Source organism: Pleurodeles waltl, chromosome 6, assembly GCF_031143425.1.
Source record: "Pleurodeles waltl isolate 20211129_DDA chromosome 6, aPleWal1.hap1.20221129, whole genome shotgun sequence".
In the NCBI taxonomy this organism is placed as follows: domain Eukaryota; kingdom Metazoa; phylum Chordata; class Amphibia; order Caudata; family Salamandridae; genus Pleurodeles; species Pleurodeles waltl.
In genome coordinates this window covers 871,135,741-871,424,098 of record NC_090445.1, presented here as the reverse complement: position 1 = coordinate 871,424,098, position 288,358 = coordinate 871,135,741, and the positions used below count along the sequence as shown (strand labels likewise).

Below are 288,358 nucleotides of genomic sequence, written 5' to 3'. Positions count from 1 at the left end.
TGAGGAGGAAGCAGAGGAAGAAGACATTGACAACAGGGACTCAGTCATCCAGCAATATTTCCAGTGACACACAGGTGAGAACACTTTCTTGCCTACTACAAGTACTTTCACACTTCTACCTCTATCCTGTCTATCAATTTCAAGCAGTATTTGGTAACTGAGTTGTACATTTCCATTACGGTTTCACAGGTGTGGTTACCAACGTGTGTCATCTGCTTGTATTCTTCATGGACTTGTGATGTCTGACATAGGTATGTTGACATTACATTTGTGAACGGATTTGGTCACTGTCATAGCTAATACACATTTTCAAACTCACAGACTGACTCCAGATTGTTTTGTGCTTCAAGGGTGTTTATTCATGTGCCAATTATTGGAGGGGGTGGTAAAATGGTGAGGGGTGATGGTGGAGGAATGTCCATGGCAGAGTCCAGTCTATTAGTTTCACAGGTGCACTGCCCATATGGGCATAGGAAGTGGAGCTGGGGAAGTTCCAATATGGACAGGGTTACAAAGTGGGACAGTGGGATGACAATCAGGGTGGTCTCATTTCTTGGCGGGGTCTTGGCATCGTGCTCTGTCCTGTTTCTGGATCTCAGGGACCGCTTGCTGGGTGGTTCTCCATCTGCAGGGGGTGGGGTGCTGGTGTAGTGGTCCTGTGGCGGGGCGTCCTGTCCACTAGCGCCGGCGGAGGTGGTGGGCAGTTCATCGTCCATGCTAGTGTCAGGGGCCCCTTGGAGTGCCACGGTGTCCCTCATGGTGTTCTGTATGTCCTTCAGCACCCTTACGATGGTGCCCAGGGCGGAGCTGATGGTTCTGAGTTCCTCCCTGAACCCCAAATACTGTTCCTCCTGCAGGCGCTGGGTCTCCTGAAACTTGGCCAGGACCGTAGCCATCGTCTCCTGGGAGTGGTGGTATGCCCCCATGATGGAGGAGAGGGCCTCATGGAGAGTGGTTCCCTTGGCCTGTCCGCCCGCTGTCGCACAGCAGCCCTCCCAGTTCCCCTATGTTTCTGTGCCTCCGTCCCCTGGACCGTGTGCCCACTGCCACTGCCCCCAGGTCCCTGTTGTTGTTGGGGTGGTGGGTTATCCTTGGTTCCCTGTAGTGGTGGACACACAGCTGATTGACGTGTCCTGGGTACGGAGGTATGGGCCTGCTGGGTGGGTGCTGTGCTGGTGTTTCCAGAGGGTGGAAGGTCTGTGTTGAGCTGTGCCTGTGCGAGGGGAACCAACTGTCCCGAGGCCCACGATGGTCCGGGCTGGTCATCTGGATCCAGTTGGCCAGAGCTGCTGTCTTCACTGTGGGCCTCTTCTGTGGGTGGGGTAGAGATGTCTGGACCCTCCGGTCTGGAGACGTTGGGTAGTGGTCCTGCAGGGGTGTAAAATCATGATTATTGCATCTGTGCGTGTCATGGTGTGCAATGGGTGGGTGACCATGTACCCCAGTGCTAGCATTCCTGAGTGGGGGCTTGTGTGATGATGGTTGGGGGGTGTTCTGGGTATGTGCAGTGGGCATGTTTTAGTGATGGGTGTCCATGCTTTGTTGTGTCATGCAGGGCTTGGTGTTGGGATGTGTGGTTTGTGTTATTAGTACATTAGTGAGGAGTTGGAGTGATAGGGGAGGGGGTGAGGGTGGGGGTCTGTGATAGCATGCAGGTAGGGTGGGGGATATGATAGTTAAGATTTGACTTACCAGAGTCCATTCCTCCACCGACTCCTCCGAGGCCCTCAGGATGCAAGATGGTCAAGACCTGCTCCTCCCATGTTGTTAGTTGTGGGGGAGGAGGTGGGGGTCCGCCGCCAGTCCGCTGTACTGCGATGTTGTGCCTGGAGACCACAGAATGCACCTTCCCCCGTAGGTCGTTCCACCTCTTCCTGATGTCATCCTGATTTCTTGGGTGCTGTCCCACTGCGTTGACCCTGTCGACTATTCTTCGCCATAGCTCCATCTTCCTAGCTATGGAGGTGTGCTGCACCTGTGCTCCAAATAGCTGTGGCTCTACCCATACGATTTCCTCCACCATGACCCTGAGCTCCTCTTCTGAGAACCTGGGTTGTCTTTGCTGTGCCATGGGGAGGTGTAGGTGATGTGTGGGGTGGTGTATGTGGTGATGTGTAGTGGTGTGTGGTGTTTTGTGCGTGGATGTTGTGTGGGTGTGGGTGATGGTGTTGTGTGCCTCTGTGTGGTGGGGTTGTCTATGCTGTGCAGTCTCTCTGGCCTTCGTCAATAATTTTTTGTCGTGGGGGTTTGTGGGTGATGTGGGTGTGTGTTTTATATTGTGTTGGGTGTGTGGGAGTGGTGTTTGTATGTGTGTCAGGTGTGTGTATTTCGAATTGTCCAATGTGGCGGTGTTTTGGAGATGTGTGTGTATTTTGAGCACGACAGTGTGTACCGCCAATGGAATACCGCGGTTGAAAGACCGCCGTGTGGATTTGTGGGTTGTGATAGCATGGGCGTGTTTCTGTTGGCGCGACGGTGGAGGATTTGTCTTCGCCAGTTTATCACTGACCTTCGGTGTGGCGGACTTGTGTGGGTGTCTGAATTTTGTCGGATTCCGAGATGTGGGTCATAATAGCTGAGGCCGCGCGGTGTATTGGCGGTCTTCTGCACGGCGGTAAGCGGCCTTTACCGCCAATGTTGTAATGACCCCCTTTGTCACTATCTAGCTCGGCGTGGATAGCACTGTGCTGATCCAATGCTTAAAAACTTTGCTAGATAAACAGACATTTGAGGTGAGCAAATCTAGAGTGCCACTGGTGTTGCAGAGTGCTCCTTACTAGAGCTGCTCTCCACCTAAACTTGGGAACTACCCAGAGTTCTCTATTCTTTTTTGCATAATTTACGCGTCACTCTAACCCTGAAAGGGATTTGTTTTGACTTATGCTCCCTTGTGTCTGGACAAAACTAAACCTCTCTGATGAGCTCTAATGAGAGCGAAACACGTGTCAGGGGCTGCTTTTACTCATTCCAGGTTGGCTTGGACGGTATTTTACCAGTCCAAAGCTGTAATACTGTGCCTGGAGTGGTAAATGGCTTTTGTCATTTTACAGCTCGGCAAGTTTGACACTGTGTCAAACCTATGCTTAAAGACTTTGCTGTATAAATGGCAAAAGACTTTGTCACTATCTAGCTTGGCGTGGATAGCACTGTGCTGATCCAATGCTTAAAAACTTTGCTAGATAAACAGACATTTGAGGTGAGCAAATCTAGAGTGTCGCTGGTGTTGCAGAGTGCTCCTTACTAGAGCTGCTCTCCACCTAAAATGGGAACTACCCAGAGTTCTCTATTCTTTTTTGCATATATATATATATATTTGCTGTGTATATTGCAGTGAAGAATCTTTTGTACATTTTTATTTTATTGCTGTGACCACCATTTTTAAACCTGTGCTTTCAGCATGCTAATCTCCTCTATGAACCTTGCAGAAAGATTTAATAAATGTCTTCTTTAGACTAAGAAGCACATTCCAGAGATTTTTGTCAGTGCATCAGGGTTTCACCTTGGTCATTGGTGAAGCAAAACACATGGGGGCTGCCTTTAAATATTCTTAAAGTGCAGATTCCTTTTGAGAGCAGATAGAAATATGGAGTTTGGTGTCCCTGAACTCACAATTCAAAAATACATCTTTTAGTAAAGTTTTTTTTTAGATTGTTAGTTTGAAAATGCCACTTTTAGAAAGTGGGCATTTTCTTGCTTAAACCATTCTCTGACTCTGCTTGTTTGTGGATTCCCTGTCTGGGTCAGTCTGACAGTTGGGCTGTTTGTGAATCCCCTCTAGAGAGTGAGACAAAGTGAGCTGGTGTGTAGCCTGCATATCCTGATGCGCTATCTGAGCTAGAATGGAGGGAAGAGTGGTCACTTACACCTCAAACGGCTGTGTCTGCCCTCACACAATGCAGTCTCCAACCCCCTGGTGTGTGTCTGGAATATTGGCCTGGGCAAGGCAGGATCTTGTGAACAACAGAGACTTTCCTTTGAAGTTTACGTACTTCAAAGGCAGAAAGGGGTATAAGTAGTGGACCCAAAATCCCAGATTTTTAGATCACTTCTGGAACCAAGAGGAACATCTGTCAAGGAGAAGAGCTGAGGAGAATTGCTGCCCCTGCCTGTGACTGTGCTTTGTTGGGATATTCTGCAGTTGCTGCTTCTGCCTGTGAAAGGGTACAAAGACTGGACTTTACTTTTCAAGCAGAAACGCACAACAATCTCCAAGGGCTTGAACTGACCTTGACTCCTGTTTTGAAGTCTCAGGGCCATCAAAGACTTCCTATGCCAGCACCTGGACTCTCTGCTGAGACTCCTGCCCTACCAAGTGGTTCCTTATCCAGTCCCTTGGCCCTTTAAAGGTGAAGTTGTCAGAACAAGTGCTGGAATCTATTCACAGAATGCTGTGTGGGTAAATTTTCGAGGTACCATCTGCAAAGCAGCTGATAAATGATGCACCACCTTGTTTGCAGCAAGAATCGATGCTCCACCTGCATGGCGGCTGGGAGATCGACGCATTGCAGCTGAAGAAACAACGCAACACCGCTTGTGCCTGCTGATAAAGACGCAAACCCTATGCAGCACATTTTTGTAACACTGTGTAACCAGATTTCTCACCCGTGGTCCCCGAGCTTCAAAGTCACCGTGAATCGACGCAGATCGGGGTGCCCTGTCTGGATATCAACGCATCGCTCTCTTGCGAGGAAGAAAAATGACAGACTGGAGAAGAAACGACGCAAGTAAGGAATCAACGCATCGCTGACCTTTCTGACATACGCTCGCCTGTGCTGCTTTATTTTTTAGGCAAACTAGTTACTTTGTGTAAAATCAACATCTCTATTGCTTTCTATTGTAGTAAGACTCTTATTCATTTGAAAATTCATATCTTGACTTGTGTATGCTGAGGTTTTGTAGTTTTGGTCTTGTTTGATTTAGATAAATATTACCTATTTTTCTAAACTGGTGTGGTGTTCATTTTGTAGTGTTTTCACTGTATTACTGTGTGTGTTGGTCCAAATACTTTACACATTTCTTCTGAGATAAGCCTGACTGCTTGTGCCAAGCTGCCAAAGGTGTAAATAGGGGCTATCTAAGTGTATTTTACCATTACCCTGATTAGAGTGAGTGTCTCAGCTTGGACAGAGTGCAAACTGACTGCCAACCAGAGACCCCATTTCTAACACTGTGCATGTCCCTCTGTAGCTGCTTGGTTTCCCGGAGTTCAGTCAAGACCTGGCCCATCACCTCTTGGGTCTCCTGATAGACCCCCCCAAGGCGTGACTGATGGTGTCCTGGCCAAGATCAGTCCCACTGGCCCACAGCATCCCTCCCATGCACCCCCTACCTCCACGGGCCTCTGCCCTTGCCACTGGGTGCCCTCTCCAACTTGTTCCTGGACCCTTATTGCCTGAAGTGTTGCACTGCAATGCAGGATCTAGGACTGGGGAGCATGAGATGGTAGACTCTGTGCTTGGTACACAGGTTGGGGAGCGAATGGCTGCATATGATGTAGAGGCAACTGGGCTGGTTCCGTCCCTCATCTGTTCTTTTTGCATTTGTCATCCCAAGTGGGAAGGGTATGCCCAAACGTGGGTCCTGTGCTCACTGCACCACTGGATTCAAGGTAGCCTGGCTGTTGAAGGGTGATACCCTAAAACCGGTCCTAGGATGCTTGTTTCCCGTCCAGGGAGGACCTGGCTTGGCAGTTCGGGCTGGACTGTTCCCATAGGGAACACAGTCAAAACTGATTTGCATATGTCTGGGTCCAAACTGGGGTGGCGTGGTGAGCAAAAAAACAATGGATTAAACCCAGATCTTTGTGACTAGGGGTGAATGTTTGCATTGTTCAGCATTCCATCCATCATCTGTTTTTTTTCCATTTCAACATATGGCAGTGATGGGCCTTGGTAGCTGTGCTGTTGGGTCCAACAATGCAGATTGACAGTGTTTACACGCAGATACTTTGAGTATTGAATGTTGGTGGGGTACATGAATAAGACAGTGGACAAAACTGAGCTGTGAGCATGCATGACATTTAATTTTTGTGACTTTTTATTATTATAACTTACCAAACTCCACTCCCTCGGGTATTCCTGTCAAACTCTCAGGATGCAGGATGGCCAAGACCTTTTCCTCCTAGGGAAAAAGTTGTAATGGGGCACTGGGAGGGTCACCGCCAGTCTTCTTGTCCTGCAGAGCTGGTACCTGGAAACCAGAGAATGGTATAGTGTGGAAAATGCAAAGGACTGTGGTCTGTAAAGGGGTGTGTTTTATAATGCTTCTTGCAGGTGTGTCCACTGTGGCAATGTGTGTCAGCTGTGTTGTTTTCAAATTCATCCAATGTTCAGTTGTGTATTACTTTGGTGACCGTCAACCTCTGTAGTTCAGACCACCAGTGTCTGACCGGCATGAAGGATCAGCCACGGCAACTATGTGCTTGCAATATGCTCAGTGGTTGGCCACGGTGCTGGAGGTCGGACTGCCTAGTTCCAGGCCGCAGTGCTGCTGGCGGTCTGCCTTTTTTGCTTGACGTTCGTCGGTCTTGCCTATATTATTCGTAAGGACTGCCAACATGGCGATCTGGCAGACCGACTGGCAAACTTGTAAAGAGGCCCTAAGTCTGAAGGTAAAAGTTTGATTGAGGCCTCCCACTAAGTGTTTCCCACTTGGGTTCCATCGCGGTCTGCCTCAAACTTGGACTTTAGTGTTGGATTTTTATTTTGTGTTGTGTTTTACTGTTTTGGTGATGTTAAATGCTTCACACATTTGTCTCCTAAATTAAGCTCACTGCTTGTGGGCTAAGCTACCAAGGGTTGAGGAAGGATTAATTTATTGAGATCTTGACTAGACCTTATGTAAGATTGTGGTCTATTACTAAGTGTAGGTACGTACCTGTCCTTACTAATAATCCACTTTCCAACACGCTCAAAATCAAATTATTTATGCAACAGTGCAAAGTGGTAATTTAAAAAGATGTCTTTCTTGCCATTGTCGCGTGGGCTCTCATTATCCTAATGAGGCTGCTGGATTCAGGCGGCAGTATCACCTGAATTGTGGGGAAGTCAGTCCAATCCCACACCATGTGACAACTGCCTGCTTCATCCATTTCTGGCCAACTAGCAGCGCCTCACCTCCGCCCAAGAACAGGGATGATTTGTGGCAACCGGGTGCATGAAAAGAATGACTTCTCAGTGAAACTGTGGTGTATCAGACCTCATCCTTTTCTCTCAGTGACATTAGTCTCACACATGCAAAGACAGAGGCAGAAAATGGTTCAATAAGACTTATTGAAGCAGCTGAGTCTTAGATAAAATGGCACGAATTGCAATAATCACAATGACGAAACACGCTAGAAGGAAAATGATGACAAGAAAAGTGAAACACAGGAAAAGTCCCACCATACTGTCACTGTGGGTAATATGTGCGGTTCCTCCCTAAATTATGTTAGAGCATGCTAATCCACCCTTCAGGACTCCACCCCAGGGAAGACATCATCCCCCATACCTTAGCAAGGAAGCCTGTTGTCTAGAGAGACTCCATCCTCATGTAGGTCAGGGAACCAGTGGTCTCAGCAAGCAGCTGTAACAAATTCAATCAGCATGCAGTCATGGTCACCTAGCTGGAATCTCCCTCTAACGTGCATGGACAGAGAAGTGTTTTTCTAATAAAGCAGGTGATGTTCTTTGAAAATGTCCGCTTGTAAAGATATGTATGTTTCTGTGAATGTTGGAGACGCAATGAACCACTTTGCTGGCAACCCTGTCTCGCTGCAGCTTTGAGGAAAGCACAGAGTGTAATTATTTATTGCTAATGCTTTTCTAGGTGAAAGAACAACTAGATAAAGAAAATAAAACAGCACCACAAATGTGGCTAATTCTGAATTAATAAAAACGAGGCAGAATAAAATGTAACTGGGCTTAAGGGCACAAGCGGCAGGCCTAGTTGCTAAACTAACGTGCCTAGAAACATTATTAAAATGGATATACAACACCATGGTTACATGATTCATAATGGCAGTTTATCATTAACTGCGAAATTGTGTAAACGTTATATAAAATTACAATTGTAGAAATTTTGGACAACTTCACAAAAAAACTAAAATATTTAAAAATTGAGAGGGGAGTTATGATATGCCACAAAAGTTATGTAGAACACATGAACAACAAACCAAAAGCAGGTCCTAAATCAGAATAAGGTTGAATCATGGCTGTTCCTACCCAGTTCAAAGCTATTCACTCTTTCAATTAGGTATGTAATAGTCCTTTGCTTATCAACCGTTGGGGCACAAGCCCCAGAGAGCTATGGCTCAGCCCTGGGGACGTTTTCAACCAGACTTCTTCATTTTGTCACCACATCATTTATCTTAAAGTTAATAAACAGATATGCCAAGTCACAAAAGCATTTATGAGTATGTGAAACATTACTTAAGGAGTGCTCTCTTCCATATTCTTAAGTGTTGTGAATTGGCCCGACACATCAAACTCCCTACAAGAACAATAGCAGAGATGACACACCCCTTTCTATTTGTATTAACTGTATATAAGTATTCACATTTTGCATGTTTTAGGACACAACACATGTAATGGTACATAAGCGTAATACAGAATACTCTGATGTATAATGCTTTTGACTCAAATTAATGAAAGAATCATACCTGAAGAAATTAGCTAATTTTCCTTCAGAGAGTACAGTACCCCAACAATGACAGTGAGATTGCATTGACCGGACTGCAAGACTGAACAATTTCCTGTCTTATGACTACTTTAAAGATATCTTTAGCAAAAGTGATTGTCATTATTGCAATCCATTATAGTCAAGTGCCACTGGCCAAAAGAAATCCACAGCATCTGCTGCCAGCAAAGCCACATAAGGGCCACCAGACTACTTATCCCAGCACTACCTTGCTTTTCAAGGCAGAGCCATAAGGAATTTAAAGGTTTATTTATTTAGCTTGTAAATGGGAGTACATTAACCATGGTTAGCATCTCAACCTAGAGCATGTTAAGCATTCAGCCACTCACTGAGCATGTTCTATTGTTCACCTTCTTCATTTTAGTGATAGCTTTATCATGATAGTTTTATACCAAATGATCCTCTGTTTTATTTTGTTAGTCTCTTTTGCTGAAAACACAAATGTGTTATACTGACTGTATGTAGCAGTGTATGCTTGGGTGTGGCTGTGTTTTTCAAGGAAAATGGTTGTTCTTGTATTTTCCTAGGCTATATCAGTATTGAGGAATAAACCATTAGTTCTTACTATCAACCCACAACTACTGTGGAATCCTTCCTAGGTTTTTAAAGACTCTCCTACTAGGTTATCTCGTACAATGCTTCATCACTGAGTCCACACCATGTTACTTAGTGTACCTGGGTGGACTCACCCTTGGATTCCAAGGTAGCACTTCAGGACCATAAATATGATCCCTGTTTTGTTTGTTTCTTATTTCAAGGATTGTTTGCCTACTTGGAGTTTGGTACATTTCGTCTGCACTCATTCAGTTGCACTTATACCACAGTTTGAAATCATTCTGGGTATCCGCTAATACTATTTGTTTAACTTCACCGGTGGTTGGAAGTGTCCAGACCTTACTGTCAAAATGTAATCCTATTTTTCATCCTCAAACTCCTGATATTGATTATCTGCATATTTGTCATTGACGAAAGTTTACCAATGTGATCTGCCCAACTCCAACCACATATGATGTTAAAAAATTAGGGGTTTATTTACAAGATCCGTGGCACAGGAAAAAGGCAGAAGTGTGCGGAATCTACAAGATAAATCAAAACCCATGGATGTTGTGTGGGAACACCCATCGCAACGCCTTCCTGGCACGGTGTAAGGCAATGCAGCGACTTGTGCTGCATTGCCTTAAACCATACCTACAAGGCCAGAAAATACCACACAAAGTGGTTTGCGTGGCCTTGTAGATATGGGCTGCAAAATGCACCATAGGTGCGTCACAAAAAGTGACTCACTGGTGGCGCACTGGGCTTTTAAATAAGCTTCACAGGACTTACACTAATTTCTGATCTTTACAATTGTTTTGTGACTTTCATTGAGAGGCTTCATTTCAATCACTCTGTACTGCTTCATTTTTTTTATCTTATAATAACACTCTTTTAACTTTTCCCTTGATCTAGAACCCGGTTATTCAGTGGGCCCGTTGAATTCTTGTCTATATATTATTTTGATTTGTATTTTCCTGATTTTTAAGTCATGGGGGATGCCATATAGCAGGAACAAATTTCATCATGAAAATTGAGGCTTAATACCATCTCCGATCCAGAGAATGAGAGCATTGCGATACAGGTAATATTTTGGGATGTCTAAAATTGGCTTTGGAGCTAGGCACCAGTTTGCTCCTGGCGCAGGCAGAAAGGACAGGAAATAATACAGTGGACATCTGCTCTCTCCTTTTGACTCAGGGCAGCGCAGCAAGAAGTCTTGCAGTGCTGACTTGCACCAAAAAGTTGTAAATGAGACCATAGATATATACATTCAAAAGTTGAACCACCTAAACATGATTTCATCACAACACATCCTGCATATACATTCAGACTGAGGTTAACTCTTGAACTATTCCAAATGCATATCCAATAAGGATACCCTTGATTTGGCTCCACCTCCTTTCTCTTCTCCTTCCTTTCTTCTATTCCTCTTCTTCTTTCTTCCTAGAGGCAAAATGACCAACAATGCTACTGTAGAGACCAAGCTATGTACTTGATCTCACTCTAGTTTAAAACGTTGCAACAGAAGTATACACAAAGAGTTTTGCGTTGTATTTATGATGAGATTATGTATCCACTTTAGAAAATGTAATAAAAAGTTTTGAAATTAAAAAATACATTTCTTTCAAATCTTTGGAATATCGTTTGCATATTTTTATAATGAATAGCCAAAAATCAACTCCATACAGACTCTTGTGTTCTGTTTTCCTTTAATTGATAGCAAACAAGCGTTTTGCACTTTTCCATGACTGCTGAAATTCAATTACTATACATGGCATTTCGTTTTTTTTATAAGCCTTTTATAACATGAGTCTCGGAAAGTATTTAATGGTATGCGTGGCATTCAGTTTCATAATGATCCCATGATAACGTCAATTCATATTGAAATGGTGTTGCCTTTTCTGAACTTGTGAAACACGTAGGATATAAGTATGTACTTCTGCACCCGGTATTACCAGATGTGGTTCCATATTTGAAAAAACCACACCTGGTGTGGAAAAATGAAATGTGATTAGAAGCTGCACCTTAGGCAGCCAAATAAATTAAAATACCACCCAAACACACTCAACCAGATCAGCGCATGTGGCAAACTCAAGCCCATACATTTGAAATTTAAATTCTATTCGTGGTGTTTTACATAGCGCACAGCTACCCCGAAAGGCCTCTCTGCGCTAATTCGCAAAAGACACATCCAAATACATTCATAAATTGTGTGAAAGGTAAAAATAATGGCATAAAGATATTTTAAGTACTTCAACATCTAAACAATAACCCATTTCAATCGCGAGGGGATTGACATGATGGAAACAAAGGGCCAGATGTATCAAGAATCCATTTTGCGATTCTCTAATAGCTATTTTTAAGAAATCGCTATTTCAGAGTCGCAAAATGGTATGTATCATACTTGCGGTTCAGTAATAGCGATTTCTTAAAAATCGCAAACGTTATTACCAAATCGCAACTAGCGATTCTGAGCCCATTCGCACCTATGGGCCTGTGGGCCCATATTTGCCAATTTTTTGCATTTCCGAAATTGCGAATTCCTAACTGGAATTCGCAATTTGGGAAATGCAAAACCCCATGGGGCTGGGGGCCTAAGGCCCCCTCTGCTGCACCCCAAAAAATTATTTAAGGACACGTAAGGCTCACACATGCCAAAGGGGCATGTGTGCATTACATGCCAATTTTAAAAATGCAAAAAGTTGTATTTGGTGGTAATTGAAATTTCTTAATGCCCAATTCGCATTGAGGAAAAGTTTGATACATGTGCTTAAGAAATCGCAAATAAGGACTCCTTATTTGCGATTTCTTATTTAGAGAATTGCAATTTGTGATTCTCTAAACGGGGTCGCAATTTTAAGGAATCACTTTTTTAGCGATTCCTTAAAATTGTATAGCAAATGCCTTTCATACATAATGAAAGGCATTTATGCATTCAGAAACGGCTATTCGCACCGTTTGAGAATGCAAAAATGCTTGATACATCTGGCCCAAAGTATTTCCAGTCTCTGGGTTGACCCTTATAAATGCAGGCCTAACGTTCACCTGCACACTCTTCAGAAGCAGCACTGATGGAACACTAGCACAACATCACTTCAACTACAAGGAGATTGAACGTCCTTCTCGGGCAAACACTGGTACAAGCGCAGCAGTTGGACCGACAAGAGAGGCAAAAACACCACTAAAGGTGCATGCAAGGGCCCAGGTTGTTTAGGAGGTGCCTCAACCCACTAAAGATGGCAAAGGAACACATTCTCTGCAAGTATCAATTGGATATGAACACAACACAGCGCCTGCTGGTTGAAGACAGCAATGCGTTGCATCCCAATGTAGGGTTACGACTGCCCACCTCTTCCTCTTCCCATCCCCATGAAATTGAAGCCTGTTTTGTATATTTGCCATCTGGGGAATTACAATGCTCAGTGGGTACAATGCATGCCATGTCCAGCCACACTTTGTCAAATATGTTGAAGCAAAGAATGGATGCCCTTCTGAGACTGGCAGCACATCACATTTCATATAGCTGCACAAACTGGCTACGCTGTGAAGGCCAAACTCTAAGCCAGTGGTGGACTTTCTGATGCCATGGGTGCTCATGTGGCACGTGTTCCACCTAAAGCCACCAAACAAATGTATATAGTAACCGTAAGTTGAAACACACTGAATGTTCAAATCGTATGTAATGCTGCTTATGTTTTATCAGGCAACCATGATTCAACGATTCAATATATTATCATATCATGGCAACCCAAGACCCATTCCTCATCACATGCTGAGGGAATACATACACAATCCACTCAGTACCCTCAGTGACATCCTTAAATAACACCCCCTTTGTGACACATCATTGTGTTTCAAATTACCGTGAAGCACTGTGAAATTTATAGTTAACAACAAAATGCACTTGTAACATTAACCTGACATTTGTCATACATACTAGTAGTGAGACCATTATCATGTGTGTTCTAGACAAAATTGTGTACCTGAAAACTACAGATTTGTAAAAACGAGAGTCACGAATACAAAGACCCCACCTTCGTCCAACAACATAAGATGTAAAAGAGATGTGATTTGAACCCTAATACCCTAGCGTGATTAATCTCTAACCTAAAGAGAGCTATGTGTGTTAAACCTAATCGGCCAGTAAAATATCCATGAGAAGAGCCCCCCAACCCTTGTTACCTTGGGATGACATCTCTAGATCAGAATCCGTGGTGACACGAAGGCTGAGTCTGCATCAAGGTGACATGTAGCATAGATAGCATTGATGGCATCTGGTAGGAATCCCTCTGATAACCCTGTCTGCATGAGATGTATTTATGCAGATCTTGTAGGACCCCTGACCCAGGTATGTTCCTAAACAATAGATAAGAAGACATGCTTGGGGCGGCAACTATATAAACAATTCCCTGAAAAGGTACATTATGTTACTGTGAGACATAAATGGGAAAGTACATGATGTGAATACCTACGTATGTCACTTATCTTTGACGCTGATAGTGATGCTTTCACAGAGTGGCACTGATAACGTGAAACTAAAACATCTTTCTAACCATAAACATAGCAGCCACTTTGGAAGAAATATTTAAATAAATGCTCTAAAACAGAGCAGACTAAGTAGGTTGGTGTACTTGGTGATGGGGGCACAGGCCTGCAAGCCAGAAGGCTAAGCTATCTCCTTATTCCTAATAAAACCAAATAGGATCCCCAACACCCTCCCCATTGCCGGAACAAATATGACCCCATAATGACGATGCCAGTGAAGGTGACGGAACCCAAGCTAAAATGCTCTGGTGTAAAACAAGCTAAAATCATATTAAAAGATAACTAAAATCTAATTAAAAACTTGTTAAAAAATAGATAAAACATACAAAGAGACAAAGACCCTCATTATGACTTCGGCAGTATTTTCAGAAGACCGCCGAAGCCATGGGCGCCAGAAGACTGCCATTGGTGGCCATCTTCTGACCACCATATTACGAGTACTGAAGGAATTCCGCCACAATTTGGGTGGAAATCCTCCAGTAGTCGTGCTGGTTGTCAGAGGCGCAGGGGTGGTTCCACCACCGGCCCCGCCCGCCCCATCAGAAGGACTGATTTAGCTGTATTACGACCTGTAATACAGCCTGGCGATTTACTGATGGCGGGGCGCTGCCGGCAGTGAAATCGCCTTCTGCCGGACGATCTCTTTGCCGCACCAGGGGAGGGGTGGTGGGTTGGTGTTGTGTGTGAGTGGGTGTTGTCTGCGTGTGTGAATGTAAGTGTGTATGCATGTGTGTATGCGTGTGTGCATGGGTGTTTGAATGTGTGTTTGAATGCATGTGTATATGGGTGTTTGAATGTGTGTATGATTGTTGAAGTGCGTGCGCATTGGAATGCTTGTGTGAATGCATGTATGGATGCATGTGAGTGAATGCGTGGATGGATGCGTGGGAGTGAATGCGAGTATGGATGCATGTAATAAATGCATGTATGGATGCGTGTGTTCATGGGGAGAGGAGGGTGCTGTTATGGAAGGGGGGTTGGGTTTGCAGGGAGTTTGGGGGAAGTCATCTGCTGGTGACAGGAAAGAAATTTCCTGTCACCAGTAGCCTTTACGCCAGGGTTTTCATGGTGGTGCTACCACAGTGAAAACCCTGGCGGAAAGCCGACACGTTATACCTCCGGTGGTCTTCAGTGGACCACCGGGTCGGAGATGCTAATCTCTGGTCCGGCTGTCCAACTTCCCTGGCGGTACAAGCGGGGATGTGGCGGGTTGGCAGCATTCACTGCCGGCATGTCGGCGATGAGACCACCACCATGGCCCTGTCGGTCTTCAGACCACGAGGGTCAAAATGAGGGCCAAAATATCGACCATGATGAGCAGAGCAGGCCAAAGTTAAAAAGCAATGTTTGGCAATTTTGAAACTTTAGAATATGCCAATGGTCAAATTCTTTTAACAGTAGTCATGATCTTGATGAATGTCTTCGAAGCCATCGAAAGGAAGGGCATTCAGTAAAGAAATCACATTGTCAGCTGTCAGATCGGTGACAGGTTTGGCAGCCTGATCCATGGAGCAGTAGTGCGCAGTCTCATCCGCGAGGGCAGCACCATCCAAAGTGCCTAAAGGAGCCACATATTCAACCATGGACAGTTTGTAAGTGGCCTCGAAAATCAGACTCAATCTCATGGGGCATGACTGTGAATGATCATCTGGAACATCAGCAACTCTTTGTCTACAGGAGGCACTAGCAGAACAGCAAGACACACTGAAGGTAGATGTTCGAACAGGCACCAGGTGCAATGAAAGGCTGATTGCACACACCATAGGGCTGGTCAGAATGACAGTGACCAATCATGCTCCAATTCTTCCTGCAATGGAGCACCAAAGACCTGTACCATGTGATCATGGCACAGTTGGGCTGATGGTAGTAGCTCCATCACTCTGCTTAGAAGGGAAGGCACAACCACTGAGTATCAGGAACAACAGTAGCAGTATCCCACCGATCAATGCCAAAGTCACAAGAAAGCTGCCAAACACACTTGGAAAGAGTGAATGGACGGCTGAAGGAATGACTCCGAAGACAGTCTGGAAGATGGACATGAATCCAGACCTGACAGCCTTAAAGAAGTGCACAATCCCTATAGTGCTCAAAGCATAGAATATTCTGGATACCAGCTCTCCAAAGTTCTTGGAGAAGTTGGTATTTAACAGGGATTGTATCTCGGCTGATGATCTTGCTATCTGGAGAGCATACGTCTCTTTAGCCGATGTCAACGCAACTTGTTTCTCAAACAGTAGCGCCCCTAGTTTGCTCCACATATCATAATTTACATTAGTAGTATCAATGTGAGGCCACATTTCTGCTACTCTTATATCTTGTGTGTGGGGGGGAATAAAACATGTCTGCAACACGTTACAGACCTAGAGACTGAAATTGCATAGGCAATTCCTTGTCTCATACCACAACATCTTTGTTCGTTCAGGACCACATAACTTCCATTCGAAAGTATATGAAATGTTGGATGAATCAAAGGGATGGGAGTGTCGTTCAGAAAACAGGCCAAGTTTGTGAACCCTGCATTGCAAATGCCGTGAAGGGACATCTGCTTGCAAATCATTGTATCAGTAATAGCAGTCTCACATTTGCTTCTGCTGAGAAAGATCTATGTTTCACCATTCAGACATTCATATTTAAAGGGCAACTCCTACTCTTCATTAATAAAACTATCTCCTAGTCACTCGTATGTGTCCACGGCAAGAAGCATTTCGAAAAACAAAAGGTGGAAATGAGCAGATTCATAATGCCATGCACAAGCCATACTGTCAATGCACTTTCTGAAACCATGAAAGGCAACTTTTCAAACTTTTCTATGTGTAGCATGGTGAAACTTGCTTCCCTTGTAGCCATTGTCTGTTGTTTCCTGGATAAATTAAAAGCAGTGTACAGGTCACTACTGTTAATGTATTTCCATGGAACACAGCCATTTTTCAAAATCTGCAGTGTCCATCCCAACTGCATTATGGAACACAGCTGACTTTGTCCATGGTGTAAGGACATGTTATTCTGAATGATGTATATTGCAGATGACACTATGTTATTAAGGGAATATATCCTGTTGGACAGAGTGTTCATGCCATTATTGACAACAGCTAAAGCCTTTTCCAAATTTTCCTTATCTGTCGTAAATGCACAGCTGCTTCCATTTGAGAACGCTTCCAGATCTCATTGTATATGGCATAGGTGACTCTTTTAGCGCGTGGCTTTCTTGGACCTAACAAGAAGTCCTGCAAGTCTATATCTTCAGAAAGAGTATTAAGATGTTCTTTAACTGCCGCAAAGGTGTTAGTCTGTAACTATTGTTGGCACAGTTTACCCACACTGTATGTAGTAAGTATACCAGAGAGTTGACCTGAGACAAAGCGAGTGTCCTGTCAGCTAATCTTGAAACCCCCTGATGAATTGACAAAACGCGCCTGACACTCATTTGTGTCTACTAGCCACAAAAACCACCATCCAGGACTGGAAAGTAAATAATTATAGGTTACAGCCTGAACCTTTGCCTCTATTTCTTCCTCAGTGACATTTAGGAAGGGCTGCCAATTGGTGAATTTAGCTCATGTGGTGATACTGGGTGCATTCTTTTCTTTTATCTTTGCTAACCCTAGACAGGATGTCTGAATTGTGTCATTTAAAAAGATCATTTGAACAGGAATAAGGCACATTCTAAATAATGCTTCCCTACCCTGAACTTGCCAATCTTGTGTTCCCTATACACTCTTATACTTCAATAGTGTTCTTCCAGTATTCATATCCTTCAACTGCAAATCGGGAAACAAAAGAATCCTAATAAATCAATTTTATGTTTGTTTGCAAAATGTTCTTAATTTTAGAAGGTGGTAACTTGAAATAGTATGATTCAACATTCTTAATGTCATGCACAAAAAACTATGTGAATTTATCTGAAAAATGCTTTGGACTCTGCAAAGACAGAGTTTAACAGTGTTCCCACTGTGTGTAATTAAATACTGATCTGTGTCTAGTTGCACGGTGCAGGAAGTAATGTCCCTAGTTGTTATAACAGAACATTTCCCCATAATCCTTTGTGTTGATGTACACATCATCACTTTCAAATACTCTGTAATCCTGCAATACAGCTAGCATGGAAGGAACTGTTTGAACATCCCAGTCATCAGAAACAACCCCAAGTGTAATTACATCAGTCATTGATATTTTGAAAACATATGGAATTTGAATGACCTCAGTAGGCCCATATATATCAAATGGAACATTATCCCACATAATCCAGTCAGGGATGGGTACTGCTGAAATGTTCACAAGGCACAAGTTCTTCAGACCTTCTGTGAGGAAAGTTGTGGAGTTAAGACTTCATCCACTGGCTCAACAGAAGAGCATTCAGGAAGAAAGAAAACAGTCACAAAACCAATCCACAATAGAAAGACAAGCAATGTCAGAATTATCCACAGATAGTTCCATGGATAAATTAAATAGTTATTTTTAAGCCATAAGTACAACTTACATGTCTTCAAAACTGTTTCAGGCGCAGGTGCAGATGAAGTTGAAGAAAAAGTTATCAAGGTTGATGAAATACCCAGAAGCAGTCTCTGCAAACGCAGGAGCTGGTGCATTATGGTTGGATGGATCCACTTCACGTGGAGGCTCATAGTAGACGATGTTGTCAGTTTGTGTGGTGTTGAAATAGAAGACAGTCACATCTTGGAGAGGTGTTGTCATTGAAATGGTAACAGAAATCAGCAAAAGATTATTTTTTACCCTCTCCATGCTCGAGGAGGCATTTGTTTAATTGCTGTACATGCTGTTGTAGTCAAAAGAGTTGTTGTTCGTTCTTTGAAGAGTTATGTCCTGTTGGGTAGTGAGAGGGGACCGGGAACCTCCCAAGGGACCTCTGGGTCTACTGTGCAGGAATGGCCACATGGTGTAGTTTGATGTTGTTAATGGAGACAAATCTGTTTGCTTTGGAACCAGGCAACGGTGTTAGGATGATAGTTCTAGTACTTTGTACTCCCAGGACTTGGACCGGTGCTCTGTGTGATGGGCAGAATTCCTTCTTCACAGCAATCTTTTCACAAACCAGATCCCCAACTTTAGGAATCGAGCCTGTAGAAGTTGTTGGAAAATACCTTATTCCTAAGGTAGTAGCACTGGCTGATGATTTATCATCACAAAATAGCTGAAGCTCCTGTAAGACAGTGAGATGTTCATTTATGTCAAAAGGTGTATCTGCTGCCACCAAACCAGGGCCATCTAGATCTGGGATATACATAGGTATCTCAAAGAGAACCTCATTAGGAGTGTGTCCTCCCAAGGACCTTCTTGGTAGATTATTCAGTGCTTTCCTGATCCCATGTAGGTGATGAAGCTAGCTGCAGACAGAACCTAATACTCTAGCTGTTAAGGACTGCTTTAGCTCTCCATTCCTCATCGTCACAACCAAATTTCCCTCGGGATGGTAGGGTGAATAGTAATGGAGTTCAACACCCATCGTCCTCATGGTGTCCCTAAATGCCTTAGAGGAAAAGGCAGGGAGGGTCCTGGTCCGAATGGAATGCTACAACCGCATCTTTACCAATAAATATCAGCAAGTCTTTTATAACAGTTCGAGAGTCAGACAATCACTGAGGCCATACCCACAAGAATCTACAGTGACTAAGATGTATTTGTGTGCACCATCAGGTTGAAGAGGATCACAATAGTCCTGCTGCACACATTGTAGTGGCCTACTGGACACTTAGAGGATGTCTATGGTGGGTGTTTGATGTTTGAGCCCTCTATCTGCTGGCAGATGTCACAACAAATGACATATTGACTGGTCTGTTTGTATAGACACCAGAACATTTTTTGTAAGAGTGTTATTGTGGGCGCAACACCAGCATGGGCAGAGGCGACACCCTCATGCGGTGCTTTAATTAGATCTGGTTAGTGATGGGGCTCTAGTTGGCAGTCGGTTTGCACCCTGTCCAAGTAGGGACCCTCACTCTAGTTAGGATAAGGGAGACACCCGCTCAGCTAACCCCTGCTCACCCCCTTGGTAGCTTGGCACGAGAAGTCAGGCTTATCTCAGAAGCAATGTGTAAAGCATTTGCACATAACACACAGTAATAAGTGAAAACACTACAAAAGGACACCACACCAGTTTTCGAAAAATGGCCAATATTTATCTATATAAAACAAGACCAAATATGATAAAAATCCAACATAAAGTAAGAAAAATATGAATTATGCAAGATTTACGCAAAACTACAGTTCCTTGAAGTCGATAGCTCCACCTGGGACTACCACGGTGTTGTGATCAACAAAACCAACAGTTCATGCCGGTTGCAGCATTGCGGGCCAGCTACGGTGTCGGGAAGACCCCCAAACAGTACCTTGGATTTGCAGGGCGTTGTGATCCTCGCGGTGAGCTCGGGAGGGCGGAGTCACAGACGTTGCAGTGTCGGGTCCAGGGTCGGTGCAGGAGTCGTCAGGTCCTTGAAGTCACACGCGTTGCAGATCGATAGCCAGATCGCGTGGATGGCGTCGGGGCTGCAGTGTGAAGTGGGACGATGCAACAGGTCACGGTGAAGGCAGCAGCTCGGTGACGGCGTCCAGCGGCGTCGATGAAACCAGGGCTGCGGTGTGAAGCGGGCGGTGAGACGTGTGGTGTCCACAGGTCACGGTGCAGGCAGTGGCATCGTTGTTGCTGAAGCGCTGTTGTCTGTAGGCCCAAGCCAGCATTGCGGGACAGGACGGGTCTTTGTGATACTCACGAGTGGTGTCCACAGGCCATGGTGCAGGCAGGATATCTAGTGACGACACAGGAGTCGATGGTGCTGGCGTTGGTGTACCAGGGCTGCGGGGACGGGATGGTGCTTCGTGTACCTCACGAGCGGTGTCCACAGGCCACGGCGCAGGCAGCGGCGCCGGTGTCAGCAGGAGCGGCGTCGTCGGGGATGCCCAGGCTGTGGTGTGAGCAGGCGATGCCGGAGTGGGGGGCCCACAGGTCGAGGTGCGAGGAGCGGCTCAGTGAAGTCGTCCGATGACGGCGTCGGGGAGTGAAGTGGCGGTGCGAAGCGGGGCAATGGGACTCCGTGTGGCGTCGGCAGGTCACGGTGCAGGCCAGCGGCGTCATTGGCAGAGGCGCATGTGTTCTCCTCTTGAATAGCACAAAACACACAGTTCCCAGTGCTGCAGGTCGAGGAAACTGAAGTCTTTGGTGCACCTGAGACTTCCAACAGGAGGCAAGCTCTACTCCAAGCCCTTGGAGAATTTTCGCAAGCAGGACACACAGCAAAGTTCACCTTTTGCACTCTTTTCAGGCAGAAGCAGCAATTGCAGGCCAGTCCAGCAAAGCAGCACAGCAAAGGGACTGTACTCCTCCATCAGCTCTTCAGCTCTTCTCCTGGGCAGAGGTTCCTCTTGATTCCAGAAAGATTCTAAAGTCTGTGGTTTTGGGTGCCCTTCTTATACCCAATTTCTCCTTTGAAGTAGGCCTACTTCAAAGTAAAGTCTCTTTTGAATGTGAAATCCTGCCTTGCCCAGGCCAGGCCCCAGACACTCACCAGAGGGTCAGAGACTGCATTGTATGAGGACAGACACAACCTTTTCAGGTGTAAGTGACCACTACTACCCTCCCCCCTAGCACAGATGGCTCATCAGGAAATGCAGACTACATTCCAGCTCCTTTTGTGTCACTGTCTAGTGTGAGGTGCAATTAGCCCAACTGTCAAACTGACCCAGACAGGGAATCCACAAACAGGCAGAGTCACAGAAATGGTATAAGCAAGAAAATGCTCACTTTCTAAAAGTGGCATTTTCAAACGCACAATCTTAAAATCAACTTTACTGAAAGATGTATTTGTAAATTGTGAGCTCAGAGACCCCAAGTTCCACATGTCCATCCGCTCCCAAAGGAAATCTACACTTTAATCAGATTTAAAGGTAGCCCCCATGTTAACCTATGAGAGGGACAGGCCTTGCAACAGTGAAAAACTAATTTAGCAATATTTCACTGTCAGGACATATGAAACACATTACTATAAGTCTTACCTTAACCATATACTGCACCCTGCCCTTAGGGGTGGCTTACATGTAAGAAAAGGTAACGTTTAGGCCTGCCAAGTCGTATTTACAGTCAAAACTGCACATACAGACACTGCAGTGGCAGGTCTGAGACATGATTACAGAGCTACTGATGTGGGTGGCACAACCAGTGCTGCAGGCCCACTAGTAACATATGATTCACAGGCCCTGGGCACCTATAGGGCATGTTACTAGGGACTTATTAGTAAATCAAATATGCCAGTCATAGATAAACCAATCAACAGTACAATTTCAATAGGGAGCACTTGCACTTTAGCACTGATTGGCAGTGATAAAGTGCGCAGAGACAATAAACCAGCAAAAACAGACCTAAAAAAATAGGAGGAAGAAGGCAAAAAGTTTGGGAATAACCCTGCAAAAAGGACCATTTCCAAAAGATCTAATCTCTGGTCTTCATTGGGAATCACTCAATTTCCTACCCCAGAAAGTGTTGCATAGGCAACATTCTGTACACTGATGTCATATGAATATTTTGTAGGGTATGCTTTTGGGGGAGCCGAAGCTTTCACAGCAGCCAAAATTTAATTATCCAATCTCGTCTGGGGATGTGTTGTCACGTAGATTCTTATTATCCTAATGAGGCTACTGGATTTGGGCTGCAGAATCAGACAGATTGTGGGGTACTAAGTACAATTCCACACCATGTGATGCCTATCGGCCTAATCAGAGTTTTCCGGCTAACTAGCAGCACCTCATCTCCACCCAAGAGCAGTGATTATTGTGGCCACCGGGTGCATAACAAGAAAGACTCCTGAGGGGAATCGTGGTCAATCAGATAGCATCCCTTTCTCTCAGTCACATTAGTCTCACATAGGCAAAGAGAAACTGAGGCAGAATATAGTTCAATAAAGGTTTATTGAAGTAACTGCATATTAGATAAAATGGCATGTATTGCAATAACTAGGATGATAAAACACAATAAAAGCAAAAAGGCGACAAGGAGTATGAAACACAAAAAAAGTCCCACAATACTGTCACTAGGAATGATATATAGTTCTGCTACCTAGGCTATGTTAGAGCACAGCATAATAAGCCTAATCTGCCTTTCAGGTTCCCCCCTGGGAAAATATCATCCATCATATCTGAGTAAAGAAGCCTCTAGTCTAGAGAGACACTGTCCCCATGTAGGCCAGGAGTTCGTCAGTCTAAGCAAGCAGCTGCATCGAGGCAATCAGCATGCAGTCGTGGTCATCTGGCTGGAATCTCCCTCTAATTTGTATGGGACAAAGCAGTGTTTTTATTATAAAACAATTGACATTCTAAGAAATGGTCCCCACGTTTGAGTGTGTATGTTTCTGTGAATGTTGGAGACACAGCGTACCACTTTTGCAGGCAACCCTATCTGACTGCAGCCTTTAAGAAAGCACGGAGTGAAATGTATGACCTACTGAGAACGTAATGCTTTCCTAGGCGAAAGAACAATTAGATAGAGAGAAATAAAACAACACCGCAAATGTGGCTATTGCTAGAATAATAAAGCAATGCTGAATAAAATGTAACTGGGCTGAAGTGCACAATGCAGGCCCAGTTTGCTGAAATGAGATGTCTAAAATATGGCTAAAATAGCTACATAGCAGATTCACTGCAGCAACAGAAGCTGTCGCTACTGCTGATTTGGCTGCTTCATCAGCCAAAGTATTGTCAATAATCTGTACACCTACACATTGATGGCCCAATGTATGGACTACATGAGCATTAGGTAGCTTATTCTTAAGTGCAGCCACCCTCCCCCATAGAGATCTGTGTTTTATGGTGTTCCCTTTGGAGTCTCTGAACCCGTTTAATCACCAATGATTAAGATAATCATTGTAAGACTGGACGGAGTAGTACGAATCACAAACAACCAACATGAGTTGTCCTGGATTCATATGTTTTAGCGCTAAGATAAGGTCTTTAAGTTCAGCCAGCTGATCTGGGCAGTCGGTAGGTGTTGTGAGGGTGGAATATACCATCCTTCATCACTCTGCTCGCAGCAGCGTAAGCGGACGAGTATTGATGTTTAGTACCTACAGCTGGTTGTACTGAACCATCAGTGTATATGACAGTATGGTAAGCTATCCAGAGGTGCGGGGTGCTCCTGTTTGTATTGGAGGCATTCTTGTGTTTGAAGTTTTGGATCAAAGATATAATCAACATCCATGGCAGTCAGGGAGGTTGCCCATTGAAGCCAAAGTGAATGTAATGCTTTAGTATTAGGAACACTAGCTGTGGTGACGGCCTCTAAGTCTGGTACCGGGGTAGCAACAACAATTTGTTTCCCTTGGCAAGTGGCGTCTCCTTGATGGCAGCATCTGTACAGCAGTCAGAATTTATTTTGTGGGTTCAAAGCGTTCTGCATTGGAATGTAATGTGATTTATATGCTATAGGCACCGTTTTGCCTTCGTTAGAGGTGACATAAGTGAACTCAATGGCACCAGCAATTATTCTGATGGCCAAATTTGTTTTATTGTCACGGGTGTGTAGGTGTTTTGCTTCTAACATGTCCTGTTGCAATCCTCTAAGGATGCATGTGTGTTCTCCTGTCCAGTGTCTGCTAGAAAAATCAGGCCGTATTAAGTCATAAAGTGGCTTGATAAGTTGTGCATAGTCAGGAATGTAAGTTCTGCTAAAGTTAAAGAAACCAAGTAAAGACTAGTTTCTTGATAGTATTTGGTGGCTGGAGCTGAGCATATTTTTCTTAAAAGTGCGGGCCATGCTCTTGCCCTCGTTTGATAGCTCATATCTCAGAAACAGTACGCACAGAAAGGCTATTTTAGTATTCTTAAAATTGAATTTGTAACCAAGGGCTGCGAATCCCTGAATGATCCGATCAGCCCTGGCAAGATGGATGTTGAGGTCATCTGTGAGATAGATGTCATCCACATGTGACAAAGCCTCAGGATCAATATCATGCAATATTGATGTTACATGGGCTGAGAACAGTCCTGGGCTGTTCTTGTAGCCTAGGTGCAAATGACAGAAGCGTTTTTGTGAGCCAAATGAGAATGCACTCAGGTCCCGACTTTTGTGTGCTAAGTTTTGGCAGAAAACAAACATTGGAGGTATCCAAGGTTGTTTTGTATTTTTTACACACTATGTTGTTCATTAGTGCTGTGCTGTGTGAATTTTGTATTACGTATGTGTGTATATGACTTTAATTGTTTACAATCTAAGACTATTCTATATGAAGATCTTGGGTTTTGCTACGTGGAATAACGGGTAATTCATTGAAGAGACACAGGGCTCAACTACTCCCTGGTATTCAAGCGGAATGAGGATTTCTTTCACTGGAGCTTTGGGTTCATGTTTAACAAGATATTGTGGCTGAAGCTGGGGTGTGGACCTAATCTGTATTACATGGTAAAGAGAATCCATATCCCAATGTATAGGATTGTGGCATAAAGCAGGTGCCTGCGCTAAAGCCCAGTTGACAGCGTAGGCTTGTTTTACCGCTTCTGGAACAAGATCAGAGAAAGAAGGCAAAATTACATCTTCCCCATTGGGAGCTTATGGACGTGTTCAGATGGCCATTCACAATAGGCCAGTAAGATAGCACAACTAAGTTCATCCCAGAATATCACACTAGTGGCGTGCTCTATTTCTCCCTCTATTTGGATATTTAAATTATAAACCCTGTCAGGTGGGAGTACACGCCCGGCCGCAGTCTCAACTGCAATAAAGTCGCTAGTTGCTGCCCCATCCAGATGATCTTTCAGACTCTGGTGATATATTGTGACTTCTGCCGTACTGTCCAGCAATGTCACGGCCCACATCTTGTTCTTCAGCAATATTTTCAAGTTTACTAGAATTTTAAATTGACAGTGCTGCCACCTTTTTCTTTTTAAACTGTGGCTCTTGATGTGGGGGCTTGACTTATTTTTTATCTGAAGAACGCAGTGAGCCTTTCTTCTGTTCCACCTAGTCAGGACGTTGCTCTGACCAGCCCACTCTCTCACTACTTCTATCCGGTGTGTTCTGAAAGAAACAAGAAGGATGTGAATCAGTATATCTGTTAGGAGCTTTTATATTTTCTCTATTTCTGAGGTTATATCTCCTTTTGGAGTTCTCTGGGTGTGGAGAATCTGCTCTCGGACTTTTTCTGTCTTTAATTTGCTCTTGTTTATCCCAGTAGTGCTTTTTAGAACTCTCCTGTGTTTGTTTGGTACCTTCCTTAGGGGTGGTGCTTTGAATTTCAGGCTTTTTCGGCTTGGACCCCAAACTATCCTGTCCTATACTGGTATAGGTATCAGAAATTATTTTCGGTAGTTGTTTCTCCTGTTCCAAGTGTGGAATCTCTTGGAGCCACTGGTGCTGGTTTAGTCTCCCCACACAATCGTACTTCCCATAAGAAGCAGGGGAGGGATAAAACCGGACTCCTGCAGGGCAGTGTAGTCAGACACATATTAAGGTCTTGCAATTCCCAGTGGGCATGTGAAAAGGATGGCACAGAACCGTACCAGAGGAGAGTAAAGGTGATTCCAAGTCAGGTTAAATCTCGGGCTAAGATTCCCTCAGTTAAAGCCCCCTATACCAGGAAATCCTCTGCAAAAATAGTGGCAGTGCCCCCCTAAAGGAGAAACGGGCCCCTTTGGTTAAGAAATACCAGAGAATTATTTTATTTTAAAATTAGGTCTGATTTAAGTGGGGTCCCCCGTGCGGGTAAGGTGAGACAGATAGAAACAAGCGAGTGCAATAATGTATCCAGGAGCATGGGAGCTGGGAGTTTTGAACCTGATGATCTGCACTCTCTTGCGGACCTCCCAGCGGTATCAACTTATAAAAAATGTGCAAGCTTGACAGCGGAAGAGATAGACCCAGTGGAAGAGGAGACTCTAACAGAGGAGAGTAGTACTCTGGATGGGATTCTGGTGGTGGAGGGTTCAGGTAGATAGGATGGCAGGCCTAAAGGGTGGGAGGGGGTCCAGCAGATGTTCACCCCATTATTTCAATCTCTGAGGCAAATCAAAAAGAGATACATGTGACTTGCTGTAGCTTAGAAGTAAAGATAGAGAACCCAGGGTACACATGATTTGGAAGATGGGCTTCAAGACCTTCAAACTTTGGTGCAAGACAAATTCCCAGAAGGTTGTGCATCTGAAGCTAAGTGAGAAGGCTCTGTCTGCAAAACTTGAAAGAATGGAGAATAATGCTAGAAGGAACAATGTCAGAATCTTGGGGGTAAAAGAAGGGATGGAAGGGGCGGATATTAAATCTTTTGTGAATAACTTACTGAATAGTACCTTTCCAAAGGATGAGGTTGCAGACAATCTCGAGGCAGAAATCCAACGAGTGCACAAAGACTCTTCTAAAATGCACCCTGGGGGGAAAAATCCATGAAAGATTTTGGTGAATTTACTGACTTACTCTGTGAAGGAGAAAATATTGGGGCTAGCCCTGAGAGCGGGATCGTTGCAAGCACTGGGGGCAACTTTTAGGGTTAGATCTGAGATCTCTAAGGAGACAGCCGATAGGCAGTGACAGTTGGGAAACCGACTGTATGACTTAAAGAGTTGGGTGCCATAGCACAAGTAATGTTTTCAGACATTTATATAACGTTATATGGCAGAATAAGATGCACAATTTGTTGGATCCAGTGGACGTAGATCATTTTATTGCACAGATGAAGAGGGGGGCAGTCAAGTGGAAACTAAAGTAAGAAGTATGGTGGTGTTGGCTCTCCTACAGGGTGAGGCTGGAACGGGCATTAGGAAATGCCTAGTAATTTAGTTGGGAGGGTTCCCGTGGAGGGCACTTGTGGTGGGGAGCATGGGGTAAAAAATATAAAAAGTTGATGTCCTCAATTTAAGTCAGATGATTAACACACAGGGTGGAATACCAACTAGAATTGAGGGGTATGGGAGAAAGGGAGCATGGGGAGATGGATTTAGGCGAGGTAGGTAGGACATAATCCCTGGCAATTCTTCATTGGAATGTAAATTGGCTCTGTATAGCTAAAAGGCAGCAAATAGTTTTGCAATATTTAAAAGACTGTAAAGCCCAAATAATCATGCTCCAAGAAATGCATCTTTTGAGACAGGAATGTGGGAATCTTTTTATGAAGCAGAGAAGGATGGCAAACATAATAGATACGGATCAAGCACACTGTACTAAAGGGACAGCTCTGGTATTCAAGGTAAACCCAGGAGTGAGCTTAGTCCGATATAAGGCAGATGAAGGCGGGTATTGTATAGTTGCTGAAGTAAAGTTTAATCATTTGCTGTATACTCCAGTAAGTTACTGCGGCCCAAATGTGGATGAGATCACCACTCTGTCACCGCTTTTTTAAAATCCTCTTCATTTTAAAGCTCTTATCTTAGGAGGAGATTTTAACATCTTATTAGATAAACTTCTAGACAGATGCTCCGTAAGGACTCATCAGTTCCCCAAGGATGAGGGCATATTTGCTGGATAGGGTGGAAAATCTTGATTTGTGTGACATTCTATGAAGAATAAAAGGGAATTGTAGGGAATATACCTTCCATAGTGCAAAGAATGGACATTTTTCAAGGTTAGACTATTTTTTTGTGGAGAGAAAGGAAATGGAGAAAGTTATGAGAGTAGAACATCTTCCAATTCATTTATCAGATCATGCAGCTTTGCTGTTAAAATTTTAATTGAAGAATGTATGGGAGGCAAGGAGGTGGACGTTTGATAAGAGGACTTTGTTGCAGGCAGACTTAGTTGCTAAAATACTACAACAGAAAGAGGAGTTTTTTTCCTGGATTTCAATATCTGCACCAAAGCATGTGGTGTGGGATGTGTATAAGGCTTGGTTAAGGGGGGGGCTCTAAAATATATATAGCAATATTGTGTAAAGCAGGAGAAATTACAATTCTCTCAAATAGAGGGAGAGAAAGCGAGAATTGCAGATGTGTTAAAATAAAATTTATTAAATGAGGTAGGAAGGGTGAAAATATTGGAAGATCTGGAGGGCCAGCAGCTAAAGTTTAGTTAAGATGGAGGAAAAAGTGTTACAGCAAGTTTGCAGAGCCTGGGATATTATACATGGTGAATTTTGTGGGAAGTTGCTGGCCTGGAAATCAATCCTGGAAATGGGCCAGAATACAATTAGGAAGATTATGGCTGGAGATTTGGGGACTGGCTACTAAAGATAGCAGCGAGATTAAAGCTGCTTTTAAAACCTTTTTTCAGGACTTATATATTGGAGGTAGATATGGAGGAGATGGAAATTTGGCTTCAGAAGAAATGTCTTCCGAAACTGTCTAGTGATCAGGAACAATTCCTGTTCCAGGAAATTACTAGCAGTGAGATTTTGGCGGTAATAAGGAAGTCAAAAAAAGGAAAAGCTGCTGGGCCCGATAGGATTCCTAGTGAACTCGATTCCACGATTGCAGAGACAATTGTTCCAGTCTGGGTGAAGTTGTTTAATTCCATATGGTTAGAGTGCGATCGAATTCTGGTTTCATGGAATTAAGCTGTACTTTCACTACTTTTGAAGCCAGGCAAGAACCCCCTACATGGTCAATCTTACCACCGAACCTCATTACATACCTGCAATTATAAAGTTTTTTCCAACATTTTAGCAGCACATTTAATTAAAGTGGTGGGGTATTTGGTACACCAGGATCAAAGGAGATTCTTGCCAGGGAGGAATATGAGGGAACTTAATCATACCCTGATTGGTTCACTTGATCTAGCCACAACCTTGGGTATACCATTAGAAGTTGGGACAGTCAATGCCACTAAGGTGTTTGACCACATGAATTGGCAATATCTGATGGCGTCTTTAGCCCATTTTGGAGTGGGCAAAAACCCTGATAAATGTGCTGTTGAGGAATTATAGGACACCAACGGCATGGATTTTGGTGAATGGTAGTTTTTCTTCGCCACTGAAAATAGAAAGAGGGACGAGAAAGGGTTGTCCCCTCTTTCCTGTCCTTTTTAATCTTTATTTAACCTTTTGCGGAGAGTTTGAGACTAAACGAACAGATAAAACCTTTGGTGGTAGGCAAATTTTCCAGGAAGATTGCTCTGTATGCTGATGATTTAATGGTGTACACCTCGGATGTTAACTCTGCCCTTCCACATCTTATGAGAGAAGCTAGGGTTTTTGCAAGGCTTGCCGGGTCTGAGATAAATGAAGAAAAAACTGAAATAATGGCTTGGAATCATAATTGTGGGGAAGTCAGAAATGTTGCTGAGATATGATATTGGGGCATAAAGATATGCCAAGATATAGGGAAAATGGCAGCTATAAATTTCGAGAAGGTGGACTGTGAGGTTGGAGCCATATTAAAAAAACAAATGGGGCAATCTCCCACTCACTACATGTAGGCGGATTAATTTAGTGAAGATGACTATTCTACCTAAAATCACATTTCTAGTCGACAATATCCTGTTAACTTTTGATTAAAAAAAAAGCCATTGCAAAACTCCAAGAGAAGATAACTTCATTTATTTGGGCCTGCAAGTGAATACAATTGTCTTGGAAAAAATTGAGGAGGTTTGGCTTAGGGGGATTGAGCTTCCCGGATCTTCAGCTCTACTGCTGGGCTTTCCAGTTGACGAACTATAGGATGCTGATACTACACCCAGATGAGACCCTTTTAGGGGTCATATTTGGAGCAGTGCTTTCAGGTCTGTCTGAGGAAGGTTTCTCTTACGAATCTGGGGCAGTGAAATTCTTTAAGAAGGTCAGGCTGAAATGTTTGTGGGCAGCAGTCACCACCTTCTTGGGATTGCGTAATATAGCAGGTTATCTCCTGTTTGGGATTCACCTGGAACCCCGGAGAATTTATTGTATACCCTTGCTATGCCTCTAAAACAAAGTGGGGTTACTAGCTGGGGGCAGATAGTGAATTACAGGCAGAGGTTATCCTGGGAGTACTGGAGCAATAAGGCAGAGAGGGCTGTTTCCAGGTTCAAGATATGTCAGATGAATGTGTGACTCAAAAACCAGGGGTTGATGGCCCTAAACCAGGACAAATAGAATTGGATCTACAGGTTCATGAGTCCTCAAAGAAAAAGGTGGCACGGTGGCCTGAACATCTACTGACAGCAGTTGAGGGTAGGATGAAATCATTGTATGCTGTGTGGAGTGGATGCTTGCCAGATGAGGAGCTGGAGGAGTTATGGCAAGTATCTTTTTCTACTTTATTATCAGTGGTTAAGCCTGCTGCATTAAAAAGAAATCATTTGTTCTTCCTGCACATAGTGTACTAGACGTCTAAGAAATTGGCAAAGATAAGAGGGGATGCGTCCTCCAAATGTAAGTGGTGTTGTAGCAGCGAGGCAGACGACGTGCCTATGTTTACCTCTTGCCCAGAATTGGAGGAATTTGGACAGCGGTGGGTAAGACCATCTCTCACTCTTTGGGTGTCACTATGGAGGCAAGCCCCTCTTTGATTTTATTTGGGATAGAGCATCGGGTTGCAGATTGCCTCTTCTCTAACCCGCATTATCAAGGCATGATTTTTTTTTTTACTTGGTATTGCTCTCAAGAAGGGAAATTTGCAAGTGTTGGGCCCAATCCTCTGTCCCTACTAGGCATGCATGGAAAAGATCAGTGCTCTTCTTTAAGGACATGTACAGGAGAGGAGTAAATGAGAGACAGGAAGGATTTGGGGAATTGCTGAAGATTTTATGTTTTTCCGTCCGATGATTATTTGCTGTCGACTCAGTAAGGCGGGGAAGTGTATCTCATCCCATGGCCTAATGGGCTGATAACGAGTCTGATCCTGACTACACGAAGTGGCGGAATCTAGTTGGTGCTCAATGGTGGCATTATAAGGACAAAAAAACTTTTTCTGATGATAAATCATGAGATTCAGAACTCTAACCAAAGTGAAGTAATGCCCAGTGAGTAAGGGCTTTAGAAGCTACAGATGCAATTTCTCCTGGGAAATATGGTTAGAGTACAATTTCACTGATCCTAGTTTGGGCCATAGGTGTAAGAACATGAAGATGTAATAGCAAGGTGTGGTTTATTGTTCTAGAGTCTCATTTTAATGTACATTTTGAATGAGGTGTCATGTGTTTACGTGTGGAACGGGTCTGTCACTACTGGCATATAACTTTGCTTCTCATTTTTATCAGTTTGATTGCAATCCTTTCATGTAGTCTTTGCAGACATTTAAACCCTTAGCTTCCCTCCCAAGTGGTTACCCTTTTTCTTTGTTGGAGCACTTTGCACTTAAGCCATCACAGCATTGTTTTACACAAATGGTATCCAATCCAAATGTTTGTTCTTTTATCTCCACATGTTCGGGATTCATTGGTATTTAGGGTTTAAGGATTCCCATTAAGGAAACCAAGAGTCCTAGGCATCGGTGGTGGTTGTTGCACTTCAGCACTTCAGCAGGGACCATGGCTTCAGGGGCAGGCAGCTGCGCAGAGGCAGCAATGCCAGTTCTGGAGTTATCCACAGTCAATGTGCCTGGTTCTCCTTGTTTTTCTACCAGCTTTCACTTCCAAGGGCCCAGGAACTTGAGTGGGCACCACCTGGCAAGTCAGGGTCCTCAGCACGAGAACCCAGAGGCTGGTAGGTGAAGTCTTTGCTGTCAGCAGTAGGCAAGCTCAGTCCAAGCCCTTGGAGAAACTTCACAAGCAGGATACACAGCAAAGTCCAGTCTTTGTCCTCTCCACACAGCAAAGGGAGTACTCCTCCTCACAGCTCTTCTTCTTTGCAGAGCCTCCTTTTGATCTAAAAGTGTTCTAAAAGTATGCGGTTTTGGGTCCAATACTTGTACTCATTTTTGCCTTTGAAGTAGAAAAACTTCAAAGGAAAGTCTTTGTAGTGCACAAGACCCTGCCTTTCCTGTCCTGGCCCCAGACTGTTGGGGGTTGAAGACTGCATTACGTAAGGACAGGCACAGCCCTATTCAGGTGCAAGTGTCAGCTCCTCCCACCACCCTAGCCCCAGAGGACCCATCAGGATATGCAGGGCACACCTCAGCTCCCTTTGTGTGACTGCCTAGAGTGAATTCACAACCAGCTCAACTGTCATCCTGACCCAGACGTGTATTTCACAGCCAGACAGAGCCACAGAATGGTTAAACAAGAAAATGCAATTTAAAAACCACATTCACAAAAACATGCATTTTTAAATTGTGAGTTCAGAGACTCGCGACTCCAAACTCCATATCTCCATCTGCTCCCAATGGGAAATTACACTTAAAAGATATTTCAAGGTAATCCCTATGTTAACCTATGGGAGAGATAAGCCTTGCAATAGTGAAACCCAAACGTATCAGTATTTCACTATCAGGACATTTAAAACATATACTACATGTCCAACCTTTCAAATACACTGTGCCCTGCCTATGGTGCTACCTTGGGCCTATCTTAGGAGTGACCTACATGTAGTAAAAGAGAAGGTTTGGGCCTGGCAAGAGGGTTCACTGGCCAGGTTGACATGGCAGCTTAAACTACACACACAGACACTGTAGTGACAGGTCTGAGACATGTTTACAGGGCAGGGATTGTGTGGGTGGCACAATCAGTGCTACAGGCCCACTAGAAGCATTTGTTTTACAGGCCCTGGGCACAGATGGTGCACTATACATGAGACTTACTAGTAATTCAGGGGACTTTCATGTAGATCACTCTTCCAAAGAAACCAATCTCATAATAAAAAATAAAGTAAATAAGTAAGAGAAAATAGATATTAGTGACAACATTTTCATCTGTAATATTTTGCCCCGATTGACTCACAAAATTAATATCATAACATCTGCTAGCCGTTTGCAGAAATAAATAGTCTTTCTTAATTGTCCAAAAAAGGGGTGATGCCAACAACTAAGCTGCAAAATGAATGAAAAATGGATAAGAAAGAGGCCTCAGAATCTTCGGAAAATACCCTAAATACTGAGTTTCTGAAGGTGGTTATTTGTGCAGCCCTGAATTTATGGGTACTTATCCTATCGTGAGTCAGACGGGTTTTGGCAAAAAGTGTTATTTCTTGCACACTGAATTACATTTGGAAGCCAAAAATGGATAGAAACTTAGTTGATAATAACAAATGTTCTGCTATTCTGCGTTTCCACACCTCTCCCGATATTAATGGCACCCATTTGTGTAGGTGAGTCTAGCGTGATACGACTGACTGCAAAATGAGCATGGAGGCATCTGATTTTTGCCATGAAAATTGACCTATTTTGGCAATGTGTTTACTTGTGGTATTTTGGTTTGGGTCAGGTGCCATCCAGGGAAAACCTACCAAACCCAGGCATTTCTTACAACTAGCCCTCAGGGTGTCCAAGGTGGTTTGGCAACCCTAATACTTCAGTCATACCCATCTTAAAAACATTTAGTTAATGGGGAGAAAGAGGAAGAAAGCCACATCATGTACGTGACATGCTTAATCATTGGGCACTCCCAGCATTTGGAAAAACGCACAAACGCCACAAACATGCAGTGTTTACTAGTGAAACGGAATGCGTGGTGAGAGAGGTGTGCATCAGCAGTATGAATATGTGAGCATTGTGCAAAGATCTGTGTGTCAATCGGAAAATGATTATCTACCTTCTATCTTCATGGGATCCCTATGAGAACTAGCCTAGCCTTGACTGTCTCTCTAGGTCTGTCACTCAGAGCCTTAGCTAATACTGTGTCAGTACACCTTTACTAACACCACCATCTGGTAGTCGGCTTATGCACAGGAAGACTACCTGTCTTCTATGTGCCATAAGTGCAAAAACTGTGCTAAATCGAACTCCGTCCACATTGTGGTAGTAAATTGGGGGTTGCCTTTGGGCAGACTCTACATGGTTTCCTAAAAAGCACTTGCAGAAAGACTAATAGTAGCAAATAGGCAACAAGTGTGATCTATGTGAGTAGTAGTGAGTGCAGTGATTTGTATTACAATGCCTAGCTTGGCCATCTGCCTTCACAAGATCTCTATGAAAACAAGCCTAGGTTAACCTTTAACTATCTCTTCATGTTTCTGTCACATTTGGAGTCCTGACTAATACTGTGTGCCTGTCAGGTAAACTTTTACTAATGCCTCTCCATAGCAGCCTTTTTATACTCAAAGACTTGTCCTTCATGTACCATTAGGACTCTCATGGTACTAAATCCTATGCCTTCCACTGTGTGGTAGTCTGCTAATGGTGACCACAGATCTCTTGTAATCCATCTCTCACACAGTGTGAGCATAACTACATCTAAAAACAATGGTAAACTTGCTGGGGCAGACTCTCCTAGGTTTTGTAAGGAGCTCTTCCAGTAAGGATAATGACCTTGGGACTTGGCAGGCAGGGAACTCCATCAAAGCACAACAGATGTTATGTTCACCACAAAGATGACCACTGTGTACCTATGTACTGGAGTCAATAAAGACTTAAGGGGTCATTATGGCCCTGGCGGTCATGGTATAAATATGGCTGTAGTTCCACCAACAGGCTGGTAGTACATACTGGAATATTATGAGAATGGTGGGTTGGCTGCAGTCAACCCGCCACTTCTCCACTCATACCACCATGGCGGTATGAGCCGCTGGGCCGGAGATGTCTATCTCTAGCCTGGTAGCCAACATAGTATCGCCCATGGCATAATGAGCCAGCCTACCGCCATGGTTTCTGTGGCATTAGCAAAGTCATGAAAACAATGGTGGTAGTCCCTACCGGTGACAGGGAATTCCTTCCCTGTCACTGGTAGGTGGCTCCCCCACACTCATCTGACGCACGCACCCCCCAACATACAAAATAACCCCTCACCCACCCCATACACACACTAACCTCCCCCATCCCGATACACAAACTAACACCCCACCTCCCTCTGATCCACTCACTCACACACCACCTCCTCTGATACAGAAACACCCCCAACCCCCTCCATTACACAAAACACCCCCACCCCCTCCGATACACAAACCCACACCACCTCTGATACACAAACAATCCCCCTCCCCCTCTGATACTCAAACACACACCCCAACCCTCTCTGATACACACACATCCCCCCCTCCGATACACAAACACTCCCATACACGCACACACCCACATACATACACACAGACACCCACATGCATCACACATACACCCATTCACTAACACTGGCATACACGCATTTATACACACACTGCAGACACACATTCATACACACACTGCAGACACACATTCATACATGCATACTTCCAGGCATACTCGCACACATTTTGACACAATCACACTGGCATGCAGACATACACTCACTTCACCATTCTTACACGCACTCACTCACACACATACAACCATGTAAATAACACAACACATACAGACGGATTCACAGACGCACTCACACACTCAGAAACACACATATACAACACCTCTATCCTCTCACCGCCTCCGCTGTTGAACGCCTGACTTATCTTATCCGGCGAGGAGGTCGTCTGGCAGGGAATGGGAAGGGGCTCTGCTACCGCCAGCAGCACCCCGCCAGCAGAACACCACCAGGCCGTATTACGGGTCAAAATACGGCTGGCGGAGCTCTACTGGTGGGGCGGTGCTGCTGTTAGCAGCGCCAGCTTACCACCGTCCGCCACTATGAACACTGCCGGATTTCTGCCATTTTGTGGTGGTAGTCAGGCAGTGCTCATAATATGGCAAACAGATGGTAGCCGTGGTTGCGGTATGTTGGCGTCCATCACCGCAGCAGTAGGCGGTATTTACCACCAATGTCATAATGACCACCATAGTGGCTCAATTATAATTTTGGAAGCAAAACATTCTTGGGTTATTGTACTTCATTGGTTGAGAACTTTAGGAAAGATTTGCCAGATTAGATGGAACAATTTGAAAGGCTGTACAAATAGCAAAGTAATGGCCCATGAAAGGTATTTGTCTGCACAACAATTTAAAGGCACATAATGGACATGGACCTTTCTACAGGGTCATCCTCAAATGTTTTGCCTCCACCCTTGTGTTTTCTGAACCCATTTTTTGGTGGCTTTTAGGACTTTCCACGCTTTACCACTGTTAACCAGTTCTAAAGTATCGTGCTCTCTCCTTTAAACATGGTAGAATTGGCTTACACTCAAGTGGCATATTTAATTTACTTGTAAGTCCCTAGTAAGATGGCACTACCTGTGCCAAAGGCCTGTAAAGTAAATAATAGTGGGCCTGCAGGACTTGTCATGCTTCCTGCTTAAGTAGCACTTTAAACATGTCCCATGCCTCCCATTGCAACCTGTGTGTATAGTTTTAAACTGCCATTTCGGTCTGACAAAATAAACCTTTCGCCAGTTCCAAATCTTCCTTTTTAATATGTGTAAGTCACCCCTCGGGCAGGCCCTAAACAGTCGAAAGGCAGGGTGCCGTCTATTTAAAAAGCTGGACATGTAAATTTTAAGTTTTGCATGTTCTGGTACTGAAAAACTCTTACATTCATTTGTCACTACTGCAAGGCCTACATCCCCTTAGGATAACATTGGGGTTACCTTGTTTCAATTGATAAGCTGTAACTTTCAGTTGGGACTAGGGAGTTGGGCCGAGTTTAGTGTCTAATGAATAGTAATTAAAAGCCCTCTTTTGACCTTTGGTCAGGGTCTGTTGCCCTCCCCAGCTTCCCTGCTGCTGCTGCTTCTGCCACCAGATCGAACTGAGAGCCTGCTGACTCTCAGTTCAAGGCCCTCCTCCTACCGCAGGCTCCTGCCTGCGCCTCATCCCTGGAGGCCTAGTGGCCATCCACAAGTAGGTTCCCTCTTGTCTCTCTCTGCCTCTCCTTACTACTGCTATCATACGCCTGCCATTTTTATCTGACCTCACTTCTTTTCATTTTGTCTTTTTCTGTCTCTTCTGTGCTTCTCTGTCTCTCTGTTACCCTCTCTCTCCCATGCAGCTGCTGCCCCTGCGGCCCACCCCTTCCTCCCACGAAGTGCCTTTCCCTCTCTCTCACCTCCGAGCTGACCGAAACCCCCACCTCCCTCCCCTTATTAATGGCAGCTGCAGTGTTGTGAGAGGGTGACTCCTCTGACCTTTAGTCAGCGTCTGTTGCCCTCCCCAGCTCCTCTGCTGCTGCCACTGCTGCTGCTGCCTCTGCCACTGGATCGAACTGAGAACCTGCTGATGCTCAGTTCGAGGCCATCCTCCACCTGCAGGCTCCTGCCTGCACCTCATCCTGGGTGGCCTAGTGGCCATTCATAAGTATGAATCCGCTTGTCTCTTTCTGCTTCTCCTTACTCCTGCTTTCATACTCCTGCCGTTTTTACCTCTGTCTTCACTTTGTTTTAATTTTATCTTTTTCTGTCTTCTGTGCTTCCCTGTCTCTCTCTTACCCTGTCCCTACGGCACCCCCCGCGAAGCACCTTTCCCACCCTCCTGCCTCCCAGCTGACCGAACCATCCAAAGGCAAGACTATCTGCGCCTGGACAGTGCCCAGCACCAGGAACTCTGGATCCCTGGTAAGCCGTTTCCTGGCCACCCTCCACTATGACGCCAAGACCCTACATCGCCTTAACACCGGACGTCTCAGCACCTGCTGCACTGCATCTCCTATGAACACCTTTGGACCTTTTTTCTACCGGAACTGCAACCTCAGCTTCAACCACACCAATCAGCCGAAACACCCACACCCAGAACCACCGGCACCAACCACAACTGCCTCCTTCTGAACATACGCTCCCTCCATAAGCATGCCATCGAAATCTGGGTCCTGATTTACTCTGCCTCACCAGACATCGCATTCCTTATGGAAACCTGGACCAACCATACCTCTGAGCCAGACATCGCCATCGCAATCCCGGACGGACACAGTATCCTAAGGAAGGACCGTCTCTCTCGTCCGGGCGGAAGACTGGCCATTGTACACAAGTCCTCACTATGCATCACGGTCACCACAATGGAACACCTTCACTTCCTGAACCCCTTCTCCTTTGTGAATGTGGGCATCAACATTTTTTGAGTGCTGGCGTTGGCCCTAAATTATAAGAACACTTTTCTTTTTTAATTTTGAAATGCATTTTTTTTTAAATTGCTTTATTTGAAAAGCGGTCTCAGACATGGTGGTCTGCTGACCCCATCAGGTCACCATCCCTGTGACTGCAGGCCATTCCCAATGGGTCACAAATTGCAACCTGCAACATGAATATTGATGAGGCAGGTCCCTTGAAACTCATTTAAGAATTGCAAACCATATCTGAGACACTGCTGTATATCACATTTTGCATGTTCCTTATTGAGAACTACAAAAAGGTGCAATTAGGAACTCACAAAATGAAGCAATAGCACTTGTGACCCGTAGTTCCAGTCCGGCTTGACCAGATATCCACAGTTGGCTCTTTGTGATTTTGGCATTATTCATACTAAAATCTTTAGAATTATATATCTCCCGGTCTACTGATTGGATGTTTGTTGTTTTGGTCTTGTTTTATTTACCAAGGAAAGTTCTATTTTCTAACTTGCTGTGGGAGTCCTTTTGTGTGATGTTTTCACTTTATTACTGTTTGATGTGTTGCTCAAATACTTTACACATTGCCTGCCAAGCTGTCAGAGGGTTACGCACAGGTTAATTTAGGGTTGGCTTGTGCCTCCCCCAACAGGGATTGTGGTTCCCTCTTGACCAGAGTTCACATCCCAGTCAACCAACACAATTTCTTACATATCTATTAATAGAAGAGACTTTTCAGATTGCTGCTCCCCCACCTAGGTCTTGGTCAAACTTCACACTTTTAATCGAAGAACCTGTACTAAATTCCTAACAATTTGGTCTGGTTCAGACAAAACTGAAATACTGGTGTTTGGCAAATCTTCTTGGTGGTCATCAGCTTGGTGGTCTCAATCACCAGAGCCCTGCTCTGACAAGGCAACTTCCACTCACAACCTGGATGTTGTATGTGACACTAAATTATCGCTGGAATCTCATGTTAAAAAAACTTACGACTACCTGTTTTTTAACCAATGAAGAAATTAAAAATTATTCTCCTTTTCATCCTACAGCAGTCTAGGCAACTTCTGAACCAGGCCTGGAATTTAAGCAGGCTGGACTACTGTAATGTGTTGTATATTGGCTTTCCAAGATATCTGATGCAAAAACTACAATTAATTCAGAAAGCAGATGCTAGACAGATTTTCCGTCTTGGAAAATTTGATAAAATGTCCATGTATCTTAGGAAACTTCACTGGCTTCCTGTTCAGGAAATGTGTGGCATTGTCAGAAAGCGGTTTTTCAGACACATCATATTAATTTCATTTTCTAACTGTTTAAAAGTCATAGCCCTACCATATTCCTTCACTCTGGATTTTCTCACTAGAATAGTTGTGTCTAAGTAATCAAAAGGAAAGACTTGAAGGTTGTGCCTTCTCTGTCGTCACTATTCAGCCTTAGAATGAACTCCCTATTGAGTGTAACTATTTGAAGTTTCAGAAGGCTCTAAAAACATATCTGCATACATAATTTAGGCAGATATTGTTATCTTACTTTCTTTTTAGCGCCAGGATTATTTTGGTAAACATACACTTAATAAACTAATATTATTAATTAATCAGCTCCACATCATTCAGCTTCCCAGAACTACCCTTTGGTGTTGTATAAAATGAAGCAAGTTGGAAAACAAATGTCTGACTGAGCTGGGCACTTCGAACAATAAAAATAACTCTCTTGTCTCTGTCCTTGCTGAGTGCAAACTCTGCATCAGCAATAAGGAGTAGTCTTTTTCTCTGTTACAACAATACAGTCGACAAAGTGTAGGTCCTGCAGTCTTATTATGTTATCAGCAACGGAAGTAGTGAAGGCTACTGCGTATACAGCAGTAAGACTATCAATAAAGGCCAACTGACAGTCAAGGAAGGATAACAGCCTTCCAGTGGGAGCCTGACAATAGAAACAAACGCTATTGTCAGATCAGGTAGATCAGCTAGATCAGGTGGGTAGCCAATTTCTTATGCCATGATTGATTTTTTTCTCTCTCTAATTATATGGTTGAAGTACCTTGTCATTTTTATCCATCCCCCAGGTATGTACTTGTTGAAATCATGTATGCAATTGGGCTTATACACTTCTGCCAACTGGGCCGAACTGTACCTCAAGCCACATTTCCAATTTTGACCAGATTTCTGCATATTTTTAACTCATTTTTTTGAAGTTGTCTTCATGTAGGGTGAATTGTACAAGCCACCCATACAGTCATCTCAATAATTAATTATGTGAAATGGCACAGACACTCACACACCTATTTACACATACACCCAGTCACAGACCCACAAAACCACTACCACACCCTCTCAGACACCCACAGAGCCACTCACATACCCACTCACACCCATTCACACACTCAGACATCTGCTCATACACCCATTCACACAACTACACACCCGCTCACAGACCAACAAAATCATTGACAGACCCCAGTCACTCACACAGCCACTCACAGCCACTCACACACCCATTTTCACCCTTACACACCCATTCACACACTTACACACCCACTCACACACCCATTCACACACTTACACACCCACTCAGTCACACACACCCACTACCGCAGCCACCTACAGACCCACACAGCCACTCACAAACCTGCAATATCACTACCACATCCAGTCATAGATCCACATAGCCACTCACACACCCACTCAAACACCCATTCACCCACTCACAGACCCCCAAAACCACTACCACACCCACAGACCCACACAGCCAGCCACTCAAATACCCACTCACACACCCACTCACACACCCAGACATCCACTCACACACCCAGACATCCACTCACACACCCATTCATACACTCACACACCCACTCACACACCAACAAACCCACTACCACAGCCACTCCCAGACCCACACACCCACTCACACAGACCCACTCACACACACCCACTCACACAGCCATTCACACACTCACAGACCCACTGAAAATGCTACCCACACATCACTCAACAGTAAGAAAACTTGCGCGAGCATTATACTTTGTGAAAACACCATCATTGCAACTGGAGGCCCTAAATTACACTCAAATTAACTCTAATCCAGCACAAGTCAAATATATTATGGACTATGTCCAATCTAAATACTTTGATCCACTCTCTGATAACTAAAGTGTCCAGATCCAAAGCAGTTTTCCCCATTATGAAAACATTTTTCTTGGCCATTCAATAAATTCAATAAATTAGAGTTTTTTAAATTAATTACGTATTAGTTGTATTCTATGAACACATGTATACAGAGTTTAGTTTGTTACAGTTACTGCATGTATGATTTTGATATGACCTTATCATCCCTCCCCTATTTTTATCACCCTAAATTGGCCCGGTCCAAGCAAATTAATTTCTTGCAAACATGGTTTTATCGTCTCCAGTACAGCGTGCCAGTGGTACATACTGATCAGGGTTATCGAAGCTTGAACCTAATGCACTCAAGCGTATTCTCTTCAAGATCGCCCCTGGGCAGCTCCAAAAATATCTTTCTCCACAGAAACGAACCTTAAGACCTCATTCAAATCAACCGCACAACTCAGGCCGCTGGCAATCCTCTGTAGCAGCCACGGTCAGACAGATGAAATCCCTAGTAGCCAAGAGTCAACAGAAAGGCATCGTGTATAAAGAGACAAGTTATGTGTCACCCTTGAACTTTAAATTGAGGTTGATTAAACACTTTCTCAAGTAAGGAAACATAAAAATAAAAGCTTCCTTTTTCATCAGAGCTTAACGGTGGCTTAAGAATTCCACTGACTGTTTTTGATCTTTGATGTACATATTTTACATTTTCGTTTACCACACAGATTGCCTAAGTATTTGGAAGGAAAGTCACTCATGGTTTGTAGGTTGAATCATGATTTTTAAGTGACCTAAACTCGCTGTCTGTTTTAAATCAGATTCTGTGCAATTTCATAGTCTTGTGATCAGAAGTACTACCTCATGTAACATTTTTGCTGTCCTCCTATGATTATTTCAGCCCCCCTTTCGCAACTGAGTGTATTTACAGCCATTGACGCCTGTTCTTGCTCTGTTAAATCAGAAAAGTAGTTCCAATCCACTGCAGTTTTCTCCTAAAGGTAACAAATAAAATCGAGGACGTATTCGGAAGGGAACAATGAGCTCCCTTTTCGAAGAAATGGAAAATGGTTGACCCTGGATTAAAAGGCCTAGATGTGCAGAGTATGTAACACTTAAAGTAGGCCTGGCATCTGCACTATCGAGGAAACGTATAGAGCAAGACAAAGCTATTATTTAGCGTCTAGGAAAACTAAAGGTTTGTATTAATTTAAGACTGTGTATGTCAGACCGAATTTCATCTTAGAGATGATGAAATAACTTGTTTACAGGTAATATGGCATTAAAGTCAGTAGGGGTAAAAAATAAAGGCAGTCTGCAGCCAGCTTTGACGATGGAGAGGACAATTAATTTTCGTCGACTGCCAATACGCGCTTTATTTCGTGACTATTCACTTTGTCCTAAAATATAAGCAGGGCAGGTTGGACCTTTTTTTTGCACAGGTCATTTCCCTCGTAGGCTTGTGCTGTTGGAGTCAAAGCTTCAAAGAGGTTTTCATAGGAACTCAGTAGCTGACCGCTTCTTTAATTTGGATGGGATAGTACTGGCACCTCTTAGCAGTGCTCCAATCTCTTATAATGAGAGAGTACCTGAATTTTACAGCAGCAGATAGGTACTCTGGGACAAGGAGTACCCACGGGCGGCTGCTGGCAGGAAGGGCAGGTGGGGCAGCACACGGAGTGGAGGGGACAATAATAAAAAACAAAAAATAAATAACACTTGCTGCACCACCGTGCCTCTGCCCCTCCTGCTGCCTCAGTGTTTCTGCCTTGCTCTCCCCTGTACACCCAATCCAGGCGCTTCTCTCATGCTATTACACAGCATGAGAGAAGCACCGTGATTGGCCTGAGTGGGCTGAAATGCCGCTCAGTGAGGGAGTGGGAGCCTGGGCTTGGTCTCCACCCGGCTGTGAAACACAGCTGGTGGAAAGTTCAAAGTGAACCGGCCAAACCGAAATGCACACTTAGAGTGCACCTACCACTTCTCCCCCACCGTGCTGACGCGGAGGCTGCTGGCCCTGCCCCACCCAACCTAAACAGAAAAATAAAGTGATAAAAAATTACGTTTATTATCATTTTTTTCTGCTTCCCTTCTTCCTTTCAGCAGGGGGGCGACACTCCACTGCCATAGCGAAGGGGCTGCCCCTGGGAGGTCCTGTACTTCTATATTTCCATTTCAAGCACTGGGTTGTGAAAGACACGACCGCTGCTGGTAACTCTCCGACTTCCACCAGTTCCCCCAGATTAATTGCAGCAGGTACAAGGGGCTGAGAGAGGAACATGAGGGGGGTGGATGAATGGAGAAAGCGTGAGTTATCAGAGAGAGCGAAAAGAGAGAAGGTGAGAGAGAATGATAGATGAAAAGAGAGAGATGGTGTGAATAGAGGAAGGAAAGGAGCGGACTTGAGCATTGGTTCCTCATGCAGCCGTAATCAGGATAAAGCGATTGATACTACAGTAGTCGGTTATACGAAGGTGAGCCTTCAGGTCCATGTTTACTGCTTCTTTGTGGTAGAGCACTTCTGCGCTTATACATTTCAATAATTGAAAGACTGTTACATTTGTTTACCAGCACGCAGTTTTTGCAAGTATGAGGATGCATCAGAGCTAGGCGTCTGTTATAGATGCACACTAGTAACCAGCAGGACAAAGTGAAAACACATTTTTTTTTGCTGAAACTCCTAGCTCGAGGCATGCAGGCAGCGTGAGGCAGTGATCCAAAAATAGAAGTCACATGCCAATGACAGTGTTAGTTTAATGTTTTAATTTTTCACTTCTGATACCTTCTATGATTTGAAATCACAAAAATTATGTATACCTATTTATATTTCTCTTACTGTGGATTTTTGTTGATGTTACAGTTTAGATTTTGTTCCTAGGTGAACACTTGCCGGGGACGCCAACTGACTGGGAATGCCCAGATGTATCCTGCTGTGAAGCTTGTGAGCCTCATAAGAGCAGGGCCATGGCAGCCACCCTTTAAATCCACCCACTGCCCTAACTCACACAGTGACCACAATAGAACAGAAAAGAAAGAAGGAAAAGGACGAGACGAGGCTATCATGGATCCTCATAATCCTCAACCTTATCCTGCTCCTTCCCACTGTTTTACCACAAGACATCACAAGTGCATATACCCACTGCAAAAATACTCGCCATGGCAGACATCAATAACTCAACAGTCAGATTTTTCATTCTCCTTTCTCCAAATGAATCCTACTGAACTTCTTCAAAGCCTTCTGAAGCCAGAAAAAGGCATCAGACATTTCCGACTGCTCAATGTCACTGTGTTGTACAACCTGGACACACCGATATCTCTCTCTGGACAACAGATACCACACCCTGTTCCGCTAAAATGCACCATGCCGGCAAAAGATTCAAAACCTATCTCAGCTACTCCCTTTGCCTGCCTCCCTGTCTTATCTGTGCAAACACCTTCTTGTCTACACTACTTAATGGCAAAGCACAATCAGTGAAGAAGTGGTGTAATCTCTTGGACCTCCTGACTGACTCAAGACTGGACTTCTTTTCATGACTGAAACCTGTCTTACAGATTATACTGTTCAAATACTTTAAGAGGCAATCCCAGGAGGTTGCTGAAGCCATACTCTAAATCATGAGGGGGGGAGCTAGAGGAGGCCCAGCACTGATTTCCCAAAAATCAATTTTTCTTTCAAAACTGAACGCTCACAACTGTCAGCTAGTGAGCACTGCTAGCTAGTTACACACCCACCACTGCATCTTCTTGTATGTTACTATTAATATATGGCACAACCAAGCAGTGGAGCCTCTACAGGCACCTTACTAGATGAAATATCAGATATATGCCCCAAACTAAAGTGTGCATCCCTAGTAAGCAAAAAAAGTGATGGATGGAATGCTTGAGTTATTCTCAGCCACTGGTAATTACTCTGTCCACATCCCAATCCACAGTTTTTCTAATTTATTGATTTGTTTTTATAACAGCAAAACAACGGACACCGCCCTCCCTCAGAGATGATCCCAGTATCATCAACATCTTGCAACATACCACAATACTTTCCAAATTCATACAATAATTTAGTCCCATGCATCTCGTCTCCTACTCTCCCCTAGACATCTCAGGGGGGGCTGTTCAGACTGAAGGGACCCCATGCTTCTGGCATATGTGACCCCAGAGCACATTCTGTCTATAGCAACATGTCAGTCAATTGTGCACTAGTCCTGGATGTTGTTGTGATTCTTATCATCTGCCTCCACCATGGTAAATCACGTCCCAGTCATTTTGCAAACTGTCACCTCAGTTTGGACCTGGCCATATGCAAATCATTCTCAACCCTGCTCCAGTGGGAACAGTCCAGCCTGAACTGCCAGGCCTTAGGTTTCATCATTCGGGTACAGCTTGGTTCCAGTGATACAAAGTGCACATGACCCACATCTGGACATACCTGTCCCACTAGGGTATGTAAAAAAGTGATGGATTTAATGCTTGAATGAATCCCCACTACAGGTAATTACTTGAGGACATATCAAAGTCTATAGTTATTTTGCATATCAACCCACCTCAATTTGGCCCCAGCCTTAAGCAAATCAGTCTTGACCCTGCTAAAATGGAAACAGTCCAGACCGAACTGCCTAGCCACATCCTCCTTCCAACGAAACACACAAAACCCAATACTGGTTTCACTCTTATTAGAGCTCAACAGTCAAGTATAGCTTGGTTCCAGTGTCAGTGTGCACAAGACCCAAGCCTGGGCATACCCATCTCACTTAGCTCAGCACAATGAATTATATAAAAAATTAACAGATTAAATGCTTAAAGTAATCTATGCCATTGATAATTACTCAGGGCCACATCCCAGACAAACATTATTTTACACACCATTTCTCAGTTTGGAACAATCAATAAAGAAAAACATTGGTTCCTTGGGAGGGAAGTGTAAGCCACAACTTCCACAGCCACTGTATAATACCATCATTTAGATTGGTTTAAACCGGAATATAATCCTGATTTATTTGATTAACTAGAAAACATCCAGTACAATCCAGAAAAAAAACAAGAAAAAATTATTTACAAACATACATTGCATCACAATAAGGTGCCCTCAAAAGGAAAACGGCTCAGTGGAAGTGAAATAGATGAACTATAGCCCGCATGTGCTAAATGCAAAGCATATATCCACATATATAAACATATATCTCCACCACCCTCCTCAAGAACCTGAGCAACATAGGCCTCACCCAACTGGTCAACGTACCCACACACAAGGCCGGACACACACTGGACACCCTCCTCACCTTCAGTGATAGTCAGATTCAGCCACGTCACAGAACTCTCCTGGTCCGACTACATCATCTTCTGCTTCACTATTGCGGATGCCCAACACATCACCACCGAGTACCACAGAGCAGATTACAGCAACTGGAACAGAGTTACTGAAACACAGTGGACACAGGCTATTGGCTCATCCAAACCCAAGGCCTCATCCAACATCTACCAGACAGCCCTGAACTTCTCCTCGATCACTGAATGCCCGACTCAGTTGCCCTGTGGAAACCAGCCAGAACCAACAAAACCTCTACAAACACAGGCTGGTACATTCCGGAGCTCAGAGCCACCAAGCGCAGCTGCTACAAACTCGAAAAAGAATGCTGATCATCCAGGAATCCCTCAGATAGAACAGCCCACAAAACCAGCCCTCAGCAACTACCACCGACATCTCAAGGAGGCCAAGAGAGCATCCATCACGACCCGCATGGCCTCAGCATCCAACCGCACAAACTAACTTTTCAAAATAGTCAAAATATACTCCAACCCAGCAGCCACAGAGAACACCATCCACCACTCCCAAGATCTCTGCAACACCCCCTCAGACTACTTCCACAGCAAGATCACCACCATTTACAACAACTTCGATCCCCAACGACGATCTCCAACCTCAGCTCTCTTGACCCCCACCAGCACACACCAACAGCAGTATCTCCACGTGGGCACTCCTCACCGCTCAATCCACCTCAACCATTATGTCATACATTCACTCTGGGGCACCCACTGACCCATGCCCCCATCACCTGTTCAACCAACCTCATTGGCATCCTCATCCTCAACACCTCCATCATATTAGCAGTTTTTCCGGACAAATGGAAACATGCAAAAGTCTGACCCCTCCTGAAAATCCCCTGTGCCGACCCCAGCGAACTCAAGAATTACCTACGGATCTCTTTACTTTCTGACCCAGCCAAAGTACTTGAGAAGGCCATCAATCAGCAGCTCACCAGCTACCTGGAAGATAACAACCTACTGAACACCTCCCAATCAGGTTTTCGTTCCGACCACAGCACCGAAACCCCAGTCATTGTCACCACTGATGACATCAGAGCACCCCTCGACTGTGGGAAAGCTGCTTCACTGATCCTCCTCGACTAATCAGCTGCATTCAACACCATCTCCCACCACACCCTCATCAACAGACCCCACAGCACTGGAATTCAAAATGACGCCCCCTCAAATGGTTTGCCCCCTTCCTGACAGGACACACTCAGAGCGTCTGATTACCCCGTTTCACCTCTTCACCTAAGAGCAATTTGCGACGTACCTCAGTGTCCATCCTTCAGCCCCACTTTGTTCAATACTTACTAGATCCCACTGGCCAACATTGTTATATCCCAGGGACTCAACAGCATCTCCAATGCAGACAATACACAACTGATTTTCTTGCTTACTAAAGACCCACCAAAACCGGAATCAACTTCCGGAATGCCATTACCACCATACCTGACTGGATGAAAACTAACTGAGTGAAGCTCAATGCCGACAAGGTGGAAGTCCTGATCTTCAGGAAAAACACCTCCATATGGGATCGTAGCTGTTGGCCAGCCGAATTTAGACCCACTTACATGCTTACAGACCATGCTTGCAACCATGGCATTATCCTTGACAGTGAGCAGATTATGAAATGGCAGATCAACACAGTTGCCACCTCCTGTTTCCACACCCTTCATATGCTCCACAGAATCTCCAGATGGATCCCAGCCAACACCAGGAAAACTGTCACCCAGGCCCTCCCTACCAGCTGCCTCAACTACGGTAACGCTCCTTATGCTGGCATGTCCTCCCAGCTCCTAAAGAGCCTCCAGACAATATAGAATACTGTCGCTAGGCTCACCCTGGACTTTCCCTGGTGCACCCACATCCCCCACGCCAGAAACCTCCACTGACTCCCCCTCCAGAAGAGATGTAATTTCAAGCCCCTCATGCATGCCTACAAAGCCCTACATGATCAAGGACTGGAGTACATCAACCACCGTCTACACTTTCACCAGCCCACCAGACACCTGCCCTCTTCCTCTCTGACCCTCATGCACACACCTAAAATCCGACACAGATACAGTGGCATCCGCTCTTTTTCCTACATCACTGCCAAGGCCAGGAACGACCTACACCTTCCCCTTTGAACTTCACCCTCACTGGCAGTATTGAGGAAGAGACTCTAGACCTGGCTCTTCGACAGACATTGCACCCTAGCATCCAGATACCCTCAGGAATGACAGTGACGTGCTCCACAAATGACTGCTTGCTTGATTGATATATACAAGACATGCGGCTGTATTAAATTAAAACATCACCAATGTATCTCAATCTCAGAGTACAATTTTATATGTCATATTTCGAAACAGTTTGCTAGTATCATTGTTGACATTTCTACCCTAATAAGTTCGTACCCAATGAGGAAAGAAGTACAATCATACTTGAATATAGTGGATTTACAGTGTGAAAAACTATTTATCACCAATCAATTAGCAACATACCAATATGCTGAGTTGATGTCTGAGGGGTAATGTTTTCACCCTCTCTTAATGCTTTGTTCCACCTGAAAAGGAGGATGAGAAAAAAAAACACTACTAAGATATAATATCTCTATAAGAAGAGAAAGGGGGTACAAACATTGGAACCTACGACCCAGCAGCAAGGATAAATCTCACAACAGAAAGTTCTATATTCTGTTCTTCCTTGCAAAACTTGTGAACAAAATTGTAAAAAGCCAAACAAATATTGTTAGTTGTAATTCCATAAGGTTTCTATTCAAACAAAATCTCCAGTGCTAAGTTTCTCCACTAACCACCCCCCAAAAACACTGCTAGATGATTGCAACTCATAATGCACCATGGTAACTACTCCCCAGTCACAAGATTTTTGTAACGTGATGGCATATCACTTTGTTACTCCAGATAAAACAACAAAACACATCCTTATTATCAACATCTCAATATATATGGATTTGTGGATTCTTCCAAATAACGTCCCTCCTCAGACTGACTTTCTTCATACCACTCTTTTTGATTTCTATTTCATGGTGAAGGTCAGACCCTTGGCCACCAAATACCTTCAAAAAGTTACTACTAACAACACTTATCACAATTGGTGCATTGACCATAACAGGTGCATAACCACCTGCACCTTATCAGCAAAGCCCAAACTATCCTACAAATCACTAACTGAGAAAAGCAGCTTTGACCCGGAGCACCCAATCTATAGGCTAATCTAAAATGGATCACTCAAAATCTGATAGAAATAACAGCCTGCAACCTGATCTCCAGCTTTTTTAAAGAGAAAGTGCTACTATCCAGTCAACAAACACGCTTTCTCCCAGAAGGAGTAACTAAATCCACCCTGATCTCCATCTGGGATAGTCTGAAAGCCACTGTTAACTGAAACACAGTAGCAGTACTGCTACTTCTGAATCTATCAACAGTCTTTGAAAGTGTGAACCATGATACTCTACTAAACGGACTAAAAGGGTTTTTGATATTTAAGTTGTATATGTATGCTGTATTGTATGCATTTCTTGCCTGAAACTTCATAAAAAGATTTAACCTAAGCAGGCGAAAAGAAGTTGGCATTGAAATAAGCTTCCTCAAATAGATCTTGTTCTACCTTATGAAAGAATCAGGCATTATCTTAGTACCTCCTTTCACTCCCCATCATACAACATCAAGATAGGAGTTCTCCAAGGCTGGATAATTTCCTCACTCCTCTTCAACATATTCCATAGACCCCTGCTAGAACTATTCATATTCTTAACCTCACGTGCTATAATTTTGCTGACGTTGCAAAGCTTGTCCTAAGTCTGAAAAATCCTAGCACACTTCAAAACTCAAAACTAGGTGTCTAACTCTGGGCCATTTACAGTGGACAAAAAGTAAATTGGCTTAAAGTCAGAGCATTGAAAATCAAAATTCTCACAAACGGAGTTTGGAAAGCTGTGATTCATTGGCAACATGATTCCAGGAATTTGGCTCACCAACATCAAAAGAAGCTTGAACTTGTGGTCGTGATGGATTTATCTCTCTCACTGAATTAACCAAGTGACAAAAGGTTTCTTCCACACTATGCAGACCAGGTGAAGCACATGTTAGTACCTAGGATTCCAATAGAAGATCTAGGAAACTACCTCCCTTGTTACTTCATGTCTGGACTAAATAAATGGTCTTTTTTTGGAATCTCATGTTTAGTTATGAGACACCTACAACAAAGTCAGACCATTGCGGCACGACAACTCCTGCACGTAAACATATGTGTAACTACATCTCCCCTGCGTTAAAAGCTCTTGCTAGCGATCTACTTTCAAAATTCTCTGTATTAATCAGACGTCCATATATGTCAAGGGGCTAGCTTTCTTGCAGAACTCAAGAGATGCTCTCAGAAAAAAAAAAAAACGATCCAGGTTGGTGCCACAGTTAATTATCCCACCTGACAAGGAGGGAGAAGACTGTTTGTGGAACCCTTTCTCTATGCAGACTGTTAAACTATATAACTCACTTTCACAGAGGATAAGCAATAATAAGTGCCATTTACAATGCCTTGACAGCCGCCAGAAACTCATGAGGATGGTGAAGACCTGGTACTTCAGCGTATTATGCAAAGCAATAAATCATTTATAACTATCAAATTGTGAATTATTTTACATAAATTCCACTTCTGTATGACCCATGCATGTCCCATTTCCTTTGTAAAAATGTTTTTTCATAATAATACACAGCAGACGTTCCAAAAGTCAATACAAAATGCATCAGTTATTAGTGCATTTGTATAGAAGCAGCATATATACCAATCACTTTAAAAAGTGCAAATGCATGATCATTCTAATATACTTGTGACAGCATGTTTCAAAACATTGCCACAGCGTACCAAACCCTGCTAGCAAAATACAGTTTATAACTATCAGCAGCATTGCTGAAAAAACATGATTCCCAGATATAAGATCAAACAGATGATTAACGATTGATAGTTATGGAACCCTTAGCAGCAGAAACAGGGTCTCAATCCAGTTCTTAAAGTACAAGTGCTGGTTCTTAAACCAAAGACAATAACAAACCAATGAGTTAATAAAGTGCAAATGCATAATCATATTAATATACTTATAAGCAAGCACATTTAGAAACAATGTCTTGCAGTGCCAATCACTACTGACACACACAGCTCATAACCATCAGCAGTTTAACTAAAAGGCGTTATCAACAAAGATGGCAAAGATGAAAATCAAGAACAAATGTAAAGTACAATGGCAATAAAGGCCCCGGGTAACCTAGAGTTCAATAGCATTGTTGCCCCACCAATTCACTCCTACTCTGTTGACTCTCCCTTCCAGTTTTTAACCGGGGTCCAGATCCTGGCCACCCACCACTGCTTTTTGTGCCCTTTGCATTTATACAAACTCAGTTCTATATTATAGATTGTGAGCAATCTAGAGCTCCACATTAAAAATGTTCGTGGGGGGGGGTCAGGGCTTAGCCATTCTGATGCATTGCACAGGTGAGTCACGGTCATAGCAATACATAATAAATACGCTTGTCCCCTTAAAACGTCATTATCCTTCAAACTATCAACCACGCCCAAAATCATCACCGCTCAAGTAGTTTGCACCTGCTCCCCAATAATTAACCCCATGAACCTCCCAATCTCCTGCAACCATGTCTCTAGTTTGGGGCATGAAAAAAACACATGGATGATTCACACCTATTGCACTTACCCACAAACCTTCCACCCCACTTGGCCACCTTTTCTTTGTGTGATATAAATTAAAGATTGTCTTGAAATGTTGGATTCTCAGACTGGCTGTTAGCAGCACTTTATTACTTGTATCCAATGACTCCTGAAGATAGAGCCTCTCTGCACCAAACCTGGCCTTCCACTTAAAAGGTTGCATCTCCAAATCGTCTGGTTGATCTTGTACCAATAATTTGTTGATTAAACCAGTTATGTTCTTCTGCCTCACTGCCTCAACCAAGGGGATCCTTGCCACTGGAGCTGCTTCCTTTATCCATTTAAAAATAAAATCATGCAGCTGAAGAAATTTGAAGAAGTAACCTATGGCCAGTCCAAAGATGACCTACAGCTCAGTAAAGGCGCATAGCTGACCACCACAATACAGATCCCCCAGAACAGTAAGGCCCTTTGTGTTCATCTGACTGTGATTACATCTTTAAATGCAGGTGGAAGACTCTCACAGCCATCATAGGTGTGCAGACATTTATCTTGGAGGAACCCAATTTCCTCTTGAACTGACCCCAGACCCTATATAGTGCTTGCAAAATCTTAAACCTGGTTTTCTTATAATTGCTGGGTTCTATGTTTTTAACAAGCCATCCCTTAGCTTCGCTTCCCAGAATCAACTCATATTTTTGGAGTTTGTGCCCAACTGTCGTTCCCCCCCCCCCACCAAGCCACCTAAGATTAAAATCCCCTTATGTTGCAACATGCAGGCCCAATAATAGAATGTAAAATTGGGGACCGACCATCCACCACGCTGTCTCAGCAGAATCATGTATTTAGCTGCCCTCCTTGGCCTCAGATATCCCCACAAAAAGCAAAAACACACACTTTCCAATTTCGACGGTTAATATTTGCTAATTTCCAATGGGGCAGTGCTAAAAATACAGAGCATCTTTGGTCGAATTTTCAGCGCATTACACCTTCCAAATAACAAAAGATGCAAGCAAGATCTTGCTTGATATTATATAGTAATGTTGCCATATTAAACTCCACCAATTTGCCCAGGACTGCTGTCATTCTAACTCCAAGACACACTGCATCAGTCACTATTCACAGAGCATTAAATCCAATTCCCTCAGTACATAATACCTGGGTTTTACCCTCATTTAAACTGTATCCTGAGCGTGCCCCAAACTGTTTAGCCATATCCTCACTTTCAGGAAGCACCGCTGAGGGGTCCCTAGTCACCACTGCAATGTCATCTGCATGTGCGAGGATTTATATTCTACTGGGTTTGTGAGAACGGGTTTAATGCCTGGATTATTCTTGAACTTTCCTATAAATGGATCGATATATAAGGCAAATAATACAGATGAGATTCGTATGCCATCAAACTCTCACCCCATTATTCATAATGTACCCCTCAGGCCTTGTACACGGCCTTGACAGCCTGGATAAAATTCTTACCAAAGCCCTTTCATTCTAACACTGCCCAGAAAAATCCCCGTGGCACACGGTCAAAAGCCTTCTCAGCATCTAATAAGGCTAAACCGAATGATGACCTTAAGGCTTTGGCCATGTCAAACAGAGTATTTACCCTTCTGACGTGGTCGGCTGTGCTGCATCTAGGAATAAAACCATGTTGACAGCATGAAACTAATGCTGAGATGACCCTCCCCAGACAAATGCCCGATACTTTGGCATAAATCTTACCATCACAATTCTTAAGGAGATTGGCCGGTATGATCTGGAGAGCAGGGCGGATTTGCCTTCCTTTTTAAACACAATTATATTAGTTGTCTCCCATGATGGTGGGATTATCCTTGCTTGTGCCTGCAGGAAAGTCTGAAGCATATCGGGTTGGAGTTCTTTAAAAACGCTTAAAAAAATTCCATGGAGGCTTGTCAGGCCCAATAGCTTTCCCAGAGGATAAGAACTTTATTGCCTCAGATATCTCTTCCAAAATAACCAGAGCATCCAAAATGGATTAAAATTATTTAACCTACCCTATCCAGGCTGCTAAAAAGTCCTCATACCCATCTACCATACATTCGAGTTCTTCTGTATAAGGAGCTTCATAAAAAATCCCTTAAACCTTAAGAATATCAAATGATGATTCAAAGGTCCTCGCTTCCTGACTGTAATAGCAGGTATCCCATTCTCAACCTCCTTCTGCCCAATCTGCCTAGCTAACAACCGCACAGAGCTCTCCCCATATTTGTAACATTTTGACCTATACTGATGAAATTTTGTGACCACCTTGCTGCTAAAGTACTGATTAACCTTTAATTTTAAAATAGCATGTCTGATTTCCGGATGTCTTGCAAGGCCACCACACGAAGTATGAGCAATTAACTGACTAAACACATCATTGACTGAACTTGAACCCCTTCAGAAATAAAGTGGACATGAAACTTGCATTACATTGGTAGTACCTAATTATATCTAACTGAATACGTTTGTAACTTCCTATATACAATCCTCACAATGAAGTTTTCTTTCCAAACAGCCTTGGAGCTGTGACAACAGACCTGGCAAACCATATTACCTTATGCATGACAAACTTTGATAATGTTGACAGCAAGCCATATAATTCAATTTTCCATGGCAATTTCCAACATCTAAAATACCTATATGTAAAACATTGAATAACACCTAGTGGTCCATCTTTGGAGGATTCCTTTAAGCCAATGCACTGTTGCACAGTGTATCCAGATTTTCCAATTGATATGGGCAAATCACTGTCTATTGGCAACACTTTGCGCAAGCAATGGGGCAGTGTGAAAGCAAGATTTTGCAGAAATGAAATATTTTGTGGTACCAGTTTTTTAGTAGCAGTTCTGATGGTTACCTTGTCAAATCAGGCAGTAACCAGATACATTGCAGGAGACTCCTTGTTAGGAATACGTCCATTTCACATCCTGAGCCTTTCCCTATCTTTATACACCACCACTGTAACAGGTTTTGCTGATGTTTCCTATTAAATGGAGGCCTAGCTAGAGAAGGCTCATTTTTTGTACTAGATTGATAGTGAGGCATGAAGACGATGAGTTGGCAGCAGATGCAGAGAAATGACAATGAAAGGAGTCTCCTATATCTGGCATATTAGGAAGATGCAACTCTCAAGGACGAGCAGATGTGTACTTAATTGCGAGATATGGATATTCTAAGACTTCGGATTTTGTTTTATTTAGTGTTCCATAGCCATTAGTGCGGTAACCTTTTCCTGACTTAGAGGAGAGCAGATCTCTCTACCTTTCTGACTTCCCCAAATGTGAAGCTTCATGCTTAACACACACTCATTTTCTCTGAACTTTTTCTGAGGTTCACATGATGCTATTGCCTTCCTCTTTTCCCCTTCAGAAATCCCATTTGCACTTTCATTGCTTAATTTAGCTAGGGCTAGTGTCTTTATGGATCATTCATTACATATTGATCATTTCCATTATGTACTTCATAATACTTTAATTCAGAGTGTGTGCTTGAGTGCCTTAACATTTATTCTGTAATGATATATGTAATTACTCATTGCCAACTTTGCTGCCTGTGATGCACTTTCCATACCATCCTCTGTGCTGTTATTGAGGGCCTGTATCTGTTTCATTGAAATAAATTCTTAAATGCCATCTCTCCCTCAGCACTTAAAGTCGATTACCAAAGGTCCATACGACCTGTGTGGGATTCTGTTTGATGACTATACCAAGAGATTGAGGTTTAAAGATTCCCGCTCAATCACTACCATAACTGGAGAGCCACAGTATTATGGCACCTGCATGACTCATACCAGTGCTTAATTTTTACAGCGGGGAGCCAGTGGCACTCATTTTTGGAGCCCAGCACTTTCCATTTATGGAGCACAAGAGAGGGAAAACCTCACAAAGGGGGAAAGAAGGATGGAAGAGAAGGATGGTAACTGTCACAAAGGGAGAAAGCAGGAACCAGCAGGAGTGAGTTAAAGTGGGAGAAAGTGTCTAGTAGTGAGTGGACTAAACAGGCGCCGGATATGCAGCCTTTGCATTCAGTATGGAGACATTTTTTGGATTTGGATCCTGAGCTTCTGAGAAGAGCTTTGGGCACCAGCACTCACTGTTTTACAAATGATGCACTTGTGACACTTGAAGACGGAGTAGTTATTTTGTTATTATTATCTCTGTTATTTTTTGGCTATGGTATGCTATGCTGGTTCACACTGCGTCACATGCCCAAGCTGACAACATAGGAGAACTTTCACTGGCAACTCGGTACCTTCCTTGTGTAGAACCCAAATTATAGGTTTGACTCAAACTGCAAGCAGATTATAGTGATTAGAGAAAGCCCTCAGCTTTAGAGTAAATGTACAGGAACATGTATAAATAAGTGAATTAAAAGAATATTGTCAAGCACTCATAAACATGCATGCTTACAACAGGCTTCATCAAGAGAACAGGAAGACGAAACCGGAAGTTCTCTAGTTCCTTCTGTCATTGGAACAGAAGGCTGCCATTTTTAATTCTGCAGTACCGTAAACTACTCAGCCTTAAATGCCCTGTTCAGCCTTTTAGAAAAGGAAGGCAGCTCCATTACTCCTGACAAGAGGCTGCCAGATCATTGGCGCCTGCTCATTAATGCTTGACTTCTCTGGACCGAAAACAGAAGCGCGTTACGGGTTCTATGAATATTTTACAGTCGCGCGGCGTGAGCCACAGAAACTGCCAATAGCTTTTACCCTAATTTCGTCAAAGTAAATTATATTAAGGAAACCGTCTTCTTATTTTAAAAAGTAGGTCAACGCTCGGGGACATATTTAAGAATTCATTGCAAGGAAGTGCACGTGAGCTTCATGAATGTTGCAAAAGTGCACAATAAGTCATTTCTCTCAGCATCTTCCTTTTTCCTGTGCCCCCTCTTCGTCATTCCTGCAGCCAAATGTTGTATTTACTTCCTGTGTTTTCCAGTATGAATGGTTCAGGCACACCTTTGAAACACTCGTTGATCAACCTGGCATTCAGGTTGGGGGATAACTTCCGTTATTCATACATACCTGACCTTTTAATTTTTTTCGGTTGCAAAGGTGTTTGTTTTCCAACACTAGAAAACAGAAATGAACAGTTTCTACATCCTTCAATACTTTTGTGGTGATCTGTTATATGAAAGTTTCATAAACCTATATAGCAGACCAAAGGAAGCAATAGTTATCTGATTATTAGAATGTCATTGGTTTAAAACACTACGTGAAGACTGCTCCTTGAACACACAGATTTGAAACCAATTAGAAACTATTTTTGGCCTTGTCCCTTCAAGTAGAGCCTTGCACGCTTGTTATATCAGTTACCATATTGCCACCCCTGCGGGGTGTTTACTAATTTCCATTAATACGTAGGGGCCAATTTACGCTACTGCTGTGGCTTCAACCCTAGTAAGCTCCAGGTGCCCTTCAGAGACTTCTTACGGCATGACCAAAGTAGGAAAGTGCCCAGGCCACTCAACTTCCAAGGGCCCCGCTTGAAAAACGTAAGTGGAAGTTCCAGTTGTAATAACCTTGCTCATACAAATCATCTTTCCATAATTTACCAGAAACTTGGGCTAGAGTTACTAAGGGTTTGTACAAAGGAAAGTCATGCAAATCAATGCAAAACCGTTAACATTCTTGCAATGGTATATAGTACATTGTATTGCTTTTTTGCCCCTTTGCATCAAGGAGAATTACTTGGGTGTCATTTGGGTGGATTATGATAAGCACACTTTGATTTTGATGCACAACCTATTCTTCTAAGACAGCAAATCCACGCTATGCACCAAAAACGTGCCTCATTAAAGCAGGCACTAACATGGCGAAATATTTTCATGCTTTCAAGCATTCCACATATTGCACATGTGCTGCACTGTGCAGCGTATATACAATATGTGAAATATTTAAGAATGTTTTAGGTATCGAATTTTGTACTGGAAGAGTATGCTTGTACAAATCCCTAGAAAGACAGGACTCACACACCCGTGCACCATGGCAGCCTGTTTTTGCCCCTTTGCAATGGAAGTGAGCAGCCACAGGCCATATTTAATAAACATGGCTCTGTGCTGCTTTCTTTTGCAACTGCACTGCAACTTTAATTGCTGCACTACATTCCATTTAAAAAAAATAACCCCCCCTTAGTTTGCATGCCTGGCCTGCCCAAATTAACGCTCACTCTATCAGGCAGTTGTTGGCAATAACATATAAAAATAATCTTTTTGCGTCATTGGTCTCCTTCCTCCTTGTAATTAAACCCTCTCTCTCAACCCCCCTCTCGCTATGTGCACCTCCATTCTTTTTATCTCAGCTTTCTGCTTCACCTTTGTGTACCTCCCCTCTCTCTCATTATTACCAACATACCTGTTATGTTATGTTATGCAATTTGTAAAGCGCATGGCTGCCCGGAGGCTTCCCAGCGCTAAAAGGACCGGATCAGGGGATCAAGATTGACATGACGAACAATCGCTTCTAAAACACACGTTTTAATTTCCTTACGGAAACTGAGTTCCTGGCTTATAAGCCGCAGCCTGAGGGAAGGGAGTTCCACAGTTTGGCCCCCAAGTAGGACATCGTTGCCCCACACCATCTAACTTTTTTTAAATCTGGGTAGGGAGGCCAAGGCTAAAGAAGTTTATCTGAGCGTCCTATTCGGCCTATAAAAAGATGCAAGAGATCTTAAAATCGGAGGCCCACAGTTGTGAAGGGACCTGTGAATACAGTGTAAAGCTTTAAATTTGATCCTCTGTTTCATTGGCAGCCAGTGCAGAGAGGCTAATGCTGGTTTTGCCAGTACATGTCTAGGGATATCTAGCAAAAGGCGTGCTGCTGCATTTTGTACACGCTGCAGCTTCTTTGTCACATAAAGAGGTGAGCCAAGAAATATGCCATTACAATAGTCGAGTCTCCAAAGAATGGTAGCTTGGATGATCAATCGTTTTGCCAAAAAGGGAAGGATAGTAAACACCTTCCTCAAAAGTCTCAGTATGCCAAAACAAGAAGCCGATACACGCCTGGCATGCTGATCCAACGTAGGCCAGGGATCCAGCCATATCCCTAAGCTCTTAATGTATTTCTTTGGGGGGGGGGAAATCACCTAAAGCCCTAGGGCACATGAGTGGCTTATTTGGGCCTGGGGCGTATTCCAGGATCATCAGTTCTGTTTTTTTCCCCAATAAGTTGGAGTCTACTGTCCATCATCCAACCTGTAACTGCCTGTAGACAAGAAGTCAGAGAGGAACCCTCCCTATTGGTGTCGTCAGCGAAAGACACCACCAATTGGGTGTTATCCGCATAGGACACCATAGATATGCCAAAAGATTCAATTAAGTCTGCCAGGGGAGCAATATATATATTGAGGAGTGTAGGGCTGAGTGACAAGCCCTGGGGGGCCCCGCACCTGGAAAAAAGCTTGTTTGAATAATAAGATCGATCAAGGACCTGGAAAGTTCTCCCCTCGAGAGAGGAGGTCAGCCATGCATAAGCTTGCCCTTCTATTCCCATATTCTTCATCCTCATACACAACACTTGGTGGTCTACGGTGTCGAAGGCTGCGCTCAAATCCAAAAGTATGACTGCAGTTGTCTGGCCAAGGTCCATGGCTTTCCTTGCCTCTTCCATAACTGCAATCAATGCAGTTTCTGTACTATGCCGGGATCTGAAGCCTGTTTGTGTAGAATGGAGACAATTATATGTTTCCAGAAAGGTGGACAGTTGGATGTTAATATGCTTATCTAGTATTTTAGCCGATGTCGGTAATAGAGATATTGGTCTATAGTTCTTTAAGTCTGCCGTATCTAGAGACGACTTCTTTAGCAGTGGTTTAACCACAGCGTGTTTCCATTGATCCGGGACCAAGCCTCTGGATATTGAGGCGTTCAACATATCCGTCAGAGTAGGACCTATCACTGACCAACCCTGCACAATTATCTGCGGGGGGCTGGTTCCAAGGGGGATCCTGACTTAAGTGATTTGAGCAAAGTATCCACTTGCTCCGGGAGCAGGGGGGTGAACTGGGCTACCATAGCTGAGCCCTTCCTTGTACTAGAAATTCCCTCTTCTGGTGAAATTATCTTCTCCGAGAAAATATAGTAGATATCCATAATTTTTTGTTGGAAAAAACTGGCTAACTGATTGCTATATGCTGTAGACGCTTTAATAGGGTTCTCTTGTACCGGGACTTGAAGGATTTCTTTTAGCACCTGGAACACCTCTGTAGGAGAGCTAGCGGCATCTCCAATTCTGTCAGCATAGTAAAAGCTCTGAGCTAATTTTATCTCCTTCTGATACGCTCTAATGGCTTTCCTATAACTATCCCTATCTTCTAAGGCATAAGATATCCTCCACCTCCTTTCCAACCTTTTGCAGTTTTTCTGAAGAAGATGCAAACTCGAAGTGCACCACCGTGTGCTATCTTTCCTGCGCGGACCATTTTTTGTCCTTAAAGGTAAGACTATGTCCAAACTCTTGGTGATCCAATCATGGAAAGACTCCACCTTCACGCTCATGTTATCAGTGGCCAAAGGTTTATGGTTTTCCAATTCCCTCATCCAATCTCTAATACTGAGCTTATGCCAATGTCTGCCCACCTAAGGTAGAGGCTTGGGGCTATTCCCCTTGAAACTAATGGCTAGGTCGCTTGTAACTAAAGAATGATCTGACCAAGCCAAAGTTATGGGTGGGTTTGGAGGTGAGGGAAGTCAAGTTACTAAACACTAGGTCGATCGTGTGGCCATGTTCATGCGTGGGGCCTTTCACTAGTTGCTTTAAACCTAGTGCCTCCATATCTCCCAAGAGACGTCATGCTGCTAACTGCGCAGGGTTTTCGGCATGAATATTAAAATCCCCTAGGACCGTAAAATTCGGTCTCCTACATACTAAATCCGTCAAATTACTAGAAAGGGAAGTTAAAAAATCCTCTGAAGGCCCTAGGGGGCGATAGAGAAGAAGTCCCGAGAATGTGATTGAGGGGTTAACCTCTAGGGAGAAGTTCATAGCTTCCCCTTTTACTACATGTAATGGCTGAAAAACCTACTTCAAGGAGTCCCTGTAAATGATGGCAATTCCTCCCCCTCTGGACATCGTCCTATCTACCCTGGCTATTAGATATCCCGCAGGTAAAGCCAGAGAGACATCCATCCCTGAGCCTTCATGTAGCCAAGTTTCGGTGAGAAATAAGGCTAAGGGTGCCATTTCACTTAATAGTAAATTTATGTCCAATTTGTGGGCTGACATTGATCTAGCCTTAGTCAATAAGAGAGTGCTATGACCTATTTTGTCTGCATGCAATATAATCTCTTTACGAGAAGACTTCCAGTGTCATGCGGGGCACCTCCAGATCTTCCCGTACCAGTTGGTACAAACCCGACATTTAGATGGCAAAAGGGGCCTTAAGGCGTATAACTCCTCCACTGAATAAGCAGTGGGGGAAATGAACAACCCCTTTTCACTAATTTGGCCAGGGGGACTGGCCCGAAGGCCCGATCTGGCGCGGACGGGGGCAGACGGGCTTGCCTTTGGCGTGCCTTTGTCGCGCCATCGGCGCGTCTGCTGCGCTGCCGCTGCATCTCTGTTTAAATAGGAAGTTCCTGGGCAGCGGAATGCAAAGAAACTAGACCGCTGACCCAGAAGAAAGAAAAAGAAAATGGCGGCCGCACCCGGAACTGGACCTCTTAATCGAGAGGAAGCCTGTTCAAAATAACCGGTGGCCGGTACCTCACTCAACTTCATCTTTCTCTACCTCTCCCACATACCCTTGCCCTCCTCTGTGTCACTCTCAATGTCTGGATCCGAATCCATTACTCTCAATCTACTTTTGCACCACCTCATCCTATTCCCTGTACCTCCTTGCTCTTTTCCCACCTGACCTCCCAATATCTCTCCCCTGTCTGCTTCACTTCTCACACAACCTTATCTCTATCTTTTTCAGCTCTCTCTGTATCTTTTCTACCATACCTCTCTACCTTCCGCTCAGTCCTAACTCTACCTCACCACGCCCCCTCACCTCCTTATTTCAGTTCTCTGTACCTCACATCTCCCTACTACCTCACTTCTCCTTACCCCACCATGCTCTCACTACCTAACCTCTCAATTTACCTCACTATTAGCTAACTGGCCTCTCCTTTCTTTAACCTACCTCTGATCCCTTTTCTTCACTCAACTAACTAGCTTACTCCTTTCTGGATACCTCTGTTTCTCTACATCTACCCAAGTTTCTCTGTCATAGGCTCCTGTCTCTCTCTCTCTCTCTCATGTACACACAAAAAGTATCTATCTCAGTTCCTTCTCCCTTTCAGCTCACCCCCTCCATTTCTACTATCTCCCTCTACCTCTTTCTTTATAGATATCTCTCCAACACCATATGTTCCTCTCATAACTCTCTACCTCTGTTTAAGATAAGCTTGTCTTCTCTTTATTTCACTTGCCTCTCAACTTCCTCTTTTTGCTTTATACCACATTTCGCTTTGTACCCTTCACCCCTCTATCATTCTCTCTGTCCAACTATTCTTTACCTGACCTGCTTTTCTGTACATCCACTCATTTTACTCTCTCTCCACTGTGCACCTCTCTTTTCTCACGTCGGTCTCTCTCCCCAACCTCTTGCTGCTTTGCCTTTAATTCACTTTTTTTCTATATTACATCTTTCCCCACCTAACTCCTTGCAGTACTGTACTCCTCTGACTCTCCCTACGTTTTCCTATCTCTATCTACATCTCTACTGTACTCTAAAAAAACGTACGTATTTCATTGCCTCTCTTTCTCTACCTACATTTACCTCTATCTATCTCCGTATATCTTTTCTTCTTGTTTCCTCACCTTCCTCCATTTACTGTATCTCATATAACATTCTAATGCCATCTCAATCTCTGACCCCTTCTCCCTCTACTTCATGTCTCTCGCTATACTTTTTTCTTTGTGTCTGTCCATTTCTTGTATTCTGCGCAGTCCCATTCCCATTAGCATGGTCAGAGGTAACTGTCTAGTGAGAGGAAAGTACACATGTAAAGAGAAGAATCGGACTAATGCAGAGGATGAGGAATTATGATTTTCACTGTTGCAGCAAGAACACCAGTAGTGACAGGGTATATATTTGGAATTGCAAACATTTGGATATTAAAGCCACAGTTTCAAGCTCAATGTGCATGTTTCTTTAGTGGCACTAGTCCACTAAGCATCTAACAAGTCACCTTTAGTATGGTTCTCTTCCACGGGACTAAAGAAAGCAAACGAGTAAAACTCAAAAGGAATGGTTTTACCAATGCATGATCAAGCTCTCTTTTGGTACTGTTTGGCTGGTGGACACGGGATAGCTGAGGTTTCAGCTGTTTTGCATGCCCACATTTCAGACGGGTTAAGATATAATTCAATATTGTTTTGTATCATTAGGGCTTGAATGAGCCATAAAGGGATAATATATTCAACATTGTTCCAAGCAGGAGGCCTCTAACTATATCTTGCTCAGTGCCACAAAAAAACTTTAAGATGGCTGTTAATGCTCTTCGTATTGTCTGTGCAATAATTTGGTTACAATCATTTGTTGGAGGGAAGGAACGGGGGCAAGGCCCTTGTAAGGTGAGAAGGTAAGCTGGGAGCAGGACTGGAGAGAAAGGACCTGGAAGGACAGTCTAGTGCCTGTGTAGGAAAACAACCACATCTGTAAAAGGAACACAAGGCAAAAAACTATTCTGGGCACAATATCTGCAGCTTGTTTTGTACTCAAGGTAGAGTGCAGCTCCAAATCATGTCACAAAAGAGTTCGCAAGCATCCCTCAAAATGGTATATTTTTCTCCATATGCATTTTGCGTTCTGCTATTTGTAGCTCATGAACAAGCTTTAAGTTTTCTGGGGTTATTACATGCAGTGTACACAGTGCATGTTTTTGTAAAAACGGGAGCACACCTGCGTTCTGCGCCTGCGGACTTGTTGACGTGGCCACTAGTGCTGATATAAGTAAGACATTGTGGCCCATATTTATACTTTTTTAGCGCTGCATTTGCTTCATTTTTTGACGCAAAAGCGGCCCAAACTTACAGAATACAATTGTATTTTGTATGTTTGCGTCGCTTTTGCGTCAAAAAGCGGCGCAAATGCGGCGCTAAAAATGTATAAATATGGGCCAGTGTCTTTGTAGCCCTGACTGGATCCACCGTGCAGGGCAGCACCACCCTGGTCTGCCAGCTGAAGAGCAATTCTGCACCCTCTGTGCAACTCTGGGCCTCATAAGGCAGTCCTGTTGGATGTTGCAAGCATCTTTGTCTCCTTATAAAAATATTATGATCATCCTTTCCAAAGGTGATACTTCATGACAAGGTTCTTTACCACCACATCACGAAGGTGACGGACTTTCTGTGGTTTCCGCAGGCCAATGACATCCTCAAGGTGTGCCGTATATCTAGGACTCCTTCCTTAATTACCGCAGTGGCTCGTAGGGTTTACACGCCATGCATAAAATGCTCTGTAGCGGAAATGTTTTCCGTCATCCAATTATCAGCCAGATTTTTACATTCTAGGGCTTTACCAGCATGTTGAAAATGGCTAACTAGGGAGTTAGAGCTCAGTGTCAGTGGTAATGCTGCAACGAAGTTTTTCCTCCAGATTTCGCACGAAATATGAAGTGACCTGTGAAGTGTCGGTTCAGCTACCTTTCCGAAAACACATCTTGATACAGACATCATATACTGCTTAAAAGGAGAAGATACATTTAGACTTTAAGAACCTGCTGGCGTTTGATCTCTCTCCTTTGAAAGTGCGCGACAGAATCTTGCTCTGTAGATCAAAGTACAGCCTGTGGAAAAGGTTTTTTCCTACTTGGCTGTCTTCTTGCAAGCCTCGAGCTGCCCTACGATATGAGCTCATGTAAGCGCGGGAATCTTCTTTCAGACTATGTCAGGTATTGTTTCTTCGCTGTGTACAGGTCAAGGAGCCTGGAAGGCCGCACTCAGACGATGGTCTCTACAGGGTGACTCACACAGCCTCGGAAGCTACGCAGTGCGTGTTGGTTAATGTGTTCTCGGGGTATATGACTCATAGACTATTATAATAATCTGAAATCACTTTATTCGTTTTCTGTATCAGGATTCACTGCTGTACTTGTGCTGCTGATGCGGAATTCCTGCCTCTTCCGAGGTCAGAAGAGGCCTGTCCTAGAACTCTGACAATGCTGCTCCATGAGCTGACCATGCTTTGTAAAATATTTGGGGGCATATTTATCATAGTGATGCGTCACCCTTGCGCCATGCAAGGTGGTGCAAAGGTGACTCAAGACTGATGTCAGATTTATCAAGCCACGCAAGGCCACCTTGCATGACCCTGCATGGCTTGGTAAATCTGGAGTAATGCAAAGCAGACCAATTTGCTGCGTTGCATTACTCTGCCCCAGGGAGGTCTTCCATGGATCAAGCATTTGTGTTCCCATGCATTCATCCATGGATTTTGGTGCATTCCCAGATTTACCATTAGTGGTAGACCCGGAAATACATCAAAAGGCTAAGCCTCACCAGTGGAGGAATAACGAGGAGAAATATCTTTATTTCTCCTTTTTTTTTCACTCTTAGGAAAATGCCTCTCAGGATTGTTTTTGTGCAGGAAGGTGTCGCTTCCTGCACAAAAACAATCCTGTCTACAGTGCAGGCAGCCTTCCACCATGAGGCAAGGGTGCCTGTGTTGGGGCTAAGTGGCGTAAAGTGTTCCAGTGCAAAGAAAGGATAGGAATGTGCCGTATGATGGTAAATACAGTGCATTCCTGCCCCTTCATGCAGTGCAGCTCAACAAGGTGGCTCGCTGCGTTGCACTGCGTTAAATTATGCTAAAATATGCCCACTGGTTTCAAGGTGTTCCCGAATGCAACAGAAGATGTGTTTAGGTTTAAGGGCTGCTCCTTTGCTATATTCCTTTCTGTTGAATTATCCGTAATGTGATTTTGCTCTACAGAAGAATATAGGACTTGTGAGTGCGTAAATGCTCTGTGCCGACCCAAAGGGAGCAACCCCTGACCCTCTCCATCGCTGACTGCCCCGAGGGTTGAGACCTAGATCCGAGATTTGAGTCCCCCACGTAGCTGCTGTGGTGTGTGGGCCTGGATTCTTGCCACACCAGAAATTCTGGGTGCAGGCTAAAAGTTTAACATTGCAGCACCTCAGTCCTGGGCTACAGTGTTAACCCACTCAGAGCATGGTGCCACTGAAACCCTCCAGAGGCCGCCCTTCGCTGGTGTCACTGTGATAGCACAAGAGAAGGCAGTGCATGCCTGACATTGCCAGGTTATCCCATGCACTTTCCAGTGGACCTGCAGCCAAATATGTGCCTGCTGCATCAGCTCGTTCAACTTGCTGCTGTAAGGAAATAACAGTAGTTTTGTCTCCGGAATTATCATTAGATCCAAAAAACATCGATCATTCATGAAGAAATGAAGCCATGGTTGACAGGGCTTCATTTAGCATCAACAGTCCCATAAATGCCCTACTTACCTCAAATTGCTGTAAAGAATCAATGAATTCATTATAAAGGAAATTTGAGATACAATAGAAAAAGTAAGCAAACGCATCAGGTGTTGGTTCGGGGGCACATATTAAAATGATATGAATTCCATTCATCAATAAGTGACACAAAACTTCAAAAATTGCTGATGGCGCAGTGTTTTGTTAGATATGAGGCAAAATATAGCTGCACACATTTAGCTAAAAACACGGTTGCACTCTCTGTAATGGTTTGTTTCTTAAAAATAAGAAGAGGGTCAAAAATGGTAAACACAAGCTAATACCTAAACAGTCTGAGTCCAGTATTGTTAATAGTTCAACTCTTAGGTTGTGGATGATGTGATGACCTCATGCTCAGTTATGAAAAATATCAGGCAAAAAAGCCCAAATACCAGGTTTAGCACTCAAAATCTACAAAGTGTTCTGGTTCCCTTTAAAACTGAGAATGCTCTAGAGGTGATGGCCTACATCGTCAGGAAGAAAAACAAGTCTGACAAGAGCATCCATCAGTCCTTTAGACATGGCTTCAGAAGTTTGGAATGAAAGTTCTATTCCTAGAGTGACAAATTCCAAATTAGTAGTCAACATAGGTACACGTGGTCCAGCATTTCAGTGGTGCAAAGCATGCAGGGACCCCATCACAGCCATGGAGGGTACTTTAATCGTAACGTCAAACAGAGATTCTAAAAAACCAATCACAAGCAGACGAGTAGAATTTCTGTGCTACAGGCTACATTATAGTTCACACATTCATCTGTGATGATGAATATTGATATTATATCGACTGATACAATGAAACCCACTTTGTCGTTCTCCTAGGAGCTGAGAATGGCCTTTGAATTAAATAAGAAATGAGTAACCCTGAACATGCCTGGGTGGGGAATTAACCACACTAACAATGCCCCACCAAATTACCTGACTGGTAGCACTTACCCAACTGCTTTAGGTGTAGGCTTTTTAGAGACCTACCGTGGATCAAAGTTTTCTTTTTGTATGTACTTGAAACTAGTCCCGATGAGAACACCACTATAATGCGAGGCACTGAAACATGATTAATATAATATGCACGTTTTGAAAAACAGACCTGTCTGTCTTTAATCTTGTGAATAAAGTCACTCAGTAATGAGTAGCCGATCATCACAGTTTTGGCCCCTTATATGTTTTTCCCTTTTTTAAGGTCTTTGTTTCCTCGCACAAAAATAGCTTTTCAAAGAGTACAGCATAGCTTCTAGGATGTTCTTAGTCCAAGGTAGAGGACCTTATGATGAAACATGCCACATCACGTGAATGAGGGTCCATCATTGCTTATTTTTTTTATCATGCTCTATTCCCCTAGTGACTGTGGTGTCCTAATTTGTCTTAAGTGAACTGTAATTGAGTATTTGATTATAGTTCGACAGCATGTTTTTTTTTTATCTAGATAACTAACCATAACTTTACTCTACAGTTACAACGTCAGTGCATGTTATTATAATAAAGAAATGTGCCTGTCTGCCACTTTATGTGCACAGCAACCCACAGTGCATTGACAATTTACTGCTTGTATCATGTGCCTTTTGCGTTAATACATCTCTTGATTTTGCATGTCTCTGTTTACCTACGTGCATGGCTATTGAATGTGTGCATTTCGCCAATAACTAATAACCGATGTATCCAGTGATACTTATGTAGTTATTTTTTTATTGTCAACCTTGCCAGCGGTGTTCTGTACAGGTTCAAAAGCAAGGATACAGTCCGCATGTGATTTGAGAGGTTGCTGGTCTGTGGACTGTGACAAGATAATGGTGTAGAGTTATGGTAAGATATGGTCTTCAAATTTGTTTCTGAATTGAATCAGGATTGAGGCTGTCCTGATGTATACAGAGATGGTGTTACAGAATCTGGGTGCATAGATGGGCAAGATTCTTGCCTCTGTGTGTTTTTTTTTTTTTATACTTGTTTGTCTCCAGTCTGCTGGTGTCATGGCTGAGTGTGTGCCGAGCCACTATGGCTTACTGGATATCCTTAAAGGTGAAAGAGGGGGGAATGAGTGAGGATGTCATGGAGTAAGGTGTTCCCACCACTCAGATGTGAGAGCACTGGGGCTTAAAGAGCAGTGCTCAAGCTGCTTTGTTGGTCTAGAGGTTTTATTTTATTCAGTAGAAAGAATGGTACCAAGTGGCTTTTACATTAATTTTAAAGAGCGTTCCGAGAAACAATATAATCTACCTCTGTTTCCTAGGGGTGCCGGGAAGGAAAAAATGTTGCATATTGATTAATGAACTCATCAATGCCCTGAGGTAAAGATCAAGGGTTCTGAACAGATAGGGGGATCTAGCTACATTATTCTGGGTTGCTGTCTGCACTTCATCTTTTCCTGCACATAATGGAAGTCTTGGTTGGGGAAAGAGAAATTTTGTCTAAGGGCGTAATAACCAGTGTGAATTACTAACGACATTCACTTAGTTTATTTTAACAAAATCATAAAAACATCAGCATCAGTAAAACAATACACATAACAAAATATAGTGATACAGGAAATGCATTTGCCACAGAGATAACTAGTGAGTTGCTTAGTGCTAGTTCTATTAGTATATAGCCTTCTTTGATGAAGGAAATTATAATTTCAAGACCATATGATATTAGTTTCTCTCCTATAATATATATATCACACAACTGCTCTATCTTCAGATGTGTAGCCAAAAGCAAGATAGCATCCACATTCAGCATGTGTTGCAAAAGATTTTGTTCTTTAAATCTTTACTGCATCAAGTTGCAGACAACTGAGACATTTTAAGAAAAAGTTCCTTTAGCCACACCAGGGACTGGCCAGATAGGAGCCCTTTATCTTATCATCAGGCCATCCACCCTGGGAAAGATCTGTAGACCCTAGAGACTAGTAGGGCTTTGCTTGAATCATTTTTAGGTCTCGGCTCTAGACAGCACGTGTGCGCTATCTCGACTTGACATGCTGCATCTACATCATGGTCTTCAGCCTGCCCATAGACTTGCCTTTGGCCGGCTCCATCATTGCTCTTCCATTGTTTCTCACCATTTATCCATGGCATGCTTTGGTCATGCCTTTTTCAGTCTTTACCCCTACCCGAGAGCAGGAACCAAATATATTATCCCTCCACTATCCTGCATGTTGTGCCCAATTTAGGAACTTTTATTTCATTTCCAAGCCCTCCTCAGGAGAGCTTGTGTTTTCATTCACTCTGAGCACTATTTTCTTTTTTACCCCGTGCCTATGCTGCTCTTCGTTTCCAAGAGGAAACAGTTGGGAGCACAGTGGTGAACTGCGCTGGGATGAGAGACAGTTTGCTCACTCCCCCATTATGTTTAAAAGGCTCCCTTGAGCCAATGAGCTCACAAGCTCACCTGGGATGCACCTGTGTGCCTGTGGAGTGGTACTGTGACATGTGAAGATTTGGGCAACATTTCAGCAAACCCAGAAGACGTTTCCCCACTCTCTACTATCTCTGCTCTCTACTGATGAAGGGTTAAACCCAGAAACACATGTCTAGAGATAACCGCACTACTTGCACAAACCTTGGTGAAAACCTACAGCTAATTTGAAGTAAATGTACCACATTTACCAGGATGCAGTGGAGTGAACTGCGCTGGGATGAGAGACAGTGCACCCCTCTTCCCACTTGTGTTTAAAAGGATCCCTTGCGACCTTGAGCTGACAAGCTCACCTGGGATGCACCTGTGTGCCCTTGAAATGGTACTGTGAACACTTGGGCAACATTTCAGCAACCCCAGATGAATTTTCTCTGGTCTCTACTACCACTGCTCTCTACTGATGAAGGGCTAAACACAGAAACAGGTGTCTAGAGATGGCAGCATTTCCTGCACCAACTTTGGTGAAAAACTACAGCAACTTTGAAGTAAGCATACTGCATTTACCAGGATGCAGTGGGTTGAACTGTGCTGGTATGAGACAGTTTGCTCCCCCCCCCTTGTCTTCTTTCCCAGGCCTTTTTCAGGAGTGTTTTCATGCCGTCTGAGCACAGAGTGCTGTTTTTTTTCATTTACCCGTGCCCATGCTGCTGCCAGGCTCCTTTTGCCCCAACGGAGGGGCTGAGGCTGCTGCCTGCAGATGTGTCTAACAGTCAGCATGTAGGACCTGCAGTCCTAATAGTCGGGTGTTCTAATCATGTTCCCAATTAGACCCCCACAGGTCAATGGGCAGCTGCCTCATTCTCAGATGACCACAGATTAATTGTCCTGCAAGGGAAGTTTGCACATTGGATAAGGCCGCCCCACTCCATTCCCGCAGGAGTAGCAAGCGAAGGTCCAACTTAGGATGGAGTAACTACTGTTTAACTGGTTAGTGAACAAGTAAAAAAATTCAATGAAATCACTTACAATGGCTGTAAAGTACTTTTCTTCTCTACAGCAAACATACACACATTGATTCGAAACCGAATGTGTGCCTGATTTTCACATTGATGATGTTACATATTAAGCATGGTACAAGTGTTAAATGTAAATAGTGTTTTACATTTTAAGACTTTCAGTGTTTACTGTTTTTCTTCGCTTTGTTCCAATCTACATACATATCTCGCACATATGAATGCCCTCAGACCCTGCGCTTGGAAAATCCTCAAGTTCTATACACTTTCATTAGTAATCTTAGGTTCTCTCGGGCGTCTTTGGTCTTCTTTTTTCATCAATGCCTAGAGTGCTGCACGCTGCTGTGTGCAGGAGACAGTTGCTTGCAGAGAGGTACAGTACTGAAGCTCACCACTGTTTTATGAGGGCACTATTTTAATTGTTATGCTCATCTTTTCCCCAGTTTAATTACATGTGCATTTCCTTGTTTATGATTTATTTTGCAACTTGAAGTGAAAACTCATGATATTTATATAGCGGGCGCCGTGGTGCACCACGGGCCAGGGCGGCCGGGTTGGCTTGCACAGACAAATGCTTTATTAATAATGATTAGTGTGACTTGACTGAGCTAAGTAAATGACTTATTTGTTTATAAATAAAGACTTGAGCTGTGCATGTTTGGATACAGCTCCTCAGCCCTGGCTGTGACCGCATCGATATGTGTGCCTCACTCACAGCCTCTCATCTCCTAAGGCTTGCCAAATCATTAACATGCCCATGCGGTGTTGAATATAGCCCAGGGCCTGAGTCAGCTGACTCTATAATTTATGAATATAAGCAAATGAGATCCATGTTCAGGGGCCTCTCATGTCCTGTTACTCGAACTGGGTAACTTGTGGTCAACCGTGGGGCAGAGCAGACCAGCGGTAAATAAAATGGTATTATGACCACGGCGGAAACCGGCAACACAAACAGCCACTTTAACACACCGACCGCCACGGCGTAAGCAACAAACACCGAGGCGGTAACCGCCAACAGCCAGGCGGAAGATAATGTACCGCCCACAGCATTAAAACACACCTATCTGCCTGCTTTTCCGGGGCAGTACCAATGCCATCAAAAGCACGGCAGAAACAGAACACTGAAGGTAAATAAATCATCTCTCAACACTCAAGGAAGAACCACGACACCATGGAGCCCGAGCTGCACTTTTTCCCAATTCTGGTGTACCTTCTCATACACAAGGAACACGAACGCCAGCAAAGACAACCACGGTGAGTACTGCACCTAGCACACAAGGGACGGGGGGAGAAAAAAGAGAGTGACACACACACGTAACACCCCCACCCCCACCCCTACCCCCAACATCATACACACGAACAGATGCAACAACATTACATATACACCCTGTAACCCTCAGGAATAACTCAAGGACAAAATGAATGGATTAAAATTTGTGTAATAGTACAATTTTAGATAAATATGTCTTTCACAATAAACAGTATGTACAATATATACAAAAGGAGAGACAATGCCCACTCCAAAATGTCCGTGGCCCACTGGGCCATAACACGTGGGCCAAGGCCACACTTGACTCCTGCCTCAATACAGAGAGAACACTGCAGGGGCATCAGGTCGAAAACACACAGGCACCTCAGGGGGACAGGGAATGGGGGGCAGCTCAGCCAGAAGATGGTAAAACGCCACTGGCCTGGAGGGGGCTCCAAGCCACAGTCTCTCAAGCGGGTGGTTTGCCCACTGCTTGGTCCTGGGGAGTGCAAGGCCACAGTCTCTCTACTGGGTGCCTTCTTCCACTGGTTCTGGAGGGGGCCTTGTGCCCCGTGTGCTTCATCCTGGCAAGGAGGGGATGAGTGGATGGCTTCTTCTATTGGTTCTGGAGAGGGCCTTGTGCCCAGTGTTCTTCATCCTGGCTAGGAGGAGCTGAGCGGATGGCTTCTTCCACTGGTTCTGGAAGGGGCCTTGCGCCCAGTGTGCTTCATCCTGGCAAGGAGGGGCTGAGTGGATGGCTTCTTCCACTGGTTCTGGAGGGGGCCTTGTGCCCAGTGTGCTTCATCCTGGCAAGAAGGGGCAGAGTGGATGCCTTCTTCCACTGGTTCTGGAGAGGGCCTTGTGCCAAGGGTGTTTCATCCTGGATGGGGCAAGGTCACAGTCTCTCACCTGGGTGTCAAACCAACAGGTGTTGCAGGGGCCAGGACGCACTGCAGCCCATGTAGTCACCACTACACACTGCTCGCCGGCGGTGACGGCTGCTCAGTGGATGCCAGTTGCACTGCATGTGGCATTGCTGGCAGTGGTGGTGGTAGCCTCCAGGCCTTCACCTGCAACCTCGGAGGGCTGCCCACTGGGGCTGCTGCTAGTGGTGCTGCTAGCGGTGGTGCATGTGGCGGTGCTGGCCGCGGTGCAGATGGCAGTGCTGGCCACGGTGCAGGTGGCGGTGCTGGCAGTGGTGGTGGTAGCCTCCAGACCTTCACCTGCAGCCTCAGACGGCTGCCCACTGGGGCTGCTGCTACTAGCAGTGGTGCTGGTGGCAGCAGTGCAGGTGGTGGTGCTGGCAGTGGTGGTGGTAGCCTCCAGGCCCTCACCTGCAGCTTCAGATGGCTGAAGTGCCGTGGCTGGTGTTGTGTGCCCCTTCCTGCCCTTGGCAGATGGTGGTGCCTCCTTGCGTCTCCCAGCTGGTGTCTTTTTCGTGGCCTTGATGGCTGGTGGTGCCTCCCTCCCCTTGCTGGCTGGTGTCCCCTTCTTGCCCTTGCTAGGTGGCGGACCCTTCTTGAACTTGGCAGGTGGTGCTGGCACACTGGCTAGGCTAACGGGTGCCTCCTTGGAGCCTCTCACACCTTCAGTTGCTGGAGAAACCACAGTGGCCGTTGACTGGGTGGCTGAGGTGCTGGGCTGGTTCTGGCCACCCTGGCCCGAGGTGAAGGACGGGGGGCTGAGGGGTAGGGAATAGGTCAATGGTGGTGAGGAAAAGCTTCTTAGGGACACTGGGGCGGGAAGAGGTTGAAGGTTTGGGTGTGGAGGAAGAGGGAGTGGTTGTAGGAGGTATCAGTCTGCTGTGTTTGGGTGCAGGTGCATGGGCTGGATACTGTTATGAGGTGGGTGGCTGTTGGGTGTCTTGCGTTTGTGTACTTTGGGAGGAGGGGGCACAGACACAGTGGGAGAGGACACAGGAGACGTGTGCATGGATGTGGGGGTGGTGACTGCCAGTGAGGGGCGTGTAGTGATAGGCATGCTGGTGATGGAGGTAGTGGCAGAGGATGTAGTGCATGCAAGTGTGAGTGGAGACGATACTGGGAGGGAGGTGGACGACAAGGAGGAGGGGGACACAGTGGAGGCAGTAGATGTTGGTGTGTCTGCATGTGTGGTGCTTGTGTGAGTGCCTGTGAGATGAAGTGTGGTGCTTGTGTTTGCCTGAGCCACTGCTATGTGTTGATTTGGGTGATTGCTGGTCTGAAGGTGTGCTTGGGATAGGCTGGGGTTGAGGGGATTGGGACTTCGTAGAGGAAGTTGGAGGGGGGAGGCTGGAGACAAGGAAAATGGCTGCCACCAGTGAGTTGGTCAGAGCCTGGAATGCTCTCTGTTGGGCTGTCACACCAGAGTGAATGCCCTCCAGGTATGCATTTGTTTGTTGCAAATGATCTGCTAGACCCTGGATGGCGTTCAGTATGGTTGACTGCCCAACAGAGAGGGATCTCAGGAGGTCAATAGCCTCCTCACTGAGGGCATCAGGGCTGACTGGGGCAGGGCCCGAGGTGCCTGGGGCGAAGGAGATGCCCACTCTCCTGGGTGAGCGGGCATGGGAAACACGCTGAGGGGCTGCTGGGAGGGCGGTGCTGGTACGGGGGTGGCGGCTGTACCTGTAGTTGGGGTGGGCACAGAGGTGTCCACCACCGCCAGGAAGCTGCCTTAGGAGGAGGTGTCTCTGTCGGTACTGTCCCCTCCTGTCTCCGTCGTGGTGCTCCCCTCGCCCTCCGTCCCACTGGTGCCCTCACTGTCGGTGGATTTGGCCTCCAGGTCCATGTGGGATGCAGCTCCCTCCGTCGCCGGTGGATCTGCTCCTCCGCAATGTACACAAAGACAGGGTGACAAAACAAAAAGGGGGGGGGGGGAGAGACAGAGGATACACTTGGTCAATGCCAGCCACAACACTACCATTGGTGTACACAACTCACAGGGAACAGCCCTATGCACTAGGCCATGCACTACCAGTTACAATGCTAGTCACCAGCCCATGGGGTACAATGCCTAACACCATTAGCTGCACACCTGAAACCCACAGGACCCTGCCCAGTAGAAGATGCCCACTAACATTATTGGGATTGGAGTGCATCTGAGCTTGCCCATCATTGAACATACCCTGCCATGTTCGCCCTGGCTTAGGGGCACCCACACCCCATACCGAGGTAATACCTTAACGCGCGCAAAGTCATGATTCTGAATCTGTACTCAACCCCTTGTGGCTGCTGTGATGCCTTCAAGCACCCATCCAACTCCGGATAGGCCACCACCAGGATGCGGAACATCAGGGGGGTCAGGGTACGACGGGCACCCCTTCCTCGTTGGGAGGCCAGCCCCAGCTGAGCCTCCGCTGTCTTCCTTGCCCAGCGGCTCAAGTCCTCCCACCGTTTGCAGCAGTGGGTGCTCCGCCTGTCAAAGACCCCCAGGGTCCGCACCAGTCATACCGTCCGGACTGTTATACTCATGGCCCAACACATCCTCCCCATCCCCTAATACACATACATTGACCACCATACATGCAGCATTCTGCCCAGGACCCCTCAGACCCCCCCACACGGGGCTTACACACACAGCAATCCATACATTCATGGCCCACGCATCATGCTCATAGTGTACTCACCTGTTTGTCTGGAGGACCATAGAGTAAAGGGTACTGGGGTAGGACCCCATACACCAGTCTCTCCAACTCCTCCGAAGTGAAGGCAGGGGCCCTTTCCCCAGACACTCGAGCCATTGTCGTTTCCAGACACAGGTCACAGCAGCACTTGCTGTGTAGGTCCTCTCCTGTTGAAGGTCAGGTAGCAAGTGAGTGCACAGATAGAAAATGGCAGTCACGTCTGCGGCGTTGCGTACCGTCACTGCCAGCGTATATCACCATTGGCTCCTGGAACCCATATGGCCCAACGATAACCAATGCGGTGTTGCGCAGCGGTCCGCCAACGCCAGCGGAATTACCTCATTTCCACTTGTCCCTCCTCACAGGTCCGGCAGACTCCATTTCAGGGGGGCACAAGCCATGGCACCTAACTGCGTCACAGCAGACATTGACACATCAACTGATTTACGAGTTCACATACTGTTTCTGTAAAGCAAACATTGCATATTAATGTTGAAATCTGTGTGAATATGACCTCATGCTCACCGTTTTTCACCCTAGAGTTCAACCACTGAGGATGAATAGGAGATGGAGACATCCCCCCGTGTACAGACCCCAGTGGACCTGGGACAATGGAGGACAGGCACATTATCCTGACCTACAGACTTGATAGGGCCACAATCCAAGAACTGTGTGCCCAATTGGAGCCAGACCTGATCTCAGCTATCCGCAACCCCACAGGTATCCCCCTCGAGAGCAGGTCCTGTCAGTACTCCATTTCCTGGCAAGTGGTTCATTCCAAGCGACAGTGGCCATGGCGTCAGGGATGTCACAGCCTATGTTCTCAAATGTGCTGACCGGAGTGTTGTCTGCCCTGCTGAAACACATGTGCAGCTACATCGTATTCCCCCAGGTGGAGGATTTGGCCACAGTGAAGGCTGACTTCTGTGCACTGGGACATATCCCCAACATCATTGGTGCCATTGATGGTACACATTTTGCCTTTGTCCCCCCTGGAGAAATGAACAAGTGTTCAGAAATAGAAAAAGCTTTCACTCTCTGAATGTGCAGATGGTGTGTTTGGCGGACCAGTGCATCTCCCATGTAAATGCCAAATATCCTGGGTCTGTGCATGATGCCTTTATCTTGAGGAATAGCAGCATCCCATATGTGAAGGCTTGACTCCCGAGGCACCGGGTGTGGCTAATAGGTGAGCCCATGGTCCCCACCCAGTTGATGTAGGTATATGGGTGTGGGTTTGGCCCTAAGGGTGAGTGTGTGGCTAACAGGTATCCCTCGATATTTGCAGGTGACTGGTTACCCCAACCTCTCATGGCTACTGACCCCAGTGAGGAATGCCAGGACAAGGGCAGAGGAACGTTACAATGAGGCACATGGGTGAACAAGGAGGATCATTGAGCGAACCTTTGGCCTCCTGAAGGCCAGATTCCGGTGCCTCCATCTAACAGGTGGATCCTTGTGCTACTCACCCAAGAAGGTGTGCCAGATCATCGTTGCATGTTGCATGTCGCACAACCTGGCCTTGAGATGCCAGGTGCCTCTTCTGCAGGAGGATGAGCCGGGGGATGGTAGTGTGGCAGCGGTGGAGCCTGTGGACAGTGATGAAGAGGAGGAAAAGAAAGATGTGGACAACAGAACTACACTAATTTAACAGTACTTCCAGTGACACACAGGTAAAACACTGTAACTTCACCTCCCATTGCAGTTTTGTGTTGGACATTGAACATGGCTGCCTGACTTCCCTATTTCTATGGTCACTTACTGTACCCTTTGGCATCTCTATTTTCAGATCTCTGTGCCACACTCTGGATCCTGGTGTGTTTACTGCTGCCCACTACAGGTCATACCTATGTAAATATTACAGTACGTTTGAATTACAATGTTTACAGTTTGTGAAACTAATACATTTGTCAAACAATTGCCAGACTCCATATTTGAGTTTGTTCCAAGGGTGTTTATTTAGGTGCTAATAAGTGGAGGCGGTATTGCAATGGGCTGGGTTGCTGATGGAGGAAAGTCCAGGGTTGAGTCTAGACTATTTGTATCACTGGTGCATTGTCCAAGAGAGCATAGGAAGGGGAGCAATGGCAGTTCAAGGTGGACAGGGTGACAGAGTGGGACACAAGGGTGACAATCAGGAGAGTCTTATTTTCTGGCGGGGGTCTTGGCAATTTTTTCTGGCTTCTACCTGGATCGCAGGGACCGTTTGTGTGGTGGTTCTCCTTCTGCATGGGGTGGGGTGCTGGTGGCCTGTTGTTCCCGTGGCGGGGCCTCCTGTCCACTAGCGTCAGCAGAGGTGGAGGGCTGTTCTTCGGTGTGGCTAGTTTCAGAGGCCCGTCGGTGTGCCACTGCCTCCCTCATGGTGTTGGCCATGTCTGCCAGCACCCCTGCAATGGTGACCAGGGTGGTGTGGATGTCCGTCAGGTCCTCCCTGATCCCCAGGTACTGTCCCTCCTGCAGTCGCTGGGTTGCCTGCAACTTGGCCAGTATCTGGCCCATGGTCTCCTGGGAATGGTGGTATGCTTCCAGGATGTTGGTTAGTGCCTCGTGGAGAGTCAGTTCCCTGGGCCTGTCCTCCCCCTGTCACACAGCAGTCCTCCCAGCTTCCCTGTTGTCCTGTGCCTCTGTCCCCTGAACCGTGTGCCCACTGACCCCAGGTCCCTGATCGTCCTGTGTTTGTGGGGTTGCTGGGTTCCCTGTAGTGGTGAACACACTGCTGATTGACGTGTCTTGGGGACAGAAGGATGGGCCCGCTGGGTGGGTGTTGTGGTGGTGTTTCCTGAATGGGGAGGCTGTGTGGTGTGTTGGGACTGTGCCTGGGTAACCGACTGTCCAGAGGTCCCTGATGGGCCAGATTGGTCATCGTGATCCAGGCGTGCAGACTGCTGTCATCACGGTGGGGGGGGAGTGGATGTGGCTGCCACCTCCTCTCCGATGACGTTGAGTGGGGGTCCTGTCGGGATGTAAATGCAGTGTTATTGTTTATGCGTGTGCCATCTTGTGCATGGGTATGTTTCCCTCTATGGTTGTTATTAGCAAGGTCGCTTTGGCTTGTGTGAGTTGTGATTGGTTTGGCTAAGTGATTGTCACTAGTGTGCATGCTGTGGTGATGGGTGTCCATACAGGTCTGTGAGTGGTGTCCATGCATTGGTGTTGCATGCAGGGCTTGGTATTGGGATGGGTTGGTTGTGATGGTGGGGTATATGTGAGGTGGTGGGGTGATGGGGGTGTGGGTAGGGGTTGTTGTTTGTGATGGCATGCAGGTAGGGTGGGGGATAAAGTAGTAAAGATTTGACTTACCAGAGTCCAGTCCTCCTGCTACTCCTGCCAGGCCCTCAGAATGCATGATCGCCAACACTTGCTCCTCCCATGTTGTTAGTTGTGCGGGAGGGGGTCCACCGCCAGTCCTCTGTTCAGATATCTGGTGTCTTGCAACCCCAGAACGCACCTTCCCCCATAGGTCGTTCCACCTCTTCCTGATGTCATCCCTTGTTCTTTGGTGCTGTCCCACGGCATTGACCCTGTCCACGACTCACCACCAAAGCTCCATCTTCCTTGCAATAGATGTCTGCTGCAATGTTGATCCGAATGGCTGTGGCGCTACCCGGATGATTTCCTCCACCATGACCCTTAGCTCCTCCTCTGAGAACCTGGGGTGTCTTAGTGGTGCCCTGGGTGTAGTGTGAGTGGTGTGTGTAAAGATGTGTGGGGTGATGTGTTGGGGTGTGTCCTGTGAGGTGCGTGGATGGTGTATGGGTGATGGTGTTTTGTGGCTCAGATTCAGTGGGTGCTCCTGGCTTGTCTCTCTCTCACTTGCCAAAATCTTTGGGTCGTAAAGGATTGTGGGTAGTGTGTGTGTGCATTTTATATTGGTGTGGGTGTGGTGTGTGTCTGTGTGTCAGGTGTATGTAGTTTGAATTGTCCAATGTGGTGTTGTTTTGTTAGTGTGTGTATTTTGAGAGCAGCGGTGTGTACCGCCAATGGTTTACTGTGGTTGAATGACCGCTGCAGTGATTCGTGGGTCATGATGCTGTGGGCGTATTTCTGTTGGTGTAATGGTGTGGGTTTTGGTACCGCCAGTTTGTCACTGACCTTTGGGCTGACGGACTTGTGTGTGTCTGTATAGTGGCGGATTTCTATGTGTGGATCATAATACGGGTAGCGGTATACCGACACGGTCGCGGTATGTTGGCGGCAGTCAGCATGGAGGTAAGCGGCACTTACCACCAGGGTTGTAATGAGGGCCTAAGTCTTTGTTGGCCCTGACACATCAGAGAACAGGAGGCAAGCTCAATCCAAGCGATTGGAGAGCACTCATGGGAAAGGCAGAGTCCTTTTCAACAAAGTCAAAGGCCAGCAGGGCAGCAGGGCAATGGCAGGGCAGCAGTCCTTCTCAGCAAAGCAGTCCAGATGAGTCCTTTGGGCAGCAGACACCTCCTCTGAAAGGGTGCAGTTGTAGGTCCAGAAGTGTCTGGTTTGGTGGGGTCAGAGACCTGGTTTATATACCCAAAAATGCCTTTGAAGTGGGAGAGACTTCAAAGAGTGGTTTTGAAGTGCACAGTCTGAGCCTTTCAGCTCAGTCCTCTCTAGCAGGATCCCAGTTGGGGGTTTAGCAGTCCATTGTGTGAGGGTGGCAACTGGCCTTTGAAATGTAAATGTCAGGCCCTCCACCCTTCCAGTCCAGGAAGACCCGTTCAATATGTAGATGAATGCAGATGTGACTGAGTGTCCTGTGTTTGTGGTTGTCTGGGTGAAATGCACAAGGGAGCAATATCACTGACCTAGTCAGTGAACTGCTCTGCCTCCGGTAGCTCCACCGGCTAGGAGAACCCTTTGTTCCTCAGAACTCTGACCTTTGTCAGTAGTTCGAGGCACTCCTCCACCCTCAGGCTTCTGCCTGCGCCTCATCCCTGGTGTCTAGTGGGAGAGCTCTGCTCTTCTACTAGGCTGCTCTCTGCCTCTCTTCTCCTTTTTGCCTACTTTGCCTCAGTTTCCCTCTTTGTGTGCTTTTCCTTCCGTGTTCTGTCCCTTTTTGGTTCCTTTTGTCTGTTGCTTTCTGCGTTTCACTATCTCTTCCCCGTTTCTTTCTCCTCTCACTCCGCTCTCTCTCAATCAATCGTTCAAAATTTTTTATAGAGTGCGCTATTCACCCGTGAGGGTCTCAGGGCGCTGGGAGGGGGGGAGTGGGATCAAAAAGGGTTTTTGCAAGGTGGGTCACTGTTCGAACAGCCATGTCTTGAGGCTCTTTCTGAAGAGAAGGAGGTCTTTGGTTTTGCAAAGGTTGGTGGGGAGGGACTTCCAGGTTTTGGGGGCGAGGTAGGAGAAGGACCTGCCTCCTGTGGTGGTGCATTGGATGCGGGGGACTGTGGCTAGGGCGAGGTCGGCTGATCGGAGGTTGCGTGTGGGAGTGTGGAAGTTCACTCTTTCGCTGAGGTAGGTTGGGCCGGTGTTGTGGAGGGATTTGTGTGCTTGGATGAGGATTTTGAATGTGATTCTCTTGTCTATGGGGAGCCAGTGAAGGGATTTGAGGTGTGGTGAGATTTGTTCGTGGCGGGGGAGGCCAAGGACGAGGCGTGCGGCTGTGTTCTGGATTCTCTGGAGTTTGCGTTTGAGTTTGAGTGTGGTGCCGGCGTAGAGGGCGTAACCGTAGTCTAGTCTGCTGCTGATGAGTGCATGGGTGACTGTCTTCCTGGTCTCTGGGGGAATCCATTTGAAGGATTTTTTTTAGAGCGCGGAGTGTGTGGAAGCAGGAGGAGGTTAGGGCATTGATTTGCTGTGTCATGGAGAGGGAGGGGTCTAGGATGATGCCGAGGTTGCGTCCGTGGTTTGCGGGGGTGGGTGTGGGGCCTAGGGCGGTGGGCCACCAGGAATCGTCCCATGTGGTTTTGTTGGGGCCGAAGATGATGATCTTGGTTTTGTTGGAGTTAAGTTTGAGGTGGTTAGTAGTCATCCAGTTGGCGGTGTCGAGGAGGGCAGCGTGTAGGTTGGTTTTGGCGGTGGTGGGGTTGCGGGTGAGGGATAGGATGAGTTGGGTGTCATCTGCATAGGAGAGGATAGTGATTCCGTGTGCTCCGAGGATGTTGGCTAGGGGGGTCATGTAGATCTTGAAGAGTGTGGGGCTGAGGGAGGACCCTTGGGGGACTCCGCAGATGATCTTGGAAGTGGTGGAGTGGAAAGGTGGAAGGTGGACTCTCTGGGTCCCGTCGGTGAGAAAGGAGGTGAGCCAGTCTAAGGCTTTGTGGCGAATTCCTATGTTGTGGAGGCGTGTGTGGTGGCAGATGGTATCAAAGGCTGCGGAGAGGTCTAGGAGGATGAGTGGGACGGTCTCGCCGCTCTCTCTCTCACTCTTGCTCTCCCCCACTCTCTCTTTCCCAGTGCTGCTGTCCCTGTGGCCCCAACCCTCTCCTCTCTCTGCGCTGCGTCCCCACTAGTGCTGCCCCCGCGGCCCCACCCCCGTTTTCTTGCCGTTTTCCGCCTTCACTCCCGCCTCCCAGCTGTCCTCTCCTCCCCCCTCGCTACTTAATGGTGGCCGCTGAGCGGCAGGATGAGCGATATCACTGACCTAGTCAGTAAACTGCTCTGCCTTCTGTAGCTCCACCGGCAAGTAGAGCCCTTCGTTCCTCTGAACTCTGACCTCTGTCAGGAGTTCGAGGCCCTCCTCCACCCGCAGGCTTCTGCCTGCGCCTCATCCCTGGTGTCTAGTGGGAGAGCTCTGCTCTTCTACTAGGCTGCCCTCTGCCTCTCTTCACCTTTTTTCCTACTTTGCCTCTGTTTCCCTCTTTGTTTGCTTTTCCTTCTGTGTTCTGTCCCTTTTGTGTTCCTTTTGTCTGTTGCTTTCTGCGTTTCAATCTCTCCTCCCCATTTTTTTCTCCTCTCTCTCGCTCTCCTTCCTCTCTCACTCCCCCACCACTGCTGCCACTGAGGTCAAGCCCGCCTCCTCTCTCTTGGGCTGCATCCACACAGCTTCTGCCCCTGCAGCCCGTTCCCTTTTTTCACACCGTTTTCCACCCATGCTCCTGCCTCTCAGCTGTCCTCTCCTCCTCCCCCCCCCTACTTAATGGCAGCCGCTGGCGCGCCAAAGGCGCACCTAAGGCAAGCCCGTCTGCACCCATCCATGCCTGGACCGTGCCCAGTGCCAAAACCCCTGGTTCCCACTCCCCCACTGCAAAGACGCACAACTGCGCTATGCCGCCATCACCCTTCACATGCTCAACGCCGGCCGCTCATCCACCTGCCACCAGGCCACCCCAGTGGCTCACCCGCGGACCCTTCTCCTGCCGGAGCTGCTCCTCCATCAGCCTCCATGCCAGTGACCCGCTCGCCAAGCCAGGACGCAACCATCTCAGATGCATCCTACTCAAAACCTGCTCCGTCCACAAACACGACACTGAAGTCTGGAACCTACTCGACTCAGCCTCCCCGGATGTCACCTTCCTGACCGAGACCGGGATGAACCCCTCCTCAGTGCCCGGCATCTCCATAGCCATCCTGGATGGCTACAAGATCACCCGTAGGGACCGCATCAACAGACCAGGAGGAGCCGTCGCCATCGTCCACAGGAATACCCTCAGAATCACGACCAGTACCCAAGATACCCTCAGTGCCGCCGAACACCTAGACTTCCACATCCACACCGATCCAAACACTACCCTCAGAGGGACCCTCGTCTACAGACTCCACGGACCCTGACAGCAGTTCAGCGACTCCATCACCGACGTCAGCATGCACTTACACCTCGAGAACACCAACGATAACAACTCCACCACCCTGCTCGCCAACTTCGCCAACCTCGGACCCAAGCAGCTAGTCATGACACCCACCCACTTCGCAGGACACACGCTCGACCCCATCTTCTCCGTCGGCAAACACATCTCCTTCAGCCACACCACCGAACTCCACTGGACCGACCACCGCTGCATCCACTTAATGTTCGAGAAACCCACAACGCAGCACCACCCACAGCGGATTCCCCACTGCAGATGGAACAAGGTCACTAAAGACCAGTTGATCACCACCTTCTCCCAGAACCCATCAATCGACACCAACGACACTGACACAGCCGCCCGCAACCTCAGGCAATTGATCGACGACTGTGCCAAGACTTGTGCCTGATCAAGAAACCTTCAAACACACGCACCACCAGAAAGGCCTTCTGGTTCACCGCCGACCTCCAAGAATGAAAGCAAACATGCCGAAGACTCATGGCACCAAGAACAGACTTCGGACAACCACACAGCCTTCAAGAACGCCATCCGCAGACACCACCAATTCATCCAAACTGCCAAAAGAACCTCCTTCAAAGAACGCATCAACAACAATGCACAGAGTTATAAGGAGTTCTTCAACATCGTGAAGGAACTCTCCAACCCCGGTTCCAAAGTCAACAGTATCCCGTCATCCCAAGACCTCTGAGACTCCCTGGCCACCTTCTTCTACCACAAGATCGTAGACATCCATGACAGCTTCGATACCCAGACCCCCCATCAACCACCAACACCACAGAGTCACCGCCCCCGCCACACCAACCTCCTGCTCTCATGGACCCACGTCAACGATGACGACACCATCAAGATCATGAACACCATCCACTCCGGCTCACCATCTGACCCCTGCCCTCACCACATCTTCAAAAAAACGAGCTCTGTCATCGCACCCCAACTCTGGAAGATCATCAACAGCTCCTTCGAGACCGCCATCTACCCGGAGAGCTGGAAACACGCCGAGATCAACGCTCTCCTCAAGAAACCCAAGGTGGACCCAAAGGACCTCAAGAACTTCCAGCCCATTTCCCTGCTCCCCTTCCCTGCAAAAGTCATTGAGAAGATTGTGAACAAAAAACTGACCCGATTCCTCGAGGAGAACAACACTCTGGACTCGTCCCAGTCCAGATTCTGCAGCAACCACAGCATTGAAACTGCCCTCATCATCACCATCGATGACATTAGGACCCTACTTGACAACGGCGAAACCGGGGCCCTCATCCTCCTGGACCTCTCGGCCGCCTTCAACGCCGTCTGCCACCACACCCTGCACACATGCCTCAAGGATGCAGGAATCCGCGACAGAGCTGTGGACTGGATCACCTCCTTCCTCACCTGCAGAACTCAGAGAGTCCGTCGCCCTCCATTCCGCTCTGAAGCCACCAGGATCATCTGCAGCGTACCCCAGGGGTCATCCCTCAGCCTGACCCTCTTCAACGTTTACATGGCTCTGCTCGCAAACATCGTCCGATCACACGACCTCAACATCGTCTCATATGCTGATGACACTCAGCTGGTCCTCTCCCTCACCAAGGACCCTGCCACCGACAAACCCAACCTCCACGAAGGAATGAAGGCCATCGCCGAATGGATGAAGAACAGCTGCCTGAAACTGAACTCTGACAAGACTGAGGTCCTCATCCTCGGCCCCACCCCCTCTGCCTTGTACGACTCCTGGTGGCCTGCCACACTGGGAACCGCACTGACACCCACAGACCATGTACGCAACCTGGGGTTCATCCTGGACTCATCGCTATCAATGACCCAGCAAGTCAACGCCGTCTCTTCCTCCTGCTTCAACACCCTCAGCATGCTTCGGAAGATCTACAAATGGATCCCCACCTGAACCAGAAGGACGGTCAACCAAGCCCTCGTAAGCAATAGACTGGACTACGGCAACACCCTCTACGCAGGAACCACAGCCAAGCTCCAGAAAAGACTGCAACGCATACAGAACGCCTCCGCACGCCTCATCCTGGACATCCCCCGCCACAGCCACATCACAGCCCACCTGACAGACATACACTGGCTCCCCATCAACAAGAGAATCATGTTCAAGCTCCTCACCCACGCTCACAAAGCACTGCACAATGCCCAGACCATTATACCTCACTACCTCAACAGATGACTTTCTTTCTACACACCGACCTGCCAGCTTCACTCCGCTGACCTTGCCCTCTCCACCACTCCACGCATCTACAGAACAACTGCCGGTGGCAGATTGTTCTCCCACCTCGCTGCCAAGACGTGGAACACTCTTCCTATCTACCTGCGACAGACACAAGACCTGCTAACCTTCAGGAGACACCTCAAGGCCTGGCTGTTCGAGCAGAGCACCCCCCTCAGTGCCTGGAGGGGGGGGCAAGCTCAATCCAAGCTCTTGAAGAGCACCTTTGTGGAAGGCAGGGTCCTTCTCTGCAAAGTCAGAGGCCAGCAGGGCAGCAGAGCAACAGCAGGGCAGCAGTCCTTTTCAGCCAAGCTCTCCAGATGAGTCCTTTGGACAGCCAGGCAGCTCCTCTGGCATGGTGCAGATGTAGGTCCAGAAGTGTCTGGTTTGGTGGGGTCAGAGACCCTGTTTATATACCTAAAAATTCCTTTGAATTGGGGAAGACTTCAGAGTGGATTTGAAGTATTTGAAGTGCACAAGTTCCTCTTTCAGCTCAGTCCTATCTGCCAGGGTCCCAGTGGTGGGTTTAGCAGTCCATTGTGTGAGGGCAGGCCACTGGCCTTTGAAATGTAAGTGTCAGGCTCTCCACCATTCCAGTCCAGGAAGAGCTATTCAATATGCAGATGAATGCAGGCGTGACTGAGTGTCCTGTGTTTTTGGTTGTCTGGGTGAAATGCACAAGGGAGCTGTCAACCATCACAGACCAAACGTTGGTTGGAGACAGGCTGTAAGGCACAGATGGTTTTGAGTGCAGAGAAATGCTCACTTTCTAAAAGCGGCATTTCTAAAATAATAATATAAAATCCAATCTCACTAATAAGCAGGATTTTCCATTACCATTTTGACCACACTAAATAATTCCTGGTTACCCCTTTTAGTTCAGAATCTACCACTCAAAAAGTATATGAGGGCAGTCCTGATGCTAGTCTATGAAAGGAGCAGGCCTCACAGTAGTGGGAAACAAATGTAGGAGTTTTTCACTACCAGGGCATGTAAAACATATGTACATTATCCTGCCTTTTACCTACATAGCACCCTGCCCTATGGGTTACCTAGGGCCCTCTTTAGGGGCAACTTATATGTAGAAAAAAGGGGGTTTAAGGCTTGGCAAGTACTTTTAAATGCCAAGTCGAAGTGGCTGTGAAACTGCACACACAGATCTTGCAATGTCAGGCCTGAGACCTGGTTAAGAGGCTACTTATGTGGGTGGCACTTAAGTAGCATTTAATTTACAGGCCCTGGGCACGTGTAGTGCACTTTACTAGAGACTTATAAGTAAATTAAATATGCCAATTGTGGATGAACCAATGTTACCATGTTTAAGGGTGAAAGAATATACACTGGTTAGCAGTGGTAAAGTGTGCAGAGTCCTAAAACCAGCAAAAACAGTGGGGGGAGGCAGGCAGAAAGTTGGACAATGACCACCCTAAGGGTGTCAGGTCTAACAACAGTCATTGAAATGTCACTCATAATTACATTGAAATTATGAAAATGTCACACCTATCAATCTGAAACCTTGACAGCTATGCACATGCAACATACATTTTTCTCCAATGTTGGTATTTTATCTCAACATTTGGGGGTATGCTCTAAGTTCCATATGGGCTGCCACCTGCATTTGTCTCCTCCATCCCTGGGTGGCACTGTAGATGCTTGTAAATGCATATTTTGTACATTGCCGGAGTAGCTTGGAAATCAAATGTATTGCACGTTAGTATATTTCAGTTTCCTATTATTTTGCTGTCCTTACAAGCCCACATAATTATGTGATTTTTTTTTTTAATGTATAATATTAAAAAAAAAAAAGTTTTTTTTTCCATTAATGCAGATGTTTACCTTGGTTAAACCCTGTAGTACGAGTGAGTAATCTGTTGCATTTTCCCTCAATTCCTGCAAATGCCTAATAGAAAGAAAATGTAATTTTATATGGTCTATGCCAACACTGAGCATTTGTCAGGAGTAGTAAGCACAAATTTAATAGCATACCCACATATGTCTATGATCCACTTATGTCAAAAATTGGAAGGAACACAGGCTTTTGGTAATATTATAAAACATTCCACAACATTGTATTGGAAGCACATTGTTTCTTACAGTATGGCTCTTTATGTACACCAGGCCCGGACCCAGTAGTTTATTCCAAACTGAGCACCCCTGCCCTCATAGTCTGGTGAAAAAATGGAGAGCATTCTGCTTTTCCACCTGCTGAAGTTTCAGCCATGCATCTAGCCTAGAAGTTAAAAATAAGGAAATATGCATACATTAACATACCTAAGGGATCGCCCTCTCCATTTAAAATGCAAATTCAGTGAAATCCTCCTTAACCCCACTCAATATCTTTCTTTTGCATAAAGGCAGAAAGCCAATAGGTCCTGGCTTCTGAGAGCCAGAGGCATTGACAATATTAATGTACTTTTGTTGTTGTGTAGGCTCTCATTATTCTAATGAGGCTGCTGGATTCGGGTGACAGAATCACCTGAATTGTGGGGAACGGAGTCCAATCCCATACCATGTGACAACTGTCAGTCTAATCCATTATTCCAGCTAACTAGCAGCACCTCACCACTGCACAAGAGCAGGGATGACTGTGGCAAGCAGGCGCATGACAGAAATGGCTCCCCAGGGAAATCGTGGTTGACCAGATCTCATTCTTTTCTCTCAGTTACATTAGTCTCACATATGCAGAGACAAACAGAAGCAGAGAATGGTTAAAATAGGCTTATTGAATTAGCAGCATCTTAGATAAAATGGCATGAATTACAATAGCTAGGATGATAAAATACTAGAAGCAAAATGGTGACAAGAAGAGTGAAACAGACAAAACGTCACACCATACTGTCACTAGGAGTAATATATGTGGTTTCTACGTATGCTACGCTAGAGCACAGCGTGATAAGCCCTAATACGCCCTTAAGTTTCCCCCCTGGAAGCCATCATCCCACCATTCCTGAGCAAGGAAGCCTGTTGTCTAGAAAGAAAGTGCACAAACGGAAGGCCTAGTTGCTAAAATAAAGTGTCTAAAAACATAGCTAAAATAGCTATCCAACAGTGTATATTAATAAAAACATCCTCAGAGCCATACACAAATACATATACATTGCCAGTGCCTAAAGCTCTCAGATTTCCAGATTCCCATGACCTATTGTTGTCATTGTCCCGATCCACAATGAACGGTTAAATTCCTCATTATCTAGGAGCACTGTTCCGGATCAATGGAAACATGACAGTCAAACCCCTGCTGAAAAAACCTAACCTGGACGCAACAGTGCTAAAAACTACAGACCCATCTCACTGCTGCCATCCCCCTCTAAAATATTAGACAAATATATTAGTGCTTAACTCTCAACATTTCTTGAGGAGAATAATATCATTCATTCAACCCAGACAGGCTTTAGACCCCTTCACAGCACTGAATCCACTTTGATCACCGTCATGGAAGAGGCCAGGAAGCAAACTGATCAGGGGTGCATGATGGTGATTGTACTCCTTGACCTTAGTGCTGCCTTCGATAGAGTTGATCACCATTTACTATGTCAGCGGATGAAGGAGATTGGAATCGAGGGAGGGGCACTGAGCTGGCTTTCATCATTTCTGAGGGAGAGATCATTCCAGGTTCTTGACCGTTCTTACCTTTCCTAATGGATTAAATGGAACAGTGGTGTGCCACAGGGCTCTTCCCTTAGTCCTAATTTATTTAATATCTAGGAGCCATTTGGACTTTCACTAGTTTCTTATGCAGATGACACCCAACTAGTGGTTTCATTTTCTACTAATTCAGGTACCGATTGAATTTCATTATCTATTTGTTTACAGGCAGTGTCAAGATGGATGACTGAAAGCATGCTCAAATTAAATGGAGATAAAACAGAAGTAATGATACTGGTATATTGTGCCCGTCTGGGCACAAATCCCTTTCTGCCTAGTTCCTTGGGGGAGCTGCCTCCTCCTAAGAATTATATTAAAAGCTTAGGAGTTTAGCTAGATCCCCGACTTACTTCGGAACATCAAGCTAACAAAATCTCTGCTACTTGCTTCGGATTAATGAGGCTTCCCGGTTCTTGGGAAAAAGACTTATCATCCAGGTGCATATTATTTCTTGACTGGACTATGGCAATGCATTATTTCTTGGTTCTCTCAAGTATGTTAAAAGAAGTTACAAGTGGTTCAAAACGCCGTGGCCCGTCTTCCTAGGCATGCTTCTGCTAAATCCTTCTTCACTTCACTGGCTCCCAGTGGAACGGTACATAGAGTTCAAAACACTGTGCTGTATCCATAGGTCACTACACAATAGAGATCCTCCTCTTTTAAAGACCCTCACATCTTTTTAAATACCGGACAGGTCCGTATCAGCGGCGTTGGCTATTATACCCAGAGTGAAAAAATACAGATGGGGAGGCACCACAATGGCATATCTCGGAGCTAAATTGTGGATTTCCCTTACCTGCAGCTTTCGGCTAACCAGCCATAAACTTAGCTTCCGGAAAGCACTCAAAACGTGGCTGTTCTAGGCCTAGCTTCTCAAACATTGTTGTAGAGATTGTCTTTTAGAAATGGGAGGCCTTCGGGTAGCCATGCGCTATATAAGCAATTTAACATAACATAACATATTGGCTTTGCCAATGCTTGTTGGAGTATGGGTGCATTTCAGACTGTTGTGTGCTGTTGCCCTCAGGCTCACATTGCTACCTGCTACTGGGATCTTGCCTGGAGCTTCTTTCATCATCTTGTGGTTGCCATCTTACTCACACATTCATCTCTGAACCATGTCTGTTTTCTTTCTTTGGACTGAAGCACAGGCTATTTTTCTATCTGCAACTGCCATTTACCTCACTCATTTGGTAATGTAGCCGCCTGACATTGCTCAACCTTTCAGGCTACAACTTTTTACTTAAGTGCCTGTGGCTGCATTTCCTTAGGCTCAGACTTCTCTGTTGGAGTACACTTAAGTTTAGGACTGAGATCATTAGCTCTCAATGTGACGTTCTATGTGGTTATCATTTATTTACTTACATCAAGTGTTGGTTTCCTCCTGATTTTAGTGAATTAAGTATTAGTTTGATATATTTTTGGGTTTTATGGTTTATGTGAAAGTGATTTATAGTCTTAATTACTCTTACCACCAGTGACTTGCCTGTCCAAGGTCCACCTCCATGTTCTGTTGAGATGCTAAGCCCAGCAGTAAGACCCACCTACCCTAACATCATATTTTAGCATATTGAGGATGCCTGTACAAACACCATATGAGGCACTTAACACTCCTCAGTATTTGTTAGGTCTACTTTCTGCCTCACTGAGCCTGTCATCCTAGCAAGGCTGGTGAGTCAGAATTACTGTTCTTAACCCGCTTCCTTGCCAAATGCCTAGCACCCTCGCCATATATTTCCTGGCCACTCAAAATAATGATATAAAACTAAATTCAATACACCTTTCATTGTATCTGCTTCCATGCGTGGCCGAAAAACAACACCTGCAATATCTGCTCTATATAATTATAATGATATTTAATTTCTATCTGGTTGCGATCAACAGCTGAGTAAAATAATTTAATTTCTGCCAAAAGTGGAGTACATATTTTGTTTCACTATGACTAAATGCATTCTATTTTGTGGTTTGTACAACGTGATTCTTGTACCAGAAAATTGATAGGTAGGGTGATAAGCTGCCAATAATAATGTTTTTAAAGAATATTGGGGAACACATGATTTAATTGCTTTTTCTTGTTTTATCTGACTGCCTTTGCTTCGTGAAAGGTATTTTGCCCCTAGATCCCAAAGCTATGCAGCTGTTTTTAAGCCAAATTGGGTTACAATTTCACTTAGGGTGGGCCCAACAAACTGGCATTTCTAAAAATAACTACTATGCAAGAAAGCCTGTGCTGTCAGACTTTCAACTTCTCTGTGAGTATGTAGTATTGGCCTACTGGAAAGTGATTTCTGGTACTGGCACCAAGGTGAATGTTCCAAGATGAAGTGATTGGACATTACACGCAGCACTACCACAACATTGGCATCTCAGTGAATATTGGTGCATGACCCATAGTGCACCGAACTTCCAATGCCTTCAGTTCTTTCCACAACCTATCTCTTAGAGACAATTAAGTGTTTTCACAGACCACATGCTTAAGCCTAAAAAGTAATGTTGAAAGAGTAAACCATATGGTGAATTGTCATTAAATATCCCTAACTCTGAACTATAAAACATTCACCTTTCCTTAGTGAGCATGGGCTTTATTGACTTGGCGAACAAAGGCCCATATTTATACTTTTTTAGTGACGCATTTGTGCCGTTTTTTAATGCAAAAGTGACGCAAACTTACAAAATACAATTCTATTTTGTTAATTAGTGCTGCTTTTGCGTAAAAAAATGACGCAAATGCAGCGCTAAAAAAGTATAGATGTGGGCCAAAATATGATGAATGTAGTACACAACGATACATTGGTGCCACTTCACCTGCAGGAAATAGAAGGGGACCAAAATCCGAAGAACGTGCTGAAGTTTCATTAACTCACAAAAACCACACCCACTAATCAAAAGTTGTCTGTGGGCTGGAGGTCTCTAATTGGTCACTGCTGGTCCCTGATGGTTCGCTGATTGTTAGCTGCTGAGGATGTGAACCCTTACTTCCGAACTAAGGGGCATATTTATACTTTGTTTGCACCGAATTAGCGTCATTTTTTTAACTCTAATTCGGTGCAAAACTAACTCAATATTTATACTTTGGTGCTAGACCTGTCTAGCGCCAAATTTATGGAGTTAAAGTCCTTTTTTGGAAGTGAAAACCTACCTTGCCTTAATGAGATGCAAAGTAGGTGTTCCAGTGCAAAAAATCACTCTATGGCCTTAACGCCATATTTATACTCCCATGCAAAAATGGTGCACGGGAGGGAGGAGGGGTCAAAAAATGGTGCAAAGCTTGCTTTGCCCCATTTTTTAACGCATTGGTCAGGGCAGGTGTTAGGGGACCTGTGGGCCTATTTCCATGGTGGAACACCATGCAACAAGCCCACAGGTGCCCTCCCCAGGACCCAGGGACACCCCCACCCACACCAGAGGAAAAGCGGAGGATGGGGGACCCCATACCAGGTAAGTACAGGTATTTTATTTTATTTTTGAAAGTGCCATTCGGGGCCCTGAAATGGGCCCCCTACATGGCACTGGGTGCACTGGCCATGCCCTGTGCTGGCCATTGGGGTGGTGTGCATGACTCCTGTCTTTTCTAAGACAGGAGTAATGTGGTATGGATGGTTTTGCATCAGAAAATGACTCTAGGCAGGTTAGAGTCATTTTCTTTTACTCGAACCTGCCTAACGTTATTTTTTGGTGCAAAAAAACATTCTTCCATACTGCCAGCCCAACCCGACTAAAGTAAAAAAAATTGCCGCTAGCCTACCCTTTGCACCGGCTTGCACCATTCCATAAATATGGTGCCCGGCTGGTGCACAGAAATGATGCAAGCTGGTGCTAAACTTTTGGGTGCAAAACTGAGTTGGTGCAGTTTTGCACCTAAGATCGATGACTGTTCAAGTCTGAAGAGTTCAAGGTCGAATTCTAATGAAAAACTAATATCCTCTAAAGGTCATCAATAGCATTGTAATAAATTCCATGGTGTTTGGTTCTAATCTTAGGTTGCTAAATATAATACATGTTGTCGTGTGGAAGGTTTCTAGCACCAGATTAGACACAGCATTTATTTAGGATTACCACTTGAACACTAACATTGTTGTGATGTGAAAGACTGCAAGTAACAGAATGCACTGGGGTCTCACGGGGACCAGTGCCTGAATATTTTAAATGTTAAAACTCCCTCCTGAATACAACTTCTTCTCTTCCAGCATTCCATAGTGATCACTGCACTTATTTTCCAATGTTTCACGAGGGCTTGGGTATTCTAATTTAACGTTCTTCATAGGCATTTTGAGCAATTTCCTTGGATCAAATGAATAATAATATTGGGGTCAATTTACAAAGCAATTTTAAAGTACATGAGTAGTACTGTACGAGTGCCCCTTCACGTCCTTGTAAAAATTCCTTTCTGAATGGACCTGAGCTGTCAAGCTCCCTATTCGTAAAAGTGTAAAATGGGCACAGTCTTTTTATTTTTACTAATTGTACATGATTATTTTCTGAATATTGCCATTTCAAATGTTTTGTGGCCAACTGTCAAAGATGTACTAGTATATGAGTAGTTCTTCAGGAACTCATAAATGTTTTTTAATTGACCCATGATTTCTTAAAATATGTTTATTTAATTATTTCTAGTGTTCTATAGCTTACTTGAGAGCATCACAGAAATGAGTTCATATTCAGAGCAATCAATTTAAATTACAATTGAGTATTGAAGTCTGAGCAAGTTTTGGGAATGAAATAGTAATTGTCAGTATATGGTTTAGAAAATCTGCGATTTCCATAACTCTTATATGCAATACCTTTAGGTAATCAGTGGACGGGTCCATACCTAACATGGCTGCCCAAGTCACATGATGTTTCTTACAGATATGGGCTTGATAATCTGTTTACGCTGCTTCCAGTTGGGTGTAGGAGTACAATTTATTGCCTCTTCCTGGGCAAGATTGCTTTACCTTTTTGCCCACATTGGAGTGGTTTCTTGGTATGATGCATCAATCAGGGGATGTTCAGATATATAACATGCAAAATGTGATGGGAGGAATGTTTGGAATTAGCTTAGCCACTAGCAAGCCACCTCAGTTTGGACCCAGCCATATGCAAATCAGTCTTGACCCTGCTCCAGTAGCAAAAGGCCAGTCCAAATGGCCAGGTCCTCACAGACCAGAACACAAGCAACCGAAGACCAGTTTTGTCCTAATTGGGGCTCTTCTGTCAGGTGTACTTTGGTTCCAGTGGCACAGTAAGCACAGGACCCACATCTGGACAACCCTTGACACTTAGGGCAGACATCAAACACACAAAAGGTGACAGGAAGAATACTTGCATTTGGCTAAACACTGGCAATTGCTTGTGTAGCATTCCAACACATTGTTATTTTTCCCACCATGACACCTTAGTTTGGACCCAGACGTATGCAAATCAGTCTTGATCAGATTCCAATCAGAACAGTACAGCCTGAACTGCTGGGCCAGGCCCTTCCTGTATGGGAATAGAAGCAACCCAAGACTGGTTTAACCCTGATTGCTGCTCTTCAGTTGGTGTACTTTTGTTCCAGGGACATTCCATTGCCACTTACAACTGTAACTAAGCACACAAAAGATACATATGGGTGTGTCTAATCTGAAGTGGCATAGTGAGAAAAAGGATGAGGGGTTTAAATGCTATCCGAGCAATTGCCAGTGGTTAGACTTATTGCAAGCATTCTCCCATCACATTTTGTGTGTTTGGTGTTCAGATGTATAGTCTGTTCAATGTATTTATTTAGGTGTGTGCTTGTGTCACGAGGCCAACTCCTGTCCTGCCAAACTCACAATGCAGGCTATGTACCTGAGTGTGAGACAATGCTCATATCCCCAATCTCTGCTTCTTCACCTCATACTGGGAGCATCAGAGTTGCTGATAAGAAATGGGGTGAGGAGTATGCGAGATGAAAAGAGCTTCAGGATCCTCAGAGATTTTGCAAAAGAAGCAATAATGTAGGGAAGGGTGAGAGATGCCTGCTGCACTCAGTATCGGACTCCAAACACCACATAGATGGTCAACAGGGCTTTTCAAAGTGCATGTCAGAAATAGTGCATTAGCGGGAAGTCCCCGCCTTAGCAGTGTTCTCCCCATCGGCAGTTCAGGGTACATAGTTTTGAAACACAGTATGTAACAATCTCTACCCAAAATTGAAATTATTTGTTAAGAAGGGCCGTAATGTGATGTGCCTGTTGTCTTACAAGCAGGCCTCCTTACAATAACTCTTAGTAATCTGATTCTATCTTTAATTAGAAAAAAGAATCCTCTGAGTTCATGTTTGTGTTCATATTTTGTATGCATTTCTTTTAACAAAAAAAGTTCAGAATCGCAGACTATTTGATGCACTGATGCAGAACTATGAAACAATAAGCAAACAACAACGCCAAGCACAAGGAAAAGCAGTGGAAGGGAGGTGTCCAGTCTGGTGATAACCTTTTGGTTACACTATCCTTCCAGTGTCGAATACTGTAAGTGATGCAACCACTATCTGTTTGAATCCTAACTTTGTTCACTTTGATCATCCATTATATTGAATTGAGGGAGGATTCTTGCCCTATGCCCAGGAGCCCAGAACAGTGTGACTTTCTCCTTATCAGTACAAACAAAAAACTGTGTCTGTCGGATAATTATTTTGTTAATCGTATGAAATGTCAACATAGAAAAGGAACATTGAGGTCCAGACAACAAAATTACTAAAAATGTTGTATATATATATATATTTGATTGATACAACAACATCAATTCCCAAAGCTGAAACATTGAGGTGCTCCAAGTGTGAAAGGTGAAAGAAAGTACTCATGCAGTGCATCAAGAGAAATAGTACCCAAATATTTGTAAAATAACAGCTGACATATTTATTGACTGCCAAGGTTGTTCAAATTCATCGTCACTTATTGAAAGGCCAAGTACATCAGTACATAAATTGCCCATGACCTGGAATTGATGGGTACAGACTGAGTGTAAAACCATCAATGTTTTGACCCTCTTAGGAAGTGTATGCTTTCTCTACATCATAACGGGTCTTCACCCGGACTCTACGTGGAACAACCTGTGTGTTAGAATATTTCATGTCAGACCCCTTGTGAAAATGATTGCTAAAAGCCAATGTTTACTTGGAAGCCATGATTTGACTCACATGGAGTCAGGAAGGGAGTCAGAAAAAGGGGTTGAGTGTAACCTTGTTTTCAATAAAGGTACCCTGTGTCCATAAGAGGACACTTCCTCGCAGGATCAAGACAAAGGGTAGAAAATGCTCATCCAGCATATCAGCATGGGAGCTTCTGCTTATATAAAAAGTGATATATATCACCAGGCAATGTATCCTTCCAGGGTTTCGGTGGGTATAAATATTATTTGAAAGCACTCAGTAGGACTGCATGCCCAACTTATTATATTGCATCCAAAAGCGTCTAACAGAGGGTTAACGAGTAGCAACTAGTCCTGTGATTTGTAAAATCTTAACGCAATATGGCAATATGCACTAGTGGAGATATGCCTACCTTTCTTCGCAGAAGGGCTCGCTGAATACTTGCCTCTAAAGATATTGAAAAAGCAGCACGATACTTATGCATGCACGCCTCCTAATCAGGGAAGAATGTGATGGTTGTGCCAGACTCGAGCTGATGAGTTTTGCAGTTTTTACTGCAGCCCAGGCAATTTGCCTGCATGAGTTCATTGATTTAATCCAACGATTAGTTATGAGATAGACCTCTACTTCCATTAGTTTTCTTTTCTGGAGCTGTAAAATAATGCATACTCATTCGAATTTGTATTTGCTTTTTAAGATTTATTTTATGGTACATTTACAGTGATAAAAACATGTAAGAGTAGCATAGGTTCACAGAAGAACAAGACCTTTATGAAGTAGCCGTCAATTTTACACAACTCTAAATGTACCTCTCAGTCTGAAAACATTTCCATGCTTCGAAAAAGCACCTTTCTCATGCAATCAAAATGTACGTGCATCATATATAGTCCATAAATACATTTAATCATATACAGTCCATAAATACATATGTACATTCGATGGTTTGTACAATGTTGGTTTCCCTAAAAGCAGATAACCCGCCTCTTTGGAGGTAGATTTTGTGGACATTGATAAACATCTAAAGGAACAAGAGGAGAAAAGCTCCTGGGTTGGCCAACAAAAAAGATCCACGGAAGTCAATGAGCCATTTTGGGGAAGACTCAGTACTTCCGGCAACAATGCATTGGTGGTTAAACCGATGCAGTCCGAGGTATTTTGACTTGACAACCCACTCCTATATAGATCAGTGTCACCATTCAGATACAGGTGTACACCTTTACCAAGTTCTAGCCAGGTTAGCAGAGTTTTCAAAAGCTTGGGACACAAAGTAACCAGTGCTTTAAATGGGCCGGTACTGTCCGGTACTGAGTACCGGCACTTTTCTATTTTGAGCGGGAGAGTACCGGCACATCTCAAGAAAAACGTAATACTTTTAATTGGGGAGTACCGGCACTTCTCAGAAACAACCAGGTACTCTAGCACAGAGTACCTGCACTTTATTTTTTCCATTTCAAGCACTGAAAGTAACTGACTCTGGAAGCCTCTATTCGAGAATAATGCAAGCTAATGCTGCTACATAGTGGAAAATAAAAATCAAAGGCGAAAAGCTATGCAGTCAAACGTTTTGTAATTTGAAAAATATTTTGCGATGTTTGTCCCACATTTAACTCCACATAACTCACACCTCAGTGGTCCAGGTACAATTGCTACAGTATGCCTTGAAAACTTCAGCAATGTTTCGATTTTAAACCACATTTCAAGGAAAACTTGCTTTTCATGGAAGAAAGAGATGATTAAAAGAAAAAATGTAAAGTTCCACAAATGTCCTAATGCTATGTATTGATAATGCACACGAGGCTTAAAATGTGAACAGTTAGAGCTAGGAAAACATGAGTCAGAAATTCGAGTAAACATTATGCACATATGTTGTTAATTTAAGGCATGCATAGGTTATAATTGTTTTTGGAGCATTCAAACAAGTGTAACTTTTGGTCAGCCATAGTTACAAGCTACACATGTAATTTACAAATGTTTGTTGGAATGGGTCAATCAGTGGAATATTTCAAAGCTGTCCCATCGATCTATAAGCTTTTAGAGGTTGCTGTTTCATTCCCTATTGTTAGATGATGTGTTGTATTTCTTTGTAACATTCTGCTGACCGAGCAGAACGATTTGACTGATATCTCTTACATTCTAGAATATACACACATACATTTATTCCTCTACTAGTCACTTTCTCTGCTTCTGGCCTTTACAGAATAATGGAAATGCAATCCCTTTTGCACATATATTCACTAAGTATTTAAGAAACTCGGAGTGCTCACAATTAGAGAATTAGTGAAAGAGCACCCTAGAACTACAGATTGTTGGTTTTCCTCAATGTGGTAAACGATGAACTCGTCTGGTGCTAAAGCATTCAGAAAACCCTAGAAGTGTACGTACAGTGACAGTTCTTGGAACGTTTTGTCCCACATCATTCTGCCAGCAGAATATCACAATTTGAGTCAATATCACTGCTACTTTAGTAGCCCCAGGAGGTAACATGTATTTGGGGGCCACCACTTTACTGCTGAAACACTAGCCATGATCATGTACTTGCATACTGGTCTGGTTACACTATCTTTTATATGTTTTGGCATACAGTATACTAAATTAGGCTACCAGGACAGAAAACAAGTCATAGTGAAGGCAATCTATACATTAGAATATCATACTAAAATAAAACTTTCTAAAAATACATCTCAGTCATAAATATTTCAAGGTAGCATGCACTGTATTGCAGGATCCACTGGCAATGGAAGTGGCATCTGTGTGTATTTGACGTGTCCAAGTGTATAGTTGTTTTTGTTGTATGATTGAAATTGTTTGGATCATCCACCAAGAGGAAAATCTTCTTAAGGGATGAATTATTCATGATCGTTAAGACATTTAAAAAATCGCTTCATTTAAAGGAATAGCTAGCGCAGAAGGTGACCATCTCTGTCCAGGACACACAGTTAATGCACACATTGCAGTGGAATTGGAGGTAAGTGAGTGTAATATTTATACATTTGGTATGCAGTTGGATACTGAAGTTTTATTGCCCCCGGTCTGATGAATACTGAACAAGAGCAGACATAGAACCACAACCTCAGTGGGAACTATTGAGAGTATCTGGCATCTTTACAGCCTTGAATTGGCAACCAAAGCATTTAAAAGAGGCAAGTCAAAAAGGTAGCAGTTAACTAAGGCAGTTTTGGACAAAGTTGCAAACTGTTGGAGAAGTCATGAAGGTAACTTTCTTCCTGCTGGATCACTTTTGTTTGCACAATCAATTATGAATTTCTATTGTCCAAGTCGGCAGTAAATAGCCCTCCCCTCATTTGAAAGATTCTACTCTGCAAGATCTGAGATATGAACAAAAGAGACTGAAAGTACTCCCGAGTCTTCACATTTCTTTATGTCTCTGATTTATTATTTCATTTTGGACATGTTTTCTTTTGAGCCCTATTCTATTTAAATGCTCACACTATGTACATTTAAATGCCTTGTTCTGTTCGAAAGTATAACTTTCTTAAAAGCCTGAGAAAGTTAAACCTAAAGCAGATCATAGGGGTATGTTTCCCCTCACTTTTCTATTGGGAGGCGTTTTAACACAAGAAATGTGCCCATGTGTCATAATACATCATTTTGCTGCATATTGTTTATGAAGACATGTTTGCTGTTAAACTAATTAGGCAGAACGTTTTGTGCTACCTAGTCAAGCAAAGGGGGTAGCTCAGGAATGTGTTGTTTATTGGTAGGCTCATTCACATCGTGTGTTTGAATGTATGTATGTGCACACACATACCACTTTATGTATAATGAATAGAAAAGGAACCGTAGATAACAATTTATGATGTGTGTACACTAAGGGCGTCATTTTGAGTTTGGAGAACAGAAACCTCCGTCCACCAAACTCTTGAAAGGGTGGCCGTCGCCTACACGGCTACCTCCTCACCAGAGTTATTAAGGGTTTCCCGCTAAGGCGTTAGGTGGAAACCTAAGTTTCCGCCCACTGGCCTAGCGGGAAACAGACTATAGCATTGTCTACAGCTCGTAATTGAACCAGCAGCAATGCTGTAGCAAGCTGGGTACACCAGCACCCTTGCAATGCAGACAGTGAACATTGCGAGGGGGATGGGCAGGCCCCCTGAACATATTCTCCGCCAACCTTTTCATGGCAGTAACACCGCCATTAAAAGGCTGGCAGAGAACGAGGTTGTGATACTCAGGGCAGTGCTGTATGCAGCACTGGCCTGGCAGATTAGGATCTCCGCCACCGCCAGAGCTTGCGGTTCCCTAGCGGTCGTAAGACCGCCACACTTGTAATCAGGCTCTAAGTGTGAAACTGCTAAGGCAATCATTATTACGTGGCTTGTCGGCTCCACGACCTAGGCTGCTTCTTTATATATTTAAATGAACTGTAGCCCTCAGATCACATCACATTGCATAACGGAATGAAACCTGGCAATGCTGCCCGGTGATCCTGCATTAAGTATATGAAGACCTCTGCTTGTGATACATGATGCACTTGCACTTCGTGTGACTTGTGCATGCTGCTTTCGGTACTTTCATGTGGTGGTAGAGGAATATATGACATTTTTAATATTTCTTTGTGATGCTGAATTGCATGTTTGAAGTGTCATTTGACAACGCTGAATTATGCACTTTAAAGTTGTTGTTGGTGCAACAAAAAGTACATAAATGTGTCATGCTGAGAGTTCTCTATGATTATAATGCTTTAAGAATTAGTAATGTCTTGAGACCTCATTTAGGGTTTGCTGAATTGGATACTCCATCACAAATGTAATCAATGCTCCATCGTCTGTATGACAAGTGCTTTATAGCTTATGATAGTTTTGTGGACGGGATATCTGTTTTGACAGAGTAATCCCATCTGCCAAATTTGAAATAAGTCCCTTAATTTCAAGTGAGTTCACTTCATACAGAGAAATCAATCCATTGTCCTGCTCTAACCGACTGTGTTCACAATCCTGATTCGCCATTCTTGGCCTTTATCATATCAAACCATTGACTTTGGTGTAACTGTGGACATCTGGTGTAGCCTTGTTGCTTTCTATGCTCAGGATGAGTTGCGTATGATGTGGTCATGGCCACTGAAGATAGAATCCATCATTGTCAAGATAATAAATACAATTCAGCCTGCTGTATGTATAAGCATAAATGAGATGAAATCAAAGCATTCCCATCAGGTGGAGGAACGGGAGTGGACCAACATAATCTATGCTCTGTTTTAATTACTTTTTAACAATGCAAATATTGCTATGTGAAGATTGTTTCATAAATGATAAATCTCATTTCGAAATAGTAGGTGACTAACATTAAATGGCCTGAAGCAGTAGAAGGTCAGAGGAAATTGCTGAGCTGTGGATAAATTGTTACTAATAAACCAGTTTTCATTTTCTTGAACAAAGTTGAAGTACATTATACCGCACATTCTTCAAGGTCCGACCTAAGCTGTTTTGCTAGACCTACTCTTCGCATGCAGGTGAACAGATTAAACATGCCTTCAACAACTTCCCTTTGTGGGCACTACCCATCCTAGCTCACCTTGGCAATGGAACCTTAAAATACTATGCTTAGGAGTAATGGGGAATCGAAAAGGTATTTTTTTATTAATAATGCTCAAAAGGCTGGAGGCATTTTCCCCTTGGGGACAAAGCGGTGCATTGAACAAATGCATCTTGGCCTAGTCTGGATGCTGTTTTTGACACTATGTCCAATACTGAGCTTAGAAAAGTCTGTCGTGTTTTGAGGGAACCTAAAGGCAGGCACAAGTTAAAGGGCTAGACTTTAGGTTTTTTCTGAAGCTAATGATTATTCTTTTTTTATATTTCCCGGTGGTGCTTTCAGTGTGGAGTGCTGGGTTCAGTACGGAGTCTTGTTTGTTTAAGGGTGTGGAAAACCAGTGGTATATTGCCCACTCAGGAGCTTGGGGAGGTTTGGAAGTTGTACTTCTGAAGCATAGTGCTTTGTTATGATGAGAGCGTTTTGCAGAATTATTGCGTGCTACTTGCACTTATGGTAATCCTTCAACTGAAATATGTTCTTGGCAGAGGTGCCAGCGAAACTTGTTTATAATACTTCCTGAACTAGGCTAGACTAAGTTGCAGTTGATCTGAAAATTCCTCTGTCTTTCTGAGGCCTCTGGTGAATGATGTCACAATACATCTCAAAATCTGACATCAAACCAATCAGCCTTATAGAATGCATACTGTAGCTGATTTTTAGAGATGCGGCCTGGGTAAAAAAGGACTGTTTTTATTTCTCTACACTGGATGGCTCCTTTAAATCCTGCTATGTGTTCCATTAAGACGAATCCTGTCACACATATTTATTTTGTTGTGTTTATTCATAAATTACATTAGGGTGATAAGATGGAAGCTTACTGCTCTTATGATTCAGGAACATGCATATGATAACACATCTGTAAAGGGAGTATACTTTTGGATATTCACTTTCATAGCATGGTGTTTCAAAAATATGTCTGTTCTGGGTTACCAATTCCATGGCAGAGTTTCATGACATCCACAAATTATACATTTATTTACAATTAATATAAATGGAAGGTATTTATCCTGAACATCTGGCATCTATCCAGCCCTCCTTTACCTACTGCAGACAACGTTAGTGCTGAGCAGACAATAAATCGGGATTTCATTCATGTTATGCTATCTCTGTGCTTTGCCTCTTTGGGTCAAAACTGCAGAACAAGGTGTGAGACTTTAGTCCTATTTCAGTGATAATAGCATCAGTTTGTTGGGGGGCATCAGAAATGTAAAAGACAGAAAAGAACATCTTTTTGTTCCACACATTTTCTTGCCTGTCTTTGCACAACCATTCTGCCCTCGATTGAATTAATGCTAATAAGGTGTGCTGAATTCTAAATCTGCTCTTGTCTTTGATATGCACATTGCCCGTGATATTTAAGCCCTTGTTAACTGACTTCCCTCCCGTACAAAAGCCCACCCGCCCCTGAAATATATAAAAGTCACTTATAGGCCGGTATTAGAACCTTGTGCTCTGATATCTCAACCTGCGAATTTCAGAGAGCCCATCGTCCCGGCAGTATGGGTCCCCGCAGGGACTCTCTGCCAGTCATCGCCCAAGGGTACCCGCCCCTCCCCCGCCAGCGCTGGCGGTGCTGCTGGAGCTGCCGCTGCTACTGCTGCCGCTGCTGCACCGGTCCTCATAGATGGACACCTCAATCTGGAAAGATATTGAGTTAAGGAAGGAAAAGCAATGGTGAACATCAGATAAACACGAAGCAAGCCTTTGGTTCAGACGTGATTGCTATACATGTCTCTTTGTGCTCGTCTTGCCTCATTTGTTCTGCAATTGTTCCTTGAATGCCCTGCTCCTGACTATTTGCTACCATTCTTAGGTTCCTTTCTAGTGCTTCCTCTGTGTACTCCTCTTCGGCTCTTTGTGTCTGGTTAGTGTGCTATTTTCTCATCACTTGTGCATAAGTGTATTTCTTTTGTATGGTGGATGGCTCTTGGTATCCAGGAGGTAGTTTCTACTCCATCCTTTGTCTTGTGTTACATGTAGTGTTAAGTACTTTAAGTCTGACAGTGTGACATATCTATTTTTCTTGGAATCATCACCGTGTCTTCTGCTGGACACATAAGGGCTTATCTTGTGTATGCAAGTACAATCCTTGTTTGAGCCCTATGGTAAAAACACAAAATTACTTCTGCAGCCGCCGTTCTATGGGGTTTGCAGGGTTGACTACCTATGAGAGTAATCTGCACAGAGAAACGGATATTCCCTGTTGATGTGAGAAGTTCTGTGTCTTAAAAGTGTACTAGTCCAAGGGTGTGTTTGTTCATTATTGGTTCTGTTCCGTGTTTGTTCATATTAGGGCTATTTTACCTTCTCTAGCCTGTTCCTATTCTTTACCCAGTTTACATTTGTTCTTTACTGGTGTTTATCTTTGCCTACTTCTCTGCATCAGAAACCTACTACCTCACGCAGGTATTTCTCAGTGTTGAGTGATGCTCCACCTGGAGTGCTGGACGCAATCTGACATAGGGTGGGTAATGCAATTTGAAGATCCTGAGACCAAATCTGAAGAGTTCGCTTACTTCTTGGATGAGAAAATCAACTTCATTGAACTTCCTCCGCAACACCAACCAAGCTCCAAGAAGAACCTCCCTTGTAAATCCAAATGAAAGTAGTTCAATTGTGTTCTTCTATAGGAAAATTAGATATTAAATACAATTTCAACAGTAAAACCCTCAAACAATTTCATCGACCAACTTTTAGAGGATACAAATACACTAGTGCTTCTTTGGCTCAGCTGCTCTGTCAAAGGGGCCACAAGACTCCATACTGGCTGCAACTCTTTCAGATTTATACTGAGCCCCTCAGAGCCCTCCTCAATAACCCAAGGATCCTCTGTCCTCAGTATGCTGATAATACACAGATTTACCTAAAGCCTTCCTGTCCCAGGCTTTAGACATTGTGAGACCTAATCCTCTGAAAACCAAGTTTCTCTTTATTTTGTCTCCACAATCAAAAGTGCCAATTCAATCCTGGAGTGACCTTTAAGCTGTTCTAAATTACAGACCCACTAACACATTAAAATGATAAATTCCTTGATTTCATTCTTGACAGAAGACTTAGGCCCTCAGAAGACCGCACCGCGGTCAAAAGACCGCAGCGGTCATTTTGATTTTCCCGCTGGGCTGGCGGGCGACTGCCAAAAGGCCGCCCGCCCGCCCAGCGGGAAAGCACCAGCAACGAGGAAGCCGGCTCCGAATGGAGTTGCTGGTGTGCGACGGGTGCAGTTGCACCCGTCGCGATTTTCAGTGTCTGCCAAGCAGACACTGAAAATCAATGTGGGGCCCTGTTAGGGAACCCCTGCAGTGCCCATGCCAGTGGCAGTGGCCCTACGACACCCGTTCCCGCCAGCCTGGTTCTGGCGGTGAAAACCGCCAGAACCAGGTTGGCGGGAAGGGGGTCTGAATCCCCATGGCGGCGCTGCTTGCAGCGCCGCCGTGGAGGATTGACAGGGGCAGCGGGAAACCGCCGGCTTCCCTTTTCTGACCGCGGCTTTACCGCGGCTTTACCGCTGCGGTCAGAATAGCCCCAGAAGCACTGCCAGCCTGTTGGCGGTGCTTCCTCCGTCCCCTACCCTGGCGGTCTCGGACCGCCAGGGTAGGAATGACCCCCTTAGGGCCTTATTACGAGACTGGCGGTCTTAGCCGGGCTGACGGCAGTCAGAGTTGTAACCAGCCAGGGTGGCGCTGAACTCAGCACCGCCTGGCTGATTACAAGCCCACTTTCCACCAGCCTTTTCATGGCTGGCAGAAAGCCACTGGTGGGGGCCACAGAGGGGCTCCTGCACTGGCCATGCACATGGCATGGGCAGTGCAGGGACCCCCTCACATGCACAGTTGGAATGCACATTGTCTGCTTTGCAGACATTGCGCATTCTGAGGGTGCTGGAGTATGAGGGTGTTGGAGGGCTAGGATATAGGCCTTAGCTCCCTGGTCAGTAGGAAAATGCTTGTACTATAACCCCAAGCATTCAAAAAGAAAAGCACAGTGTTAGAAATGGGGTCTTTGGTTGGCAGTCAGGTTACCCCCTGTCCAAGCAAGGAGCCTTACTCCAGTCAGGGTAAAAGAGAATCACCCTCAGCTAACCCTGCTTACCCCCTTGGTAGCTTGGCACGAGCAATAGGCTTAATTTCAGAGTGCTAGGTTAAAGTATTTGTATTATCAACACACACAGTAACTTAATGAAAACACTACAAAATGAACCAACACAGGTTTAGAAAAATAGGGAGTATTTATCTAAACAAAACAAGACCAAAACAACAAAAATCCACAATACATAAGTCATCAATTAAAAAGCAAAAAGAGTCTTCATGTAGTTTTAAACACACACTAACACTGTTAGCATGAAAATGTACCTTGGGGGTGTCAAAAATAACCCTGCATGGACGAGTGTGCATCAAAAAGGGCTTGCGACGCGTCGATTTCACTGACAAGCGAGACCTTACGTTGTTTCTCCTTTCGTTGGGTCGCGTGTGTCGTTTCTTCTCTCCGCAGGAGAGTGATGCGTCGATCCGGTCAGCACTCTCAGGTCCGGGCAGGCCTTGTGTTGTTTTTACATGCCCAGCGGTACTTGCGTCGGAAATTCAGCCGCACGATGAGTCGAAAACCACGCAATCTCACCAGCCTCCTTCAGCGATGCTGCGCGTCGTTTCTCCAGCTCTCTGCTTCGTTTCTTCATTCGTGTTGCAGGCGAGTGTCGATTTTCAGCCGCAAAGCCGGTGGCGCGTCGATTTTTCAGCCACAGATCGGAGTCGCGTCGAACTTTTCCCCGCACAGCATTCTGTGCGTGGATTTCTTCCCCTTAGGCTGCCAGCTTCTCCTTTCAGGGTTCCAGTAACTGGATGATCACCACAGGGCAGAGTAGAAGTCTCTCCGGAGACTCCAGGTGCTGGCAGAGAAAAGTCTTTGCTGTCCCTGAGACTTCAAACACCAGGAGGCAAGCTCTAAATCAAGCCCTTGGAGATCTTCACCAGATGGAAGGCACACAAAGTCCAGTCTTTGCCCTCTTACTCTGGCAGAAGCAGCAACTGCAGGATAGCTCCACAAAGAACATTCACAGGCAGGGCAACTCTTCTTCCTCAGCTCTTCAGCTCTTCTTCAGGCAGAGTTTCCTCTTGGTTTCCAGAAGTGTTCTAAAGTCTGTGGTTTTGGGTGCCCATCTTATACCCAATTTCTCCTTTGAAGTAGGCCTACTTCAAAGCAAAGTCTCTCTTGAATGTGAAATCCTGCTTTGCCCAGGGCAGGACCCAGAAGCTCACCAGCATTGTGTGAGGAGAGGCACAGCCCTTTCAGGTGTAAGTGACCACTCCTCCCCTCCCTCCTAGCACAGATGGCTCATCGGGAAATGCAGACCACACCCCAGCTCCCTTTGTGTCACTGTCTAGTGTGAGGTGCAACCAGCCCAACCGTCAAACTGACCCAGACAGGGAATCCACAAACACGCAGAGTCACAGACATAGTATAGGCAAGAAAATGCCCACTTTCTAAAAGTGGCATTTTCAATCACACAGTCTCAAAATCAACTTTACTAAAAGATGTATTTTTAAATTGTGAGCTCAGAGACCCCAAACTCCACATTTCCATCTGCCCCCAAAGAGAATCTACACTTTAATCATATTTAAAGGTAGCCCCCATGTTAACCTACGAGAGGGAGGGGCCTTGCAACAGCGAAAAACAAATTTAGTAATATTTCTCTGTTAGGGCATGTAAAACACACTACTATATGTTCTACCTTAACCATACACTGCACCCTGCCCTTGGGGCTACCTAGGGCCTACCTTAGGGGTGTCTTACATGTAAGAAAAGGGAAGATTTGAGACTGGCAAGTGGGTACGCTTGCCAAGACGAATTTACAGTTAAAACTGAACACACAGACACTGCAGTGGCAGGTCTGAGACATGATTACAGAGCTACTTATGCGGGTGGCACAACCAGTGCTGCAGGCCCACTAGTAGCATTTGATTTACAGGCCCTGGGCACCTCTAGTGCACTGTACTAGGGACTTACTAATAAATCAAATATGCCAATCGTGGATAAGCCAATTACATACACATTTTGTAAAGGAGCACTTGCACTTTAGCACTGGTTAGCAGTGGTAAAATGTCCAGACTAACAAAAACAGCAAAATCAGAGTCCAGTACACATCAACAATCTGGGAAACAGAAGCAAAAAGTTAAGGGAGACCACACCAAGGATGAAAAGTCTAACACAGAGTCAAACAGTACTTTACTGGCAGTGTGACAAGAGTCTAGAATTCTCTACCTACAATTTTCTGTGCCCACACTGATAATCTTCAAGATTTAGCTGAAACATCTTCTCATTTACAGACATTGCTTATCTGGTCTCAACCGAACTCATCTTTCTGATGCTTATTCCATTCTGGTCCTTGGCCCTTAGTTCCAACGCTCCCTTTTTCCTTTTTATGCCCTTACCATTGAATATGTCTAGCTAGATGTCTTTTACTAGACTACCCGTCCTGCCTTTTCTCTTCAATGTTTCTTTTACTTCGCCAACCTCTATATGCTAGTATCCTCCCCAAATATATTATATGCTGACAACAATATCTAAAAGGTATATATCAAACCTGTGCTTCTCAAGTTCCTATCTAAATTTTGCCATGCACATGTGTTCTGCAATTTGTATATATCTTAGTGTGAATTGCATACAGTACTTAATTCATGGTTTTGTTCCAGTTATTTCATTAATGTTGTGGAATTGGCTTTACTGTATCTTGTAAATTTGCACATTTTTTTATCATTGCTCTTGTAAGGCCCTTGAATGCCTTAGGGTCGAGTATGCCATACAAAAAACTGGGCATACAAATACTGCTGGTTAGTGAGGGTTAGGGACAGTTACCTTACACACTTTCGTACATTTGCTCCCCAGATGCAAATCTCAAGTTCATGCTTTAGATCTGGATTCAGTGCTTATATTGTTCCAACACATGAGTGAGAAAGGCCATAGTCCAAAATTGGCAATGCTATTATCTAATTGTGAATGTTTTATGGCTTTAATAGATTGCCAACCACATGCTTTTTTCAGACCGTTTGGAGAGCTCTCTGTTTTCATCTTATCTCCCCTTTCAAACTCACTTATGTTTTCAAAGCTTAGAGAAAGCTTTGAAATATGCTCCTTGTTCCTAACAATGTGACGATATATTTAAAAGAGATGAACAATGACAGTACTAGTAACATTTTGCATTTTGTTTTTCTTCAATAGAAATTGCAATGCAAAGGACTGCTGCTTAGTGTGATTTCCATTTAGTATTATGAGTGGGCTGTCTATTTTCATATCTGAGTACTGCAGTGTAATAAAGTTTTGCCTTCCCAAAATGTTATTCTATATGACAAAATGGAACTACATGTCGTTCAATTAAATTTTTGGGTGCCTTTTTTCAGTTGCATTCTCTACTTTTTAAATAAATAAACATTGGTGTTATAATTGACATGTACAATTCACCATTGGTCTAGTGAGGATGTAAAAGGTTACTACAGACTTCCAATTTTCTGTACCCTGCTGCTCATTGCTTTGTAGCTACATTTTCTTTGTCAAAACTACCCATCTGATCAGCATATAATGTATGGTCAAGACCGTATCTGTTCTTTGCAGAGTAATTGAGTATAGAAGGAGCATGTATATTAAACATGTATGGTGCATGCAGCAAGGGCTTGGGATGACTAAGTCCCTCAACCCCTCCCTCTAAATGTGCCACCTTATAGCTAAATAGAATCACACCCTAAGGGGCCAAGGGTATGCCTAGATGTAGATCTCTTGCTCACTGTGCCCCTGGAACCAAACTGCACCCCACTGATGAGGCCCAGTCAGGCCGAAACTGATCTTAGGTTGCTTGTGTTCCTGTTCAGAGAGAGCCTGGCTTGGCAGTTTGGGCTGGACTGCACATGAAAGGCAGCTCTGCTTGGTGTTTCCTCCTGGCGGGAACAGGCCAGTGATCATTTTACAGCAAAAAATGTGCAATAAATGAAATGCTGCAGACATGTGAATCTGAGCGCCTATGTGATTGAAACCTAGTCACATGCAATACGCCACTTCCAACAAGAATGTCAATACAACTGAATTCATTTGTCATTTTGCTTCGATATTTAACATTTTATGAAGGCAGTGTGTAAAGTACCACAACGCTGTGTTTATAGCTTAACAGACTGAATTAACTTGTTCTTTTTTCACGCAATATATGCTATATAATGATAAAAGAGACAACGTACAGCAGAAGGGGCCAGATCGTACTGGGACAGAAAATAGGCCCTGGCACCAAAATAAAGTTGTCCCCCATTAACAAATCAGATAGCTGGAAAAGTGGACTACATTTGCAAATCAGAGCAGTTTTGAACATATGCAGACATGCTACATACGTGTTTTGCAAGGTATGGGAGATTGCATGCATTTATCTTTGCTTCTTGCAATGTTTGTGGTGAAATAATGGAAATCAACAGGGCAAACCAGCCCAATAGACCATAAAACGGACCACAAACAGCCCAAAAATAGACCCCCTAGACCTGTCAGACCAGCCCTTTAGGCACTGTCGGACTGTCCTATAGCCCAGTCCGGCCCTGGTCTTCCATATTCTGTGTGACATCTGGCACAGGTGGCAATGTTGGTTCGTTGGTCAGTTATCTTTTACTGAAGCCATCTCTGTCACAGGTGTTAGTTCACTGGGACAGAATTAGCAGAATTCTCCCGCCAGTTTTACAGTGAGACCACAGAGTAGAATTTTGGACACTTTTTGCTAGTAAACAAAAGTATTGGGACATTTGCACCTGTGTCTAGTCACTAATGATAATCCTGAAATATCCATTAGTGAAACTTAAACCCACTGCATTGTTATAGACCTCTGCGTAGTGATAGAAAATGTGTTGTTATGAAATGCAAAGGGTCGAACATGAAAAGAAAATAGTCCTGGGCATAAAAAGAAAAGTGGTCTCCATTAGAGAATCAGATAGCTAAAAGGTGTCCGACATTCACAGTTTTTAACTTCTAATGACACACTGTATAGGTGTTTTGCAAGGTAATGAAGACTGCATGCATTTGTGCTGTGGTGATATCAAGAAAACCAAATGTAAAATTTAGCCCACCCAAGCAAAAAACAGGCCCACAAACAGCCACAAAACCAGCTCACACCCTGACTGACCTGTTAGATCAGCCCTTCTGACACTGCCTGATTGCCCTATGAGCCAGTCTGACACTGTGGAAAACTGAATTCTGAACCCCATAGTGAGAGGCAGTGGCGGCCGGCAGCTTTATGAGGGAGTGGGGCGGGCGGGGCGCACACACACACACACACACACACACACACACACACACACACACACACTCTCATTCTTTCACACATTTGTGCACGCATGCACATCCATTAACAACACTCATACCATTCAAACATGTACGCACGCACCAAACATTCATTACAAAACATCACACACACTCATTCTTTCACACACGCACGCACATCCATTGACAACATTCATACCATTCAAACATGCCCGCACCCACCAAACATTCAATTTGAAACATCACACACATACACACACACACACACACTTACCTTCGGCCTCCAGGTACCAGGAGGGTTGGGACTGCTGCCTTCGTCAGCCAATGAGGAAAGGCAGCAGTCCCAGCCTCGTCATAGGGTGGGATGGGGTCAGTGAGACTGCTGGCCCCACCCCACTCTGTGACAAAGTGTCACTGATTGACACTCGCCCTGGGCACATCAGGGCTTAAACTGAAGCACCCAGGGAGAGTGTCAATTGTTGAGGCTTTCCTCGTCACCCAGGGGAGGGCCTCGAGGCACCTTTGCTGGGCTGAGGAGGTCACGCCCATAGGAGCTGTGATCTCCTCAGCCCAGCAAAGTTCAGCTCAGGCAGCCAGGAGTCTGCGCATATCGCACATGTCTGCTCCTGGCTGCCTGCCATGAACATGAAGAGTGTCGGTCAGGCTGACCTTTATTCAGCCTGACAGACACTCTTCATGGGGGCAAAACAAATGTCAGGGCACTCATGAATCCATACTTATAAGTTAGTAATATATCCAATCTTCATTGTATGATGACAACCAACTTGAGTAGGTCTCAAAATCCACATTTATTTATGATGTATAGAGTTCAAAACAAAGATCGTCCTTGAAATTAAAGCATTATGTAGTAGACATGGCCAATAATTTTAATAGCCACCACAGCCAACACGTGTTTCATCCTATGAGAATATGCTCTCTTAGGGACTTCATCAGGGCTGAAAGTAAATAAGAACAACGTCTAACATATAGAGTATAGGTCAATGGAATGAGCAGAAAACAACCAACTCAAACGGTGACAATAGTGAGAAAAAAGGAAACATGCTATATTGTGACTTATGTGATATTAATCAAAATAATACAACTATAATCTACCAGTTACAATATATATCAAAATGTACAAACACCCGGGAATATCCAAGTCAATTAAAAAATGGAGCCATATCAATCAGAGCACCATGTGCAATGTCCTTAAGTGCCAAAGGTTCATAATGTCAAATGTGCACGTCCCCTACTACATAATGCTTTAATTTCAAGGACGATCTTTGTTTTGAACTCTATACATCATAAATAAATAAATGTGGATTTTGAGACCTACTCAAGTTGGTTGTCATCATACAATGAAGATTGGATATATTACTAACTTATAAGTATGGATTCATGAGTGCCCTGACATTTGTTTTGTCATTGTCAGTTTCCCTTGAAACATTGGAGGATTAAGGAAGATCCTCTTGCCAGGTGCACTGTGCCACTAATATTCTTCATTATCACTATATGGACTTTCTGTGAGCGCCCTTTTCCTATGGATCTCTTCCTTGTGAGCACTGTTTCAATTTACTCTTCATGGGGGGGCAAAAGGTGGGGGGGGGTGGCCCCTCTGCCCTAAAGGATGGGCCGCCACTGGTGAGAGGACAGTGAGGAGGTGATTGAGGATCTTGGAGGCACATTGAGTTGTAGATATGTAGAGTTGGTTGATTTGTACTAGCACTGGAGTAGAGAATTCATTTGATACAGAAGTCTGGCAGATTGAAATTGCTTGTAAGACAAAGACGGAGTTTTCAACAGACCATTTCTGACTACTTACTGAATACTTGACTACTTACTGTTATGATATGGTGCTCATCAGCTCTCTACCTTCTCCAGCACACTTGGGGCTGCCTAGCACTAACACAGGTGTTCTTGTGTGATGCTGCAGGGCTGCCTCCATTACAGAAAGGCTTATTTTGTTCAGCAAGCGCAAAAACAATTCTAAGAGGCACTTTCCTCTTTCTATGTGTGATTCGGAATGCTTTACAGATAGAAAGCGGAAATAATGAGGAGAAATAAATATAATCCTCCTCGTTATGCTTTTATGTGGTAGGTGTACCATTTGGAGCAATCCCAGGTATACTACCTTTAGTGAATCCGTAACTGCAAAAACAATTCAAGAGTGGATGCATGGGAATGCCCATGCTCCACCCACGGAATGCCTACCACAATGAAATGTAATACAAGCTGCTGTAGTGTAATATATTTCTTTACAAAGTCATGCAAGGTGGCGCAATTAGCCCCTTGCAAGGCTTTGTGAATCCCATTTAAGGACCTGAGTTGCATTGCAACAAGTTGCGTTACACAAGGACAATGCAAGTCCTTAATACATCTGAGACTAAAATGTTAGCAGGCATAGAATAGTGCAGGCAAAGATATAATGACAGCCAGTAATGCAATAAGAGCATGTGAAAAAGGATACCACTCTCATCCCACGTTCAACAGGGTCCGTGATTAAGAGTCCCCGTGGAGCATAGATCTTCTCGTTTTGTTCCTGGATGTACCTGGAAATCTTCTTTAACACCTGTAGAGAAACACAAGGCCATCAGTGAGAAAGAGCCCTCTTGTCCTCTCCCACTTACTACCCAGAAAGAAAAGGACTGGTAATGGATTATTTAACAACTCTAGACTAAGACCTTTCACTTGATTTCTACAAATTATGTTCAAGAGCCTGTCCCTGTGACTAATTTAGAAATTGTATACTTTGATCCCACTGAAGGTATCCCATTCCTCTATGAAAGAATGTAAGAATTTTCATTCCTTTTCAAAATAGTTACTCAGTGGTGCTTCAGCTAGCTGAGAAGACATGTATTTTGTATGTACAGTACATTAAAGACAGTTTATTCAGTATCCACACTAACACTGTGTTAACAGTTAGACCCTGCCTCTATATTTAGGTCTCGGGGAATGTGTCTGAAGGTAGAGTTGAATAGGTGTCTGCTGTAATTAGTGAACATTCTTGGCTGCAGCACTTTACCCTCCATCATCTGATTGAGATGGGATCTTGGAGCGTACTGATCTTTTACTGGCTCTTGCTGACGCATTATTGTAGAGACACTACACTTCCTCCTGTTTCCAATTTCCATTGTCCTAAAGTTGGTGCAGGGTCTTTGAGCAGAGAAACAACAAGTGTACCTCACTTGACTTGTAAGTCCTCTTTGGCTTGCCTAAAATACATTTTTATTTCTGATTTGTGCCTTTAAATGACTAATCTCAATCCCCCATGTCCCTAAGTAAGCCTGAATTTTGGGATGACAAGGCAATTCTATTCGATGTTAAATTAATCTCTCAACAACTACTAGGCAGATCTCAATCTGCCACAATTCACTATGATCCACCATCTATCTGCAGGCATGAGGGAGAATGCCTTTCAAATAATATGCATATTCTGCTTTGAGAACCTAAACAAAACTCTGTGGACTCCAACTTCCAGTTTCATCTGTTGTTAGGATAGAAAATTCAGGGAGAACTGTTGGCAGCTTCCTTGGAGGAACTCCATTGGTTGCTAGACTACAGGTCTGTGGAATGGAATTGTAGGACTGGTCAACTTGCAGGAGAAATAGGCCAAGTGGGATAACTCATTCCTAAAGTTTATATGAGTCCACTGTAAGTAGTACACTGCAAATAATTTTGAAAGACATTTCTGAATCATTTGTTGGGCCATAGTAAACTTGTGGGTCTGGTTTATAAACAGAATTTATTGTGGGACACACACACTCACCTTGTCATATCCAGGACAGGATGAAAGTCTGGTGAAGTTTTTTGGGCCAAAACATATGTGAATGGCATCCGTAGCATTATTGTGATCTCTATAAAAAAGATGTCTGTCTGTATTGCAGTCTTCAAGAATATCCGTTGCTCCCAGAGGGGAGGAATGGCCATGAAACATTCCATAACAGGAAATCTTCCAAACTTGAAAACAAAAACCCTCGAGCACCACAAGCAATAGTCCAAGCCTCGATTAGACTGGACACTTGTTTATTTCATGATTTCTCTGCTTTAGCCAACACTTGTTTCATCTTTAAACAGACTTCCTCAGGGCAAATTAGTAAAATCGATCCTAACTCCAAATGAAATGGAAAAATATAGGTAAGGGTAGTGTATCAACAATGGACCATAGAGCTATTCAAAGGAAAGGCAGGATACTGAGCAGAGAATTAACTCTCCCCACTCCAGTGTCACTTGTAGTGTCAGTAGGATCACAAGTGTTTGGTGTACTTGTAGCATGCTAGATCCAGAATTTGTCAAAAGACAAAGGCCAAGACAACCACCATGAAAGGGCTGATTGGAGCCACTGGAAGCCAAAAGATCAACTAAGGCCAAACCCCCACCCCAAGGCAGGCAGACAAATGGGAGCCATAAGTTTCCTGTCCTCTGCTGATTTCTTAACTAGGTCCTGCAGTTCCGGCAAATAGCTTGTAGCTGTGCGAGGGAGGGTGAGTCAGCAAGGATTTATTAGCCAGAGATGTCTCTTGGAGGAAATTGCAGACCCAAAAGCAGCAACACACAGCCTGTCAAAGGAAACATCAGACAGAATCCTGACTTCTTGCTCCATCGTGGAAAGTCTGGTGAGGCAATCTTGCCTTTTCTGAAGGTCTTCTGCCAGGGCCTGAAAGTCATGAAGCAAGGATTGTACAGCATAAGTTGCATACGTTCCAGTTCTAAGAGCGAATTTGGGTGCTGAGTGCGCCCTCTCATTAGCACCATCCATTTTCTTACCCAAAGCTTCTAGCGGAGATGCATCCTGAGATCATTATTACCTCATGATGACAAGCCTGCTTCTTAGGGAGTCAACTTTGACTGAAGATGGAGATTCTTCCTGAAAGCCTACCAAGACGTATTCCACATCAGTCTCTGGACAAAATATTTCTGATAGCCTTGTGAATAGATAGGGAATCAGGCTTTGCGTCTGTATTGCACAAAAATGTTCATATTATCGGCCACCACTGTAGATTCAAGCAAAGACAGATTGGACTAAATGTGCTTAAATACTCTTGTGAAGCCCAGACCCTGCTCATATCTGCCCCTTCGGTCAACTTCCTCCTTATAGACATGAGTGTCTGGAGCTTCAGCATATGGCTTCCTCCATGAGGTGTGGGAGCTTCTCTGGCCTTAAAGGCCACTTCCACAACGTTATTAGTCATTTAGTGCAATATATCCATCAGCTGAAGGTCAGGAGAAGTTTTGGCTAGAGAAGCCTGGTGAGGGGACTCATTACCAGAGGAATCCTCCTCTGTGTGTCTTCTTTTCTGTGCCTACTTTCTCTCCATAGTATTTCCCATAAGAGCCAGGAAGTCAGCTGAGGACATTTCTTAGACCATTCCTCAGAAAACAGTAGTTCAGGTGCTTATCCTTTCCAGATTGGATTATGCAAAATTGCTGTACCTATGGATTCCAGACTATCTAATTCATCCTTTACAATTGGAACTGAATATGCAATTCATCTCTTGTTTAAGCTTCCCAAGCATGCTTCCATTTCTCAATACTGAAACCAATTGCATTGGCTTTCTGTAAAAAACAGAGAATTAGGTTCAAAGAATTGATAGTGGCTCATGTCACGTACTACAGGACTGCACCGAAATAGCTATCCAATAGGATGGTGGAATACTGTCCTAAAAGGACCCTATATTCTCAGTTATGAAGGCTGTTAACGATTCCCTCAACCAAACTAAAGAAATTGGGCAGTTCTTCCTGCTCAGTCCTTGCTGCTAAATATTGGAACAAGCTTCCTCTTCATCTTAAATGCAGCTCAGAAAAGAAAGCTTTTGGCAAGCTCTCGAAAACTCATCTGTTTAAGCAGCAGGATGGAGGAGCCCACATACTGGTCATATGACTCAGCGCCGGGACACTCTTGTAGTAACTGTTGTGCTCTACAAAACCCATCATTCATTCATTTCATAATTCAAGACATTGATGCTCACGGGGTGAAGAGTAGGACAAGGAAGACTGGTGCTGAGGTAATGCAGGGACTGCAAGGCTAAATGCAAGTGTCCTCTTCAAGGGTTACGCTGAGCAGTGTCCGAATCATTACATTGCACCCAGCAGTATTTTTTTTATTTTTTTTCCTCCATCAGCAGCGAGCATCACAAGTTCAACCCACTTCTGGTTTGTGACAACAGTGACAGCCCTTAACCAGTGTATTCAAAGTAACAAAGCAAAATGTTTGAACATTGTTCGTGAACTTTGGACCTGTGGTAAATGTAGAGCAATCTCATACAATAGCAGTGTAAGTAGATGGACAGAAAAAAATGCGGTTGCAATAAATAGATGGAAATGTATAGCTGGCTTTTCGTTAAGACTCGTTCCTGTATTGTTGTGTTGTAATACAATAGGAGCTGAGCTAGGCAGCCCTGCAGTCAAATAGTTCTTCTGTCCTTTTACGTGTTCTTATTGCAGTTTTGGGCAATCGTCAATGGCAGAAGAAGCAGTCTGTTTAGTGCCAACATTAGGAACCTATAAGTCCTGAAAACTATCACAAAGTTGCTACCACTGATGTCTGGTGTTCGGAAGAATTGTAATATGTTTTGAGTAATTCAAAAAGCTGGAGATCAACCTGTCCCCTGTTTTGTCAGGTTATGATGTATCAGAAACAAGTAGGACCCGCTGGTGTATTTTTTAAAGTTTGTCCACCACTTGCTTTAAGATAATTTGACTTCCAATGCATACAGTGTGAACAACCAGTCTGACACTGTCCAGACACACTTGACTCTTAAACATGTTACAGAAATGCAGTTCGGGTTACATATATACCAAAACGTCTTTTACCCATTGCAAACTGCCCGATTCTATGAATCGAGCATTATGTGGGCGCAAAAAAGCTTTGCACATCTGGTCTTTAATGCATTTTTCCCCACTGTGTGCCCCTTGATTCTTTACAAATTGTATTACATTTGGCATCAATATTTTTTCAAACATCCAACTGGTAGGAGATTTAGGCCAAACGACAAAGTGCAAAAGTTATACAAAGGCACTTTCCATTTGCAACAAATGAGACGAGTTTTTGAGTGCAAAAACTTACGTCTAAATACAGCACAGATTGCCTCAGAAGTAAATAGAGAAGAATATTACGCCACTTGTAATATGTTAGATAGTACTAAACAGTAAGCATTTGAAAATGAACAGAGGCTAATACAATAAAGAGCATAGTACCACTGTTTATATAATCCTATCAAGGGCGAGAGCATCCCAACTTCAGGGTAAAATGTCTCTGGATGAATGAAGAATGATTGATTTTACAAAGATGTTTTACGCTTCCCTCGGTGTCTGCCATATTGCAGAGAACAAGTTGCACAGTTGCCTCAGACTGTGCTAACATTCTGCTAGGTTACAAACAAGTGTAGACACACTGTCCCTCTCCACAAAGAATGCCAAATGTTGCCATTCTCCAGGACATGAAGAGGTTTCTGCTGTAATAATGAATCCACTCTGAAAGGTCAAGCCAGTTTACGTGGCGGGCCAGTTAGGAAAGCGAGTGCGCGGGTAATTATGCCTGTGCAGATTAGATCCTTCCTCATTGCGCGTTGAAACAACCTTTGTCAAAGTACTAAAACACTGAATTAACGTCTCTCATCAAGTAACGGAGAGATAACAGTGTAAAATGCCAAGTCTGACGTATGGCTCCATCCTGCTCACAAATGTTTAGCTTTTCGTCCTTTGGAGTGAGCTCAAGGATGAGATAATTTTCTTAAAATGTATGTATGTCTGCCTGCAAGTCGAAATTTAATTATCCTCAGGTCAATTTGCCTGTACCAGAGTGCAAATTTTAATATTTTTTCACCAAAAGAATGATTAGCGCGTGTCTACCTTAAAAAAACAAATCAAGTTTACTTAATGTGAAATACAAGAGAGTCTTTCAGTATGCTACTTTACTACGGAGTATGCCTTCGTGCTCGTATGTATTGGACTCCTTGCTCAATACAATATGATCCTCCACTCTCCAAACTATCTGTCCATCATTAGTGTGGGGCTGTTTACACACCGTTTGTGCCAAGTTGCCTTGTCACTCATTTGGCACTGCATGCTCCTAATAAATCCTATTGTCCGTGTCTGCACTATGTCTGAAGAGATCTAGCAGCAGGCCTGAAATGTTCCAGTCACCAGTGGGCAGATGATGTTCATCTCAATATTGGAGTGGCCGCTCATATACAGCATCTATTATCTGCAGCTATTACTGTGCTTTTGAAGATGGACTTTAACTCAGTAACTCAAGTTAAGCTCTGAAATTGTGTTTCTTTTGCTACCTTCTCAACAATTAATATAATTCTGTCTATCCCATCCCATAGTAGATTACATTAACAGTCCTTTCTAAGGGTAATACATTTAAATTTACCACCAAAGTGGGCCTCTGTTCCTCGGTTCAAGCACTCTCCCTCTAGACACACTATTCTTGGAGATTCAGCTTTCCATCTCCCTGATGTCCTTTCAGCAAAAGCTGAAGATAAATTGCTCTGTTTGGCTAGATGTTTTTTTTAGACCAGTGCCAAAAGACCCAGATGGTTGGGAAATGCTTTATAAGTGGAGTCAGTAATCAACTAAATTACCTCTCTCATATCATGGCGAACACCCTTTGTAGGAAATTGGGTTTTTGATTGAGGGGATTGAAGACCCTTCTCAAGCAACAAAGAAAATCCCTTTCAGGGTGAACCACAAAAGTCACTAAAGTATTCTGTGCTTAGCCTTCTCTCTGGTAGCCTGGCACAAAAGCAATCAGGCTTACCTTAGAGGCAATGTGTAAAGTATTTACACAGTGCACAAACTGCAATGAAGTGAAAACACAACACAAGAAAAGCCCCACACCAATTTATAAAAATATAGTTCATTTTAAGAAATAATTTAAGACCGGAATGACGAAAATCCAATCAGTTGAACTGGAGATATTCAGTTTCAAAGATACAAGGACCATATTAGTCTAGCTGAAAAAATTACATTCTCAAAGTCTCCCATGTGGTGTACAGTTCTCCCTATCTTCACAGGAGGAGCTCAACTGATGCCAGCCAAGAGTTCAGGACTTAAGGAGGTATCTCTTGGTGATCAGAAGCTCACTCCAGCAGAGGGTAGCAGCGCTTGGCAGGGCCAGTTGCTGACCCAGTGCGGCAGGGCAACTAGCTGAGCAGTTGCAGGGAGGCCTCTGGAGCTTGTTGCATCCCTGTAGCTCAAACAGAAGATCAAATAACTGTCCGTTGGAGTCACTCAGATCTTCCTGGGAACAAGGAGATGGTCTGCTCAACTTCAAGCAGCAAGGCCAACCTCAACAGCAAGACAGTCCTCCGAAGAAAAAGGCATGCCTCGAGCAGCAGGGTAGACCTCTGGTAGCAGCAGGGCAGTCCTCTGGAAGCATCAGTGAAGTCCTCTGAGAAACAAGGCTGGCCTCAAGAAGCAGGGCAGTCCTCTGAGTACAAGGCAGTCCTCTTGAATTATTCCTCAGGTCCAGGGGTATACTGATGAATGGGTCTGAGGGTCCTATTTTTATACCAAGTGCCAGCTTTGAAAGGGGAGAAACTTCTGGACTTCCCCTCACATCTGATTCTGTCACTTCCTTCCTCCCCTACCCAGGCTCCAAGGGGTTAAGGGTGACAAAAAACTGGTGTGAATTTCTTTGTGTGTGTGCTGAAGCAGCCCCTTTGAAATGTAAGCAGGGCTGGAAACAGTGTCTTTCCCATTCTGGCAGGATAGCCAACACCTAGTTCCCCCTTTGTCTCACTGTCTGGGTGAAATTTACAAAGGCCAACAACCAACGCCCCCCTCTCACAGGACACAAAATGACTGGGACAAGTAAATGCTGACTTTCTAAAAGTGACATTTTCAGAATTGTGCCTTCAAATTCAACTTTAAAGAGGGCTTTAAATCACAATTCCTCAGACATTAAACATGACATCCCTATGTGCTCCTATATAAATGTTATCACTTATTAAATGCAATATGGTCACCCAGTGTTATCATAAGGGAGAGGTAGGCCTCAGAGTAGTGAAAAATGAGTTATGGGGTCTTTCACTACCATGACAAGTAAACCATAAAAGTAAATGCCCAATCTTTTAAATACACTGTGCCTTGCCATATAAGCAGTTTTGGGTTTACCTTAGGGATGACTTAAAAGTATTTAATAGGGATGTTAGGCCTGGAAAAAGGTTTATTTTGCCAGGTTGAATGGACAGTTCAAAATTGCACACAGGCTGCAAAGGCAAGCCTGAGACATGTTGTAAAGAGCTTCTTAAGTGGGAGATGCAAAAGGTGCTGCAGACCCACTAGCAGCATTAAATGTACAGGCCCTGGGTACATACACTTTACTAGTGATTTATAAGTAAATGATATGAGCTATTTGGGTGTAATCCAATTTTAATATATTCAAGGACAAAGCACACAGTCCTTAACAGTGGTTAGCAGTGGTAAAGTGCGCAGACTCCTAAAGCCAACAAAAATGGCTATAGAAAACAGGAGGAGAGGAGGCAAAAAGCTTTGGGGTGACCCTGCAGAGAGGGCAAGAGGGCAAGTCCAAAACCAACTTATTGGTTTGATCCAGGATGCATGGTGGCAATGCAACACTATCTTACCCTCCATCCATCCCACTGCTCGCCTCAAAAGGTGTTCTTCAGTCTAGTGCAAGGCTAGTCACAGGCATGTCCACTGTAGACCTCTGCTTTACAATAATGCAAAAACTGAGGTTTGAAGACCTGCATCTCTGCTTCTTATGAATTGTGCTTACACATTTTGTTGAAACCAGTCACAATTACATTGTGTGACTCGTCTTTAGGCAGTTAAAGGGGGTCGCAGCCAGTTTAGAGGATATCATTTCTCTGGAACAACACATCCATCTATGTGTCCCTCAGTAAATGTTGTGCCATTCACAACCATTGGAGATAAATCAGACAACTACATGCAGGATTAAAAACAAGGCTAACCTGATAAAGAGTGAGCCAGATAAGCATGCCCATTGTAATTCATATACCAAAACAATAAAATGTAATACGGTTAAGAATTTATGTGTGTCTGCAAGCAGAAATCTACATTTACTTAAACACATTTGTCTGCATGAAAGAGTTCAAATTAAAATGTTTGCCGCCATGCATAAGGATTAATGCCGGCTACCTTAAAAGACAAATCAAGTTTACTCAATATCAAATACTAGAGTGACTTTCAGAATGCCACTTGCCCGTAGTGGATGCCTACATGCTCATGTGCACTGGTACTTCTTGCTGCACACTTCACAATCTATTCGCCATTCCTCAAACTATTTGTACGTCATAAGTTTGGAATGCCTGTTTACAAACCTTGTCAAACAGCTTTACCTTTACCACTCATTCAGTCTCGAAGCCAAAGCATGACCTAACACTGGGCCTATTTTTTGTATGTCAGCATTTTCTATCAGGCCTGTTCTTCATTCACAAGTGGGCGTATGACGCTCATCTCATCTCAATATTTGAGTGCACATTCATGGACTACATCTAAAACCTTCTTAAACGAGCCAGGAGGACACAAATTTAATATCACTTAAATTCGTCACTGTACCTAACCAGCCACTATCCCATCAGAGTTGCTGCACTGGGAGAAAAGCAGGCAAAATGTTTTACTGATAATGTGCCAGGGAGCTCGGCTTGTGTGAGCAATGTTGCACTCACAGAATTTGGGGTACTCCTCCCTATGCCCTGAAACACTTCAAAATGGCAGTGTGGCATTGAATATGTAAAAGTGCTTCACCAAATGATATTATGTAACTCTGCCAGCTTGCTTGAAATATGTCTTAGCGCCATGGCATGAATGGCCATTTATTCCTGCCGGCTCTTGGCATGTGCAGTGCCGGGGCCTCTCCTTCCCAGGCCTATTGCAATGTTCGCTGTGTGCTGGGGAGACAGTGAACATTGTAAAGGTGTTGGTGCACCCTGCAGGCGACAGCATTGCTGTTGACTCGATTACGAGCCGGAGACAATGCTGCCTGCCAGTTTCCCGCTAGGCTGACCCATCAGCCTAGCTGGAAACTTGTAATAGGTCCGGCTGGGTGATCACCACTACGGCAGCAGCCACTTTGTTCTCACCTGCCAAGCACATAATTAGGCCCTTTGTGTATTCTCATGTCTTTGTAAATCAGTCCAGAAATGTCCAACTCCCTATTAACCCCTTCTGTGCCGTGGACGTAATGGTAACGTCCAACGTCACAGTGCTCATGTGCCGAGGACGTAACCATTACGTCTTTGGCACTGAGCTCAGAGGGAGCACTAGCACTCCCTCTGTGGGCTTCCCTCCCACCCCCCCAAGGCAGGGATGGAAGGGGAAGCCCTTCCCTTCCCCCTCAACCCCTCCTGCCCCCCCAGTGACGTCTGATGACATCAGCACACATTCGCTCACTGTTCTCATCAGAAGCCACTTCCCCATCGCGCTGGAAGCTCAGCTTCTAGTGTGATCGGAAGAGAAATGCTCAGCATTTCTCTTCCGATCATGTGATGGGGGCCCCGAGAGGCTTCAAAGGGAAGGAAAGGAATTTCCTTCCCTTTGAAGTCTCTCAGAGCATTTCAAAAGCCGGATCATAAAGCGATCCGGCTTCTGAAATGCCCACTAGACACCAGGGATTTATTTTGAAAAATTAAATTGGCATAAGGGGAGTGACCCCTTGGGCAAGGGTCGCTCAATATTTTTCAAGGCCTTTTATGCCCCCCGTGGGGGCAGATTGGCCTATTGCTGTTAGGCCCATCTGCCCCCAGGGGGGACAGAATCCACTAGGCACCAGGGATCGTTTTTTTTTTGTGGTTTCTTTGTGGGGGTTTTTAGAGCTGGGGAGCGACCCCTTAGACAAGGGTCGCTCCCTAGGTGGGGGGCAAATTATATTTAGGCCATTTCTGCCCCCCTTGGGGGCAGATCGGCCTATTTTTATGAGGCCAGTCTGCCCCCAAGGGGGGCAGAAACCACTAGCCCCCAGGGAGTTTTTTTTTTTACGGCAAATTCATGGAAGGGGAGCAACCCCTTAGGCAAGGGTCGCTCCCCAGGGGGGCAAATGTATTTTAGGCCATTTCTGCCCCCCCGGGGGCAGGTCGCCCCATTGTTATTAGGCCGATCTGTCCCCAGTAGGGCAGAGACCACTAGGCACCGGGGAGTTTTTTTTGCGCCAATTTCATGCAAGGGGAGCGACCCCTTAGGCAAGTGTCGCTCCCCGGGGGGCACATTTATTTTAGGCTATTTCTGCCCCCCCTAGGCACCAGGGATTGGTGTGTGTGTGTATGTCTGTGTTTTTTTTAAGGGGACAGCCCCTTGTGTAAGGGTCGCTCCCCACACAGAAATGTGGGAAAAATATAAAGTGTTAGCTAAATTTGAGGTTTGCAGAGGATTCTGAGTAAGAAAATATTGGGGGATCCACGCAAGTCACACCTCACTGGACTCCCTCGGGTGTCTAGTTTTCAGAAATGTCTGGGTTTGGTAGGTTTCCCTAGAAGGCTGCTGAGCCCAAGACCAAAAACGCAGGTGCCCCCACAAAAACAGGTAGTTTTGTATTTGATACTTTTGATGTGTCCAGATATTGTTTTGGGGCATTTCCTTTCACGGGCAGTAGGCCTACCCCCACATGTGAGGTACCATTTTTATCGAGAGGCTTGGGGGAGCGCTGGGTGGAAGGAAATTTGTGGCTCCTCTCTGATTCCAGAACTTTCTGTCACCGAAATGAGAGGAAAAAGTGTTTTTTGGGCCAAATTTTGAGGTTTGCAAAGGAATCGGGGTAACAGAACCTGAACAGAGCCCTACAAGTCACCCCATCTTGGATTCCTCTAGGTGTCTAGTTTTCAAAACTGCACAGGTGTGCTAGGTTTCCCTAAGTGTCGGCTGAGCTAGAGGCCAAATACCAGAGCTAGGCACTTTGCAAAAAACAGCTCTGTTTTCTTTATGAAAATGTGATGTGTCCACGTTGTGTTTTGGAGCATTTCCTGTCGCGGGCGCTAGGCCTACCCCCACAAGTGAGGTACCATTGTTATCGGAAGACTTGGGGGAATGCTGGGTGGAAGGAAATTTGTGACTCCTCTCTGATTCCAGAACTTTCTGTCACTAAAATGAGAGGAAAAAGTGTTTTTTGGGACAAATTTTGAGGTTTGCAAAGGATTCTGGGTAACAGAACCTGGTCAGAGCCCCACAAGTCACCCCATCTTGGATTCCCCTAGGTGTCTAGTTTTCAAAACTGCGCAGGTTTGCTAGGTTTCCCTAGGTGCCGGCTGAGCTAGAGGCCAAATACCACAGCTAGCACTTTGCAAAAAACAGCTCTGTTTTCTTTGTGAAAATGTGATGTGTCCACGTTGTGTTTTAGGGCATTTCCTGTGGCGGGTGCTAGGCCTAACCACGCAAGTGAGGTACCATTTTTATCGGGAGACTTGGGGGAACACAGAATAGCAAAACAAGTGTTATTTCCCCTTGTCTTTCTCTACATTTTGTCCTTCCCAATGTAAGACAGTGTGTAAAAAAAGACGTATACTTGAGAAATGCCCTGTAATTCACATGCTCGTATGGGCACCCCGGAATTCAGAGATGTGCAAATAACCACTGATTCTCAGCACCTTATTTTGTGGCCATTTTGGAAATACAAAGGTTTTCTTGATACCTATTTTTTACTTTTTATATTTCAGCAAATGAATTGCTGTATACCCGGTATAGAATGAAAACCCATTGCAAAGTGCAGCTCATTTATTGGCTCTGGGTACCTAGGGTTCTTGATGAACCTACAAGCCTTATATATCCCCTCAACCAGAAGAGTTCAGCTGACGTAACAGTATATTGCTTTCAAAAATCTGACATCGCAGGAAAAAGTTACAGGGTAAAACGTGGAGAAAAATGACTGTTTTTTTCACCTCAATTGAAAGCTGTTATTTTCTGTAGGAAACATTTGTAGGATCTACACAAATGACCCCTTGGTGAATTCAGAATTTTGTCTACGTTTCAGAAATGTTTAGCTTTGGTTTCTCACCCATTTCAGTCACTAACTGGGAGGAGGCTGAAAGCACAAAAAATAGTAAAAATGGGGTATGTCCCAGTAAAAAGTCAAAATTGTGTTGAAAAATTGGGTTTTCTAATTCAAGTCTGCCTGTTCCTGAAAGCTGTGAAGATGGTGATTTTACCACCGCAAACACTTTGTTGATGCCATTTTTAGGGAAAGAACCACAAGCCTTCTTCTGCAGCCCTTTTTTCCCATTTAAAAAAAGAAAAAGATTTTGCTGTACTTTGGCTAATTTCTTGGTCTCCTCTAGGGGAACCCACAAAGTTTGGGTACCTCTAGAATCTCTAGGATGTTGGGAAAAAAAAGACGCAAATTTGGCATGGGTAGCTTATGTGAACAAAAAGTTATGATGCCCTAAGTGCAAACTCCCCCAAATAGCCAAAAAAAGGCTCGGCACAGGAGGGGAAAAGGCTTGGCAGCGAAGGGGAAAATAAAAGTGCAAGGAGAGCGTACATGTTTTTTTTTTTGTTGTTGTACTAATTGCATGTGAATATTCTCTGCTGTTAGACCTGACATCCTTGGCATGGTTTTCCTCTAACTTTCTACAGAGTTCCTCAGAGATCATCTCTCAGCCCAGCACTCCAACATCTACATGATGCCCCTTGTGGACATCGTCGTAGTCAAAAACATCAATATAGTATCCTACGCCGATGACACACAGCTCATCTTCTCCATTATTGACTCAACCAGCACTGCCAAAGCAAAGTTCACCAACTGCACAGAATAAGCAATGTCACAGCTTGGATGAAAAACAACTGCTTCTAGCTCAACACAGACAAATCCAAAGTCCTTATCTTCAGCAACAACCACTCCCTAGGATGACTTATGGTGGGTCCTCTGAACATTTCCACCCACCAACTCTTACGGACCATGTCAATAACATTGGGACACTAATATCTCCATGAGCAGGCAGATCTTGCTTTCGCATCCTGCGAATGACACACAAGATTTTCAAGTGGATTCCACTTATCACCAAACAAACAGTCATCCAGGCTCTTATCACAAGTAGACTTGACTACGGAAGCACCCTCTATTTTGAAATCTCAGCACATGTTCTATGCCAACTCCAAACCACCAAGAACACTATTGCCAGACTTATCCTTAACATCCTGTGAAATAATCTCATCTCTCCACACCTCAACAATCTTCACTAGGCCCCAGTCCAGGAAAGATACAAGTCCAAGCTGTTCACCCATGTCTGCACAGCTCTCCACAACACCAGCCCAGTGTACCTCAATCACAACCCTCTGCTTCTATAAACCCACCAGTCACCGCCAATCTTTGTCCCAGGCAAGAGCACACCTCCCTTGCATCAAGAAAGTGAGACGCGGACTACCCTTCAACTCACACCTCACACTCCAGACCTGGAAAGACCTCTTGTAACACCTCAAAACCTCCCCTCCATCATGGACCTCGGAAGGAGCTTCAAGACATGACTCTCCAGATTAAACGGGCATCATCTCCTCCTCCCCCATCAGGCCTGCCCACTCAGTGCGTGGATGTCTTCACGGGCAATTAGCCACGCTCTACAAATCCACATAACATATCTTTTGCCTTCAGACCTCCTATTCATGCTGACTTTTTATTTTTGCTGGACTTAGGACAATGCACACTTTACCACTGCTAACCAGTGCAAATGTCTTGTGCTCGTTGCTTAAAACACGGTAACTTTGGCTTATACACTATTGCCATTTTTTATTTACTTCTAGGTCTCTAGCAAAGTGCACTACATGTGCCCATGGCTAGTAAATTAGATGCTACTCATGGGTCTGTAGCACTGATTGTGCCACCCAGTTAAGTAGCAGTTGAAACATGTCTCAGGCTTGGCACTGCAGAACCAGTGTATGCAGTTTAAATTGCTATTTCGACCTAACAAAATAAACTTTTTGCCAGGCCCAAACTTTCCTGTTTAATACATATGAGTCACTTCCTAGTTAGGTCCTAGACAGTCTTAATGGCAGGATGCAGTGTATTTAAAAAAGTGGCACATCTACTTTTAAGTTTTACTCATCCTTGAACTGAAAAACATTTTCACTATTGCATGGCCTACATCTCCCGTAGGATAACATTGGAATTACCTTGTTAGATTTTATAAGAGAAATTTACAAATGGATATAGGTAATTTATTCATGTTTGGTATCTCTGGAATCCTAATTTAAAATCCTAACTTATGGTGAAGTTGGATTTTTAATTACAATTCAGAAAATACTACTTTTAGAAAGATGGCATTTTCTTACAGTAGCCATTTGGTGCCTGTAGCCTGCCTTTGGTCACCTGACTGGGTGTAGCTCACTATTGAGCATTGTGTATTCCTCCTAGACATCAACACCCAATGAGAGCTTAAGATGTGACTGGATGGGCCATCACTGGCAGGATGGAAGGGAGGAACTGGTCCCAGTCTAACTTACACCTGAATATTCTGTTGCCTGGCTCCACACAAAACCGCTGCATTCCCCCTTAAGTGAGTCTGGAGTCAGGAAGGCTGTTTACTTTAAAGGCATGACTCTAGAAGCTTCTCCTCATTTCAAAGACACAACTGTGTATAAATACTGGACCCCAGACACCAACTCTTCAGTAAACTTCTGGACCAGTGGATACTTTGCCCAGAAGAAGTACTGTTGTGCTGCTACAAGGCCTGCCACTCCACTGGACTGCTACTCTGGAGGAGCTACTCCCCTGCTGTGCTGACCTGCTGCCCTCTTGCATGGAGAGGAAGAACTGCACCTGCAACTTCCCGTTGAATCCAGAACCCCAGAGTGACTCCAAGGGCTAGTCTGTTGGCTCCTGATCTCAGCAACAGGGATGTAAAAGTCTCCCAAACAGCTGGACCTGTCTTCGGCAAGTTCCTGACCCCCAGGTGGTGCCTCTCAGGTCCATAACCCTTGGTGTGGCTCACGGTCTCTTTAAATCAAGTTTTTGAGGTCTTTGTGATTCCCAAACCATCTAGTTTGCACCAAGACCGTGTCGCGGGCACCGAAATTTTGCACCAGCCACCAATCAGTCTTTTCGCACAGCAACCATTGATCATCCCATGAGGACTACCAATGTGAAGCACCAGCCCCACCATCCAGGACGTTTGGCCTACACTTCGCACCATGCCGAACACTGCCTGTGAACCTCTCCAACTCAAACGGGACTCGTGAAAGAAAACTTGGGAAGGTAAATTTCAGTGGAAACTAATCTGGGACTGTATCTGACCCCTGCTCCCTCATAGGCAGGCTGAACTTTTAACTTAGACCTGCTCCAGTGTGACTAGCTAGCTGCAGTTGATGCTTTGTTTTTAGTTACTATTTTCCAGTTTAATGTTAATCATTCATAACTTCAGTTCTATTGATTGGACTTTTGTTGCTTTAGTCTTGTTTTATTTATTTAATTCTGCTCTTTTTTCCTAACCGTGCATGGGATACTTTTTGTGTGGTGTTTTCACTGTTTCACTGTTTTACTGTTTAAAGTGTTGTAGAAATACTTACACATTTCCTGACTGCTCTATGGCAAACTATCAGGGGGTGAGCAGAGGTTAATTTGGAGTTTGTTTGTGCCTTACTCTGTCAGGAGTTGTGGTTGCTGTTTGACCAGGGCTCACTCCCAAGTCAACCAACGACCCAATTTCTCCCACTTGCATATATTCCCATCTTATTCCATTTTAGATATATTGGGGCCAGTTCACTAAGGCATGAAGTAGCACGTAAAACAGTACTACGGAGGGGATAGTTTACATATTCCAAAATGCCTTTGTGAATAGGCCCCTATGCTTCTCTCAGACAGTAAGCCTCAATATTCTGGTACAATACCAAAAGAATGTTTGAAAGTTCATTCCAGAGACCCACTTTTGATGAGTTGGAATCCAGAATTCAGAACAAAGCTCCAGTTAGAAGGACACTTATGGCAGATAATCAGTGACTTTTCAGCATTTTTAACACTGATCTTACATGGCAGTCAAACCTTATCCCTGAAATGCTGTTATCGTAAAACATATTCAGTATTCATCTCCTAAACAGGAATTGCAACCACCTAGCATTGTAAGAGCGTGGCTGGTTTAGGTTCTGCACTTATATAATATTAAAATGTGTTATTGATAGTCATTTGCACAATCTGTCTGCACAGATTTAGGGCCTAAATAGGAGTTTGGCAAACGGGAACACCTGCCCACCAAACTCCTGACAGGGTGGCTGTCGCCATAGTGACAACCACCCCACCAGATCTATTCTGGGTTTCCTGCTAGGCTGATGGATGGAAACTAAGGTTTCAGCCCATCAGCCCAGTGGGAAACTGGCGGCAGCGTTGTCTCCGGCTAGTAATTGAGCCGGCGGCAATGCTGTTGCGCACCTTTGTAATGTGCAGCAGACAGTGAACACTGCGATAGTGCTGGGCAGGGGGACCCCTGCACTGCCCATGCCAAGTGCATGGGCACAGCAGGGACCCCCCTGTGGCCCCCCTGCACCTGTTCTCCATCTACCTTTTCATGGAGTGACTGGCGGAGAACGGGGCTGTAATCAGCAGGACGGCGCTGCATGCAGTGTTGCCCTGGCTGATTGCGACCTGCACCCACCCTCAACCCGTCGGGATCACCAATCACGGCAGAACTAGGGTGGGTCTTAATGTGGTGGTCGGGCCGCCACACCAGCGGCGTTCCTTACTGCCACCATAAAGCTGACAGGCTCTAGACTGCCAGCCTCGTAATGAGGCCCTTAGTCCCATTCATTCTTCTGTTCCTTCCAGTCCAGGCTGCCAGCGTATGAGCTAAATACCAGAAAACATCTGAGTGTTCTTTTAAAGGTCTGCAATGATACATGCCGGTTCTTATGTCGCCTTGTTATTGGTGGTAATCTACAAATGGACATATTGTACCCACATCACGCTCCTTTAACATTTAGAACTAATCTGTAAATACCTGCAATCATAAAAGCAAGTGTACCACGCCCACCCGAGAAGCTAGTACACTCAAGGTACCTTTTCATAGTGGGTTTCCATGCAGAGGAAGATGAAGTAGGCAGTAGCACACGCCAGGCAACCTTCCAGGTAGGAGCTCCCGCCAATTTTCTCGGCTTCAATATAATAGTTGTTTAGGGTTTTCACTGTTTCCTCAAACAGTTGTCTCTCAATCTAATGATCAGAAAAGAGATTAGGACAAAGTCACATTTCAGCCTGTATTTCAAATTATATTTCCTTCCCCTGAATGACTAGATGAGTATCAATAAATAAATATTTGTAAATTGATTTACATTGAGTTTTAGTAAAAATCCAAAAGCAAGAGCAGACAGGTAAACATATGTCCGCATACCCAGTTTGTATTGTAAGTCTCCGTGTGTCTGTATTACCATATCTGACATTGTCTATTAACCCTTTTTGCAGGAAGTGTGCAAATACTGACCATCTATACACTTTTTTATACACCAGGGTCGTGCTCAATAGCCCTTTATAGTTTACCAAAGAAAAGCATCCTCGAAGGACATGGCCTTATGGCAAGGGTCTTTGTACTGTACTGGGTTCTTGGTCAGTGCATTGTGTTCGTTTGATATGGTCTTTGAAAACGCCCTTCCCTTTAGCAAGGATGCCCAAAAAGGGTACATATATTTCTAACACTTGTCTCCGTGAATCTAAACTCATCTCATGTGTTCCATGATAGAGGATGCATTAAACCTTCCATACTTTTTTTTCACATTGTTCTCCCTATAGCGGATAAAACTGCTTTACATGGATATTTTGACCCTCGGGGATATCGTCACTGGCACAGCACAATGGAACAGACATTAAAATTCAGCATGCGGTGAATGGAAGAGGAAATAATATGCAGTCGTCTCAGGGTAAATTCTTCTTGCAGCCCTTGCTGTTGAATATGCCCTTTCTGTTCTGTTACACTTTAGTTGTCATTCTATCTATTTTGCTGACGAGCCTACACTTTAACGCTGTCGTCTTTCCCTGGGGAAAACAGAAAGGAATGCTCGACACTTTTTATCGCTAGAAGGGTAATATTATGTGTTTCTGTGATTATATTTGAAAACGTGTCTTTCTCTTTCTCACATCTATCATTTCCTTACTTCTACCAGTGTGCACATATACATTGGGTTGCAAAACCTTACTCTTCTACATACATTTTCAGGATATTCATTAGCCATAGGTGGTGTTTTCATATCATTATATAATTAAACAGCTCGTTTGGGGGTAGGGTGGCTTATTTGTTAGAGTTCTGCACGATTATTGAACACTGATTGCTTTTGCCTTTCACACCTTAGCTAACAGTCATCTTGCCTTTCTTGGTCTCAACAAGACCTACAGGCAGGGGCGGCTCCTCTGCTAAGGTGGAGGAGCGTTGCCCCACTGGTTTTTCCAAAAAGGAAAAATAAAATGATAATAACTTACATTATGCTATTATCATTTTATTTTTCCTTGTAGGCTGGGGCTGAAGGGGGGCCCGAGGAGAGCTTTGTGCATGCAAAGTGCGCATGTCTTTTTGGCCAGGTGGAGAACATTCACAGGCTCCCCCTCCCAGTCTGAGTGGTGAAGCAGGCCACTCAGACCAATCAAGACGCTGCTATCAGCAGCATTGTGATTGGCTGGGAGCCTGTGCAGCCAGGAAGAGGACGAGGACGGAGGGAGACAAATGCGTCTCCCCTCGAACATAAGTGTTTTTTTGTTTTGTTTTTTTAGCTTGTCCTTTCATGCCCTGTCCTGCCCCCCACCCCTGTTTAGTGGCAGCCGCCACTGCCTCCAGGAGTGTTTTTTCTCTCAGTTGTCTGGTCCTGGTTTGATAACTTGCCACCCTTTTCTTATGTCCCACCCAGGAAACAGTGTTCAGACTGGATGAGTTGAATCTTTCTGCTACATATTCGAGTTTTTTTTTTTTAAATGTAGAGTTAACCACTCCATGGGAGTGCATGTATTTTCTTGCTGTCTCTCTCTTCACCTCCGGATGCTTTCTAATAATACATAATTTGCTTCCTGCACCTATTCTGTTTTCCACCCTATTCCAAGTATTTATTTTTTATTTTTTATTTTATTTCTTGCGAGGACTCAGTCGTGTTAAAAGAATGAGCCCCTCATTCTTTCATTCCTCCACCCACCCTGCTGCCTACCCTGCTCCCCATCTCATGCTCAAATATTTTTTTTCATGTATTTCTTTAACCAGTGCCTGCCGGCTGGCAAATCCAGCCAGACTACTCACATTTTCATACTTTACATGACTTGGTTGAACTTTCTTGCCATTCGCTATTTTAGATTGCACAGTTAATATGCTTTGGCATGCTTTCCCTGGTGCGATGATTTTTTTATGCAAGCATATGCAACAAAATAAAATGGAAAATTAACCATGCAGCCATCTAAATGTGGCTGCAATGTGCTTATAATAACATAATTAAATGAAAACTCGTGTACTCTGGTGGCCACTTTACTAGTGATGTTTTTAAATAATAAGCCTTTCAATTGTGCCATGCAAGTACCATCACTATTTTTGGAGAAGACAAAAATAAGCCACCACCAGACCAAACCCTCAAACTGTAGGCAGATAAATTGTCAGTGTCACTTTATTGCAATGTTATAGCAACTTCAAAGAGGAAACATAAGTAACTCACCATCTAACTGTGCACCCACTATAAAGCTTAATAAATAGCCAATATTCAAAGACAGTATAAAAAATAAACTAAAGCACACCTTTGCAATGGAAAAAAATTAACCATTTTAGGCGACAAGCACTGACTCTGCAGTTAAAGGGAACCAATGGGTAAAGCTGGCTGACCTATTGTCCCATTCAATAGAAAAACAACATGTTAATGACACCAGACCAATGGGTGAAGCCCACTGAACCAAAGCCCTTCTCTATATAAATTCTGTATGAGTTAAACAAAAACAGCCAAAACTCTCTCACAGGCCTGGCCTAAAATTGGCCACCTAAGTCCTACTGCATACACACACGTTTGTGATGACACACGCATATGCACACATCATGACATATTCAATTGAACAAAAATAGCAAAGCAAATAGCTTGACGTTTTAGAGCGATTGGCTTTGCAACGTTTGTTTTTATTGCCTGATACCTACTGACTGAAAAGTCTTTATTTGTAATGTTCTTTCAAGTGTTCTTCCATCTATACCCCCTCGGGGCTTTCTGTAAGACATGAGGTGCCCTCATATGGTTAGAAAATCTTGAGAAAAACATCAAAAATGTAGGGGGGTTATTTCAGCTAATGGATGAGAAAATTAAGTCACAATGAGAAAATCATCTGTGATTCACTTTCTAATTGTTGAGAGACATGTTGACCTGCGTAATACGTTCTTGTCAACGGGTAAATCAGATGTCTGATCTCTGGCCAGATCACAATGCCCACCCTACTCCTTTCCCTTGAAACTACCCTGTTAAGGACAGAAGCCACAATAACAGGGAGAGTGAGCACCATTTTTCTCATACATAGGCCTACTGTCCCCCACAGGTCTATGTGTCAATGCAGCTTTGTCATATAAATAGATCTAATGTCCCTGCAGGCAGGGGCGTAGCTTGGTCAGTAGGATTGGGGGAGGGGTGGTGTAAGTTTCAGATTTCCAACAATCATGCTGGTATATCGAGAGACTGAGAGAGACTGTGGAAAGAGAGAGAAGTGTGGATTGCTAGGGGTACTTAAAACACAATAGTTTCTAAGTAACCACATTTTAAGCAGAGGCGAGAGAGAGAGAGTGTGTGTGCGTGTGTGTGTGTTTTTGTCACTGTGGGCATGTAAAAATCCAGGGTGAAATCCAAGAGACAACTCACCCTACCTGACTGTAAACACCTGCACCCTACTATTTATTATGGAATACGTTTCAGGGGGCTGTAACACCCCAAACACCTCCCTCCTGAAACTACGCCCCTACCTGCAGGTCCCTTTATCAATACTGAATGGTCTTCAAACAAAATAATGTGAATGTGTTTATTTTGCAACGAGGTATGTATTAGGAATGTGGCATTCTTGTTCATATACAGCATATTAACCCGAATATCAACCAATACCGATGGTGGTCTAAGTATGTCCTAGATGTTGACGCATTTTACAAGACTATAAAACAGCAGCAGAGGAATCTTTCATTGCAGCTTCTCATAGAACATGTGCCGTCTTTGAGCGTATTCATGGATGTCATTTCGGGGTCGCCAGGGGTCACAGCTGTGACCCATGGCTTGCCCTTTGCGACCCCTGGCATTGCCTTGGTGACCCCTTTCTTCAGAGGTGGCAGCTCTTCCTTATGGACGTCAGTTGGGACTTCATCTCTTTGTTTTCTATAAATTCTTATTACACTAAGCAATCGACCCTTCCAAATTCATTAACACTTAAACTAGCAGAAATGGTAAGTGCCCTATATTTTCTTCACAATTTTATATGAAGAACAGTTTTTGCTGCCTGTGTTTAAGGCACAAGGGCCTTTAAATGTAGAGATTGTTGTGCAAATTAATTTACTAATTTGATTGCAATAAAGCCATTAGTGTAATGGCAAAACATATAAATGTGATTTTATGGAATGTATTAAATATGTATTTTCAATATAATTGTCTTGTGCTTTATTTGCACTGGTAATATCTCGGAGTACGTATGTATATCATATTCATAAATTGTGAACTTAAATGGTTGTAGGGTGCAGTACAGGACGAGAGGCAAGAACATAAACAAGTATGACATTTGTAGAATCAGAAAATTAAAAATTGTGGATGTTGATCTATTGTACTTTAATGATGTGAGTATTATACTTGTAGATAATCTGGTATTTTGGTTTGCTTATTCTGATTGAGTAAGCGATGTTATTCCCCAATGAGGGTTCAGAGATGAAAAAAGCCTATATAAAATGTTAACTATCTAATTGAAGCCTTTGTTTAGTGGTTTCCTGGCTATGGCTGTGATGAGAGCTTTGATGTATGTTGAGCTTGTTATCCCGATAGTGAAAAGGGCTGGTTATCATGGTGTTTTAAATTATGAAGATGTAGCTTGCTGCCAAGGGGATCCATTGAAGATCAGTATACGTGGATTGATGTCATCACGTTTCTGTCACTGATCATTCATTCTGTGACATGCAAGACTCCCTTAATTTGGCCCAGTGTGAACTTGGTAGGTCAAGCAGCAGTGTGTTTCCATCCAAACAGCTGTAACATTAGTTCTGCAATTATTACTTTTTAAGAAGCATTTCCACTTCCTTAACGTTGTGTTGAAAATCATGGTTGGGATGTGTTACATATGTTATCTTTGTATATGTTATGTATGTAATGCATATGTATCTGAGTGACAGAACACCTTTCCAATACTTTCTCAAAGTAAGCAAACATTGATGATGGTATTAAGTAGCGGCTGGGAAGAGGGAGTGTTAGACCTGTCATCCTTGGCGTGTTCTCCACTAACTTTGGCTTCTACTTCCCAGGTTGTTGCTGTGTGCTGGACTCTGTTTTTGTTACTCTGGGCACTTTACCCCTGCTGACCAGTGCTAAAGTGCAATTGCTCCCTCTGTGAAATTATATGTGTAATTGGCTTTTCCATATTTGGCATATCTGATTTACTAGTAAGTCCCTAAAAACAGTGCAATAGAGGTGCCTAGGGCCTGTAAATCAAATGCTACTTTTGGGCCTGCAGCACTGATTGTGCCACCCACATGAGTAGCCCTGAAGGCATTGCTCAGACCTGCTACTGCAGTGTCTGTGTGTGCAGTTTTTAAACTGCCCATTTGACTTGCCAAGTTTACCAACATGCCAGGTTCAAACCCTCCCTCATTATACATGTAAGGCACGGCTAATGTAGGCCCTCTGTAGCCCCCTGGGCAGGGTGCAGTGTATGTTAAATGTAGGACATGCATTGATATGTTTTATATGTCCTGACAGTGAAAAACGTCCAAATTCGCTTTTCACTGTTGCAAGGCCTACCTCTCTCGTAGGTTAACATGCCTTTAAATATCCTTTAAGTGCAGGTTTCCTTTGAGAGCAGACAGGAATATGGAGCATGAGGTCACTGAACTCACAACTGAAAAATACATCTTTTAATGAGGGTTGGTTTTTAGATTGTTAGTTTGAAAATGCCAATGTTAGAAAATGGGCATTTTCTTGCCTAAACCATTCTGTGACTCTGCCTCTTTGTGGATTCCTTCTCTGGGTCAGACTGACAGTTGGGCTGTTTGTGCATCTCCACTAGACAGTGACACACAGGGGAGTAACCTACATATCCTGAAGGGCCATCTGGGCTAGGCTGGAGGGAGGGGTGGTCACTTACACCTGAAAGGGCTGTGTCTGCCCTCACACAAAGCAGTCTCCAACCCCCTGGTGTGAATCTGGGTCCAGGTCTGGGCAAGGCAGTATTCTGTAAACAACAGAGACCTTTCTTTGAAGTTCGGCAACCTCAAAGGCAGAAAGGGGTATAAGTATTGGACCCAAAATCCCAGACATTAAATTACTTCAAGGATTCAAGAGAAACCTCTGGAAGGAGAAGAGCCAAAGAGCTGAAGGGAAATGCCGTCCCTGCCTGTGACTGTGCTTTGTTGGGCTATCCTGCAGTTGTTGCTTCTGCCTGTCAAATGGGACAAAGACTGGACTTTGATGTGCATTCCTGCTTGAGAGGTATCTCCAAGGGCTTGGACTGAGCTTGCCTCCTGTTTTTGAAGCCCTAGGAACATCAAAGGCTTAATCAATCAGACTTTGAGTCTGCATGCAGTGGACTCTAGCTTGCCAGAGGGTGCCATTCCAGTTCCTGGGCTCCTGGAAGTGAATTTCTGGTGAAAACCCTGTGAAACTACACCAGACAACTACGTGAGACTTCACTAAGGACCCAGCTACACAAAGCCTGCGTGCGCTTACACCTGGATCCGTGGACCTCGCTGAGGAGGGCCGACCCCATCGTCAATGTAGGCCCGACGTCGCTGCAGCCGCTGACGTCCGCATGAACTCGTGAGTTGGAGTGCCGTACACCCGATGTTCATAACATCCGACTCAGTCACAGTACCTGTAACCCTGTGACGTGATTGCGACCCCGTGAGGTCTCCCCGCAGCACTGTGACTTCACCAGACTTCAACTTTGCCGGAGGTGGCACAGGACCGACTCCTCGCAACCAAGGCTGCCTCAGCTCCACCGCTCTGCAGCAAGGACCCAACGCCTCATCGTGTTACCTCCGCTCCTTCGCCCCACAGCACCGTAACCGACGCCGCATTGGATCCAGCGACGCCTTGCTCCCCGACTCCGGGCACCGGCCTGTTTTCCTTACATTTTGCTAAGGTACTGAACCTGGGGGTCTGTGTGACTCCTTAAACGGCGCCAGTGGCATAGCATTGTGGGAAACAACTCAGTCACAACACAACTTTAACATCAAATTGCAGCATTTGTGCCTCCAGGCACTATATTGGTGTTTTTAATTGCTAAAGTCATATTTGTAATTGTGTATGGTGGAGTTTCATTGTATTTGGTCTTGTTTTATGTAGATAAATATTTACTATTTTTCTAAACCTGTGTGGTGTCCATTTTGTAGTGTTTAACTGTATTACTGTGTGTGTTGGTACAAATACTTTAGACATTGCCTCTGGGTTAAGCCTTTCTGCTCATGCCAAGCTACTAAGGGGGTGAGGGGGGTTAACCGGTTGTGTTTCTCCTTTGCCCTGACTAGAGTAAGGGCCCTTGCTTGGGCAGGGGCAATCTCACTGCCAACCAAAGACCCAATTTCTAACAAGGAGGATATACCTACAAAACAAGAAGGAAATAGCTAAATATTTCACATGGTGAATCATGTTGATGAGCAGCTTCCAACACTGCAGCAACAACTACTCAGCCACCTACAATAGATGCCACTCAATGGAGGAGTGTCCACCATCCTTCTGAAAGCATCATGGTTGGAGATACAATTGTATTTGACATAATTGGAAGAAGTCGAATTAATGTTAAAAACAACATTATAGTAAAGAAGGTATTGAACACAATAAGAATGTTAAGCAAAGACATGAGAAAAATGATTACAGTTTTACTGCTTTTAAATATATCCATGTTATTGTTGTTTATATATAGAATAAAAGGCCCGATTTACAAAATACATTTTTGATTACTTCACTAGTCCCCTTTACTTTCTACAAAATACAATATACAAGCACACTGGTGAAGAGCTCCATTTGGACCTCTGCATCTCATGTCTGGTTTTACGAAGATCACCAGACATAAGTCTAAATGTGGAAAGAAGCAGGAGTAGTGGTAGGAAAATGGGGAATATTTACTACAAAATTGTTGGGTTTACTGGAAAATTAAGGAGTGGGTTATGTTAGGTGAAACACACACCCACATTAGACCATATCAATCCAGGCAATACACCTCTAAATGTATTACACCTTTAATAGTGTGAAAATATGCTTACATGTACTCCAGCCCAGCCTTGTCATAGGTGAGGCACCATACATGGCCAACCACTGGTATTGCAACACACTCCTATTGAAAACAATGGCAGGGAACAAACTAACAGTTTATTGATATTAGTTTTATGTTAATTAAGTTCATTTTAAATATAAGATATATATGTCTGTTTTAGTAATTCAAAAACATGCATAATTATTGATTTTCTTACATTTCATTATGGTATTAATTTAAAAACCAAACATCGTAACTTATATTCAAAAGTAAAAGTTGTTTTGCCATTAAGTAAACATAACTTTTCATCATGTTTAAGAAAAATTAAACAGGAATAAAAATGTTAGTAGGAGTGGATAATTTAATTTTCAAATTATTGTTTAAAATATGTTTATAAATTAAATGATTGAATACAAATTGTTATAATTTAATACAAATTACATTTGAGGTAATTCATTTTTAAAACCTTTTACTGCATCACTTCCATGTTAATATTAATTATTTTTAACTATGTTAAATTCATATTTTACTTTACATTTTTTTAAATAATTGTTCTTTAAAAAAAATCAATGCAATTATATTTCCCTACATTTTCCTAGAGGGAGATCCCCACCCTTATGATGGAGATCTGCACTACTAGGGGGAAGTCAGTAATAGTAACTTTACACACATGAATTTAGATTTAGGAGGCTCAAACCCATTATAGGAGGGGTTGGAGACATGTATGCCTACAAATAGGGGTAAGTCTCTACTTCGAAATGGTGAATGGAAAAAATGTGGATTGTTATACATAGGTGGAGAAGTAAATCTGCCAATGAGTAGAAATACATATGTACATTTGTGAGACAGGCCCTTGGCATTTTATAAGGGTATGTGTTTTTAATTGTAAAGATAATTGTTTGCTACAAAGTTATCTGTTCTGTATTATCTATACAATGTTAATATTCTTATACAAAATGGTTTCCCTGTATATGTTGAGGAGTGCATTATTCATATAAAGCCTAACTTAGGAATGTGAAGTAGGAAATTGGTGTCAGTCTACTTTTGCAAAAACTGTAGCTGTGGCTACACTGTTAAAAATATTCACTTATGCAAAAGGATACAGACGGAACATAGAAAAGTCCGTAATATAAAAGTCTACAGAGCCCAGGTAAAATCCAACACTGGGAGGTGAGTGTATTTATGACAGTCTAATCAGCATCTTGTTTTGTTTTTAGTTTACATCCTTTTTCCTTCCTGATTTCCCAGCATATTTAATATAAGTAAAGGCACTTCATATTTTCTTTAAGGAACTCTTGACATATGGTAATGGCATGAAACATAGTATTCCAGTATGTTCTCGCAGGTAATTCCTTTAATTAAGCCACTGGTCTACACAACTAACCTGCATAGTGGTTGAAGTCACAGACTGTGTTGTAATCCAGGATTTAGAGAGTGTCTCATAGAAGAAGAGGGCTCCTTCCGTCATCCAGAATGTTCATTCAGGCATAGTAATGTTTCTATTAAGCGTCTCAACTGCTTTCTATTTACCAGACATGAAGTTTCAAGTGGGCACCTAAATTTCAAAGTGAGCATTGATGCTTTGTCCTTCTGTTTAGCTGGAACAGTATTCAGGGCTTCATTGTGTGTTTGTATTGCCACCTCACATTGACTGTATAATGAACTATGCAACAAACGTGAAGTAAACATGGTATTCAGTAGAATGATGATTAAAAGATAATAAGAAAGAACTGTGTTTTTTAAGTTAAAATGTATCGCTATAGACCTACTGTGAAAATGCTCTTCTACCTGACCAGATGTGGATTTTGTGGGTCTCTTCCTTTGCCTGTTGTACCATACATTTAGGCAATCCAGACACACTCTGCCATATTTCACCTTTTATCTTCTGGTCTTAGTCATTGGTTCTTTAATTTTCACATACATAGGCCATGACAAAGAAGGTTAACTTTGCATCTTTGCCTGGCATGTACATTTGTTTGTGTTTGGAAGTATAAAGTTCAACTTACATCTTAAAGTACCATGACACTTACTTATTTATAAGAGAAGATAGAAGAAAAATACTGTAAGATGGCTAAGAAGGGGAACACCCAGGTTTTTAAGGTCTTCCTAAATGTTAGCTGATAGTTTCTTAGGGGTAATTAGAGGACATAAACCCAAGGCACTGCTACAGTAATGACAAAGGTATTTCGCTCTATCCTAAAATATTTAGTTTTTAGGACTTGTAGTACAAACTACCCTGTTAATTGAGGACGTAGAATTGTGCTAAACCAATTAAGGACAAACATGGGGTTTCTCTTTTGTTGTTATGAGCCTTATGATTTACAAGGATCTGAGCAATGGCAAGAAAACTCTTACAACCTGCGAAAGAATATGCTATCAAATTCTCTTTCCCACAAACCTAACTCAACTTTGAACTGAAAGGAGAACATATGAAGAACTTATCTTTAAACATAAAAAGGGAACTAGACAAACAAAAAGGTGGTCGTGAAACGTTTTTGAAATCATGAAACAAGTCACCCTCCACAAGCAGGAAAGCTTCTGCAATATCTCCAAGGAAACATGCAAGGAATTTTCCTGCTTCTTGGTAGATAAGGTGAAGAAGATTGAACTTTCCATTTCACAAATGGTGAATCCACAAGACCAGAACAAGATGGCACTTGTAAGTAATTGGGTAATTAGTTGAGAGAGGTGGAAACAGTTCTTCTCAAGGTGAATCACAAAAGTCACTAAATTGATCTATACTTACCCCTCAAATAGTTTGGCACAAATATGTCAGGTTAACATAGAGGCAATATATAAAGTATGTATGCAACACTCAAACAGTACTAAAGTGACAGCACAAGAAAACCCTTAAACCAGTTTAAAATAGAGTGAAATTGAAGGAATGAAAAGACACCCAAATGACAAAAATCTAGTTAGTAGAACCAGAGGTATGAATTTTTTAAGTTGAAGTAAAAAAAGAGCTCAAAAGCACAAAGTGCCACTTGTGTTATCTGATCATGCTGGACTAGGGAAAAGTCACAAGATCAGACCACCCGTGATGGAGTGAGGGTCAGATACAGGGACTAGGCTCATTCAACTGAAAAGTTACCTGCTCAAGTCTGCGTGAATGGCTGCTCTTTGGGTTAGCTGGCACCAAAAGGAGGGAGTTGTCAGAGCAAGGAGCAGGCTGGTCATCACGGATGGTTGCTGTTGTTGCATAAAGTGCTGCTTGTCACTGAAGCTTCACATTGCTAGTCATTGCAGACTGTCACTGTCTGCGTGAGGAGCAAGTTGGGTGTCCTGGACCATCGTTGTTGTAGTGCAAAGAGCTGGTCATCGCTTGAGCTTCGCATTGGTGGTTGTTGGGGGCTGTCACTGTTGGCATGAAGGGTGGGTATCTCATTAGCTGTCATCATGGACAGTCACTCTCTGTGTGAAGAGCAGGTCCAGCTGGAGTTTCACATTGGCAGTCATCATGAATGGTCAATTCAAGGCACAAAGAGGTCACTCATGATCACGAGCAGCCCAAAACCTATGCAGCTTCATTTTTAATTCAAGAGTAGTACACTCTGGGGCAAGCCAAGGATCCAGGGCCTAGGTGGCACCTCTTGGGGATGAGGAATCACTCCAGCAGAGGCCAGCAGCAGGGCTCAGGCAGGTCACCTTGGTGCTGGTTTATGGGCAGTTGCAGAGAGGCCTCTGGAAGCGTGTTGTGTCCCTGGGGCTCGCACTGGAGGTCAGCCACCTGATCCTTGGATTCAGTTCTGGGGAGACTGGTTTATAGGTAAGCAGGTCAATCTTCCTTCTTCGGATAGCAGGGCAGTCCTTCTAAATTTGCCATAGGTCCAGGAGTGTTCTTATAACAGGTTCTGAAGGTGCCCCTTTTACCCATAGAGCAAGCACATAGATGGGGGATGCCCCTTTCTCTAGCTTTCTCTATTTTCTGGTTTTGGCTCAAAACTGTCTAGAGTAACAAAGGGCAGGCAGGAGTGAGCTGTACTTTTCAGTGGCAGGCTAGGCAGCCCTCAAAAGTCAGAATGTCGGTCGGCAAGCCCTGAGGCTACCCTTTGAAGCTGAGGAAAGCTGAGTAGAATATCAAGGGCATCCTGCACAGGAGAGCAACACCCCACCCCCAAGGAACGACCACAGGAGTGTCATTTCCAGTCACATGACCCTGAGCACTGGTAGAAAAGCACATTTGGTTTATGCATACAAATGCCAGCTTTCTAAAAATAAAAAAAAGGCACTTTCAGAATTGTTACATAAAATTGAACTTACTTTTAAAGAAGTCTTAAAATGTAAACGCATTTGAATCTAAACAGCATTTTCTGAACTGCTCCTAAGTTATCACTTATTAATTGTTATACAGTAACCTAGTGTTAGTCTATGGGAGTGATTCACAGCAGTGAAAGCTTTAGGAATCTTCACTGCCAGGCCATGTAAAATTTAAAACCACGTCTTACTTTTTGGATACCATCATGCATTCTCCCCATGAGTCTTTAGGGCCTACCTTAGTGGTGAGTTATAAGTGTTAAAAAGGAAGGTTTAGGTCTGACAATAGGTTTTGATCCAAATGGCAGTTTAAAATTGCACTACAGGCTGCAGTGGCAGGTCTGGGACATGTTTAAAAAAGGATATGTTGATATGCTATAATGAGTGTTGAAGCCCATTAGTAGCATTTAATTTACAGGCCTTGGGTACGTGTAGTACCAAATACTGAGGACTTACAAGGGAATTAAATGTAACAATCAGTTGTAGGCCAGTTTTACTATGTTTTAAGAAGAGAGCACAAGCTCTTTAGCACTAGTTAGCCAACAAAAACAAGTACAGCATAAACAGAGGAGTTACTGCAGAATATTTGAGATATACTACACCAAGGATTCCAGGTCTAGCAACAAGCACAGCAATAAATACCTGACCTAACGTCAAAGATATCTTTTCCTCAAAAGTGCCCAAAATAATTGCAAAAAAACAGACACTATTCTAACTTCCTAGAACCCAACCCTATGAATCTTATCAAGGATTTTCACTCTGTATCAATCCAAACTGATCAGCATTGTCTCTATCTGAAGGGAATATGCTGAAATGCAAATGATAAATATAAAGCAGTTGACATTTGGAATTAAAAAAAAATACTGTGCCTGACTTAACACTCTAGATGAGGGAAAGAAACCCTTTCTGCTGAAGGACACACTCTATCTCCTATATTACAACATAGTCCATTACTGCAACCACTATGCCAGATAAATTGTGGTGGATGTAGCTTTCAGGCAAGGTTTTACTTCTTAATTAAAAAAACAAAAAAATTGTGGGGAGCATGGCTGGTAAGATGTCAGGGTAGACGTATATCCAAGTGTCTCCGTGTGGCCAGTTTGAGAATCCTGCAAAATCTTGAGTTAAGGCTGCCATCCTTGCAGTATCAGGAACCCAGAGCGCATGAGAGCACCCATGAACATGTGTGGGGGAACGGGCAGTGGTTATCATACTGTGACAAAGAAGGATTGGGGGCTTCTCACCACTATGTGGAAGAGCAGCCTAAGAAGGTAGCTTTATGAGGTGTTTGCTGAAGGGTCACAGGACAGTAGAAGAAGAACATCACAAAGTGAGTGCCCTCCTGTAACTTGCCTTCAGTGGGACAAAGCAGGTACAGCTGTGTGAGGCTGCGGCGTTTGCAAAAGAGCTGCAAAGGTTGATACAGAGGCCTGCCACAGCTGTAAAAATATTCTGGCAGCCTAGATTGGGTACTGTAGAGTATGACTCTGATTGTGGCCGTGGGTCTGTGATAAGGTTGAGCTGCAGAGCTGGGAGTACAGGGCATGGAGCAGTGCAAAGACACAGTAAGGCGTTATCCAACCCTCACCTTCCCTTGGATTGGAGGACACTTACTGTGACCCACTGGGACTCACAGTGGGTGAGCACCAGGCCCAGCTATGGAGGTGGTGTCTGGAGCTTAGGTTGAACAGAAGCTGTAACAGCTAGGGCCCTCTGTAGGGTGAACACTCCGACCTGGTGGTGCTTTTGGAAGATTGCTCAGGATTACAATTCATCAGGGGGTTGGGAGTGGTGATGCCCATGCTGCAGTGGGAAAAGTGGTCAGTTATCCTAGCAGACAGAGAATGCCCTATGAGATGGACCTGGAGAGTGATGAATGTAGCACCTACAGGGACCAAGTACCTGGATTGGAACTGGTCCAGCTGATATTGCTCACATCACTGTGGTTCTGAGTGACCACTGAGAACTAGAGGGGAAAGAACATGCAGTGATCAATATTACAAACTAATTATTTACCACTTTCTGCTTCTTTCACAGGTGCTAAAGCATCTCTTACCTTGACAAACAAGCTATCCGGCTGCATTGAAATGGAGGGATGTTAGTATTGGGGCCCTCTTCTGCTGGGGTGGCATGCTACTATGGTTAATGATAAGCGTGGCAAGCGTTCGCAGAGAAACACAATGGTGCAGTACATTACGGCAGCCTCAGAGACGACAGAGATGCACACTGTCATAGCATGGGTGGTGGCGGCCCAGTGGAGCCGACAGCCCTGCATCTGATGAGGAACATCACAGAAATTAGACAAGCTATGAAATATGAAACACAATTTTGACATGCAGCAGCTGAAATGGCCTTCCTTTGAACTAATCTTTGCAAAGTTGAAGATAGGGCAACAGCCACAGAACCTTCGGCATTTGAATTACAAAGACAAGTGTCTTAACTGAGAACAACAGTAATCAAGCTACAGGAAACAACAAGATTGCTTCGTGAGAGAGCTGAGGATACTGAGGGAAGATCATAGCACAATAAGCTTCACTTCTTGGACTTTCCAGTGAGAGTGGATGGCCCATTGATGGATCTCTTCTTTAAAGAATGGATTCTTAATGTGCTGAAACCAAAAGGCCTCTCTAAATACCTCTTAATAGAACATGCGAGTAGGGCGCTAGGGGGCCACCCCAAAACCAGGGGCCCCCACCCCGAGATCAATCATAGCGTGGTTCCTTATCTTCCAACATAGGGACACTATATTACACTGGCACGGAGATGAGGGGCTGGGGATTACGATTTGGTCCAGAGACGCGTGTGGTGTCTATGTATGTAGATGATACCTTGGTAAATCTATGAGGTCTGCGAAACATGGTGCCCTGTTTACTGCGACATCTGGTGGACTTTTGGCAGGCGTCAGTCTTGACCACAAATTAGAACAAATCCAAACTGTTCCCACAGGCACCGTCTGGATGTATGAGAAGGGGGGTCTGCCAGATTTGGAGACGCAGTGACAAAGAAAGTCCTTGAAATACTCAGGGATACATATGGCCCTCAGCAGAACAAACGATCTGGCGCTAAATATTGAGTGCCTCTTGCAGGCTCTGAAGAATATCTGTTCCATTTTGGAGGAAGATGCCGCTATCCCTTGCGGGCATGGTGGCGGACTGTAAAATGATTATAGTCCCTAGTTGTCTCTATACATTTCAATGGATGATGAGTTTGCTCCCATGGTTGGTGTTCTGACAACTGATAAGTTGATTACAGCTTTTGATTGTGAAGGCACACCTCCAAGAGTAAAGCTCGGTACACTAAAAGTCTTCTATGAAAGGGGGAGGGGGCACTTTCCAACCTCCTACTGTGGTTAACCGATACACCTAACTGTGAAAGGATGCACTTTGAGGGAATCTATCTCCAGAGAATGTTGAAGAAGGCATATCTAGAAAAACAAAGGGCAGGGCGGGGTTGTATGTAATAGCCTTAATATCTCAAGTCTGAGACTGCTTCAGTAGATACATGGTAAAGGGGACACCATTCAGTTCAGACAAAGAACTGTGGGCCCACCCAGTATTTTGAGATTAGGACCAATTGGGGTTGGGCTGGATAGAAAAGGGTTGCTGGGAAACGGGAGATCTCTATGAAGGGGGAACCTATCTCACATTTGTAAAAGCACAACAGAAATTTGCAGTACGACCGAGACAATTCCTGACATTTGTCAGGCTGCCTGTAGTGGTGAGCAGATGCTGCACTGGCTTCCAGGGATGCCCACCAGAATCACACACACTACATACTGTGGTGGATCTGCAAGTGGGGTCAGATATGTATGTCAGATTTATAGAGCGCTTATTCAAGACAAAGTGAACCCATCCCTGGTGGTGAGGGTTAAATGGGAGCCAGATATAGGAGCTCCTCTTACTAACCCTGAAAAGCATTGCGACTTTGACTGTTAATGTCCAGTTTGGCTGATACAAGTCAAGATACTTCACAAAGCCTATTTTACCCCTTATTCTCAGTAAAATTTACCAGACACACACAAGGGACTGACAACAATGTAGACGACCAGCAGCAGACCTTCTACAAATGATATGTTCTTGCCCGGTGATCACACAATACTGGATTAAGATGACTGAGTGCTTAGTGATGATACCACAGTTGAAAGTAGATTTCACCTTGAAACATTGTGCGCTGGGGTTGCACCCTACATTTAAAAAGAGGAAAATACGCTACATATTTGTGTCACTAGTATTGTTGTTGGCAAAGTGCAGAATTGTAATCCATTGGACACACCTGGGGGTCCTCCTATAAAGTGGTGGTTTAGGGATGTTAAAGAATGCTTGGTAGCCATTGAGATAAGACTTGCATTAGTCTGGAAAGACAGCAACTCCCAAGAAGATATACAAACTTGGTGCATGATGACATACATTGTTGGAACTGAACTCTGTTCCAGCTCAAAGACTCCCCAACATGTTAAGACCCCTGGGTCTGATTGGCCCATCTGAACTGTGAGCGATGCGGCTGTGGATTTGGGCATACGAGCGGGAAATATTGTATGGATATGGAGAGCAGTTTGGGAAACGAAATGTTTTCATTGGATGGTGTTAATGTCTGCAAGCACCACATCTGTTGTTTTTGCTTTTATAAAAAAACAAAAAACTACATATTAAAACAAATAAGTGCAGCTCCAATGTATACGAAAGCTTTTGATCAGCCTCTATCCTTCTGTTACTGTAAAAGATTTTAGGGTGTTTCCCAGGTAAAGCTCTTCATTGAATTGAACAATCTACTTGAAGAACTGCAGTCAGGTTTCCACCAAAGGTGCAGCACTGATGAGAATGACACTTTAAAAATAGTTCACGATGATCTCTGTATTCCTGACCGAGGTGACTTTTGCCTCGTTATGCTTTCACACCTAACAGCGGCAGTTGATAATGTAAACTATATGATCCTACGAAACGCGTCCTCCAGTAGAGAACAGATCTGACGAACACTTTCCTCTGTTGGTCTCCTCAGATCTGGAAAATCTGGGCAAATGTATTAAAATAGTTAACGTCCTCCCAAAACATGTGTTTAGTAATCGAGATGCCCCTCAGAGTACCACCCTTTCTTCCACATGTCTGAATTTATACATTCAGCCACTAGCCCCCACCCCCTACCCTCAGCAGCTGTTTGATATAATTTCCCTTTCTACCCAAGAAAATCTCCTATCGAGAAAATAGTGGATTGCATGGCTCATACACTGGAAGATACGTAATCATGGATGTTACATCTCCACCTGATTTTGTTCTGATATTCCCACCGAGCTGTGTGATCCTGGTTCAAAGCTCAATCAACTCACTCTCAGTACTCAACTGTTGGTGGTAAATTCTGCAACATCGATTGGCTTCTATCTAGATAATAAGCTCATTCTTTGAGTGCACATCAGTAACTTGGGGAAATGGGCACATTATAAATTTAGACTTCCCCATGGATTCGAATCTCTATTAACGGATAAAGATTTTATATTAATCCTCCAATTACTGGCGCTGTTGAGGATAGACTATGAAAATGGCCTTCTACATGGACTACCAAACATACTTCTAGCTCCTCTTAAAGCTGCCCTTCATTGCAGCCACATGACTGGTCACAGGCACCAAAAATGTGACCACATATTACTGATATTGATTTCATTGAATTGCTTCCCCTATTGAATCGAAAACATCTTGAAACTTGTTTGCATCCAGTATGATGCTGTATTTCTAGGAACGCAGACGTAATTTACATACAATATGATCATTTCAGGTGATTAAAAGAACCTTAGATGCAGTGAAAACCAATTCTGCTACTAACAGGATTGCTTATGCTGCTTAAACTCTGAGAATCTTTATTTAGTATTTGGTATATCTGTTCAATAGTACATATTTATACTCACTGTAAATATGTAAACATATAAGAAATTGTTACTATGTCAAGCGCTCTGGCACCCTTTGGGGCATGTTTGAAATAGGTAAAACCCATAATAAATAAATCAATAACTATGAAGTAAGCACATTGATATAAACACGATTTGTCGTTGATAGGAAGATAAAGTAATGAAATTAACTCAAGCGTGGCATGATCTCTCTTGGATAGCTCTAGAGTCATATGGACTGCAGCATTCTGTATTAATCGAAACTTTGATGTGAACCTTCGGGTAAATCTGAATAGAGTGCATTACAATAATCCACTGAAGATGATATAAAAGCATTCATGATAAGAACCTTATGTGGTAAGAAATATGATGGCAGATTCTTTAAAGCACACAAAGAATAGGAAAGCATGACCTGGCAACCAAACACATTTGTGTTGTCAGACTCAATCGCAAGTCAGTTTTAGCACCAAGGTTTTCCACCCAACACTGCATTTGGTTGTTCTCTGCCTGCCTGCAGGACCAAAAACATATTGTCAGAGGGGTGTGGGTTCAAGAGAAAATAAGTTATCCTTTGTCCTTATTGAGATTCCATTGATTCCACTTCTTAGCTGCTCCTAAACAGTTACGAAGATTTAATGAGCATTAATCGAAGTCATTTCAGACCTTTGAACCTATTTGGATATCATCTGTGTACATAATGAATGTAACACCAAATTATTGGATCAAGTACAGTGGTGGGATTACAAACAAATTAAACTATAAACGTGGGAAAGTAGAGCCCTCAGAAAATCAACTTGTGTGCTGCTAAGATGCAGTTGTATAAGAAGACACAACACACTGGTGCCGATTCATAAAAGCATGTACAAGTACGGTCAGTAGTACTACATGAGTACTCTTTTACTTACTCTTGTAAACCTTTTAATCAGGTCTGAAATATAGAACTCCCAGTTAGTAAAAGTGCAAAACATGATGTTTTTAGCTGTAGGATTCTTCAAAATGCATGCTCATTTTTGTAGCTTCTCAATCTTGAAAGATACTCAGGCCCATATTTACAACGATTTTGTGTGGGTTTTGCGTTACTTTTTAAAGCAGAACAGATGCAAAATCCAGGTTGGTATTTAGAAAACAACACAAATGGTGATTTGTATTGGTTTGTAACCATAAGTAACGTAATACAGCTCAATGCACTGCTGTAGGAAATTGAGTTTTTGATTGAGTGGGGGTGAAAACTCTTCTCAAGTAAAAAACACAATTCCTGTCTGGATGAGCCACAAAACTCACTAAATTAACCTGTGCTTAACAGCTCGAGAGCCTGGCACAAAACCAGTCAGGCTTAACTTAGAGGGAATGTGTAAAGTGTTTATGGAGCACACAAACAGTGATAAAGTTACAGCACAACACAGGAAAAGTTCCACACCAGTTTAGAAACAAGGAGTAAAATGTATAAGTGAAATGAGACCCAAACAACAAAAATCCCGTCAGTAGAACTGGAGTTATGCAGATTCAAAGACTTAGGTAAGTATAGCGCCTAAAAGCACAAAGCGCCACTCATGTTTATATGGTCATGCTGGTCTGGAGGGAAGTCAGAAGTTCAGGCAGACTGTAATGGAGCACAGGCCAGATACAGGGACTAATTTAGTCCTGCTGAAAAAGTTTCATTCTTATCGTCTGGCATGAACTGCACAGTTTGGGGTGGAGGAGGCCAAATGGTGCAGGGAGAGGGTTGCAGATGGTTGTCACCGTAAAGCGAAGAGCAGACCTGGCGTGGCAGATGGTTGTCGTTGCATCATGAAGATTGTGTCAGACTTGGTGGATGGTCGTTGCTGGAGCTTCGTGTTGGCTCTTACTGCAGGCTGTTAATTCTGTAATGTGAAGTGCAGATCTCACATTGCTGGTGGTCGCTGTAACAAGAATAGTCAGGTCTAATAGGGCTTTGTTTTGACGGTCATTGCGGATGGCAAGTTCTTTGAGGGAACAGGCCCGTTTGTGGTGACAAAGAGCTAAAAACATATGGATTTCTCCTTTGTTCACTAGAGGAACTTAACTGATGACAGCCAAGGTCCAGGGCCTAGGGAAGCACCTCTTAGGGATCAGTAATTCACTCCAGCAGAGACGAGTAGGGTTCAGGCAGGTCCGGTGCAGCAGGTCAGCGGGGCAGTTGCAGGGAGGGTTCTGGAGTTCATTTTGTCCCTGTAGCTCAGAACAGGAGGTCAGGCACCTGAGCCTTGGAGTCACTCTGCCCTTGGGATGAAGGGAGCAGGTTCAGTATTTCTTCTTAGAGAGCAGAGAAGGACTCGGGTGGCAGGGCAGTCCTGTAGGATCCACAGGTCCAGGAGAATACTGAAGAGTGGATTTTATACCTGGTTCCAAATTTGAATGGAAAGAAACTTCTGGAGTTGTCTTCCCATAGACGGTTCAGGATTTCCTTCCTCCCTTCCAAGGGTCCAAGGCATCTTGGATGACAATAGGTATTAGAAATGGGGTCTCTGGTTGGTAGTCAGTTTGCACTCTGTCCAAGAAGGGACCGTCACCCTAGTCGGGGTAAGGGAGTTACAGTCCTAAGACAACCCCTGCTTACCCCTTTGGTAGCTTGGCACAAGCAGTCAGGCTTATCTCAAAAGCAACGTGTAAAGTATTTGCACCAACACACACAGTAATACAGTGAATACACTACACAATGGACACCACAAAAGTTTAAAAAATAGGCAATATTTATCTAAATCGAACAAAACCAAAACGACAAAAATCTAACATACACAAGTCAAAATATGAGTTTTCAAAGTAAAAAGAGTCTTATTTCATAGAAAACAATGGAAAAGTACGTGGTTTGTGTAAAAAATAAAACCGCACAGGCCAGCGTGTGTCAGAAAAGTCAGCGATGCGTTGATTCCTTACTCGCAAGTGAGGCTGTGCTTTGTTTCTTCCAGTCAGGTAGCTGCTGCGTCATTTTTCTCTCCCGCAAGCGAGCAATGCATTGATTTACGGACAGGGCACCTCTGATCCGCGCAGTATCATGATGACTTTGACGCCCAGTGAGAAATCCTGTTGCACAGTGTTGGAAAACTGCTGCATGGGGTTTGCGTCATTATCGGCAGCCACAAGCGGGTGTTGCGTTGTTTCTCCAGCCGTGATGCGTCGATCTCCCAGCCGCAATGCAGGTGGGGTGTCGATTTTAGCTGTGAAGCGCATGGCGCTTCGTTATTCAGCTGCGCTGCAGGTAGTGCGTCAAAATTTTTCCCCGCACAGCTTCCTGTGCATGGAGTCCCATCCTTTTTCTACTAGCTTCACCTTTCAAGGGCCCAGGGACTGGATGGGGCTCCACTTGACAGAGCATGAGTCTCAGCAGAGAGTCCAGGTGCTGGCAGAGGAAGTCTTTGGTGGCCCTGAGACTTCAAAACAGGAGACAAGCTCAATCCAAGCCCTTGGAGGTTCTTCTCAAGCAGGAATATGCCACAAAGTCCAGTCTTTGGCCCCTTTCACAGGCAGATAAAGCACCTGCAGGATAACCCAACAAAGCACAGTCACAGACAGGGGCAGCAGTCCTCCTCAGCTCTTATTATTGGCAGAGGTTCCTCTTAAATCCAGCAGTGATCTTGAAGAAAGCTGAAGTCTGGGGTTTTGGGTCCAATACTTATACCCATTTCTGCCTTTGAAGTGGGCAAACTTCAAAGGAAAGTATCTGCTGTTCACAGAATCCTGCCTTGCCCAGGCCTGGCCTCAGACACACAAAAGGGGGTTGAAGACTGCATTGTGTGAGGGCAGTCACAGCCCGTCCAAGTGTAAGTGACGACTCCTCCCTAGCCCAAATAGCTCATCAGGATATGCAGACTACACCCCTGCTCCCTTTGTGTCACTGTCTAGAGGAGATTTACAAACAGCCCAACTGTCAGTCTGACCCAGACAGGGAATACACAAGCAGACAGAGTCACAGAATGGCTTAAGCAAGAAAATGCTCACTTTCTAAAAGTGGCATTTTCAAACGGACAATTCACAAACCAACTTCACAAAAATATGTATTTTTAAATTGGGAGTTAAGAGACCCCCATACTCCATACCTCTTTCTGCTCTCAAATGGAACCTGCACTTTAAGGATATTAAAAGGCAGCCCCGTGTTAACTCATGATAGAGCTAGGCCTTGCAACAGTGAAAACTGAATTTGGCAGTCAGTACATGTCCCACCTTTAACATACACTGAACTCTACCCATGGGGCTACCTAGGACCTACCTTAGGGGGTGCCTTACATGTATAAAAAGGCAAGGTTTGAACCTGGCAAGTGGGTACACTTGCCAGGTCTAATTGGCAGTTTACAACTGCATACACAGACACTGCAGTGGCAGGTCTGGGCCATGTTTACAGGGTTACTCATGTGGGTGACACAACCACTGCTGCAGGCCCACTAGTAGCATTTGATTTACATGCCACAGGCACCTCTAGTGCACTTTACTAGGGACTTACTAGTAGATTTAATATGCCAATCGGGGAAAAGCAAATCACACATACAATTTACACAAGGAGCACTTGCACTTTAGCACTGGTCAGGAGTGGTAAATTGCCCAGAGTACCAAAAACAGTAAAAGCAGAGTCCAACACACGGTCAAAACATTGGAAGCAGAGGGAAAAAAGTCAGGGGAGACCACGCCAAGAATGCCAGGTCTAACAATAGGCTAGTATTAAGTTTTTTCTGAGTGTGCTGAGCTCGCTCCTTTGAAAAGTAAGTGGGGCAGGGAACAGCTCTGTCCCACACACCTTGGCAGAATGGCACATCCTGCCAATATCTAGCCCCCTTGGCTTCACTGTCTGGGAAGAAAACACAAAGGCAAACTACCAACTACTCCTAACCATGTGACCCACCGTACAGGCTACAGGCACCAAATGGTTAAAACATGAAAATGATTACTTTCTAAAAGTGGCACTTTCTGAATTCAAATTCGACTTTACCATTAACAAGGATTTTAAATTACAATTCTTTTGACACCAGACAAACGTTATCACTCAGTAAATGTTATAGGGTAACCCAGTCTTATCCTATGAGAGAGGTAGGCCTCTCAGTAGTCAAAACCCAATTAACAGATTCCATTATCAGGACATGTAAGACGTAAAGACACATGTCTAACATTTTAAAAAAGACGGCACCCTGTTCTATGGCTGTTTAGTGGTGATGTATATGTATTAAAAAGGGAGTGTTCGGCAAGGCAAAAGGTTTATTTTGCCAAGTCGGATTGGCAGTTTAAAACTGCACACAGGCTTCAATGGCAGGCCTGAGACATTTTAAAAGGGCTACTCAAGCAAGTGGGGCAGAATAAATGCTACAGGCCCACTAGTAACTTTTAATTTACAAGCCCTGTGTACACTTTACTAGGGAGGTATAAGTAAATCAAATGTGCTAATTAGGTGTAAGCTAATGTTTAAAGGAGTGAGCACAAGCACTTTAGCACTGGTTAGCAAAGGAAAAGTGCACAGAGTCCTAAAGACAACATAACAAATGTCAGCAAAACAGGAAGGGAGAAGGCAAACTGTCCTACATTACTTTGCATCAAGGGAGGTGGCATTCAATGGGAGATGCATATGGCTTCTTATGCATCAACTCATGTACTTTGAGGCAAATCAATACCTACAAAGAATTGTAAACACAGATTTGGGCCAAACGTTGCACCCCCCTGAGTCTGGAGTAACAAGGCAACACATTTTTATGTCTCCTCATTTCTTCTGGACGCATACAAACAGGAAATTGCCCTAAGGCATAGTTTTTAGGCAGGAATGTTTCTTTCCTGCACGATAACTATGCTAACCACATTCCAAATGCCCTTGCACTATGGCACAAGGGTGCCCGCTTTGGCACATGGCACCTGCAAAAGTCCAGCGCAGGGAGAGAACAGAATTGCACCACTTCTTTGTAGGTTTGGTGCAGTACTTCTCTCTCCAGTTCACATAACACAGCACAGTAGCTTTACTTGTTGTCCTTTTGTTGTGTCATGTCTTTGTAAATGTGGGTCTCAGTTCTTTGCAGAGTAGTTTGTTAGCCCTCTGGTTATGTTCAACTCGTTCTTTCACTCTCACACAAGCTCACTTTCTCTCAGCCTGTCTCTCCTGTGTCTGACTAGACTGTCTAGAATGAGTTTTCTGTTCAAGGTTGCTGAAGAGTTTACTTTCAGCAATACGACCTCCATGTGCCTTTTCGCCTTTCCTCCTTGGCTTCACTGTGTTCCTTAATTGGTCTGTGAAGATGGAATGGTTCTCTTGTGTTCATTTCCCAAGGGGCAGTTCCATCTCTCTGAAGGGAGCTTCGAGCAGAATATTCTGCTCACTTGATTAATTTTTAGTCTGGAAGACGGCAGGCGCAACCAACACACAGCCAGCTTTTACTTTCCTGGCTAAAATGAGGATGAAGACAAATGTGTATATATATATATATATATATATATATATATATATATATATATATATATATATAATAATGCGTATTTGTTTATCTCTAGCCAGACTAGCAAAGGTGTTTCAAAGCCCGCCGCGCCGGACACCAAAGTCCAGAAGATTGTCTTTTTCTCCCAGAAAGGGTTTCCACCAAGCAGCCGGCACCGTGGGCAGAATGTAGTGTCCCAGTCCTTTGTGCAGCACAGTTGTGAGGTGTGTGATGACAGATTACTGTTTAGATTACTAAAGGACTTATAAAAGTATTGAACAAGTAATAAGCTCCAGTAATGCACACATAACATACGTCAGTGACTGTACGTTCAATGTGCTCTTCAGAGAAGGCAGGGATCCATTGTAATGTCTCAGCAGCGGCATCACAAGAATGCGATTGGCCAAAATGCATACTAGGACCATGGGCCCACCAATTTATGTGATGGGTATCTCTAGGGTGCAAACATCCCAGGACTTTGGTGTCACTGTATCCCAAGCACTAATGATAACTGGGCCCCCGTGTATCAGGCTGGAACGGATGCCCATTACTCCATATCTCCGGAGAGATGATCCATACCAATTTACTGCTTGCCTTCAAAGGAAGCAGGAGGAACTATACAATATTATGCCACCTTTAGGACACCGTAGACAGTCATTATGTCAGTGCTTGAGATACCGCACTGAAAATATGCTCACAACCTTAGGTGGAGGAGATGTGGGTCAAAATGGCTGTTGCCTTGTAATATGTTTGGTAGTATTGACTCCATAGTGCATACTGAAAGCACATGTGACCAGATTATATAGATTGCAGCAGTCTGGTGCATGTTTGCACCACCTCACAAGTGCAAGATTTATATTTTTCACCTATTAGTCAGTCTAAATGTTGGTGCGTAATTACACAGCTGCCAGTGCAGTCTGTGTGATCCATCCATGAATAAGCGAGACCCAGGTTTCCTAAACATTGGCATGACCGAATCGTATATAGATTTATGTATGTCATGGATACTACCAAACAATACTGGTTTATTCAGTCTCTGTTTCTTTAAAAAACAATGGTAGATGGGTTTAAATCCTAGCATCCCTGATATGTATGTAATTATTTCTAAAGAGAGTATACTTTTAGTGTGTTGTTAGAAATAGGGTCTCTGGTTGTCAGTCAGTTTGCACTCTTTCCAAGCAGGAACCCTCACTCTAGTCAGGGTAAGGGAGATACATACCCAGGATAACCCCTGCTCATCCCCTTGGTAGCTTGGCACAAGCAGTCAGGCTTATCTCAAAGGCAATGTGTAAAGTACGTGTACCAACAAATACAATAATACAGTGAAAACACCACAAAAAGACTCCCCACCAGTTTAGAAACATAGCCCATATTTATCTAAATTAAACAAGACCAAAACAACTAAAATCCAACATACGCAAGCAAGTATGTGAATTTTTAAAGTAAAAAGAGTCTTAATCCATTGAAATCAATGGATGCATTGTTTTATCACAAAGTACCTGGTATGCTTCAAAAATAATGCAAGCAATGTGTTGATTCCTTACTCGCAAGTGAGGCAGCACATCGATTATTTCTCTGCCGGGCAAGTGATGTTTCGATTCTTACTTAGCAGGGAAGTGATGCATTTATTTCTGGACCTCAGGTCGGTGTGGTAATGTTGCAGGTTTTGACACCCAGGGACGATGCGTGGAAAATCAGGATGCATGGCAGCGATGAATCCACACTGAGCTGGCGATGCGTCGATTTCAGCGGCGATGCATCAATTTTTCAGCCGTGGTGCAGGCGCTGGTTGATTTTTCTGCCGCTCTGCTCCGGTGCATGGATTTTCACCTTGGGTTCAACAGCTTCTCCTTTCAAGGGCCCAGGGACTGGATGTGGCACCACTTAGCAGGGCAGGGGTCTCAGCAAGCGAGCCCAGGTGCTGGCAGATGAAGTCTTTGATGGCCCTGAGACTTCAGAACAGGGGGCAAGCTCAGTCTAAACGCTTGGAGAATCTTCACAAGCAGGATACACAGCAAAGTCCAGTCTTTGTCCTCTCTAAGGCAGAAGTAGCAACTGCAGGCCAACCCAGCAAAGCACACACAGCAACATTGCAGTACGACTCCTCCAGCTCTTCAGCTCTTCTCCATGGCAGAGCTTCCTCTTGATCCAGAAGTATTGTAAAAATCTCAGGCTTTGGGTCCACTACTTATACTCATTTCTGCCTTTGAAGTAGGCAAACTTCAAAGGAAAGTCTCTATTGTTCACAGGATCCTGCCTTGCCCAGGATATGCAACTGCATAAAACACACAAGTGTTCAAAAGGGCACAAATTTGAATTTTATACCATTTGCCAACACGATTCTTGCCAGGTCCTACATACAGTACGCTTCTGGGCAAATAGCACTGAGTACTAAATTTGCACATGGGTCAATAACGTGCAGTAAGCCTGATTTGGACTTCAGTTTCAGAACTGGATGTAGTCTTGTAGAAGTAATTTGGGCTATTGTAGTTTCATTAGTAGCCAGTGTGGACTTGGTTGTTGCGCAGTCGAGGTGGGCTTGTTGTCTGGGGAATTCAAAGAGCTTTTGAGAGGCTGAAACTTTTGCAAGACTAGTAGGGTACATTTTGCCACGTTAACACTCTTCACAAGCAGCTGTTTTAAAGCACCCGACTGTTAACAAATCCCCCAATTTCCCAGAGAGCTAGTCTTCCTCTGAGTGTCATGGTGTAGCCATGCTGAAGATGTTGCCACTGGTTTGATGTCCCTGCAAGGCCAAAGCACAAGATGCAGTAGTGCAAACTTCCCAATGTTTCTCAGCCAATTTGCCTAAATCTGCCTCCCATGTAGTAAGAATCCCTTCTAGGAAATAAGATTCTGCTACTTAGCTTAACTAATTGCCTGTCTTTATTTGGTTTGGATGCTGTCAGGATCATCTGAGTTTTCACAGCAGCCTGGTAAACTGGACTTAAATATGCACTTCTGTGTTGTGTGCAGTCAGCAATCCCATTTAAAGAAAAAACATCTGATTTCAATGTTCTAATGCAACATAGTTCATCCAAAGGCCTGGTGTTTAAAACTGAGTAATCCTATTTCCGCCGAGGTGGGGCAATCTAGTTGTTCATTGCCTTCAGATAAACAAAAGGAGTACCACTGACTTATTTTAGTACCAGTCCAAGTTATTTATAGTGGAGTGAGCTTTTAGCATTATCAGCTATATATGACACAAGGGGCGGACAAGAAAATAGCTAATCACTGGTGACCTCCTTCAAATTATGGAGGCACAAGGCCACCGTGCTTTGTGTTTTTGTGAGGTAACATAACTCCGCAGTGACTAACTATATTCTACTTATAGATACGGTTGGATGTACTCTTATTATAATACACAGAGGCACATAAGGATCACTGTAACACACAAGATGGAAGAATGTTCATTTTCTATTCTGCAGAAATTTCTGTGGAAAGTCATTGAAATGGAACAGTATGCTTCCCACTTTTATTTTAGAATTTCCTGAAAAGTGTCACAATGTTTTTACAGATGAGGCATTCATCAAGCGAACTGTTTAGTTGAAATGATGTATACGGTTGTATAGATTCTACAGCCGTCACGGGATTTATACAGATTTCATGGTAATAATAATTAATAGCTGTTTATATTTCTGCTTTTAGTTCTAGAATAAAGCTGAATAGCAGTAGTTAACATTGTAAGTGGTGTGAATTCCTTCATATAAACGACCCGAAGTCTTCAGTTATTCAGAACGTTCATTCTTTCTTTCCTTCAAAACCAGAGCACGTAGTTGTGCGCGTTAGAGGAGATACATTACCCGACTGTCCAGCTCTGCGGGGAATTTGGTCTGAAACTGGCACATGGTCCCTTCGCTGTAATCTCTTTGGATGAAAACCTTGCTGGCCAGAGACGCGCTTCTTCTGAGTTCTTGTAAGTTGTGACCCTGAAACAAAGAAGTCAATGCGTTTAGTCATATATAAAGCAATTATTCAATCAGCATGCACCGTACACTGAAAGTCGAGAGCGAGGCCCAGAGGCAGCCTCAGATGTCTGCTGACTGAGATTGCAGCGGAGAGGGGACTTCGGGCTTTCAGACATAAACAAGACGCATCCGTCTGTTAATAGGCAACAAAGACAAGCAGGAGAATGGCGCGCAGGTGGAGACGCGGCCGTTAAATGGCTCCACTAACCTGCTGTTGTGCGGGGAGAGAGGTGTTTGAGTTACAGACAGCATAGGCGCTGGAAGTGAGGGGGGAGGGTGCCACAACTCCCCCAAAATACCCATGCTGGCATTCAAAGACATAAGTCAAATGTGAGCTAAGTATTCAGGCGAATTGATGCTTACTCTTTTAACAAGGAGATCTGAGCTTACTTTTCTTTCTGACTCCAAAGTGAGAGGAGTTTGCAAAGTGACCCATGTGAAAATCTTGCAGGGGTACCAGGTCTGTGAGTGTAAAGGCTGTAAGATCTAATGTTTTTGTAACACACAGCAAAATGTAAATACCCTTCAAAGAAATGTACAAATATTTCAAAATATAGCAGCAGTTAGGAAAGCACGAATGAAGCACTTTATTTTCAAAGTTCTGAAGTGTGATGGATCAAAGATTTTAATAGATCAAATGAAATCAAGACATTTTAGTTGGTGCTGCGCAAATGATAAATATTTGCTGAAACTCAATTCCTGCCAACATTATTGTGTGCGCTACATAGTTGTATCACTTAAACTGTATGTCTGTGCAAAATAAGGGCCCACTTTGATTGAAAATGTGCTGTTTGTAAATGATAGAGAGCTACCACACCATGATTTAGTAATATATTTGTGAAAGTGTGTTCCAAAATGCACTACCGGCTACATACCACACCCTTACAAAACTCTGGCTGAATGGGCATTGGTCATTTGCTACACTTGTTCTCTGTGCCTCTTGAATTATTGACAATCCCCATCATTTCAGTGATGGAACACTGATTGCAGCAGCACCCCCACTCTTAAAATTGTTCCTGAACCACTGAGACTGAGTCTGCAGAATTAGCTATCAGTGGAAGGTATACACAGTAATGTGGCTGAAGACTAACGTTCTCAGCTTGCAGTAAAATACACTGGTTCCCCTTGTGAGCTCCCTGGTTGACTAAGGATTATTCATGCACACTTATCAGCTCATCTTGAACTACTTTCCCTTCCTTTGATTTCCTTTGAGTTCCTAGCAGGGTGATTTATTGGGACGTTAAACTGGCAAGGTGGATCATCAGGAAAGTATTCTTCCAACTGGAAGCAAACTTTGGCTCGCTTTTGCAAAATTCCTGCAGACAGTATGCAGTCAGTGAATGCTTCGCTTGTCTCAATAATAATGATGTTTAGTTTTATACTAGCTATCTCATTTAATAGGAACAAAGACCACAAACTCAGTCCAAGAGTAGTACCATCACCCCAACCACAGCGAGCACGCTTAAAGCTCTATGTCACAGCTTGCATGCCAATATGTCTTCTGTGAGACTTTTCATCCGTGGCGTGGTCTCCCTTAACTTTTTGCCTCTGTTTCCCAGGTTGTTGATGTGTGCTGGACTCTGCTTTTGCTGTTTTTATCACTCTGGGCACTTTACCACTGCTAACCAGTGCTAAAGTGCAAGTGCTCCTATACAAAATGTGTATTTAATTGGTTCATCCATGATTGGCATATTTGATTTACTAGTAAGTCCCTAGGACAGTGCACTAGAGGTGCCAGGGCCTGTAAATCAAATGCTACTAGTGGGCCTGCAGCACTGGTTTTGCCACCCACATAAGTAGCTCTGTAATCATGTCTCAGACCTGCCATTGCAGTGTCTGTGTGTGCAGTTTTAAACTGTAAATTCGACTTGGCAAGTGTACCTACTTGCCAGGTCTAAACCTTCCTTTTTCTTACATGTAAGACACCCCTAAGGTAGGCCCTAGGTAGTCCCAAGGGCAGGGTGCAGTGTATGGTTAAGGTAGGACATATAGTAATGTGTTTTATATGTCCTGACAATGAAATACTGCTAAATTCGTTTTTCACTGTTGCAAGGCCTGTCCCTCTCATAGGTTAACATGGGGGCTACCTTTAAATATGATTAAAGTATAGATTCCCTTTGGGAACCGATAGACATGTGGAGTTTGGGGTCTCTGAGCTCACAATTTAAAAATACATCTTTTAGCAAAGTTGATTTTAAGATTGTGTGTTTGAAAATGCCACTTTTAGAAAGTGGGTATTTTCTTGCTTAAAACATTTCTGTGACTCTGCTTGTTTGTGGATACCCTGTCTGGGTCAGTTTGACAGTTGGGCTGATTGCACCTCTTTTTGGACAATGACACAAAGGGAGCTGGGGTGTAGTCTGCATTTCCTGATGAGCCATCTTTGCTAGGAGGGAGGGGAGGAGTGGTCACTTACACCTGAAAGGGCTGTGCCTGCCCTCACACAATACAGTCTTCAACCCCCTGGTGTGTGTCTGGGGCCTGGCCTGGGCAAGGCAGGATTTCACAAACAAGATAGACTTTTCTTTGAAGTAAGCCTACTTCAAAAGCCAAAATGGGTATAAGAAGGGCATCCAAAACCACAGACTTTGGAACACTTCTGGAAACCAAGCGGAACATCTGCCTGGAGTTGCTGCTTCTGCCTGTGCTAGAGAACAAAGACTGGACTTTGTGTGCCTTCCTTCTTGTGAAGAACTCTCCAAGGGCTTGAATTAGAGCTTGCCTCCTGTTGTTTGAAGTCTCAGTGACAGCAAAGACTTCTCTCTGCCAGCACCTGGAGCCTCTGCTGAGACTCCTACTCTTCCAAGTGGTGCCCATCCAGTTCCGGGGACCCTGAAACGAGCAGCTAGCAGAACAAGAGTGAGAAATCCACGCATTGATCACATGCGGGGAAAAGATTGACGCAACTCTGATCTGCGGCTGAAAAAAAGACGCGCTGCCAGCTTCGTGGCGGAAAATCGATGCACGCGGCTGGAGGAACGACGTGCAGCATCACTGACGGAGGCGGGTGAGATCGCAACCCGCGCTGTGTGGTTTTCAGGTCATCATGCAGCAGGATTTCTGACGCAAACATCACTGGGCACGTAAAAGCGACGCAAGGCTTGACCCGACCCGAGAGTGTGGATTGAATCGACGCATCGCTCTCCTGCAGAGAGAAGAAACGATGCACGCCGACTCGACTGAAGGAGAAACATTGCGTGGTCTCGCTCGTGAGTGATATTGACGCATCGCAAGCCCCTTTTGACACACACTGGCCCGTGCTGGGTTATTTTTGACGCACCAGGTACATTTCCATGCTAACAGCGTTAGCGTTGTGTTTAAAATTACATGAAGACTCTTTTTTGTTTTTAATTGATAACTTGACTTGTGTATTGTGGATTTTTGTTGTTTTGGTCTTGTTTTGTTCAGGTAAATATTTTCTATTCTTCTAAACCTGTGTTGTATCATTTTGTAGTGTTTTCATTAAGTTACTGTGTGTGTTGGTACAAATACTTTACACCTAGCACTCTGAAGTTAAGCCTGCCTGCTCGTGCCAAGCTACCAAGGGTGTGAGTGGGGTTAGCGGAGGGTGATTCTCTTTTACTCTGACTAGAGTGAGGGTCCTTGCTTGGACAGGGGGTAACCTGACTGCCAACCAAACACCTCATTTCTAACATCTCCCATGAATTTCAGGCACTTAGGGATGTAGGCAAAAGTCCTGAAATTACTTTGAATACTGTTGATAACGAGGGTGACATAGTTTTGCAAAGCGCTGTGAATTATAATTAGTAGACAGTTAAATAGCATTTCAAAATATCCCTCAACGCTATGGAATTCTTAATGTCGGGACATTAAAGGTATTACAAAACAGAAGGATAGCTGAACAGCTTAGAATATCAAAACCTGAATAGATTGGACCTATGCAAATGAGACGTGCATGTTTCTTGTGATATACAAAATGCTCGCTCCACACAGACTTCAGAGGTCGAACTGAAACTCTATAAAATATCTCATTTACGTTTTGCACCTCGAACTTCTAATTTCTGCTTAAGGAGTTTACATGAAAAACACAACAGATGTGATGGTTTTAGAGGGTTTTAGTTTTGACGTGCCAGAGGATGTCTTAATAGAGTGGGAAGTTCCGAATATGCTGCATAATAAAATTAGGTGGCATGAAATTCTTAAAACCTCTGTCAGTGAGTGTGTACACATATTAATGCTTTCATGTCTAAAGATGTTTAAAAAAAATAAAATAAACACAACAGTGGGTGCCATATTTTCTTCATATCTGGCAGATTTATAGTTTAATAACAATGATGGCTGGTTGGTGTATGACAATAATCCCTTCTCACAGATAGAGTGTGGAATAGATATGTTGATTAAGTGTTCCTAATTCGGAACGGCCACTTCCATTATCACTTCCGCATTGGAGTTTATCCTTATTTGACAAGAAATCCATTACATTGTTATTTCACAAGGTCCGGCAGGATGAATGCAAGCTTCAAGCTAATTTATACAGCAACCTTGGTGATAAAAACTCCACAGACATCAAAGTACTCCGATATCACAAGGAAAGGAAGAGATTAAGAACATACACATCTTATCAAGCGCATAGGTGATGAGAAATGTTGGTGTCACTGACAATCGAGCCAATATATTCAATGTAAATATTAAGGGTGTAGAAAAGTCTCGTATTTTGCTTTGCTATATTACACAAAATTTCTGCAAAATTATGCGTAATTACATAAAAAGCAAAACTTACATTTTAGTCTGTAGTTTAGTGCGAGACTCATCCCTGCGTCAACTTTAGTCGCGAGGTTTCATTTAGAGCTGAAACTGTGCATAAAATAAGCACCACGAAAAGCTGCCTGCGCTTTGTCATACATGGTGCTCCAGTGCATTTGTTGTACGTTTTGACCACAAACGGCATTTTATTTTGCGATATAGCGCAATAGCATAATTTCAGGAACTTGATATAACAAAGATAATTTTTAATTAATGAAATTATGTTAATTACGCAGGCATAATAAAAAATTCAGCCGAGCCTAGTAGATTTTCAATAATGTGGTGGTTGATTAAAACCATTACAACTCTATATGACATTGGATGTTAGTATGTTCAAGAGTTTGAAATCACATCGGGTGATGGTGTTAGTGACACTAGGACTCTGATCCCTCAGCACTAGGAGCTGTGCCTAGTTTAGCTCTAACACAAGGCAGCAAGCTCTTTTTACTTGCAGTTTATGATTAAAGATGGTCATAATATTTGTGACATCACAAAATAGTCTCAGTAATTAGTGATCATTGGTAGCCAGATCAGGATATTCAGGGCCCGTTGTCAGTGTCTGTTCGCAAGACACTAAGGGGGTCATTCTGACCCTGGCGGTCATCGACCGCCAGGGTCGACGACCATGGAAGCACCGCCAACAGGCTGGCGGTGCTTCCTTTGCTATTCCGACCGTGGCTGTAAAGCCGCGGTCGCCCAGCCGAGTCCGGCGGTTTCCCGCCGGATTTCCCCCGGCTGGGAGAATCCTCCATGGCGGCGCTGCTTGCAGCGCCGCCATGGCGATTCCGAACCCCTTCCCGCCAGCCTGTTTCTGGCAGTTTTCACTGCCAGAAACAGGATGGCAGGAACGGGTGTCGTGGGGCCCCTGCACTGCCCATGCCACTGGCATGGGCAGTGCAGGGGCCCCCTAACAGGGCCCCAGCAGGATTTTCACTGTCTGCTTTGCAGACAGTGAAAATCGCGATGGGTGCAACTGCACCCGTCGCACCCCTGCAACACCGCCGGCTCCATTCGGAGCCGGCTTCAATGTTGCAGGGCCTTTCCTGCTGGGCCGGCGGGCGCTCTTTTGGCGGTCGCCCGCCGGCCCAGCGGGAAAGTCGAAATGGCCCCCGCGGTCTTTCGACGGGGGAAGTTTGGCGGGCGGCAACCACCGCCCGCCAAACTCAGAATGACCCCCTAAGGGCCATATGTACGAACACTTTTTCCCATAGACACAGAATGGGTAAAAACGTTTGCTACATCTGGCCCTTATTTCCTGGCCAATCTATGTAAGCTTGGAATGCGAATAGAGGAAGAGTTTTGAGCAAGTACCACTTCATTCCTTTTCTACATTCACTTTCAATCTGGGTGACAAAAACCCTTTCCCTGCAGGTAATACATATGCTCTACATAACCGTCCCTGTTTACTTAATTCAAACTACAAACCTATGCATGAAGCTATAATGGACCACATTAAATCTATTATAGTTCCAACTCTTGCTGAGAAGAGAATAAGTGGAAAATATAAGTGAGTGATCATCTCCATTTTCTATGATTGTCTGAGTAAATAATACCTCGTAAACTTTGTGTTGAAAAAGTAGTGAGTAAAACGATATAAATGTACAATATTACCTGTATAAATGATGGTATGTATCTTTAATCCACTAAGCACTGCTTTTCCACAACTTGGAAAATGAAAAGTCTCATAATTTTACAATCTCTATGTAAATGACTGAGAATTTGGCGGGGTAGGTTTTGCATTATCATCTATTACAATGTTTCAATGTTATTATATTTCCTTATATGTGTATCAACATAGTATTTAGGATGTATATACGTTGCATTCAATCTGTTATTTCATAACCCCCCTGTTATTTTATCTATAGATCTTGCTCCAGGGTGGGTGCCCTCCTGGAACAAGCCCCCTGCCAAAAATCCAGTCGATAATATGTACAATTGCAGGCTACCAGGTGCTTTCCAATCTCCCACATCCTAGCAACTTCTTCACATAGAGTTGACAAGACAGAAAATAAGCAAGTGGAACAATGCTACATATGTCATAGTTAACAATCTGATTACCGGCGGATGAGAGGAACTGAAATGGAATCAGAAGATATAAGAGGGCTGAAGGCCATGATCCTATAAAGATTGTACTCAAGCTCTCCCTAGACTATGGCACCTTTTATCACAACACCCTACTGAGAACTTTAGACGAAGGGCAACACACAGGCTAAGGATCCACAACACCCTTAGCCTAGATCCACCCCTCTCATATTAGGCAGAAGAAATTCAGTGCTGAGCCATTGGATTTATCAACACAAGTTTCATGATGACTGCCACAGGGATCATTTAATTTCCTGCTGCTGTTCAGCAGATGGTGGTGTCATAGTGGCACTGAATGTACTTTAACATGTACGCTGATTATAACAGACCAACACTTTACTCAAGTAAGCATGTGTAAAAGTCAGTATCACCAAATGCTGAAACAAATGTTCAACTACTTCTGGCCATCGAACTCAATGTACTTTAGGGCAGCTCCCAAAACACTTCAACTTACCTGACCAATCATGTCATAGAAAAACAAACTTTTTGATCTTGTTCAACATGAACTATTTGGTCTCACTACTAGTGAAACCCATGGTCAACTGAGTCAATATTCACCTGTCTGTGCATTGGAAAATCACCCCACTCAGTCATTCAAACAAAATAAGTTAATTACTTGTTGATTTGTTGATGGTGTTTATGGACTACTGTAATATATACTTCTCATGGTTTCCCAAAAATCTTATCAAAGAGCTTGAAATCTACAGATTAAGGTTGGCAGATTATGCCTAAACCTATAGAAATGGCACCATGAGAAACACATCCTGACATTGCTTGGGTTATAATCATGACTTTACTCTTTAAGCATGAAGCCTACTAGCTCTGAGGGCTAGTGCCGGAAACTGGAGAGGAAGTGGCTCCTCGAACAGACACCGGACAACCATGCCGCCTTCAAGAACCCCATCCGCAATCACCATCACCTCATCAGATCTGAAAAAAAAAACACCTTCAAAGACCGCCTGGACAACAATGAATACAACAGCAAGGAGCTCTCCAACATCGTGAATGAGCTCACCAACCCCAGCTCCAGCGCAAACTTCATCCCACCTTCACAAGACCTGTGCAACTCCCTTGCCGCCTTCTTCCACCACAAAATCAGACATCCACGACAGCTTCAACACCCAGACCACCCCGTCAATCACTGACTCTTCAGACTCTCCACCCACCTTCAACTACAACACCCTGCTCGTCTGGGCCAACATGAGCGAAGATAACACAATCAAAACCATAAGCAACATCCACTCTGGATATCCGTCAGACCCATGCCCACACCACATCTTTCACAAAGCAAGCATCACCATCGCACCCCACCTCTGCAAAGTCATCAACATCTCCTTCGAGACCGCGACCTACCCTGAGAGCTGGAAGCATGCTGAGATCAAACCCCAACTCAAGAAACCCATGGCGGACCCGAGAGACCTCAAGAACTTCCGTCCCATCTCCCAGCTCCCATTCCTGGCTAAGGTCATTGAGAAGATCGTCAACAGACAACTGACCCACTACCTCGAAGAAAACAACATCCTGGATCCATCCCAGTCAGGGTTCCGCAGCAACCACAGTATCGAAACCGCACTCATCGCCACCACCAACGACATCAGGGCCCTGCTTGACAACGGTGAAACCGCGGCCCTCATCCTCCTGGACCTCTCGGCCGCCTTCGACACCGTTTGCCACAGCATCCTACGCACACCCCTCCACAACGCAGGGATCTGGGACAAAGCTCTAGAGGACCACCTCCTTCCTCTCTGGCAGAACCCAGAGCGTCCGCCTCCCCCATTTCCGCTCCAAGCCTCCAAGATCATCTGCGGCGTTCCTCAAGGATCGTCCCTCAGCCGTACACTATTCAACGTCTACACGGCCCCGCTCGCTCACGTCGCCCGGCTACACAACCTCAACATCATCTCCTACGCTGACGACACCCAACTGATCCTCTCCCTCACCAAGGACCCCCTCACCGGCCAAATCCAACCTCCACGAAGGAATGAAGGCTGTTGCCAAATGGATGAGGAACAGCAAACTGACGTTGAACTCAGATAATACAGAGGTCCTCATGCTCAGCGCCAACCCTTCAGCCTGGGATGACTCCTGGTGGCCGACTGCCTGGGAGCAGCCCCAACACCCACCAACCAAGCACGCAACCTGGGCGTCATCCTCGACTCAAAACTCTCCATGACCAAGCAAGTCAGTGCCGTCTCCTCATCCTGCTTCAACACCCTCTGCATGCTCCGCAAGATCTACAGATGGATCCCCACAGATACAAGAAGAACAGTCACCCAAGCCCTTGTCAGCAGCAAACTTGACTACGGAAACTCCCTCTACGCAGGAGCCCCGGCCAAACTCCTCAAACGACTGCAACGCATACAAAACGCCTCCGCACGGCTGATCCGCGATGCCCACAGCCACATCACTCCCCTTCTAAGAGACCTACACTGGCTCCCCGTCAACAAAAGGATAACCTTCAAGCTCCTCACCCATGCACACAAGGCGCTCCACAACACCGGTCCAGCCTACCTCAACAGACGACTCACCTTCTACACCCCATCCAGCCAACTCCGCTCAGACGACCTCGCCTTCGCCACTGTCCCCGCATCCGAAGAACCACTACCGGAGGCAGATCCTTCTTCCACCTCGCCGCCAAGACCTGGAACACCCTTCCCTTGGCTCTGCAACAGACTGAAGACTTGCTGACTTTCAGGAAGCAACTCAATACCTGGCTGTTCGAGCAGTAGCAGCACCCTCCCCCCTCCCTCAGTGCCTTGAGACCCTCACGGGTGGTAGTACGCTCTACAAATACACTGATTGATTGATTATAAATGCAAGAAATGGATCCACACTATAAACAAGACAACAGTCTTATACTAGCCACCTCTAACTTCAACTACTAATGGGCCAACTGTCTTGTTCTCCATAGATATAGACTCTAGCAGACCTTTAGCATTGACCTGAGGGCCACAGTATGTACAATATAGCTGGCTATTGAAACCAACCCTTTTAAGATGGCCTTTGACCCACGACTGCAAGAGCATGTGGGTAGCTCACCTCTTACTTCACATTCAGATGGATTCTAACTACATTATGTCTTCTATCTCTCGACAATCTGTGAAATAATTATTGCTTTCATGTGGCTGCAAGGCAATGTGTGAGACTTTTACTATATAGTTACTATATTAACTATATGATATGTACTAAATAAATATAGACAAAGACATTTCTAAGTCAGCTCTAAAGGTAAGGCCATAAAAAATGTAATTCTCCGAGTTCTCCTACAGTACACAGAAGCTTTATACGTTTTCATTAAAAATATGCTTATTTACCTATCAAGACCAGTGTATCATTTCTTCACTATAAAATGTCAGCAAAACAGAACATTGCTTACCATAGAAATAAAATAACCATCTGAACAAGGTTTGGCAATGCAAATCAAAGCATTGCTGATTTACCAATGCTTGGTGTTTGCTATTACTGGCTTTGCCAATGCTTGCTAAATTTCACCATGATTGGGAAAGCCAATATCAACAGACAACCATCTTGCAATGGTATCTTCTATTGTTCCAAGATAGCCACCAAGTTGCATCACCATGCAATGCAATAGCTATCTTGAAAGTATAAAAGCTATAGTGCCAAGATGGCTGCCATGTGGTATTTACACCAATGTGGCGGCCTTTCTGAAAGTATCAATCTGATGGTCCAAGGTAGCTGAATGTTATTTTATATTCCTCCAGGATAATCATCACATTACATCTTAATGTGATGGCCTTCTTGGAAAAATAGGAAATACTCTTCCAAGATGGTGGGCTACTGGTATTGACTTTTGGATTGCTGGCTCCACTTTGCAAGCACATTGGCAAAACCAGTTGCCTTGGAGAGCAGAATTTTTCCCCAAACAATCATTTAAATCTCTGTGGGACTTTTTTATGCTGCTTGTTTTGCTGATAGTGCAGAAGGTCAAAATATGTTTGCAACGTTTTGAAGTGCAGAAAAGTGCAAACAACAATACAGACACAACTCCTCCTACCGATAACAGGGCTACGTAAGAATGGTCATACTTAAATGAATAAATACGCAATGTACCCTCAATGCAAGTTAAACTGTGAAGAAAGCATCAGGCCCCTCCCTTTGTTTCAGAAAATACTTAACCATTCGTTACTTGCTCACCCAAAGTCTGGCAAGCAGTATTTCTATAGTAGCAGTAGGGAATGTCTTGCCTAAAATGGGATTAAAGCAATTCTCAAACAGTATTTCTGTAGTCGGAATGTGTAGAAAGATCTTTACCTTGAGGAGCAGAGTCAGTTGGTGTCATTTGGTATTTCTTTGATGTGCGAATTAGGGCTGAAAGCAGCTATCTTTGTCACGTGTGTTGGTCCAGGGACGGTGTGCTGTCAATGAGTTGTGTGGTGAAAGACTTCATATTAATTTCGTTTGCGTTCTGATTAATACTTTTGTCCTTGTTTACAAGAACATTTAGTGCCCCTCGGGTTTCAGATCACAGGTGCAAGGGCGGACCTTGTGAGACAAGCGAGCTTAGTTGAAAATATCTCACAACTTGACTAGTTGATTCATTATTTAATGCCCTGTCTTCATTACTATCGTGGGTTTTATGAAATGATCCTGTTTGAATTATGTTGTTTATTCAACTAGTATCTAGCCACTCCTCCCTGACTAATAAAGCAATCAAGGGCTTCTAGAATAAGCCACTGTTTGTTCTTCATGCTTACAATGAAAGTGCGGTTTGACAGGAATTCTGATTTGGCAACTATGTATGCCTTTCCCCATCCTCCCCGTGTTTGAACATTTAGACAATTCACCGAATGGGGCTTAGTCACTACTGTTTCATTGCTTTTGTTGGGCAGCCATAGAAGTTCACGCAACGATGTTTACTAGCCGCAGGTGTGTTTCTGAAGTTCATTCAGTGGGCACACCTAACTATTTTGGATAATCAGTAATCATTCTTCATTTTCCTATTGTCTTCGGCCAATTTTGGAATACAGACTCACTCCCTGTCTAGAACTAGTATTTCTGTTAGATCTAATCGTTGTACAGCTAATTTTACTAGGGTGGGCTCGTACATTTTAAAAACGACATAGTAAATATTGTAATGTAGGAATGATAGTCTACTAAACAAGGCCAACTTTATTATTGTATTCTGTAAAAGTACGAGAGACATGCAAATAGCTCTTTGAAACAGACTTGGGACGAAATTAGTTTTGTTTCTGTGCTTAGATCGTGTTTCACAACACTACAGAATCCTACTTATGAAAGGCAAGAGTCTCCTCTCAAACCGATTTTGGGCCCAAAGTCCTGATAAATTTTGGGACTTGCAGACAAAGAAAGGCCCAGGCAGTAGAGAAAAACCATGCACTTGCACCTGCAGTTACACCCCAACCCCTCCTTCATAAAAAAACAGAAGACATATTCCTGATGCTGCTTTGACTACTGACCTCATGAGTCATATCAGCATGGTGATGAGGACATGAGGTCTTGCCTCTGGAAGGCGCATAGACCTTAGTAGAGCATTGACCCCGTACCAGCCTGAAAGGGTCTGTACCCATAAATTCACCGAATTGCATTTATCTCTAAAGGTACATTCACACCCAAAACGTTTTACTCCATTCCTCATGCCCAGTAGAAGATAGGGTCGCAATGCAGACAGCCTATCTTTTGGCCTGCTGGCTGCACCGTGCAGAAGACCTGAGCTGTGCCAGGACTGCTGTGAAACGAGAAGTGGGGCAGGTGCAGACTTCAGCAAACCAGCTGTGAATTTAGGAGGCACAACGTTCCCAGACTTCCACGCCTAGGAGATGTCTGTAAGTGCAGGACTCTATTGGTCAGATGCGTGTTTTATATAGGTGTTGTGCTTCGAATTTTAGCATGTGCAGATTAGTTCACTCCAAATGAGTCACCGACTAGCATTTGGATTTCCGGAGAACACTAAAAACCTGGAAATTTCTGAGTTTATAACTGTGGTTTACATTAGATCCCATCAATCTCTAAGTATTGCAAAGCATTTTCTTTCACGTCTTTGCTGAACTTTTCGAGAATCTACGGCCCATATTTATACTTTGTTAGCGCCGCATTTGCGCCGCTTTTTTGTAGCAAAAACGGCGCAAACTTACAAAATACAATTGTATTTTGCAAGTTTGCGCTGTTTCTGTATCAAAAAATGATGCAAATGCGGCGCTAAAAAAGTAAAAATATGGGCCTACATGACTACAATGCACCATGCATAGAGAAGGTCTCCAAACCCGACGACCCTCACCGACGTCATTCTGCTCTCATTCTACCCCGCTCAAACATGCCCTCTGTGGGGACGCCAATATCATGAGACAGGTTGAAGTGCCTCAGCACTTCATCAGGGAATGAAGCGCTATGCAAATGATGTAACATAATACAGGTCGAAGATCTTCACCACCCCATCAGGGGTATGAAGCGCTATTTGAAGTATGTAACTCAATACAATGTGCAAAAATAAATATATTTTAATCACCCCTTGTCCATCTCTATTCCAAGTAGTGCATCTATTCTCAAATCACAATTCCCCCTTATTTTTTATTATCTGTTGCTGAGGCGTTTTAATGTACGCACTGAATAAAAAAATGTCACAAAGTCATCTAGGAATCGGTTTTCAACATATCTGTAAAAGGGGAAGCATATGGGTTAGGTAATAAATGTTTACATCTGTGCATGTTCATACTTTGACATGACAGCTAATTAGCAAGCATGCACTTGAAGGAGTGTTCTGTCAAAGAAACACTTTCTAGAATAATGTAGGAAGGTGGCCTGGTGTGTGGTGGGTACCTAGGGTACTTACACCTTAAACCAGGTCCAGATATCCCCTCTCAGTGAAGTGTAGGCAGCGTCTAGAAGCCACGCTCTCTAGAGGTAGCTGTGGATGAGCAGCCAAGGCTTATCTAGGAGGTATGTAAAGCTCATGCAATACCATTACAGTCACACAGTCCTTACACACAAGAAATAAAAACACTTGGTTGTACAAAAATAAAGGTACTTTATTTTTGGAACACAGTATCAGAAGAGAGGCAACCCTCCAATAGGAGTTAAGTAAATACACTATATATATATATATATATATATATATATATATATATATATATATACACACACACACACACACTAATAAACAGTAAAAGGCATAAAAAGGTTAGAAAACAGGGTAAAATAGCAATATGCAATAGTAGCCCTAGGGGGAGCACAAACCATATACTAAGAAAGTGGAATGCGAACTCAGGTCCCCCACCCAAGTGAGTAAATCGTGTAGAGGGGAGCTGGGAGTACTAGGAAACCACACAGGTAAGTAATGTAGTACCCCCCAGTGACCAGGAGTGTAGGAGTAAAACACTGAATTGTCCCAAAACCACTCCAAAGGATGAAAAGAAGAAAACAAAGACACCCAGAACAGCCTGCAAGGAACCAGAAGTGGAAAACCGAAGATGGAGACCTGTGGAGAGAGGGGACCAAGTCCAGAAGTGTCTGTGGAGTCCAGGGGGTGTAGGAGATACTACCCACCCAGAGGTACCTTTTGGAGTTGGTCAATGAAGAAGGAAGACAGGTCAGCACTGCAACACAGAAGCTTGAGAAAAGGTCCAGATGCATGCAAATAGTGTCCCACGCTGAAAACTTGATTGTAGATGGGTGTCAGTGAAGGATTTCAGCCTACAAGCCTTGGCAAAGGCAAACTTACTGTTGGAGGAAAAGGGGTGCTGCCGGGGACCAGCAGGGTCCAGGATGACTCTACCCAGGAGGGGGAGTCACTGGGAACCCTCTGCATCACAGAAGGCCCACAGGAGCAGAGGCAGCAACCACAAATGTCCCACAGGACAGGGGCACAGAAGTTGCTGAAACAGCCCACACAGCACCACAGAAGTTTCTCCCACATCGCCAGCGGACCAAGCAGATGTCCAGAAGTTGCAGGAGGGAGTGCCGGGGGATGGAGCTACATGTCACCTGAAGTTCCACTTCAAGGTGAAGGAACAAGCCTTGGCAGCTGCAAAGCATTTGGTGCACAGGGGTACTGTTTTGTGTGGCGTGGAAAGGACTTACCATCACCAAAGTGCCACAATTGGTACAGAGGACTAAGGTCGACTATCCAGACCACCACCCATGATGCAGGACCCACGCCACTCAGGATAAGGGAAGAGCAACGCAGCCGGTCATCGATGCAGCCAGGTACCTGTAGTTACAGGGGAGTGATGTCTTCACCCCAAGGGAGATTCCTTCTTCTCGTGCAGGCTGAAAAGTTGCAGTCTTCTTAGGATGCACTGCCAGGGAAATGTTGCAAAGCTGGCAGGAGTTCCGGATACAATGTTGCAGAAGAGTCTTCCTCATGAATCTGCAGTTTGTAGGTTCCTGGAGGGTCCAGTCGCAGTTCTTGAGGCCAGAAGCCAAACCAAAGGTTGCAGAGGAGTCCTGCTGGAATCTTGCAAGCCAAATCTGAGGTCCCACCCCAGAGGAAGACCGTACATAGCCCAAACAGGGGGCTTGGTCACCTAACCAGGTAACTACCTATCAGAGGGTGCCTCTGACGTCACCTGCCTGGCCTGGACACTCAGATGCTCCCAGAGTTCCCTGCCAACCTTGGAATCAAGATGGCAGAACCCAGGGACCCTCTGGAGGAGCTCTGGGCACCACCCATAGGGTGGTAATGGACAGGGGAGTGGTCACTCCCCTTTCCATTGTCTAGTTTCACGCCAGAGCAGGGACTGGTGGTGGTTTATGCACGGAGGGCACCAAATGTGCCCTTCAAAGCAAAAACAATGGCTTGTAGAGGCTACCCCTCCCAAGCAAGTCCCTCTCTTCTCCCAGAAGAAATCCTTTGTTCTGCCTTCCCGGGCTTGATCATATCAAGCAGCAGGAGGGTAGAAACCTCTCTGAGGGGTGGCAGCAGCTGGGATGCCCCAGAAAAACCTGTAAGACTGGTGGTAGCAAAGCTGGGCGTCCTCTAGGGAGGCCCCGGAGTGCATGGAATCATACTTCCAATACTTGTAACAGTATTGGGGTATGATTCCAACATGTTTGAAACCAAACATGCCCAGGTTCGGAGATACCATTATGTAGCTGGACATAGGTAGTGACCTACATCCAGTGCATATATACAATGGAGTCCCTGCACTCACAAAGTACAGTAAAATGGAGCTGGAGTTCATGGGGGCACCTCTGCTAGTGCAGGGGTGCTCTCACACACAGGTACCTGCACCCTGCCCTCTGGTATGAGAAGGACTACCATAGGGGTGACTTACAGTGACCTGGTGCAGTGACCTGTAGTGAAACCAGGTGCGTGCACCTGGTTCATGCAGACTGCAATGGCAGGCCTGCAGAACCCTTTGAAAAGGCTCCCAATGGGTTGCAGAATAACTGCTGATGCCATAGGGATCCCCTGTAACCCCAATGCCCGGGGTGCCTAGGTACCATAAACTGGGGACTTACATGGGGGCACCAGTATGCCAATTGTGGGGATAAAAAGTTACTAGCAACCAAATTTAGAGGAGAGAGCACAGGCACCTGGGTCCTGGTTAGCTGGATCCCAATGAACACAGTCAAACACACTGGCAAACAGGTGAAAAGTGAGGGTAACCAAGCTAGAAAGAGGCTGCTTTCCTACAAATGGCAACCTTTATTTTACATACTATTTGTAAAAGAAACAAATATGTAATGTATCCACAGGAACCGAATTAGACGAAGGGGCGGATGTGTATATTCTCTGGCATGTCTCCTAATGATTTAAAGTGCATTACATCTGTTTTTTTTAATTAGTCTGAAGTCTAAACTAAGCTGAAGGCCGTGGCAACTCTGGAAACATTCTTTACACCAAGATGTCCAATGGACTTTGATCTAGCACTTAGGCAGCCAGGACTTTCTACTCCTTAATTATGCAAAAGCAACAAGAGTTTACTAGGGTAGTAGCCATGGCTTGTAACCTCTATATAGGAACTTGCAAGAAAAACATTAATGCAGAAGGATGCAGCATATGTGGAGTAATGCATGTGGGCAGTGTCAAATGAGAAGTACAGCATAAGTTATAATTTTGTGTTATTTGTAATGCAACATGTAGGAAAATAAGCACATATCATTATTTATTTTCAACCTTTATAGATGTTTGTTTTCAGTTTGTTTTTGATAGTTTTTTTTTATAGTTTAGTTGTCTTTCCAGATTTTACGTCCAAAGCTTTCCACAGCTAAGATCCTATGACATGGATCGACTTCCTACAGCGGGACTCCCCGTTGAATCTGATCAGTAACAGTAGATTTACATTACTGGATGTCATGAGTCACTGCAGGGTATAGTTCAGAATAGCAGCTGGAGATATTAAGGCCTATATTTATACTTTTTGATGCAAATCAGCACCGGCGCTAGTTTGCGTAAACAATTTTACCGCCGGCTAATGCCATTCCTACGCGCCATGCGGGCTCCATATTTAAGGATTGACATTAGCCGGCGCTGCAGGATGGTCATAGTAAAAAAAAATGACTCAAACCAGGCAGCACTGGCATAGGGGAAAATGGGGGTTGTGCGTCAAAAAATGATGCAAGTCAGGTTTGAGTAAAAAATCATGGCTGAAACCGGACTTGCGCCATTCTTTGTCGCACAACCCCCATTGAAATGACTCTTGTCTTAGCAAAGACAGGAGTCATGTCCCCTTGCCAAATGGCCATGCCCATTGGCATAGTGGCATGTAGGGGGGCCCAAATTAGCCCCCCCCCCCTTTGGCACTTAAAAAAAAAAAAATACTTACCTGAACTTACCTATACTTACCTGGGATGAGTCCCCCCCATCCATGGGTGTCCTCCAGGGGTGGGCAAGGGTGGCAGGGGGTGTCCCTGGGGCCAGGGAAGGGACCACTGGCCTGCTTCCATGGTCAGTGACCATGGAAGTGAGCCCACAGGTTCCTTAACGCCTGCCCTCAACCAAGCGTTAAAAAACTGAGCACATCAGGCTGTGCACCGTTTTTTAAGGCCCGCCCCCTCCTGTGCATCAAAATGACGCGCGAGTATAAATAAGGCGCACAGGCCTTAAAGTCATTTTTTGGACGGGAACGCCTACCTTGCATGTCATTAACGCAAGGCAGTTTCCCGCATCCAAAAAATGACGCACACAGAGGAATTTTGACATCCGCCGGGTCGGGCGTAATCGTATAAATATGGTGCACGTTTTGCACTGAATATGCTTCAAACTTTTTGACGCACATTCAGCGCAAATGGAGTATAAATATGCCCGTAAGGGCTGGGTCCCACTTAAGCTTTGAAGACAATGCAGAGGTTTTTAAAATTTAATTTCTGAGCCTCCAGAAGCTAGTTCTCAAAGAACTGGTGTGATGTGTGAAGATTTCTTTAGGTAGAGCCGTCGTCTGCCCACTTGATTTTGCTGATGCTGGAATTTCCTGATCCCTTTCTTTGGTGCTCCGGGGCAGACCACTGTAGAGTAGACCAGCTTCAACAGCATCAAGACTCCTGTTAAACGACCTGGTGTCGGGTTGTCAAAGTTCGATACTTTCAGATGATTCTCCACTGCCTCCCTGTAGCAGAACTCACATGAAACTGTTTATCCTAACTGCAATCTTGGGGGGAAATGAGAATAGAGGTAGGGAAGGGAGAAGCACAGCATCTTTTTCACTCATGAACAATGTATACCCATACTTATTGTTCTAGAAGTATGCTATGGCTCACGTCTGGTAACAGTAAGGCAGGCATGTGAGACATAAGTAATGATGAATAAGTAAAACCACTCTCGACCATTAGACATAGGCAGGCCACCTCTAGATCCTCTAGTAAGGAATAGGTGAGAATTCCAGCAAACTCCAGAACGCGTTTTTAATTTTATCAAAACAGTTCCCATACTTTTTGACCAAAAATAACTGTTCCTGCACAATTAATGATGACCCGAGTTCCCTCAGGTTGAAAGCAAAGGAGGGGGTCTCCACCACTGTGAAGATCAGTTTAACTTGCATTTGTTTTTAATTTCATGTACATGTTTTTTATATACAGTTACCTCTAGGTGAAGGTCCAACAACATAGTTAAAGAATATTGTGTTCTTTTTGGTTATGCGCATGACTCATTTAGCTCACGATCACAGTTCCCATATTTTTGCATGCACTTCTACCACTGTGCAGCTTTGGAGTAAACTCTCCATATATGATCTGCCAAAGCATAGAGTGTTAGAAATAGGTCTGCAGTTCAGTGTTGCACTACATTTGCCAGTGTTTTCTTTTCCACTAACAGTAATATTACTGTGAGTTTTAGATTGCTTGGGCACATACCCTGCAAATGAGTAGCATTTATAATCTCCCGGGTAAGTGCTTGAAGCAATAGTTTACTGTGTTGGCTGAGTAGAGTTTACTAAAATGTTCAAGGTGTTAGGTTTGCAGGCTATTTTGCTCACTTGCTTGGTATCAATTATTGCTCAGCAAGCAAATAAAAATGCTGTTTTGGATGCATCAATCAAGGTACTACAGGGTGACCCCAGTTTGTCTAATATTTCCTCCTGGATCTTCAGAATCTTATTTACTAGATTTTCACAGTTTTGTTTAGAAACAACAAGGGTCAGGGAGGTGGTGTTGATCTTTGTCATCTCCAGGTTCAACAACTTCTTGCAATGTTGCCAATAATTCTCTGGTTATTGCTTTATGAGCTTGAATGCAAAATAGTATTTTTTTGCTTTCGGAATTGGTTTGTGGTATTATTTCATACCAGATGTTCATGCAATGTCTGTCAGGTAGCATCTGAAGTTTTCTCCAGTGTCTATCCAGCTTTTTTTCCCGTTTTTTTCTGTCTTCCCAGCTGATCTAGATTTTATTTTTAAATTGCCAGAATGCCAGTACGTGAAGAGTTCTAGTTATGTTGCGGATAAAACATAATTTCTGGAATGTTTTCAGTAAAGGAGGGAGGTTCCTTGGCAGAGACAGAAACTGTGCGGAATCTGATTAAGCTAACATTTCTTTCGAGACTTTGGAGACTCAGGGAGGTAAGGTTTATGTAAGGTTTATGGTGTTTCTTCTTATGTGGTTACTATATGATTTAGGGGGTCATTACAACCCTGGCGGAAGGCGGAGAACCGGCGGTAAGATGGCCAACAGGTTGGCGGTCTTACTCTGTGGAATTATGACCATGGCGTTTACCGCCATGGTCAACCGCCGGTTCTCCGTTCCGCCCGCCGGGCTGGAGACCTGGGTCTCCAGCCCGGCGGCCGTCACTATACCACCGGCGGTATTTGGACCCGGCTTACTGCCGTAGATTTCCAGCGGTTTGAACCGCCATGAAATCCATGGCGGTAAGCACTATCGGTGCCAGGGAATTCTTTCCCTGGCACTGAGAGGGGTCTCCCCCACCCCGACTCCCTCCCCTACCTCGACCCCCAACATCACTTCACCCACACGACACGCATGCAGGCACCACCTACATACTTACACGCACACACGCCGACATACATGCCTACATCAACACACACCGTCATACACGCACACCCACATTCAAACATACATGCACACATCCATACAGTCATACCCACAGACATACACGCACTCATTCCCATACACACAACACCCCCTGCAGGCATACACGCACTCACACACCCCCTCTACATACACACACATGCACACCCCCATGCACCCACACAACACACAACGCCCCCCCCCCCCCTCCCCTCACGGACGATCGACTTACCTGGTCCGACGATCCTCCGGGAGGGTACGGGAGCCATGGGGGCAGCTCTGCCGACACCACACTGCCAACAGAACACCCCCACGGCGAATCACAGGATGTGATTCGCTGGGCGGTGTTCTGTTGGCGTGGTGGTGGAGGTGGCGCAACCTCCACTTCCCCGCCTCCCGCCAGTATGGCTGTTGGCGGCTCTCCGGCTGTAAAAGGACGGAGAGCTGCTAACGGTCATAATAGGCAGAGCGGCAAACCGCCACCAATGGTGGTCTTCCGCACGGCGGTCCCTCAGCAGTCTTCAAAAAAGACCGCCGAGGTCAAAATGACCCCCTTAGTGTTCACTCGCGAGGCGCCATGACACGGAGGCGCCGTTCTTTGAATACGTGGTCTCTTCACAAGATTACAATTGTGTTTTGAACTTCCATTCGGAGAATATCTACACAGCAATATTTCGGTTGCTGGATTAACTGATACTATCATTTATTCCCAATTATTACTGGATCTAAAAGCCCTGAAGAAGTCGTATAGGGATTGTAAATACTCCCAAAGACGAAACACGTGTTGGCTGGAAAATTGGAAGCACAAATTCCTTTGGACTGCTGATTACTCTTGTGACATCCTATTCGCAATAAATTGTGGACTGATCAAATTATCTGCACTGAGTGACTTTAAGATCTACAGGTTGCATCATGGACTGATTTATGCAACCGAGTTTTTGTGAATTTGATATTTTTGTATTCTATATGTGCTATTGGGGTTCCTCATTGTGTTTGACCCCCTTAGTGTTGTAGGTGATGAGAACATTATCTGAATGGGAATAGAGTTTATCCGTTGGTCGTGCACAACATGTGAAAACAATCTCCAGAGTCTCTCCTGCTGCATGGATAGATGAGGAAATCTGTTGAGAGAGAAGTTTGGATTATTTTGAGATTCTCAGATATGAGGCAGCCGCCAAAAACTGCAAATGTCATACCCACCACTACCCAAGTTCCCATGCCACAACCAGGAGTGGGGAAACCTCAGGGTTTCTGAAAGTGGCTCTGCTGTGGAAAATCTTTGACCTGCCGACCCATCTACTACTGGGCAGCCAGCACACAGTGATGGCAGCCCCACCCAATTTAGGGTGAGTTAACCATCGCAGGCTTGCCCTGCCAGGACTTTTACTGCAATTTTAGGTGTGCGAGGGTACGAAAATCAATAAATGGCTCCCAAGTACCTGAATAAACATCTCTAGGTGTCAGAGTAGTTGATTTGTATGTTTTTTTAAAGAACTCCTGAAAATGTGTTTTACAAAACGTGTATTAAGTGTAGTTAAAATATGTTGCTTCTTCTGTAAACTGTTCAGCTAACAGTGCATCTGCCATATGGATGGATGCAATGCAGGCAATGAGATCTCAGCCAGGCATGTGGAGGTCGCAAAATATGGTGTGTGATCCTATATAGATGAGTGGTGTCCATGGCCACTGAAGATCTTGTGGGTGGCAGGTTTACTGAGAATTTTTAAATGACACCCTTATTCTAGGTGTTCCAAGACTTCTGGTGCTTTTGTGTATTGTTCAGGATGTTCACCTAGAAGATTAAATCATCTGATAGAAAGATTTTTCCTGAGAAAGCTTGGAACAACAAACTAAGGGCTGTTATATATTTGAATAAAAGAGGGTTGCATCCTATCTTTTTGGTACATGTAAATACAGAAGAATGATGAGCAGGCACTGGAGACCATCATTGTTTTCAATGATATGTACTGTGATTCTGGGATATCTGTTTGTGATAATGACACCAGCCCCTCCAACGTGGCCTTTGAGTATGTTCTTTATTAGGGTTTGAAGACTTGATGAAATAGGATATTTGTGATGGCAACTTCTCCAAATGTTAACCACAGCTCTGTCTCACCTAAAATCTAAAATACATCATCATCAATGATGTAATTTGAGATGTCATGAGTGATGTCATAAATGATGTCTTAGAACATGTCATGAGTGATGCAATATGTGAAGTGATAAGCCAAAGAACCTCTCTCCTTTATAGGGGGCATAATGTATAGCTAGCTCTGCTAACTGTAAGTAGTGAATTTCTGTGTTTTTTTCCTTTTACATATTCACCTAATTATTTATAACATCGCTTTAGTCTGTTTTTTCAGTATGTTTCTAAAGTATTTTTAAACAAAAACAGATCTTTTTATCACACCTAACTATAACGTTACTTTAACCTTTTTTTCAGTGAATTTATAGGTTTTTGTTTTTTAATGTAAAGTAATATTTTATTACCATACTTAAAGCCAATCACCTGCTGCACACAGCTGAAGGGGTTGGCGGCAGGGCCTGCTTGCATTCAGGTCCTGTGTCCAACTCCCGCAGGCATCCAACCCCGCTGTGTGCACTGAGGGTTGGCCACAGGGTTTGGTCTGCCACCAAGCCCTGTGATCAAACCCAGAGCAGGCTGCCAACCCCATACAGTGCACAGCCTTTAGTATGCGTGGCATATGGTTGGCCTTCGGGCCATGAGGACCCTATCCGCTGGGGCCAAAACATGTACATAAAGGGGAGGGAAGTAGCTGGGACCACAAGAACCCTGGGGCTCCCTCTGCAGCCCGAATTGCTGTTTCAGGGCAATCACCTATAATAAAGAGAGACCTCGGGGTTGGGAATCCCCAGAGCCACACAGTAGGCTTGGTAGTAGGACCATGAACCCTCCCCCTTAAAGGCACCCGGGATTGGGTCTCAGAGGAGGCCCCTTGTGACTTATGGAGGGAAGGCGTGCACCACCCTCCCCTTTAGAAATACATTTTGGCCTGGGAGATGAGTACCCAAATGGTTTAGGGAGGAGGGCCCATGCCCACTCCCCTTTAAAAAAAAATGCATCAGTGAAAGGGGTCCCTGAGACCCAAAATGGATTAATGAGGGGAGCTAATGGGATTCATGCAGGGCCTGGCCAATCAACCTCACACCATCCCACGTGGCCATGTGCAGATATGAGGTTGCTTGCCTGTGGGGTGTCAGACATAGAGCCTGACTAAAAGCCAGGCCCTGGGTCCAACCTCCTTCAGTGCATGGTCCAAGGCTGTGTTCAGCGTGAGGTTGGATGCAAGGTCTGGTGTAAGCACCCCCAGCCACAGGGACCACCACATACCGGGGCTAAAATACAATAATGAGGGGGATCAGTTTCTGACCCCCGGCCAAAGGATCACCACTTCCCTAGGGCAATACTCATTAAAGGGGAGCCTCGCAGCCACCCTCAAGGAGCCAATGATGGCCCTGGGACCAGCACCCCAAGATTTGGCTCCTGCTATGTCCCGGGGTGCCCATTCCCGGACAAAGGTGTTTGCTCTAGCTTGGCGGCAGCTATTAGAGCTGCCGTCAGGTCAGAACAAACACTCAGCTCATAGCAAGTGAGAGCTCTCAAACAGCTCTCACTTGCTGCGAGCAGAGGTTTCCTCTGTTTCCCTGCCCACGCAGCTGCAGGCAGGGAAACAGAGGAAACGATTACTTTCACAGAGATAAAGCTTCATCTTTAGCAGCTCGCTATCTGTGCCAGCAATGCCAGCTCTCGCAGGAGGCATGGAGCCAGCTGGGACTGCGGGGACCTTCAGGCTCCCTCTGCTGTCTCCAACCATTTTGACTGGGTTCCCTGGGGGATGGGGTCCCCGGGTCCGAGATCAACCTGGGGAGGTGGGCTACTTAGCCCCTGTCACCCAAATAAATAAATATATCAATGCCAGGCCCTAGGGGATGGGGTCCCCAGGGCTGAAATCAGCCAGGGGAAGGGGGGCCCCGTGGCCCCCCTCCCCCCAAAAAACAAATTTTAGAAGGCTGAGTCCTGGAGGATGGGGTCCCAGGGCCACATCGGCCAGGGAAGGGAGCCACGCAGACCTGAGGCCAACTCCCACTGTGCTTTGCCAAAGGCCTTGCACAGCATGGGATTGGGTGGTTAGGGGGTTGGCCGCAGGGACTGGCTGCAGGTCAGGCTCTGTGGCAAATCCCATTGTACACTGTTGAGTGGTTATAGGGGGTTGGCGCCAGGCTGTGCACGGCAGTGGTTGAATTAACATAGTAATGAAAATTACTTTAGCTTTGAAAAAACATAGAAATTCACTGAAAAAAACAAAGGTTACAGGTACATTATGTTTAGGAAATATAAAAAAATTATAGAAATTCACTTTAAAAACTAAAGGTTACAGGGACGTTATAGTTAGGCTCACATTTTAAGTGTGGAAAACCATAGAAATTCACCTGTTATAGTTAGAGTAATATCAAGTCATTATAACTCATGCATAAGGTAACTATAACTCAAGCCCTTGCCATGCACTCCTAATTACCCCACAAATAACGGCAATCATGATATCTATGATAACATCATTGATAATATCAATGTAATATTTACAGACATTTTTTTGATGAAAAACTGTGCATGGCAGGGGCGCGAGTTATATTTACCTTAGGGCATGATTTATAGTTACTTGAGATAACTATAACAGGGGAATTTCTTTGGTTTTGTACAAATAAAATGTGAGCCTAACTATAACGTCTCTGTAACCTTAGTTTTTTTTTTTTTTTGCATGCCTTGCAGTGTAAAGGCCTGCGTCATGAAGTCATAAGTGTGGTAAAGGCCTTACGTTGTAATGCCCACATTGCAATGGCTGTTTCCCATGTTCTTTATGTAGCACAGCACGTTGTCTTTTATGCAGGCAGTATAATGTACTGAATACTTCCTATTCTGTAAACATTCTGAAAAAGGATCTGTAATTTATACATTTGCACTAGTATCTTCCCTAATTGCTTGTTGGGAGCACTTTAGTTACTTCCACCTGAAAGTTCATTATTTCTCAATTTAATCCCTGTCACTTTGTATATATTGCTTTTACCCTTTACAGAGTGTGCCCAGAAACTTTACCCGCTGTTGTACTTAACTTTGGGGCTACGGCGTCCGCCCAGTGGTAAACATGAGGGAAGAGCTGCCTGCAAAATGGCGCTTCCTGTTAGACAGCACAGGCACTAACTGTGCGCCTCCAGACATCCTGAGAATGGGTTCAGACAGCTTTGCTTCTGCTGTTAATAATATTCTGCTCACCTCTGTCATTTTAATGTCCTGATGTGTTTTGTAGTCCCGTTCATTTGAATATTCAAAAAAAGCATTTTTTAAACCATAAGACACATATTTGGTTAAAATATGCAGACGAGGCAATTACTCACAGAGACTAGAAGGCCCGTGGGCGTCTATGACCTACTTTTATAACATGGAATGTTAGGAGGAAAGGCTAACAGTACCCAATCAGAAGGCAGGGTATTGGCCATGAATTGTTGTCAGAATCCTATACATCCTGTATATCCGTGATTCTTCCAAAACCTATTTCAAAGTGCCCTAATGAGATTCTACCCGACGGATTAACCCCCTCCGCCAAAGTTGTAATCAGGCCCATTATGTTAGAGGAGAAGGATTTTTAAAATTCAGGAATACTAAATAGCTGTTAGACCTGGCATCCTTGGCGTGGTCTCCCTTAACTTTTTGCCTCTACTTCCCAGGTTGTTGCTGCATGCTGGACTCTGTTTTTGCTGTTTTTGTTACTCTGGGCACTTTATCACTGCTGACCAGTGCTAAAGTGCAAGTGGTCCCTATGTGAAATTGTATGTGTAATTGGCTTTTCCATAATTGGCATATTTGATTTACTAGTAAGTCCCTGGTAAAGTGCACAAGAGGTGCCTATGGCCTATAACTCAAATGCTACTAGTGGGCCTGCAGCACTAACTGTGCCACCTACATGAGTAGCCCTGTAAACATGGCTCAGACCTGGCACTGCAGTGTCTGTGTGTGCAGTTTGAAACTGCCAATTCGACTTGGCTAGTGTATCCACTTGCCAAGCCCAAACCTTCCCTTTTTATACATGTAAGGCACTCCTAAGGTAGGCCGTAGATAGCCCCACGGGCAGGGTGCAGTGCATGGTAAAAGTGGGACATGTACTGATATGTTTTATATGTTCTAACAGTGATACACTGTCAAATTCGATTTTCACTGTTGCAAGGACTACGTCTCTTATAGATTAACAAGGAGGCTGCCTTTAAATAGCCTTAAGATATCCTTAAAGTGCAGTTTCCCTTTGAGAGCAGAAAGGAATATGGAGTTTGGGGGGTCTCTGAACTCACAATTTAAAAATACATCTTTTTGTGAAGTTGTTTTTTGGATTGTCCGTTTGAAAATCCCACTTATAGAAGTAGGCATTTTATTGCTTAAACCATTCTGTGACACTGCCTGTTTGTGGATTGTTTGTCTGGGTCAGACCGACAGTTGGGCTGTTTGTGAATCTCCACTAGACAGTGACCCAAAGGGAGCTGGGGTGTAGCCTGCATATCCTGATGGGCCATCTGGGCTAGGCTGGAGGGAGGAGTGGTCACTTACACCTGAAAGGGCTGTACCTGCCCTCACACAAAGCAGTCTCCAACCCTGTGGTGTGCATCTGGAGCAGGCCTGGGCAAGGCAGGATCCTGTAAACAACAGAGACTTTTCTTTGAAGTTGGGCAACTTCAAAGACAGAAAGGGGTACAAGTATTGGACCCAAAACCCCAGACCTTAAATTACTTCAAGGATTCAAGAGGAACTTCTGCCATGTGAAGAGCTGAAGGAGAAGTGCTGTCCCTGCCTGTGACTGTGCTTTGTTGGGCTGTCCTGCAGTTGCTGCTTCTGCCTGAGAAAGGGGATAAAGACTGGACTTTGTGGTATATTCTTGCCTGAGAGGTATCTAAAAGTGCTTGGACTGAGCTAGCCCCCTGTTCTGAAGTGTCAGTGCAATCCAAGACTTCCTCTGCCAGCACCTGGACTCTCTGCTGAGACTCCTGCCCTGCCAAGTGGTGCCTAATCTAGTCCTTGAGCCCTTGAAAGGAGAAGCTGGTGGAAAATCAAGAAAAAGCAAGTGCACCGAATTTGGACGACCCTGGACTGACGCCGGTGGCAGATTTCAGGACGTCACCTGCAACTGAAGCCATGGTCCTTGCTGGAGTGTGCCAACCCTGCAGGCCTGATGCGGCAGCAGCTGCGCCGCAGTCCACGACTCCGTGAGTCCCGAAGTGATGTGTCACCGATGTTTGTGACACCTGACTTCACCCCACCACACCGTGACCGTTAACTATCAACTCCGCCAGAAGTGCGCGGATCAATGCTTTGCACCAACGCCCCCTCATCTCCACCTCTTCGCAGCAAGTGCGCGACACCTCTCCGTGGCGCCTCTGCTCCTTTGCTCCGCAGCACCTGAACCGACGCTGCACTGGATTCAGCGACGCCACCATCCCGACTTTGTGCACCGGCTTGTTTCCTCATTTCCATAAGGTACTGTACCTGGGGGTCCATGTGACTCTGTGACAGGCGCCATCAGCATTGGATTGTTGGGAATGACTACATATCACCAATTCGAAGCATTTGCATTTCTAATCGCTATATTGAAGTTTAATCTTTAACATTTCATAACGTTGATTGTGTATGTTTGATTTTTGCCGTTTCAGTCTTGTTTTGCTCAGATAAATATTGGCTATTTTTCTGATCTGGTGTTGTCATTTTGTAGTGCGTTCACTGTGTTACTGTGTGTGTTGGGACAAATACTTTACACATTGTCTCTGGGTTAAGGCATTCTGCTCGTGCCAAGCTACCAAGTGGGTGAGCAGGAGTTAACCGGGTGTGTTTCTCCTTTTCCCTGACTAGAGTGAGGTTCCTTGCTTGGACAGGGGGTAACCTGACTGCCAACCAAAGATCCCATTTTTACCAGTACCATTAATGCATTTATACACAAGGGTTGTTTTCTTCATGTTTTCTTCCAAAGCCTTTCATTTTTCATTTTGGTTCCTTCATCTAATGGGATAGTATCTCCTTTTCAACTGAACCATACAACAGTTTCATTTATTCTAGTAGTTAGTGGATTATGGGTAGGTGGCTGTGCACTTCTACAGCCAGGGAAGGATAGTACAACATACCTCAAAGAATACTCGGGTGACTTTGTAATACATATAGAATGATAGCAATCTAGCTGTTCATTAGAATACTATGGGGAGGCAGAGGTCGGGGGCACGGACTTGGATAATTGAGGGCAGGTAGGAGGGTGCAGGGGCAACAAGTTGACCATGCTGGGCATGCAGAAGGGGCAGTGGCAGTACAACAGAACATGGGGGTCAGGGATAACAAAACAACCATGTAGTACAGGCAAGAGAAGCTGTGACAATATAACCGGCAATTCAGGGCAGAAGGAAGAGGCAGTAGCAGTACAGCCATAAATGCCAACAGACCCGATTCAGGCTGGAGACTCTTGATGTTTTTAAGCCCAAAAGGGCTTTACTTTATCTGCCACCTGCCAAAAATCTCCTTTTCTCCAATGTAAATCAATGGGGAAAAATCAATTCCCCAGTTTTTTTGTTTTTTTGTTTTTTAAATTTACCAAGTTCAAAATGTTGGCAAGTATGGTACATTGGATCATGGAGGGTGGGAGGAATTGGGTAGAGATCTGGACTTGGATATCGGAGGAAAGGAGGGAGAAGGGCACCAAAGTGACCTTACAGGGCAAGCACCAGTGGTTGCAGCAGCACAATACCTCCACACAGGGCAAGCGGGGTGGCAGTGCAGCACAACCTACCATGGAAAGCAATAGGGAGGACATGGACAATAGAGAGCAGAGGGGAAGGAAAGAGGCAAAGGCACCAATATGACCATACCTGACAGACAGGAGGGACAGTTGCAGCATAACTGAATATGAAGGGCCGTAAAGAGGAGGCAGGGGCACGACAACGCACCAGACAAGGCAGCAGGTAGAGGATAGGGTCCGCACATGGAAAACAAAGGTCAGGGTAAGAGGGCAGGAGCAGCAAGCTGACCATGGAGTGCAGGTGGGATGGGCACTGGAAGCACAACACACCATGGAGAGCAACAGTGAGAATATAATGGCATACACACAGACAATGGAGGGAATGTGAGAGGAGGTCGGTGCATCTAGCTGACCACAGAGGTCAGGTGGTAGGGGCTGTGGCAGCACAAAACACCATGCATGGCAAGAGAGAGGGTTAGTGGCAGCACAACGGCCATGGTGGGCAAGAGAGGGGGGGCAGGGGCATGCACAAAGAACCATGGAGGACAGAAGGGTGGGGTAGTGGCTGGACACAGACGAGAGGGCAGAGGAAGGGGCATTACAACAGACCAGGCAGGGCAGGCTGGAGGAGCAGTTGCACCACAACCGAGCATGGAGGGCAGAAGGGTGTGGCATAAACATGGGGTATGGAGGACAGGAGGAAGGAGATAGAGCATGGAACTCAGACAGGTAGGGTGGAGGTGGCAGGGACAGGCAGCATCCATCTGACTATGCTGGGCAGGTCAGAGGAGTGGTGGCAGCTCAACAGAACACTCAGAGTAGATTGGAGAAGCAGTGGCAGGTCCATGGAACATGGTGGGCAAAAAAGAGAGAGCAAGGGTATGCACACAGACATTGGAGGGCGGGGGAATGAGGCTAGGGACAGCAGGCTAAGCACAGTGACTAAGCAGGAGGACAATGATGTGGCATACAATTGGGCAATGGATGGCAGGAGGAGTGGGCAGGGACATCAAGCTAAATGGAGGGAAGTGGCAGTACATCAGACCATGCAGGGGAGGAAGAAGGGGGCTGGAGCATGGACTTGGACAACAGAGGGTAGGGAGGAGGTTGATGGGGCAGCAAGCTAACTGTTTGGGGCAGGCAGAAAGGGCAGTGGCAGAACAACGGCCACACAGGGCTTTAACAAGAGAGCAGTAGAATGGACTTGGACAATTGATGGCAACGAGTGGGGGGGCAGGAGCTGCAAACGTGGGTGGGGGCAGCACAATGCCTGGCCAGTCCCTGTGTCCAACCCAATCCACCACCATGCATGCGATGGACATCTTACTTAACGTTAAAAAAAAAAAAAACTAGAAATTCCCTGAAAAAAACCTGAGATTACAGGGACGTTATAGTTACAAAATAGAAAAAACGTTAGGAATTCACAAAAAATAAATAAATAACTGGGACATTATAGTTAGGTTCAGATTTTACAAGTGAAAATCCATAGAAATTCAGCTGTTATAGTTATAGTTACTACGAGTAACTATAACTCATGCCCTAAGGATAACTATAACTCTCGCCCTTGCCATGCACTGCTAATTACCCCAAATATTACATCACTCATGACATCTTCTATGACATCAATGATATCATCACTGTATCATTTGCAGTAAAATTATTGATGAGAAAACTGTGCATGGCGAGAATATGATTTATAGTTACCTTAGGGCACTAGTCTAAAATCCCTAGGGGAAATTGCATGAGGAAAACACACTTTTGGACACCTGTTTTCTTGGCCTCGTTTAATCTCCCCTTAACTTTCCAAGCAACAGCAGAAGTGAGTGCCAAAGTAGTTTTGAAAAATTGTTGAAGATTTGTCAAAAGGTGCCAAAGTTATAGGCAAAACAAAAAATGCTTTTCGTATAGAAACTAGGCCCTAACTATCACTACCTTCTGGCTAACACTGTAGGTAATATATATGTGTATATCTATATCTCTATCTCTCTCTCTCTTTCTCTCTCTCTCTCTCTCTCTCTATATATATATATATATATATATATATATATATATATATATAATCGTCACTACAAAAAACAATGGTTAAAGTAACGTTATAGTTAGGTGAATATGTCAGTGACAACATTAACATTTTTAACAAAAAAACACAGAAATTAACCAGTTATAGTTAGCAGAGATAACTATACCTTGCACCTTCGCTATGAACTGCATATGACCTCACATATTACATCACTCATGACATGTTCTATGACATCACTGATTGACATCTCTAATGACCTCATTGATGACATTTCTGAAGACATCGCTTTGATATATGTATATATAATACCTACTGGCGGTAGCCAGTAAGTAGTTTAGTTAGGACTAAATTTTCCCAAAGATAACATTTTGTTTGTTTTGCTAATAACTTTGGTACCGTTTGACAAATCTTTACAAAATTCTTAAAACTAGTACCCAAGTTAGTTCACCTGCTTTCTGGAGAGTTTCAGGGTGGTTCGTCAAGTGGGGGCCAAGAAAAATGGACGTGGAGTCCCAAAATGCTTTTCCCTATTCTATTTCTACAGGAATTTTAGAATTTTGCAATCTTTAGACACAGCTACAGCCCAAACCACTGAATGGAATTACACCAGATTTGGCAGGAAGCTACATCTTGGTCTGCATATCGCACTTTTTGTGATTTGGTGTAAACCTGTTCAGTAGTTCATAGGGAAAAAACTCTTTGCAAACTGTGAACAAGACCTGTTGGTTGAATCGCTCTGGTGGTGGATTCGGTGTTGTATGATTTAAGGAACAAGGAATAAAAGGATTAATTCTCCTGGAGTGCTCCTGGAGTGCTACGGTTTTTACAACTGTTTTCACAACTGTTTGTTTGGATATATATATATATATATATATATATATATATAATGTAAAAAACAAAGGAGAACTCTGGGAAGTTCCCAAATTTAGGTGGAGAGCAGCTCTAGTAAGGAGCACCCTGCAACACTAGCGACACTCTAGATTTGCTCACCTCAAATGTCTGCTTATCTAGCAAAGATTTTAAGCATAGGATCAGCATAGTGCTATCCACGCCAAGCTAGATAATGACAAAGTCTTTTGCCATTTGTACAGCAAAATCTTTAAGCATAGGATTGGCACAGTGTCATCCTTGCCGAGCTGTAAAACGACAAAAGCCATTTACCACTCCAGGCACAGTATTACAGCTTTGGACTGGTCAAATACCATCCAAGCCAACCTGGAATGAGTAAAGCAACCCCTGACACGTGTTTCACTCTCATTAGAGCTCTCATTAGAGCTCTTCAGAGGGGTTAAGCTTTGTCCAGACACAAGGGAGCACCCAGTATAAGTCAAAACAAGGCCCTTTCAGGGTTAGAGTGACGCATAAATTATGCAAAAAACAAAGGAGAACTCTGGGAAGTTCCCAAATTTAGGTGAAGAGCAGCTCTAGTAAGGAGCACCCTGCAACACCAGCAACACTCTAGATTTTCTCACCTCAAAAAAAGGAGAGACCTCCACCAGTGTATGGACATGAAAAAATATATGAGAAAATGTATGAAAGGAATATAAAAATTAATGGAAAAGTTGTGGAATAAAATGTGAACACAATGGTGGGATGCAGACATATGTTAGTTCTCAGTGCACCTTAATTCCCAAAATGTGAGAATATCATACCCTTAGGTATCAAACATCATATATTATTATTAGATACTATGTCACCCATTCTTGAGTGAAAGGTGAACATGGTGTTAGGATATAAGAATTAGTGAATAAATACCTCGAATGAGTAAAGCAACCCCTGACACGTGTTTCTCTCTCATTAGAGCTCTTCAGAGGGGTTTAGCTTTGTCCAGACACAAGGGAGCACCCAGTATAAGTCAAAACAAGGCCCTTTCAGGGTTAGAGTGACGCATAAATTATGCAAAAAACAAAGGAGAACTCTGGGAAGTTCCCAAATTTAGGTGAAGAGCAGCTCTAGTAAGGAGCACCCTGCAACACCAGCGACACTCTAGATTTGCTCACCTCAAATTTCTGCTTATCTAGCAAAGTTTTTAAGCATGGGATCAGCACAGTGCTATCCACGCCGAGCTAGATAATGACAAAGTCTTTTGCCATTTGTACAGCATATTACCTAATGGTAAATATAAAGTACAAGAGGCACTCATTATAACATGAAAAATAATAGTGCTCATAAGTCAGTATACATAGGTAATGTTTTGTCATATATTTCTGAAAATAAATAGGATTATTTCCAACATAATCCCCAATTACAGTATCACTGTCCAAATCCAAACAGTAGAATTAATTGATCTGTTGTTCTAAGATTGCTATGATCCAAGTCCAAGTCCAGGTTTCTCTAATCAAAGTTCAATAATATTCTTCAAAAGATGAATAGCTTATTATTTAAACTTTAGCAGCCACATCCAAATTGATAGCCAGTCCAGATTTTCTCAAATCAAGGTTCAATCATATTTTTCAAAGGATGATATAGCTTATTATTAAAATTTTAGCAGCCACATCCAAATTGATAGCTAACACGTGTTTCGTCCGGGAGTTTCCCAATGACTTCATCAGGGCTGTAAATTATATAGGTACCTATTATTATATGTGTATCCATATTTCCTAATTAAAAAGGAGAGACCTCCACCAGTGTATGGACATGAAAAAATATATGAGAAAATGTATGAAAGGAATATAAAAATTAATGGAAAAGTTGTGGAATAAAATGTGAACACAATGGTGGGATGCAGACATATGTTAGTTCTCAGTGCACCTTAATTCCCAAAATGTGAGAATATCATACCCTTAGGTATCAAACATCATACATTATTATTAGATACTATGTCACCCATTCTTGAGTGAAAGGTGAACATGGTGTTAGGATATAAGAATTAGTGAATAAGTATCAAAAAATGAAACTTACTTAAATCGCTCTTATTTACTGGCTGGGGGTCACGTAACTAGTTAGCTTTTCGATTCTGTGGGTGGTGGTGCTTGGCCATTCTTAGTTGGTGGAGCGATTTGTCTGGTTAATTCCGATAACGAACAAGACTCCTCTATGCTAACTAGCTACGCGACCGCCAGCCAGTAAATAAGAGCGATTTAAGTAAGTTTCAGTTATCCCTTATTAGTGAAATGTAGTAGTGTTTTAGCAGCTTAGGCTGGTAGAGGTAGCTATAGCAGAGGAGCTTAGGCTGAACTAGAAGACATGCAAAGCTCATGCAATACCACTTATAGTTACACAGTACTTATACACAAGTAAAGACAATACTCAGTGTTACCAAAATTAAAGGTATTTATTTGTGTGACACAGTACCAAAAATATCTTAGAGGCAATACTCCTTCTGGAGGTAAGTATTATACACAATATATACACTAGGAACCAAAATTAGACAAGTAAATAGTCACAGAACAATGCAAACAGTAGGAAATGCTATAGAATGCATTGGGAGAAAATGGGTCTATGGGCAACACAAACCATGTACTGTGAAAGTGGAATGTGAATCACAAATTCCCCCTTTAGACAAGTGTAGTGTGTGTAGAATCGCTGAGAGAGTAAGAATACAGTAAAGGTAAGTAAATTACCCCACCCCAGAGCCCAGAAAAGCAGGAGTAAAGTACTGTAAGTTTCCTTACGACACACTACACTTCATTTTTGGGATTTTGCAGCAGCCAATCAAGTCTGCAAAGAACAACTGTGGGATTATTGGGCCTGAGACCTGCAAAGGAAGGGGACCAAGCCCAGAAGTCGAAAGAAGTTCCAGGAAGGACAGGAGCCCTTGCCAACCCAGAAGAGGGTGCAAAAGAAGAGTTGCTGGTTAGTCGAAGACTGCAGAAATGCATGCTAGGAAGATGCCAGCAAGTTCCTGCATAATGCAAAAGATGTCCCATGGTGTGGAGATTGTTGCAGATGAGATTTCATGTTGGAAGGCACCAACAAGCCTTGGCTATGACAAAAGTGCATTTTTTGTCAAAATGGCTCTGGATGGACCCAGGAGGTACCTGGGGCCTCAACTCTGTGTGAGGAGGAAGAGGGGGCTTTCAGCACTTTAGAGAGCCCTCAGGAATGCCAGCCAGCATCCCCAGAAGCCACAGGATCCAGGTTCAAAGGAGGTGCAAAATGTAGTTGATGCAGCACAACAAAAGAAGGTCCCATGCCGCCGGAGAACAACTCAGCAAGTTGAGCATCACAGGATGGAGTGCTGGGGACCCGGGCCAGGCTGTGCATGAAGGAATTTTGCAAAGAGTGCACAGAGGCCTCAGGAGGTGAGGAAGACACAGTACAAAGGGGTACCATTGTTCTCAGGGAAAGCAAGGTATTACCTCCTCCAAATTGTGTCAGCAGGACCTCAGGACAGTCTATATTGATGATGTTCACCCTCTGTGTCCTTAAGAGCACGCTCGTTGTTGTGAGAGGAGTCCCAGGGTACTGGTCGTCGTCTTGGAAGGTGCCTTCTTGGAGCAGGGGAGTGACTCTGTCACTCTACGGGAGATTTCTTCGGTTCTTCTGGTGCAGGGTGAAGACAGGGAGTCCCCAAAGCGTGCACATCATGAAAACTGTTGCAGTTGCTGACTTGGAGCTGAGGTTGCTGAAGAAAAATGTCTCTTGTAGAAACTTTGTTGCAGTTACAATGTTTCTTGGAGCAGGCTTTGGTTGAACCGAGGTCAGAAGAGTCTGAAGTTGTTGCAGAGGATTCCTGAAGGAAACTTGTAAGCAGAATCTGAAGAGAACCCACAGGAGAGACCCTAAATAGCCCTGAGGGGGATTGGCTACCTTATCAAGTATGGACCTATCAGGAGGGGACTCTGACATCTCCTGCTGGCCCTGGCCACTCAGAGCCCTCAGGAGTGCCCCCACACCTTGCAAAGGAAGATGGCTGAAGTCTAGGACACACTGGAGTAGATCTGGGCACCACCCCTGGGGTGGTGATGGACAGGGGAGTGGTCACTCCCCTTTCCTTTGTCCAGTTTCCCACTAGAGCAGGGGAGAAGGGGTCCCTGAACTGGTGTAGACTGGTTTATGCAAGGAGGGCACCATCTGTGCCCTTCAAAGCATTTCCAGAGGCTGGGGGAAGCTACCCCTCCCCAGCCTGTAACACCTATTTCTAAATGGAGAGGGTGTAACACCCTGCTCTCAGAGGAAATGCTTTGTTCTGCCTTCCTGGGACTGGGCTGCCCAGACCCCAGGAGGGCAGAAACCTGTCTGTGAGGTGGCAGCAGCTGTAGCTGCAGTGCAAGCCTCAGAGAGCTGGTTTGGCAGTACTGGGGGTCCATGATGGAGCCCCCAGAATGCATGGAATTGGCTCCCCAATACCAGATTTGGAATGGGGGGACAATTCCATGATCTTAGACATGTTACATGGCCATATTTGGCCATATTCGGAGTTACCATTGTGATTGCATGTAATGGCGTCCCCACACTCGCAAAGTCCGGGGAAATGGCCCTGAACTATGTGGCGGCACCTTTGCTAGTGCAAGGGTGCCCTCACACTTAGTAACTTTGCACCTAACTTTCAGCAAGTGAAGGTTAGACATTTAGGTGACTTATGAGTTACTTAAGTGCAGTGAAAATGGCTGTGAAATAGTGTGTGAACTATTTCATGAAGGCTGCAATGGCAGTCCTGTGTAAGGGTTTGTCTGAGCTCCCTATGGGTGGCAAAAGAAATGCTGCAGCCCATTTGGATCTCCTGGAACCCCAATGCCTTGGGTACCTAGGTACCATATATTAGGGACTTGCAAGGGGGGTCCAGTATGCCAATTGAAATTGGTAAATGAAGTCACTGGCCTACAGTGACAAATTTAAAAGCAGAGAGAGCATAAGCACTGAGGTTCTGGTTAGCAGAGCCTCAGTGACACAATTAGGCACTACACTTGCATGCACATTAGGCCATAAACTATGAGCACTGGGGTCCTGGCTAGCAGGATCCCAGTGAGACAGGCAAAACATACTGACATATAGGTTTTTATCTATGAGCACTGTGGTCCTGGTTAGCAGGATCCAAGTGACACAGTAAAAACACACTGACACACACTCACAAACAGGCCAAAAGTGGGGGTAACCATGCTAGAAAGAGGCTACTTTCTCACATGGAGTGCAAAGCGCTCTGTCCCTGGTGTAATCACTCTGTGGGCTTTTAACCACACCCATGTCACGCCCAACAGTTTGGTTGGTTTGTGGGCTTACCTTTTAAAATTCACTTGATTTAATTAGTGAAAGGCATGTGTACGTCATGGCTTTTCTGGTGTTTAGCCTTCCTCAATTGCACCGGCCAACTACTGAAAACATACGAGGCTCCATGTTTTCCGTGTGGTTTCTGGGCTACTTTTTCTCTTTATTTACAGGTATCCTGACCCTGTAGGACACATGGATGGGTCATGGGCCTAAAATTGCCCATTTTTTTCATCCAATACTTCTCAGATCCACCTCTAATCCTCCTCGGATCCTGGGGAAAAGCAAGGCCCTGATTGGCTGGCTGCAACCTCACAAATATTAATGTGTGCATTAAAAAAAACATAGAAATTCACTAAAAAAAAAACAAAGGTTACAGGGATGTTACAGTTAGGTTGACCTTTTACCCATACAAAAACATAGAATTTCAGCAGTTATAGTTATACTTATAGTTATACTTATCTGAAGAAACTATAACTAATGCCGGAAAGTAACTTTGGGCAATGCAAGTTATAGTTTCTTAACATAAATATAACTATAACTGCTTAATTTCAATGGTTTTGTATGTGTAAAACGGGTAAAACGTCAACCTAACTATAACGTCCCTATAATCTTTGGTTTTTTTTTCAGTGAATATACAAATATATATATATATCTATATATATATCTATATATATATATATGTATATATTTACACATCATTAATTAATAAATAAATAAATAATTTTGCATTGTGACCAGGCCTCAGTTGTAAACCAAGCCCGGGGTCATGGAGCTTCTTGGCACAAACTCATCCGACATCGGAGAGGCACAAACTGAACAAGGCAGGATCCAAATGCACAGCAATGTCCAATAACTGAAAATGACAGTCTCTGTGTGCAGAATCTTTGAACAGCAAGCATCCTCTCATTACTGTATTCGTTCCACAATATCAGCAAGCACTGTAAACAAGTGACGCTAAAAAGACATTCCGGAGTTTAAATACTCTCATTCTACCTCTTTCAAAACCCAGCAATTTGGTCCTCCCGATCATAGTAATTTTCCCTTACAGGGTCTCATTAGCAAATCTTTCATTCATCTCGTGCTGGTGTCACGAGACTATTTCAGAATGATACCAGCGCGTGCCTTAGTCATTCAACATTGGAGACCTAACTATTAGGCTTAATCACTAGCTCGAGGCAGAGAACCATGCTTGTTCAAAATACAAAAGATGCTGTTTAATCGCAGAACATTGGAAATTATGAGTACAAACTTAACTCATAAGTGGAAAATGGCTTGACCCCACCCACAGGAAAATAATGCACATAGAAATATAACCATATGCTGCTCACCTAAAGCACATATTGAGGACCCAGTCGTTTAGTCATTTTGTAAACCCATATAACTGAGAGTTCCATGATCGGCCAGTCTTCGCCAATGTAGGTATTCTTTTTATTCAGTCTTAGAGCTCGCTGAGATTCGTACGTCATGTTATGCAATGCTGAGATGTGATCTGGGGCCAGATGTATCAAAAAGTTTTGCACTTGCAAACGGTGCGAATCCGTAAATTCGGCCATTTGCGAGTGCAAAACAGTGGTCTGCGATGCATGAAATGCATTCACAGACCACAAATAAGAAATCGCTAAAACTGCGATTTCTTGCGTTGCGACCTGGAAATTGCGAGTTGCAATTTGCGATTCGCAATTTCCAGGTCGCAAGGCTATGCTGGAAAAAATCGCAAATTGCGATTTTTCCAACAATTGCATTTTGCACTTGCAAAATACCATGCTTTGCAACCAGGTGGTAATCTGGTGCAAAATGTAAAAATGCAGTAAAACTGCATTTTTAAACTTGACAGGTAAAGCACACATGCCCTTCTGGCATGTGTGTACCTTACATGTTGAAAAAAAAGTTTTTGGGGTGCAGGAGAAGGGGCCTTAGGCCCCCAGCACCCTGGCCTTTTGCATTTCCAAAATTGCGATTTCTGGTTCAATTTTGGAAATGCAAAAGGCCAGGGTGCTGGGGGCCTAAGGCCCATAGCTGCGAATGGGGCCGGTATTGCAATTTGCGATTTTGTAATAGCTTTTGTGATTTTTAAGAAATCGCTATTACCGATTGGCAAATGTGATACATGGCCCTTTGCGAGTCGGTTAAAAATCGCTATTACCGAATCGCAATGGGCCGTGATGGTACATCTGGCCCCTAGTGTTATATTTACAGTCCGTATTTAACCGAATTATCCCAGATTTCCCAATTGGCCACATTGTCAAATCATTTGCAAGTTACGTCATTTGCCTGCTTAACTTGCTAAATCTGCACAAACTGGAATAAAACAGGACATTTGCATGCAATTCAATTTAATATGATATCATTTTCACTCTAATCAACCTGGAAAATGTATGCAGACTGTCTGTTTGCCAACCTTTTGGAGAATTTCTCTGCACATTGGTACTGTGTACGAAAAGAACACTAATTGAATTTTGCGGAGTATGCCTTAAGCAGAACTATCTTCATTGTGTTATATGACAAAGCATTCATCGCAAATAATAATATAATTAAATTATATCAAAAGACCAAATTTTGGCTCAAGTGTGGCAAATTTTTCCATAGCAATTTTCGAAGGTTGCAAAAAAGGCTTGCACATCTTTAGCAAATGTAGCAATGTAAGGTAATATCATAAAATGACATTAGTAACAACTTATATTAACTAGGGGAACAGCTATATTGCAGCAATGTGATGGCCTCTTGCTATGTGAGTTTGTATGTTGTACTAAGAACTAAAGTCTTGCATTTAATATATTGAGGGCAGATACATAGTTTTGACATTAATGGGCCGAAAGCATATCAAAGAAGCTACTAGGACAGGTGGTGAAGAAACATTAAAAGCTCACGAAGATATGTTAGTAATTAGGAAAATGATGTTACACAGAACATCCTCATAGTCCTTAAAGAAGAAGTTTTACATCTGGAAGGCTTGCACATAAGACTAGGCAAATAAGGGCATGGATAAAAATTTCAAAATAGATAAAGTTGAAGGAAAGGAACATTCTAGATAATTATCCTAATTGACTCCCTCCGCTTTATACCACAGCGATCCTCATCCAGCAAAATGTTCTCCCAGATTAACTTCTCCTAGCAGGGGGTGGAAGAGGAAGGAAGTAAATCTTAGTGAGAAACAAAATATCAATATTTGAAGATACAAGAGATCAGCTACTTTTAGAGCATGACTATGTGTTAGCCATATTTGCTGAAAAGACTGTTATTCCAAATAGGCTTGTGAGTCTTAAAAACACGTTTCTAATGTTTAATATATGCTATAGAATTCTTCATTTCAGATCAAAGCAAGACGTCTGCGGGTTTCACGACAACTATGTTAGTCACTCCTCAGGGCTGATACAAAATTGATTTATCACATCAATGAAACAGGCATAGCAGCCCACTTGCTATGTTGACCGTGATCTGTGGATTTTGAATATAGTATCAGATATAAAGTCTTGCACGCATTACTTAGATTTAGAACAAACCACAATGGGTTACCACGCTCCATCTATTGCTTCCAAGCTATCATAATTGGTCCTGTATTTAAAATCAACAAATAACATTTTTTTCCTTTGTGGCAACTCAGATCTTTACTGTTATTCAAATGAAGGCGACGTCCATACATTCCCTACATTTATATTTTTTATATACTTTTTGTAAGGAAAATCCAGCTTTAATAGATTATAAATGGACACTTTTTCAGGAATTTCAACATACACATTCCTTCACTGGAGCAGTGAGGAAAATCTGAGTGCTACTGATTCTAGATAACTGATAATCAATGCAACTAAACATAGTGGATGATCCCGCTCTGTTCTATAGTCGGATATCAAAGTCTGCCTTTACCTAGTAAAGCGGGAGAGTATTGGGGTTCAGAGACATTAAAGGCAGGAGTCATGTTGAAGTTCTCAAGAAGTGTCAGAAGCTCCTAACCAGCCATTGTTTTGAGTACAGAATGCCACATAACCACAAAAATGTGTTAAGTGCCTTTTCCAAAGCTCAGAAATACAGAGGAAAATAATTTTCACATATGCTAGTAATGATTTCTGTGATCTGAAATCAAAAAATGTTCAATTAACAGCTTTCATGAACAATTGATTGAACACCAAAGTGTGACATTTATGGTCATATTTACTCTTTTACTCATGTGTGTTACAGTGATAAAATATTAACTAAATCAGAGTAAAATCAAATATTGGCACTAACCAAAAATGTGAAAGAATATCACTATGGGTGTCTAATACCCCATTATAAAACGTTTCTTCAGAAATGACTCTCTGCTACCCTAGTATTCCCCTCACTAGTACCAGCATGTTCACTTTCCAGGGGGTCCATGGTCATAAACTTCTTATCTCCCCTTTCCCTCCCTTACCTCTTCTCATCACACTCTTTACCGATCCAGCCAATTCTCTTCTGTTTCCACCCCAAGCAGCCTCAATGCTCTCATCCTTTCTCAGTAAGACTCAAGAGATGGTTTTCTCCACACTCTAATATATGCTTTCATCATATCCCCAATTCCTTAGAACAATCAGATGCAGTGATACAAACTTTGACTCTCCATCACTCTTACTTATTTGCCCCTCACTCCAGAATCTTCCCCCTCACTTTAATCCCCACAGAATTTTGTCTTGTCTATTTCAAGTCCCCATTTTGCCCCTACACAAACACAGACACTTCTGAACTAGTGAGCCTGTTTCATTATTCCTGGAAGTTTCTGTGCAATTGTCAACAAAAGGCACTCATTAGACACAATCGCAGGAGTAAGTAAGAGATCCTTATGGACTGATTAGGAAATAAGTAGTGCACAGCTGCCTTTGCAGGTAGTACTCTCTCAGCAAAATCGGATGCCATCCTGGGGGAACTGACCATTCATGCACATTAAAAGCCTACCTTTAGTACCAGACCTTGGGAAGACTATAAAACATAAGTTACTTACATATTTCACTTGGTACCCATAATTACTGAATACAAGAACCACTCCATGAAACAACAAATCTCACACAAAATGAACCACTATCCCCTTCACCAACAAAATATTGAGGACCTGCTATTGGAATACAAAGAAGAGTCCACCCATAATGTATCTGAAGGGACTTATTTGAATCCCAATATGAAGGACCATAGCAACAAAGCTGCACCCGGGAACCAATAAACCTATTATCCTTAACTTTTCAAAAGCAAATCACCATCAACAAGCATAAACAACACTACAGTACTCCAGTAACTGCCTCCTGCATAACTGCAGAAAGGCAGTGAAACATGACATTGCTGATCTCATTACTTGCTCACCTTTTATTCATCATTGATACATTGTTGAGTCGGTCAGCACACCCAAAGCCAGACGTTTTCACACCTCTGAATTAGTCCATCAGTTGCCTTGACTGGATAGAGAAGCCCAGTTGAGGTAGCGATTGCTCACAAAGAATCCATCAAATGAAAAAGTCTAAAAACAAGCAATTCACATCATTCCAATATGTTGCATTTGAAATCTAAATAAGAGACCCTATGCATCACAAGATTGTGTGGCATCCTCAGCCCAGATAACAACATGAAATTTGTGGAACAACTCATAAAATTCACAACTGATAAAATCCATTTCTTTGAACATTTTGCTGGGAGACTGCAGCTTGTATTGTAGAGGTCCAAAGGCGTTTACTGCAGTTTTTTTTATTAAATAACCAGATACAGGTAGGTCTGTCCCCACTTATTATAAAGGTTCCATCCTAGAACTCCTGATGATTCTATAAAATAAACCAAAGGCAGAAGCATCAATAATTTTTTACTTCTCAGTCAAGTGATTAATCCCTTTCTTACTTTTCACTCCAAACCTCCTGACTTGAAACCAGTGTAAAAGACCTAAAGAGTGATCCAGAGACCCTAAAAATAACTAGTCAATAGTACAACCTCTTTTTGAGACTATTGCTTGCGTCAATAGGCTTTTAAACCATTTATCAGTGACTCTAGCAGAAATCATGGACACAACAGCACTAAAAAACTAAAGTATAATGTGAAAAAGAGCACAATTGCATTCAAAAGACCCAAAAAAGAAAAGAAGAGTTTAGAGCCGTAGGACACGTGGAAAAATAATTCTTCCACTATGGCTGTTGTTAGATTTGGAAATCATAGAACTAAATACAAGCAACTCATTTGACTAAGTTATGTCTTCCTTCCAAAGAAAAAAGACTGACCAATCATAAAGTTGTCCTAGAAAGATTTTGGAAAGCCAGAGCAAATCTACACAACCTTCCTTGGAGAGGAATAATTACTAATCCATAGACAACCGTGAAATATACTCCACTTTCTTTGAAAAGAAGATGTAAAATGATGAGCTCTTCCTAACTCTGCCTTGACAGTCACTGAACCTAAAACTCCAAGATCACCTAGTCATCTTTCAGAACAGTAGCCCAATAAGAAATGATTATTGTTGCCAAAACCAAACCATCCTCTAATTTCCTTGTATCAATGCCTAGTTTTCACTAACAGATAAGCATGTTATTTACACTCTAATGAATGGACTATTTCACTGCCTCATTGTGGCATGGATAAGACCCAGGCTGCCAAAATGTAGCTCTGGTCTCTCCCATATAGAAAAACTAGGCCCAGACACTGAAGGTTCCAATAAAATCTGCCTGGTATCCAATCTATCTTGCCTGAGAAAGACCCGGAAAACTCCCTAAAGATTCAGCTCAAACTTTTCATACCTAAAAATAATCCTCCAGACAAATTTCAATCTGCATTAAGACCAGGAGACCTAAGAAAAACGCAAATTTATAATACAACTGATCACTCACTCTGCATTGTAAATGAAGGTAACTCCTGCCTTCTCATTCTACTGGACCAGTCAAGAGTGTTTTACAAAATATCACTTCACTCTACTGGAGATTATAAATTACAATAATGAGATTGAGGTGATTAGCTGGTTCCCGTCATACCTTGAAAACCAGTGATAATAGGTAAACTTGGCTATAGCTCTCAAAGCTCCACCCTTTCTCCCTCTCTCTTTAATATTTACATGTAACCTGTTGCCTCCTCCCTCAGTTACATCGCATTAACACTTGTAAACCAACAGTCTGGAGCTCTGTCTGAAAATGTCTTTCCCCAATGATGTAGAAACCACAGTCAATTTCTGGTTAACTTCTGTTTCTGAATGAGGGCACACTTCATCCTACTAAATCCTCATAAAACAGAGCACCTGCTGATCCCTCACTATCATTACATTGTTCTAGTCCAAATTTGCTGCAGCTTGTGCTCTGTGCTGAACTGACACCCATTCACTGTGGAATGCACCTACTTCTGCTCTACTGATGCTCTACTTCTTCTTGGAAAAGACTATGGGCCTCATTACGACCCTGGCGGCCAGCGGTAAGCTGGCGGTAACACTGCCAACAGGGTGGAGGTGTGCCGCCAGCATATTATGACCGTGGCGCATTAGCCACAGCCATTCCGCCGCCCCCTCCAACATACCGCCAGGCTTCTGCCTGGCGGTCATAATCCCCAGGGCAGTGGTGCAAGCACCGCTGCACTGGGGATTATGAGTCTCCAATCGCCAGCCTGCCCATGGCGGAAAACACCGCCATGGAAAGGCTGGTGGTAAGTGGGACTCGGGTGCCCCTAGAGGCCCCTGCACTGCCCATGCACTTGGCATGGGCAGTGCAGGGGACTCCAGGCACAGCCCCATCGCGCATTTCACTGCCCGAATTTCAGGCAGTGAAATGCGTGATGGGTGCTGCTGCACCCGCTGTACATCAACATTGCCGCCGGCTCTATTATGAGCCGGCTGCAATGTTGATGTGACTTTTCCACTGTCCGTCCGCTGGCCCAGCGTAAGAGCCATAATAGGGAGCCACATATACTGCCAGCACTGGCGGTATAGTGGTGCCCGCGGCTTCGGCAGTCTTTTTGAAAGACCGCAGAAGTCATAATGAGGGCCTATGACCCTAAAAGCACATATCAACTCACTGGCTAAAGAATTACAGCATGAGCTCATGCTCAATTGAGGCATTATATAATTCGTCCCAGAAGGCTATCATTATTATTTTAGTTTAATGACCTTTATTAATCATTTACTCAAAAGAGCATAAAATAAAACATGCAACAATGACCACTACGTCTAATTCTATTGTTATTTACTGTAATTTAGGACATTCAAGACTATACTATAGAAACTCACCTTTTGTAGAAATTCCTAAACTTGACCTATCCCTGCTCAAGGCAGTGTTACAGGCAGTAGCTAAACTGGTAATGTGCACAAGAGTGTTAAATTACCTTCCCCCAATTCTGATTGCAATGAACTGGCTCCAGCAATTCCACGTTTCCCCCAAAGCTCATTCACTCAGGGCCCTAGCTCAGAAACTGACCATTTGAGGTGGTCATTACCAACTTCAGAGAGCAGTCTCTCTTCCTCACTAAATCCCTTCATTCGGAAAGTCAGTTGGCAAGATTTAAAGTTTGACAGATCAGGCACTCTGTCTCAAATATAACGAAGTACTCTGTCCACCAAACTGGGTCTGCCTGCCTCATTTAGAAATTGACGGACGTTAGGTATTTTACCAATTGAGCGTTCTTTGGAATTACAGGATCAGCCCTATTTTGGGTAAAAAATGGCAATGAGGGACAGGAAAAAAATCAAAATGACTCCCATACCCAGGATGAAAACTGCAAGGGTGTGGGGTGTAGTGGCCTCCCCAGCCTGGGAGCATGTAAATGAAAATGCCACACACAGAGCTTTGTAACAGACGTCTTTACTCTTCAACATACTATGCGCTCTCCTCGCATTGTGTCATAACTTTTTATAACCACACCGCTCATCCATTTACATATTTCCTGTCTAGAGTGCCCCCAGGACCTCGGAGGCCCTTCTGTGCATTATATCAAAGACACTACATCTCCCCCTGGTTAAATAAAAAATACAAACAACGTTAGCATCTTATTTCCTCAATGAGCCATCAAGGCACTCGCACTGAACTGCTAGATCGGTGGTGTGAGGTAGTTGAGATGCACTGTTATTTGGCATCTAGGACATAGGCTCTGGTGTGCAACCTGGAAGGTCAGGCGGGGTTTCCTCACTTGCGAGGCAACCAAGGTAGATATTTAAAGTGTGACGAGTTAAGTATGATGGATTTTCTGGGACAATGGACAGTCACCATGCAAGCCACATCCTTCAGAGGGTCAACAGCAAACGGAGTGTCTATTTTACACTTCCGTTTCTGTTTGACCACTACCAAGTCTCCTTTTTCAAAGACTGTTTCTTGAATGCCGATCGGCATATGTTTTCCTTTTACACTTTTGAGACTCGTTCATGACTAAACCTTATCGGCATGTACCCATTGGCTAGATGTCCACTGTGATAGTTTGGTTCTGATGGATGTCCCAAACAGCAAGCAGGCAGGGCTCTCACCAGTTGTGGAGTGAAGAGTCACTCTTTAGGCACGAAGTGCTGGGCACAGGGCTTGATTTAGATTGATTCCTTCTATAAATGTTCGCTGAATTACACTCTTAAGTGTTCCCATAAATCATTCAACAACACCTTTGGTTTGGTGCCACAGAGATGTAGTCTTTTGATGCTTAGCATTGAGTCAATCAAGAAACTCCTTGAATTCTTTGCTTTTGAAAGTCCAGCCATTGTCAGATTTGAGGATAGTGGGGATGCGCCATGCTGTGAAGATTTCATCAAGCCGCTCGTTGACTTTGTCATGGGTTGTTGATGATAAGTCTTCTACCAAAGGAAAACGTGAGTATTCATCAATGACTTCTATGAGTTGAGGTCCATTTTCCAGAGGCCCAAAAAAATAAATGGCAACTCTCTCCCAGGCATACACAAGGAGATCAGGCATTGTTACTGGATGCTGCTTCACCTTGGGGGATAAACAAAGATGGCATGCTTTTAGCTCTTTCTCAACTCGCTCATCTAGGTGAGGGAACCACACTCAGGCCAGATTTAGGAAAAGTGGCACTGCACCCAGTGCAGTGCAGTGCCACTTTTCTTGTGGCCCTTAGCACCTCCTAACACCACCATGTGTGTGCTGTATCTAAGATATGGTGCACCATGGGGATAGTTAGGGAAAAAGCATCATCATTTTTTACGCTAGTTCGGAGCTTTGCAGGATTAGCATCAGAATTTTGATGCTAACCCTGCAAAGCCCATTGAGACTCATTGAAAACAATGGTGTGCCTCCTTTTAACGCCTGCCCTGAGCAGGCATTAACAGTGCCGAAAAAAAATGACGCAAAGAAATCTCTTTGTGCCATTTCACCTCCCAAATGAGGGAACGCCCCCTTTGCATACATTATGCCTGGTGCAGGCATAATGTGGTGCAAAGGGTTATGAAGAAATGTAATGCATGCATTGCACCACTTTGTAAATTTGGTGTGGTGAGTTTGACCTCGTTGGGCTGAATTAGCATTAACAAATGACGCTAATGTCATGCCAGGAGGTGCTAGGGGCTCTTAAATCTGCCCCTCCGTCTCTTAAGGCTCTTTTAGTGGTTGCAATTCCACAAAGTCCTTCATGGGCTAGCTCAATGACTTGCTGCCTCAGGCTTTCAGGTATGATGATTCTTGAGCCTCTCAATATGATACCCTCTTGAGTGACTGACAGCTCATCCTGTACATTTTTTATCTTTTTGGAATTCAATGTCATCGAACATTTGTCTTCCAAGATTGTGTTATAAAGAGGTCTTTGAGGATGAACATCTTTATCTGCCTTGGTAGCAAAAAGTTTTGTTCAATGGATAGAGCTTCTGGCGTTTTGGACCTCACAATGAAATTGAGATACTTGTCATCCATTTTGGATGTCGAACTGTGGCAATGTACCAGCATTTGTGTAGAGTAGTCTGTGGGATATCTGGCTTGTATACAATCACTTTGTCATACTCTTGCAGTCCCAACCCCCACCTCTTGATGCAAGGGGGCATCTTAGCTTTTAGGTTTCCAAAGATAGTGAGCAACACCTGATGGTCAGTGATTATTGTGAAATGTTTTCCCTATAGAAACACATGAAAATTTTCAAAGGTCCACACAACAGCAAGACTCCCCTTCTCTGGCTGAAAGTAGGCATGTTCTATTTCAGACAGCATGTCCACAATGTGTCTCTAGGAATTTGGATGACCACTGTGCTAAGCGAGGATTGCCCCAACCCCACCAAGCTTGCATCTACTGTGATTTCATATGAAACTTGGGGTCAAAATAATATTTTTCAGTTGCATTCTCAATCACGTTTTGTTTTGCAATCACCTTCAGAAGACCACTGAAATGGGATAGTCTGTTTTGATGAGTCTCTCAATGGGCACTCACAGTAGCAAAGTCACAAATGTACTTTGAGCAATAATGGGCCATGTCTAAGAAGGAAGGTAGCATGGTTACATCTATTGGGGGGCAGGTAGATGCATGCACCTTATCTGGGCCAGGAGTCATTTCACCATCAGAGAATATGTTCTCAAAGAATTTAAGTTTGGTTTTGTGAAACTCACACTTTGCTGCACTCAGAGTGAGACCTGCATCAGCAAGTAAGTGACACACTTGCGTAAGAGCCTTTCCCATTCTCCTTGTGTGTTGTCCCAAATACCAGTATGTCATCTCTGTAATTGAAAGCATTTGTAACAGGTTGAATAATTTTGTGTATAACATCCTGAAATATCTCTATAGTCGAATATACCCCAAAACTCAGTCTTTTGTATCTGAACAAACCAACATGAGTTGAGAAAGTGGTAATGTCCCAACAGTTCTCTTCCAGCTCCAGTGGATGATATCCTTACTTCAGATAAAGACAGGAGAAGACTTTAGCTCCGTTCAGTTGCATGATTATGTCCACTATGTGGGGACTAGGGTGTCTTTCCCACTCTCCTGTTTTGTTGGCCTAGCGCATATCAATACATATGAGCACCACACCTCCACTGTCTTTTTTTGGCACCACGACTATGGGCAAAACCCACAGTGTAGGACCGGTGGATGTTCAATTATATAATATTTCAACATTGTTTCTAGTTCTTTCTCAACAACTGCTTGTAAATGAAAAGTGACTCTGCTGTGTTGTTTGACAACAGGTCGATTGGCCTCAATAATCTGAAGATGCACTTTTATCTGCTTGAGTCTTCCTAGGCCATGAAACAGCGATGGGAACTGACTCTCAATTTCAGCCTGAGCATGGATGTTGTAGTTGAGAGATATCAGTCCCATGTTAGCAGCAGTGCCAAAGCTAAGCAAGCATGCACAAGATCAAGTACCTTGAAAGACATGGATTGGCACTTGCACTGATGTTGTTTTGAGTCACAAAGTTGGTGTAAAAGACCCTTGAACCTGTAACAGTTGTGAAGCAGCCCACATGTATACCTTTGTGTTTGAAAGAGTAAGGTGAGGCACAGGAGAAAAGGAGTTAAACTTTTCCACTGGAATGATGTTAATCAACACACCACTCTCTATAATGAAGGTTATGGGGCAGCTGTTCACTTTCAGTGTGATTTTAGGACAATGTCCAAATGAATTTTGTCGCTTTGTTTTGTGACTTTTTTTTTTACTTTTGATCTTCTTTGCAAGTAGCTAACCCTACATGTGCATGTTGTTCCTTAATCAATATAATTAGCGTATATCCATCTTCTTCACCAGTGTTTGATAATGACGTTGACGAGCCCTTATAGGATGAACTTGATGATGATCGACTGTGCTTGGTTTCTACTTGTCATAACTAATGTTGCTTTTTGGCCTCGTGGGCAAGGCGAGAATGCTTCTGGAAACTTCTGACAGCCATTTTCTCTTCTTGCTGTGATGCACCTAGATTCTCTTTCTCTTTCTCTTTGTAGACCATTATGAAGTGTTATTATTCCCCACAGCCTTTGTACATCTGTCCTTCATGGGGAAATGAAAACTCACATCAGAAGCATCGCTTTTTCTTCTTCAGAGGCTTCAGCTTGCCTGCATCTGTTCTGTGCTTTTGCTTGCTTTTCATGATCAACGCCAATTCATTACGCAATGTTCCTGCTTCCAAATCTGCATCTTGTCGATCTGCTCATTCTTCTGCCCTTGCAGCCATTAGAATTTTATCCAAACTGAGTGGTTCACCCAACATGCATCTTCTGAAGGAATTTGAGAAGCACCCATCAATGATTCTGAGGTGCATGGCTTTCTCATAATTAAAGTCACAGAACTTACAGTGTTTGAGAAATGTATAAAGTCTCCCAACAAATGTATCCATTGTTTCACCAGCTTTTTGTCATGCTTGGCTGAAGATGTACCTTCCGTAGTCGACATACAGCATCCGATTAACTTGGCATACAACACTTCTTTTATAATTTGGTATGATGCTGCATCAGCTTGTGAGACCTTCTTTAGCACTCCTTTCACTTCATACCCAACCAGGTTTTTTTAAATATTTAACAATGTTCTTATTTTCATCTTCTCCTAGTGCATCTGTGAAGTTATCGAACGTTTCGATCTATGTAGTCTACCTGGCACCAATGTTCTGTTTCTTTGCGGTATTGAAAAAGGGTGTTGGATTCAGGAATGTACCACACTTCGCACTTACTTTGCTTGCCATAAAGGGTAACGTGCTGGTCAGGCAGTGTTCGTCTTGTGCAGCAGGACTGGCAACCTCTCCACACAACCCTCATTGCGTGGGGCCTGATCGTCACTCCTCATTTTTGACGTAGTATAGCCCTTTACTCCCTGGTGCCAATGTTTCATTTATTGTATCTGGTTATTACCCCTTTTTCGTATTGATGATGGCTCTGTGTTATGGAGAAGTTCAATATTTATACTTTTAGCTTTACCAACAGGTTTTGGCAGACTTTTCAAATGTGCTCCTCTGCAGGGCCTTCAACTTCTTCTATGGCCAGCTGTAGGCTGCAGTGGGGACTTCAACACCACATATGCCAATCACAGACCACTGTGCATTGATTTTAAGGCACATATGGCTTATACAAGCAGTTTGCTATACTTTTGCAAACTCTCAGGGACAGCAGCTTTATTTCTTCGGGGCACATATCCCCTACTCGTCGTCAGCTGTAATATCCTCTCCAGCCCGGTAGCATGTAAATGAACACACCACACCGGGCCAGCTTTAGGGTGGTGCGAGCGGTGCAGCCACACCGGGTGCTGGCCTGAATTGGGGGACGCTGACCTCAGGGGAGCACTGTGTTTAGCAATGACTTACAAAACTTGCAATTTGAAAGCACCTGCTGAAAAGTTCCTTGTGCGCCCAGGCTTCTGGGAAACAATGAAAATGTAAAGATACCTCTTGTAATTAATAGTCTTGCTAGGGAGAGAGATGAAAGTTTTGTCTAGCGGCAGCTTTGACTCGCCGCTCAGAGGGTTAATACACCTGCTGCAAAGAACAGAACTATATTTTATGTGGAAAGCTGAGTGGATTCGTAAAGCCAGCCTTTACAATTGCTTTAAAACAAATGAATGGATGTGAAAGTGGGGCTATGGAGAGATGTGGGGGACATTTGCTGGGTGGTAATGAATGAATCCGAAAATTTGGTCATGGGCTGGCGGGGTGCCAAAAAAGAGTGTCGCATAGGATGCCACCAGTGATAAATACCGGCCCTTCCGCCACACAGGAGCTCTGTAAGAGACACCTTTATTCTTCAACATAGTATCGCGCTGTCCTCGCATTGCATCATAACTTTTATAACCACACCTTAACACCTCCTGTCCAATTACACAATTTCTGACTAGAGTCCACCCAGGACCTCGAGGGCCCTAGCATGCCTGATATCAAAAACACTGCATGGGGGACTCTAGTTTTTTGTTTGTCAAAAACAAACTCCCACTTTTATAAGGTTATGTATATTATTGCTAAAATGCTGTGTGGTGTTGAGTTACTGCACCAATATTATGCGTCCAACCAGTAGATGATGTGTATTCTGGATTATTTCGACCTTCCTTTTTTGCTGTATTTGTTTGCAAAATACATATAGTCTTTCCGTTGTAATTCCGATCGTGCTACAGTAAGTGTTCTGTCAGCCTCCAGGGTCTGGCTCACACTGAAAAAGCTGATAATAAATCTGAACTATGCACTTCCAGGGGATACAAAATAAAAAAAAAAAACACTCTTGGCATTGTGCAGTGTTTCAGAAAAAGGCAATGAGGGCTAAGAAGGAGATCTTACTAGAAACACTGTATTGTCACAATATGCATATTCATTACCTTCAAGCACACTCCCTAAGTTTAATTACACCAGCAGCATTTGTCACTTGGTATATTTCAAAAAGTGTAGACGAAGTAGGCGAGTGGGCCATAAGTGTAGAACAAAGACCCACACTTGATGATCTGTCATAAGAGAGAAGGTGCTGCAACCACAGAAGGCAGGCATCCAGTCGCTGCATATCTAGATCAGGACTATAATGAGCAATACGGAGAGTTAAAGACTATCGGTGCACATACTTTCAATTTATGTGCCATCCATTGTTGTTTTTTTAACAGCCGTGACTACAATTGTCAGCCATGACAAGCAGAGATACTTCGGGTAAAATCACAGGAAGGGTCAAGCGGGGCACGTCCTGGCTGTATTGAGAAATATACTTTCAAGAGCAAGATATTTAGGTGCATACTTGACAGGGTTAACGCAGTGGCTCTCGAAGATGAAGGCAAAGTATTGAAAATTGAAAGAGCCGGGGTAATGTTTCCCATTAAAACAGCTTTTGTGGGAAAATGTAACAGAAAAAAAGCACCTGCTATATAAGTTATTTTAATAGTTTGGTCCACTTTTTTAATGTCATAACATTTTTGATGTCTGCTAAGAGTAAAAAAAAAACATACACGGACTTGCAGTAGATCAATTTCCACAAGGTCACACATAGTTACAAAAAGACATTGAACGGCCGGGTGTTACGGTAAGGAAACAACAAGCATCTGTGTAGCCAATGTGCCTGGCTTCCACTGCAGAGCTACTGCATTTCCTATGCTTATTTTCTTTGCTAATGCTTATTATTATTTTACTGTTCCAAGAAAGCAAAAAGCTGGGCACGTGAGAACAGTTAAAGAAATGATCAATTACATCAAATATAATCTAAGATGGTCGCCCGTGCATGCAGACATATTGGTGTCAATCTTGCAACTGTTTTTGTTCTAAATTGTCAAAAAAACATTCTTAGAGGGCTGAGCATCCATGTGCAAAAAACATTTTTTTTAAATGTACACTCATGGGCAGCCATCTTGGAATGTTTTCAAGTCCATTTAAAGAGGGTAGCGCCCTTGTGGTCTGTGGCACACTGCAGCCGGCAACATGCGATCAAAAGCAGTGTTTGGGGAGCTGCTGGGCCGTGCAAAGAATAACGAATAAACAAAATAAAGGAATTGTTTTTTTTTTTTAAATGAAGAACATATTTACTCACCAGTCCATGGCACTGTGTGGGACTACTTTGTAGCATCAGTCCCTGACTTTTGTAGCAGATGTGCATACTGTGCACAGGCAAAATACTGTTACTCACACTACCTACGGCCAATGAATAAGCTTGGCTAACCGTTTCTCCAATGCTATATGGTGTGGCTGTGTAAATAAAATATGATTAACGCTACTAAAGGCAAATGGATTAAGAGGCTTGGCTAAAAGTCCATCCATGCATGATTGTAGACGTATGTATTTTTAAGAACTTTTGAGCGGAAACAAAAGGTCTTGGCTATTCCCAGGCCTAAAAAAGATACTGTTTCAAGACATTATAGTGTTACTTGTGATCTTGAGGCTATCTCCTATAGCACAAGCAGCGAGGCCTCCCCTGTCCTCTGCGGTGTGCTCCTAACTAGGGTCCCCATAACACTGTAAGGGCAAAGAGATGGTGGTAGTTGTTACCACTGTTTCCTCTAGGGTGCGCGCCTGCGCTGCCGCTCATCTTTATTCTTGATGCCGCACACAGAGATATTTGCAGCGCCCACACTCCTAATTTCGAACATTATCAAAGCTTTTGTTTCTTCTAACTGATATCCCCATCGCTTTTCTTTTATTTTGACTGAAAGATAGTGTGAACAAAGTGCAGGAGTGGAAGGCAACATAACTAGTTTCAAGAGCATAGCAAGGTAAAATCACTTTTAGATATTTCAATTTCTGAAACAAACAGTATGTGCTCCTGGCTGCTTTGGAATGAAGTTTGACCTGAAAGCAGCTTCTCTATAACAAAAAATGTGTTTTCAGGTCTGAATTGTTTCATGATCAACAGTTTGGGTCTTTCAAACAGTTTTCCTCTTCTGTATACTTTTTATGTTTTGAAGTAAAATTAGGTATACTGTTTTGCAACAGTGCTTAAATTGTTTTATTATATGTCAATCCCCCAAAATACTTATTGTAGTGGAGTGATACTAATAATAAACAAGCAATGGGGGCATGGCCTGACTGCCGACCAAGATGGCAGTGCCGCTGGAAGCTCTGGGGATGCCGCCAGCCACTGTATGCAGTCCACCCCCATCCTGGGGGCATGGCCTGACCGCTGACCAAGATGGCAGTGCGGCTGTGAAGCTCTGGGGATGCCACCAGCCACTGTATGCAGTCCGCCCCCATCCTGGGGGCATGGCCTGACCGCTGACCAAGATGGCAGTGCCGCTGTAAAGCTCTGGGGATGCCACCAGCCACTGTATGCAGTCCGCCCCCATCCTGCAACTCGCTCCTAACCCCATGGGCTGCTGATTCTTCAGCTGAATCCTGGGTCCTTGCCGGGGTGGCATCAGGGTTTGGAGGGGTATATTGCTGGCCGGTGCGGCCTGATGCGGTCCCCGGAGGCACCGCAGCAACAAGGGCCCCACGCAAGTTGGGGGGTGGGGTGCATGCATTCAGCGATTTTCCCCTGTGCCGCCACTAATTTCCTGCTGCCAGAGGTGGTCTCCTCCTGGAGGCATCAGCGTCTTTGCCAGCCTGCGCTCCTGGGCTTGGGCGGGTGCGGACTGCTGGCTTGTGCTGTCGGGCCTCATGTCGACTGTTGGGCCTATGTGCGGCCCATGTGCTGTTTGGTGCGGGCCTGCTATGCCTTCCTGGTGCCCTGTGCTGGCCCACCCCCCCAGGGGAGGTGCAGCCATCACATTCTGGCTGGCCCACCAGTCGCTGACTGAATTTAACCTCCATGCCTTGCAGCAAGGAGTGTACTGGTGAGTACACCACATTATCAGAGCACTGGAGTCCTTGCTTAATGGCATTATGATAAATGTGCACCCGTGGCATTACCCATAATTGGTGACCCCTAGTCCCCACAGAGCTCTCTGGCACTGATGTGTGGCATACGCCGGGCCTTCCACATCACAATACTTACCTCCTGCACCCCACGTCAGGCTGGCTGTTCACTGAAATGTATGACTGGCTGTCACGCACACCATTGCGATCGGGCCTGATTAAGATCTCCCTCTGCCTGCAAATCGCTTGTACCGCCCCACCGTTGCTGCTCTATGCTGCCCAATCGCTCTACATTGCCCAGCGCAAAATGGGGTGCAGCGGCCCTAAACAGTGACAAATCTCATTTGACCCGGACCAGACACTCAGGCACCTGGGAGTTGAGGAATCGCCTGGCACGAATTCAGCTTGGGGCGCACACTCAGTCCCGCCACTGGAGGGAGCTGCAGAACAAATTGTGGAATTGAAGATGGGCTTCAAGGCCACAGACGAGCTTTGATGCCCTTACGATGCGGCTCGATGGGATGCATGAGCGCCACGACGAACACTCCACCACACGTAGCGCAACTGAACAGCGGATATTGAACATCGAGAAGGGTGATGCGGCCATGTCCAGGCGCATGGAGGGAGTTGAGTGATTGTTGAAGACTGTGGCAGCAAAAATGAGGATCTAGAGGTCTGCTCACGTCACAATAATATCTGGATCACGGGAACCGGAAAAATCGAGGATCGCCTGGGCGAGGGATCTGGGATGCTCCTTGCCAGACAAGATTTGGTATTATAGCTGCACACAAGTCAAACTAGTATCCAACATCTATTGTCACAAATGACTACACTTTAAATTCATACACCAACCATACAGCTCTTCACTTGCTCTCTTTAGATTGGATCCCACACAATCTCACCTCTGTCCTAAGTGCCAGGCCGAACAGGCAGATTTCTTGCATTTGACCTGGTCCTGTCCTGTCCTGCTATCTCTGCACACTGTGGCACCATCTACTCTTCTCTGTCACCAATGATCAACCAAGAATTTACCCCTGATCTCCTCCAGGCTCTGCTGGGTTACATGAAAACGCTTCCAAAGTCTCCTCAGCGCTTTGCTGCTCTGGCACTACTGCTAGCTAAACAGAGGATTGTCTTGCACTGGGACAGTGCTGCCATTCTGACGGAGCCAGGTTGGCTGTGGGACCGCACTTATTGTGACACCACCAGTGAGCTATTCACTTCTTTACAACCTCCAGCTTCTCGCCTGAGGGATATATGGAAAACCCCAAGGACATATCTTCAAACCGTGACACTCGCTTCCCCTGTAGCAGATGATGGACATTCCCCTATATCTGACCTTTACCGCCCCTGCTCACTGATGGCCTTCAGTGCCATACGTTATAAAGGTTAAAAAAATAATAAACAAGCAATGGCAAAGTCAGTAGGTATGGTGTTGCCTTCATACCTTTTGGCTTTGTCAACGCTTGTTTGTTTAGAAATGTTTTATGTAAAACATTATTACAAAAGCCAACAATAAATGGCTGTCAATGTGTGCACAAGCAAGTGCACATAGAGCCACTGCTATTTTTTTTTAAATAAAGTTTTACGTAAGCCATGGAAGGATGGCCGCCTACAGTTGGGCATGTGCCACGCGCCTAGCACTGAAGAGGACTATTTCCTGTATAGGTGGCCATATTTCGCTTTGGTAGAATGCTGTCACTAACAGAGAAGGGAGCGAAATGCTGATGTAGCACACCAATGGCACCTTGTTGTATGCTGTAGTGAGCTGTATGTAGAAAAAGGTGAAATGCGCTATAACAGCCCAGAGAATGAATAGGGCTGCCTGTAAGCCCCACTGAGTAAGTATATATTGATGCATATGTTTTGATTAAAATGAAAAAGTTGTGGCTAACACCAGATCTAAAAAGCAAAGCAAAACGCATATGTCTGCTTCAAAATCTTGCCTTATTGTGCCATTTTATACAGTGCAACTGGTGGGGAACTGTATCTATAGCCCCTTTCAGTGTTGTTGAAGATGAAGGTATATCCCAAAAAATACACTCCTAACTACGGTCTTGGTTCCCCACACAGCTGAGAAAAGAGCACTCATAAATATCCTGTTGCCACACACAGAGAGCAATAGTTAGAGGGAACATTGGTTGTTACTGATCCTTTGAAAGCCTCAGCTCTCAGACACCCACTCTGCAGTTAGAAGATTTGGTAAGGAAAAATAAAGAAATGATCATGAACAACCAGAGACATCCCGGATAATTATACCATCCTAGAGAGGTAAGGCAAATGCGGATCCTGCCAAGATGAGGAAGAGTGTACTCCTCAATTCATGCAGATGGTGGGGTAATGCATAATTTGGACGCTTGCGATTATTAACTTGCTACCCTCTTTCTCACACGCACACAACCACCCTGTACAGTGCAACAAGCATTGCATAAGTTACTACCAGCTGAGCCACCACTGCCACTTCTTACTCCCTAGTTTTTATTTACCAGTGCCCATCACGAAAAGTATAGTTCCTGGTGTGTGCATATCGTTTGTTTTGTTCTACGTCCCGTAAGAACCTATCACAAGGGAAGGCAGTTGTGGCAAACGTTGTCTGACGGAGGTTTCTCCAATTAGAAAACAATCTGATAGTGAATTTGTCAATTATGTATGGATATTTATGCAGAAATTGTTTCATATCCGCCAATTGTTTTAAATAAGCCAATGTATGAAACCACTACTTTTCATACATATAATACCACTGACTTTTGGCTCGCCTCAGGTTTGTACCATCGAAGTTGATGGTGTTTTGTATGCCTGTTTCAATAGGCATTGATTCATCATGAATGACAGAGCCTTTAACTCACGTTTGTTTTAATAACTATACGTCAATATGACATTCCACTGCTTTAGTAGGGCCTTCAGCATCTTGGCAATTAGAATGAAAACCTCTCCATAGAAGAGGGTGGCTACCAGATCATCGATTATTGTGGGTGCAATAATAACGCAGAAATACATTGATTTAGAAACATTAAACGCAAGCCAGGGCTCCCATTGTATGGCCAACATTAGCAGAAGAGAATTTGGGCAGAAGGTTACATTGAATAGGGCCCAAAATGAGTTTACTGGAAACCCCCAATTTATAGAAAGATCAGACTTGAGAATCGCTTTTCAATTAAACAGATCCTAGGGCAAACCGGATTTATATATTTATGTACCGGGCCATTAAAATGAATAGTCCCTGAAAGTGGTTATTAAGTTATGTTACGCAACAAAACTTGTATAATTTACTATTTAATTGTCTCACTATGTTCCCCCAAACTATGCGTTAGGCGTGTATTAATTGTTGCTAAACAAAAACAGGCTTTGCCTGTTCTTTTCTTTTATACCTCATATCTAATTCTCAAACATTTCTTTGCATCAGCTGGCCATTTGAGTGGAGACATTACTTATGGAAAGAGAATTTGTTTTAGAAAGCTTGATTCGGACTCAAAGGACAGATATTCAACTGCCAAGCACGTCCACTTGAAGTTAAGTGAGAAGCCACGATGGAGTTGCTTGGTTTCAGGTTAGTCAATGAAAGTCTTAAAGAAGACATTTGTGTAGAGAAAAGTCTACTGCATATACGTTTAAGGTGTTCTGTGTGTTTTATTCACAAAGAAAAAATGTATACTCTAACATGCATTTCTTTAGGCAATCAAAGCAAACATTATCGTCTTAAAACTAACTCAGTTCACATTCAGTAAACCTCCTCAATGTGTTAAATATAATGTAAACCAAACAAGGATGCGCCATAGATGACAATTCTGTATCCTGCTGTGTGACAGTTGCTGTGTCCTGCTTTGTGACAGTTGCACTATTTTAAGTTCTGCACAGTTTTGTTAGGGGGTTTCAGGGGGTGAATAAGGGTGTTATTCTTCACCACTAATGAGATATCCAGGTGAATGACACGAGATTCGCATACTTTGGAATTTTTGCCAGTACTAGTCGCACAAACTGATTGTGTCTACGATGGATTTCAGGGATAGTGCCTCATTTACAAGAATTCTCAGGGGCTCAAAGCACAACATCGTAAAATGTGCCACACAATTAACCCCTGATGAACACTAATTCCGTGTAGCAATTTGTTCGAAGAATGTTTTGACACTAGAAGTATCAGCATCCTTCTGACAGGTATTGATTCCTGGAGGCACCTGGGAGCCAGTGACTGGCGTCAGGCCGAAGAAGCACGAAGAAACGGTAAGATCTGTGCTGTGGGCTACATGCTAGGCCTCACACTGTCGCTCGACCAGTCTTTAGGTGTGTTTTTCACCACCTCGATATAAATCAAATTCTCAGTGTAATTTCACCAAAACTCATTTGTGGCCTACTGTATTTCACTTGTTAGATTTCCGCATTAGGCAGCTAGGTTCTCACTTATACTGAGCCACACGAAAGTTTAACGTGTATGGTTCTTTCGTCTAATAACTGTGATTAGACCACTTTTGCATAAGAGCATTTCATCATCAACAATTTTTGCCAGTTTTCTTCGGTAAGTTCTCACTTCTAAATCGTGTGTGATTAAAAAAAAAAAAAAAAAACAATATCTCAGTTAAATCATTAGGTATTAATTATTTTTCCTCCTCTCACAGAAAATTACTTTTCAAGAGAAGAACTTGATCGCTGCACGAGGGACAATAGGGACTTGGAAACATATTATGTAGACGCCACAGGAATAATAAAACAGAATTAACATAGTTGTTATTGTGAGGCCCTCCAATGTCCTTCAAGGGAAGAAAGTGCAATTCTCTCTTTTTCACACATTCGCGGCTTCTTCCCACGGAAATGTGCCGTTTGGTGATGGTTTCGTGTAAAGGAATGCTATTTATGTTTCATTTTCTCGAGCATGGCGTGCATGCCTCCCCAGTGAGAGGCCCGGATACTTGTGTTCGCTATACTCCAATCTAATCCATTACTCTCAATGTCAAGAGGTTTGAAATTAATGAATGGGTTCATGTGTGTCAGAAACACGGGAGGGCGAGGCACATAGAACAACAGACTACTGGGGTTTCCTAAAACAGCGGATGGATGACCAAAAACTGAGGAATTATCTGGGTTCATGAACATAAACATACTGACCTCTTATGTTCTTTAAAGTGGATGATAACCTGGCTACTAAACCTAAACTGGAAAATGCATAACAAAATCATACGGGTCCAATCATTGGTACATGTTTTTAGTATGATAAACAATAAACCAATACATTTGGAAACACCCACGTTCTTCCATTGCATTAAGCCTTCCATTGAATCAAAGGACATAGAAACCTCACATATAGTTTCCAGCAAGACATTATTTTCTGCATCAATGACCTGAGAGGCCAATAATTTGTTTGTATCTTTTTCCAGGAACTGGGAATCACTCACTGTACAAACGTGACCCTATCATGAAACCGAATTTCCATCTGCAGATTAGTTACAGCTGCAAAGCTTCAGGCAGCTCCCAGATTTCAGTGCTGTACAGATCTTCATCTTAAACCTGGGCCTTCGGGTTCTTATTGACCTAGTTTGCTTTGCGAATCCTTAAAGCCACTCCTATTTGTCTGTCTGATTGTCTTTGGTACATCTTAAAGACTGACTAGAGGCCTTGTGTACTTTTCTCCTCAATCATGGACCAGTGAAGATTCCCTGACCCTTTCCTTTGGCCGAAGGAAAGGAGAGAGCCAGCTCACAGGCTCTGTGCACTACCTGTCAGTGGATGACAGAGCCTGTAAAACTGAATCTTCATGCTCAAAAAGTCCAATCTATATTTAGAAATCAGCGGTGTATCGATCTACTCGTGGTAATTGGAGGACAGGACTAAAGAGAATTTTCTAAGAGTTACAGAGCTTGAACGAATAAAGGAAAGACCAATGTCAAATATGGATGGGGAAATGAAGATACCATAAGCCTGTTTTTAGCTTGGGGACCACAGTTTAAGCCTTGCTTGGAAAAAACAAGTACCACTTGGAATTCATTGATCAATCAATCAATCAATAATTTGTTAAGCGCGCTACTCACCCGGTAGGGTCTCAAGGCGGTGGGGGTGGGTGGGTGCTACTGCTTGAAGAGCCATGTTTTGAGGTGTTTTCTGAAGGCTAGGAGGTCCTGGGTCTTGCGTAGGTTGGTGGGGAGGGAGTTCCAGGTTTTGGCAGCGAGGTGGGAGAAGGATCTGCCGCCGGAGGGGGTCGCTGGATGAGGGGGACTGTTGCGAGGGCGAGGTTGGTGGAGCGGAGCTGGCGGGTTAGGATGTGGAAGTTAAGTCGTTCGTTTAGGTAGGCCAGTCCAGTGTCATGGAGGGCTTTGTGAGCGTGGATTAGGATTTTGAAGATGATCCTTTTGTTGATGGGCAGCCAGTCTAGGGATCCGAGGTGGGCGAGATGTGCTCGTGGCAAGGGAGGTTGAGGATGAGACATGGCGCGGCGTTCTGGATGCGCTGGAGTTTTCTCTGAAGCTTGGCTGTGGTCCCCGCATAGAGGGCATTACCGTAGTCCAGTCTGCTGCTGACGAGGGCGAAACGTGACCATTCTTCTGGTTTCTATTGGAATCCACTTGAAGGTCTTGTGAAGCATACGGAGAGTGTTGAAGCAAGAGTATGATATGGCGTCGACTTGCTGAGTCATGGAAAGAGACGAGTCTAGTATGAAGCCGAGATTGCGTGCGTGGGTGGTGGGTGTTGGGGGTGGTCCTAGGGTGGCATGCCACCATGAGTCGCTCCATGCTGTCTCGTTGGGTCCAAAGATGATGATCTTGTTTTTTCCTGAGTTCAGTTTGAGGTGGCTTGCTGTCATCCAGTAAGTGATGGCGAGGAGTCTGGCATGGAGGTTGTTCTTGGCGGTAGAGGGGTTCCTAGTGAGGGAGAGGATGAGCTGGGTGTCGTCGGCGTAGGAAATGATGTTGAGGCCGTGGGGGGCAGGCGATGCTGGTGAGCGGAGCCATGTAGATATTGAAGAGGTTGGGGCTGAGCGAGGATCCTTGGGGGACTCCACATATGGTCTTGGTGGCTTTAGACCAGAATGGAGGGAGGCAAACTCTTTGGGTTCTTTCGAAGAGGAAGGAGGTGAGCCAGTCCAGGGCTTTGTGGCGAATTTCGGCGTTGAAGGGGCATCTGCGAAGGTTTTTGTGGCATACAGTGTCAAAGGCTGCGGAGAGGTCAAGAAGGATGAGGGCAACGGTTTCACCCTTGTCAAATCTGGTCCTGATGTCATCAGTGCAGGCAATGAGGGCGGTCTCGGTGCTGTGGTTTTTGCGGAATCCAGACTGGGAGACGTCGAGTATGTTGTTGTCCCCCAGGAAGCGGGACAGTTCAGTCAGTCAGTCAAATAACTTTATTCGGCAATTGCCATAAAAGTACAAACCAAGACACATTTCCCAATCTATAAATAGTAAAATAAAACTTTAAAACCATTACTGGAAGCGGGACAGTTGTTTGTTGACTATCTTCTCTATGACCTTCACGGGGAAGGGGAGTAGAGAGATAGGTCAGTAGTTTGTGAGGTCTTTGGGGTCTGCTTTTGTTTTTTTTGAGCAAGGCGTTGACTTCGGCGTGTTTCCAAATATCTGGGAAGGTGGCTGTCTCGAAGGAGCTGTTGATGACGGACCGGAGCTGGGGAGCGATGATTTGGCTGGCCTTGTTGAAGACGTGGTGGGGGCAGGGGTCTGTTGGAGGGCCTGAGTGGATGGAGCTCATGGTTTTGCTGGTTTCATCGTCGTTGGCGGGGGTCCAGGTGCTGAGTACGTTGGTGCGGCAGGGTGCTGTGGAGTTGGCTGTGTCGGTGGTGGCGACGGTGGGTGGCGGGGTGGGTAAACATAGGGTGTTTTACCTTGATGTTATGAAAGGCAAAGACACAGATTTATACAACGGTTGCTCTTTCCAAATTCACTTCTAACCACTAGTGTGGTCCTCAGTGATCCCGGAGACATACAGGAGAAAAGAGGGCTATGAAGTCTTCTTGTTTATTGACTTACATTCTTTTTCAGGAAAAACTCAGAGGCAAGAATTAGACATAACTTCAAATGAGCTGAAAGGATAAGGTGGCTTCAAATAGTTTTAATGAGACTATAATAGCTTCTCGTATTCCACATGTACCTACGATTCTTGCACTCCAGTTATCCCTGAGAAAAAACACATTGCCACATTTTAGGGTTGGAATCAACAAATGTTAAGATGCTTTTCCTACGTCCCAAGTAAATGAACTTGATGCAACATAGTGGTTTATTTTTTGTTTAAAATTAAATTATTAAAGATAAAAAGAAAAGTGAAAGCAAATCACTAGGCCAGTGTAGATAACATGGGACTGCAACATACACGAAAGGAGGTGTGGAATCTCGAATCAGTTGTGGTTTTACTATAGTTGGAGTAATTTTCAAATTTAGATAGACGTTTGTGTAAAAAAAGAAAAGGATGCTTTATATAAAAGTTAAAAAATATGTAGTTTAATTTCGGAAACGACACCCTAAACAATGCAGGTCAATTTTGTTGGAAAATGCATATCGGTCTCATGTTTTTAACATACATGATTCGACTGACATACCAAATAAATGTAAGTTTTGAGTTCATGGTACAGATGTAGCTTTTGGCCAGAAAACCCGAAAAGATTTTGTTGCATACATACAGCAGTATGCAATATTGGTAATTACATGAAATCAATACAGCAGATGATCTAATTTGCACCATGTATCAAAATTTGACCAAACAAAAAAAACAGATTTAAATCTTTGCGAATTATATTCAGCCATATACACAAAATATGCACATACAATAATTTATTAATTCTGCTGACATGTAGTGCAAATTGAAAACGTGCTTGAGTGAATAAGTGTAATAAGTGCACCACAAGTGAACAACAGGTAGAATATAAAGTCAGTTGACGTGAGACCAATCCATTAACTCATAAAGACTTAGCAAGTTTTATGGAAATAATCAGTTCTGCTGTTGACTTTCAATGTTTTGATTCTAATAGGTAAACATGAATGGGCCTCATCAGGACATGCCATGTTACACTAACAAATAATGAAATAGTAGAAGATTGTGTATTACAAATTGTGTCTAGTGCTGTTAATGCAAAACGTGAGTCAAGTAATTTTGGAAATATACTTTAAAGGTCTAGTCTGTAAATCAGAACAGGGCGATTAAAAAAAAAAAAAAAAAAAACCAATCAATTTTAGAGAAAATTGTAAGTGAAGGCAGAAAACTGTATTCTAATTATTACATTGTACAGCAGTGGAAAATTGTAGAGTGACAGTGCCCGGTGTGACTGTTCCAAACTCAGAAGGAGGGCAATGAAAGCTCAAAACTAAACAGCAGGATACCTTGAGCTATCCATTAAAGTAAGCAACTTATTTGTTGTAATCTTCTCAGTCTATAAATCAGAGTGAAATATGTTACATCTTGGTACATTCGCTGAACAAGAACGATGCACTCTGGTGTTCTGAACACAAATGGCTCAGTTGACTCACTAATATAGTTCGGCAGTCAATGCCAAACAGAACTGACATGGCACGTGAACTTGTCTGTGTGTTTCGTGTGAATGAATAATGAGTATTTTACCGCTCTATTTATATAGGAGTCTGAAAATGGCAGATCTATTTGGTGGCAGGAAAAAAAACATAGATGATTGTGTCATGCCAATATGGTGGTGGGTAAACAACTAAGTTACAAAGCTCAGGCATAGATGAAATAATAATGTAAGTATTTGAATACAATGTGATTTTTTGTTGCATTACAGAAACTGCACTATGAACATATCTGTTTATCTAGTATTAATAACAACAAACGGACAATTTAGTGCATAACTGATTAAAACTGTTAGACTACACTAGCAGTGCTGTTTTAGATATAACTTCTTGTTTATATGTAGGGTGGTAAATTTAATTTCTATATTATGGTAGATAAATATAGGTGAGTCTTCATCATCAACATTTATGTGAAAACATCAGTCAGTTAAACAAGAATCCATGCCTTACAATGCCCATTGGGTTTATCAATGGTGAGGTATGAAAAAAATATAGTTGTATTCAATCTCAGGAAAAGCAAAGTTTAAATCACACATCAATGAATCCTGTTCTGGTCTACAACATCCACGCATTTCCTTGCTATATATGATGCTAAATTTTGAAGAAGCTCAGTCATCAATGACAGTGTGAGAACATCAATCTAAGTGACAACTTATCCATTCCCTGGGGATGAGTGCCGAGTGATAGTAGTAGTCCCAATAGGTATGTCAGTGAAGGGAGTAGCGTAGGTTCTCTATATGCCTCTATGCTCTTGTATACTTCTATTGCATTTGAATTAAAAAAGGAGGCTGCAATGTCCGATCACTTAAAATATGCCAGTTTCCATGAATTGGTCTCTGACCGTTTTTGATGCTGTGGTAATAAATATCAACCTTAATCATTGTAAAGTTTCCTAACTTTAGGTTCTGGTAGTGTCAATACTTTTTTTTTTCTCGATCATTTTACAAGTGATTTGTGATATCCTCTGTTGAACAGTTTCATCCTGTTGGTTTTTTTTTTAACTGTGTATAATTAAACTTATCAATACCATGATAAGAAGTAAATGTTAGACCATTACTCTGGTTGTTTACACATTGGATGAATGCACAGAGTGCAGATGATGAACTATGCCATAGCATTAAAACCTCTTCAATATTCTGCTGCTATGTTGAAATGTGAACTCATTATGGGTTTAGTTCAATTTTGATAATTCTGGTTTCAAAGACTTCAGCATATAGATTAGCTACATCCGGTGCAAAACAAATTTCCAGGCCTATGACTTTCATCTGTATGTAGTAATGTGATTTTGAAGACAAAATAGTTGTGTGTCATCGGATCCAAGGTACTGAAATAAAGTCACTCAATACCTCCCTGTACTAATTTCTAGTATTCAATATGTTACCAGCACATTTAGCACCATCTTTTTAGAAATATTCGGGCACAAAAAATCAATATCAAGAGGCACTAGAATGTCTTGCTCCGTATTCTATGGCATAGCTTCATTAGCATTAATGAAACCCATGCTGTCTCTAAGGAATGAATCAATGGTACTGATGAGTTAGTACAAATGTTAACATAGAGACAAGGGGGGGGGGCAAATACTGATCCTCATCCAGAGGTAATTGGTCTCCCATGTGGGTTAACCAGATCTTGATTTTCGTTTGTGTTTGATAAAATATATGTTACTGGTGTACTTTACTTAGGTGTGTTGTATTCTGGATTTCCTAATCATTCTTATTGATAATGCTTTGGAATAATGCTAATTCTGACACTGATTTGATATTTGCTTGTAATTTATTCAATGGAATACCATTCACTCTTCACTCTCACATAACGGTCAGAGTTTTAGACTTGTGTAAAAATTATATATATGTATGTATATATATATATATATATATATATATTCCAAAAGATATTCACCGCACTCCAGAAGTCCAAATTAAAGTGTCTTTATTCAAGATTAAACAGCCACCAACGCGTTCAACTCGTATAGAGTCTTGCTCACAGTCAGTGTGTCCATCTTTGCTTTCATTTTTATACAAACATTCCATTAGCCAAAAATGAAGCATTCGGGATGTTGTAGTGCGGCAAAACAAATTTGCAAAGTAGAATTAAAAAAGTTCAATTATTATGTGGTTCATAATCTACAAATGATAGAAAATTACAATTTATATACATGCTGTCCTCTATATACAATTTACACCAAAACAAAGGAATTTATAGATTGCTTACCATCATGTATTTAGTTAGTGGTTCAGATTTAAAGCTCAGTGCTTGATCATTTTTGCCAACACAATAAGATCATGAACCATGGGACTTCAGACTGATTAATGTTTGCGTACATTTTTGTAATTACATGTACCCTACTGAGTTCTATTTAAAACAGAATTATTCCTAGCAAATAAAATATATAGTAATTGGCATGGAACTATAGATATGGATCCACATGATAAATCTTAGGCACTCAAGCACTACTGTCCTGTTGAAGGCTTTTGCCGAAACGCATTGACATTTGGTTGGGACAGCGTGTGTTTGTTCTTGGTGGGCACATTATTGCCTCTTTTTGTGCTTCTTATACCTTTTTATGCGGTTCGAATTTAACCTGCATTTAAACTTTTTTCAATAAATAGCAGCCGATGAAATTAATCACAAGTGGTTTTTGACTCTACATTTTTACGAGCCTATTTGGATGTTGTGCAGCCCTTGGTGTGTGTGAGAAAGTAGCCTCTTTCTAGCCTTGTTACCCCCACTTTTGGCCTGTTTGTGAGTGTATGTAAGGGTGTTTTCACTGTCTCACTGGGATCCTGCCAGCCAGGGCCCAGTGCTCATAGTGAAAACCCTATGTTTTCAGTATGTTTGTTATGTGTCACTGGAACCCTGCTAGTCAGGACCCCAGTGCTCATAAGGTTGTGGCCTATATGTATGTGTTCCCTGCGTGGTGCCTAACTGTCTCACTGAGGCTCTGCTAATCAGAACCTCAGTGGTTATGCTCTCTCATTTCTTTCAAATTGTCACTAACAGGCTAGTGACCAATTTTACCAATTTACATTGGCTTACTGGAACACCCTTATAATTCCCTAGTATATGGTACTGAGGTACCCAGGGTATTGGGGTTCCAGGAGATCCCTATGGGCTGCAGCATTTCTTTTGCCACCCATAGGGAGCTCTGACAATGCTTACAGAGGCCTGCCACTGCAGCCTGAGTGAAATAACGTCCACGTTATTTCACAGCCATTTTACACTGCACATAAGTAACTTATAAGTCACCTATATGTCTAACCTTTACCTGGTAAAGGTTAGGTGCAAAGTTACTTAGTGTGAGGGCACCCTGGCACTAGCCAAGGTGCCCCCACATTGTTCAGGGCCAATTCCCTGAACTTTGTGAGTGCGGGGACACCATTACACGCGTGCACTACATATAGGTCACTACCTATATGTAGCTTCACAATGGTAACTCCGAATATGGCCATGTAACATGTCTATGATCATGGAATTGCCCCCTCTATGCCATCCTGGCATAGTTGGCACAATCCCATGATCCCAGTGGTCTGTAGCACAGACCCTGGTACTGCCAAACTGCCCTTCCTGGGGTTTCACTGCAGCTGCTGCTGCTGCCAACCCCTCAGACAGGCATCTGCCCTCCTGGGGTCCAGCCAGGCCTGGCCCAGGATGGCAGAACAAAGAACTTCCTCTGAGAGAGGGTGTGACACCCTCTCCCTTTGGAAAATGGTGTGAAGGCAGGGGAGGAGTAGCCTCCCCCAGCCTCTGGAAATGCTTTGTTGGGCACAGATGTGCCCAATTCTGCATAAGCCAGTCTACACCGGTTCAGGGGACCCCTTAGCCCTGCTCTGGCGCGAAACTGGACAAAGGAAAGGGGAGTGACCACTCCCCTGACCTGCACCTCCCCTGGGAGGTGTCCAGAGCTCCTCCAGTGTGCTCCAGACCTCTGCCATCTTGGAAACAGAGGTGCTGCTGGCACACTGGAGTGCTCTGAGTGGCCAGTGCCACCAGGTGACGTCAGAGACTCCTTCTGATAGGCTCCTTCAGGTGTTAGTAGCCTATCCTCTCTCCTAGGTAGCCAAACCCTCTTTTCTGGCTATTTAGGGTCTCTGTCTCTGGGGAAACTTTAGATAACGAATGCAAGAGCTCAGCCGAGTTCCTCTGCATCTCTCTCTTCACCTTCTGATAAGGAATCGACTGCTGACCGCGCTGGAAGCCTGCAAAACTGCAACAAAGTAGCTAAGACGACTACTGCAACTCTGTAACGCTGATCCTGCCGCCTTCTCGACTGTTTTCCTGTTTGTGCATGCTGTGGGGGTAGTCTGCCTCCTCTCTGCACCAGAAGCTCCGAAGAAATCTCCCGTGGGTCGACGGAATCTTCCCCCTGCAACCGCAGGCACCAAAAAGCTGCATTACCAGTCCCTTGGGTCTCCTCTCAGCACGACGAGCGAGGTCCCTCAAATCCAGCGACTCTGTCCAAGTGACCCCCACAGTCCAGTGACTCTTCAGTCCAAGTTTGGTGGAGGTAAGTCCTTGCCTCACCTCGCTGGGCTGCATTGCTGGGAACCGCGACTTTTGCAGCTACTCCGGCCCCTGTGCAATTCTGGCAGAAATCCTTTGTGCACAGCCAAGCCTGGGTCCACGGCACTCTAACCTGCATTGCACGACTTTCTAAGTTGGTCTCCGGCGACGTGGGACTCCTTTGTGTGACTTCGGGTGAGCACCGTTTCACGCATCCTTGTAGTGCCTGTTTCTGGCACTTCTCTGGGTGATACCTGCTGTTGAGAGGGCTCCTTCTCTTGCTCGACGTCCCCTCTCTCTCCTGGTTCAATTTGCGACCTCCTGGTCCCTCCAGGGCCACAGCAGCGTCCAAAAACGCTAACTGCACGATTTGCAGCTAGCAAGGCTTGTTGGCGTTCTTTCGGCGGGAAAACACTTCTGCACGACTCTACACGGCAAGAGGGATCCGTCCACCAAAGGGGAAGTCTCTAGCCCTTTTCGTTCCTGCAGAAACCTCAGCTTCTTCTGTCCAGTAGAAGCTTCTTTGCACCCGCAGCTGGCATTTCCTGGGCATCTGCCCATCTCCGACTTGCTTGTGACTTTTGGACTTGGTCCCCTTGTTCCACAGGTACCCTAGATTGGAAATCCACAGTTGTTGCATTGTTGGTTTGTGTCTTTCCTGCATTATTCCTCTAACACGACTTCTTTGTCCTTAGGGGAACCTTAGTGCACTTTGCACTCACTTTTCAGGGTCTTGGGGAGGGTTATTTTTCTAACTCTCACTATTTTCTAATAGTCCCAGCGACCCTCTACAAGGTCACATAGGTTTGGGATCCATTCGTGGTTCGCATTCCACTTTTGGAGTATATGGTTTGTGTTGCCCCTATCCCTATGTTTCCCCATTGCATCCTATTGTAACTATACATTGTTTGCACTGTTTTCTAAGACTATACTGCATATTTTTGCTATTGTGTATATATATCTTGTGTATATTTCCTATCCTCTCACTGAGGGTACACTCTAAGATACTTTGGCATATTGTCATAAAAATAAAGTACCTTTATTTTTAGTATAACTGTGTATTGTTTTCTTATGGTATTGTGCAAGTGACACTTGTGGTACTGTAGTAGCTTCACACGTCTCCTAGTTCAGCCTAAGCTGCTCTGCTAAGCTACCATTATCTATCAGCCTAAGCTGCTAGACACCCTATACACTAATAAGGGATAACTGGGCCTGGTGCAAGGTGCAAGTACCCCTTGGTACTCACTACAAGCCAGTCCAGCCTCCTACATTGGTTGTGCAGCGGTGGGATAAGTGCTTTGAGACTACTTACCACTCTTGTCATTGTACTTTTCATAAGAGAAAAATATACAAAACAAGGTCAGTGTATATACACATAGCCAAAAAGTTTTGCATTTCCTCTTTTCACTCTTTTCTAAGTGCTGAAAAGTACTTCTAAACTTTCAAAAAGTTCTTAAAAGTTGAAAAAGTTTTTTTTCTGGCTTTCTAAAAAGTTCTGAAAACTTTTTTCTCTTTTTCTATCACTTTAACTCTCTCTAAAAATGTCTAGCACAGGCCAAAATGTTGATCTGTCCAAACTTGCATATGATCACCTTAGCTGGAAAGGAGCAAGGAGTCTCTGCATAGAGAGAGGTTTGATTGTAGGGAAGAATCCTTCCTTGGAACTGTTACTTAACATGCTTAGAGAACAAGATAAGGCTATAGGTGCCCCATCTGTTGAAAAAGTACCTAATAGTTCCCAATCTGATTCAGGGACTCCCCCAGGAAAAGATTCAGGAAAGAAACTTCCTAGCCTGCCCATTACTAGACAGTCTAGCATAGTTGGTAATGATGATGAGCCACACCATACAATAGTGTTGTCTCACATCATAGCAAAAGCATTTATTCTCACCATACAGGTAGTAATGTTTCTGTTAGCCAAGCTGTTAGGGTGGCTTCTGTAAGGGACAGGTCTCCTTCTGTTCATTCCCATCATACCTCTGTATCTAGGAATGTCCCTCCCACCAACCCTGATGACAGAATGTTAGAGAGGGAACTCAATAAGTTGAGGGTGGAACAAACCAGACTGAAGCTTAAAAAGCAACAGCTGGATTTGGATAGACAGTCTTTTGAACTAGAGAAGGAAAGACAGAAGTTGGGTTTAGAAACCCATGGTGGCAGCAGCAGTATTCCCCATAGTCATCCTGCAAAAGAGCATGATTCCAGGAATCTGCACAAGATCGCTCCCCCTTATAAACAGGGGGATGACATTAACAAGTGGTTTGCTGCACTTGAGAGGGCCTGTGTTGTACAGGATGTCCCTCAAAGGCAGTGGGCTGCTATCCTATGGCTATCATTTAGTGGAAAAGGTAGGGATAGGCTCCTTACTGTGAAAGAAAATGATGCTAATAATTTCCAAGTTCTTAAGAATGCACTCCTGGATGGTTATGGCTTAACCACTGAACAGTACAGGATAAAGTTCAGAGAGACCAAAAAGGAGTCTTCACAAGACTGGGTTGATTTCATTGACCATTCAGTGAAGGCCTTGGAGGGGTGGTTACATGGCAGTAAAGTTACTGATTATGACAGCCTGTATAACTTGATCCTGAGAGAGCATATTCTTAATAATTGTGTGTCTGATTTGTTGCACCAGTACTTGGTGGACTCTGATCTGACCTCTCCCCAAGAATTGGGAAAGAAGGCAGACAAATGGGTCAGAACAAGGGTGAACAGAAAAGTTCATACAGGTGGTGACAAAGAGAACAATAAGAAGAAAGATGGTGAAAAATCTCAAGATAAGCATGGGGATAAGGGTAAAACCAAAGATCCCACTTCAAATCTTAAACACTCTCCAGGGGGTGGGGATAAAACAAATTCTTCCTCTTCTTCTCAACCTACACAATTTAAAAAGCCTTGGTGCTTTGTGTGTAAAAATAGAGGCCATAGGCCAGGGGATAAGTCCTGTCCAGGTAAACCCCCTGAGCCTACCACCACTAATACATCAAGCTCTAGTGCCCCTAGCAGTAGTGGTACTAGTGGTGGGACTGCTGGCAACAGTCAAGTTAAGGGTGTAGTTGGGTTCACTTATGGGTCCATAGTAGAAACTGGGGTAGTCAGTCCCAAGACAGTTTCTGTCACACCTAGTCGCATTGGCCTTGCCACACTGGCTGCTTGTCCCCTTACAATGGATAAGTACAGGCAGACAGTTTCAATAAATGGTGTTGAGGCCTTGGCCTACAGGGACACAGGTGCCAGTATCACTTTGGTGACTGAAAACCTAGTGCACCCTGATCAACACATCATTGGACAACAGTATAAGATTATTGATGTCCATAACTCCACTAAGTTTCTTCCCTTAGCTATAATTCAGTTTAGTTGGGGTGGAGTTACTGGCCCTAAGCAGGTGGTGGTATCACCTAGCTTACCTGTAGACTGTCTCTTAGGTAATGACCTAGAGGCCTCAGGTTGGGCTGATGTAGAGTTTTATGCCCATGCAGCCATGCTGGGCATCCCTGAGGAATTGTTTCCTCTCATTTCTACTGAAATGAAAAAGCAAAGGAGAGAAGGCCTGAAAACTCAGGATCCCTCTCCATCAACAGGTAAAAAGGGTATCACAGTATCCCCTAACCACCCTACCATTCAGGATACCATTCCTGTGGTAGGAGAAACCCCTCCTGGGGTGGCACCTGTTCCAAGGGAATCATCAGCTGGCAAAGCTGGACTCCCTGAGGTAGAAGTACCTCTCTGTGGGATAACTAACATTGGTGACAAAAAGAGCACCATTTTAGTTAACATGGAGCATCCCTCCAACCCTCCCAGAGAAACTTTAGTGCAGAAACCCTGCACTGCCTCACAACACTTAGGACAGCATCCCTGCCCTAGTGTGGAGCTCATAGGACAGCATCCCTGCCCTGCTCCAACTCAAGAGAAACAGCATCCCTGTTCTCTCTTCCAGCCATATGGACAAAGTTTTTGCCCAGCTATGGCTTTCCTGAGACAGCATCCCTGTCTGGCATTTCCATCACTACAAATAGGTTCAGTGGACAATACCCACTGCTCTAAACTAAAACTTACTGATAGAAACTCTGAAAATACATCTTCACATTGTTGCTTAGCTAAAAAACTTCAAACAGGTTGGTTTACATCCCCACAGGGAAGTAACCATATAGTGGATGATAAAGGGAGTAACCAGTCTATTGCAGAGCTACTCTCTACTTATCACCACTTAGACAATAAAGTCTCAACTGGCCAAGGTTAGCCTTATTGTCCTTCGCTTGGGGGGGGGGGTTGTGTGAGAAAGTAGCCTCTTTCTAGCCTTGTTACCCCCACTTTTGGCCTGTTTGTGAGTGTATGTAAGGGTGTTTTCACTGTCTCACTGGGATCCTGCCAGCCAGGGCCCAGTGCTCATAGTGAAAACCCTATGTTTTCAGTATGTTTGTTATGTGTCACTGGGACCCTGCTAGTCAGGACCCCAGTGCTCATAAGGTTGTGGCCTATATGTATGTGTTCCCTGTGTGGTGCCTAACTGTCTCACTGAGGCTCTGCTAATCAGAACCTCAGTGGTTATGCTCTCTCATTTATTTCAAATTGTCACTAACGGGCTAGTGACCAATTTTACCAATTTACATTGGCTTAGTGGAACACCCTTATAATTCCCTAGTATATGGTACAGAGGTACCCAGGGTATTGGGGTTCCAGGAGATCCCTATGGGCTACAGCATTTCTTTTGCCACCCATAGGGAGCTCTGACAATGCTTACACAGGCCTGCCACTGCAGCCTGAGTGAAATAACGTCCACGTTATTTCACAGCCATTTTACACTGCACTTAAGTAACTTATAAGTCACCTATATGTCTAACCTTTACCTGGTAAAGGTTAGGTGCAAAGTTACTTAGTGTGAGGGCACCCTGGCACTAGCCAAGGTGCCCCCACATTGTTCAGGGCCAATTCCCTGAACTTTGTGAGTGCGGGGACACCATTACACGCGTGCACTACATATAGGTCACTACCTATATGTAGCTTTACAATGGTAACTCCGAATATGGCCATGTAACATGCCATCCTGGCATAGTTGGCACAATCCCATGATCCCAGTGGTCTGTAGCACAGACCCTGGTACTGCCAAACTGCCCTTCCTGGGGTTTCACTGCTGCTGCTGCCAACCCCTCAGACAGGCATCTGCCCTCCTGGGGTCCAGCCAGTCCTGGCCCAGGATGGCAGAACAAAGAACTTCCTCTGAGAGAGGGTGTAACACCCTCTCCCTTTGGAAAATGGTGTGAAGGCAGGGGAAGAGTAGCCTCCCCCAGCCTCTGGAAATGCTTTGTTGGGCACAGATGTGCCCAATTCTGCATAAGCCAGTCTACACCGGTTCAGGGGACCCCTTAGCCCTGCTCTGGCGCGAAACTGGATAAAGGAAAGGGGAGTGACCACTCCCCTGACCTGCACCTCCCCTGGGTGGTGTCCAGAGCTCCTCCAGTGTGCTCCAGACCTCTGCCATCTTGGAAACAGAGGTGCTGCTGGCACACTGGAGTGCTCTGAGTGGCCAGTGCCACCAGGTGACGTCAGAGACTCCTTCTGATAGGCTCCTTCAGGTGTTAGTAGCCTATCCTCTCTCCTAGGTAGCCAAACCCTCTTTTCTGGCTATTTAGGGTCTCTGTCTCTGGGGAAACTTTAGATAACGAATGCAAGAGCTCAGCCGAGTTCCTCTGCATCACTCTCTTCACCTTCTGATAAGGAATCGACTGCTGACCGCGCTGGAAGCCTGCAAAACTGCAACAAAGTAGCTAAGACGACTACTGCAACTCTGTAACGCTGATCCTGCCGCCTTCTCGACTGTTTTCCTGTTTGTGCATGCTGTGGGGGTAGTCTGCCTCCTCTCTGCACCAGAAGCTCCGAAGAAATCTCCCGTGGGTCAACGGAATCTTCCCCCTGCAACCGCAGGCACCAAAAAGCTGCATTACCGGTCCCTTGGGTCTCCTCTCAGCACGACGAGCGAGGTCCCTCGAATCCAGCGACTCTGTCCAAGTGACCCCCACAGTCCAGTGACTCTTCAGTCCAAGTTTGGTGGAGGTAAGTCCTTGCCTCACCTCGCTGGGCTGCATTGCTGGGAACCGCGACTTTTGCAGCTACTCCGGCCCCTGTGCACTTCCGGCGGAAATCCTTTGTGCGCAGCCAAGCCTGGGTCCACGGCACTCTAACCTGCATTGCACGACTTTCTAAGTTGGTCTCCGGCGACGTGGGACTCCTTTGTGTGACTTCGGGTGAGCACCGTTTCACGCATCCTCGTAGTGCCTGTTTCTGGCACTTCTCCGGGTGCTACCTGCTACTGAGAGGACTCATTGTCTTGCTCGACGTCCCCTCTCTCTCCTGGTCCAATTTGCGACCTCCTGGTCCCTCCAGGGCCACAGCAGCGTCCAAAAACGCTAACTGCACGATTTGCAGCTAGCAAGGCTTGTTGGCATTCTTTCGGCGGGAAAACACTTCTGCACGACTCTCCACGGCGAGTGAAATCCGTCCACCAAAGGGGAAGTCTCTAGCCCTTTTTGTTCTTGCAGAAACCTCAGCTTCTTCTGTCCAGTAGAAGCTTCTTTGCACCCGCAGCTGGCATTTCCTGGGCATCTGCCCATCTCCGACTTGCTTGTGACTTTTGGACTTGGTCCCCTTGTTCCACAGGTACCCTAGATTGGAAATCCACAGTTGTTGCATTGTTGGTTTGTGTCTTTCCTGCATTATTCCTCTAACACGACTTCTTTGTCCTTAGGGGAACCTTAGTGCACTTTGCACTCACTTTTCAGGGTCTTGGGGAGGGTTATTTTTCTAACTCTCACTATTTTCTAATAGTCCCAGCGACCCTCTACAAGGTCACATAGGTTTGGGGTCCATTCGTGGTTCGCATTCCACTTTTGGAGTATATGGTTTGTGTTGCCCCTATCCCTATGTTTCCCCATTGCATCCTATTGTAACTATACATTGTTTGCACTGTTTTCTAAGACTATACTGCATATTTTTGCTATTGTGTATATATATCTTGTGTATATTTCCTATCCTCTCACTGAGGGTACACTCTAAGATACTTTGGCATATTGTCATAAAAATAAAGTACCTTTATTTTTAGTATAACTGTGTATTGTGTTTTCTTATGGTATTGTGCAAGTGACACTTGTGGTACTGTAGTAGCTTCACACGTCTCCTAGTTCAGCCTAAGCTGCTCTGCTAAGCTACCATTATCTATCAGCCTAAGCTGCTAGACACCCTATACACTAATAAGGGATAACTGGGCCTGGTGCAAGGTGCAAGTACCCCTTGGTACTCACTACAAGCCAGTCCAGCCTCCTACAGTGTGCGATTATACTGCACCAGTTTCTCTGAATATATATATATATATATATATATATATATATATGTGTGTGTGTGTGTTCTGAATAACAACTTCCCACTAGTAACAGCATGCTTGGCTGTGGACTCCACAGGGCAGCCTTGATGCGCAAGCAAGGCACTAGGATGGTCTTCCACAAGCCGATTAACACACATCCGTCTGAAAATGTGGCTCCCCAAGAAAAATGAGTTAGAAACATATTATTAAGTCACAGAGGAAGCCCTATACTGCCAGTCAGTTGTCAATAGGTAACCAACAACTCAAGATGCATTGATACACTTCTACAGCTTACTATTCAACAGAATTCGATGTTCTGGCTCTGTAGCACTAAGGTCCCAGTCATTGTGCCAAATCAAACCAGACAGTTGGACTGCAGCAATACACAACCCACTGAGCAATGTTTGCATATGATATGTTTCTGGTGACAATTAGTCCAATGAGTCAAGACAAAGACAATTCGTGGAAACCCAGATCCTTGTTCATAAATGAATCACACATTCAAGGAGCACTAGAAACAGAATAAGCAGTGTACAATGTTTATTTGAAAAGCAAAGTCTAAGGCATACAATATGAATTGTTAACACACAGAATATAAAACAATAAAGTAGTGATGAAATCAATACTGTGAACAGCAATAAATATTATAACATTGGTGTTATATCTGTAGCAGTAACACCCTAATATGCTACTTCTAATCACTACTCTAGCATGTTAGTAAATAGCAAGCCTATTTTGAGTTGTAAAGGTTGTGCACACTGTCATACGTGGTTCAGAACAACATGTCTCTTGTTCTGTTGAAATAGCATTCCTGCTATTTCTGTCACAGAGCAGCTGTGTGTTTCAAAGAAGAAACAAAGCTACTCATCCAGTGAAGGCCACTTGCCACCCCACTCCAACCTTTTGTTAAAGTAGGTGCTGATTTCATACCTGCCCTCTTCCTGATAACTTCACCACAAACATCTCCTCTCTAACTTTAGCTTTCTATGTTCACTTTTATAAAAGTTAGTCAGAGACATGCAAGCGATTGTTAGAATAAACAATCAATTAAAAGTAGCGAAGTTCTCTTCCAGCTATTTCAAATGATTATTATTAAACACAGTTCTTTAAGAGAAACAATAGGTGACGCAAGCACTAACCTTTTAGAAACTGTTGTTTGTTTATAATGGATGGCAATTATATGCTTCAGCAGAAATGATTAGATACCATGGGAGTATTCTTATAAGCTTGATTGTCATATTTTAATGAAGTAACTAAATAACTAAAGAACATATCAGGAACGTGCATTTCATGATATCATAGTTGTACATTTCTCAATTATTTGACTAACACACTTCGAACAAAATGAAAGGATCTCAAAGAAAAAACTCAAAGTTTACAACAGCAGGATTGCTCAGTTGAGCAGCATAACATTTGAAGGAAATATGTGGCATGAGTTCAAAATAAGCTTTGAAAAATCCTACAGATATGAATTTTGTGAAATATTGAAGTGTGACTATGTGAAAGAGGTAAGAGTAAGGATTTTCTTACCTTATGTGCTTCATTTAATGTACAAATTAACATACACTTGAAGCTAGACTTATAAATGTAAAAAGGGGTAGAATAAATTAGGTGAGTAATTGTTTTCTGTTTTTGTTCTTGCTAAAGTAAAGCAATCTCTTTTAGAGACAGTGTCACCTTTAGATACAATTTCAAATTGTGTGCCTGCAGTGGCAATTGATTTACTGATTGAATCTTTGTGATATAGTAAAAATAGTGTCCCATGAGGAAGACCTCAACTTTATATGTTTCCCCATATAAATGAACATATTCATTAGTTCTTACATAGATGTGTAGCTATGAAATTATAACCACAATATCATCTTTTTAGCTAAGTATTATATGGAGCCATCATTTTAAAAACAAATTTTAATTTGCTTCTACTTTTCCTGAAGAGATGTATATTAGAGTCTTTCCCCAGAAGGTTTTATATCACACTCCCTGATACTGGTTCATCACCATAGTGCTTCTGCCTGGAATGAAAGGACCCTTCAAAATAACATGAAGCACACATTTTAAAGTGTTAAACTAGTACTAAGTAAATAGAGGTAAATTTGGTAACAGCAAGCTGGACCAGTGTGTTGTTATTAAGAAGGAAAGGGACAGAATGCATGATTCTGGGTTCTATGGGTTTTTACCTACAGAGACATGATAGTCTATGCTTAGTGAACAGGGCAGAAAATAAAGCCGGTATTACTGATGGAATGATGCATCAGCACTTTTGCAGACTTGACTGTGGTGGGACAGTTTTCCTATGATGCAGTGAAGTCTGGTAAGCCAATGGTACTAGGATCACATGATGTGGCAAGGTTGTGACCCAAGGATGCAGCACATTGTGGAGAACTTATTTTCTTTAGATGGTATACATTGGGGTATATTAGTGTTCTTAGGGTACACAATGTACTGTAGTTATCACTAGAGTTCAAAATGATGGGTTAATGTACCTAGGATGCTGTGCACTGTCCACAAGGACTAGTGCAGGATTATCAGCTAGTGTCCATAAGATGCTGTATTGTGAGTTAGGGCCTGACTTATCCCATCTTCTTTACTACAAGTGTATCACATCCTATAGCACTTGTAAGGAGGCGGGCAAGATATCCATCATTTTTGTGACTGAGTTACTGTATGCCAAACTCTAAATCAGGATCTTATTTCCTTGCAGAATGAAGCGTGGCAGTAAGTATATCTCTAAAAATAAACTGCAGTGTGGATTATTCATGTTCCTAGTTTCCACTGCAGGATTCTGGGTTAGTGTAGTTGCAATGCTGTTCATTGTGCCTGGTTACTCCTTGTTAATGTCCAATGTTGTGTAGTGGCTTAGTGCTCTTCAGATTAGAGTTAGTACTCTTGTGAGCAAGAAACTGGCGGTTTGGTTTGTCTAGTTTATAGCACACTGTGGCAGGATAATTTGTCTCCGTGCAATACAGTATGTTGTGTAGGCTTGCCACCATGAGCACTGTGTGGCTATTCCATTCCCCTTGGTGAAGTGGTGTGAGTCAGTGATTGCAGGATGTAATGTAATGTGATGGACTGAAGTGTGGTGTGTTAATGTCTGTAAGATGCTGTGAAGTGTAGAGGTTTATGTACATAAATAAGTGGTGTAATGTTCTAGGTTAGTGTCCACAAATATCAACATAGTCGATGTGTTAAATTTAGAGAAGTCAGAGGTTTGAAGTTCACCCACAAATTGGGTAAAATAGGCAACTTTGTACCCCATCATAACAGTTGCTGGGTTTCTCAGATTCTCTAAACTGCTCTTCAAGGGAATTCTTACAAAAAGGTGAGGTGTTTGAGGAGACTATTTCATATAAATCTACATTGGCTGCAAAATTTTTCCTCTTTGTTTCACTTTCACAGCTTTCGCCAAGCTCACAAATATTGTGAAGTTTCACAAAAAAGTCATGAAAATGGTAGCCAAAAAAATTGAAACTGCACACACATCCAGTGACAATCTGTAGGATGCTTACTACTTGGACATTAAAATAGCTGCATGAGCTGATGCCTAATGAAACCTCAATAAGCATCTAAGTGAATCACACACACACACACACAAACCTCTTGCAGTAATACTAAGCTCACAGACATAAGACCAAGAACTCTGATTAGCATGGATGTAGACCAAAAACCCACACACTCAAGAAAAGTCTGTGTACCTTCACAGAGTCCGTATTCAAAATTTAAAAGTCAACATCTGATGATCTAGAGTAAATATTGCCATTTACTCGTGATCCATTGTGCAGCACATAGGCTCCGTATCATCACTGAGGCCAGCCCAGTGGTTCCATAAACTATCACTTAGGTAGTTTGTTTTGGGCTATATAGCCTTGCTCCATGCAGGAGACCATGGCAATTGCAAGGGCTTAGCAAAGCATGAGGACTCATATCAGGATAATGAACGAGTGAGCAATGGGCTCAAATAATTCTTCTGGGAACGTCTGTTCCCGTCAAAAGACTTGGGAGTTCAAGCACATCCTCTGCAAGTCAGGTTTTCTTGGCTAGTGATTTGCATGTTTTTGGCACGGTTATTTTGATTAAGCAACTGGTTCCAGTGTGCAGCGGGAATAGGAATATTCTTTTGCATTTGACACACATTTATGCAAGGTGCAATTTCTGTGTTTTTGGGGAAGTATGTTGATTCTTAAATCCTGACATTAAAAATGTTTGCAAAAGACAAGGAGAAAATATTGACATCATCTTAAAAGCTGAAGATGTTGACAATTCCAGTTCTATTGCATCTTAAAAATGTAAGATATTGCCTACTTCACTGCTATTATAGTGCCTGTCCCACAAGGGTCTTCCATAGGGCCTCTGTGGCAAAAATCAATGCCTGATGTTCTATGTAATCTATAAATAGTAAACTAAATAGGGCCTAACGGATGAGGCAAAATATCATTCAGCATTTTGAAAGCATTGAACTAGATTCATTTACCAGCTTTTGGAACAATTAGACCTTTCATGGGCCAAATGAAGGATTGGAATATCAGGACATATTGCAGTTGGCTCGTATACTAATAAGGGTTTTATTTGAAGTTGCAATGGACATAGTGGCTAGTTGACAATTCAAACTACAAAAATCTAGAAAACCACAACAAATATAACTTCTAAAAAGAAAATAAAAAGATTTAACATTTTGATATTTGAGTTCAATTCAAGCTACAAAAATCAGTTGGATCCAAAGCACTTGGGGTGGTTCAAAGTGGCAAGAATAAACTCAGAATTAGGTTGCAAGTACAATAAATTATATTTTATTATAGAAAATTGTCCATTAATTCACTGCTATGAGTACTTGGAGCTGCCATTCCATAAAACATGGAATTTCAAATATCAAATGGACACCCTATCCTGAATTGGGAAAATGTGACCTAATCTGCTCTTGACCTGTATGTGCCATCCATGGTGAGGTATTCCTCCAAAGGTTTTGCCTTTACTCCCTTGCTTTGCTGACCTCGTTTTTGTTCGGATTAGAACTCTGTGGTCTTTACTCTTGCTAACCAGAGGTAAAGTACATGTGCTCACCCCCTAAAAGATAGTAACATTGTCCTGCACCTCTTTAGCACATTTAATTTGCTTATAAGTCCCTTTTAAGTAGTACCACATGTACCCAGTGCCTATAAATTGCATGTTACTAGTGGACTGAAGCACTCATTGTGCCGCCCTTAAAGTTGAAATTTAAAACATGTCCAAAGGTTGCCACTGCAGCCCATAGAGCTGTTTGAAATCGACATTTCGACCTGGCAAATAAGGCTTTTTGCAAAGCCTAAACCTTCCTGTTATTACTTATAAGTCACCCCAAGGGAAACTCTGAAGCCTCATAGGACAGGGAGCTTGGTATGTAAAATGTAGGATATGTGTTCTTAATTTTTACATGTCCTGGCACTGATAAATCCCTAAAGTGGTGTTTCACTGCTCCGAGGCTATCTCTCCCATAGACTAACAAATGAGTTACTTTATTATACTTAATAAGGGATAACTTCAGTTTGGGACCAGGTAGAGAAATGCTGTTTCCACGTAAATTAATTGTAATTTAAAATTCTATTTAATGATACTTTCAGATTGTAAGATGCTGTTCTGAAAATTCCACTTTTAGAAAGTTAGATTTTGCCTGTCTGAACCAAATGTGCCTTTCTGCCTGTATTCGGGCCCACATGACTGTGAATTGCTCTCCTGTGGCGTCTTGTGGATTCCTTCTAAACGTGGGGACAAAAAGGCCTCAGTGTGGGGCAGAGTATTGCTTTCTGGAGCAGGGTGATGTGGGGGTTGTATTCAGGCCTTTGTGAGCTTCAAAGCGTAGCCACAGGGCTTGAGAATCCCATTTGTGACTTCTAAGGGCCGCCTTCGCTGCCATTGACAAATGTAACTTTCAACTAAGCCTGGACGAAACCCTCATGCTGGTCTCTGCTGGACTGAGTCCTGATCCCAAAGACGTGCCCCTCAGCTTCTGGACTCCTGGCTGGCATCAGAGTATACCCCTGCTGAAGAAAAGATGAAGATACAGATGTTTTGGGCTTCTCACGACCAGAAGTGACCTCTTTGTGCCAAGAAATGACCACCCACGATGACCACCAATGCAAAGCTCCAGCAGGACCTGCTGTTTGCGCCAACAGCGATTGTCCACGATGACCACCAATGTGAATCTCCTGCAACAACAGCCTCCTCCTGGCAAAACAGTGACAGTCCGCAATGCCCAACCTTCCTTGTGCCAACAACCTCCTCATGGCCCCTGCCAATGTGAACACCAGCTCCTCGCGGAGACTTGAGAAGGTAACCCCTGTCCAGCAAGACCAGATAAGTGTGAGTGGTACTTTGTGCTTTATGGCACTATTTTCACCAACATTTTAAAAAAATGCATATCACTGGTTATACTGGTTGGATATTTGGATTTTGGTGTCAGTTTATTTATCAAATTTACTTTAGTTTTCCAAATGGGCTTAGGGTTTTATCAGTGGTGTGCTTCTATGTTATTACTGTTTGAAGGCTGCATAAATGTACATTGGTTCTAATTTAAGCCTAACTGGTTTTGTGCCAAGCTACCAGAGGGTTAAGCACAGGTTGTTTAGTGACTTTTGTGGTTCATCCTGAAAATGTGTGTTTTATTATTTCTGTGGGGCTTCCACCCCCCTCAACTAATAACCCACTTTTCTTCAACCTAAAATTACTGAAGGCAAGCCTAAAAAAGACGGGCCTTAATAAATGTGTTTGTTTTCGCTGTGAATAGCAATACAACAAACACAAAAGTAGAAAAAGTAACAGCACACATGTAGCCCAACCCCAAATACATTGTCTCCAGCATACTTCCATAAATCAGGCAGCTTATACCATTTGCTGCACATATTTATCTCTGACAGACCAAGACAAGCACACCATTCAAATTGATTTGCCTCCAACTTTTGACCAAACTCACTACCTAGACCAAGAATCAAATGAAAAAGAAGTATCAGCCAATCTAACCAAAGCAATGATGATTGCCATCAAACAGGTGCAGGAAGATATAAGAAGGAACCATATTAACCCTCCAATGGTACAACATGATACATAGCATTGTTTGAGACTCTTCTTGGAGTCTTTGTGGTAGGTTGAATTGTCTGATTTCTACTGGAGGGACCGTTCAGTTGTGGGAGTCATCTTGGTGATAAACCTGAATGTAAAAGTGGTGCTTTGCTCTTTCAGCCCAGTGAGATGATGATAAGCTTTCAATCTGAAGGAATGGTAAGATGAGTATGAAATGGTAAACTCTATACAAATAGGACTTGGGTTAAAACGGATGACATGAATGAGGATTTTGCTGAGAAAGATTTTTAGAAGGGCAACATTGTTGTGGCACTCATGAACAGTTGGCAAGTGTTACTGTACTGCTGAGGTGAACTAAAGAGGTTCACCTCACTGTCAGTGCAGAACCTTAAATTGCAATGCTGTGGTGGGCTACGATGTAATTCACAAGACAGTAGTAGGTCCAGCGGGCAATCCATGGGTGGGGAAGTGCAAGATCTTTGCTTTGGCTGGGTTGAGCACCAGCCATTGTGTGACTATACACTGTCAGGTATCTGTGGTGTGTTATGTTCCCGTTACTACAGCGAGTTAATTTGGGTATAGTTAAATATGCAGAATTTAGTGTAATCGGAGAGCAGTTAAAAGCAAACTCGACATGCAGAGAATATTTTGCGTACAGTGTTGGCATAGAGGGAGAGCAAAGGGGAAAGAAATCTGGCCTTGTGGAACTCCCAATGGATTTTAAGGATGTTGCCTTTGTGTCAGAGTTAATTTTGTGCACCAGGTAGTGGAAAACTAGGAATGGGCTCTTCTAATCATAGTTCCGTTGGTCACTCTTTTTTTAGGCAAACGTAGTCAATGGGATAAAAGTGGCCAGGACATTCATGGTTGTGGGTTTGAGGAAATGAACCTGAGCCTCACATATGCAGTTATACAGTGATGTTGGGAAAATAGCTAATGATGGCCTTAATGGACTGAAATTAGAGATCATTACTGAAGCTGTTTGCCATATGTTCTAGTCTATTGATAAACAGCTGTTCGAGCGTTTTTGTGAAAAAAGGAGAAGAGAAGCTGAGACAAATTGCATTTCTAAAGGCAGCAAAATCAGCATTTGCCAGCTTTTCCCAATTGGTTACAAATAACATTACCATCACAGATGTGCGTATGTCCCAATACCTGCATCTTCCTCCTAAAGTTGGTTATTATCATGTATCTCATTGGCTTTTACTTCAATAAGTAACTGGACTTAAGTCTAAGATATTATAAATGTAGGAGGTTGACCTGGTTTGTAGTGGGTACCTAAGGTACTTACACCTTATACCAGGTCCAGTTATCCCTTATTAGTGAAATGTAGTCAGTGTCTAGAAGCCAGGCTGTCAATGGGTAGTGTGGATGAGCAGCCAAGGCCTAACTAGGAGACATGCAAATCTCATGCAATACCACTGTAGTCACACAGTACTCACACACGAAAGAAAATACTCAGCGTTACAAAAATAAAGTTACTTTATTTTGGTGACACTAATGCCAAAAATACCTTAGAGACTATACTCCCTTAGGAGGTAAGTAATATACACAGTATATACACTAGAATTCAGAAATAGCTGTAAAACAGTTAGAAAACAGTGCAAATAGTGAAAATCACAATAGTTAGAAATGGACCAAGGTGGAACACAAACCATATACTAAAATAGTGGAATGCGAAAGTTGGTTTCCTACCTAGGCAAGTGTAGTGTGTAGATGGGCGATGGTAATATTAGAAAACACCAAAGGTAAGTAATAGAACCCACCCCAGAGCCCAGGAAAGCAAGAGTAAATCACAGTATCCTTCCTAGAACACACAAGAACATGTGATAGAAGATTTTGCAAGAACCAGAAGAGACTGCTAGACACCAACAATGGATTCCTGGACCTGAAGACCTGTGGAAGAAGGGGACCAAGTCCAAACAGCATTGAAGAGTCCAGGGAGAACAGGAGCCCCTGCTAACCCAGATGAAGGTGCAAAACAAGAACCACCGGTGAAGAGCAGTCAGTACTGCACCCAAGAAGACGGATGCGGGTTCCTGGTTGGTGTAGATGATGTCCCACACTGGATGGATGATTGCAGTCTGGATTGTGTCACTGGATTCTGCCAACAAGCCTTGGCACATGCAAATCTCGCAGTTAGTGGAAAATACCGCTGCCCGGGCCCAGGGGGGACCTGGTGGCCTCTACCCAGGAGGGGGGAGGCTGAGGGGGCTCTCAGCAACTCAGAGAGCCCTCAGAAGACCAGGCAGTGTGCAGAGGAGTCCCACAACACAGGGACAAAGAAGGTGCAAAAGTAGGCCCATGCAGCATTAAACAAAGGAATCCCACATCACCGGAGAATCATACAGGAGGCTGCGCATCGCCGGAAGGAGTGCTGGAGGCCGGAGCTGCACAGTGCATGAAGAACTTTGTAGAAAGATGGCAACATGCCTTGGCAACTGCAAAACATGCGGTGCACAGGGGTACTGTCTTAGGTGGGAAGGCAAGCTCTTACCTCCACCAAAGTTGGACATCTGGACATCTAGATCGTCTGGACCACTTCAGTCCATCACCAGTGTTTCTGGATCCACGCACTTCTGCAGGAGATGGGACCCAAGCCACTGGTTGTTGCTAGAGAGGGCTGCCTGCTGAAGCAGGGAAGTGACTCCTTCACTTCAAGGGAGATTCCTTTGTTCTTCTGGTGCAGGCAGAAGACAGGCAGTCCTTGGAGGATGCACGACGTGGAAACAGTTGAAGTTGCTGGCAGGAGCTGAAGATACAATGTTGCAGAAGTCGTCTTTGCTTCTTTGTTGCAGTTTGTAGAGTTCCTGGAGGATCCAGACGCAGTTTTTTCAGTAAGAAGGTGAAGTAAAGGATGCAGAGGATTCCTGCTGGAGTCTTGCAATCCGAATCCGAGGAAACACTCAGAGGAGAGACCCTAACTAGCCCTGAAAGGGGGATTGGCCAGCTACACAGATAGGCACCTATCAGAGGAAGGCTCTGATTTCACCTACTGGCACTCGCGACTCAGATGCTCCCAGAGTGCCCTGCCAACTTGGAATCCAAGATGGCAAAACCCAGGGACACTCTGGAGGAGCTCTGAGCACCACCCCTGGGGTGTTGATAGACAGGGGAGTGGTCACTCCCCTTTCCTTTGTCCAGTTTCATGCCAGATCAGGGACTGTTTGTCCCTGAACCAGTGTAGACTGGATTATGAAAGGAGGGCACCATCTGTGCCTTTCAAAGCATTTCCAGAGGCTCTGGGAGGCTACCCCTCCCATGCCTGTAAAACCTATTTCCAAGGGGAGAGAGTGTAACATTCCTCTCCCAACGGAAATCCTTTGTTCTGCCTTCCTGGCTTGAGCTGCTCAAGCAACAGAAGGGCATAAACCTGTCTGTGAGTGGCAGCAGCTGGGGCTGCCTGGAAAACCTCAGAAGGCTATAATGGCAGTACTGGTGGTCCTCTAAGGAGCTCCAAGAGTGCATGGAATCATACAACCAATGCTTGCAAAAGCCTTGGGGTATGATTTCAAAAAAAATTTATACCAAACATGGGCATATTCGAAGTTACCTTTGTGAAGCTATACATAGGTAGTGACCTAAGTATAGTGCACGCATAAAATGGTGTCCCTGCACTCACGAAGTCTGGGAAAATGGTCCAGGACAACATGGGGGCACCTCTGCTAGTACAGGGGTGCCCTGACGCACAGGTACTCTGCACCTAGCCTTCAGGGTTGGAAGGCCTGACATATAGATGACTTATAAGTAACCTGGAGCAGTGTAAATGACAGTGAAAGAGTGCATACACCATTTCACACAGGCTACAATGGTAATCCCGTAGAAGCCTTTGCATAGGCTCTCTGTGGGTGGCAAAGGAAATGCTGCAGCCCATAGGGATCCCGTGGAACCCCAATGCGCTGGGTACCTAAGTACCATATACTAGCGACTTCTAAGGGGTGACCAGTGTGACAATTTTGGGTGAAATACTGGGTTACCAGTATGCAGTGACAACATTTAGAGGAGAGAGCATAAGCACTGGGGTCCTGGTTAGCAGGATCCTACTGACACAGTCAAACACACTGACATCAGGCAGAAATTGGGGGTAACATGCCAAAAAGACGGTACTTTCCTACAATAAATAAGAGAAGAGCTTGTTACCCAAGGTGACCAGATCTGTGGCATGCATGAATAATATGTTAAATACAAAAGAGAAGATGATGGAAGGAATACTAAACAATGTCAAATATTCAACGCCAGTCAGAGATCATTGATTTTTGTGCACAGTGTGACTGGATTCAAGCTAGCCTAGCTGATGAGGGGATGATACCCTGAAAGCGGTCCCAGGATGCTTGTGTCTGGTCCAGGGAGGACCTGGCCTGGCAGTTGGACCATGGGGATCAGGGTCAAGGCTGATACGCATATGGCTGGGTCCAAACTGGAGTGGCATGGTGGGCAAAGAAATGATGGACTTAGGTCCAGATCTCTGACTGGGGCTGAATGTTTGACATTGTTCAGCATTCCGTACATCATCTATTCCTTTCAAATAATATGTTGAGCATGGTTCTGCAGTTAGATTTATAAGTCCAAGAAAGGGGTGATCCCTGTGGTGTTTATCTGAATAAACAAAGGGGATTGGCCAGAAATGCAAACTATAGTTCCAAAGGGCGATTTATTTTTATTTAAAATCACCCTCAGTTATGAGGTTTAAAGAGCATGTAATGCCCTATTAGTTCTTGTTGTATTCTGGACCAGGTTGCATTCAGGTTTGCTACCTATGTCTGGTAAAAGCCATTAAGTTTCAATTGGAGATCGGTGGGTGGCCAGCCATCTACCAGGAGGACAGAAGCCATTTCATCTTCTACCCTGATGGACAACCACTTGCCATATTTACAGTTGTCCACCATTATAGCAGAGATCTCTATGCCTTGATAGGAGTCACCACAGCCCTCTAAAGATATGGTAAGTTTGCTGAGAGACTGTTATGTTTCATGCAGCCTTTCTGCAATCTTTCTATTTTTCAAAAACATGCTCCTATAGCAAGAGCTTTGTTTTTGAAAAGCAAACAGCTAAAGGCACTGACACGCTGAGAATGTTCTCCAAGAGTCTGAGGGATCATTTTTTTCTTTTTTTGTTCGTGACAGCCTGGCTTTTTATAGAGGTCTCAAATAGAAAAAATGTACCACGGATCTTCTGCCGTAAAAAGGGTTGATGGTCTGATGTGCCTACACTAATAGCCCCGCGTCAGTCGTAAGGTTTCTGGCAGCCCAGCCAGCATGTGGAATGGTCTGCCTAGTACTAACAGAGCAGGTGGACCGTCAGTTGGACATACAGGATGCTTTGCCATGTTTGTGGCAGATTACCATGTTCACCAAATTGTAAAAGAGGCCCATTGTTTTATCAAAGGTACGTAATGTTAATTCCATCACCAAGAAATGAGCAACCCTTCAAAGTAAGAGTAATGCAAGTACAGGATTCAATACTAGGAAAATTGTATACTCAGGTGCAGACAGTTTTTTTTTTTTTTTTTAACTGTGATTTGTCAATTCTTATCAACGTGCACACTGGAGCTCAAGCAGCACAAATCACAACAGTATTTTCAGATGGGACAAACTGACTGAAAGGTAGCAATTAGATACCTATTTTACCTCTCTGTCCAACCGAGCTACAGCCAGAATCAACCCACACAAACAAATCATTAGCTGCATGCATTTTACCGAGCTACATGTTTATGCATTGCCTTAGCAACTGTTTTCAGGGCTGGATGCTCCGTGATGTGCATTTCCAGCTTTCCAGCCCTTGGCGAGTGATAGCTTATTTCAACTACAGATGTGAAGACAGAGACTCACCCTGGGTACACAAAGTGTTTCATCCAGCAGGTGTCTGTTGCTCTGTATTGCTTCCTACTCCAGACACTGTCAGGTCAGTAGTCTAGTTCATCATTTGAACACTTTGAGCTCATCCTATCACGTGGTGAGGAAGGCTGCTATGATCCTTGTGGGACTTCCTTACTTTGAGGTTTAATAAAACCAGGTGTAGTAAGAAATCCCTTGTAATCGTTCTTTGGAGATGGATTTGTCTCTAAATGTTACATGTCAGCTCGGTTCTCATACCATGGGATTAACTTTCCGCTAACTGATCTCAAAGCTGAAACACCAATTCAGTTGTATCTTCTCCCACTTTAGGTCTCACGTAACTTCTCTTGGCTTATAGAGATGGGCGCTTTATGAACTGAGTGGTGTGTGCTGCTCCTCCTTCTGCCAAAAATAAATTTACATTCAATAATAGTAGGATGGGGCAAAGAAATCTTAGACTATTTAACTGTAATATCTGGTTGGAAATGGCATTTCTGCAGAACTGTAGGTGGGGTGGCTGTTCGTGGTCTGCAGAGACAGTTGAAAAGAGTTCCAGGACCGTATGTCCTCTACTGATAGACTGACACCACCATAGTGTATTTTGTTACAATAAAGCAACTTATGAAGGTGACTACTTGCTAATGGCAAGAAAGTGCCTGGTGCATTTTAAACTACTCGCTTCTTTACATATGTGGGCTCATTGCCACCTTAGAATCCTAGAGTAAAAGTGAGCATGTTGAACAGAGTTTGTTATTGAAAAGGAGCAGAAGTACTGACTTTCTAGCCTTCGGTACACAGCCTTTGAACGTTTGTCCAAATAAGACATTTAATTCACAATAGTTGTAAATTCTAAATTATATTTTGGGATGCCACCCATCTTTTGAGACAAGACCATCAATCCAATCAGAAAATGTGGAGAGGGGTTGGAAAAATAGATGGTGATATCTTGATAGATGTAAATGTAGATTTGTGTTTCCAGGCACAGCGTTTGGTCAGTGACCTGTATTTCTTGCTTGGTTTGAGATATTTGTTTTATGCTGGTTTTGGAATTTACAAAAAGCCTCACTAAGATTGGCTAGTTAGGGGAATCTTCAACAAATTAAATGTTTTTTTCAATTATATTGTAGAAGCGTCTACTCCAAGTAGCTCATTGAACATTTGAAAGAAGCAGACACATCTTCCATGCCTATGTGGGGTCCTCTTACTCCTCTGTGCTTGTGAAACCAGATTGCGGACCGTCTTGTAGGAATTCACTGTTGGCAAAGCTGCTAAGTCAGACACAGCCTCGAACCTTCTTATGAAAATACCTGCCATAAGAGTTTCTTCTCTGAGATATTCAGATCATATAATTCCTTTCAGGTTTGGTGTTGATTGTTCTCAATCAAGGGAACTGGGAAGAAAGTTATGTTTGCCACACAGTGTGCCACATGGCAGTTTGCATACCTTTTACATATTCCAGATGACAATGGCAAGTCAGCCTTGCTTACTGCCCCACCTTCTCATTTATGAAGAGCAAATGAAGAGGGACTTCCTTAAAGGGGATCAAGTCATAACCACACCTAATGGACATTGTAGCGACAGCCTCCAGATAGAGGCACACAGCACTTCGATGTGTTGGTTTTGTTAGGTGATAGCATACAAAGACCCTGACAAAGCACACCCACCGGAACCACCTGTCTAATTTAATTGCCTGAACTATGCCTAACTAAACTGTTATTCAAAGAGTTGAAAGGCTTGTACTAATCCTGATATTTGTTAAACAACTGTAAATACTCAAGCTCTTGATGTAAACTCTAAACAGCGGGGTTCACTGCCTTAACTCTTGATCGTGCTTCTATTTCAACTCTACACTGGCAGCAATGTTCTTGGGCCCATGATCACACCTGGCAAGGCAGGCTCCTGCCTAATTCTTCTCCTCTTGTTAAAACCATTGATGGGTAATTTGATGTAGGTCTTACTGTGGAGATTAGAGCTCATGTCTTCTCCTTTTACAGTCAGATTAATATTGTGAATTTGCTTTTTCAGATCTCACCAGGAAGGTGGAAACTCAACAGTGTTGCTATCTATTGCCTCAAGTATGGACTATGACCATTCATTACATACAGGGCTTCCAAGTAACTAGCCAAGCAGCTGATGTTAGTACTAAAAGCAGTAATTTAAATGTTATTAGGTCTCTGCAAATGTGCTCGTATTGGGTTTTGGGGTGGTGTATACTTCATTGGCTCCCAGTAGAACAAAATATTAAGCTTACGGCTTTTCAAGTGTCCCATTGAGTTTTACCTCAGTTTCTTTGAGACTGTATTGTTCCCTGTCTTCCACCTTTTGACGTGCGCTCCACTAGTATATTCTTTAGCCTATTCCTTACTTCGAAAACACATATAGGGCATTGCATGCTGGTTTCTGGGTGCCAATAGGACATTTTTGCAGTTTTTCCTTGAGATATGTTTGAACTTTTCTATCTTTGATAGTTTTCTGTTTCCCAATCATCATACTTAGAGGTCACATATTCCACAACTCGACTTGCTTTAACACAAAGGGTATATACCGCCCCTCCCTGAGCCTGAATGGACCCCATTGATCCCCTCCCATGGCTCAAAACAATAAATAGAGTTGAGGGGGCACAGAGCCCCCTCTCGGAGCCTTACAAGGCACCCTGGACCTTATCCCCTGGATCTGACTCCTTAATTGTGTCCTAGGGGAGCACACCACACTGGGACACAGAGGTTTTCTCTGCCCCAAGACGGCTGGAAAGGAAAGAAGTGTGCTCCCACCTGGTGGGAGCTTTGAAAATGTCCCTGTTGAACGAGAGCTCACTTCAGTTTCCCTGCCTGCGCTCTTGCAGGAAGGAGAACTGTGATTTATGCTACTCACGGGAGCAAGCAAAAATAGCTGCTGGGCAGGAGCAATGCCAACTCCACTGTGGGACAGGGCTGGGGCCACGGGGCCTGCAGCTCCCCATGTGGCCCAAACACTATGTTTGGTCCTGTGGGATGGTGCCCTAGGGCCCGCTTGGGCCTGGGGCTGTGCACCCTAAGGTAACTATAATTCACACCCTCACCATGCACTGCTAATTATCTGCCATGTTACATCACTTATAACATGTTTAATGACATCACTGATAACATCACTCCAACATCCGAAACGGCTTCTTTGATATTCTGAAGAGACCCAAAGGTGAAATGCATCTATCTGTCTTGTATTTTTTTTGTATAGAGCTAGAAACAGTGAGCTTCTATGTACCGGAATCAACACTTAACATTTGGAACAGACCTCTAAGAATACAGATTATAAATATATTTTTCTAAAAGCTGCTCATCTGATCTCAAATCTTATTTTAATATAAAGCGCAATAAATGAATGTTTGTTATGTGAATTGTTGGCTCCTTTCTGCCACTTTCAATCAAAGTTCTTAATTTAGTTCCATACTTTGTGCAAATCGGCTGCTCTCGGCGTGGTGCATGTCTATTTAGCCCGTCATTGAGGATCCTTTGAGCATAATGGGTTTCTCCTCTGCTCTATACTTCTGCTTGCTGCAAGGGATCTGAGTTCCTCTGGACATGCTGTGAGATGTGCCTGCTCTGTGCAGTTCCCTCATGTTAAGTATGAAATTTCCCATGCTGTGACAAATGTCTCTGCGTGCTGCTTCGCAGTGTTAGTAGTGTGGAATATCTTGGCCATGTTATGTGACTTGTTGAGCCACTGCTGCTTCCCTGACCAAGAGATACATAATTAACAAACCCCCTTCCATTCTTTGTGAATTCATTCTTCCCTATGTTTGGGTTGTCATTCTCTGACAGGTTCAGTAGGTCTGCCTGAACCATGTCGCTCCCCGGTGTTCTGGGGTGTATGATCACTAACGAATGCTGTGTAAACAGCCTGCTCTCCACCACTCCCAAGTGATAGGGGTGTAATATCACTGACCGTCTCTGAATGATTAGCCTGGTCCATGCTGCTTCTTATCGTTTGGAGTGTATGATCAATAGTACTGTGAATTACTTGCTAGTGTTAGGGGTGTTAGATCTCTTGCCTGTCCTCTGTCATTTGCTGGATCTTTGCTGCTCCCCAGATAGTCATATATCACTCCTTGTCCATGCTGCGTGTCTAGTCTGCTCTCTGTTGCTCCCCGGTGTTACAGCTCAAGAGCTCACCACTCCTCTGTGTGGGAACAGACTGCTGTCAGTTTCTCCCCGCAGTTAGTGGTGTGAGATTCCTATCATCCTTGCTGTTTCATTCTGAATCTCTGCTGCTCCCCAGAGTGAGTGATACAGTGAGTGATATAATACGTCCTGACCATGCTGTGGGTATAACCTGTTTTCTGTCACTCTGCGGTATTATGGGGATGTCCAGTCCATACATCATGTGCAGATGCTGTCTAGAGCTCCCCCGGTGATAGGGATTTGCTTGCCCATGTTGTGTGTTTGCCTGGCCCCTGCCAATGTATATTACACCTTGATCAGATCGTGTGAATTGCTTGCTCATCTAGGTGCCCTGTCTTTGGTGGTGTATGACCTCTTGGCCATACGTCTGAATAACCTGCTCTGGCCGGCTCCCTAGACTTACCTAGCAGTGGCCTGTCTGTATAATGTGCCTGCGCCGCGCTGCTCCCCCTCACAAGACATTGGGGACTTCCTCCTGCTGCTGCGTGACCCGTGTCCCCGGGGCGGGATCTCCCCTGCCAGTGTTGTACTGCAGGCAGGCAGCGGCTCTTACCTCGGCTGCCATGTTTCCACGAGTGTCCCCCGGGCTCTGTCCGCGGTGCTGAAAGGCTTCAGTCCCAGACCGTGCCTGCCGGTTGCCGGGACGCGGCGCCTGTGGTGCTGAATTCGCTCAGCCTCCCTTCCTCCGGAAGAAGCAGACAGCAGTCTTGGGGAGAGCCGACGCCGCTGTCCTTGGTGCTGAATCCGGCAATGTGCCTGTGCTCAGGGCACAGCCAGGGTGGACTTCTGACTGCAGGCTCCCGGGACAAGGGCCTGGCAAATGCCCTTTGTTTCAGCGGTCCGTAGACTCTGCGCCTCTTTCTCGGCACGGGTCTGCAGAGCTGTGGTTGTTTTCGGCTCCAAGCTTGCCAGCATACTACCTCCGCGCTGACCGAGGTGCTGAATTAACTGGCTCCAGCAGTGCCGGTAGGAAACACCCCCGCCACCCCCCTTCTCCACCCTCAGCAGCATGCAGCTCGAAATAGTTACTTATCTGACAGGCAGTGAGAGGGAGGGGCCTCTTCCCCGCAAACAAGCCTCTTTTTTTTAAAAGCACATAATCTAATTTAAAAACATACTGGGGAAGCCTAGTACCAGACCTAGCCATTTCCAGGGAAGTTTTTACTCTCAGCCATTTAAATCCCTCATACGTGCTGTCCATTAAATATTTAAACAGGTTAAATGATTGCCTTTCTGCTGATGCTTATTATCAACCTAAACATAGCCTGGGACAATAAGTGAACCGCATACTCTCACTGGCCATAGGTCCAGCATTCCAAGGGCATTAACTTCTAAAGAAAGACTGTTGGCCTATAAGTTACGTTTGACACTAAGATACATAAAACACACGCGTTTGACATTTTGCCATGCCGTGATGAAAAAGACGCCTTTAATTTACAGTAGCCATAAAGGCACATGCTGTCAGCTGTATCAGTCCAGTGATTGTAAACGTGGCATTTATTGTCTCGCTCGGTTGCTCCAGTGCTAAGCGAGAACAATAGAATATTGCATGGGCGATTGGTCAACACGGTTGCGAAATACCATTAAACGTATTAAAATGGCATCTGTGTTAAGCGACTGAACTCATACGGCAAGGGCATGAATTCCTTCCGTGTTTTATGGTTCTCCTCCCACGTTACTAATATCTGTAACACTTAAGAACACTTGAAGAACATTTTAAGATCTCACTGCTGGGCCTTGTCATTAAAATGTAACCCCAAACTCACCCTTGAGGGGGCGAGCTCTGGGTTCGAGTATTCACTCAAGCACATTGTCTACAGTGTTATTCCATGTGTCTCTGTTATGCTCGGGGTCTAAAATGGGCACCGTCATTGTGAATAATGGAACAAAGAAATTAATTTAAGCGACGCTAAGCTAAAAGCCGAACTAGAATATTAAAAAGTATAGTTTACGTCGACGTCCCGTTATCCCAGAACAGTTGCAGAAATATGTGTCTGGATGGTGACACTTCACCTGACTTCGTACTACTTAAGTTAATTAGTCTGGGGATGAGGGAGAGATTCAGAAACGTTTTGGTAATTGCGCTTCCGGTGTATGCTGTGGAAGGATTTGCACAGGAATAATACTGAATATGGAAAGAAAGAAAAACGTCATAGAATAACTACTGAAAACCACGAACGTGCAGACGCATAGCCATATCACTAAATTGTCCAATTCGTTGCTCAGGATCACAGAATTTTTAAGTGATTTATAATGTAAACCAAATAAACTATAATTTAGGGTTTTGTGTTGCCCTCATCATCAGAAAGCTTCATGTATAGACATGTTAAAATGTAAACAGTCTCTTATGTTTTAGTACCATTTATAGACTTGTTATTTTAATGAATGTGTTTTAGCAACTCTAGTGTGTTAGGTTTTGAATGTGATTGTTATCACAGGAAGATCATGTTTGGTTCGTTATTTATTTATATTAAAGAAATTAGTTATTTTGTGTGATCTACTACTACCCACCCACCAGTTTACTAAATACTGATTTGGACCTTGAGGGTCTTTTTATTAAAAGAGGACATACCAATGAATTAGTAATTCAGGGTCTAATTCCCCTTGTAGTATATCGCTTGACCTTGGATTACAGTGGCTTTCATCTAGAGGTGTCATCTGTTTTCAGTAGCCAAAATTTCCAGGTGAAAGTAAACAGATCTGTGGCATTGGTGTGGATCTCATAATTCTGATGCAGCTTGTACCTGCCATTACCTATTCCATTACAAAGAAGTGCCCACTCACTCCCTAAACATCAATTTAAAGTGATTCAAGCAGCGGTAGAGTGCAAACATGATAACTGTATTTCACTTTAACTGTTCCTCCCTAAATAAGCTGTGTATTAACTTCAAACTGGTCAAAATATGCCAGTAAGAGTTATGCTGAATCTGTTGCTCAGCATCTTCACCATCTACACTGATTGATACAACTGAGAAGAGGTTCAAGTTCAAACTACATGCTAGCTGTCACAGAGCTATTTATAGACCTTGTCCTAAGTTCGTAAAGGACTTGGTCGAGATCCATTCTCCAGTTGGGGTTGTGCATTCCTCCTTTGCTTGCCTTTTAACTCTCTATAAAATACAGATGGTCAGGCAAGGAATTTGCACTTTTTCACATATGAAACTAGATTGTGAAATGCACTCCTCATTCAGTTACACACCATAAGTAATCATCAAGACGTTAGGAAATTACTATAGAGCCATCTGTATAAATACATGGTTAACCTAATGAATGCCAAACTAGTGTCAGCACTCATATTGGTATTCAAGCACTTATAAAATAAATAAACTCAAAAGGAGGGCCCTGAGATGCAGCAGTCAGCTGAGAGGAATGACTTGACCCCCAAGATGGAGCTCCCAGCCAGAGCAGAGAGCAGTCTGTCTTCTCAAGACCTGTCCCCAAAGGATCTGGCAGAGGGGAAGGTGGAATGGGAGTTTAGGTTGAGGATGGGCCAGCTGAAAACTTAAGCAAAGCAAGAGAAACTGGAAGTAGAGGTAGAGCAAATAAAACTAGCCTTGGAGGAGAAAAAATATGTTACTGACTCATAAATTGAGTCTGAAGTAGCTGGACCTCATGGCCAGACAGGCAGGGTCTACACATGATGGTGGCAGCACACTTACAGTGCCTTCTGGAAAAAAGGGACTGCATTCCTAAAGATTTGGGGCCTGACTTTGTTGTGGTTGGAGACATTGACAAGGCATTTGCAGCTTATGAGGTAGCTTTACAGATACATAGGATCCCTGAGGAGAATTGCGGGGCTAGCCTCTGGAAGCATAACCTTAGCGAGGGGAGAAATGCCATACTGTCCTTAGAGAAAGGACCCAGGATGAGGTATCCCCCATGAAGATAACCCTTGTAAGTAAATATGGCCTCACCCCTGAGAAGTGCAGGCAGAAGTTTAGGGATAGTCATAAGCTGGACCAGGGTGTATTGTGTGAATTCCTTTTACAAGGCACTGGATGGTGGTGTGAAAGAAAGTAGTAAAAAGGAGTAACAGGGGCTGTACAATTTGATTGAGAGAGAACACATTTTTAGTCTCTCTTTTGCAGATCTGCACCAACATCTTTTTGATAATAAACTCACCGATCCCAAGGAGCTTGCTAGGGAGGCCTAATGCTGGTTCAGCAACAGGGTACACAGGAGGGTATCTGGGTGGGATCACCACAAGGGTGGGCAGAGTCTTCACCAAAAGAAGGAGAAGGGAGATAAACATAAAAACAAAGTGTTCTCTAAAGCTCACCAAACTAGTTTGAATACGTCAGGGCTTCCAATCCCTGCATGAACAGAAAATGAAGTGCTTCCCTGATAATAAGTACTTAGGGAAGACACACCCTAATCTATAAATGCCAACAGGTTAGGCACTACAAGGGGATGCCAAGTATTCCAAGTGGGCACAGGACCCCACTGATGGGTAGACACCAGGGTTGGTAAGTGTAGCGCCGGGGGAAGAGATTGCCCCAGATAGAATGGATGTAGTGTAGAGGTTCCCTTAGTGCCCTTGGGTGAGGAGGAGATTGTGCAAAGAGCTAGCATACATAGTAACACTAGGAAATACAGGCAGTGGGCCACCATCAAGGGCAGAGGGTGGAGGTTCTGAGAGACACTGGAGTCAGCATGACTACTGTCAGTTGTTATATGGTGACCTCAGAGCAGGTAGTCCCTAATGCGTTCAATCAGTTTAGTGTAACAAACAACCATGAGTGTCACTGTCAGTGGCTCTGGTTCCCTTTGAGTGGGTAGGGGTCTCAGTTTCCTTGAGGGTATATATGAGTCCATCCATGCCTGTGGATTTTCTTCTGGGCAATGACCCAGAGCCTGGAAAGAGGTGGAGCTCAGGTCACACCTGAAGATGGGATTGCCGTGGTCCATGGTCACCTGAGAGGGTGATTAGGAGGACCTGGAGCCTGGAAGATGGCCTAGGTGCCTGCCAAAATGAGGAAGGGCAAGGAGTGCAGGAAACCCATTCCTGAAACTCCCATGGTCCAGGAGGAGGCTCAGCCTAATGCTGCCCAGAGCCTACCGGCGAGGACATTGACACCCTGGGGAACCTACCTGAACTGACCAACTGGAAGAAGGAAGAGGTCCTACCAGGGAGGAGTTCTGCAAGGCACAGATTGAATGCCCTACTCTGGAGGAACAACAGCTGCAGGCCGAGGCCCAGGCAGTAGGCAACACCTCTTGTGATCTCCTGGTCCACTGGGAGAATGGTCTCCTGTATAGAGAGACCAAGGTTCCTGAGCCATGTGTTACTATGTGCTGGTGGTCCCACAGTATTACACAGCCTTCCAGCTGGAGCTGGCTCATGATATTCCCCTGACAGGTCATCTAGGGCAGGACAAGACATTTTAAAGGTTTGTGTCATCCACTTTTATTGGCCCCAGATGAGGATGACCTCAGATGCGTTCTGCAGGTCATGCCCACCTGCTATGCCATTAACAAGGCAGCAAAACACACGGCTCCCCAGCAGCCATTCACTATCTTTGGCACCCACTTTGAATGGGTGGGCATCAACATTGTTGAGCGTCTAGACCCCAAGGTAGCTCTTAGTAACAGGTTCAACCTGGTCTTGCGTACCATGCCACCCGGTACCCAGAGGCTATACCTCAGTGGACAGTGACTGCACCCACAGTGTCAAAGGCAATGATGGGGATCTTTACCCAGGTGGTGGTTCCCCAAGAAGGTAGTATCTGACTGTGGTACCAACATCATGTCTGCATACATGAAGTTCATGTGAAAGGAGTGTGGGGTAGCATTTAAGTTCTCCACACCCTATCATCCCCAAACTAATGGACTTGTTGAGAGGTTCAACAGGACCCTGAAGGGTATGGTCATGAGCATGTCAGAGCCCTGGAGGTGGAAGTGGAATGTCCTTCTGCTGTTTCTTTTGTTTGCCTACAGGGAGGTTCCGCAGAAGGGGGTTAGATTCAGCTCCTTTGATCTTCTGTACAGGCACCCTGTGCAAGGACCTCTCAGACTGGTGAGAGAGGGATGGGAGCATTCTCCCAGGTAAGCCCCACAGGGTGTGGTCAGCTAAATGTTGGCACTCCTTCACCAAAAGAAACACATCTGCAAGTAAACTAAAGAGAATCTAGAAGCCAGTTGGGAGGTCATGAAACAGTAGTGTGACCAGAAGGCATCTCTGGTTGAAATTCAGCCTGGACCGAAATTGTGGGTGAAGGAGTTATTGGATCCCAGGCCCTACAAGACTGCTGGTCTTGGCCTCGTGAGGTGAAAGAATACAAGAGTGAGGTCACATACCTGGTGGACCTCAAGACTCACAGCAGTCCTTTAAGGGTTTTGCATGTCAATTGCCTCAAGCCTCAGTTTGAAAGGTCTGGGTTAACTATGCTCCTGGTCATTGATGATGGAGTGGAGGAAAAGAGTGAACCTCTCCCCTACCTCCTTTATTTCAAAGAGCAGGATGGGTCAGTGGAGGTTGCCAGCCTCTCCTGTACCCTGACCCTAGAGCTACAGAGGGACTGCTGCCAGTTTCTGGGGCTGTTTGCCTATTTTTTTTCCCTTACCCAGTACTCACTACGTGATTCACCCATGATATTGATACTGGAGACAGTATGCATGTGAGAAGTAAAATCTACAGGCTATCTAATAAAGTGAGAGCCAGCATAAAGGAGAAAGTCCAAACTTTGATGTTAGGGGTCATTGACCCCTTGTTCAAACCTTGGTCTAGCCCACTGGTTTTGTTTGCAAGGACTGCCCATCCAGGCACCACCTCAGAATGTATGTTCTGCATGAATTACAGAGAGTTTAAAGCAGTAATCAAGACTGATGTACTCCCCCATCCCTGAGGTGATAAGCTCGTAGATCTGTTGGGAGGTGCCAGTTTCATCAGCACATTTAATTTAACATCTGGGCACTGGCAGATTACCTTGACCCAGGGGGCCAAAGAGAAGGGTGTGTTCTCTACTCCAGAAGGATACTTCTAGTTCTGGGTAATGCCCGTCAGGTTGAAGAACATCCCTACCACCTTCCAGAGGTTGGTCAAACAGGTCCTGATTAGATGTGAGAACACCAGTGCCACCTACCTAGATTACATTACGGTCTTCAGTTCTAGCTTGGAGAACCACCCATGCCACCTCATAGAAGTGCTTCATTTTCTGCAGAGTGCAGACCTGACTATGAAGGCCAGTACCTGTCAGATATCGCAGGGTTTAGTGGTCTACTGTTGCCACCAAGTGGGAGGGGACAAGGTGCAGCCACCCAGAAACCATTCTGGCTTGGGAACCCACTAACACCCAGACAAAGATGAGAGCCTTCCTAAGCCAGCCAGGATACTACAGGTGATTCATCAATGGGTATGTCATCATTGTTGCTCCCTTGACAGAGCTGACTTATAAGAAGCAGCCAAGACAGGTGATCTGACAGGACACTTTTGACACCCAGAAGGATGTCATGTGCACAGGACCTGCGCTGAAGACCCCTGACTTCTCCAGAGCATTTATTGAACAGACAACTGTCCCAGAACATAGCATAGGGGCTGTGCTTCACAGCTGAGGGAAGAGGGCCTGGATTAACCTGTGATGTTTAATTTCTTTACTGACTCTGGCCCGATTCAATCCAAACAGACAAACTTAGTGGCTTAGGCAACCACTCCCAACATCTCCTCTGATAACTGATAATGCACCACAAGACAATGAGACTAGTAAAAAACTGCTTGATATGAAGTAATGAGAGTTTATGTCCTTCAAAGGCCAGAATCTGGTCATCGTCAGCAAGTCTATCTGATGTGCAGAATGTCTCAATCCTGTCTCAAACACTACAGGACTATCTGATCATTAAAGAACCTGCACTTATTGATATAGAGGATGGGATGTGGCCATGAAGAATCCATGACCCACATCCTCTTCCAGTGTCCCGCATATTCAAAACAGAGGGCTTGTTGGATTATCCCTTTATGCAAGCGGATGGGCTTTAGGAACTGCCTACCAGCTTTGAGGATATTAAAATCGGATTAATCTGCGCAATTGGCATGCTCTTTGGCAAAATTCTTCGAATCAATTTGGCCTTCCTGACTTGGAATTTTAAAAGGCAAATTTTAGCCATTGACATCGACAGCAGGCAATGTAATTATATAGTTGTGCAATATAATGCAGGACCAGTTTTGTATACCAGACAATGTATTTTTATATTGTAAGTTTTTGCCCACACTTGTTTATTTATTTAAACCCTTATGCACTTTGACTTGTCTTCTAAATTTTTTTGTATTTTAAAGTTTTTTATTTTTCTTTTCTTTTAAAACCCATAGATTTTATGTTTTATCTTTTAAAATATTTTTTTGTACTGTGCTTTTATGGTATATTGCTACCGAAATAAAGCGGACGATGATGATGATGAATATAGAGGAGGTGGGCACGATTGATGATTACCGACCTGTAACAACAAACAAGTGCTTGTCCGATAAAAGGATTGAGCTAAATAACATGTCGGGAAATGAGGGAGTGGATCCTTCCGCTAACAACCTAGTAACTCAAACCCTGCACCCACCTCAAATGCCATCAGGGGCACACCTACAAGTAATGTCAGAAGCAAGCAACAGTCTAATGGACGAACCAAGAGAGCCAATAAACTTAAACTTATATTACCGTGTCACAACAGTTGCTCACACTGCCCTCATTGGGTGTGCTTCAACCCCTTTGACATTCTCAAACCTCCATCAACCACGAATAGTTACAATGACACCAAAGTCCTTGGTCAACTTTAGTAGGGCAACTAAATTCCTAAAACTTCAGAAGGAGGGAAGTATAACAGATCACCTAGAAGTGGAACATTCTGATTGAAGATACTGCAAACATGACATATATCTGAATAAATTGTACAAAAATAAGGAGCTATAGTCAAATATCAGTCAGTTTCCTCTAGATTCCTTCTTTAAGTCTAAAAAAGATCAGCAGTCTTTCAAATACAGTGGCAGAAATAGCAGCAATATAGAAAAAAAGAACTGTTAGCACACAGTCGGACACTTTGGCAGTATTATTAAGTTTACTCTTGATCTATTGAATTATCAATCCAAGAAATTGGACATTTAGGTGGATCTTATAAGTATGCTGGCGGTATACATGTCTGGTAGACCTGAAATTAGCAGACCTTAGCAACCTTATAAAGTGAGCACAGAAAGAGAATGAAATGACACAATGCGGTGTTCATGCTCATCCTTGATAAGTACTCTTCTGATTGTCATTAACTCATTAGAGGCGGAATTAAATACTAGCTCATAATAGAGCACAGGAGTTTAGGAATTCTGACCCCAATCACAACTTTGCCGAGAACCTTAAGTTAACCACCACAAATACTGGTATGGAGAATCCATGCAAAATAACAAATACGGACCCATTAAAGGAGCCAAAGAGAGAAAGTTCAGACCCCATGATAACAATGTATCAGCTGCCACAAGATGTAAAGCGCAGCATAGGGAAGGAGAGCCAAGAATACAAGTTGAAATACACCAACTACGAAAAAACGTTGGTATTTAGACCTGCAAACACCAAACAATGCTCTAATTGAAATAGGCATTGATGACACTAGTTCTACAGGCCCAAAGATCCTTACAAAAAGACCTAGGAAAAAACAAAGAAAAGCCAGGAACTAGAAGATCAACAGGGTCACGATGTATCAACCTCACCATAATAACGTCCCAATTTTCTAAAATAAAAATCAGGTGGCTGACCCATCCCAAGCAACTGAACATACAGAAACTATATTAACGAACATGACAACAACCATAAAAACTTCAGGGGTACCTCAACTACAAACTTGAAACAACTATTAGGGGAATAAAACAACAATAAAGTTCTGATACAAATATTTAAAAAAGGAAGTGAGCTCAACTAGTAAATTCTAAGAGGATTGTTTGGGAGTTATCCTAAAACCCAAATGAGAATAAAGCATTGTCAAATGATGTACAAAAGTGGGCTATTTCAACTAACTTCGATGCTAACAACAAATGAAAACAATGAAGTTCAGGTCTCTGTCTCCATTCATCACCTCAGGAAATTATAAAAAACTGTTTATAATTTGAAGATTTCGACATACATCATGAAGGGGAGATTAAGAAAACCCTTCTACCAACAGTTCACACCAGACTGCAAAGGCATAAAATCATCTTTATACTAAAATTCTGATCAATAGGATGGCATGATATACTAAACATAGTAAGGCTGGTGCAACCTACAAGTGTTTTGCAATATTACTTCAAGTGACATTGAGTGTATAGAATTTCTCCTATTCCTGTCAAACTAGTTGTGTGAATCCACCGTAGTAACCTGGGCTTCAAAAGCAATAGTGTAAGAAAGTCACCCTTTTAGCATGTTCATCCCAATGTTTCCTTATGATACTGGTGGTAACTGACCCTGACTGTGCCCTGCCTAACAAGCCTAGTGCCAGTGCTTTGAATAACATGTATATAGTTAAATGGTACATTGTTATAATTCCGATTGGCAATGAGAGACCCTGTAAGTCGATAGTAAATAATAGGGCAAAGGGGATTCAAACTACCTATAAGTCCCTAGTTTTTAATGGAGCACAGAGGTTTAGAGCCCCATAGATTTCCTGCACTGGAGTGTGCACTGCTGTGTGTCTAATGTCATTTTTAAATGCAGCCCTGCCAACTGTCTCAAATGTAAAACATATGCAAATTTTACTTTGGAATTAAAGGTACTTCCAAAGTAACAATCTGCTTTATTTGTACATATGTCACCCCAAGGTCTGCCGTAGATGGTAGGGAGCCATGTAACTATATGAAGGGACATTATAACATATGTTTTATATGCCCTGCTGAGGGGAAAATGGCACCTTTCACTTTCCCTCATTGTAGAAAGTTGGCTCCATAGGCTATAATGGAAATATTTTTAATAAGCCTAAATATTGCTAGGAAAAAAGATAAAAATACCATGAAAGGAGGGAAATGAATGATAATGATAAATGCAACAATTTGCAATTGTTGAATTTATCGTAACGTATACAGAAAATAAGTTATGAGACTTTCTTTACTATAAGCCGAATTCCAGCCTGCTAGTAGTCTCCCCTGATTGGTCAACCTTAACAGGATTAGCCAGGCAGCTTTGATGAGGTGATAAGTGGCCTGCGCTTAGCAGAGGTTATCTGATAGGGGAGGTAAACAGATGGTGAAGCCATGCCAGGAAGGGGGCTGGGTGAATCAAGCTGAGCCTTTAAAATGATAACAATCAGAAAGGAGTCAGAAAGGATGGAGCCAGGCCTGCCCTCTCGCCCTTGTACGTCACACTTTGATGGTCGGCTTAGGAAAGGAATTTGCAGATGTCCAGAGGGGAAGTTAATGGAAATGAGCTACACTAGGAGGTTGGTTTAGCCAGATCTTACTTCTCTGGAGGAAAATCATCCATCTTGGAATGTTAAAGTGCAATGCTTTATGGGACAAGAAGGTGCCACACTTTGGTGGAAGTTGTCATACTTCTGGGTGGCACCCTGCAGCTCATTGGACAAGGAGTGACCTCCCTGAAACAACAGGTTAAAAGAGCTTCCCTCCACCAGCTTCCACAAAAGTTCTCAGCCTGGAGTCCAGTGTAGTTGCAAGGTTTTGGCCAGGTGAATTGTGGGATGTGTAGTCCCAACACCCCAAGGAGAAACTCTGAGATTCTGGAACCTTGGATTGGGGTTGTGGATCACTTTCTAGCATCAAGAAACACTTTTGGAATTAAGTGCAAAAGTGCTACGTTGCAGATGGCTGGAACCCTTGACTGCGTCCCCCTCCAGAGCGACCTTCCCTTTGAGCACTATTTGCTTCGAAGCACAAGTTTCCCTTTTAATCTTTAAAAATTCCTATCTCTGGTTCCCTATATTGGACTTTTGTCATTTTGTTGTCATTTTAAAGCTAAAAATATTTACTATTTGTATCAATTGTGTGGGATTTTTATTGTGTGTTGTGTCTTACTTGCTTACTGTATTGGTGTATTTAAATGCTCTACATTCCCGTCTCCTGAGTTAAGCCTGACTGCACGTTGCAAAGCTACCAGGAGTTGAGCCAGATGCATTTTTTGGGACCTTGCCTGGGCACAACCCTGTGTTGGGGGTGTATTAAATTAAATGTATGACCCAGAACTATTGCATTTTTGGGGATCACACGAAGTGATGATGCTACAGGAAATCTGATCAATGACATTCATTCCAATTCCAGGCTGCATTGAACTCATCAATCCAGTTGTTAAAGTGAGGAAAAATGGCCGCCCAAGAGGTGGGCTTGCAACTCACATCCCTGTAGCTATAAAAGCAAAAAGTACAAATTTACAACATCTAGACACAGACGTTTTGATGGTACAGTTGGACAACTGTTTATCAACAAGTAGGACATCTTTGGTATTAATGTCTATGTGCATCCTGCTCTGAAAAGTAAACCTAAGCTCACAGAGAAGCGACCACGGCCATCATTGAACTGTACAGTTCAAACTGAAATCCTGATATTGTGGGCCTTTGACATGAACTCGATGCATATACCCAAACCAAATGAGCACTAATGCAGGACTTAATATGGAACATTCTTTCACAAAGGAAGTGACATGCAAAGCTCTGGGACACAAAAGGAGAGCAATAATAATGGAACTCAGACACCCAGGGCTGATGCCCTTGAACAGAAGGTTCTCAGAAGACAGCCCTCCTTTACCAAATTATGCTCACTACTAGACTACAGGGAAAGTGTCCTTGCCACTCTGTAAATACTTAAAATCTTTTAGCATGAAATACTTAAAATCTTTTAACATAGAAGAGAGGCGAGAAAGTGATCACCTGCCACAAAAAATAGAATTGCTTGTCACCCTACTATTCTTTTTTCCAGCAACTGTCCCTCTTGGATCTACATATACTGTGACCTTTAAAAAAATCTAAAATGGAAAGTCAATTCCATAAAATTGATTGAATCAGCAGCAGAAGCTCTAACAGAGGCATGTCAAAGTACAAATAATTTTGTAACACATTGTGCTGTAAATTGTCACAGTTGTAATTCACGCTCCAGACACACCCTGGAGATGCTGAGACGTTGCTCCGGAACCAGAAACATGGCACGCTCTGCCAGCACGTCAGGAGCATGTCGGGAAAGCCTCATCATGAAAGCCTCGTGGTTCGCGGCTCCTCCCGTGGACCCCTGTGGAAGCGGCCCGACCAGGTGCAGCTTGTGGGGGATGGGGGCGAGTGGGAGTCCAGCTGCCGCTACTGCGACAATTACAGCCTCAACAATTGCCTGTGATGCACCAGCGTCCCCTCCACCACTGCTGGGACTCAGGAGGCTGGCTGGGAGGATTGGCTTTAACCCTCTGCGCACAGTACTCCGGTAAGAAGTGTCCCTTCTCCCCCAAGGTGCCTTTAGATTGTGCTTGCTACAGCTCCACAGCTTTACAGCTTGGAGGAACCGAGCAGCTGGGAGCATGGTTGCAGGTTGCAGGGTGGTAACAGTGGGAAGTAGAGGGCTACAGGGGGGTGGTGCCAGAGGTGGTGGGTAGGGCGTGGAGATGTCAGGAATCGCCCAGGAGTGGTGAGAGTGCCACCCACTGCTCCCCCCATCTCCTCCATCTCTGCCCACTGTGCTCCATCCCGAGCTCTTTGCAACTCCTCCACTACCTGCCTCACATTGCCCCTCCCTTTCCTCACCACCAGATGGACTGTTGCATCAAGAATTCCCAGCGCTCTAGGTGGCGTGCTTGTGCCCCTCCACTGCTTCAATTTCTCAACCCGGCCACCCAGTGCTAGCTACAGTCTATGGACGTGGAGGAGAGTCGGCACCCAGAGCATTAAGCCAGATTGGGTAAAGTACTCCGTGCATCAGGCACCAGAAGCACAGGAGTAACACGCACAGTGGGATGAGTTGGAAGATCAGTCAGTGGGTCAACGACAGTGTCGCCCGCAGTAAGCAATGAAAGGGGATGGTGCCCAAGTTCACCAAGTGCATTAAGCTCCACAGCAGCTTCTGCAGCCCTTGCAGGCTCCGAGGGCGATACCCAAAAGGAAATACAACACATGTCAGCAAGGGATGGGGGACTGCTCGACCTCACAACCAAAACATACGGGGGGCTCTCCGTTTTTACAATGGCAGATAGGGTGCTCAAAGAAGAGGAGTCCCCCCCCCCCCCCCCCCCCCAGACCAGGTACCAACACAGGTCCGACAAGTCCGACTCGAAGGAAAGGACTCTATAGTCCGATTCCTCTGTAGAACAGCAACCAGGAGTCCAGAGCGGGGAAGAGCGTACGTACGGCCGCACAAAACAAAGGAGGAATCAGACAGCCAGTCTATCAAGGAGGATCAAATCCATGCACATGGCACGAACCCAGTAGAGATATTTAAAGGGGGGAACAATGCCCATAGATCCCTCTCATGCCCTGGGTCAATAGCTGGCCATCAAGATTCCTCCATTTTCAATTTTTCCCCTTCACAAGCAAGCATTGCATCATTGCCATCCTTGAACAGACTCCTCTCCACTACAGCAGACAGCGCCACTCTGTATCACAATTCTCTGGTGGATTGCTCCCCCCCCTGGGGTCGTAACATCAACACTGTTGAACAGACCTCATTACCACAGCAGACATGGCAATCGAAATTTCAACAAGCCTGCGGAATTCCCTTCCTCAGGGATTGGCTGCAAAACACAAAAACTGACCACTATCGCCCAAGTAGTCCACGAACTTGAGTGGTCTCTGGTATAATCAGAGCTGACGGAGGCAGAGAATCCCCGAGAGCTATCATCCTCACGCTGTGGTAAACCAAAAAATTTCCCAACTACCGAGAGCAGTCTCACAGAACAGTAGCTAGGGGCACTGTTTGAGCAGTTCCTCAACAACTTAGAGGAGCAGATCAACAGAACACTCTGGGGGTCATTCTGACCCCGGCGGTCATGGACCGCCGGGGTCGGCAGTAGCGCCGCCAACAGGCTGGCGGTGCTCCACCGGGCATTCTGACCGCGGCGGTACAGCCGCGGCCAGAAACGGAAAGTCGGCGGTGTACCGCCGACTTTCCGCTGCCCATGGGAATCCGCCATGGCGGCGCAGCTTGCTGCGCCGCCATGGGGATTCCGACCCCCTCACCGCCATCCTGTTCCTGGTGGTTCCGCCCGCCAGGAACAGGATGGCGGTGAGGGGTGTCGTGGGGCCCCTGGGGGCCCCTGCAGTGCCCATGCTAACAGCATGGGCACTGCAGGGGCCCCCGTAAGAGGGCCCCACTTTGTATTTCAGTGTCTGCTTTGCAGACACTGAAATACGCGACGGGTGCCACTGCACCCGTCGCACATCCTCCACTCCGCCGGCTCCATTCGGAGCCGGCATCCTCATGGAGGGGTGTTTCCCACTGGGCTGGCGGGCGGCCTTTTGGCGGTCGCCCGCCAGCCCAGTGGGAAACCCAGAATACCCGCAGCGGTCTTTTGACCGCGCAGCGGTATTCTGGCGGTTCCCTCCAGGCAGGGCGGCTCCCGCCGCCCGCCGGGGTCAGAATTACCCCCTCTGTCTTACCACAAAAGTAACAGCAATAACAGCAAAGAAACACTCCGACAAGGATGAGGCTGGAGGGGGTCCATCAGCCAGAACAACTCCAGAGTGTTTCACAAACGCACAGGAGCTGGCCACCATCAGAGCCTCCCAGGATATTATGGCTAGGTCGCTTCTTTGTCAGTCAAACAAGATGGAGCTGTAACCAGACTTGTTTCAGTTCCTGGCCACACATCTACTTGAAATTAGACCAAAGGTAACAGATATGGAGAATCTCTACAATGAAGGGAGCTCAATGTTCTTGCTTTACGATCCTTGAAAAGTTATGCGCCCTACCAAACATTCTGTGTAAGCTAGTCGAAGTAGTCAAGGAGACACCAAGAACTGACAAAGCTACAACGGCCACCTTGCCTTCCCAAAGGCGTCAATTCGCCCCATCAGCCCTCACTCAAGGTCAAAATACCGTCACAGCAAGAGCAAATTCAGGCAGTCCATCGCGTATAGTTCCTGAGACGGACAGACCATCTCCAGTCATCTTCCCTAGCCCAGGCAGAGACACAAAGTACTGCGCGTGCGAAAACCTGGAAACTAATGCCAAAAGCATAATTACATTTGACGGTGAAACTATGATCTCATTCACTTCCCCTGTCAAGCCCACCCAAGATCTACCCACAACCCTTACAAGGAGAGCAAGGAAGAAACAAAAAAAGCAAGCCAGGAAACATGGGTGCCAAATGAGATCAGCCAAAAGGCCTGAAATAAGCAACGTGCCAGAAGTATCGGAGGCTACTGGCACTGCAAAGTATTTTCCAATCTTTCAGGCTCGTACTTTATCAACAGCCCAGCAACAAGATCATGTGGTGGAAATGACGACGGCTCCACAACGTAGGGAAGGGACAGCCATATCTTTGGCACAAACGTCGCTACCTGCCTCACCACGACCATTGACAATGGTTCAACCGCAACATCAAATAGTAGCGCCAACAATGACCATGATGCAGGAGAAGCTATTGGGTCATGCATGACTTCAGCTAGTAGCAAAAGCAGCCCAACCGTCTCACTCACCAGCCCAGAGACTCAGAACCCCTCCAAGTACAATAGAATTCAATATGCAAGGCCCTGTCCACAAACAATCTCAGTAAGGACTACAACAGCTTGTTCCGGTAAGGAAGGGGCAAGGGAGCACTCCACTCTATATAAAGCATACAGAACACTATCAAGACCTGTAAATGGCCCCAAGGGGAGCACAACCATCTCAGCTTTTAGAGACAGCAGGCACCATCGGCCTTCTGTGCTATAGAGAGCAGGCCCTCCACTCAGTGGTAAACGCAATTCATCAAGTCTCCACTGGTAGAGATCCCATTCACTGGGTCAGTTCGGAAGCACTGACAGTTGGACAGGCTATACAAGACCCAGTAGAGCAGGACTCTCTGGACCTGGTGTTCATCCCTCACTATACCTCAAAAGGTCACATAGAATAGAGGGAACTTATTGCGTCTATTTTACTCAAATTCCATCTCTTAGGCACATCACCTCGGAAGACATGGAATGGGTTAGGTTTGAGACCCCTGCTCTGAATGCAACAAACGAGATCACAAAAATAACTTGGAAAAATGCAAGGGAGTCTTTCCCAGTTTGGAGCATTGAACTATATATCCCCCGCTCAATAAGTATCCGTTCATCCTCATAAATACTGCTCCCTTTCAAACAGAAATCTGATCTAAGAGGTTCAGGTGGGGTGCAGAATCATGGGACCCATACAAATGAGACCCCGCAGACCATAACCGTAGTCTTTACGCAAAATAGAAGAGAGGTTCATACGGTCACACAAACATTCCCACAAAGCAAGCAAAGGGACCGGGAAGAACCAAGGTATTGGTCCTAGCACGAAGGAGACCATAGAGTACCACCCTTCACAATTACCAAACTCATTGTCATTTCTGTCATGGAATGTGGCAGGCCTCAGGAGTATCAGGTGTATCAGTAGATCTGGCGAGGCCATGTCTTATCTAAACCTTAATGACATTATCTGTATGCAAGAAACCTGGGAATGTGCTCCTTCTCTACTGCCAGGCTATTATGAAACCTTCCAATCAGCCACGAGTCCCAACGGGCACAGAGCAAGTACACCTGGTGAGAAGAATCAAACGGAGACCAGAAGATTCATCTAAAGTAATCCTATGGCTAAGAACCTTGCCCCGGGAATCAAACGTGAACCTTGAATGGTGGATGAAGTCAGTGGGTGATCTACACCCTCTGTTTTTGGGCAACTCCCAGGTTGCACAAGTAACTCACTCGGTCTGAAGAAACACATCAATACAAATGGACAAAAACATGCTTAAAACAAGGTGGGCATTCTGCAGAGCCCTACGTAGGCACAAGCAAAAGCCCACACCGGACACAGTGGCGCAGGTATCAAATAGCAGAAGATCCTTTAAGAAACTGATATGGGAGCTCAAGGGGGGAAAATATAGGAAGGAATGGGGCACCTTATTCCAGCTCCTAAAAGACCCAAATCATGCCCGCTTCTTGGACTATGTAAATAAGCTAAGAAATGGCCACAAGGCAAGAGACAACGGTGTGCCAGAGTCAGCACGGGTCTCGCACGTTACAACTTTGTATATAACCACTGACCTATTATCGGACATCGCCAGCAACAGCCAGGACAGCGTCCAGTGCCTATTGGTTCCTCAAAGCGATAATTCCTCTCCCACGGTTCTGTCTACTTTTTCCTTTAGAATGACAGAGAACCTCATGAGAAGGACCAGGAAGGATGGAGCGCCAGGACCTACCAGCTTCTCTGTTCAAATGTGCCCCATTAGACTGGGCATAGAAGCTCTCGCACATTTTTAACAATGACTAGCATCTGACCACAGTCCCGGAGTCCTGGAGAGGTTCTATACTTTGCCCAATTTACAAAAATGGGGACCGCGCACTAGCAGCAAACTATCGATTAATTGCTCTCCTGGATGTGGAGGCAAACATGTACGCATGACTGCTGTTGGACCAATTGGAAGCCTGGGTAGAAGAGTACCAAATTCCACCATTCTTTCAATCTGGCTTCAGATCGGCGGCCTCAACAGTTGACAACATTGTGGCACTTGCATACTTACAGCACCAGGCAGTTAACACCAGTCATCAATTGCTATTTTGCTGCTTTGTTGACTACAGTGCGGCCTTCGACAAGGTTGACCCTGAAACCCTGTGGAAGAAGCTGTCATCATGGGGCATTCCAATACAGCTCTTAAAAGCCATCATTTCATTGTACTCCAGTACTTGGGTCCAGGTCCTTACAGGGCCAGGGTCATTATCACGGAAAATAGAAACTGACAGAGGCCTAAAGCAGGGATGTGTCTTGGCCCCACTACTGTTTAATTTGTATACTGTAGATTTGGAAAAATATCTGAAAGCTAGTAGTTTGGGTCTACCCAAGATGGGCCCTATAAGACTACAAATCATCCAGTATGCGGATGATATCGGGATAACGGACTGTGCGAAAACCGGACTTCAGCGAACCCTAAACGCCTCGAACACTTTCAACAAGGCTAATTAGTTGCAGGCGAACCAAGAAAAGACTAAAGTCCTTATATTTGGCAGGTACAAGAACAAAAAATCACAACCTGGCAACTGGGAAGTCAGATCATCCGCACAGCCAGGAATCATAACTACTTGGGGGTGTGGTTTGCAGGAAGCAACACGTCAGGGGCACAAAAAAACACAATTAGACATAAAGCTGCTGTCCTCACGTGCGGGCTCGCCAAATTGAAAAATCAACTCAGAAGCACCTCAGCTGCACCAATACTGAGAGTAACAAAGGCAACATTACTCCCGGCTCTGCAATATGGCTACCTGGCATTCCCGGGGTCCATAGAACCTACCATTGAACAGGCCCACTGCAGTGCGTACTTAAAATCTTTACAGCAACCAAAGTATACACGTCGCACCAGGTTCAGATTGGAAATGGGCCTAAAGTCACAGCAGATAGATTGTCAAGCAGTAATGTTGAAATATTACATCAGTCTCAGGACGGCCAATTCGCTCACGTTAAAGCATCACCCAAGTATGATTTTCAAGACTCCTGGCAACCCGTGGCACATGCAACTAAGTAAAGCACAGAAGACTTTTGAACCAGGCAATTCCATTCAACTGTTAGACACAGTGGTCTACTGTGTTTGGAAAACATCGATAAATAAAAGAGCAAAGGAACTCTCACGAGAGTCCGACATATCAATAATTAAAACCCCTATAAGAGTGCCTGCGTTAAACGATTCCTATTTGGTTGGAGCCCCTCAACCATACCTCCTAAAAGCAAAAAATACAGGTACTTGGCATCAAATCGTGTATATGCGAACATTAGTCCTCCCAATTAAGGGCACACAGGCAAAAAAGGGCCTGTAGGCTCTGCTCATGCCATCAAGAAAGCTGGCTACACCTTCTTTGCTGCTGTCTTAAATTAGCAGCGGAAAGAAGACAGCTAATAATTCCAGTAGCACTGGCTCAGGGAGCACGGTCTTGTATGGAGGTATCTAACCTTTGTTTTACACATTCCGCGCCCTGGGCTTTGGCAAGATGTGCAAAATATATGACAGTTCTCCTGAGGCTGCTAGCTCAGGCAGCTGGAACAGATAGCGGGGCACACGAGGGCTGTAACCGTGTGTAAGCACCCCTGTGTTGCAAATGGAGACAATACGTAGACTTTTTTTTTTTACTGGTCTTTTTTTTATAATTAATTTTGAACTCACACAGTGTTTCTCTTTTTATTTGTAGTGGTTTTAATTAACTGATCAATAAAAACTGAACGTGATACTGATACATTGTGCTGTGTTATCAGCATACTGCTTACAAAAGTCAGTAAACGGTCAGCCATTCTAACAGGCTTCATCTTCGCCAGCCATCTTTCTGTTGTCACAAGTAGTTTCATAATCATGAATGTCAGCATTTTTAAGTCTTTACAAAACATACACCTTCTCCATCCTCCCTCCTAATTCGATTAGACTTCCAATGTCCATATCTAAATCCTGCAACGGTAAGCCAATTGTTTCAAGGATGATACCACAGTACTGACTCTCACATTTTGGCATTTTTTTGGACAGCCTTAGGCTACATAAATGGGCTATTTCATAATAATGCAGTGGTCTAAACCCTTTCACTATTCTTCCAGTGAGGGGGGCTCTGTGTCAATTGAATGAGATGGAGCCTGGCTGCAATGACTATCCCCCTCGCTGTCACGTCGGCTTCTCTCCTTTCATCTTCCTCAAAAGGGACCAGATCCCATTCCCAGGCTGAGAGAAGCTTATCAAAGGAATCTACAAAGTATGAATCTCTCTCCATTTCAGTCCTGTGAAAAGTTCACAGAGACCCTCATATCGATATTTCTAAACAAAACAAACAACAAACTCTATCAGATTCAGAGAATTTAGGGCTTGCACACCCAGTCAAAAAGGTGTGTAAAAAACGTGTATGTCAGCAAAAAGAGGAAAGCCCCACGAAATCCTTGACTAACCACAACCTTATTGATAGTTATGGGGTCCACAGGGCTCTATACAAAAAACCTCAACTTTTCATATGCAGGTAACAGTACTCAAAGAAGACCTCATTGTGTGCGTAACTCAAATATTCCAGGACTTACTTGAATCTAGCCATTGCAATGTTTCTAACTCTTAGGCATGCCTTATATTAAAGTAGGTACAGCAAAAATGTAATGAATGGCTTCTGCAATGCCACCATGTTTTGTTACTTAGAACCTTTATAGTCATGTGCCAAGTGGACAAATATGTCCACTTGGCACATGAACCTACATACAATAAAGGTCCAAATCAAGTACCTCAAACTAACAAAGGGCATCTCAACTGTACTGAAACTCTCATACATATATACACATCACTACCTGTACACCGCAGGCCTCACTTTTTCAGATTTATGGAAATAAATGGTTGTATAACCTTGCTGGGTTTGCACATGCCATTACTGGCTCTTCAATAATTACTGCTAGAATATCTTCTGAATAGTAGCCAGCACCTCATGCGGACTGAAAGTGGATTACTACCAGATTTTAGACATTGCCCAGGCATGATCTGTGTGTAAATTCATAATTCCTCCGGTCTGATTCCCTTTGGCAATATTCCACTACAAAGGTCCAGCTGCTGTCTTAGAAAACACCATAACTGTAGGAGCCAAGTACAGCTTTACCTTGAAAACACATCACCACAGACACTAAATTATTACTGTTGGTCGTTGGTGCTATGACGGTCAAAGTGAAAGTCAACTAAGCAAAAACTAAGCTCCGATAATCCCTGTTTATTCCATCACAGTCAAATTGATGCTTGGTGCCTGGGCCACTCCCTTTCATGGCTAATTTTAGATGGACTATTTCATGTGATGTACTGCAATTTGGTGTGTTCTTTCCTGTGTTCACCTGTTTCTGGCACAAACTACACTTGGCAAAAATGCCCAGCTGCAGTTCGCCTCTGCAAATAACTCAAGCAGATTTTGTCACAATGTTAGCCAGTGAAAGCTGACCACCGTCAGGAAGATTTTGAGGTGGACAAAGGCACAATTCTTACTCATTCTTCCTAATAAACTGTCACCTGGATCATTTGCTAGAGACAGGAAATTAGTTTAATTGAAGTTTTCTTTGCCCTTTCCAGGCCCTCTAATACTGCTCGACTGGCTTTCACTCCTGTTGCTGCTACTGGTCCCACCATTACTACTACTAATAATAATGATAATAATACTATTTGTTATATAGCACACTGTTTGAAGCTAGTCCCTTGTTTTGAAGGATACATAAAGACACATATCTTTGTGAATAATGCGATTTAATAAGCCAACAGATTGACGTGACCTCTCCCTCAGCCAGCTCCTTGCAACTGTTTGAAATAGAACATCATCGCTACTATGACGACACTTACAGATTCCTCTATTAAAGGTACATTACATTACAACATATTCTCCTCCTTTCCTACAATTCTATAACAATGCAATATTAAGGAAATAAAATGTTGATATCGGACAAAAAAACAATATGGATGCTTGATAGCAAAGGATTGGTAAACATAACTATATCACGTAATCTCGTAAGTACAAGGGAGGACACCTTTGTCTTTGAAGTCTTGCCAAACTTGATCTAGAAGTATTGTTTTCTGTGGAAACTTCTTTCTCACCACTTCTGATACATACACTTGGAAAGCAATCAGTGTTTAATTTTGAACAATCTCAGAATTGAAAGAAGTTGAAATTATGTATTTTTCTTCAAGCATCATGAACTCCTTGCAATCCCTTTCTTGTTTACTATATTTACACACCGGGTCCTCGTTACTAAATTTCACTACTCTTCTGTAATTCCATTTTTCGCTATTTTTTAATACTACATGCCATTTATAAGCTTCTTTAACTTGAAAAGGTCCCCCAAACTTATCCAATCCTCCAGTATTTCGTCCAGACGTTATTGTCACCCAATCATAAGGCACAATCCTATTTTTGTGTCCCCCTGTCTCCGTTTCGCACTCTAGTACTTCTTCATAACCCTTTAACAAGGCTTTCAACCAGGACGGTGGCAATTTCATATTAGGCTTTCTATCACACATCAACCAAAAAGGTGAAGTAGACACCATTGTATTTTCTGTTGTTGGATACACCCACACCAAATCATTCACAACCTTACCCACACACATCTTATTAACTAACGCTTATGAATGGCACCCTTAACCATTCTGTTAGCCCTCTCTGCAATTACGTTCCCTCGTTCTTTCGTTTAAAGGGCAGTACATGAATGTTTCACTCCACACGTACTTAATAACTCTCTCATCTGATGAGAAGTTAGTTGTGTACCATTGTCTGTTACAAGACATTTTGGATATCCCTCATCATTAAAGATCTCAGATAAGACCTTTATTGTGGATGTGGTTGTCAGTTCCACCATAAACTTCAAAATCAACCACTTAGAATGTACATCAACTAGGACAAAAGCAAATCTCTGATTATATATAACTCCAGTAATGGGAGCAATAAAGTCTCTACACACCCTGTGCCATGCCTTACCTGGATCTTGTATGTCCCCACTTTCAGTTTGCTTGCCCACCTTCAATCTTTTCTCACTCTCAATGCACTCAGAACACCTTTCTACCCAATTCACCACATCATCACCTATTCCTGGCCGCCAAAATTCCGCTCTGAGAGATGCGTTTTTTGTCATAGTATGTCCAAGATGACTTTCATGAGCTGCATGAAATAGTTTTTTTCTAACACCAATCGGTGAAACTATCCTTTCACCTCGGACCAAGGTACTGTCACCTAATATAGACAATTCATCCAACACTTTATCAAATGTCCTTAGAGCTTTTGGTAGCGTACTCTCTCGTCTTCCTTCATTCAAAATCATTTTGAACACTCCTTTCAAAATTTCATCTCATGACACAGCGTCATTCCACTCTTCCTCACTCATGGCCACCAATGTCCACTGCACTAAATCGTAAACACTTGCAACAGCTCCTTCACTCTTGCTCCTTATTACAGCCTCTTTGTCAACAGATTTCTAATCCAATGGCAGGCGTGATAGACCGTGTGCGTCAACATTTCTCCAATCTGTTATGTATTCTAAAACATAGTTATATTGTTGCAGCGTAGCTGCTAATCGAGCCGGTCTTGCTGAACCTTTGCTGGCTTCTCCAGAGGACAGAATTTTCATCAAAAGTTTGTGGTCAGAATGCAATTTCGCTTGATTTCCTCCTATATATATTCTGAAATATTCCATTCCTCATTGTGCAGCTAACGCCTCTCTTTCAATGACAGAATAATTGTGCTCCGTGTTTGGCAAGGAACGAGAAGCAAATGCAACTGTCTTTTCACCAGTTGAATGAATCTGTGAAAAAGAACAGAATCTATACCAAATGCACTTGCATCCACTGTAACCAAGGATTTGTTTTAGTATCAAATGGAGTTAATATGCAAGTATCACACGCTTCTCTCTTAATGTCCTCAAAACGTTTTTTGTGTGTAAAGGACCTAGAAAATTTTACTACTTTCCACAACATTACTTTGAGGTTCTCAGTTTTGGAGGCAACGTTTTTCACGAATTTAGAATAATATTCGATCATCCCTAAAAAAGGCTTCCGCTGATCTTTGTCCTTAGGTAGTGGGGGTACCTTTATAGCACCTAGTAGATTTATTTTTAGATTTATTCATTCTGCTGACAAAGTATGCCCAAGTTATTCAATTTCTCTGACCATAAGTACACATTTTTCTTTTCTCAAAGCCAAACCTGCTTTTGAAATTCTGTCCAAGACTCTTTCGAATGTAAGGGTATGTTTCTCCATGGAATCTCTAAAAACTTTAATTAGTCATAAGAGGAATAAATTATGATATCCAAGCGTGATGCGGTAGGCTGGGGACCTTACGTAAAATAAATGCTGAGTAGTCTAGCTGGCGCTGCGCTGATCGCCCAGAAGCTCTTACCTTCAAATGCTTTAAGAATTCTGACCCCACAACAGATCACTAGAATATTGTCCTGTGGAGGGTAAAGATGTACGTTTTCTTTTTCATTTTCCATGTGGTGCTGTCCGTTCATCAAGCATTCAAGTAAAATTCACTGCTAATTGTGATGAAGGTCAAGCCGATCACTGCAGTCGGAGCTGGCTTCATCTCGTCACAAAATTTATGTTGTGAAGGATACGTAAAGACACATATCTTGTTGAATAATGTGATTTAATAAGCCAACAGATTGGACGTGACCTCTCCCTCAGCCAGCTCCTTGCAATTGTCTGGAGTAGAATGTCACTTCTACTATGACAACACTTACATATTCGTTTATTAAAAGTACATTACATTCCACCAGCCCTCTTAAGTAATATTTGATTTTATGGATCAAAACAATGGTACTCTTTTTTTAGCAGCATAAGAAGCTAGAGAGCTGAGGGAACATGCCAGAATTGAAACTTGTAGACTTCCAGTTCCACCATAGCAGATGAAATAACACGGCAAACTACTCCATCCACCTATTTATAGTATGTAAGCAGGTCCAGTCACTGGCTTCCTGGACTTCAGTGCAGCAGGCCAGTGGCATTCAATATGTCTGCTGTGTCTGCTCTTGCTCATCTGGAGGCTAATTCTGCCACTGCTCTTTCAGGGGGACGTTGATTTCAGACATGTAGTGAGGACTCATTGTTTCAGAATGGATGTCTTTAGCAGTAGCAGTGATATTTTTAGCAGAACTCCCATCTGATTCACTGTCCTTTAAAAAAAAAAAAAAAAAAAAAGATTGGGCAGCCTACAACATAAAGTGCTTCTGACATACAGGTAGATGTATGTAAAAAAAAGGGCACTGACAGACTCTTTCCCATGTCAAAGTCAGTGATGCCTATGGGGTTGGCATAATTGGTATACTGGAACTAATGAAAAGTGATAAAACCACGATCCAACGGCAGAGTGACTTTCCATTGCCCAGACTCAGCAGCAGGATCTACATAATCTGAAGGAAAAGTATCTATACATGAGAGGTAGATGCTTATGTTTGGTCTCACCTGCAGACGTATATTCAAATACGATAGGCCTTCATCTTCATTACAACTTTGGCGGGTGGCAAGTTGTAACTGCCGTACGGCTGCCAATGCGGCCGCACTGCCACAGTGGCCATTATGATATCCCCGCTGGGCCAGCGGGGATGTCAGCCACAACATGGGAGCCGGCTCCAAATGGAGCCGGCAGTGTTGTGGCCTTGCGACAGGTGCAGTTGCACCCGTCGCGCTTTTCACTGTCTGCTGTGCAGACAGTGAAAAGCTGTGTGGGGCTGTGCCAGGGGGCCCCTGCACTGCCCATGCCAAAGGAATGGGCAGTGCAGGGGCCCCACGACTCCCCTTCCCACCAGCCTTTCCATGGCGGCTCCTACCTCCATGATAAGGCTGGCGGGAAGGGGACTCGTAATCCCATGGGCAGTGCTGCAAGCATCGCTGCCCTGGTGGATTAAAACTGCCGAGACCAACGTGGCGGAAAACCGCCGGTCCCGGCGGTGTTACCGTGGCGCTTGCGCCCGGGTCATAATCCCCGAGTTTGCACCGCCAGCCTGTTGGCAGAGCAACCTCCAAAACAGCCCTGGCAGTCTTTGACCACCAGGGTTGTAATGAGGCCCATAATGAGGTACCTGATGCCATTCAAAACACTGAGAGGTCAATGCCTCCATGGACACCCTCTGGCTCCCCTGGAATTCACACGCCCACCTTTACAAGCCAAATATCTGCCAGTGACACATAACATATTTTCGGCTAAAACCGTCTTTTTGGTATTGTCCAAATAGCCTTGCTTACTAAGGTAACTATAACTCGCACCCATGTCATACCCAGTTTCTCATCAATAATTTCACAGCAATTGTTGCAGTGATATTATCAGTGATGTCATAGAAGATCTCATGAGTGATAGAATAGGTAAGGTAATTTGCAGTGCATGGCGAGGGCGGGATTTACTTTAGGGCACAAGTTAGTTACTTGTTTTATTGTGTGTAAAATCTGAACCTAACTATAACATCCTGGTAACCTTTTTTTAGTGAATTTCTAACGTTTACTTTATTCTATTTCCTAACTATAAAACCTCTGTAAACTTTGTTTTTCAGTGAATTTCTACAGTTTTTAACAGAAAGTAATATTTATTTACCATACGTTAATCCAACCAATGCCTGTGGCCGGGACTTGTGACAAATCCCCCGCATGCAGTCAACCCCTCAAAGGCAGCCAACCCATGTGCCACAGAGACCCCATCCCATGGGGTCTCCTGTGTTTTTTGAGAGAGGGGCACGTGCCCCCCTCCCTTGGCCAATTTTGGCCCCAGGTGCTCCATCACCTGTGAATTGTTTTTTAGGACGGGAGGGTGGTATGTGGCCCCACTCCCCAGGCTATTTTTTCCCCCACAGATCCCATCCCCCAGGACCCACCACTATATTTATGACGGGGGCATAAAGCCCCCAGCCCTGGCTGCTTTCAGCCCCAGGGATCCCATCTCTCAGGGCCTGGACATATTCTAAAGAGGAAGTGGGGCAGAAAGGCCCCCTCTCCAAGCTGATTTTGGCCCTTGGGTCTAGCCATCAAAGTGGGTGGGGGCCATGGGTGGAGCCCCCTAGCCCCTGCGGTCCCAGCAGGCTCCACAACTCCAGCGGGAGTGGGCATTTCTCCCACCTGCAGGGAGCGTGTAAAAATGCTGTGCCCTGCAGGTGGGACCATTCTTTTTATCTATTGGGCAGGGAAACTGATGAAAGTCCACTCCCAGAGGGTAGAAGCATTTTTCATGCTCCCATCTGCTGGGAGCGCACCAGTGCAGGCAGGGAAACCACTATGTCCTGAGGTTGGACACCTATGGATATAGTATGAGCTTGCTCTTGGGAATGGGAACCCCAGGGCTATTAATGGCCGCCCCTCCCCATTTTATGCACAGCTGGGCACCAGGGGATAGGGTCCCTGGGGTCAAATGCAGCCAGGGAAAGGGGCTGCATGGCCCTTCTCACCATTTGGCCTGGACTCTGGAGATGGAGCCCCCAGAGCTGAAAGCAGCCCAGGGAGAGGAGCTGCATGCCCCCCCCCCCCTTTGTTAGTACAGGAAGGCCCTTGTGAATGGGGTCCTCAGGCCCAAAAGCAGCCCAGGGATGGGGGGCTGTGTGCCCACCTCCCTCTTCATTTAGCATCTGGGCCCCAGGGGATGGGGTCCCCAGGGCAGAAATCAGCCTGAGGGGTGACCACATGCACTCCTCTCTCCTATATTATTACAAATAATTCCCCCCTCGGACCTGGTCCACCCAGGGAGGCTCAAAGAAACAAGAGCAGAAGATCTATGGAACCTCTGCAAATTTGCAGATTTTTTTTTTAACAAAAACGTTTTTGGACCCAGGTGGTCTCTGTCAGACCCCACCATCAAACCTAGGGGTCAGTGCATTCCTACCTTACCCCCTTGGGTTTTTTGGTGTTTCCTTGGGAATCAGGCCTAATCCCAAGCCCCAAGATGGCTGCCACCGTTTCCTGCTTGAAGTGGTGGCAACCAATCACAGCACTGCTGTTTGCACAAGGATCCTGGGATCCACTGCTGGGACCTGTATCTCTAGATATACATAAATCTTTTTTCTTTAATAACTCCAAAAATATTGACACCAAATTACAAAACAATCTTTCTGGACCAAGATCTAGGTTTCTGGCAAATTTTGTGTAATTTCATTCATCAGTTCAAGCTGTAGTCATGTCTAAACTCCAATGGGAAATTACAAGGGGGAAAATGCATTTTGGGACCTCCCCTTTTTCTCTACCTCCGCTTGAAGAAGAACCCCAAAACTTTACAGACACCAGCTGAAGTGACTGGATCACTAGTTTTGAACATTTTGTGAAGATGTGTCAAACAGCGCCAAAGTTACTGGTGAAACAAAACCTATTTTCATCTGGAAACCAGGTCCTAGGCGGCCACCAGTGCATCATAACATATGTATGTATGTTTATACACATATATGTGTATATATATATATATACATATATATGTGATATGTGTGTGTGTGTGTGTGTATATATATATATATATATATATGTATATATATGAAGTTCACTAAAAAAAACAAAGTTTACAGGGATGTTATAGTTAAGATATGAATTTACTCATACAAAACCATAGAAATTCAGCAGTTAGAGTTATTTCAAGTAACTATAACTCGCGCTCTAAGGTAAATATAACTCACACGCTTGCCATGCACATTTTTCTCATCAATAATTGTATTGCAAATGCTGCAGTGATAATATCAAAGACGCCACAGAAGGTATCATGAATGATATAATATGTGGGGTAATTAGCTGTGCTTGGAGAGGATGCAAGTTATATTTACCTTAGAGCACAAGTTATAGTTACTTGCAATAACTCTAACTATGACAGCTGAATTTCTATGGCTTTGTGCATGTAAATTCAGAACCGAACTATAACTTCCCTGTTACCTCTGGTTTGTTAGTGCCTTTTTAAGGTTTTTTAAATGCAAATTCCTAACTATAACGCCAGACCCTGTGACCAACCCCCATAGGCATCTTACTTTGCTCATGGCCAGGCCCTGCAACCAATCCCCCATTGGCTATGTGTGACTGCCAGCTAGCTACAGGGCCTTGCCTGCAGCCAGGCTCTGCGGTCAAACCCCACTAGGCATTAAACTCCATGCATGGCCTTCAGCTGTTCATGGTGGGGCACGTAACTGTGCATTTTTGGCCACAGGGCCTGTGATTAGGCCCTTCGTCAAACCCCCATCGGCACTCAACTTTGTTCAACCACAGCCTTTGTCCATGCATGGCGGGCATTGCCCACAGATCCTCGCCTGCAGCCAACCCCCTGTAGGCATCCAACATCGGGGTTTGGGCATGGGCCTTTCCTGTGGCCAGGCCAAGCAGCCAACACCCACAGGCATCCAACCAGTGCCACGCACGGCCTTCAGCCATAGGTGGTGTGGGTTGCCCGCAGGACCTGGCACACCAGCGGGCTCTGCAGCTAACGCTCTTTAGTCATCCAACTCCATACCATGAAATGCCTTTGGCCATGTGCGCTAGGGTTGAGCCACAGCGCCTGGATGCAGAGCTTCAACTGTGACACTTGCTTTGTTTATATTTGTAATTCCTTCCCTTTCAGATTTAATTTCTGTGAAATAAGCTTCAGTGCCAGAATGCATCCTGCTTATTTATCCAAGAAGAGGTCACAGTTTTGGGCAAAATGTCTATCCAATTTGGAGTACTTACTACTGGCTAATTAGAAAGTGCTACCTTGTTGGGTGAATGTGTAGGGCATGCTCCACACTACAGATTCGTAAAACCTCCAGTGACCTTGTGTATCTGTAATTTTGGCAATGTGATTGTTTCTCAAGCATCTTCATAGGGAAACCTACAATAACATGAATTCTCATCTAGAGAAGACGACAAGACTACAAAGAGTTGAATCTCCACCAAACAAGGGTACTTTCTGCTTAATTATATGTAGTAAGTGCTTCTTTGTTTGATGGAGACATGCTCATATTATTCTGCATTAAGAACACATTTCCAAACTTGATGGGAAACATGCTCAGGGCACCTTTTGGTAAGCTTTTGATCATCCATGAAAAATAAAGGAAGACATTGTATACTCCTACCATAAATGAAGCAGGATGAAACGGGTGGGGGTTCTGGGTCATTTTGCAACAAAAGATGAGAAGAAAGAACTCACTCCTCACTTTAGTACTGGGGACCGCACGGAGAACTTTAAGGCCCCCCACGGTCCCTGCCAGCTCCCCAGCTCCAGCAGGAGCTGGCATTGCTCCCGCACGCAGGGAGCAGCTAAAAATGCTGCTCTCTGTGTGTGGGAGCAATCCTTTCATCTGTTTTCCTGCCCGCTTGAAAGGAGCGAGCGGGAGCAGTTTTCCTGCTCCCGTTCACTGAGAGTGGGCTTACAGTTTGCTCCCGCTTGGCAAGAGCTGTCAAAGCTTCTGCCAAGTGAAAGCAAAACTGCTATCTTCTAAGGGTGGGCAACACAGGACATAGGGAACTGGCCCCTGGGTGTGGTGGTCCAAAGGGCCATTAATGGCTCCAAAAAGGGGTGAAATGCAACCCCCTTGTTTAGTTAACACAGGGCCAGTCCCTGGGATCCTAAAGGGCTAGTGAGAGGGGTCTGTGTGGCCACCTCCTCGTTTCTTATCAAGGTCTTTGGAAGTGGTGGTCTCAAGGGCTCTTCCGATCCAAAGGAGGGGGGTCCACATGGACCACCTCCTATAAATAATTAAAGCCCCGGAGAGGTGGTGGTCACGGGGGGAGTGTTAAGGGCACAGAGTGGGTCTGTGTGCACTCCCATTTCTAACAATTATATATGGGCATGCCTTCGGGACCTGGCCCACCTGGGGCTTAAAAAATCATAGGAAATAGTGCTTGTTTTGTTTTTACAATATTCTGGGACTCATGGATCCATCATAAGTTCCAGCAAAAAAAAAAATAACAATGCTTTTTTGCCCCAGTTGGGTCCCAGGGGGACCCCAGCACCAGGACTAGGTGGTCCTACCATGCCCCCTTTTTTTTATAATTTATTTTTGGCACTAGACTGAATCTGAGTTCCAAAATGGCTGCAAACACTTCCTGGTTGAAGTGTTGGCAGCCAATCAGATATCAGGATAGGGACTGTCGGATCCCACGGAGCATCCGCGGATACACAAGTTTTTTCATTTAATAACTCAAAAACTACTTAAACAGAATTACACCAAATCACAGAAAACTCACTTTCAGGACCAAGAGCTATCTTTCTGACAAATATGGTGTGATTCAATCCAGCGGTTCGGGTGTAGTCGTGTTCAAAATCCCTATGGGAAATTGCATGGGGAAAAATGTGTTTGGGTGACCCACTTTTCCTCACCCCGGCTTGACAGATCACCCCTAAACTTTCAAGATAGCACCTGATGTGAATGGCAAACTATTTTTGAAAGTTTTGTGGAGATTTAACAGCTTCAAAGTTATTGGCAAACAAAAATGCTTATCTAAGGCAACTAACTACCTACATATATATCTTTGAGCCCTGTCATCTAAGGTTTGAAACAATTCCTTTTGCTTGTCCATGGTATTCCTCCTAGTCACAAGAGGTTGACTAGTGTGTGTTTTCAAAATTCCCATAGTAATGTGATGCTGTCCCTCTTTCAGGGTTTTTGTTCTATATCCGACTTAAATAGTACATTGTGAAATCTGTCTTTCACATTTTAACATGCCTAGATTCTCAATCTGTGATGCCTTTGGATTTTTTGTTGCTGAAGGAAGGGTCTGCCCCTATAAATTTGAAGAATGTTCTTTGTCCTGTACGTGGATACCCTTTCTATTAATTTTCAAATTATGGATTAGTAATTGTTCTTCTGGTATTAGACCAATCCTTGGGAATACACCACCAAAGCAGTACTAGATGTGCATAAAGACCCATTTCTTGCCATGGAGACTGTTTTTTTTCCATTGAACTACAACACCCATATTTACTAAAGCACGGTGCAAGTGCAAAGTGACACAAATGCAAAGTTGTGTAAAGTAGTGCATGGTATTTACTTTCCAGCACAACTGATGTATTGCACTAAAAGTGTCTATCTCTTAGCAGAAAACATCATCTTGGGGTCACGTCACTTAGAATCACTTTGTTTCGAGTGGGAGTTACTGGGGAAGATCAATACAAACATACTTAGTGTTTTTGACATAAAGCCTGATCTACAGACTGGGCTTTGTTTCAAAAACTCATGCCTACTTAAAGTGGACTTAGACTAGAGAAATGTTTAAAAAAAAGTACCCAACAGATTGCAAACATCCAATACATGGAATCTTTCTCAATTTTTCCATGGATGGGACTTTGTTTGGGTGTGTATGCTTCCAGTACACATCTTTTGCTAGACAGCACACACCTCCGCAATATGGTGCTAGGCTGTGTGTCACTCAAGACAGCCTTGTTAAAATCACCAACCTTGGGGATGACAGCAGCAGGCCAATCTTACTAGATATGGCTCTGCACTTTGGTGTTCACCTTGTGGAATGAAGCACAGTAAATGTGGTTGCTGTGTTGCATTGCGTGAAAAATTAGTAATTCTGGGCTGAGCTGTTTTAGTAATTTCATGGTTTCAAAATGCTTGTAGCAGGTTGAAAATTCATTATCACCATTTTTGCTTCTAAACAACAATTATAAAGGCTTTAATTTTCAATAATATATTTATCCACACTTGAAAGCTTAAGTGTACTGTAATTGTGGCTTTCTATAACTACACGCTTAATTAGCTTAGTTCACATCATCAGGCAGCCATTCCTAAAGTTACATAAAAACAAGAAAAAAATGTAAAGAATAGTCATATTAAGTATTCGTCTTTCTCATAGATAAGTTTTCCCAATTTAGATCAGATTTACAGTCAGTAGAGTCCCAGTGGCTGTAGTCATATCAACAGAGAACATATTTAAACATATGTCCCTATGGAGAATATTCTGTTGTTAGCACAGTATAGCTACCTTTTTGTACAAATCTTTGGGCTCAGTATATAATTTCCTCAAACTTAAATTCCTTCCTTAAAAGTACCATTTTAGGATTCAATTGAGGGCCTAAACAAAAAATTATACAAGTTTTCTTTTTATGGTCACATTTAGGCCCATATTTATACTTTTTTTGCGCCACTTTTTGATGCAAAAGCGGTGCAAATTTACAAAATATAATTGTAGTTGGTAAGTTTGCACCACTTTTGCGTCAAAAAGTGACGCAAATGCGGGGCAAAAAAAGTATAAATATGGTCCTTAGTTGCAGACACCTGTCTGTATATTCTCTTACACAGAAAGAGAATGTTTAGTCTAGAGCAAAATCCTCACAGCACTATTTAGAATATGGCAAAAAAGAAATGTCCTGCAAAAAGTGACAGATGTTTAGTCCATCATTTGTACAGTGCCATGGACATCAATCCACTCTTTTTAAGAGGGATATGAAGTCATTACTGTTGAACAGAAAGTCTCACATCCGCCTAACTCCAAATAA

The 288,358-nt window shown here is 44.1% G+C and overlaps 1 protein-coding gene across 1 annotated transcript; it reads right to left on the bottom strand.

Moving 5' to 3' along the window:
* Positions 1 to 97,689: 97,689 nt before the first annotated feature.
* GOLGA7B (golgin A7 family member B) lies at positions 97,690 to 255,447 on the bottom strand. Its single transcript, XM_069239639.1, has 5 exons — positions 254,937 to 255,447; positions 160,486 to 160,611; positions 131,792 to 131,944; positions 114,308 to 114,409; positions 97,690 to 104,202 (listed from the first exon to the last, which is right to left on the bottom strand). Exons 1-5 carry the CDS (start codon positions 254,946 to 254,948, stop codon positions 104,092 to 104,094), a joined length of 504 nt encoding a protein of 167 aa, XP_069095740.1. The 5' UTR covers positions 254,949 to 255,447; the 3' UTR covers positions 97,690 to 104,091.
* Between the last annotated feature and the right edge of the window lie 32,911 nt (positions 255,448 to 288,358).

What these genes read in the sequence shown, in the direction of transcription:
- GOLGA7B (XM_069239639.1), bottom strand. An exon ending in CCGCAGAGCTGGACAGTCGG is followed by an intron (nt 131,945 to 160,485) that starts GTAATGTATCTC and finishes TCTGATCATTAG; the next exon opens with ATTGAGAGACAACTGTTTGA. An exon ending in TGGAAACCCACTATGAAAAG is followed by an intron (nt 114,410 to 131,791) that starts GTACCTTGAGTG and finishes GTTTCTCTACAG; the next exon opens with GTGTTAAAGAAGATTTCCAG.